Here is a 270,703-nt window from a genome sequence, read left to right as displayed (position 1 = left end):
CTTCTCCACCCTGCCATGCCAGCCAGTTCACTGCACCCTAAGTTTCAGTGGGCACTTCTGTATCTCACTGTCTCTGTGGGTGCCCCTCCGTTTCTTGTCCCTAAGCTTCTGTATCCCTGTCGGTCTCTGATCTCTCCCTCGGAGCTGGGAAACGAAAGAGGAGAGACCCACAGATGGAGACAGAGAACAGAGACTTGGGATCTGTCCCCCTTTTCCCAGCTCCAAGCTGGCCTCTGCCTGTCTGAAGAGGTGTTTGTGCAGGGCCTTGAATGCCAGGCTGTAGAGCTTAAACTTTACCCTGAAGGCGGCAGCTAGCCCCAAAAAGCTCAGAAGATTGAAGCAGCACACGGTCCTGGCAGCACAGATGTGCACTGTAGAAAGAGCCCTGCAACCACCACTGTGGCTGGAGGTCTGGAAGGAGGCTGGGGCAGGGAGCAGGCCAGAGGAGGGAGATGGCAGGGTTTGAGTATGGGGAGGAGAGAAGGGTCTCCCAGGGACACAGTCATCAGAACCTTCCATTAGGAGAGGCAGGTTGGGCAAGACTGGGGCATAAGTCGGATGGACAATACCAAGGCCTCTCGGGGACTGAGATCTCCCTGGAGAGGTGTCGAATTTCTCCTGTTCCTATCTTCCCGCCTTACCGCCTCCTCTCTGACATCACATTTTCCAGTCTGGTCAGAGGGTGAGGGCCTCCCTCCCTGGCAGGAAGTGCCCTTTAGCCCCCTGCCACCTGGGCCAGACCACCCAGCCCAGGATCCTCAAAGTCCCTTCCCCCCATCACTAGCCCTCCCTACCCCTGATCCTGCTTCTGCTTCCCCACCTCCTGGGTTAAAGCATAGGGGCACGGGAGGAGACGGAAAGAGAGGATGACTCCAGAAAGGAGGCTTACAAATGCATGTGATTGTCACTTCCCGAGTGGGAGCAGAACAGTGGGTACAGGTGGACATGCAGAGTGGAGTAACAGGCACTGGAGACTCCGAAACTCAGGAGTGAGTGTTGTGGGGGCTGGATAATTACCAGTTGGGTACATTGCTCATTATTCTGGTGCACTAAAGGCCCAGGCCTCAAGGTGACATATATCCAGTAAGGAATCTACACTAGTACCCACTCAATGTTTTTCTTTCTTTTTTTTTTTTTTTAAAGAGATGGGGTTTCACCATGTTCTGGTCTCCAACTCCTGACCTTAGGTGTTCCACCCACCTCAGCCTCCCAAAGTGCTGGGATTACAGGCGTGAACCACCTCGCCCGGCCTTCTCTCTTTTTTTGAGACAGAGTTTTGCTCTGTTGCCAGGCCGGAGTGCAGTGGCATGATCTTGGTTCACTGCAACTTCTGCCACCCAGGTTCAAGTGATTCACCTGCCTCAGCCTCCCGAGTAGCTGGGACTACAGGCGTGTGCCACCATGCCTGGCTAGTTTTTTGTATTGGTAGAGATGGGGTTTCACTATGTTGGCCAGGATGGTCTCAATCTCCTGACCTCCTGGTCCACCTGCCTCAGCCTCCCAAAATGCTGGGAGCCCACTTCCTTTTTTTTTCTTTTTTAAATGTACACAAGTCTTCTTGAGGACAGGGAGAGACAGACACAGAGAGAGAGATAATGCAGCAGACAGAGACAGATGGAGCCATGAGCAGGAGGCTCAGAGGCAGAGAAATGAGAACCATCAGAGACTGTGCAGTGGGAATGGAGGTGGGGAGAAAACCAAGAGACAGATGGAGACAGATGAGGAGGTGAGATAGATAGGAGCACTCGAAGACAGGTGGGGAGGGACAGATGTCAGAGACTGGGTGACAAAGCCTCACTAGAGTCAGGCCCATGGCAACAGACCCAGCTCTAGAGATGCCAATCTGAAGAAAGGGCAGAGATACATGGAGAGACAGATGAGAGGCCAGCTTCAAGGACGGGAGGCCAGGACTCCCTTCAGGCCCCCATGCCGGATGGATAGAGGGACCAGTGATCCCCCAGCTCTGTGGCTCACCCCACACTGCTTCCGTTCCCAGTTCTACTCCCACCTCATGGGACCCTGATAAAGTGACTCCCTCGTGGAGCCCAGTGCCCCCCACCAGATCAGCAAGTAGTTAATGATCAAGAAGCTGGGTGACGATTGGAAGATGCCCATATGCAACTTTTAATGGTAAATATATATTTATTAAAGTAGAGTAGAATGGGCTGGGCGCAATGGCTCATGCTTGTAATTCCAGCACTTAGGGAAGCTAAGGCAACTGGATAGCCTGAGGCTAGGAGTTTGACACCAGCCTGGCCAACATGGCAAAACCCCATATCTACTAAAAATACAAAAATTAGGCCGGACATTGTGGCTCACGCCTGTAATCCCAGCACTTTGGGAGGCCGAGGCAGGTGGATTACCTGAGGTCAGGAGCTCAAGACCAGCCTGGCCAAGATGGTGAAACCCCGTCTCTACTAAAAATACAAAAAATTAGCTGGGTGTGGTGGCTTATGCCTGTAATCCCAGCTACTCCAAAGGTTGAGGTGGAAGAATCGCTTGAACCCTGGAGTCTGAGGTTGCAGTGAGCCAAGATCGCGCCACTGAACTTCAGCCTGAGCAACAGAGAGATTCCCTCTCAACAGACACACAGAGAAAACAAAAATTAGCTGGGCATGGTGGTGGGCACATGTAATTCCAGCTACTTGGGAGGCTGAGGCAGGAAAATCACTTGAGCCTGAGAGGCAGAGGTTGCAGTGAGCCAAGATTGTGCCACTGCACCCCTGCCTGGGTGACAGAGTGAGACTCTGTCTCTTAAAAAAAAAAATACAGCAGGATGGGCACAGTCTGAAGCCAAGTTACCTGGGTTAAGGGTTGCACAGTTAGCAAATAAAAATATAGGATACCCAGTCATTTAATTTTACATAAACAATTTTTTTTTTTTTTTTTGAGACGGAGTTTTGCTCTTGTTGCCCAGGCTGGAGTGCAATGTGTCAATCTTGGTTCACCGCAACCTTCACCTCCCGGGTTCAAGCAGTTCTGCCTCAGCCTCCCAAGTAGATTAGCCGCCACTACGCCTGGCTAATTTTTTGTATTTTTAGTAGAGACAAGGTTTCACCATGTTAGCCAGGCTGGTCTCGAACTCCTGACCTCAGGTGATCCACCTGCCTCAGCCTCCCAAAGTTTTGGGATTACAGGCATAAGCCACAGCACCCAACTGCAAGTTACAGCCGTTATAACATTTCATATCTGAGTTCATTTCCTGACGATATCTTTCATCCTGAATACCATTATCACATCTAAGAAAATAATTCTATGATATTTCATATTCAGTTCATACTCCAATTTGCCCAATTGCCCCAAACTATTACAGCACGGAAGGACATGGGGTCTAGAGAAGAAGGGCAGTGGAAAGATGCCTGCCTTCATTTCCCCCTTCATCAAATGAGAGTATGTATTGTACCTGCCTCATAGGATTCAATGAAGGCACATGGCATAGTTGGTGTCACACAATGAACCCTCATTTGATGTTCGCTGTTATTGCTACTATTGTTATTGTTGAAATTGTTGATGTCAATATTGTTATGATTGGCACTCCTGAGAAGCAGCCCCAGGACACCCTCCCTACTCGGCCTGGTGGGAGATTGGGTCGGCCTTCACTCCCACTCAATCCCTGACAGTCACTCTGCCGATTGTGACGTCAGCTGATGCTGGGGGGCGTGGGGGGATCTGGCCGGAAATCCCTCTTCCTGTTGTAGATAAGCCCAGCTCAACCCAGCTGACCCCAGACTCTCCTCCCTCACTCCCCCATGTCGCAGGATCAAGACCCCGAGGCAGAGAACCAGTTCACCAAGCCCCCCGCCCCGCCCCCATCACCCTGTAAACATCTCCCAGCTCCCGCCCCCTCTCACCCAGCCAGCTGTTCCCCAAGTCCCCGTCCAAGCCCACGCCACCCCTGCAGCAAGGCAGCCCCAGAGGCCAGCGCCCATCCCCGAGGCAGGGGTCGCAGCTCAGCCTCGGCTCCGCCTCCGCCCTTGCAACTTGAGCCTAGCTGCGACCCCTGCTCTGACGTCTCGGAAAATTCCCCCTTGCCCAGGCCCTTGGGGGAGGGGGTGCATGGTATGAAATGGGGCTGAGACCCCCGGCTGAGGGCAGAGGAACCCGCCAGAGGTGAGCCATGAACTGAGGACTGGATGCCTGGGTGTCTGGGTTAGAAAGGACCTGGGGGACTAGACTCCTAAGAAGCCAGGGGCCTGGACTCCTGGATCTGAGAGACTGAGAGGGCTGTGGTCCCTCACTCCCGGGACCAAGATTCTAGGCTCCTGGGGAAGGAGGGAGCGGAGGCCTGGACTCCTGGCTCTGAGGGAAGCCAGGTCTGGGGCCCAGACTCCAGAGCCTCCAAGTGTCACCAGCTCACCCATTGCCATGTGGACTTTTCCCAACCCAGAACATTCAGAAGGAGCATCCATGGACCTGTGGAACTGGGATGAGGCATCCCCCCAGGAAGTGCCTCCGGGGAACAAGCTGGCAGGGCTGGGTAGGCTGCCCGGGCTGCCACAACGTGTGTGGGGAGGGTGCCCAGGTGGGGCCTCTGCTGACCCTAACCCCTTATCGCCTGCAGAAGGAGCCGAATTCGGCTTCTGTGTCCCTGATCTGGCGCTCCAAGGGGACATGCCGACAGCGACAGCAGAGACATGCTGGAAAGGTGGCTGCAGGCTGGGACTCCTGAGTGCTGGGAAAGAAGCAGGAGGCTGGGCTCCTAGGGCAAAGGGAGGAGGGGGGCGTGCCTAGGCTCCTGGGGCTGGGTGGGGAGGGGCTGCGTGCTTGACCTCCTGAGGGTGAAGGAGAAGGGGTCGCGGGGTGCTGAAATAGGGGCTGGGGGGATCATAACTCCCAGTCCCTGACAAGCAGACTAGAGGGTGGGTGGTTAGGGGTCTCTGTCATTGCTCACGCTCCTCCCTGAACTCAGGTACGAGCTCTTCCCTGGCAGGCTTCCCACAGCTGGACTGGGGATCCGCGTTACTGTACCCAGAAGTTCCATGGGGGGCGGGTGAGTGTGGGGAAAGGCGGTGGGAGGAGGGGACTGGTTCCAAGGCACCGGGGCTGGAGGTGTAGACTCTTGATCTTTGAGGACTGAGAATACCTGAGCCCTCAAGGTAGCATGGCCTGGATCCGGGACGGCCGGGCCCCAAGTGCCAGGGCCGAGAGCTTAGACCTCTAGAATTTTTGAGGGGGCACCTGGTCTCCCCTCACTCGGGGTCCGTTACTCCTCACAGAACCCGACCCTCAAGCTCTTCCATGGTCGGGGAACTGGACAGACATGGCGTGCACAGCGTGGGACTCTTGGAGCGGCGTCTCGCAGACCCTGGGCCCCGCTCCTCCCGGCCCGGGCCCCGCCCCTGCCGCCTGCTCTGAAGGCGCCGCGGGCCAGAACTGTGTCCCCACGGCGGGAGGGGTCACCTCGTGGTCGCGCGCCCAGGCCGCCAGGAGCACCCTCAGCTGGGACTGTTCTGTGGGCCCCGACGGCGTCACCTACTGGGGCAGTGACGTAGGCGGGGAGCCGCGCACGGACTGTACCATTTCGTGGCGCGGGCCCACGGGCCCGGACTGTACCACCTCCTGGAACCCGGGGCTGTGTGCGGATGGCACCACTTCTTTGAAGGGGTACCAGAGCTCAGCTCCCACCGCTTCTTCGGAACAGAGCCTGCAGTCGGACCGTGCCAGTTTGGCTCGTTGCCCCAAAACTAACCACCGAGGTGAGACGCCGCGAAGACGGCGGATAGTGCTAGGCTGGAGCCTTGAGCCCGGACAAAGGCACCTACGGGGGCGGGGCCCGGGAAACTGACAGCGAGGGGGCGGGGCTTAGGGATAGATACTGGAGGGAGGAGGGGCCGGTGGGCCGCAGTCCCAGGTCCTTGGGGAGGAGAGGACTAAGACGGTCTTCGAGGTCTTGTTAAGAGAGTCTTGTTAGTCTTCTAGGGACCAAGGGGATGAGGATCCAGGCTCCTGGATTATATAAAACGAAAGCGATGAAGGCCCAGACTCTGGGTCTCCAAGATGGGGAAGCCAAACTCCTAAATCTCTGACTGGGGCCCTGGACGCCCGAGTCCCCAAGGCTGACTGTTGGGTCCCCTATATAGAGGGATCTGAACTCGTGGATCCCAGAGAAGGGGGAATCCGGACTCCTGTGTCCCGAGTTGGGAGGACCCGGACCTCTAAATATTTAAAGGGGTGTGATCTAGGGCCGGGAAAACTGAGTGTGCCCCTCCCTTCACCCCACAGGTCCCATTCAGCTGTGGCAGTTCCTCCTGGAGCTGCTCCACGACGGGGCACGTAGCAGCTGCATCCGCTGGACAGGCAACAGCCGCGAGTTCCAGCTGTGCGACCCCAAAGAGGTGGGGCAGCCCTCCTGCCCAGCCAAGTCCTGCCCCGTCTCCTCTAGTTCAATTTAGCCCCGCCCAAGGGCTAGGTTCAATTGCCTAGACCTTGGCCCCGCCCCTCCCCGGCCCACTTGGGGCCCCGCCCAACCCTTCTCAAACCCAGTCTCCCGCGTGGACTCTTGCCACTACCAACCCAGTTTCCACCAGTCGGCGGGGCCTCCCCCAGTCTGCACTGCCCGCCGCCCCCAGGCCCGCCCCGCCCCTTCCCTCTCCTACCAAGCCGGGCCTCTATCCTAGGTGGCTCGGCTGTGGGGCGAGCGCAAGAGAAAGCCCGGCATGAATTACGAGAAGCTGAGCCGAGGCCTGCGCTACTACTATCGTCGCGACATCGTGCGCAAGAGCGGGGGGCGCAAGTACACGTACCGCTTCGGAGGCCGAGTGCCCAGCCTAGCCTATCCGGACTGTGCGGGGGACGGACAGAGAGCAGAGACTCAATAAAAATTCCCGATCAAACCTAGTCGCGCGTGCTCGTCTGATGCGTTCTTCCCGCTGCTGACACTGACTACGCCCGCTAGGGAGCCTAAGTGTGCGGCTCCACATGTTGGAATCTGGCCTCCCCACCTCGGAGACTCAGGCGCCTGGGCCTTCATTTCTTTCCTCTCACATAATCCAGGAGCCTGGATCCTTGCTCCCTAAAAGACTGCAGTGTCTTAGTCCTCTCCTCCCCGAAGACCCTGGAGTGCGGGCCACCAGTCCCAAGCCTCTTAAGCCCCTAGGTCCCTAAGCCCTGCTCCTCGCTGTCAATTTCCAGGGGCCCATCCCCTTAGGCCCCGCCTCTCGACTCCGCCTTCACTCCCTCCTCAGTCTTCGCAGACCTTAGTTTTGGGGTAAGGAACCACCCGCCTCCAGTGCTGGGCAATGACCAAAGGACACCCAGACCTTTAGGGAGCCTGCCATGTGCCCGCCCTGTGATGGGAAAGGCAAAGAAACTAAACCCAAAGCCCATAGGGCCTACTGTGTGCCTGCCCTGTGTCGGGACTTGTAGAGGAATCAGATCCAATCATGAAAGTATATCTGTCTGTTGTGTCCCCTTGAAGAGAAGACTCAGACTCCGAAAAGGGCTTACTCTGTGTCCTCCCAGTGCTAGGGATGATCAAGGAATTAAATCTAGTGCTTGCACCCCAATGCCACCCACTCTTTCCCCACTCCAAGCCAGAGGACACAGAACTCAGACCTACACTCTAAAGAGAGCCTATGCCATTCTGAGAGTCACTGAGTCCCTAAAGATAGCCTGCTGTGTGGTCATCCTGTGGGCGATGCTGGGGATACAGCAAGGACCAAGACAGCCCTGGACCCTCCCCTCAGGGAGCTCACAGTCTGGTGGGAAGACACACCCATCACCAGAGTATTTTGAGCTGGGATGGACTCCAGGGGATTGAGGGAGGCCAAAAGGAAGGACCTGACCTAGCCCAGGAGGAGAAAGGTGGAAGAGACTTCCTGGAGGAGGAGACAGCTGATTTGAGAAGCCAGGTAGGCAAAGAATGTTTCAGGCAGAAGGAACAAGAGCAAAGGCCCAGAGGTGGACGATCTCACACCACTGCTAAAAACTATCAATGTGGGCCAGGTATAGTGGCTCACACCTGTAATCTCAGCACTTTGGGAGGCTGAAGCAGGAGAAGGGCTTGAGGCCAGGAGTTCCAGACCAGCCTGAGCAACATGGAAAAACCCTGTCTCTATTAAAAATACAAAACTTAGCTGGGTGTGGTGGCGCATGCCTATAATCCCAGTTACTGGGGAGGCCAAAGCATGAGAATCGCTTGAACCTGGGAGGTGGAGGTTGCAGTGAGCCGAGACTGTGCCACTGCACTCCAGCCTGGGCGACAGAGCAAGATTCAGTCCAAAAAAAAAAGAAAGAAAGAAAATAAAGGAAAGAAGAGAAAGAAGAAAGAAAGGAAGAAAGGAAGGAAAAAAAGAAAGAAAGAAAAAATGGCCAAATTGTGTAGATCATTTATGAGGACATTGGCTTTAGACTAGGAGTCAGACCAGTATTCCTCTGGCAGGGTGGGCATATTGCAGAAGGCAGCTGGAAGCCAGGAGGCTAGGGAGTGTGCTACTGCAATAGTCCAGTCTGAAGGGGATGGTGGCTTGAACCAAATGGGCTAGAGGAAGATTATGGATATACTTGCAGGAAAAACCAACAGGATTTCTAGGTCAGCTATCCGGTATGAGAGAAGGATCAGAGACAAGGACTATTCTGTGGCCAGAAGCACAGAGTTAGTCATTTTCCCAAAGGGAACCGTTTCTGCCAGATCCTTCATAGATCCAAGCTTTTTTTTTTTTTTTTTTTTTTGAGACAGGCTGGGGATTTCCAGCTGTCTGGAATCCCCTCCCACATAGTGGGAGCTCTCTTTCCCCTCCTGGATTTCCTTTCCACACTCTTCGTGGAAGTTTTCTCTCTTCTCCTTTTTTCTCTTTTCTCTGCCTGAATAAAATCACCTTTCTGCAACAACAACAACAAAAAAAGAGACAGGCTGGTCAGGTGTTCGAGACCAGCTGGACCCACGTGGTGAAACCCCGTCTCTACTAAAAATACAAAAAATTAGCTGGGCATGGTGGCGCGTGCCTGTAATCCCAGCTACTCAGGAAGCTGAGGCAGGAGAATTGCCTGAACCCGGGAGGCGGAGGTTGCGGTGAGCCGAGATCGCGCCATTGCACTCCAGCCTGGGTAACAAGAGCGAAACTCCGTCTCCAAAAAAAAAAAAAAAAATACAAAAATTAGCCGAGCGTGGTGGTGGGCACCTGTAGTCCCAGCTATTCGGGAGGCTGAGGCGGGAGAATCGCTTGAACCCGGGAGGCGGAGGTTGCAGTGAGCCGAGATCGCACCACTGCCCTCCAGCCTGGGCCACAGAGTAAGACCCTGTCATAAAAATTTTTTTAAAAAAAAGAATTCCGAGTCACGGCACCAAAAAAAAAAGAAAAGAAATACCTGACACAGAAAAAGGGTTCAATAAATATTTCTTGCATGAATTAAAGTACTTTTGCTGAGACATTTTTCCCCACACCGACCCTCCAGCCAGTCCCGGGATCTGTCACGCATTCTCCGAATGAAGACCCGGAGGTGATAAAACCCGGTAACCACAGGCGTCCGAGCCCCAGCCGCGCAAGCTCACAATTGGGCCAGGAGTGATGATAAACAAGCATTCAGTCCAATAGAAAGTCGTAGTTCTCTTGCTGGGCGTGACCTGAATGGCGTCGTTGGCCGCTGGGCGGGAGCTCTAGCCGCCTGGAAGACTCCCCTATAGCCCATCTCGCTCAGCTTCCGGCTGGCCTTAGTTCCGGTTCCTGTCCGACTCCGGAATCTTTGCAGAGGGTCACATTGAGCTGCAAGGTGCATCGGGGGTGCCTTTAGGTGAGTGTGAAGGGTTCTGGAACCTGGAACCCCAGCCTAACGGGCTGAGGATCTGGACCCCAGCTTCCCCGAGAACGGGTTGAGGCTTCCGGCTGGCGGCGTCCAGCCTCCCTGGGCCCCGGGACCCTGTTGTTCTGTTCGTCGTAAGAGCTAACAATGATATAACAAGAGTTCTTCCTTGATGCGAGGCAACATCCCAAACAACTTAAATTAATTCATTTAACTCTCCCACCAGAGAGTTCTATGAGATAGGCTTGGGATCATCCCCTTTTGACAGTAAACAGGTTCGGAGATACCAAGGGACCTAGCCGAGCCTACACAGCGACCAGGATTTGGCCCAGGAGTTTGTCCTCCAGGGCTCTTCATCGCTAATTCACAGGCGTGGCCTCCCGCGGCTTGCCTGGGCTGCAGCCTGGCTCCCTGGTGTCCTGTCCATCCTCCCTTTTGGACGTGGGAGGGGCCGCAGCGTCACCTCCGAAGCACCCTCATCTTCAGATACCGGGTCGAGATATCGCCGGTAACCATCCTTCTGACTGCATCTGTGCCCCAGCGGCTGGTGTTTTACACCCCACCTCCCTACTGAAAGACCGTTTAGTGCTCCAGACCCCCCACCACCACTTTGCATCGTTTGAATTTGACACTGCTCTGCAAGTCTCTATATAGCCCCACGACTCCTAGGGATTCCCTCAAATATAGACACTTTCTCTCAGGTTCCTGACGAACATTATGTGTCACTTCTTCAGAGACATTATATTAAAGATGTTGAACCCTGGGTCCGCAGAGTTGGGAGAATTCCAGAAATGCTAGTATTTGAATTGGGGTGAGGGGGTGGAATTACATCTGTGTATTAACCTTTTGGGGCAACAACCTCGGTAGTACTAGCAGCAGCTGTGATTTTGTTAGCAATCAAAACCATAGACAGTTTTTTCTCCTTTTTTGAGACGGTCTCTGTGTACCCAGGCTGGCATACAGTGGCGAAATCTTGGCTCACGGTGACCTCTGCTTCCCCGCGCAAACGATCCTACCTCAGTAGCTGGGACCACAGGCATGCGCCACCACACCTGGCTAATTTTAATATTTTTTTGTAGAAATGGGGTTTCTCCATTGTTACCCAGGCTGGTCTCGAACTCCTGTGTTCAAGTGATCCTCCTACCTCAGGGTCCCAAAGTACTGGGATTACAGGTGTGAGCCACAGTACCCCACCTAAAATCACAGATATTCTTATATCGCATTATAACTGCAGATGTCACAAAATACTATATCCCCTCATGATTACTTGAGTGAGGTTGCAGGGAGTCTCGCTCTGTCACCCAGACTGGAGTGCAGTGCTGTGATCTCGGCTCACTGCAACCTCCGCCTCCTGGTTTCAAGCGATTTTCCTGCCTCAGCCTCCCAAATAGCTGGGATTACAGGCAACCACCACCACGCCTGGCTAATTTTTGTATTTTTAGTAGAGACAGGATTTCACCATGTTGGCCAGGCTGGTCTTGAACTCTTGACCTTAGGTGATCCACCTGGCTTGGCCTCCCAAAGTGTTAGGATTATAGGTGTGAGCCACCGCACCTAGCCAAAATTGTATTTCTTAATGAATCCTCAGCTGGATATAACTGGTTTTCTTTGTGATACTATTCAGGTTTTTTTTTACTTCTTCATGTACTCCTGGAACTTATGCAATGTTTTAATACATTTAAACATATTCAGGCCAGGTTTGGTGGCTCACGCCTGTAATCCCAGCACTTTGGGAGGCCAAGGTGGGTGGATCATCTGAGGTCAGAAGTTCGAAACCAGTCTGACCAACATGGTGAAACCTCGTCTCTACTCAAAATACAAAACAAATTAGCTGGGCGTGGTGGTGGGCACCTGTAATCTCAGCTATTCAGGAGGCTGAGGCAACAGAATTGCTGAACCTGGGAGGCAAAGGCTTCAGTCAGCCTAGATCGCACCAGTGCACTCCAGCCTGGGCAACAGAGCAAGGGCAGTCTCAAAAAAAGAAAAAACATATTCAGTGAGGGGTTTATGAGAGTCGTCAGACCACTGAGGAGTCTGTGGCACCAAAAAGATGAATAACCTTTGCAGTGTAGATTATGCCAACAATGGAGGTAGCCCACCATTTATTTTTATGCCAGATAACCTTAGGGAGTCACTTAGACACCCTGTTCCTTCCTCGTCTGGGCAGTGGTGATAGTAATAGTTCCTGCGTTCCTACCTTTTAGAGTGGCTGTAGGAGTCAAGCGTGTAAAACAGCACTTGGCATGTAGTAAGCATTCAGTGAGTGTTAGCTCATGTTATTTGGGAACCAGGCTTGATTTTGCTGAGGAGTTGCACCCCAACCCTGCCGCGACTTCCACACTCAGATGTGTGGAGCGCCCTGCCCCTCATCTCTGTGTGTATGTTGAGAGGCAGGAACTTGTTCACACCCCCCACCATTCTTCTGTGCCTCCTCTCTTCCATTGATCCTGGGTAGTCTGGCTTGCTCGGGGCCCCTACCAACACCCACTCCTTTCGCCTCCAGGATTCAGCACCATGGCGGAAGAGATGAAGTCCAAAGTCAAGAACTACAAGACCGCCCCTTTTGACAGCCGCTTTCCCAACCAGAACCAGACCAGGAACTGCTGGCAGAACTACCTGGGTAAGCAGGACCTCTCCCTGGCCGCACACCTCTAGTCCCTCACCTCTTGCCTCTTCCTAGGGGACCCATCCACCCCAGCATCCTACCTCTTCTTCTGGACATCCTTCCTCTGGAGGGCCCATGCGTCTTATCACTTGCTGTTCAGGTCCAGGCTTAGGTTACAGACTTTGGTTCCTGCAATGATTTTTTTTTATTTTAATTTTTTATTATTATTATGGTTTTGTTTTTGTGGGGTTTTTTTCCCCTCAGAGATGGGATCTCACTCTGTCACGTAGGCTGGAGTGCAGTGGCACAATCATAGCTCACTGCAGCCTCAATCTCCTGGGCTCAAGAGGTTGTCCTGCCTCAGCCTCTCAAGTAGCTGGGACCACAGACCCACACTACTGCATTTGGCTAATTTTTTTTTTGTGGAGAAGAGGTCTCATTTTGTTGCCCAGGCTGGTCTCAAACTCTTGGCTTCAGGCAATCTTCCTGCCTCACCTTCCCAAAGTGTTGGGATTACAAGCGTGAGCCACTGTGCCTGGCCCCTACAATGATTTTTTTTTAATGTGTATGTGTGTGTGTAATGTAACATGAACAGAAAGTACATAAAAAACATGTACAGCTGAATAATTCCAAAGAGAACCCCTTGTGCCACCATAACCTGGGTAGAAAAGTAGACATTACCCACCCTCTCCTCTCCTCTTCCTTGCCTGCCTTATGCCCTCTGTGGAACACAACACCATGCACTCCCCAACAGAGAAGTAACTCTACTAAGTAGGGGTGATCACATCTTTGTTTTTGTTTTTGTTTTTTTGAGACAGAGTTTTTTGCTCTTGTTGCCCAGGCTGGAGTGCAATGGCACGATCTCGGCTCACTCTGCCTCCTGAGTTCAAGTGATTCTCCTGCCTCAGCCTCCTGAGTAGCTGGGATTATAGGCACGTGCCACCACGCCTGGCTAATTTTTTGTTTTTGTTTTTGTGTTTTTGAGTCTCACTCCATCACCCAGGCTGGAGTGCAGTGGCATGATCTCGGCTCACTCCAACCTCTGCCTCCTGGATTCAGGCAATTCTCTGCTTCAGCCTCCCAAGTAGCTGGAATGATTACAGGCGCCCACCACCACGCCCAGCTAATTTTTTCGTATTTTCAGTAGAGACGGGGTTTTACCATGTTGGCTAGGCTGGTCTTGAACTTCTGACCTCGTGATCCACTACCTCGGCCTCCCAAAGTGCTGGGATTACAGGTGTGAGCCACCGTACCTGGCCTCACATCTTTGTTTTTTACCACCATGTTTATTATTTTATTTTACTTTATTTTATGTTTTCTTTTATTTATGTTATATATTTTGTGTTATGTTGTTATGTTATTGATGTAGTTTTGTTCTTGTCTTCCAGGCTGGAGTGCAGTGGCACGATATCAACTCACTGCAACCTCCGCCTCCCGGGTTCAAGTGATTCTCCTGCCTCAGCCTCCCAAGTAGCTGGGACTACAGGCATGTGCCACCACACCCAGCTAATTTTGTATTTTGTAGTAAAGACGGGGTTTCTCCATATTGGTCAGGGTGGTCTCAAACTCCTGACTTCCAGTGATCTGCCTTCCTCAGCCTCCCTAAGTGCTGGGATTACAGGCATGAACCAGCTCACCCGGCCTAGATTGTCTGCCAGATGATTGGCCTGGCGCAGTGGCACATGCCTGTAATCCCAGCACTTTGGGAGGCCAAGGCGGGTGGATCACTGGAGGTTAGAAGTTCAAGACCTGGCCAATGTGGTGAAACCCGGTCTCTACTAAAAATACAAGAGAAATCAGCCAGGTGTGGGGTGGGCACCTGTAGTCGCAGCTACTCGGGAGGCTGAGGCAGGAGAATCGCTTGAACCTGGGAGGCGGAGGTTGCAGTGAGCCAATATCGCGACATTGCACTCCAGCCTGGACAACAGGAGCAAAACTCCGTCTCAGAAAATAAACAACAACAACAAAAAAAAAACACCAGATGGTTCCCTTTCTGCCTTCATTCTTAGGACTCAACATCCTGGCATCAAGATTATCTTCCCCACTTCTCTTGTCTTGTTTCTGGATTTCCACAGTCTGCACACATGCCACTCATCTTTCCCCATCATTCCCGGTGCCAGAAATAAACAGCAGTTCTCTGGGGCAGGGGTTGCAATATCAATTTAGTAAGATGTCTAGCCCTTGTTCTTACACTTGTAAAATATGTTTCCTGTCTGTGTGTTATTGTTATGTCTGTATAACTGATGATGAAGTAAAAAGTATTTCTCACTGAGTTTTGACCAGAAATGTGTTCCATGGCTGGCACAGTAGCTCACACCTGTAATCCCAGGACTTTGGGAGGCCGAGGTGGGCAGATCGAGACCAGCCTGGCCAACGTGGCGAAACCCTGTCTCTACTAAAAATACAAAAATTAGCTGGGCGTGGTGACAGGTGCCTATAACCCCAGCTACTTGGGAGACTAAGGCAGGAGAATCACTTGAACCTGGGAGGAGATAGAGGTTGCAATAAGTCGATATCACACCATTGCACTCCAGCCTGGGTAACAGAGCAAGACACTGCCTTTAAAAAAAAAAAAAAAGAAAAAGAAAAGAAATGTGTTCCAGCTCTTGATCTGGGCTGACTTGACCCCCTTTCTTCGCAGACTTCCACCGCTGTGAGAAGGCACTGAATGCTAAAGGAGATGATGTGTCTGTGTGCCAGTGGTACCGGCGTGTATACAAGTCCCTCTGCCCCATATCCTGGGTATGTGCCTCCTACCAGGGCCCTTTGGATGCTGGGGTGGGGGTCTTAGCAGAGAGGAGTGTGGTGGCTTGGTAGGAGCTCATCTGTGAGGGGCAGAGGGAGTGACTCAGTGCCTTTCCTCCCTCCTAGAATTGCCTCCCTTTCTCCTGCTGACGCCCCTCAAGCAGTCAGGGCTGTCAGCTGAGGTGACTAGGGCATCTCGCTAGGTGTAGCTCACTCACGCACTCTCCAGATACTTACTCAGCACTGGGCTCTCATCCCTGTACAGTCACAATTTGGTGCAGTCCTGTCCTTCTTTATTATGAAAATTTTCAAAGTAGAGAGAATAATTCATTGACCTCCAAATACATCCATCACCCAAAATGAATAGTTATCAAGATTTTTCCACAGTTTCTTCATGTACCCCTTTTCTTTTTTTTCTTTCCTTTGCAGAAGTATTCTAAAGCAAATCCCAGACATGGCATTTCACCCCTGCCTACTTCAGTGTGCTCTTCTCTCTCTCTTTTTTTTTTTTGAGATGGAGTCTTGCTCTGTCACCCAGGCTGGAGTGCAGTGGCACAGTCTCTGCTCAGTATAACCTCTGCCTTTCAGGTTCAAGCGATTCTCCTGCCCCAGCCTCGAAAGTAGCTGGGGTTACAGTCGCACACCACCATGCCAGCTAATTTTTTGTATTTTTAGTAGAGATAGGGTTTCAACATGTTGACCAGGCTGGTCTTGAACTCCTGACCTCATGATCCACCCACCTCGGCCTCCCAAAGTGCTGGGATTACAGGCGTGAGCCACCACACCCGGACCCAGTGTGCATTTCTAAATAATAACACAATAAGTCCTTTCAACCCTGATCTGAGCAAATCTGTTGTCAATATTTAGTAGCTCTTTGCTATGCCCCTGCCCTTTGTTTAAAAAAAAAAAAATTAAAGACAGCGTCTCACTGTGTTGCCCAGGCTGGACTCAAACTCCTGGGTTCAAATGTTCCTCCTGCCTCAGCCACTTGAGTAGCTGGGACTATAGGCATGTGCCACTGTGCCTGGTGTTATCTATCTATCTATCTATCTATCTATCCATCCATCCATCTGAGACAGAGTCTTGCTCTTTTGCCCATGCTGGAGTGCAGTAGCATGATCTCGGCTCACTGCAGCCTCCGCCTTGTGGGTTCAAGTGATTCTCCTGCCTCAGCCTCCTCAGTAGCTGGGACTACAGGCACGAGCCACCACACCTGGCCTCATTTTTGTATTTTTTGTAGAAACAGGGTTTTGCCATGTTGCCTAGGCTGGTCTCAAACTTTCTGAGCTCAAAGCAGTCTGCCTGCCTCAGCCTCCCAAAGTGTTGGCATTACAAGTGAGAGCCACAGAACTCAGCCGAATCTTTCAAAATAGAAAAAAAATTACTCTTCTTTAACTCAGCAGTTCCGTATCTAGGCACGCTACAAAAATCTTCATGTACAAAGATGCCCATTGCAGAGTTGTTTGTAATGGGGAATATTTGGAAATAACCCAAGTTAAAATATTATCTTGATAGTCTTTATAGAGTCTGTGGTGATCTACATGCTGGCACTTAGAAAGAATGCTAAGACACAGGAAAAGCAAGTTGCAGAACAGTTTATATACTAGGACCCAATTTGCAAGGACGGAGTTTTTATGGTATGGTATGTGTGTGTAAATAAAGTAGGCACGAACAGATGGCACTTATTATGGGCCAGCTCTGTTGTTACCACCTTTTTTTTTTTTTTTTTTTGAGATGGAGTTTTGCTCTTGTTGCCCAGGCTGGAGTGTGATGGTGTGATCTTGGCTGACCGAAACCTCTGCCTCCCGGGTTCAAGCCATTCTCCTGCCTCAGCCTCCTGAGTAGCTGGAATTACAGGCATGTGCCACCACACCCGGCTAATTTTGTATTTTTGGTAGAGACGGGGTTTCTCCATGTTGGTCAGACTGGTCTCCCGGCCTCCCAAAGTGCTGGGATTACAGGCATGAGCTGCTGTGCGTGGCCCAGCACTATTTTTTTTTTCTTTTTTTTTGATACAGAGTCTCACTCAGTCTCCCAGGCTGGAGTGCAGTGGTGCAATTTCAGCTCACTGCAACGTCCGCCTCCCGGCTTCAAGCAATTCTCCTGCCTCAGCCTTCCTAGTTTCTGGGATTACAGGCGCCTGCCACCATGCCTAGCTAATTTTTGTATTTTTATTAGAGATGGGGTTTCACCGTGTTGTCCAGGCTGGTCTCAAACTCCTGACCTCAGGTGATCTACCCTCCTCAGCCTCCCAAAGTGCTAGGATTACAGGTGTGAGCCACCGCACCCAGCCATGTTAGCATCACATAAGGTCAACATGCTAAAACAACCACATGAGGCAGGTACTATTGTTAGTATCCTCATTTTACAGAATTGGAAACCTGAGGCCCGGAAAGGCTAACTTGGCCACGGTCGCACAGCTGGGAAGTGATGGAGCAGGGATTCAGATTCAGCCTCTGTTGTCCATGCTTTCATCCACTGTTCCTTACCCCCGTGGTCCTCACCCTTTTTGGCACCAGGGACCGGTTTCATGGAAAACAGGTTTTCCACTGACGGGTTTGTGGATGGTGTATTACGTGTATTGTGCACTTTATTTCTATTATTATTACGTTATATAATGAAATAATTATACAACTCGCCATACTGTAGAACCAGTGGGAGCCCTGAGCTTGTTTTCTGCAACTAGTCGGTCCCATCTGGGGTGACAGGAGACAGTGACAGATCATCAGGCATTGGATTCTCATAAGCGCACAACCTAGATCCGTCACATGCACAGTTCACAATGGGGTTCGCACTCTTGTGAGAATCTAATGCCGCGCTGACATGGCAGGAGGCGGAGCTCAGGCAGTAACGCGAGCATTGGGGAGTGGCTGTAAATACAGGGGCAGCTCCTCTCGCCCGCCTGCCACTCACCTCCTGCTGTGTGGCCCAGTTCCTAACTGGCCACAGACCAGTACCTGGTAGGTACTGGTTGGGGCTCAGGGACCCCTGCCTTATAGCATATAAATGTGAGCATGTATGTGTATAAAATGTATATGCACTGGGCGCGGTGGTGCGTGCCTGTAGTCCCAGCTACTCGGGTGGCTGAGGCTGACGTGGGAGGATCCCTTGAGCCCAGGAGTTCTGGGCTGTAGTGGCTATGCCCATCAGTGTCTGCACTAAGTTCGGCATCAATATGGTCCTCCCAGGATCAGGACCACCAGGTTGTCTAAGGAGGGGTGAACTGGCCCAGATTGGAAACGGAGCAGGTCAAAACTCTCGTGCTGATCGGCAGTGGGATCACGCCTGTGAATAGCCACTGCACTACAGCCTGGGCAACATAGGGAGACCCAGTCTCTAAAAAAAAAAAAAAGAAGAAAAAGAAACCTTTTTATAAAAAATGTATATGCTTGTAACTGGCTGTGAGGTCCACAAAGAGTAGAGTGTTGCTTTTAGGGAGTATAAATTTGACATGGGCCTTAACATCTTTTTTTTTTTTTTTGAGATGGAGTCTCGCTCTGTATCCCAGGCTGGAGTGCAGTGGCCCGATCTCAGCTCACTGCAACCCCCACCTCCTGGGTCCCATTCAAGCAGTTCTCCTGCCTCAGCCTCCCAAGTAGCTGGGATTACAGGCATGAGCCACCATGCCCAGCTAATTTTTGTATTTTTTAGTAGAGACAGGGTTTCACCATGTTGGCCAGTCTGGTCTTGAACTGCTGACTTTGTGATCTGCCCACCTCGGCCTCCCAAAGTGCTGGGATTACAGGCGCGAGCCACCACGCCTGGCCCATTATTTATTTATTTATTTATTTATTTTTTAGGAGGCAGAGCCTCACTCTGTCACTCAGGCTGGAGTGCAGTGTGCAGTGGTAGCATCATAGCTCACTGCAGCCTTGAACTCCTGAGTTCAAGCAGTTCTCCCACCTCAGCCTCCCTAGGAGCTGGGACCTAGTTGCTGGTGCATGCCACCATGCCTGACTAAGTTTTGTATTTTTTGTAGAGACAGGGTTTTGCCATGTTTACCAGGCCGGTCTCAACTCCTGGGCTCAAGTGATCCTCCCACCTCAGCCTCCGAACGTGCTGGAATTATAGGCATGAGCCACCATGCCTAGGTTATTTTTTTATTTTTTGTAGAGATGGGGGTCTTGCTGTGTTGTCCAGGTTGGTCTCAAACTCCTGGGCTCAAGCAGTCCTCCCGCAGTGGCCCTCCAAGGTGCTGGGATGGCAGGCCCGAGTCACCACACCTGGCCTCCGTCATCGCTTGTACGAAGCATTGCCTGGGGTCAGTGGTGGGATTGCACTGCATATTCTGTTTGGCACTGTTTTTGCACTCAACTGTGTACCTTGAAGGTAATGCCAGAACATCAATCAACCTTCTTTTTTTTCACAGCTGGCTACTATTCCATCTCCCCTATTTGGACAGACAGCACAGTGTTGACCCGAGGTTCTGGAAGCAGGGCCCGCCCTTGGGGCTCTGTACGGTGACAGATCTCCCCAGCGACAGCTCTGCAGTGGGCTTGGGGTTTTCCTGCCCTTAGCTCTCCTCCCAGCATGTCAGCTCATTCAGAACAGTGATTTCTCTTTCGGGGTCACTGCTGATTCCCTGGCCCCTGGAATAGAGGTTGGCACACAGCAGGTACCCATCGATATTGGTTGAACAAATAGGTGGGCAAAGTGAGGAAGATAAGAAGCCCACCCATTCAGTTTCCCCACCTCAGAGGGAGTAACACTGTCTTTCCACAGGTCACAGACTGGGACGAGCAGCGGGCTGATGGCACTTTTCCCGGGAAGATCTGAACTGGCTGCACCACCCTCTCCTGCATCCTCTGTCCTTCTCCCAAGGTGGTAAAGGGAGACCTAGCACCCAGTGATCCCTGCCCCGGGATCCTAAATCATGACTTAACTGCTAATAAAAACTCGTTGGAAAAGTGAGACTGTACATGTGAATGAGCTGGGCAGTTGGGCAAGAAGCTGGCTGGAATCAGTGCTTTGACCAAGGAGGGGGTCCAGTGAATATTTTTTCTGTTTTGTTTTTGAACTTTAATTTTATTTTATTTTATTTTTTAATAGAGATGAGGTTTCACCATGTTGTTCAGGCTGTTCTTGAACTCCTGACCTTGTGATCCACCTACCTCAGCCTCCCAAAGTGCTGGGATTACAGGCGTGAGCCACCACACCCAGCCAAATTTAATTTAACTTTAAAAAAAAAAATCAGTCCAGGCTGGAGTGCAGTGGTGCTATCTTAGTTCACTGCAGCCTCCGCCTCCCAGGTACAAGCAATTCTCCCACCTCAGTCTCTCAAGTAGCTGCGATTACAGGGGCATGCCACCACACCCGGCTATATTTTGCATTTTTAGTAGAGACAGGGTTTCACCATGTTGAATATTGTATTTTCTTTTTAATAGAGACAGGGATTTTCCATGTTGGCCTGGCTGGTCTCGAACTCCTGACCTCAGGTGATCCACCAGCCTCGGCCTCCCAAAGAGCTTGGATTACAGGCGTGAGCCACTGCCTGTACAATAAAGAGCTCCTGGTCAGGCACAATGGTTTACACCTGTCCCAGCACTTTGGGAGGCAGAGGCGGGCAGATCACTTGAGGTTGTGAGTTCAAGACCCAGCCTGACCACATGGAAAAACCCCGTCTCTACTAAAAAGAAAATACAAAATTAGCAGGCTGTGTGTACAATTGTCAACAAATGACCAATCTGTTTTATCTCTAACGACCACTCCCCCACCACCACCCTACATCATTTTAAAGCTAATCCTGGAGATTATATTTTATCCAGAAATAAGTAACTATATGTATCTCTTGGAGATACTATTTATTTTTTATTTTTTGAGATGGAGTCTTGCTCTGTTGCCAAGGCTGGAGTGCAGTGGTGTCATCTCAGCTCTCTGCAACCTCCGCCTCCTGGGTTCAAACTACTCTCCAGCCTCCAGATACCTATTTTTTTTTTTTTTTTTTTTTGCCCAGACTGGAGTGCAGTGGCATGATCTCAGCTTTCTGCAGCCTCCACCTCCCAGGTTCAAGCGATTCTCCTACCTCAGCCTCCTGAGTGGCTGGGACTACAGGCGCCCGTCACCACACCCGGCTAATTTTTGTGCTTTTAGTTAAGACAAGATTTCACCATGTTGGCCAGGTTGGTCTCCAACTCCTGACCTTAGATGATCTGCCCACCTCAGCCTCCCAACGTGCTGGGATTACAGGCATGAGGCACTGCACCCAGCCAACACCAGGAAAATTTCAAATGAAATAGGACAGCCAGTGAAAAGTCAAGGTGCTAACCTCCCTGAGTCCAGCTACCGAGTTCTGCCCAGGGGCTGTCACCCATTCCAGTGTTTCCTGTACATTCCTTTAGAGATAGCCCTTGCATCTAGAAGTATTTGTAAATATATTGATCTGATTTGATTTGGTGCCCATTTACTCCCTGATCTATTTCCGTTTGCTCACATGGTCCCTGCCACACTAGCCTCTTCAGTGCGCAGAAACTCCGTGAGCAAATGAAGTATTTCGTCACACCAGGCTGGCTCCAACCTGAGTCCTTTACCCTTGCTGTTTACTCGGCCTGTAATGTTTGTCCACCAGCTGCCCACAGGCTCACCCCCTCAGCACCTTCAGGTCTTCATTTAGTGAGGCCTTGCTTGACCACTCAGCCTACAACTTCAACCCCTCCTGCTTTGTGCCCCTTCATTCCTTCTGTTTCTTAAGCACTTACTACTAACGTGCCAAATATCCTTCATCATTGCACCACTGGAATATAATTTCCATGCCGGCAGATTTGAAAATGGATATTTAGGATGCAGTGGCTCATGCCTGTAATCCCAGCACTTTGGGAGGGTGAGGTGGGCAGATCACCTGAGGTGTTTGAGACCAGCCTGACTAACGTGAAGAAACCCTCTCTACTAAAAATACAAAATATTAGCCGCAAATGGTAGTGCATGCCTGTAATCCCAGCTACTCGGGAGACCAAGGCAAGAGAATCACTTGAATCTGGGAGGTGGAGGTTGTGGTGAGCCAAGATCCTGCCATTGCACTCCAGCCTGGGCAACAAGAGCGACACTCCATCTCAAAAAAAAAAAAAAAGAGGGCCGGGCCTGGTGGCTTATGCCTGTAATCCCAGCACTTTGGGAGGCCAAGGCGGGTGGATTACGAGGTCAAGAGATCGAGACCATCCTGGTCAACATGGTGAAACCCCGTCTCTACTAAAAATACAAAAAATTAGCTGGGCATGGTGGCGCGTGCCTGTAATCCCAGCTACTCGGGAGGCTGAGGCAGGAGAATTGCCTGAACCCAGGAGGCAGAGGTTGTGGTGAGCCGAGATCACGCCATTGCACTCCAGCCTGGGTAACAAGAGCGAAACTCCGTCTCAAAAAAAAAAAAAAAAGAGATCCTCCAACCTCAGCCTCTCAAGTAGCTGGGACTACAGGTGTTTGCCACCACGCCCAGCTAATTTTTGTATTTTGTATTTTTATTTTTTGTAGAGATGGGGTTTGCGCATTTTGTCCAGGCTTGTCTCCAACTCCTGGGCTCAAGCGATCCTCCTGCTGCAGCCTCCCAAGGTGCTGGGATTACAGATGTGAGCCACCATGCCCGGCCCACCTGTTACTCTTACTGATGATTACTTATATGTGATGGGTCACTTCTCTCTTGCTGCTTTCAAGGTTCTCTTTTTATCTTTCAACAATTTGATTATGATACGTCTAGTGATGGATATCTTTGAATTTATCCTATTTGAAGATTGTTGAGCTTCTTGGCTCTATAGACTAATGATTTTTTTCATCAGATTTTGGGAGTTCTCAGCCATTCTTTCTTCATATACTTTTTTACCCCTTCCTTTTTGTCCTCTGCTTCTGGGACTCCAATTATTCGATGATGTCTCACAGGTCTCTGAAGCTCTGTTCATTTTCCTTCATTCTTTTTTCTTTTTGTTCCTTAGATTTGATCATCTCAACTGATCTATTCTCATATGCACTGATCTTTTCTTCCACCTACTCAAATCTGTTGTTGAACCCTCTATTGAAGTTTTTCATTTTAGTTATTGTACTTTTCAAGTCCCAAATTTCTATTTAGTTCTTTTAAAATAATTTCTGCTTTTAGGCCAGGCATGGTGGTTCACACCTCTAATCCCAGCACTTTGGGAAGCCAAGGTGGGCGGATCACTTGAGGTCAGGAGTTCAAGACTAGCCTGGCCAACGTGGTGAAACCCCATCTCTACTAAAAATACAAAAATTAGGCATGGCAGCAGGCGCCTGTAATCCTAGCTATTCTGGAGGCTGAGTCAGGAGAATCTATAGAACCTGGGAGGTGGAGGTTGCAGTGAGCCAAGATGGCACCACTGCACTCCAGCCTGAGGGAGCGAGACTCCATCTCAAAAAACAATTCTACTTTTAATTTTTATTCTCTATTTGGTGATATACTTTCTCATACTTTGATTTAGTTGTTTAGATGACTTCCTTTGTCTCTTTAAACATATTTACAGGAGCTTATTTAAAGCAAGTTCAATGTCTAGGCTTCCTGAGAAACAGTTTGTATTGATTGCTTTTTTCCCCTTCTTTATAAGCTGTATTTTCTTTTTCTTCTTTTTTTTTTTTTTCGAGACAGAGTTTCACTCTTATTGCCCAAGCTGAGTGCAGTGATGTGATCTTGGCTCACCACAGCCTCCGCCTCCCGGGTTCAAGTGATTCTCCTGCATCAGCCTCCTGAGTAGCTCCGATTACAGACACGCGCCACCACACCCAGCTAATTTTGTATTTTTAGTAGAGATAGGGTTTCTCCATGTTGGTCAGTCTGGTGTCAAACTCTCCACCTCAGGTGATCTGCCCGCCTCGGCCTCCTAAAATGCTGGGATTACAGGTGTGAGTCACTGCACCTTGCTATTTTCTTATTTTTTTTAATGTCTCATAACTTTTTTTTTTTTTTTTTTTGAGATGGAGTTTTGCTCTTGTTACCCAGGCTGGAGTGCAATGGTACAATCTCGGCTCACCGCAACCTCCGCCTCCTGGGTTCAGGCAATTCTTCTGCCTCAGCCTCCCAAGTAGCTGGGATTACAGGCATGCACCACCATGCCCAGCTAATTTTTTGTATTTTTAGTAGAGACGGGGTTTCACCATGTTGACCAGGATGGTCTCGATCTCTTGACCTCGTGATCCACCCACCTCGGCCTCCCAAAGTGCTGGGATTACAGGCTTAAGCCACCGCGCCCGCCCCAACTGTTTTTTTTTTTTTGAAGACTGGACACTTTAAATAATACAATGTGGCAACTCTGAAGTCAGATTCTAACCCCCATCCAGGCTTTGTTGTTTTGTAGTTTGTTGCGAGTTCCCAGGGACAAATGGCCTGGGTCATAGGATAGACGTATGTTCAGCCTTAGGAGATGCTGGCATTGTAATTTTTTTAAAGAAGTAATTAGCACCTCAACATTTATTGTTTTGAAGACTGACTTATGTAACAGTAAGAAATAATCATGAAAATTCAAGTTTGACATCAGAGTACACCAGCTTTCTGTTTCAGAGCAAAATAGATACCTTTTATGACTGGTGGCGTGTTAACGCCCCATTGATTGTTTTGCTTTGATTGGACATTTTATATAACTTGCAAATTTTAACAGTTACCAACTCTCTGAAAATGAAAATATTGGCCAGGCGCCGTGGCTCATGCCAGTAATCCCAGCACTTTGGGAGACTGAGGCGGGCGGATCACTTGCGGTCAGGAGTTTGAGACCAGCCTGGCTAACATGGTGAAACCCCATCGCTGCTAAAAAAAATTCAAAAATTAGCTGAGCATGGTGGCGCATGCCTGTAATTCGAGCTACTCAGGAAGCTGAGACAGCAGAATCGCTTGCACCTGGGAGGTGGAGGTTGCAGTGAGCAGAAATAGAGCCACTGCACTCCAGCCTGGGCGACAGAGTGAGACTCTGTCTCCAAAAAAAAAAAAAGTCCACTTATTAGCATGGCCTTATTATTTTGCAAATTATTTAAGCTCAGACTTATAAAGTGTACTTGTGTACTTTGTTCATGTACATTATTTATAATTTCTTTAATATACATATAAATTAAAAAACTGTTCAAGAACAGTGGCTCACACCTGTAATCCCAGCACTTTGGGAGGCTGAGGTGGGAGGATCACTTGAGGCCAGGAGTTTGAGACCAGCCTGGGCAACATAGTGAGACTCATCCCCCCACCCATTTCCAGAAAAACTATTTTAAAATCTAAAGTGGGTTAAGTAAAACCAAATTAACTATTTTAATTGGAAAACATCTCATGTCTCTTATTACCAAGCCAAGTGTCTTGATTCTGGGATTTTCAGTGTCATTTGTTTGCCGAATTCGCACACACCGCAAGGGGGAGCCATGGCTCCAACATCAGAGGCAATAAACCGCCTAGCCTTGGGGTTGAGAAATTCCGGCGACGGTGTTGGGAGGCCCCACCATTTTCGCCTGCAGAGCCAGCCCTGCGCCGCGAGGGGGCGGCATCGGAGAGACCGCCGCGTCTCGGGAGCAGGCTGCAGGGCGCGGCCGCCCGCAGTACCATCCCCAGGGGAAAAGCGCTGGCTGCGTCCCCATCCTCCCCGGAAGTGGTCTAATGATACCCATTTCACAGATGGGCAAATGCAAAGGCGGAACCGGGATTTGAGCCTAGGTCTCTTTCTGATCAGCATGGGAATTTTAACCTGCTCCGTTTCCGACCTGGGCCGGTTCACCCCTCCTTAGGCAACCTGGTGGTCCCCCGCTCCTGGGAGGTCACCATATTGATGCCGAACTTAGTGCGGACACCCGATCGGTATAGCACACTACAGCCCAGAACTACTGAACTCAAGGGATTCTCCAGCCTCAGCCTCCCGAGTAGCTGGGACTACAGGCAGGCGCCACCGCGCCCGGCGAGCCTAGGTCTCTTTCATTCTGCAGCCTTAAGAAATAAATGTCTCTGCTTGCTCTGTGTGTGTTGGGGACAACGGGGACTTTTCTGCAACCAAGCCCAGTGTGCCCCCTCTCATCTTCTAGCACGTTCTTCTCCCGCTTGTACTCATCGGAGACTCCCCTCACACACCTATCCTGGGTGCCATCCTTCTGCCTCAGCCCACCGCCCATGTAATCAGCCTCCTAAGCACCCCTTCCACCTGTCCCCTCATCCCCCCACTGCTCTGCCTCGGTCCAGCCCTGGGGTCGGCAGGGGTCCCTGCCTGGACTTCCCCACAGGCTCCTGGACTCTCAGAGAAGCAGCCACCTGTCCAAGGTCGCACAGCAGAAGAGACACTTTTGGGATTCAAGACGCATCTATGGGTCCAAAGTGAATTTTTTTTTGTTCTTTGAGAAAGGGCCTGGCTCTGTCACTCAAGCTGGAGTGCAATGGCATGACCTCGGCACACTGAATTCTCTGTCGTCCAGGTTCAAGCGATCCTCCCACCTCAGCTTCCCGAGTAGCTAGGACCACAGGCATGAGCCACCACGACAGGCTAATTTTTTTTTGCATTTTTTGTAGAACCAGGGTTTCATCATGTTACTCAGTCTGGTCTCAAACTACTAAGTTCAAGCGATCCACCTACCTCAGTTTCCCAAAGTGCTGGGATTACAGGCCTGAGCCACCACACCCCACCCCGATTTGGATCTTGCTTCTGCTCCCAGGATGACCCATGTCCTGGTAAGAGAGATACCAGGTGGTGCTTGCACCCCTCCACCCCTAACCCCTCCACCACCATGGGAGCCTGGGACTCAGAGGCCGAGTCCTGCACAATCTGGAATTTCAGGTCTATAAATCATTGGGGTGGCAGGGAGCCCATCAAAGCTGTTCACCCATTCTGGTCTGCTGGCTTGGCCTCTTGTCTGCACCCCCACACACACACACCCCACACACACACCCTCCTTCCTTCCTGGGAGAGCGGCCCAAGGAGGGGCCTGGGCGTATATAGGGAGCCACAGTGGGTGGGGCTGGCCAGAGAGGCTCCAGGGACAGAAGGTGAGGAGGGGGCTCTGGGAATCTGGGTGCAGCATGGGGGGTCTGAGGCTCAGGAGGGGCAGTGCCCGCTTCGGGCCAGTGACTGCCCCACTGGAGCCCAGGTGTCCTCTTCTGCAAAATGCCAGAACTGTGGGCACAGCAGTACCAGCCTGGGCCCTGCAGAGAGCCGGAGCAAGCCCTCACAGCTGGGGAGGCTCGGAGCTGGGGGTCTGGCTGGCCCTTTATGCTCCTGGTCTCATCCTGCTCCTGTGTCCCGGGCAGAATGATGGCATCTGCGGCAGCAGCAGAGGCTGAGAAGGGATCTCCAGTTGTGGTGGGCCTGCTCGTCGTGGGCAACATCATTATTCTGGTGAGACTTGCCCCGGTGCTGGGAGCCGAGTGGGTGTGTGGTGGGGAGGGGGCAGTCCTGAGCTCAGGGTGGGGGATGAGGGTCCAGACCTGCCTTGAGGGCAGACTCAGCCATCAGTGCAGCATGGGTTTACACCCCGGCTCTGGCTCTCCCCAGCTCTGTGACCTTAGCAAGTGACTGTCCCTCTCTGTGCCTTCTTTCCTCATCTGTAGATTATGTCCTCATTGTGTGGGCTGTTGACATGTGGATTAATCCATGCGTGGCCCTCAGCTCAGGGAAAGTGCCCGACCAATGCTGGCTGTCACCGTCAGCATCACTGTGGACATAATGCGACCCCCTGGTGCATAGGAGGCCACAACAAGAAGGAAGGACGACAGCGTCTTTCTTTCAATTAACATTGGGTTTTGGTTTTGTGCTTGTTTCGTTTTCGTTTTGAAACGGAGTCTCATTCTGTCACCCAGACTGGAGTGCAATGGCCAATCTCAGCTAACTGCAACCTCCGACTTCTGGGCTCAAGTGATTCTCCTGCCTCCGCCTCTGGAGTAGCTGGGATTACAGGTGCCCCCCACCCCCCACCCCCCAGCTAATTTGGTTTTTTGCGACTCTGTCACCCAGGCTGAACTGCAGTGGTGCGATCTCGGTTCACTGCAACCTTCACCTCCCAGTCTCAAGTGATTCTCCTGCCTCAGCCTCTCAAGCAGCTGGGATTACAGGCACGTGCTACCATGCCCAGCTAATTTTGTATTTTGTAGTAGAGATGGGGTTTCACCATATTGGCCAGGCTGGTCTCAAACTCCTGACCTTAGGTGATCTGCCCACCTCGGCCTCCCAAAGTGTTGGGATTACAGGGGTGAGCCACCTCGCCTGGCCTTGTGTTTGTTTTAGAGGCAGGGTCTATCTCTGTTGCCCAGACTGCAGTGCAGTGGTGTGATCCTAGCTTACTGCAGCCTCCAGCTCCTGAGTTCAACTGATCCTCCTGCCTTAGCCCTCTGAGTAGCTGGGACTACAGGTGCACATCACCACATCTGGCTAAATTTTTTATTTTTTGTAGAGATGGGCTCTCACTATGTTGCCCAGGCTGGTCTCAAACTCCTGGGCTCAAGCAATCCTCCTACCTCGGCCTCCCACAGTGTGCTGGGATTATAGGGGTGAGCCATCTTGCCTGACATATTTGTAATTTTTATGGCCATGGCCATGTCGCCTCCTCGGGGAATAAGAGCACCATCAAGGGAGGGCAGACAGACCGACTGTCTTCTCTGTGCCAGGCTGCTGCTCCAGCCTTTCATCCTTGAAGCAACTGGCAGCTGGGGCATGCGGGTCGGAGGTCTGGCTGGGCCACCTCTTCTCTCCTGGCCTCTGTTCACCCTCATCTCTGCTCATGGAAGGGGAGGTCTTTGCCTACCTTACTGAGAGGGCGGTGGAGGATCCGAATGGGGAAGGAACTTGCTCATGGAGATGCCCGGTGCCAGGGCTGTTGGTCCCGAGCAGACCTTTCTAACACGCCGCTCTGTCAGCTGTCAGGCCTGGCCCTGTTTGCTGAGACAGTATGGGTGACAGCTGACCAGTACCGCGTGTACCCACTGATGGGCATCTCGGGCAAGGATGACGTCTTTGCTGGTGCCTGGATCGCCATCTTCTGTGGCTTCGCCTTCTTCGTGGTCGCCAGCTTTGGTGTCGGTGCCGTGCTCTGCCGCCGCCGGTCCATGGTCCTCACGGTGAGGCCCGGGGGAGAGGGGAGGGGGACACTGGGAGCCAGTTCAGTGGCAGGCGCCTCGCCAGCCAGCAGCATGAGTTCCCCACAGTGCCACACTCAGGCATCCAGGCATCATCTCACTGAGTCTTCCCACAGCCCAATAACCCAGGCCCAGCAGTTACCCCTGTTTCACAAAGAAGCCAGGGCACAGGGAGAGGAGCCGGGCTCTGCACAGCGGGAGGACTTCAGTAGCAGGGCTGAGTTTTTGTTTTTTGTTTTTGGTAAAGATGGGGGGGTCTCACTATGTTGCCCAGGCTGGTCTTGAACTCCTGGCTCAAATGATTCTCCCAACTCGGCCTCCCAAAGTGCTGGGATTACAGGTGTGAGCCACCCCACCCGCACCCAGTGCAGGGCTGGGATTTGAACCCCTGCTAGCTGCTCTCCAGAGTCTGTGCTCATGAACTCTGCCAATAATAGCACAGCTACCATTTAATAAGTGTTTACTACATGCCACGAGCTGTTCTACAGGGCTTACTGGATTAGTTCATTTATCTCTTATAGTCCACCAAGAGATACCATCATCATCATGACCCTGTTTGATGGAGATTGAAACCAAGGCTCAGAGAGGTGAAGTCACTTATCCAGGGTCACACAGCAAGGCAGTGGCAGAGCCAGTTTCAACCTGAGAAGATTGGCTCTTGAGCCTGTGCCCTTAATCTCTGCCCACAACCATAACCCACATTTCACAAGTGCCTAACTCTGGGATAAGCAGAGTTAGAGTTAGGTGGTTGCTCACGCCTGTAATCCCAGCACTTTGGGAGGTCGAGGTGGACAGATCACTTGAGGTCGGGAGTCCGAGGCCAGACTGGCCAACATGGTGAAACCTCATCTCTACCAAAAAAAAAAAAAAAAAAAATTAGCCAGGTGTGGTGGCAGGCACCTGTAATCCCAGCTACTTGGGAGGCTGGGGCAGGAGAATCACATGAACCCTGGACTCCAGCCTGGATAACAGAGCAAGACTTCATCTCAAAAAAAAAAAAAAAAAAGGAAAAAAAAATGAGCTTCCTCAGTCCTCCCAAAAGCCTTTCACAGTTAGCGCTTTTCAACCCATTTACCAGATGAGGAAACTGAGGCTCACAGAAGCCAGTGACCTCTCCCAGGTGACCAAGAGAGCAGGGATTCCAATCCAGGCCCAAATGACACAGAGACGGCACTGTGCTTCCTCGACACCCTCGGGTTTTTCAGATTCCCAGGAGAAGCTAGTCATCTGATGAACAAATGCTCGTGAGCAGGAGCTACGTGCCGAGCCCTTCGCTGGGCACTGGGGCTCTGTGCTGAGCGAGACATAAAAGCCCTTGACCTAGGGGAGCAGCGCTCAGAGGAAGAAGACAAGGAACAGGAGGGAGGTCGGGAGCCAGGGGAGGGTGAGGGAAGACCTCACTGCCAGGGAAAGCAAAGATCTAGAGGCACAGGAGGTGAGGCAGGTGTCTAACTGGAGGAAGAGCCTTCCAGGTGGAGGTGGCAGCAAGGGCAAAGGCGCTGAGGCCAGAATGGGCCAAGGGTCCAAAGCAGCTGGAGCTGAGTGAGGAGGAGGTTGGGGGGTGAGAGGAAATGAGGCAGACAGGTGAGGAGGAGAACAGTGACGGGGGATGGGAAAGAAGCAGGAGGGAGGTGGGCATTATGGACTTAGGCTTTATCCTGAGTAAGATGGAGCCATGGACTCCCTCCCTCCCTCCCTCCCTTCCTCCTTCCTTCCTTCCTTCCATTTGTTTTTCTTTTTCTTTTTTGAGACAGAGTTTCACTCTTGTTACCCAGGCTGGAGTGCAATGGCGCGATCTCGGCTCACCGCAACCTCCGCCTCCTGGGTTCAGGCAATTCTCCTGCCTCAGCCTCCTGAGTAGCTGGGACTACAGGCACGCGCCACCGTGCCCAGCTAATTTTTTGTATTTTTAATAGAGACGGGGTTTCACCATGTTGACCGGGATGGTCTCGATCTCTTGACCTCGTGATCCACCCGCCTCAGCCTCCCAAAGTGCTGGGATTATAGGCTTGAGCCACCGCGCCCAGCCTGTTTTTCTTTTTCTTACTCTGTCGCCCAGGCTGGAGTGCAGCGGTGCGATCTTGGCTCACTGCAACTTCTGCCTCCCAGCTTCAAGTGATTCTCCTGCCTCAGACTCCCGAGTAGCTGGGATTACACGCTCGTGCCACCACAGCTGGCTAATTTTTTGTATTTTTAGTAGAGATGGGGTTTCACCATGTTGGTCAGGCTAGTCTCAAAATCCTGACGTTGTGATCCACCTGCCTCTGCCTCCCACAGTGCTGGGATTACAGGTGTGAGCCACCGTGCCTGGCCACTTCCATTTACTTTTCTAGAAAGTGGTCTCACTCTGTTGCCCACTTCTTCCTTCCTTTCTTCCTTTCTTCCCTCCCTCCCTCCCTCCTTCCTTCCTTCCCTCCTTCCTTCCTTCTTTTCCTTCCTTCCTTCCCTGTTTTTCTAGATAAGGTCTCACTCTGTTGTCCAGGCTTGAGTGTAGTGGCACAATCATAGCTCATTGCAGCCTCAAACTCTTGGGCTCAAACGATCCTCCCATCTCAGCCTCCCAATAAGCTGGGACTACAGGTGTGCACCACCACGTGCAACTAATTTTTCTATTTTTTTTCTCAAGATGGAGTCTCACTATGTTGCCCAGACTGGTCTCAAACTCCTGGCCTCAAGTGAGCCTCCCACCTCAGCCTCCCAAAGTGCTGGGATTACAGGCGTGAGCTGCCACACCTGCCCTCTTATTTTCTTATCCGGCATTTAATTCTCTGGCATAACAATTTAACCAAAGCCCTAAAAATTCACCCAACTATTTTAAAAAAGTGCGTTTGCGTCTGTCTCCCCTATTAGTTTTTCTTTTTTTTTTGAAATGTATTCTCTCTCTGTCACCCAGGCTGGGGTGCAATGGCGCGATCTCAGCTCACTGCAACCTCTGCCTCCCGGGTTCAAGCGATTCTCCTGCCTCAGCCTCCCAAGTAGCTGGGATTACAGGTGCCTACCACCACGCCCAGCTAATTTTTGTATTTTTAGTAGAGATGGAGTTTCACCATGTTGGTCAGGCTGGTCTTGAACTCCTGACCTTGTGATCTGCCTACCTTGGCCTCCCCAAAGTGCTGGGATTACAGGCCTGGGGCACCGCACCCAGCCTTTCTTTCCGAATGTCTTATGGGAAATTTCTAATGTAGACTAGGGTAGAGTACGTGGTGTCTGAGCCCCGCACACCTCTCACCTGACTTCAGCAACATCAGCTGCGGACTGCCCACATTGTCTCCTCTATCCCCTTTCTCCCACACTTTTCTTCTGGGTATCTTGAAGCACATTCTAGATGCCAAGTCACTTACCTGTAAATACTGGAGTGCACATTTCTCTGAGTGATAAGCACATTGTTTTAAAGCAGTCAGGTGTGTTGTGTGATGTCATCCCGTCTCCCAGCAGCGGAGTTCACACATCCACACACAACCTCCTGTTGCTTTATGGGTGGAGGTGCAGGGGAGGACAGGAAAAGAATTTTCATCAAACATTAACTATTGAGCTTTTTTCTCCCACCCTCCATATCATTGACACAATCCACCAAATTCACCCAAGTTCCTTTATATCTTCCAACACCTAGTCTGTGTCAAATGTCTCTGGTTATCTGAGAACATCATGTTTGTTTGTTTTAGGGTCTCACTCTGTCTCCCAGGCTGAAGTGCAGTGGTGTGATCTCGGCTCACTCCAGCCTCTGCTTCTTGGGTTCAAGCGATTCTCCTACTCAGCTTCCCGAGTAGCTGGGACTACAGGCACGTGCCACCATGCCCAGCTAATCTTTGTATTTTTAATAGAGACAGGATTTTGCCATAGTGGCCCAGCTGGTCATGAACTCTTGACCTCAAGTGATCCACCCGCCTCGGCCTCCCAAAGTGCTGGGATTACAGGTGTCTGCCACCACACCTGGCCCGAAGTTTTGTATTTTTAGTAGAGATGAGGTTTCACCATGTTGGCCAGGCTGGTCTCGAACTCTTGACCTCAGGTCATGGCCCCCTTGGCTTCCCAAAGTGCCGGGATTACAGGCGTGAGCCACCCACCATGCTCAGCCTGTCTCAAAAATAATTAAATATTTCAAACATACAGAAAAGTTGGAAGACTTACACAGCGAACACCTGAATACCCACCATATATTACAGATGCTACTATTCACACTGCCCTAAACTTTTTAAAAAGTTGCATTTCCACAACGATGCGTCCCTGGTGGGGGTGTGGCTTCACCGGCTCTGCCCGACGCGCCGTCCTCCCTCTGATCTCCCCAGTACCTGGTGCTCATGCTCATCGTCTTCATCTTCGAGTGCGCCTCGTGCATCACGTCCTACGCCCACCGTGACTACGTGAGCGGGGCGAGGCCCAGGGAGGGGCCTGACCTGTGTGGGAGGGGCCTGACCTGTGTGGGAGGGGCCTGACCTGTGTGGGAGGGGCGAGGGTCCGGCGCGGCGGGTCAGAGGTCGCCCTGGCTCCGCACCCAACAGCCCTGCCAGCCCCTGTTCTTCCGGCTCTCTGCAGATGGTGTCTAATCCATCCCTGATCACCAAGCAGATGCTGACCTTCTACAGCGCGGACACGGAACAGGGCCAGGAGCTGACCCGCCTCTGGGACCGCGTCATGATTGAGGTGGGCGCGGTGGACCGGTGCTGGGAGGGCCTGGGGCTCCCGCTATATCCTCTTGTAGATGGGTGAGTGCCTTAAAGACATCACTCATGAGATGGCTAGGAGAGCAGGGCTGCCATCACCACCATTCTCCAGGTGAGTAAACAGGCCCAGAAAGAGAAAGTCCCTTGCCCGAGGCCATGCGGTAGAGCTGGGATTGGAACCGGCAGGCTGGCTCCAGAGCCCCTCCCGTTAGCCTACGCATACCACCTCAACAGAAATGTTGACAGTAATAACAATGATAGTAACCGCACCATTCCCGGAGCACTAACTTGTGTTTAACACTGTTCAAAGGACTTTTATTTTCATATTTTGAGATGGAGTCTTGCCCTGTTGCTCAGGCTGCAGTGCAGTGGGGTGACCATAGCTCACTGCAGCCTCCAACTCCTGGGCTCTAGTGATTGTCCTGCCTCAACCTCCCAAGTAGCTGGGAATACAGGTGCACCCCGCCACACCCGGCTAAGTTTTTTAAATTGTTTTTTGTGGAGACAGGGTCTTGCTCTATTGCCTAGGCTGGTCTCGAACTCCTGGGCTCAGGATTCAAGTGATTCTCCCGCCTCCCAAACTGCTGGGATTACAGGCATGAGTCACCAGTGCCTGGCCTCAAAGCACTTTTAGAGCTTATTTAATCCTCACTACCACGCCATAAGGGAGATCACCTCTTTAGTGATGAGGAGACCAAAGAAAGAGGTTGAGTATCTTGGATGAGGTCACACAGCTGGCAGGTCACGGAACTGGAAGGACTCAGACTCAGACTGCCAGGTTTGAAGAGATACACCCTTCATCAAATCCAACTTGATACTGCATTGGAGGAGGAAGATTGGCTGGATGCAGTGGCTCATGGCTCACACCTATCATACCAACACTTTGGGAGGCCGAGGCGGGCAGATTACTTGAGGCCACGGATTCGAGACTATCCTGGCCAACATGGTAAAACCCTGTCTCTACAAAAAATACAAAAATTAATCAGGTATAGTGGCACGCACCTATGATTCCAGCTACTCAGGAGGCTGAGGCAGGAGAATGGCTTGAACCCAGGAGGTGGAGTTTGCAGTGAGCTGGGACTGTGCCACTGCACTCCAGCCTGGGCGACAGAGGGAGACTCTGTTGCAAAAAAAAAAAAAAAAAGGAAGAAATTGAGGACTCAAGGTAAACCCAAGTCCTCTAGCTAGCCAGGATTTGAACCCATGTTTGAAGGATGCCCAAACCTATGTTTTCCTGATTCAGGAGCCACAAATGAAACACCTGGATTTCTTACCAAGGCCAGGAAAAGCCAGACATCTGTCCTTTTTGGGTCATTTCATCAGCGTAATTCTTTTTTTTTTTTTTTTTTTTTTTTTTTTTTTTTTTTTTTGAGACGGAGTTTCGCTCTTGATACCCAGGCTGGAGCGCAATGGCGCGATCTCGGCTCACCGCAATCTCCGCCTCCTGGGTTCAGGCAATTCTCCTGCCTCAGCCTCCTGAGTAGCTGGGATTACAGGCACGCGCCACCATGCCCAGCTAATTTTTTGTATTAGTAGAGACGGGGTTTCACCATGTTGACCAGGATGGTCTCGATCTCTTGACCTCGTGATCCACCCGCCTCGGCCTCCCAAAGTGCTGGGATTACAGGCTTGAGCCACCGCGCCCGTATTTCATCAGCGTAATTCTTGATAAAAATATTTTATTGTATTTTTTGAGATGGAGTTTCGCTCTTGATTCCCAGGCTGGAGTGCAGTGGCATGATCTCGGCTCACTGCAACCTCCACCTCCTGGGTTCAAGCGATTCTCCTGACTCAGACTCCCGAGTAGCTGGGATTACAGGCACGCACCACCATGCCCAGCTAATTTTGTATTTTCAGTAGAGATGGGGTTTCATCATGTGGGTCATGCTGGTCTTGAACTCCTGACCTCAGGTGATCCACCTGCCTTGGCCTCCCAAAATGCTGGGATTACCAGCGTGAGACACTGCACCCAGCAAAAATATTTGAAAATAAGTCAGAGGTGCAGGTTTGATCCAAATCCCCCATGAGCCTCTGGTCCTGGGACAAATATCGTCTGCTCCGTGCTCACACACACAGACACCACCTGACACACTCACTTGGACGCCCAGGACATGGGGAAGTTGGCTCCAGCTGTGTCAAAGGCCAACCCTGCCTCTTTTTGCTGTGAGACTTCAGGCAAGTGACTATCCTGTCTGAGCCAGAGCCTGCCTGACCCTCCGCCTTTCTCTCCAGCAAGAATGCTGTGGCACATCTGGTCCCATGGACTGGGTGAACTTCACGTCGGCCTTCCGGGCAGCCACTCCGGAGGTGGTGTTCCCCTGGCCCCCACTGTGCTGTCGCCGGACGGGAAACTTCATCCCCCTCAATGAGGAGGGCTGCCGCCTGGGCCACATGGACTACCTGTTCACCAAGGTGTGGCCCTCTGCCCTGCTGCACCTGTCTGTCCATCTGTCTGTCTTCCTCTGGTCACTGCTCCCTCTCTGATTCTATGTCCTTCTCCCTCCCTGTGGCTGTCTGTCTAGCTTTTTCCCTCTCTTCCTCCCCTCTCTGATTTTCTTGTTTTCTTTTTCTTTTCTTTTATATTTTTGTGACCAAGTCTTGCTCTGTCGCCCAGGCTGGAGTGCAGTGGCACAATCTTGGTTCACTGCGGCCCCTGCCTCCCGGTCCAAGCAATTATCTCACCTCAGCCTCCAGAGCAGCTGAGATTACAGGGGCATGCTACCCTCCCAGCTAATTTTTGTGTTTTTAGTAGAGATGGGGTTTCACCATGTTGGCCAGGCTGGTCTCGAACTCCTGACCTCAAGTGATCTCTCTGCCTCGGCCTCCCAAAGTGCTGGGATTACAGGCGTGAGCCACTGTGCTGGGCCCCCTCTCTGATTTTCTCATGCTCTCCCAACTCTCTCTCAAGTCAGCAGGATGCACCCAGGGTCTGTCTGATCCAGATCTGGCACCTGCAACTTTTCTCAGCTTGTCCAGGAATAAGAGCAACAATAGGGCTGGCGAAATGGCTCACTCCTGTAATCCCAGAACTTTGGGAGGTCCAGGTGTGCAAATCACTTGAGGTCAGGAGTTTGAGACCAGCCTGACCAACACGGTAAAACCCCATCTCTACTAAAAATACAAAAATCATCCGGGCACGGTGGTATGTGCCTGTAATCCCAGCTACTCGGGAGGCTGAGGTGGGAGAATCACTTGAACCCAGGAGATAAAGGTTGCAGTGAGCCAAGATTGCACCACTGCACTCCAGCCTGGGTGACAGAGTGAAACTCTGTCTCAAACCAAACAAAACATCAAACAAAAGAAAACAAAACAATAGGGCCAGGCGGGGTGGCTCACGCCTGTAATCCCAGCACTTTGGGAGGCCGAGGCGGGTGGATCACGAGTTCAAGAGATTGAGACCATCCTGGTCAACATGGTGAAACCCCGTCTCTACTAAAAATACAAAAATTAGCTGGGCATGGTGGTGCACGCCTGTAATCCCAGCACTTCGGGAGGCCAAGGCAGGAGGATCGCTTGAGGTCAGGAGCTCAAGACCAGCCTGGGCAACATATCAAGACCCAGTGTCTACAAAATTAGCCAGGAGTAGTGGTGTGTGCCTGTAATCCCAGCTACTGGGGAGGCTAAGGCAGGAGGATCATTTGAGCCTAGGAGGTCGAGGCTGCAGTGAGCTGTGATGGTGCCACTGCACTCTAGCCTGGGCAACAGAGACTCAAAGAAAAAAAAAAAGCCAGCTGTAAGCAAAATCACCCTCAGACTGTCATAGCCATCAGCAGGCAGCACCTACTTGTTCAGGGCTCAGGTTCAACATCAGCTCCCTGGGGCCCCAAAACCCCCCGAGGAGGTGGGTAGTGCCATGGTCCCCATTGCACGGGTGAGAAAACTGAGGCTCAGGGAAGGCGGTGACTTTCCCAAAGGCACACAGTGACTCTCGCCTTCATCGGCCAGCCTCATGGGTGTTTTTCTCAAAACTCCCCACCCCCTGCTCAGGGCTGCTTTGAGCACATCGGCCATGCCATCAACAGCTACACGTGGGGCATCTCGTGGTTCGGGTTTGCCATCCTGATGTGGACGGTGAGAGGCGGGGAGCCCACAGGCCGGGTGGGCTGGGGGTGGGGGGCAGAGTGCCCTCATCTCACTGCCTCCTTGCCAGCTCCCGGTCATGCTGATAGCCATGTATTTCTACACCACGCTCTGAGGGACAAGAGGGGAAGGCCATATACGCACCCCGGCCTCCTACGCATCCTCCTCCTGCTTCCTCCACTGGGGCCTGGATGGCTGCCTCACCTCTCCCCTCCCGACCTCCCTAGCCCCTCCCTTCTTCACATCCAGGATCTGTTTCTGGGTTCCTGAGCCCTACTGTGCCTCGGGTGTGCCCTGAAACCCAGGGCTTGTGTGCACGAATCCTTGGCCCTTGACCTCATTCCAATCGGCTGGTTCCTGCCCATCTTTCAGGGACCTCTCCCTGATCCCGGCTCTTGTAGCCCTCTGAGCTCCTCCTTCACAGCAGGTGTCGCCGTTCTTGCTGACTGTCATTTGCTTTGTCAACACCATTCTTGCTGTTCATGATTGTCATTTAAGCTCTGGAAGCCTCGATTGCTTTGAGAGCCTGTCATGGTCACTTTACTGTCCCCATCATCACCCAGCACGGGGCTGAGCACTTATTAGATACTCAATAAATAATGAATGGATCAATGAATGAATGAATTTGTTTTCTTCTGGGTCAAGGGAGAATGAACAAGAACTGTTCTAGGCTGGGCGCAGTGGCTCACGCCTGTAATCCCAGCACTTTGGGAGGCCAAGGTGGGCAGATCACCTGAGGTCATGAGTTCGAGACCAGCCTGGCCAAAATGGTGAGACCCGCCACCCCCCCCCACCATCTCTACAAAAATGCAAAAATCAGCCAGGTGAGGTGGTACAGATCTCTAGTCCCAGCTACTCTGGAGGCTGAGGCAGAAGAATCTCTTGAACCCAGGAGGTGGAAGTTGTAGTGAGCCAAGATCGCACCATTGCACTCCAACCTGGGTGACAAAGCAAGGCCCTGTCTCCAAAGGAAAAAAAACCCTGTTCTGATGGAAGTGGCAGAAACCCAACTGTCACTGACTGAAGCATAAAATGGAATTTATCAGCTCACATAACTGAGTCAGTGGGGCTGGCTTCAGGCATGTCTGGATCCAGGTGTTCAATCTAAGTGTCCAGGAAACCTGCTTCATTCTCAGACAGGATTTATCTGGCAACTCCAGACTTAGGTCTTTATGACTAAGCAACGCAACAGAGAGAAAGAGCCTCTCTCCCAAGGGCTGTAGCCAAGGTCCAGAGTTGAATCTCGCCATCTTGGCTTAGGTTCTAGGCCCATCGTTAGGTTGGGAAAGGGAGGGCACATGGCTTGCTGACCCTGCTAAGGGTGCATGCAGTGGCCGTGTTGGAAGGGGAGTTGTTTATCAAAGGAAAATCCAGGTACTGGGCTCTTGAGACTTATAGGTGATAAACATCCTTCTGCTAGGGATACAGCTTCCAGCAAGTTCTCTAAGGGGTCCATGACAGCAAACCATTAAGAATCAAATTGTGGTCGGGAACAGTGGCTCACACCTGTAATCCCAGCACTTGCCAAGGCAGGCAGATCACTTGAGGCCAGGAGTTTGAGACCAGCCTCGTCAGTATGGTGAAACCCTGTCTCTACTAAAAATACAAAAGAGTACCCGGCGTGGTGGTGGGAACCTGTAGTCCCAGCTACTCGGGAGGCTGAAGCAGGAGAATTGCTCGAACCCGGCAGGCGGAGGTTGCAGTGAGCCGAGATCGAGCCATTGCACTCCAGCCTGGGCTACAGAGCTCGACTCAGTCTCAAAAAAATAAAATAAAATAAAATAGATATATATATATACACACACACACATATATACACATACATATAAATAAATAATTTTAATAAATAATTTTTTTCAGACAGAATTTTGCTCTTGTTGCCCAGGCTGGAGTGCAGTGATGCAATCTCGGCTCACCGGAACCTCCGCCTCCCGGGTTCAAGTGATTCTCCTGCCTCAGCCTCCCGAGTAGCTGGGGTTACAGGCATGCGCCACCAACCCAGCTAATTTTGTATTTTTAGTAGAGACAGGATTTCTCCATGTTGGTCAGGCTGGTCTCCAACTCCCAACCTCAGGTGATCCACCTGCCTCAGCCTCCCAAAGTGCTGGGATTACAGGTGTGAGCCACTGCGCCCAGCATAATAAATAATTTTTGCAGGAGACAGCTGTATGTGAGTTGATTATAAAAAGACGTCATAATAACTGGAAAGCCCATGTGAGGATGTTCATTACACTAACCTAAATGACCATCAGTAGGGAACTGGGTAAATTAACTATGCTATGTCCATCCTCTGGAATACCACAGTGGTAAAAAAGTAATGCTTGAACCTGGGAGGCAGAAGTTGCAGTGAGTCGAAATTGTGCCACTGCACTTTAGCCTGGGTGGCAGAGTGAGACTCTGTCTCAAAAAAAAAAAAAAAAAAAAAAAAAAAAAAAAAATCACACTGCAAAAGAATATTTAATGGCATGAAAAAAATACTTGGGAAATTGTGACTGAGAAAAACAAATTACAATATAGCATGCCAAGTATGATTCCTTCTCTGATAAAAATATAAGTATGTGCATGCTTGCATTTTTTAAAGAAGGTCTTCCAAAGGTTATTGAGGAAGAGGATACATTTGCAGGGGATTTTTATTTCATTACTTGGGCATTTTGGTATTTTCCAAATATTCTATGATGATTACTGCCTTTGTCCTCCAACAAAAATCAAGAAATAAATCTTAATTAAAATGTCACTGCTGGACATAAAATGTACAATGAGAAGGGAATTATTCTACTAAATATTTTAAAACTTTATCTGAGCAGTTAAGACAGGCCAGGGCTGGGTGCAGTGGCTCACACCTGTAATCCCAGCATTTTGGGAGGCTGAGGCAGGAGGATTGCTTGAGGCCAGGAGTTCAAGACCAGCCTGGCCAACATAGTGAGACCTCATCTCTCCAAAAAAATGTAAAAATCAGCTGGGCATAATGATTTGCACCTGTAGTCCCAGCTACTTGGGAGGCTGAGGGAGGAAGACTGCTTGAACCCAGGAGATAGGGGTTGTAGTGAGCTGTGATGGTGCCACTGCATTCCAGCCTGGACAACAGCAAGACCCTGTCCCCCCTGCCCCCACCAAAAAAAGGCCAGGACTTGCCAGATGGGGGGCCGGGTGGTTAATCTGCCCTCTGCCCTCTGGGCACTCAGGTAGGCAGGCTGCCATCTCTGACCCACATCTGCCACTCGGCTTTCTGGCTCCGTCTGACCACATAACTGCAGAGTGTGGCTCCGTCAGGTCGGCAGTGGTGTGGCCTCACCCAGGCGGCTGCCGGACAGGTTTGTCTGCCCCAGTCCCCAAACTCAGAGGCCCACTCCTGTGGGTGAGAGGGGAGCAAAGCGGTCAGGGCTAGGTCAGGGCCCGGACCCCTTGAGGGCCAGGCAGCCATTCAATGGCTGTTCCCACCACACCCCCAGCTGACTGCATCCCTCCTCTGCCTCTAACCCTCCATGGCTCCCCAGCAACCTCCTCACCTTGCACTGAGGGGCCCGTGTGGCTTGGTCCCTTGCCACCTCTCCAGGTATCTCTCTCTCTCCTGCTCCACCGAGCCAAGCTCTCTCTTTCACCATCTGAGATCAGAGAATGGAAATAAGAAACTGTGTTATATAGCAGTCGAGCAGGACACACGCCTCTGACTACATCCACTTTTGCTTAGACTCCTTCCATGAGGGCAAGTTATTGTTTTGTTTTGTTACTAAAATGTAAAGACCCACATCCCTGCCCTTTCCTCAGGCGTCCGGTACCCACCAATTCCTCCTCTCTGGTCACCATGTCCTTGGCTGGCGTCAGAAGAATAGGTATAAACTTCCTAGTATATAAGAAGATCTGGTTTGACAAGTTCGAATACAATGATGCAGAAAGGAAATTCTATGCGCAGATGAATGGGCTTGCTGTGGCTGGCGCCTCCCGCCAGATCAGTGCCAGCGTGATCCTCTGTGACATTGCGAGGGCGAGAGAGAACATCCAGAAATCCCTGGCTGGAAGCTCAGACCCTGGAGCCTCCAGCGGCCCCAGCGCAAACCACAGCGAGCTGGTTGCATGGGCATAATGCAGGAGCTGCGGCCGACCGTGTGTCTCCAAGCTGGAGGCCAAGCCTGCGGAACATGATGACTTTGACCTGTTTGGCAGCAACAATGACAGGAGGACAGGGAGGCAGCGTGGCTGCAGGAGGAGCAGCTGCGGCGGCCCGCAGAGGAGCAGGACAAGAAGGCCGGGCGCAGTGGCTCACGCCTATAATCCCAGCACTTTGGGAGGACAGGTGGGTGGATCATCTTAGGTCAGGAGTTCAAGACCAGCCTGGCCAACGTCATGAAATCCTGTCGCTACTAAAAATACAAAATCAGCTAGGTGAGGTGGCTCATGCCTGTAATCCCAGCTCCTCGGGAGGCTGAGGTAGGAAAATTGCTTCAACCTGGGAAGCAGACGTTGCAGTGAGCCGAGATCGAACCACTGCACTCCAGCCTGGGCAATAGAGCAAGACTCTGTCTCAAAAAAGAAAAGGCCAAGAAGTTGTGCTGGTGGCCAAATCCTCTATCCTGCTGGACGTGAAGCCTTGGGACGATAAGAGGGACATGGCCCAGCTGGAGACCTGTGTGTGCTCCATCCAGCTGGATGGGCTGCTCTGGAGGGCCTCCAAGCTCATGCACGTGGGCTACAGTATCCGGAAGCTGCAGATTGACCATGATTAAAAACTGAGAACGGCAAAAAAACAAACAAACAAAAAAAAAACCCACATCCCTTTGACCCAACTGACTCTGCTTCTGGGAGTCTATGCTGCACATGCACTCAGGAATGCAAGCAAAGAAAGACCTACGCACCAGGGTAATGGAAACGCAGAAACTAAGACACAGCCTGGGCTGGGCATGGCGGCTCATGCCTGGAATCCCAGCACTTTGGGAGCCCAAGGTGGGAGGATTGCATGTGCCCAGGAGCCCCGTCTAGGCAATATCGTGAGACCCCATCTCTATTGTATTAAAATTAAAAAAAAAAAAAAAGAAGAGGCCAAGGCGGGCAGATCACTTGAAGTCAGGAGCTCGAGACCAGCCTGGCCAACACGGTGAGACCCTGTCTCTACTAAAAATACAAAAATCCGCTGGGTGTGGTGGCACGTGCCTGTAATCCCAGCTACTCAGGAGGCTGAGGCAGGAGAATCACTTGAACCCAGGAGGTGGAGGTAGGCCACTGCACTCCAGCCGGGGGTGGGGGGAGCAGAGCGAGACTCTGTCTCAAAACAAACAAACAAACAAAAAACAGTGAGAGGGCCTGGTTCCCCCTCTGGAATGTTTCCCATTGTCCAGGTTTGACGCTATGCTGTGCCATCATCACATGTGGGGTCAGGGAAGCGAAAGTGCTCATTCCAGGACACACGCCAGCCCTGGGAGCAGGGGTGGAGTCAGCTCCATCCACAGGGTCTGGCCTGGGAGCGGGGAGGAGTTGCTTATCCAGGGCAGGCTCTGAGCCTGAGCCTTCCCAGGTGAGCCAACCCTGGAGACAAACGGACCACAACCCCCACCACCGCCGGTCAACCTTCCTCCCAGCGATTCCGGGATAAATGACACAGACAGCACTGAGAATTCCATGGTAGTCGTTATTACTTCTGTTGTTTTTATTAATAGCAGGGGCCCCATCATTCACCTGTGGGTTATCCATTTATTACCTCTCAGTTCCTTTTGTCACCTGGTGCCAGGTTAGGCTTTGTCAACAGAGGGTGCTGGAGAGCCACTGAGGAGCCAGGGCCTCTCTGCCTCCTTCATACTGGGCTGTGACCAGCAAGTGGCTGTTATGCTCCACGTTATAGGGGGCGACCTCCCGTGCCGCCCTCCTCTTCCTCCTCTTCCCTGCTCTTCCTCCTCCTCTCTCCTCCCTCTCCCCCTTCTCCTTCCCCCTTCTCCTCCTCCCTCCTCCTCCTCTTTTCTTTCAATCTCTCTTCCTTTCTCTTCCTTCTTCTTTCTCCCTCCTCCTTCTCTTTCCTCCTCCTTCCTCCTCTTCCTCCTTCTTCTTCCTCCCCCTTCTCCTTCTTTCTTTTAAGAGATGGGGTATGTAACAGCTGGGGCTGCAAATGAAAAAAAAAAAGAGATGGGGTCTCAGTTGGGCGCGGTGGCTCACGCCTGTAATCCCAGCAATTTGGGAAGCCAAGGTGGATGAATCACGATGTCAGGAGTTCAAGACCAGCCTGGCCAACATGGTGAAACGCTGTCTTTACTAAAAACACAAAAAATTGGCTGAGTGTGGTGGCGGGCGCCTGTAATCCCAGCTACTCAGGAGTCTGAGGCAAGGCAGAGAATTGCTTGAACCCAGGAGGCAGAGGTTGCAGTGAGCTGAGATAGCATCACTGCACTCCAGCCTGGGTAACAGAGTGAGACTCTGTCTAAAAAAAAAAAGAGAGAGAGAGAGAGATGGAGTCTCAGCCAGGCACAGTGACTCACACCTGTAATCCCTCACTACAGGAGGATCACTAGAGCCCAGGAGTTTGAGGCTGCAGTGAGCTATGGTAGCACCACTGGACTCCAGCTTGGGCAACAGAGGCAGACCCTGTCTCAAAAAGAGAGAGAGAATAAGAGATGGGACCTCACCCTATCGCCCAGGCTGGAGTGCAGTGGCAGGACCATAGCTCTCCAGAGCCTTCTTGAGTCTGGCTAGGGACTTGCCAGTTAACCCAAGAGATCTATTGAAAACATGAAGTAGAATCATAGTTTCTCACAGAATTGGCTGCCTTCTCAGATTCTCTGCAAATGGAAACAGAAACATGCAAAATAGGGAAAGTAAAGGGACAAGAAAATGGTCTTTTCGCAGAGCTGCTCCCAGCCCTGCTGGACAAAATGATCAAATTGGGATCCCTGGTATTTAAGTTCCTCTCATGAAAATCCATTCAGAAAATTGAGGACACTTTGGGAGGCTGAGATGTGAGTATTGTTTGATGCTAGGAGTTCAAGACCAGCCTGGGCAACAGAAAAAGGCCCTGTCTCAAAACACACACACACACACACATACACACCCCTATACCCAGAGTCAAGGCAAGTGATATTTGTTGTCTAAAAACAACTCTGGGTTGGGCGCGGTGGTTCACACCTGTAATCCCAGCACTTTAGGAGGCTGAGGCGGGTGGATCACCTGACATCAGGAGTTGGAGACCAGCCTGGCCAACATGGTGAAACCCCGTCTCTACTAAAAATACAAAAATTAGCTGGGTGTGGTGGCACATACCTGTAATCCCAGCCACTCGGGAGGCTGAGGGAGGTGGAGGCTGCAGTGAGCCGAGATCACACCATGCCCAGCCCAAGACAGGTACTTTAAAAGAGTAAATTGGCCAGGAACAGTGGCTCATGCCTGAAATCCCAGCTCTTTGAAAGGTCAAAGCAGGCAAATCACTTGAGGTCAGGAGTTCGAGACCAGCCTGGCCAACATGGTGAAATGCTGTCTCTACTGAAAATACAAAAATTAGCCAGGAGTGGTGGCAGGTGCCTATAAATCCAGGTACTTGGAAGGCCAAAACATGAGAATCACTTGAACCTGGGAGATGGAGGTTGCAGCGAGCCGAGATCCCACCACTGCACTCCAGCCTGGGTGACAAAGCCAGGCTCTATGTCAAAAATAAAATAAAATAAAGAAGGGAAATTAGGTTAAGTGAGGTCATAAGGGTGGAGCCCTAATCCAATAGGACTGATGTCCTTACAGGAAGAGAAAGAGACACCAGGAAGGGCATATGAGGTCACAGTGAGAAGGTGACCTTCTACAAGCCAAGGAGAAATGCCTCAGGACAAAGCAACCCTGCTGGGACCTTGACCTTGGACTTCCAGTCTCTGGAAGTGTGAGAAATAACTGTCTGTTGTTTGAGCTACCCAGACTATGGTATTTTGTTACACAGCCCTAGCAGACCATTACATTCTGTCTCTTCTTTGCTTCCCACTATGTCTTTTCTACCAAGCACCATGCCTAGCACACAGTAGGTACCCCCAAAAGATGCACAAACATCATTGCCTCCTCCGGGAAGCTGCATCCCTCACCCTTCTCCACTCCTTCTCCCCTCAGCTTAAGTGCCTCTTCTCAGCTTCAGTTCCTACACTTTCCACTTGGCTCTTGAAGAATATGTTTGGAGGTCTAATTCCTCTCTAGGAAGTGAAAGCTTTAGGCTGGGCATGGTGGCTAGTGCCTATAATCCCAGCACTTTGGGAGGCCAAGGTAGCCGGATCACAAGGTCAGGAGTTCGAGACCAGCCTGGCCAACATGAAGAAACCCCATCTCTACTAAAAATACAAAAATTAGCCAGACATGGTGGTAGGCACCTGTAGTCCCAGCTACTCAGGAGGCTGAGGCAGAAGAATCACTTAAACACAGGAGGTAGAGGTTGCAGTGAGATGAGATTTTGCCATGGCACTCTAGCCTGGGCGACAGAGCAAGACTCTGTCTCAAAAAAAAAAAGAAAAGAAAGTGAATTTGCAAGTACCCTAGACACAAATAAGGGTTAAAAAAAAAAAAAAAGAATAGAAAGTGAAATCTTTGAAGGCAGGGCCTGGGTCTTCTCCGGGGCTCAGCACCGATGGCATGTACCATACGAATTGTGTTTTGTTTTCTTTTGTTTGAGATGGCGTTCCACTCTTGTCACCCAGGCTGGAGCGCCGTGGCCCAATCTCGGCTCCCTGCAACCTCCACCTCCCAGGTTCAAGCAATTCTTGTGCCTCAGCCTCCCGAGTAGCGGGATTACAGGAACCCACCACCATGCCCAGCTACTTTTTGTATTTTTAGTAAAAACCAAGTTTCCCCATGTTGGCCAGGCTGCTCTCAAACTCCTGGCCTCAAGTGATTCGCCCCCCTCGGCCTCCCAAAGTGCTGGGATTACAGGTGTGAGCCACCATGCCTGGCCAGGAGTTTAATAAATATTTGAGTGAATGTAAGTTTCTTGACCTTGATGCATGGGCCCTGGAGAGCTAGAAGACCTGAGTTCTAAGCTTCATCCCTGTGCAACCTCGGACACTGAGCCTCAAATGTAACCGTGGTCTGGGGTTTTTCCTGAGATCAAAACTTGGGGAAAGTCCTTTGTTCTCTGAAAGCTACAGGGTTATTTTCACATCTGTTATGAACACTCTTGCCATTGAGCCGAGCGCCTGAGGCTTAGTCAGCGGCCTGGCTCCAGCTGGACTTCCTGCTGTACCTCAGATATACTAAGCTCACTCCTGCCTCGGGGCTTTTGCACTTGCTACTGCTTCTGGGAACACACTGCCCCCAGACTTTCCCATGGTCCCTAAATTTTCAGGGTCTACACCAGAGTCAAGGCGGATGATACTGACTGCAAGGAAACAACTCAGTTACAGGGCATTGGGGAACAGAAGAAATACCACTGCTCATTTAATCCCCTCAATGACTCTGAGAAGGACGTACTTATTTCTTTTTTCTTGAGAAAAGGTCTCACTCTGTCATCCAAGCTGGAGTGCAGTGGTGCAATGACGGCTCACTGCGGCTTCTGCCTCCTTGGCTCAGGTGATCCTCTTACCTCAGCCTCCCGAGTAGTTGGGACTAAGGTGCGTGCCACCACACCTGGCTAATTATTGTTTTTGGTTTTGTTTTGAGATGGAGTTTCGCTCTTTTTGCCCAGGCTGGAGTGCAATGGCACTATCTCAGCTCACTGCAACCTCTACCTCCCGGGTTCAAGTGATTCTCCTGCTTCAGCCTCCCAAGTAGTTGGGATTACAGGCATGTGCCACCAAACCCAGCTATTTTTTTTTTTTGTATTTTTAGTAGAGACGGAGTTTTTCCATGTTGGCCAGGCTGGTCTCAGACTCCCGACCTTAGGTGATCCGCCCGCCTCGGCATCCCAAAATTCTGGGATTACAGGTGTGAGCCACCGCGCCTGGCTTAAATACCTTTTTCTACATGTCAGTCCATTTTCCCAAAACCAGGGCCAATGTGACCAGATCCGAGCCCCATCTACAAGATCAATCCTAGTTAATCATAGTGTAGCTCGAATACTGGGCTCTCACCACAGCAGGGTTCAAGTCCCAGCAATGCCCATACCCACTGCGAGACCTGAGATAAACGACTTCACTTCTCTGGCCCTCAGAGGTTAACCTGGCATAGTAATCACCTCCCTCACGGAGTTATTTAGTTTCAGTGAGTTGATGCACAAGCGTGCCACATGGATAAACACGAGGTGCTGTTCTACCACAGTGCCAGTCCTACCCCCCTTTTTAGCGGTTTCTGTCCCTCTCGCGGCCAGGGACGACTCAGGCTGTCTCTGTCACGACCGACAGCTCCAGCTGCTGCCTCTGGCTCTTCCGCGAGGTCCCCTCCTGTCTCCTGCCCACCCCCATTCCTCCCCGCTCCAGCTCCTCAGCGAGCCTCTGCGATGGAGGCGCCGACACACTCCGCGGAGCGGGAAGGGACCGAATTCCTCTCGCAGCCTGAAACTACTCAGCGGGGGGCAATCTAAAGCGAAGACGGGCCTCGAGGCCAATCAGAAGCGGCAGCGGCAGAGCAATGCCAGACTCCTAAGGCCCCCTGGCGCCTTATTGGCTGTGCTTGAGAAAGAATCCCAGGTTACACCACTTAGAGAGGAGCAGAACGAGCCAATCAGCTGTGCAACCGCCGCGGGGGCCCAGGCCAGAAACCCCGCAGGCAGCACCTCGGGAGATTGGCAAGGGGCGAGCTCGCAGGTTGTCAGTCTCGAAGCCCTGCCCAGGAGGAAAGCCTGCTGGAGGGAGTCTAACCCCTGGGCCAGTTAATGTTGGGGCAGCGCAATCGGCCGTTCCCTCTGTAGAGTCGTGGGGGGCGGGAGTGCAGGCACAGTCACTCCTGGCTCAGTTACACAGCGCACAGTTACTCCTGGCTGAGCATACAGTCGAGGTGGCACTGGGAATTGGAAGTGCGAGTGTCACGCTGTCAATCACGGGACAAGGCACTGCCCCCTCTTGTTTATTCCCTGTCCCTGTACACTTCCAGGCGAGGCGGGACGAGCTGTGCGGGCAATCGTGGTGGTGTAGGATACGTAAGAGGCGAGAAAAGGGAGCTGTCCAAAGGCACCGAAGCCTGACTGGCTTTTTTTTTTTTAGACGAGTCTCTCTCTGCCGCCCAGGCTGGAGTGCAGTGGTGCGATCTTGGCTCCCTCCCTGCAACCTCCGCCTCCCGGTTCAAGCGATTATCCTGTCTCAGTCTCCCGAGTAGCTGGGACTACAGGCGCCCGCCACCACGCCTGGCTAATTTTTGTGTTTTTAGTAGAGACAGTTTCACCACGTTGTCCGGGCTGGTCTCGAACTCCTGACCCCAGGTGATCGACCCGCCTCAGCATCCCAAAATGCTGGAATTACAGACATGAGCCACCGCACCTAGCCTGGCTGGCTATTTTATTTTATTTTATTATTTATTTTGAGAGAGCGTCTCCCTCGGTCAGGGAGTGTAGCTCGAATGCTGGACCTTCCCTACAGCAAGATTCGAGTCCCAGCAATGCCCATACCCGCTGCGTGACCTGAGATAAACTTCACCTATCTGGCCCTCAGTGGTTAACCTGGCATAGTAATCGCCTCCCTCACGGGATTATTTAGATTTCCACAAATGTTGAGTGTGATCTTGGCTCACTGCAACCTCCAACTCCCTGGTTCAAGCGATTCTCTTGCCTCAGCCTCTCGAGGAGCTGGGACTACAGGCACGCGCCACCACGCCCAGCTAATTTTTGTATTTTTAGTAGAGAGAGGGTTTTGCCATGTTGGCCAGGATGGTCTCGATCTCCTGACCTCGTGATGCGCCCGCCTTGGCCTCCCAAAATGGTGGGATTACAGGCGTGAGCCACCGCGTTCGGCCTATTTTATTTATTTATTAAAGACAGGATCTCACTGTGTCGCCCAGGCAGGAGGATTGTTTGAGCCCAGGAGTTCGAGGCTGCAGTGAGCTATGATTGCACCATTGCACTCCAGCACCGGCAACAGAAGGAGACCCTGTTCATAAAATAAAAATGAAATTTTTTTTACAAAAGAAGAAGACCAGGCGCGGTGACTCACGCCTGTAATCCCAGCACTTTGGGAGGCCGAGGAAGGCAGAACACGAGGTCAAGAGATCGAGACCATCCTGCTAACATGGTGAAAACCCATCTCTACTAAAAATACAAAAATTATCCCGGCGTGGTTAAGCGCGCCTGTAGTCCCAGCTACTTGGGAGCCTGAGGCAGGGGAATCACTTGAACCCTGGAGGCGAAGGTTGCAGTGAGTCGAGATCACACCACTGCACTCCAGCCTGGCGACAGAGTGAGACTTCGTCTGAAAAAAAAAAAAAAAAAAAAGACAGTGGTACTCCTGAGCACCCGCTGAGGGAGCCTCCAAAGCTGTTCAGGTGAAGAAGGATCAGGGTCCAGTGTCTTCCTGGAGGGGGTGGGGAAGGACAGACTCCGCTGCCGATCAACTCTGGGGTCCGGCTGGAGGTCAATGAAATCTCAGCCTAAGAAGCCTGAAGCCTAAGTCCATGGACCAATAAGACTCAAGGCCCTGCCCCATCACAGCCAATCAGCTGCGGGTCAGAGCGGGAGTGGCGCTGTCCTAGGTGCCTCCCAGGCTGCCCCGCGCGCGCTGCGGGCCTGAGCTGCAGAGTGCGGCCCGAGCGGCAGCCAATCAGCGTCCGCCTCAGGATCCAGGCGTGATCATATGCCGGGGCCTCGCGCCCCTGGCCTCGCTCCACTCCGCACTTTTAAAGGCCATTCCGGCTTGAGCCCTCCTGAGTGTGCGTGAGGCTGCAAGGGAAGAAGGAACGGGCTGGGCGGGTGAGTGCCATGGTTTTTCTTACTTTACTCCTTTGGGCTTGGGCCGGGCCCAGGGAAAGCTGGGGTATGGGGGCTTGAGTGGCCGCGGTGAGGACTGGGAAGTGCGGCTTAAGGGCTTTAGCCCTTGGGGCTTTCCTCTGCCTTCCAGAGGCTGGAAATGCGGCCTCCTGGCCACCTTTAGGCCTAGGATTGGCGGAGGCCAAGCCAGCTTGCCCTCCGAGTTGGTCCATGGCCCCCGAGGCCAGCCTGAGTTGGAAGAGTGTTGTGGGGAAGTTGGAGGCCCTTAGCTCTGCATGGGGTCATTGGCCCTGAGGTATGGCCTCTGGACAATGAGAGGTTATCAGGGGTCTCTGGACTGAGCCTCAATCTAGCGACTGAAAGGAGAGGCTTGTGGCTCTCCAAAGGTTATGTAGGGACTGCGCGCGGTTGCTCATGCTTGTAATCTCAGCACTTTGGGAGGCCAAGGCAGGCAGATCATTTGAGGTCAACAGTTTGAGACCAGCCTGGCCAACATGGAGAAACCCAGTCTCTACTAAAAATACAAAATTAGCAGGGCATAGTGGCGCATGCCTGAAATCGCAGCTACTCGGGAGGCTGAGGAGGAGAGTCGCTTGAACCTGGGAGACGGAGGTTGCAGTGACCCGAGATCGCACCACTGCACTCCAGCCTGGGCAACAAGAGCAAAACTCCATCTCAAAATAAAAAAAGAGGCAAAAAAGAAAAGGACCATTCATTGTGAATGGATGCAGCTGAACCTGTTTTCTGACTTCTAGTCTAGTTCTTTTTCCAGTTAATCCACAAAAGGTGTGCTATGAGGGGGGGTCTCTATGATCTAGATTCAGCTCACCTGGGCATGATTATATCTGGTTCTTGGGTCATATAGAGCACAGATTTAAGGGAAAAAGGGAACTAATTCACTCCTTGTGGTGTCTCTTTTCTGGAAGTCTTGGGTGTACTTAACTAGAAAGAGTGAACATCTTTATGTAAGATTTGGATAATCACTCTTAATCTATATAAAATACGTGGGGAATTTAACCACCCTCAGTTGTGGAAGAGATGGGTTCATGGGAAGAGTGGTGAGTTCACAGAACTTTTCTAAATTGAATCTTACTCAACTTGGCTTGTGAAGAGGACTTGATATTTAAAATAAATGAAATAGAGGGATAACTTTTTCACAAAACAAATGATCATCCCTCTCATTGGACTATTCTAATGGCTTGATTTTAATTACAATATTTAAGGAGAATTGGTATTTGTGTTGCTGTGTTGGCATTCTTACATCAAGCTGGGTTGTGCCTGAAGAAACTCATGATACAAGGATTTCTGGGAAGCTCTGACTTTGCAGCCAGGCTGTGACCCGAGCCCCTTGCACATTTACCCATCAATGTCCCATTGGTCAAGCCTATCAGTAAGAATAAGAAATATCAGATTTCAGGCTGGGCACGGTGGCGCATGCCTGTAATCCCAGCACTCTGGGAGGCCAAGGTGGGCAGATTACAAGGTCAGGAGTTCGAGACCAGCCTGGCCAGCATGGTGAAACTCCCCCCGCTTTTTTTTTTTTGAGACAGAGTCTTGCTCTGTCGCCCATGCTGGAGTGCAGTGGGACAATCTCAGCTCATTGCAACCTCTGCCTCCTGGGTTCAAGTGATTCTTCTGCCTTAGCCTCCCAAGTAGCTGGGACTATAGGCACATGCCACCACGCCCAGCTAATTTTTGTATTTTTAGTAGAGATGGGGTTTCACCATATTGGCCAGGCTTGTCTCGAACTCCAGACCTTGTGATCCACCCACCTTGGCCTCCCAAAGTGCTGGGATTACAGGCGTGAGTCACCACACCCGGCCAAAACCCCATCTCTACTAAAAACACAAAAAATTAGCCAGGCGTGGTGGTGCAAACCTGTAATCCCAGCTACTCAGGAGGCTGAGGCAGGAGAATCACTTGAACCCAGGAGGTGGAGGTTGCAGTTACCCGAGATTGTACCACTGCACTCCAGCCTGGGTGACAGAGCGAGACTCTGTCTCAAAAAAAAAAAAAAAAAAATCAGATTTCAAATTTTATTTAGTAATAGGAGTATTAGGCTGGGCACAGTGGCTCACGCCTGTAATCCCAGCATTTTGGGAGGCCCAGGTGGGTGGATCACCTGACATCAGGAGTTCAAGACCACTCTGGCCAACATGGTGAAACCCCATCTCTACTAAAAATACAAAAACTTAGCCAGGCGTAGTGGCAGGTGCCTGTAATCCCAGCTACTTGGGAGGCTGAGGCAGAAGAATCACTTGAACCTAGGAGGTGGAGGTTGCAGTGACCTGAGATGGCACCATTGCACTCCAGCCTGGGTAACAAGAGTGAAACTCTGTCTCAAAAAAAAAAAAAAAAAAAAAAGTAATGAATATGAAAAAGGACTGAGAGGCAGATATCATATCTTTTCTCACACACTGCCCTTCCAATCGTGCCCTACCTAATCTCTTCCCACGCTACCCTCTGGTAGGACACAGGCTTGTGTCCATGTAATCCGTTGTTTCCTTGCTCTTCCCAGAGCGACAGCTGCAGATGATTCCTACCAAGTCAGCCCAGGAAGTGGAAAGTGGGGAAGGCTTTTGAGTCTAGGGAGGGGGAGAATTTTTAAGAACAGCATCAGGGCCAGGCACAGTGGCTTACGGCTGTAATCCCAGCACTTTGGGAGGCTGAGGCAGGAGAATCACTTAAATCCAGGAGGCAGAGATTCAGTGAGCTGAGATCACGCCACTGCATTCCAGCCTTTGTGAGAGAGTGAGACTCCATCTCCAAAAAATAAAAAATAAAGAACAGCAACAACAGGCCAGGAGAGGTGGCTCATGCCTGTAATCCCAGGAGTGGATCATCTGAGGCTAGGAGTTCGAGACCAGCCTGGCCAACATGGTAAAACCCCATCTCTACTAAAAATACAATAATTAGCCAGGTGTGATGGTGTGTGCCTATAATCCCAGCTACTTGGGAGGCTGCCACACAAGATTCACTTGCACCCAGAGGCAGAGGTTGCAGTGAGCTAAGATGGTAACATTGTACTCCAGCTTGGGTGACAGAACATGATTCTGCTTCATAAAGCAAACAAAACAATGACAACATCAGAACAACACCAGCAGTGTCCCTACTCTTCCAAGTAAAAGTGCTGTCTGCTTCTGCCATCTGTGCTCAGTGCAGGATGGCTTGGGTTACGCTGTCAAGAACGCAGGGAGAGGGTAGAGAAGGGCTGAGTGTCATCAGCATAGGGGCTGCAGTGGAGAGGGCCCTGGAGATAACTCAAAGGAGGCTGTCTCTAAGGGGATATCCTTAGGTGGGGTTCCCCATTATTGAGGGCTTTTGTTCACTGAAAGGGGAGTCCCCTTGCCCCTCCCCGCTTTTAGGTTCCCCGAAAGCCCACTGATGCTCCCTGGGTACTACATTTGGCTTACACAGGATGCCGCCCTTTGAGCAATCTCCAACTCTCTCGATCAAAGAGCAAACCAGTGGGCGAGCTGAGTCACAGGCGCATGACATGGGGCTGGGAAGCCAGGAGGGCCAAACTCAGATGGGTGACGATGTAATTATCCAGACCCCTATACCCTTCCTCTATCCCGGGGGCTGGTCCCTCAGGGCTTTCCACACTTCTTCCTTGTCTTGAGGGACTCTATTTCTGTGTTGGAGGAAGGGTGTTTCCCTCTGCGCCCGTACATATCAGAGGGATTGATGCTTTGTGTCTTTTATATCGGTGTCTAACAAGCCCCTGGGTGTGGTGGTGTGAGGAATTAGAAAGCTTAGAAATGGAAAATACTTAACGTTCAGAGTAGCAGATGAACACGGCTCTCACATTTGCATTTTCCCTTTCATTCTGACTCATCTTCCCCTCTCACCACCCTGTTGCCCCTCCGCCAGCCTCACCCATTGACACACCCTGTCTGATCTAGGAAGGGTTAACACCCACCCACACCCATGCTAGAATAAGAGGGAAGGCGTGGTGGTCCTGGAGAGTGGGAGGTTGCTCTCAACAGTTGGGGGGGTCCTGGAGCCAAAGGGAGAAATGGGAGTCAGAGACAATATTTGGGTCTAGGAGGGGACCAGGACTCTTAGATCTTCCTCCCTTAAGGGAAGCCTATGGGGAACCAGAGCAGCCTGCCAGTGCCTGACTTGTTTATCTTCCATCATTTGCTGCGTATATGATATGCCAGGCACATAGCATCAATGCTTTATCTGCTGGACACGGTGGCTCACGCCTGTAATCCCAGCACTTTGGGAGGCCGAGGCAGGAGGATCATTTGAGCCGAAGAGTTGAAGAGCAGCCTGGGTAACATAGTGAGACCCCTGTCTCTACCAAAAATTAAAAATTAGCTAGGCATGGTGCTCAAACATGTAGTCCTAGCTACTCAGGAGGCAGAGGTGGGAGGATCACGTGAGCCCAGGAAGCCAAGGCTGCAGTGGGCCGTGATCCTACCACTGGGCAATAGAGCAAGACCCTGTCTCAAAATAAATGTGTCATCAACATTTGTTGGATAAATGAAAATTCTGCTATAGCATCAGGGATAACAGAATAATGACAAACAGAAAAAGAAACTTGAGCCTCTCAGACCTCATCCCTTCCCTAGATATTAAAGAGTACTAAAGTGTGAAAAGAGGTCTCCGGGGACCTTGACCCCTTGGGCAGGAAGTGAAAGAAACCCAAGTCCTGATTTCAGAGAAATGACATTTGTCATCCGCCCAAGAAAAGGAGGTTTTCACTTCGAAGACCACCACAGGTCCTTCCTGGGGTTGCCCCTTTCAGAGCTTGATAGGAGGATCTGAGTCACTCACACACCCAGCCCCCCAGGTGACAGGGGTCATTCCCAACCAGCAAGTGAGGCTTCCCTGTACCAAGACAGGGAGAGGGAGGAGGCCAGCTTCTGGCTCCTCCACCCTATTCTTGGGACCCAAATGTTTCAGTCCTTTTTCCTTCTGGGGTAGCAGAAACAGCTGTGCGCTCTGCTGTCATCTCTAAGAAACCACCACACCACTGAATGTCACTGTGTACTTACAAACCACGCTTATATTCGTCATGTCACTTCCTCTTCACCCCACCTCCAAATGAGGTAAGCAGAGATTATCCCTAGTTCATGCATGACGTTACTGAGGCCCAGAGAAGTGACCTGCCCAATATGACTCAACTAGTAAATGGCAGAGATGAAATTCAAAGGCAGGTCTGATGATTCCAAGGTCCTTGATGCCACAATTACATTTCTTTGACTCTAGGAGTTCACAAACGAAGTGAGGAGACAGGAGGCTATGGGTAGAATGTGTGCGTTCTGGAAGCAGAGGGGGTGGTCTCCTGCAGGCAGAAGGCAGAGGCAGGGTTAGAAAACCCCACCCCCTCGGGGTATGTTGGCAGACTGATACTTGGGACATCCAATGGAGGCCTGTGAGGTCAGGGGCGGGGCTAGCTCCAGGGGGGCCCCAGGAGCCCCAACAGCAGTTCAGAGCATGCGGTGTCCTGGAGCAAGCTACAAGCGGTGAGTGATGGCTTCTCCCCAGCTGAGACTTTCTTCCGATCACAACTCTCTTTCTGTCCCCTCCCTGCCAACCTGGAACCCTCTCCCTGAGGTGTCCAAATGTAGCCCTCCCTCCCACAAGGGCCCCTGCGCAGGGAGCCTGCCCCTAGAACTCTGCCTGCTGGGTGCTAAGACATTTGGGTTCTGATTCTTTTGGTATCTGGGTTCCCAGCTCTCTTCTTAAAAGCCAATGCGGTGGTTTTGATGTGTGAGAAACTCCTGCCTTCTTGGGTGTGGTCTTCCTATTCTTCACTTTTTGTCTAATGAAAAACAAATTAAACCATCTCCTTATCCGAATCTTGAGCAGAAACAGCCTCAGCCTCCCTATCTCCAGGTCCCACATCGCTTCCTCCCATTTCCCCAGGGGTCCATTCTCCAAAACCTCTCTCCATCATTGGAGGGTCCTCTCCTGTGGCTTCTGCACCTGTTTTCCTCATTCTCCGGATGGGAATGTCTGGTTCCTTCCCTGAGGATGTGTTCTAGAAGCTTCAGCTTCAGGGTGATGATTGCCAGATGCCTTAGCACCTTTGCTCCTGCAGCCAGGTTCCCTATCATGCTGCTGTCTCTGCCTTTCCAGTGAGATGGGCTTGTGGGGGAGGACCCACTAGCTCTCTAAGCTCTCCTGTGACACTGTGTCATGCTCCATCCCTTAGTGCCAGGGTTGACTGGGTTTTGTGGTGATCCTTTTCTCTGGAGTGAGGGAAGCCTGGCTTGCGCAGAGGTGTTTCCCTGCAGAGGGGGTTGGAGAAGCAGAAGTGGCAGTATCTGCTATCTTTTACGTCAGAGACTGCTAATGGGCACACGTCCCATATGCCTGTCTTAAACCCACTACCAGATATTTCTGTTAACTGCCTGGCCCTTGCTCTGTAAGTCCTGAATTTGGTCTAATTTCCATTCTCTTGCCACCATGCCTACCCATTATGATTCTGGATAAGCTCCAATCCTCTCTTGGGTTACTCTATTTGCTCAATCAGGACAGAGGGCTCTGATCTAGGACCACCAACTCACACTCTCTCCCCTCACATCCACAGGCTTGAGATGAGATGTTCCTCCCTCCCTTTTCAACCATGGACCTCACACTGTGGCCTTTCTCTTAGAGCCTCTGAGACTGGTTCCCAAGCAAAGAACAATGCCCCTGCCCCCCATAAGGCTGCCCAGCCCCTATGGCTCTGATCGGCTGGTACAGCTAGCAGCAAGGCTCCGGCCAGCACTATGTGATACCCTGATCACTGTAGGGAGCCAGGAGTTCCCCGCCCACAGTCTGGTGCTAGCAGGTGTCAGCCAGCAGCTGGGCCGCAGGGGCCAGTGGGCTCTGGGAGAAGGCATCGGCACGTCCACCTTTGCCCAGCTCCTGCACTTTGTGTATGGGGAGAGTATAGAGCTGCAGCCTGAGGAGCTAGGACCCCTTGAGGAGGCGGCCAGGGCCTTGGGGGTACAGTCCCTGGAAGAGGCATGCCAAAGGGCTCGAGGAGACAGGGCTAAAGAGCCAGATCCAGGCCTGAAGAAACACCAGGAGGAGCCAGAGAAACCCTCACGGAATCCTGAGAGAGAACTGGGGGACCCTAGAGAGAAGCAGAAACCAGAGCAGGCTTCTCGAACTGGTGGGAGACAACAGACGTTGCACAAGCAGGTGCCACCAAGAGGCAGCTCCGAGAAGGCAGGAACAACGCAGGAGGCTCAGGGGGAGCAGACGAGGTCAAAGGAGAACCGCCTCCAAGCCCCTGTTGGCCACAGGGGAGCAGATGGGAAGCAAGGAGTGCTCATGTGGGTGAGGGAGAATCCAGGGCGTTCCGAGGAAAGTCTATGGGAGCTCCCTGGCCCCTTTACCCCAGCAGGCTTCCCCCAAACCAGCATCACCCCCAGACCCTGGTGGGCTGAGGCCCCTTGGCTGGTGGGGGGCCAGCCTGCCCTGTGGAGCATCCTGCTGGTGCCGCCTAGATATGGCACTCCCTTCTCCCACAGTGCCCCCACCACTGGAGCCTGGCAGGAGCTCTGGCAGGACCACAGGTGAGTGGAGGACCTAGTGCTCTCTCTCCAGGCTGGGAGGGCGTGGCCCAGGAGGGGCAGCCCTGCTGGGTGGAAGGGCACCGGATCTCTACTGCACAGTTCCGGAGCTGGGGATGGGACAAGAAGCTGCTACCACTGGTCATGCCAAAGACAGCCCCCGGGAGGTCTTGGGACACCCCCTCTTCAGCAAGGGGCCAGGCTCCCAGGTTTAGCCAAGGCTGTAACTCTTCCCCACCCCATCCCAGGATCCCACTGTCCCTAAATGCCCCCAAAGGGCACTGGAGCCAGAACCAGTTGGCCTCCTCCAGCCCCACTCCAGGTAAGCCTCGAGCTGTCCTGCATACACCTGCAACATGGTCTCTTCTCTGGGGTGGGGCCCAGGAGTCAAGCCTGAGCAGGGCCCCTACCTACCTCCCTCTGTTCCCTCTAGGTTCCCTCCCCCAGGACCCCACACAGCTCAGCCCTGGGGAGATGGAAGAGTCTGATCAGGGGCACACAGGTGAGTCGGGCGGGGGAACTCGTGCCTCAGCCCCATTGTAGCCCTTGATTTCTTGCCTGAATGGTACAGTGAGTTGGCGCTGGGTCCCTGGCCCTGCCCTCCTTTGCCTTCTCTGTTCCCCACAGGTGTACTTGCAACCTGTGTAGGTCATGAGGGCAAGGCAGGCTGCCCACCTCGCCCGCACCTTCCCCCGGCCCCTCCTGCTCGATCTCGGCCCTATGCGTGCTCTGTCTGTGGAAAGAGGTTTTCACTCAAACATCAGATGGAGACGCACTACCGAGTCCACACAGGTATGGGCGCCCAGCCCTGTGTGAACTGTCGGCTTTCTTTGCAACTCCGCTCCGAGTCTCCCCCTGCGTGCCCAGTTCCTGCGCAATCCCCTCTCCCCGTGGCCCGATGTACCCCCTAACTTGGCCAGCTTTTGCCCACTTCTTCCTTCCTTCACCGGCCTCCCCTTCTCCCCTAGGAGAGAAGCCCTTCTCCTGTAGCCTTTGTCCTCAGCGCTCCCGGGACTTCTCGGCCATGACCAAGCACCTGCGGACGCACGGGGCTGCTCCGTACCGCTGCCCTCTGTGTGGGGCCGGCTGTCCCAGCCTGGCCTCCATGCAAGCGCACATGCGCGGCCACTCGCCCAGCCAACTCCCGCCCGGATGGACCATCCGCTCCACCTTCCTCTACTCCTCCTCGAGACCGTCCCGGCCCTCGACCTCTCTCTGTTGTCCCCCTTCCTCCACCACCTGACGGAGTGTCGGTAGCGTCTCAGCCAAGAGTCCAATTAAAGAACGAAAAGCCGGCTGGCTCGGCTTCTGACCTGGCACTGCTGCTACAGCGGCCTAGCAAATTCCGCCCCAGAAAGGGCGCCGAGTGCCCTCTCCCGGACGATCGCGGGTCGCAGAAGCCCAGGCCAGCGAGCCCTACAGGGCGAGGGCACTGAAGTGTGCAGGAGCGAAGGTTAACGGTAGGAGGATTGTCGATCGCATCAGCATAATAAAGAGTTTCCTGTGTTGTCCCTTCAGGACTAGAAAGCCGAGTTTAGTCTGTGCACACCCCCGCCCACGCCCCTTGTCGTGTAGCGGCCCCTGGTGGTCCAGCGGAGTAGACACTTCCTCCAACCCCAAGGCGCCCCATCCTTCCCCGGAGGCAGCCGGCCGCGAGGACTCGGTGTCCGGGTACACCTCGCGGCAGGTCCTGGGCTGGTGGGGGTTGTGCGACCGCAAGTCACTCGCCCCTTCCACTGCAATCCACGGCGTGAGGAGTCTGATCTGGGCGCGCTCGGCCCAGGGTGGGAGAGGAACGCGTGCTCCGACCTTGCTCTCGGCCATCCGCTTACTCTCCTGGAGCACACTGACCCCGAGACCGCGGCCTTTCCGGCGTCTTTCCTCCAAGCCGTGCCGAACCGCCGCCGGGTCGCGCCTGGAACCGAGACTAAATGTGCTTTCCACCGCTCCTTCTCCAGCCCACACCTCCAGCAGCCACGAACTGCATTTCCCAGGGCCTCAGAATCCCGAGGCCCGAGCCCGCGGCACCCTGGGAGTGGTAGTCCACGCGGGCCGCCGGCCTAGCCAAGAACAATGGGAGGAGCCTGGGGCGAGGACCACACCTCCTGGAGGCCCGGCAACCCGCTTTCCGGGTCCTGGCCAGGAACCCCCGCAGTCTCTGCCCTCGCGCCCTGGCTGCCGGAGAAAGAAGCGAGGCATCCGGACTACATTTCCCGGAGGCCCCCGCGGCTCGCCCCTCTGCAGCCGCGACGCGGGGTCTGTGCTCCCCAGGCGCGGTCCGAGGGCGCCGGCCGGCCGCGGACTCCCGCTCCCGTGGTGCCCCGCGCGTGGCCGGCCCGGCCCCCGGCCCCCGGCCCCCGGCGGCCCAGCGGCGGCGCTGGTTGTTGTCGTGCGCCGCGGCCGCCCCGCCCCCGCTCTCTCCCCTCCCCCCGCCCCTGCGCACGGGCCGCCCCTCCCCCCGCCTCCCCGGCCCCTCTCACGGTGCCAAGATGGCGGCGGCGGCGGGCGGCGGCAGTTGCCCCGGGCCTGGCTCCGCGCGGGGCCGCTTCCCAGGCCGGCCGCGGGGCGCCGGCGGGGGCGGGGGCCGCGGCGGACGGGGCAACGGAGCCGAAAGAGTGCGGGTAGCTCTGCGGCGCGGCGGTGGCGCGACGGGGCCGGGCGGAGCCGAGCCTGGGGAGGACACGGCCCTGCTCCGTTTGCTGGGGCTCCGCCGGGGCCTGCGCCGACTCCGCCGCCTGTGGGCCGGTCCGCGGGTCCAGCGGGGCCGGGGCCGGGGTCGGGGCCGGGGCTGGGGCTCGAGCCGGGGCTGCTTGCTGGAAGAGGAGAGCAGTGACGGGGAATCCGACGAGGAGGTGAGGCGGTCGGAGGCGTCCCCGGCGCCGGGTGGGGCGGAGGCCAGAGCTTCCAGGGGTCTGGGTTGCCCCGGGGGCGGCGTGGGCAGGCCGGGTTCTCAGGGTTCCTTCGGAGAGACGAGGCACGGAGGGAGGGAGACTGCATGCAGCTTCCGGGGGAAAGGGCCTCTGGAGGTGGGTAGAGAAGCCCCGGCTGCAGCCGGGCACTCGCGCCCGATGCCGGTCCTGTTGAAGTGTCTTGGGCTGATGCTTTTCGGCAGCTGGCAAAGCTAGGGCAGTGGAGGTTTGGGCGAGGAAGCAGTGGGTACTGCATCTCCGGCCAGTAGTGGTTGACAGCGGCAGCGTGGCCTTGGCGAACGGACTGGAGCTGTCTGGGCTCTTACCTGTGGGCTGCCCCGCCGGGCCTCGCAACCTCCTGGTTTCTCCAGGGCCCACTTCCTCTTGGCATCTCAGCTGGAGTGGTGGAGGGCATCCTCTTTGGGCTCGGGTTGAACAGGAGTGGGATGAAGGCCGGGACTGGGACTGGGCACTCTGGCAGGTCAGAGCTCAGCTCAGGATTTCTCCCCAGCCTTTGAGAACAGGCAGGAAGGTGGGGGTTGCTTTACCCAGGACGGTTAATAACCACCTGAGGGCTCGCAGTGGAGCCTGTGCGAAAGGCATCTGATGCTCTCCCTGCCCCTCTACTTGTGGACCCCTGTTCCCAATTTAATTCAGAAAGAAGTCGTGCCCCGAAAGGGTGTCTGTGGAGGTCCCGCTTTGGCCTGAGTTGGAATCTGAGTTAGGGGCCTGCTGCCTTCTCAGAGGAGACCCTGTTGTCTTCTCTCCTGGGCCAGTGAGCCATGGCTTTGGCCGTGCTGGCGTGGTCCGGCCCTGGGGATCGGGGTTGGAAATACCTGGTGTCTGCAACCCTAGGGAGAGACCCTGTCTTCCACTCCCCTTGACCTTTGAGCCTTTTTCAATCTTTTAAAATAGGAATGGGTATGCTGAGTGGGAACTGGGGATATTCCTCGATACCTGAGGTGGACCGAGGGCTTTGGCACTGACTGCTGTTTCTCCCCTCCACCCCTGGTCCCCTAAATCAGGAGTTTCAGGGTTTTCATTCAGATGAAGATGTGGCCCCCAGTTCTCTGCGCTCTGCGCTCCGATCCCAGCGAGGTGAGTGACGGGGGAACTCCACCTCTGTAGCGTCACAGGAATTTATCCTCGTCCTTCGTGTCAGCTCTTCCCTGTTCAGCTAGTCTCTGTCAGTTGCCGAGTGTGTTCTGTGTTCAGAGTCCAAGTTAGGCTGGGCAGTGGGGGAAACACACGAGCAAAACTTAGTCCCTGCCCTCCTGGAGCGCCTTCCTTGGTCTGCAGGCCGGCTTGATCCATCTCCCCACAACTGTTCTCCTTTTAGGTCGAGCGCCCCGAGGTCGGGGTCGCAAGCATAAGACGACCCCACTTCCTCCTCCTCGCCTAGCAGATGTGGCTCCTACCCCCCCAAAGACCCCTGCCCGGAAACGGGGCGAGGAAGGCACAGAACGGATGGTGCAGGCACTGACTGAACTTCTCCGGCGGGCCCAGGCACCCCCAGCACCCCGGAGCCGGACGTGTGAGCCCTCTACCCCGCGCCGGTCTCGGGGACGGCCCCCAGGACGGCCAGCAGGCCCCTGCAGGAGGAAGCAACAAGCAGTAATGTTGGCAGAAGCAGCTGTGACAATCCCCAAACCTGAGCCCCCACCTCCTGTGGTTCCAGTGAAACACCAAACTGGCAGCTGGAAGTGCAAGGAGGGGCCTGGTCCAGGACCTGGGACCCCCAAGCGTGGAGGACAGTCAGGCCGCGGAGGCCGTGGAGGCAGGGGCCGAGGTCGAGGTGGGCTCCCCTTTGTGATCAAGTTTGTTTCAAGGGCCAAAAAAGTGAAGATGGGACAATTGTCCTTGGGACTCGAATCGGGTCAGGGTCAAGGTCAACATGAGGAAAGTTGGCAGAATGCCCCCCAAAGAAGAGTTGGATCTGGACAGGGAGGGAGCCCTTGCTGGAAAAAGCAGGAGCAGAAGCTGGATGATGAGAAAGAGGAGAAGAAAGAAGAGGAAAAAGACGAGGAGGGAAAAGAGAAGGAAGAAAGAGCTGTAGCTGAGGAGATGATGCCAGCCATGGACAAGGAAGAGGCAAAGCTGCCACCGCCACCTCCAGCCCCTTCACCTCCTCCACCCCTCCCACCCCCCTTGATATCTTCTCTACCCCCACCCCCACTCTGCCCTCCACCACCACCCCCAGTGTCCCCACCACCCCTGCCATCCCCTCTACAGCCTCCTCCCCAAGAGGAGCAGGAAGAATCCCCTCCTCCTGTGGTCCCAGCTACCTGCTCCAGGAAGAGGGGCCGGCCTCCTCTGACTCCCAGCCAGCGGGCGGAGCGGGAAGCTGCTCGGGCAGGGCCAGAGGGCACCTCTCCTCCCACTCCAACCCCCAGCACCGCCACGGGAGGCTCTCCAGAGGACAGTCCCACCGTGGCCCCCAAAAGCACCACCTTCCTGAAGAACATCCGGCAGTTTATTATGCCTGTGGTGAGTGCTCGCTCCTCCCGTGTCATCAAGACACCCCGGCGATTTATGGATGAAGACCCCCCCAAACCCCCAAAGTTGGAGGTCTCACCTGTCTTGCGACCTCCCATCGCCACTTCCCCACTTGCTCCCCAGGAACCAGCACCAGCCCCTTCTCCACCACATGCCCCAACTCCTCCATCTACCCCAGTCCCTCTCCCTGAGAAGAGACGGTCCATCCTAAGGGAACCCACATTTCGCTGGACCTCACTGACCCGGGAGCTGCCCCCTCCTCCCCCAGCCCCCCCACCTGCCCCGGTCCCTTCCCCACCCCCTGCTCCTGCCACCTCCTCCCGGAGGCCCCTACTCCTTCGGGCCCCTCAGTTTACCCCAAGCGAAGCCCACCTGAAGATCTACGAATCGGTGCTTACTCCTCCTCCCCTTGGGGCTCCTGAAGCCCCTGAGCCAGAGCCTCCTCCCGCCGATGACTCTCCGGCTGAGCCTGAGCCTCGGGCATTGGGCCGAACCAACCACCTCAGCCTGCCTCGATTCGCCCCTGTGGTCACCACTCCTGTTAAGGCCGAGGTGTCCCCTCATGGGGCCCCAGCTCTGAGCAACGGGCCACAACCTCAGGCTCAGCTACTGCAGCCCCTGCAGGCCTTGCAAACCCAGCTCCTGCCCCAGGCACTACCGCCACCGCAGCCACAGCCACAGCTGCAGCCACCACCGTCACCACAGCAGATGCCTCCCTTGGAAAAAGCTCGCGTTTCTGGCCTGGGTTCCTTGCCGCTATCTGGGGTAGAGGAGAAAATGTTCAGCCTCCTCAAGAGAGCCAAAGTGCAGCTATTCAAGATCGACCAGCAGCAGCAGCAGCAGAAGGTGGCAGCTTCCATGCCGGTGAGTATGGTGCCTGGGCCCAGCTGCACACCCATCCATCCAGCCTCCATTGTCTGCAGCCCCCTAACCTCCCACCTCCCTGGACACTTTCCAGCATTGTGGGGAACCCTCAGAACCAGCCTTTCCCTGATCCCCCACCTTCCTGTGTTCCTCCCCAGCCCCAATCCTTCCCTGTGCTAGTGCCCTATCCCTATCTTCTTTTTTTTTTTTGAGATGGAATCTTGCTCTGTTGTCCAGGCTAGAGTGCAGTGGTGCGATCTTGGCTCACTGCAACCTTCGCCTCCCGGGGTTCAAGCGATTCTTCTGCCTCAGTAGGTGGGACTATAGGCGCCTGCCACCACACCCGGCTGATTTTTGTATTTTTAGGAGAGATGAGGTTTCTCCATATTGGCAAGGCTGATCTCGAACTTCTGACCTTGTGATCTGCCCGCCTTGGCCTCCCAAAGTGCTGGGATTACAGGCATGAGCCACCACGCCCTGCCCCCTGTCCCTATCTTTCTTCACAATCCAGCCCCTGACCCTGTTCATTCCCTGCCAGCTGAGCTCTGGAGGGCAGATGGAGGAGGTGGTTGGGGCTGTCAAGCAGATCTCCGACAGAGGCCCCCTCTGGTCAGAAGATGAGTCGATGGAAGCTAAGAGAGAGCGGCCCTCGGTATGCATCAGGACGAGGGCTCCGAAGAAGGCTGGCAGGAGGAGCGGGGCTGTGGGAGCACAAGCAGCAGCTGCCCACACACATTCCTGATTTCTCTCCCAGGGTCCCGAGTCCCCTGTGCAAGGTCCCCGCATTAAACATGTCTGCCGTCATGCTGCTGTGGCCCTGGGTCAGGCCCGGGCCATGGTGCCTGAAGATGTCCCTCGCCTCAGTGCCCTCCCTCTCCGGGATCGGCAGGACCTCGCCACAGAGGGTAGGTGGGGAGACTGGACAGCCACGTGAGGTTTGGGGATGACTCCACACTTGGGTGACATGCACCAAAAGCCTAGGAGAGAGGGAGCCAAGTCAGGCGCTGGGGGTTAGGTGGCAAGTGGGCTGGAGCACTAGGTCCTACAGCAGCTTCGTTTGGGAGCACTAGGAACTTGTTGCTGTGAGAAAGCAAGAGCCAGATTGTGGGAAAGCAGGGAAGTGAGGTAGAAGGCCTGGTGGCTTTATGGCTCCATGCCCTGCTCCTTGCCTGTTGCTATAGATACATCATCAGCATCTGAGACTGAGAGTGTCCCGTCACGATCCCAGCGGGGAAAGGTGGAGGCAGCAGGCCCTGGGGGAGACTCAGAGCCCACAGGATCTGCAGGGACCCTGGCCCACACACCCCGGCGCTCACTGCCCTCCCATCACGGCAAGAAGATGCGGATGGCTCGGTGTGGACACTGTCGGGGCTGCCTACGTGTGCAGGACTGTGGGTCCTGTGTCAACTGCCTAGACAAGCCCAAGTTTGGGGGCCCCAACACCAAGAAGCAGTGCTGTGTGTGAGTAGCTGGGTGTGGCTTCGTTCCCTTGCTTGTTGGTCTTCTAGGCTTCCTGCCTTGCTCCTCTTCTGCCTGGCCAGAGCAGTGGGGTTGGCATCCTTGTGGAGAGCTTCCTCTCTTCCCCCAGACCACCAGTCCCCTACCCTGGTGACGTGCTGCTCCCCTCCCCAGATACCGGAAGTGTGACAAAATAGAGGCTCGGAAGATGGAACGACTGGCTAAAAAAGGTGACAAGCTTTAAGGAGCATTTCTTCTCAAAACTATGTGCTGTGGAGGGAGCTGTGTTTCTTTGCCCTCCTCCCTTGCAGCTCACCTTCTTTGTCTTTTCCGTCATGTGCTTTCACAGCTCCCGCGTTCATTCCCTGCCCTGCTTCTTTCTGGCTTCTCTCCCAGTGTCCCATGTCCCTGGCTGCGCTCAAATCCTACTAAGTCCCCTGTTCCCGCAGGCCGGACGATAGTGAAGACGCTGTTGCCCTGGGATTCCGATGAATCTCCTGAGGCCTCCCCTGGTCCTCCAGGCCCACGCCGGGGGGCGGGAGCTGGGGGGCCCCGGGAGGAGGTGGTGGCCCCCCCAGGGCCCGAGGAGCAGGACTCACTCCTGCAGCGCAAGTCAGCTCGGCGCTGCGTCAAACAGCGACCCTCCTATGATATCTTCGAGGACTCGGATGACTCGGAGCCCGGGGGCCCCCCTGCTCCTCGGCGTCGGACCCCCCGAGAAAATGGTGCGAACTGCTCAATGTTCTCTATTGATGGTTTATCTAGTCCTATGTCTTTTGGGTGGAAGGGACAAGGCACCAGACCCAGGGCTGTGTCAGTCTGATAGAGAAGGTGGCTGAGGGCAGAGGAGGAGGCAGTTTTCAGGTGGACATACAGAACTGGCCTATGAGGGTCTCAGTGAGCCTAATGAGTGAGACTTCAAGAGTCATCCTAGGTCTGGTGCAGTGGTTCACATTTGTAATCCCAACACTTTTGGGAGGCCAAAGTGGGAGGATCACTTGAACCCAGGAATTCAAGACCAGCCTAGACAACATAGTGGAACCCTGTCTCTATAAAAGCAAAAGTTAGCGGTACGTGGTGGCATACATCTGTGGTCTCAGTTACTCAGGAGGCTGAGGCAGGAGGATCGTCTGAGTCTGGGAGTTCAAGGCTGCTGTGGGCTGTGGGTCACACCACTGCATTCCAGTCTGGGCAACAGTGAGACCCTGTCTCAAACAAGAAAAAGAGTCGTCCTGGCAGGTCTTGGTTAGTTAAAGAAGGCCCTGGGAATCCAGGTAACATTTGGGGTTGTAGAAGAGGGATGTGGAAGGGGAGGGACCTCACTGCACATTGTGTCCTGCCTAGAGCTGCCACTGCCAGAACCTGAGGAGCAGAGCCGGCCCCGCAAACCCACCCTGCAGCCTGTGTTGCAGCTCAAGGCCCGAAGGCGCCTGGACAAGGTCAGCACGGCCCGCTCCGAGAGCCCCTTCCCTCCAGGAGCTACCTGGCAAGTCAGAGTGACAGGCACACCTGAGTGTCATGGTGTGTCCACACAAGAGGACAGGCCCTGAGGGATGAGGCAGGCCTTGCCTGTCTGGAAAGCAAAGTGGGGTCTGGATCAGGGTCTGGGTCCAGTAGGCTGGGGGAAGGGCGGCAAGGAGAAGAGTCTGCATCATGGCCAGGCTGGCAACTCTGAACTCCCCTCCCCTTCCTTCCTAGGATGCTTTGGCCCCTGGCCCCTTTGCTTCTTTTCCCAATGGCTGGACTGGAAAGCAGAAATCTCCCGATGGTGTGCACCGTGTCCGTGTGGATTTTAAGGTATGGCATTGAGTGGGGCGGGTCGCTGGGCCTCTGGTTTGAAGAACCTCATTGACTGTGCCAGAGAAGCCAGGTGGGTCTGACTTGTGTGCCTGGCTGCCCTCTGATCCTGCGTTCTCTCTTCCCCCAGGAGGATTGTGATTTGGAGAACGTGTGGCTGATGGGGGGCCTGAGTGTGCTCACCTCCGTGCCAGGGGGCCCCCCGATGGTGTGCTTGCTGTGTGCCAGCAAAGGACTGCATGAGGTTAGATCTCCTTGTTTCTTCACAGACCCCCAGATCTCTGTTGGCTGTCATGGCCTGATTCCATGAGTCTTCTCAGCTGGGTCTCATCCCCTGGCCCTCAGGCCTCATGCTGTACCTATCATTCACTCCCCGCTCCCCGTCCCCAGCTGGTGTTCTGCCAAGTCTGCTGTGACCCTTTCCACCCATTTTGCCTGGAGGAGGCTGAGCGGCCCCTGCCCCAGCATCACGACACCTGGTGCTGCCGTCGATGCAAGTTCTGCCATGTCTGTGGACGCAAAGGCCGCGGATCCAAGGTTTGGGCCCAGGGGCCAGCCGGGATGGGTGGAGGCCTGAAGGTGAAGGCATCCATGTGCCAGCAGGTATCGCTATCTCTGTCTCCACATCCAACAGCACCTCCTGGAGTGTGAGCGCTGCCGCCATGCTTACCACCCGGCCTGCCTGGGGCCCAGCTACCCAACCCGGGCCACGCGCAAACGGCGCCACTGGGTGAGAGATGAGGTCCACCCCCTTGCCTTGGCTCTAATTAATATCACCACTACCCCCAAACTTGCTCTAGGTTGAGGTTCTCAGGAAGAGAGGGGATTTGGGGATCCTCTTGAGAATTTGATTAGTAACATTTTCTCTTCAATAATTTCACGTAGGTCAGATTTATATTCAGAATTTGTGTGAAGTAGTTTTAGGAGCTTATGAATCTCATGTTCCCTGGGCTCAGAATCCCCTGCTCTAGTCCAGTGTCCACTTCTACACTCCTGTTGCTCCTCCGTGTCTGTTCTGCGTGTCTCTTCTCCTCTTACTCGTCCTTCCTTGTTTACTTCCTGCATACCCCCACCTCCTCCTTGCCCATCTCCCACTCATTGCTTGAGCCCAGTGTCTGCCTTTCCCCTAACATCGCCCTGTTCCCCCAGATCTGTTCAGCCTGTGTGCGCTGTAAGAGCTGTGGGGCGACTCCAGGCAAGAACTGGGACGTCGAGTGGTCTGGAGATTACAGCCTCTGCCCCAGGTGCACCCAGCTCTATGAGAAAGGTGGGGACCGGGCAGGGGAACTGGACACTGGGGGCCATGGGGAAATGGCCAGGCTCCTCGACAGGCCTTAGCATAGACCCTTTTTTCTCATGGCTTTCCACCTTCTAGCTATAGGACTGTCTGTTCAGTTCAGGGAACACTTCCACAGAAGTCCATCCAGGATGTAAAACAGGGACACATTAGCCTCTCTGAGGGTGGTGGGAGTGGAAGGCCTGGGACTCTACCATTTTAATGTCTGAGGTACTTCCTGGAACTTCATATCTCCACCAAGGGGTTTGGAAGCATTCAGGCAGCACATTAGCAAGGCCTTGTGTTCCTCCAAGTTTGAAGAGGCCTCATCCTAGGGCTGAGCACAGTGGCTCATGCCTGTAATCCTAGCACTTTGGAAGGCCGAGGCAGGTGGATCATCTGAGGTCAGGAGTTCAAGATCAGCCAACACGGTGAAACCCCATCTGTAGTAAAAATGCAAAAAATTTACCGGGCATGGTGGCGGGTAGTAATCCCAGCTACTCAGGAGACTGAGGCAGGAGAATCGCCTGAACCCAGACAGCAGAAGTTGCAGTGAGCCAAGATCTTGCCACTGCAAGACTGTCTCAAAAAAAAAAAAAAAAGAAGCCTCATTTTCAAGTAGCTTTTAGGGAGCTTTTAGAGACCCAAGATGGGATCATATTGGAGGCAGCTAAGGTACAGCTAATCCCTGAACAGAGCCACTCAGGGCTAGGTGGGAACCCCAGCACCTCTGACTCGTCCTTGTCTTCCCTTCCTCCAGGAAACTACTGCCCGATCTGCACACGCTGCTATGAAGACAATGACTACGAGAGCAAGATGATGCAGTGCGCACAGTGCGACCACTGGGTGCATGCCAAGTGCGAGGGGCTCTCAGGTGAGTCAGCGGAGCACCTGGGCTGCAGCCTCAAGCCTGTGGGGACCCCTACCCCCACCACAGGCCCCAAGAGGACAGGTGGGCTAAGGGTCCTGCTGGCCTAGGGGCCGCTGGGAGCCCTCACATCCTCTGAAACCACTTTCCCCTTTCCCACCTGGCTATCCTAGATGAAGACTACGAGATCCTTTCAGGACTGCCAGACTCGGTGCTGTACACCTGCGGACCATGTGCTGGGGCAGTCCAGCCCCGCTGGCGAGAGGCCCTGAGCGGGGCTCTCCAGGGGGGCCTGCGCCAGGTGCTCCAGGGCCTGCTGAGCTCCAAGGTGGTGGGCCCACTGCTGCTGTGCACCCAGGTCTGGAGGGCCCGGGAGGCAGGATAGGGTGGGGCCAGGTCCAGCCCCAGCCCTGCTGACTTCCCCACTTTGCAGTGTGGGCCGGATGGGAAGCAGCTGCACCCAGGACCCTGCGGCCTGCAAGCTGTAAGTCAGCGCTTCGAGGACGGCCACTACAAGTCTGTGGTGAGTGAGACACTGGGAGGAACAGGTGGGTGCCAGGAGGAGAGGGCTGGGGTTGCGCAGAGGGGGCTCAGCCCCTGACAAACCCCCTTACAGCACAGCTTTATGGAGGACATGGTGGGCATTCTCATGAGGCACTCGGAGGAGGGAGAGACCCCAGAACGCCGGGCTGGAGGCCAGATGAAAGGACTCCTGCTGAAGGTGGACTCTTCCGGGGTCACCCATAGGGTGGGGAACTGGGCCCTTCAGACCCTGCTTCTGCCAGCTCTCCTGGGGAAGCTGGCTCTTCTCATCCTGTTAATCTACTCCCCAGCTGCTAGAATCTGCGTTCGGCTGGTTCGACGCCCACGACCCCAAGTACTGGCGACGGAGTACCCGGCTGCCAAAGTGAGCAAGGCTGGGTGGCTAGCAGGACGGGGGCCAGTGAGTGAGGGCAAGGCCAGGGCATGCAGGGGCCACGAGGGCTGAGAAGAGATGAGCAGAGGTAGGGTCTGGAGTGGAGCTGAGGGGAGGGTGGTAGAACCCGGGTGAGATTCCCTGGTGGTTCTGGACTAGCAGAGCTTTGTTTCTGCTTTGTACAGGGCAGTGTTGGGGACAAAGCAGTGAGCAAGTCAGATTGGGCTCTGCTTAAAGAGCTCATTGTGGACCAGGCAGGCACTGAAGACCCAGATGGTCAGAGCAGTGATGGAGAATACCAGGGGGCAGTGGGGGCCCGGAGTGGGCACCTGCTGGAGCCAAGGCGTCAGGGAAGGCTTCCTGAAAGAGGTGACATTGGAGCAGAGCTGAGGAGGAGGAGTATTCCAGGCATGAGGAGGAGGAGTATTCCAGGCGTGAGGAGCAGAGTTTCATACGTCCAAGGTGGCACAAGAGGGCCTGGCCTATTTGGCAGACTGAGAGAAATTCCACGTGGAGAGAGAGCAGTGGGTGTCATGGCGAGTTCAGGCTGGTTTGTGGGCGGGTGCCCATCCAGCCGCCCTTGTTGGGCACGTCAGCTGCTAACCCTGCCTGTCCACAGTGGAGTCCTTCCCAATGCGGTGTTGCCCCCATCCCTGGACCATGTCTATGCGCAGTGGAGACAACAGGAACCAGAGACCCCAGAGTCAGGGCAGCCTCCCGGGGATCCCTCAGCAGGTACTGGGATGTTGAGGGCCGGAACCCAAGACCCCTGCGTTGGTGGCCAGGCTCTGGGTCCTGATTCTTAGACCTCCCTTCCCACTTCCTCTCCAGCATTCCAGGGCAAGGATCCTGCTGCCTTCTCACACCTAGAAGATCCCCGTCAGTGTGCACTCTGCCTCAAATACGGGGATGCTGACTCCAAGGTGAGGGCTGCTCTGTGACACACCAGGTTGTGGGGCCTGGTCCCTGGACCTTCACATCATGCCACTCCCCTTCTGCCCCAGGAAGCAGGGCGGCTCCTGTACATCGGTCAGAACGAGTGGACACACGTCAACTGTGCCATCTGGTCGGCAGAAGTCTTTGAGGAGAATGATGGCTCCCTCAAGAATGTGCATGCTGCTGTGGCCCGAGGGAGGCAGATGGTGAGGGCACGGGCCCAGAGAGGTGGGCAGCCCTCCAGCTCTCGGGGAGGCCTCCTCCAGTGCAGACAGCTCTTACTTCACATTCCCTACCTGGCATCCTTTTGCTGCCAGGCTGAGGTCTCTTGATTGCCCTGGGATGTTGGTGCTGGTGGCAGCTTTTTCCTATGTAGGCCCTCTGGCCATAATCTGGGCCTGAAGCATGGGAGTCTGAAAGTCAGAAGCATGCCCGTTGATTAAACCTGGGCTGCATGCTTTCTATGCTAGGTGGCATTGAGCCTCTCACTACATCCCCATGAGGTTAGAATTCCCCGCTCCTCAGAGTGGCGCCTGGGCCAGGTAGAGAGAGGCCTTAAGCACTCTTAGGAGTTGGGGTGGTAGAGATTCCCTCTGTGGAGTTAGCTATGAGGATGAGAATAACGTAACTTCCGCCTAAGAACAGTGTGACAAAGATGGTCAGTGCCATTAGCAAGCAATAGCTGTTGTCATTCTTGCTTCAGAGAATCAGAGTTTTGTGTGCACCTGGGCCTGGTTGTGGTTGGGGAGAGGCTGCACCTGGTGAGAGCCTTTGCCATGCCAGGTGCCAGGCTAGACGGACCCAGGCAGACTCAGTGACAGTGGTGCCTGGCACCTGGCCCTGGCTTCTCCCCTGAGCCGCCCTCCCCTATGCAGCGCTGTGAGCTCTGCCTGAAGCCTGGCGCCACGGTGGGCTGCTGCCTGTCCTCCTGCCTCAGCAACTTCCACTTCATGTGCGCCCGGGCCAGCTACTGCATCTTCCAAGACGACAAGAAAGTCTTTTGCCAGAAGCACACTGACCTCTTAGATGGCAAGGTGGGCCAGAACCTCGAGGCACACAGCTCCTTCCTGTCCTCTCTTCCCATTCACTCAGGGACCCCCGTGGCCCCTAGGCCTGGCCCTGCCCCCCTCTCAGTGTCTCCTAGTCTGTTTTCCCAGAGGCTTTTAGGCCAAGCCCCTGACTGCTCACATCTCACCTATAGATTTATCCTGGGAATCCCCCTTCCCCCACCAATCCAGCCACCCCACTTTATCACCCCCTCTCCCAGGAGATTGTGAACCCTGATGGTTTTGATGTTCTGCGCCGAGTCTATGTGGACTTTGAGGGCATCAACTTCAAGCGGAAGTTCTTGACGGGGCTTGAACCCGACGCCATCAATGTGCTCATTGGTAAGCTGCTTGCTCTCCGCCCCGTCTTCCTGCCCTGGCCTGCCTACCTCTCCTGACCGCCACTTTGCATCACAGGCTCCATCCGCATTGACTCCCTGGGTACTCTATCTGATCTCTCGGACTGCGAGGGACGACTCTTCCCCATTGGCTACCAGTGAGCAATCGGGGTGTTCGGTGGGGCCAGGGGACTCCACAGCTGGATTCCATTTCCCAAGCATCTTAACCCTCTTATCCCACACTCCAGGTGCTCCCGTCTGTACTGGAGTACCGTTGATGCTCGGAGGCGCTGCTGGTATCGGTGCCGAATTCTGGAGTATCGGCCATGGGGGCCGAGGGAAGAGCCGGCTCACCTGGAGGCTGCAGAGGAGAACCAGACCATTGTGCACAGCCCCACCCCTTCCTCAGGTGTGGCCTTGGCTCTGTCTTCTTCCTGAATGCCGCTCTCCCTAAACAAACTCACAGATCCCTGTTCCCTGCTCCCCTTTGGAAAGTCCAGGAGTCTTGTTCTTGCTTCAGTTGCTGTAATGTATCAGCAGCTCGCTTACTGCTGTGCCTTACATGCCAGGGGCTTTGCCTGGCTTTTCATGATAAGTGAGGAGGGGAGAGTGGCTTTTGGACGACCACAGGGAGTAGAACGCTACAGCTCCCTGACTTGGGGCTCTGTTCTCACGTAATGCACCCCAGTGTTACTATACTGCACCTCAAGGGGATAGTGGCTGAACATGGTAACATGGTGGGGAGTTGGAATTGGAACTGGATCTGCTCAGCTCCCAAACCGGCCCCCTTAGAGCCACACTGGCAGTGGGACGTAGCTGAGAGCTGGATGGCACAGGGCAAAGAATGGGCTTGGAGATGAGGGAGAGGTGGTTGTGGCAGAGCAGGAGGCAGAAGAGATTTGGATGGTAGAAAGAGCTTTATTCCAGGTTGGAGCAAGACAAGAAGTGAACAGAGGAGGTGGGTATACCCATCCCGGCTGGAAACCAGGGAGTGTTGGGAGGAGGAGGGAGATCAGTTTGCAGAGATTGGGTGGAGCCAGGAATGGAGAGCCTCTGGGCCAGGGTGGGGTGGGGGCGTCTGATGTGGCAGGGATGTGCCAGGCAGGTAAGAAAGTGGTAGGACTGGCCATGCTGGAGAGGGCCGTGGTGTGCAAAGCCTGCAGCAGAGGCAGAGAGAAGATGGCAAAGGACAAGGGCCCTGGCCCAATTGTGTGCAGGTTTTGCTAACTCCACGGTGGGCTTGGCCTAGGCTGTCACTGGAAACCGGGGCCTGTTGTGACTGGGTCAGGGTCAGGGGCCTGGGAGGCACTGTGGCTCAGGAGGAGGGCATGTGGGCAGGCTTTGGCACAGAGTCCCTGCCACCCCAATGCCATTTCTTGCCTCTTCAGAGCCCCCAGGTGGTGAGGACCCCCCACCGGACACAGATGTCCTTGTCCCTGGAGCTCCTGAGCACCACTCGCCCGTTCAGAACCTGGACCCCCCACTGCGGCCAGATTCAGGCAGTGCCCCTCCTTTAGCCCCCCGCTCCTTCTCGGGGGCTCGAATCAAAGTGCCCAACTACTCGCCATCCCGGAGGCCCTTGGGGGGTGTCTCCTTTGGCCCCCTGCCCTCCCCTGGTGAGCACAGGGCATGTAGGGGTGGGGGGTGGAGCCAGGGAGGTCGGAGCTGCTGGTGATACTGACTCTCCCCCTACAGGAAGTCCATCTTCACTGACCCACCACATCCCCACAGTGGGAGACCCGGACTTCCCAGCTCCCCCCAGACGCTCCCGTCGTCCTAGTCCTTTGGCTCCCAGGCCGCCTCCATCGTGGCGGGCCTCCCCTCCTCTCAAAACCTCCCCTCAGCTCAGGGTGCCCCCTCCTACCTCAGTCGTCACGGCCCTCATACCTACCTCAGGGGAGCTGGCTCCCCCTGTCCCAGCCCCATCTCCACCACCCCCTGAAGACCTGGGCCCAGACTTCGAGGACATGGAGGTGGTATCAGGACTGAGTGCTGCTGACCTGGACTTCGCGGCCAGCCTGCTGGGGACTGAGCCCTTCCAGGAAGAGATTGTAGCCGCTGGGGCCATGGGGAGCAGCCATGGGGTCCCAGGGGACAGCTCTGAAGAGGAAGCCAGCCCCACCTCCCGATATATCCACTTCCCTGTGACTGTGGTGTCTGGCCCTGGTCTAGCCCCCGGCGCCCCCCCTGGAGTCCCCCGAATTGAACAGCTGGACGGCGTGGATGATGGCACTGACAGTGAGGCTGAGGCGGTACAGCAGCCTCGGGGCCAGGGCACTCCTCCTTCGGGGCCAGGAGTAGGCCGGGCAGGGGTCCTTGGGGCTGTAGGGGACAGAGCCCGGCCTCCTGAGGACCTGCCGTCGGAAATTGTGGATTTTGTATTGAAGAACCTAGGGGGGCCTGGTGAGGGAGGTGCTGGCCCCAGAGAGGAGTCACTCCCACCAGCGCCTCCCCTGGCTAATGGTAGCCAGCCCCCCCAGGGCCTGCCTGCCAGCCCGGCTGATCCCACTCGCACATTTGCCTGGCTCCCAGGGGCCCCAGGGGTCCGGGTGTTAAGCCTTGGCCCTGCCCCTGAGCCCCCCAAACCCGCCACATCCAAAATCATCCTTGTCAACAAGCTGGGGCAAGTATTTGTGAAGATGACCGGGGAGGGTGAACCTGTCCCACCCCCCGTGAAGCAGCCACCCTTGCCCCCCACCATTCCCCCAACAGCCCCCACCTCCTGGACTCTGCCCCCAGGCCCCCTGCTTGGCGTACTGCCTGTGGTCGGGGTGGTCCGCCCTGCCCCGCCCCCACCACCCCCTCCCCTGACGCTGGTGCTGAGCAGTGGGCCTGCCAGCCCACCCCGCCAGGCCATCCGTGTCAAGAGGGTGTCCACCTTCTCTGGCCGATCCCCACCAGCACCTCCTCCATACAAAGCCCCCCGGCTGGAAGAAGATGGAGAGGCCTCAGAGGACACCCCCCAGGTTCCGGGACTTGGCAGCGGCGGGTGAGTGCGGGTGCTGAGGCTGACAGAGCAGGCCAGGGGACAGATGGGTGGGAGACGCAGCTTATCCTTCTCGGGCTCGCCCCCTCAGGTTTAGCCGCGTGAGGATGAAAACCCCCACAGTGCGTGGGGTCCTTGACCTGGATCGGCCTGGGGAGCCCACTGGGGAAGAAAGCCCTGGGTGAGTGGCCAGGCCTCTGTCCCTGGAGGGTCTGGGACCTTGTCCTTCCCCTTCCTGACAGGTCTCTTCTCGTAGGTCCCTCCAGGAACGGTCCCCTTTGCTGCCACTTCCGGAAGGCGGTCCTCCCCAGGTCCCTGATGGTCCCCCAGACCTGCTGCTTGAGTCCCAGTGGCACCACTATTCAGGTAGGGCCTGCCTTGCCCTCTCTCTCCCTGCTTGCCTGTGTTTGGCTCAGCTGGGTGACTCACAGATGCAGAATCAGTCCTCTTTGAAAACCAGTATACCCTCCTGGGGGCCAAGCTTGAGGCTCGGTGCTAGAGTTAGAGATGGCCTTGGGGAGCCTCTGGCCTTCTGGGAGAAACAGACATGGAAATGACATTTTAGCTCTATGTGGGATCCTCTTAAGAGGCTTTGTCCAGCATGGCCAAGAGCTCAGGGGAGGGCCTTAGAGCCTAGCCTGCCAGGGGCTGAGAGCTTCCTAGAGTAGCCAGCGGTGAAGTTCTAGAATCGTTCAGAGGATGCAGCCCACCTAGCACCCAGACGAGGGCCAGGGACAATGGGAAGATAAGAAGAGTGGTGTCCCAGAGGCCCAGGGAAGGGAGTTGCCACAGTCCCAGCTGCCACAGAGACTGCCAGGCCTGTGGAGTCTAGGATTTGTGTCCGGTGAGAGCAAGTGGCACGGGGTGGGGTGTAGTGTCGGAGTCCAGAATGGAGACCATGGCTGAGGAAAGCAGAACAGCCCAGGCACCTGGCCAGAGTTCAGCTAAAAATCGGAAGGGGGAGTTGGGCCAGCAGCGTGGAGGTGCTTAGTGTGAGGGCCAAGACAACAGAGCCATAGATGGTGGGGAAGGGCTGGCTGGGATGGAAAAGGTGGGAGGCGGCCTGGTGGCTGGTTTTAAACTGGTTACCTCTGAGGTGAAGGAGAGGTGGGGAGGCAGGTGTTTATGCAGAAACTGTAATGTGCAGGGTGGGAGGAGCCTGGAGGAGGATTGGCTGATGGACTCGTTGAAGCTGGCAGTGGAGTTCTCTGTTGGTCCCTGAAGGCAGTTGTGGGGGGAATGGTTGCAGCCAGGTAAGCTAGTGTTTGAGCAGCCTGAAGCTGGGATTTTTTTGTGGCCCAATCCTGTCCAGATGTTTGGATTTTCTCATGACACAGAGCTCAGTTGCTGAGCAGGGAAGTGGACATGGATTGAGACTGCTTAACTCAGAGGCTGCTTATGTCTCAGAGATGGCGTAAGAATATGGCAGTGGCCTTGGGAGGTCCCTGTCCTCAAGGACTAGACCACATTTTAGTGGGGGACACAGACGTTAGTTAGCCAGGGCAGGTTAGAGCAGGCACTGAGAAAGCGAGCGTTGAGAGTCCTGCCGTATTCAGGAAACACTGGAGGTGAGGGGCGGGGACACAGGGGAGAAGTTGTCAGAGGTGGACTCTGGGGCACTGAGGCCTGGAGAGAGCGGGAGTCACGTGGCAGGAGTGTGCTTTAGAGTCTCCCTTGGGCAGGGGAGGTGGCGTAGGGTGGCCCAGAGAGGTGACATGGGGAGAATGTGGCCATGCGGGTCTTGCCTCTCCTGAACCTGTTCTACTAAAGATTTTGTGCCCCTACCCCACCGCGGTCAGTCCCCAGCCCACACCTGCTTAAGCAGCAGCAGTGTTTGGTGCAGCAGGTCCCTCCCACCTGCTGTTTTCCTTAGCTCCCAGAGCTACTCCTGTTCTCACCTCTGGTCCTGCCTTCTTGCCCACAGCTGTCAGTCTAGATGTGTCCCAGGGCCCTGGCCTTGACTTCTCTGTACACTCACTCCCAGGGGCTCCCTTCCAGCTTGGTGGCTGTCCTTCCATCTGTGTTCTGATTATCTCCACATTGCTTTCTGCAGCCTAGACCCTGTCCCTGAACTGTGGCCTCCTCCAGCCCATCCTGCTGCCTGCCCATCATCTCCACTAGCAGGTTGCAGTGGGTGGTTTCTTTTTTTTTTTTTTTAAGACCGGGTTTCACCATGTTGGTCAGGCTGGTCATGAACTCCCGACCTCAGGTGATCCACCCGCCTTGGCCTCCAAAGTGCTTGGATTACAGGCATGAGCCACCATGCCTGGCCTGCAGGGGGTGGTTTCTAAGAGGCCTCTCAAAGTCAGCATGTTCCAAACTAAGCCCTCCACCCACACGCCAAACCCATTCTTCTTTTGCTGAGACAGACGTCGCTGTCTCAGTCTGTGGCAGTTTATCCTTTCAGGTGTTCAGGCTCAGAGTTGTCCCGACCTCCAACCCCCTTCCTCACATCCACATCTGCTGCATCAGCACGTCCCATCTGCTCTGTTTAATCTGTTAACCCTTGAGAAATCCCCTAAATAGCTCATAACATACAGTGTACTTGGCTCTGTGCACGTGAGCCTATATAATAATATATTTGTAGCTGGGCCCAGTGGCTCATGCCTGTAATCCCAGCTCTTTGGGAGGCTGAGGTGGGCGGATCACCTGAGGTCAGGAGTTTGAGACCAGCCTGGTCAACATGGTGAAACCCCGTCTGTACTAAAAATACAAAAATTAGCTGGACATAGTAGTGGGCGCCAGTAATCCCAGCTACTCTGGAGGCTGAGGCAGGAGAATCGCTTGAACCTGAGAGGCAGAGGTTGCAGTGAGCCGAGATCGCGCCATCGCATTTCAGCCTGGGTGACAGAACGAGACTCTGATAATAATAATTTTAATATATTTGTAATAGTTGCAGAAATTTGCCGCATCTAAAAAAAAAAAAAACGTGCAAAATATAATTCTTTTTTTTTTTTTTGGACGGAGTCTCGCTCTGTCGCCCAGGCTGGAATGCAGTGGCGCAACCTTGGCTCACCACAACCTCTGCCTCCCAGGTTCAAGCGATTGTCCTGCCTCAACCTCCTGAGTAGCTGAGATTACAGGCGTGCACCACCACGCCCAGCTAATTTTTCTTGTATTTTTAGTAGAGAGAGTGTTTCACCATATTGGCCAGGCTGGTCTCGAACTCCTGACTTTGTGATCTACCCGCCTCGGCCTCCCAAGGTGCTGGGATTACAGGCATGAGCCACTGCACCCGGCGATTCTCCAGTATTTTAAATTTTGTGTGAGAAACAGAATAATGACAGGTGGATGGGATTTATGGTACACTGGGTTTGAGTGAGCCATAGGCGTGTCCTGCCAAAAGGCCCCAAGCCTCCGTGAAATGCTCTTGTACCCAAGAAGTCCTGCAGAAGAGGAACTGTATCCTCTTGAGGGGAAGAAATGTCCATTCTGCAGGGCTCACGGGGTGGTAACTGGAGCAGTAGGAGGGCCATTAGACCCCAGTGTCTGTGTCTGCGCCTAGGAGTGGAGAGAGTGGTGTCTGCTGGGAGCACAGTGGGGCTCGGGGGCTTTTGAGTCCGGAAAGAGTGATCCTCACTCCGACCTGCTTCTTGGGACCAGGTGAGGCTTCGAGCTCTGAGGAAGAGCCTCCATCCCCAGAGGATAAAGAGAACCAGGCCCCGAAACGGACTGGCCCACATCTGCGCTTTGAGATCAGCAGTGAGGATGGGTTCAGTGTGGAAGCAGAGAGCTTGGAGGGTGAGTAGGGGGTGCAGTGGCAGGAGGGAGAGTGTCCATAAAACACCATCCTGACTCAGCCCTGGCCTGCTCTTTCCCCAGGGGCATGGAGAACTCTGATCGAGAAAGTGCAAGAGGCCCGAGGGCATGCCCGGCTCAGACATCTCTCCTTTAGTGGTAAGGGGTGTGCCCGAAGCGGGCTGGGGGCTGGATGTCTCCCCCAAGGGCACAATGGGCCCTCCACATGACAGATGTGTCCTCAACATCTCCCTTCAGGAATGAGCGGGGCAAGGCTCCTGGGCATCCACCACGATGCTGTCATCTTCCTGGCTGAGCAGCTCCCTGGGGCCCAGCGCTGCCAGCACTATAAGTTCCGTTACCACCAGCAGGGAGAGGGCCAGGAGGAGCCACCCCTGAATCCCCACGGGGCTGCTCGGGCAGAGGTCTATCTCCGGTGAGAGGTCTGGGGTGTGATGCCTGGGTCAGGGTGCCCTATGACAGCTCTTGAGGGTGGGAGTTAACTGTTTAGAGGTTGGAAACTGAGGCCTGGGGAGGAGACACTAGGTCACTTCAAATTATTTCTAGAGTTGGCTAGGCTCGGTGGTTCACGCCAGTAATCCCAGCACTTTGGGAGGCCAAAATGGGAGGATCACGTGAGCCCAGGAGTTCGACACCAGTGTGGGCAATGGGGGAAACCCCATCTCTAAAATAAAATTTTAAAAAAGTTATTTCTAGAGCTGACATCATAAGAATGAACCCCACCCATTTCCCCTTTAGCTGTGTCTTCAATAGTGTATTCCTCCCTCCCCACTCCCACCTGCAGGAAGTGCACCTTTGACATGTTCAACTTCCTGGCCTCCCAGCACCGGGTGCTCCCTGAGGGGGCCACCTGTGACGAGGAAGAGGATGAGGTGCAGCTCAGGTCAACCAGGTATGGAGTGTGAGCTGGGAGGCAGGCGGTGGTCTGGAAGGGTCCTAGAGAGTGAGCAGGGGTGAGAGAGGTCATTCTGAGCACCAGCCTAGGTGACACTGCTGCCCCTCACCAGACGTGCCACCAGCCTGGAGCTGCCCATGGCCATGCGCTTTCGTCACCTTAAGAAGACGTCCAAAGAGGCTGTGGGTGTCTACAGGTGAGTGGGGTTGGGGGGGAGGATGCCCCTGGGTGGACTGACAGGTGCACTGGGTTAGGGGTGCTGTCTGGTTTCTGTCTCCCTCCCCCCTGAGTTCCCCGTTTGTCCTGCCCTGCAGATCAGCCATTCACGGGCGAGGCCTGTTCTGTAAGCGCAACATCGATGCGGGCGAGATGGTCATTGAGTACTCCGGCATCGTCATTCGTTCAGTGCTGACCGACAAGCGGGAGAAGTTCTATGATGGGAAGGTGGGCTCCCAGTGGCAGTGGGAAAGTGGTGGGTGAAGCGGGCTGGCCCATGGGGACAGAGCACCTGATCCCCCGCCTGATCCCTGCAGGGCATCGGGTGCTACATGTTCCGCATGGATGACTTTGACGTCGTGGACGCCACGATGCATGGCAATGCCGCCCGCTTCATCAACCACTCCTGTGAGCCCAACTGCTTCTCTCGAGTCATCCACGTGGAGGGTCAGAAACACATCGTTATCTTCGCCCTGCGCCGCATCCTGCGTGGTGAGGAGCTCACCTACGACTACAAGTTCCCCATCGAGGATGCCAGCAACAAACTGCCCTGCAACTGTGGCGCCAAGCGCTGCCGTCGGTTCCTTAACTGAGGCCGTGGCCGCCCACCACGACCCCTCACACCTCCTGCTGCCATCTTGCCCCTAGCCTGGGGGCTCCCTAGCCCCTCCTAGAGCATCTCACCCTCACCCTCATGTTCAGGGTGGATGTGGGCATGCAGGTGGCAAGGACCCCGCCTCCACCCCTCCAGCCCACCCAGCAATCGCCCCTTTATGCCCTGGGGGCCCAGGATGTAGATATTGTACAAAGGTTTCTAAATCCCTTCTTTTCTATGCACTTTTTTATTTAAGAGGTGGGGTCCCAGGTGGGAACCCCCCCACAATAAAGTCTGTCAATGTTTGGAGAGGTGGTCTTCCCATTTGTAGGGTGTAGGGGCAGGTAGGAACCCCACTTCTCCACACCCACCCATTGCGAGCCAAGGAATTTCAGCCTCAACAGGTAGTGAAAGGCCATCATTCAGAATTAGAAGTCAGTCATGGGGTCTGTTACGGCTTCAGAACAGTACAGATCACAGCAAGTGCCTGTAGCAGGGCTATTTCTCAGAGGGGATTCTGGTGGCCCAGGGGCACCTGGGGTCAGCCCTCCCACATGTGGCCCTGTGTGTATGTTGGAATGGGCCCTTCTAGGGCAAAGAGCAATGAGGGTATCTGTTGAGTATTTGCCCAGTTAGGATTGTACTTCAGAAAGTACTTCAGTGCTAATTGTATGCTGGGACTAGTAGTCAGCAAGGTGGAGTGTTAAGCCCAGTGAACTCCACATCAGCCAAGCTTGGACAGCACCCGCAATGCATCTGCCCTGCCTAGCTGGGCAAGGTGTGTGCTAAGCTGGCCCAGAGAGGCAGAGGGCTCCCTTGCCACCACCATCTCAATCAGAGCCCGCAGTGGCGAGCGACTCGGCCTCAGCGAGTAAGCAAAGGTGGACCAGGCAGCAGGCAGCCCATATCTTGCGGCCAGGTGTCGAGTAGTGCCATGGGCCATTCCCCCACCTGGCCCAGGCTCAGGGTCCAGCAGTACAATCAGCTCCTCCAGCACCTCCAGCTCATCCAGGAGGCGAGACAGGGGCTGCGATGCCAGACTGGGCAGCTCTGGGAGAGAGAGGGGAAGGGTAAAGGGGAGGAAGGACATCCAGTCCACCTTCCCCTGCCCTCCCCGGGGCTCTTCCCAGACTAACCCCTGCTCAAGAGTGGAAGTAGAGAAACCTCCTTCCATGTGTCCCCCATCTCCAGGGCGCCTGGGGAGCACAAATTCGAGGGGGTGTGGGTGTTGGGGACTTCGCAGACCAAGCCAGGATAGCGATAGGGGTCCACTTTCCCCTTGGGCCAGCAGAGGTGCCAGAGCAGAGCAAACAGGAGGATCGCTGTCACCACCAAGGTCAGGAGCAGAACCAGAACCAAGAGCGGGATGAAACTCGGCAAGGTCTGCCCAGGGACGGGCTCAGGGGTCCTCGAAGCAATGGAACTTGCTGGTGAAGTGCGCTCCCGGGAGCTAGAGGCGCCTGGGTTTCCAGGTGTGAGGGGGCAGTGCCCCTTGGCAGGGACCGGCCTCTGGGGATAAGGAGTTGGAGTAAAGCAGGAGGCCACACCCCTCTCCAGCCCCCTCCCAAACCGCCCATATTCATCAAACCCTTTGTTGGGGCCACAGCCCATCTGATGTGATACCTGATAAGGTAGTTGGGTCCCGCAAGGCCCAATTACCTTAACCTAGGACCTCCCGACCCCTGCAGGCCAGCCACCTCCCTACACCACGGCCCCACCCCTTACCCCTTACGTGAGGCTACGCCCGCTCCCTAGATCCAGGCCCCCCATCTCCAGCACGCCCTTGCCCAGCCGGGAGTCCCATCTGCAACCTCTCTGCAGCGCCACGGGGTTCTGCCCCCGCCCGCGGCGGGAGTGGGGATCGTGGCTCCGCCGCCGCAGGGCCTACATAGCTCGGCGCCGTCGGGGTTGCACCGCCCAGGAGGACACTCTCGGAACGCGTGCTTTACGATATCGCCGTGGTCATTGAGCCCGCAGTTTTCCTCAAACTCGTAGTCTAGCGGGAAAGCTGTGCTCTAGTGTGGCCGCCTAAACCCACCCTGCGCAGGCAACGCCCTCTCGCTTCACCCAATCCCGCCGAGCTCCGCCCCCTTACGGCGCTCCCAGCCTATCAGCGTGCGCCCCGCTCCTGTCACTTTTCTCCGGGATCTCCTCTTCATCCCCCTCCAGCTCTGCACCAAGTTCCGCCCACGCCCAGTTTATCTACATAAAGCTCACCCTTTCTACGCGGCCCCTATCCTGCCAGTCTCTCCAGCCATATCCCTTCGCTGTTGCCCTACGGTAGCCCGCACTATCCCCTTCTGCACAAGCTCTGCCCGTCATCCCTATCTGATCTGTATAAGGCCCAACGCTTCGATCCCTAAGTAAGCCTCTCTGGCCCGTAGCCCACAGACCTTGCCCCTTCCCCTCTCCCGATCACCTGCGAGCTCCGCCCAAGCAAGGCTGGGTGTTGGAGTCTCACCTGGGCAGGGGGGCGGCCCGAAGCGCTGCAGGCAGACGCTGCAGCACTTGTTGTCTGGGTTCCAGTATTCAAGGCGACCGCAGTACTGGGAAGCTTCCGGCGGTGGCGCCAGGGCCAGAAGCAGCAAGGCCGTCAAGAGGCGTAGTCCAGGCCCCATCTGGGGGGCCGTGATAGCGGGACTTCCAGACACAGCGCCTCTGCCGCACTTTTCCGGGGAAACCGGGCCGAAGAAAGGACACGGTGATGAGGGGGAACAGAATTCCCACCCTCCTTCGGAAGCCGGTAATCTATTCCCCAACTCAGCTGGTTATCAGAAAAGCCCAGGCCACAAGGGGGCTAAGAGAGCGGGCTTCGGTAACTAGACTGCAAGAATGCATATCCCACCTCTGCCATGTCCTCACCTACCCACCGTTCCTTTTCCATACCTAAATGAGACAACAATAGCACCTGTCTCATAGGGTTATTGTGGAGAATTAGAACCGTTATTAGAAGTAAAACAGAGGCTGGGTGAGGTGGCTCACACCTGTAATCCCAACACTTTGAGAAGCCAAGACATGCGGATCACTTGAGCCCAGGAGTTTGAGATTAGGGCTAGGACTCCTCCCACGTGCCACAACCAGACCTCTCCCCCTTGAAGAAGTCTCAGATGGAGGTGCTAAGATTTCCAGCACAAAGGTGTCCCCACCCTACCAGTACTGTTAGGGTCCCGGGTCCCAAGCTGGCCGTTCCAAGTTCCTCAGCTGAAGCTGTGGCTGGAACCCCAATGTCGTTTCCCCTTTTCGTCACATGTGTGGGTGGAAGGAAATGTCAATTCGCTTGCTGTGGTTTTACAACAAAGCAAAATTCGCTATGTGGTACTTTATTAAGAGAGGGGCGGTAGAAGAAGGTCTCCATGTTGAGCAGATTACATTATGGAGCCCGGGAGCCTGGGAAAGACAGGGCAGGAAAGTGAAGGGGGCTTTGAGGAGAGGTCCTGCTAGGAACATCTGTTCCTGTGGGTGGCGAAGGGTAAGTCGGCCAGGTCCTCAGAAGTGGCCATGCAGGTGATCTGGGGAACGCCAGCGGTTTCTCTCTCGGGGACAGTGGCCAGTATGGGACCTCGGCGGTGACCCAATAGGAGTGTTGAGAGTTGGGTTAGAACCCTGAGGAGTGGTGCAGAGATCCACAGGCCTGCCTCTCTGCTCTGGGATGAGGCAGGAGGATGCTGAAATAACTAGAGTTCTAAGACATGGCCCAGAATAGGTACTCAGTGGCCAATATCAGAGGTGGCAATCCAGGCTGGTCTTGGATTAGGGGTTCAGGCTGGTTTGGGGATTGGGACCTAGGTACTGGTCTCCAGATGGGGCTCAAAACTACACTTAGGGTCTAAGAGTCTTGGGAATGACCAGGTGCGGTGGATTATGCCTATAATCCCCATACTTTGGGAGGCCAAGATGGGTGGATCACCTGAGGTCAGGAGCTCACGACCAGCCTAATCACCCTGCTAAAACCCCGTCTCAACTGAAAATACAAAAAATAGCCGGGTGTGGTGGCGGGTGCCTGTAATCCCAGCTAAGGAGAATTGGTTGAAGCTGGAAGTCAGAGGTTGCAGTGAGCTGAGATGGCACCATTGCACTCCAGCCTGGGGAAGAAGAGTAAAACTCCATCTCAAAAAGAAAGAGTCTCAGGGACATTGTTACTGGGGCTTAGAGTCAGGCTCATCTGAGGACATAGGACCCTTTTGGCATGAGGAGACTTAGCAGGCTCGTCCTGAGGTACCTGCACCTGGGTTCCCGCCCATAGAGCTGCCGCCTGAGGTTTCGGGAAATGGGCCGCAGATGCATGAAGTTGCAGAAGCCACCTCGCGTACATTCCCTGCATAGACGGCAGAGAGATGGAAAAGGCCATTGTCATGACAGCCCCTACCACACATTCAAAGTCTGGGATTCCAAGTGCCCATCCCACCCTTGAACTACCATACCCCATCTCATACTGGCGACAGCATGACTCCCGGAAGTCGGTGACAGGAGACAGCTCGGCGTGCACAGCTTGCCCATTGAACCACCGGTTATTGAGTTCAGCCACAGCCCGCTCTGCATCCTCCTCCCGCCGGAACTGCAGGAAACGTCAGTCAGGGTCAGCAGGAGAACTCAGAGATCTTCACGGGACTCAGCAGCTCTGGGGCTGGTCTGGATTTAGTGATGAACTTCAAGCTGAGAGGCTTCAGTGGCGACCATCAGGCATTGAAATCCCTCCACCTCTGGGCCCTAAGCCGGGGACAGCAAGCACCTTGACATAGACGTTGCCCACGAGGTGGTCCCCAAGGTTGTCACACACATTCATCTCTTCGATCTCCCCATACTTCTCCTGCAGTTCCCTGAACACCTCCTGTGGAAGACGGGGAGGAACTCAGCTGAGCTCCCACAAGAAACCCAACCTACCCCTGCCAACCCTCACCTCGAAGAAGCTATCATAGTGCTCCTGCACCTCCATGTCGCTCACATGACCTAGGGGAGGAGGCAGGGTGGAATCAGGGCCTAGCTTGCTGGGGGCTGTCCACCTTGCCCCCAGGCCTGGTCCCTTACTCACAGTGTGATCCGTCTGCAGTTTGGGCTGTGTTCTGTGGATTCCGATACAGGTTGAGCAGCACTATGGTCTGCACAGAATTTAAAAAGGGCGGGGCCTGAGATCAGAGGCCAGGGCTGCATGCAAACAGAGTGAGGCATGAAGGTTGGGGGTGGAACCTTGCACCCCAGAAGGAGCGTAAGCATCATGAGTGCATTGGCCATCCTTTACCCTAGGAAAACCGAGACAGGATGGAGGGGACCGGCAAGGACGAACAGCCAAGGTGTGTAGACTGTAAGTAAGGGGGCGCGGCCAAGTTCCAGGGAGACAGGTATTAAGACTGGGGGGAGGAGACTGAAAAAAGGGCCAATCAGAAGAAAGCCGGGCGGTGGGGAGGGCCTCAGGAAGCCGGAATAGGCGGGACCTGGTGACGACTGCCCCAGAAGGGGAAGGGCCGGGAGGCGTTAACCACCGGGGCTCACCTGGCTGAAAGTCGGCTTGTTGTGAAGCCAGGAGCACCGGTCCCCGTGCCGGCAGGCCCCGATCTTAAAGTAAAAAGAGCAGTTAACCCTGGAAGAGGTGCAAAGACAGAGGTGAACAGAGGGCCGGGGAGGTCGGACACGCCAGAAACACCGTCCCCCCCATCCAGGACCCCAGTGCTCCGGCCCCGACCCCTCGAGAGTCCACTCCCAGCGCCCGTTCTCACTTGTCCTTCTCAGTCCCGAATATCGAAACTAAATATTCAGCCATTTTTACCCGAGCCCTCTAGGTCTGGCTGCTCCTACGTCACTTCCGTTCCTTATGAGCGCTGGGAAGTGTAGTTCGTTGCCCCCTCTAGGCGCTTACCATGCGCTCGGAAACGCCCCAGGGCGCTTGCGCGTGGGAGGTGCGCGCCCTCCCCGCAGACTCCCCGGCAGGAGTTCTCCCAACAGCGCTTGCGTGCAGTATAGCCTCGCCCAAAGAAGACTACACCTCCAGGGAAACCTGGGGCATCTCGCCCAAACGTCCATAACTGAAAGTGGTTAAGGCATCACAGCCGGAGGAGGTGAGCTCTCCTGGTGAGTTGGGGGTCGTTTAGCCCACCCTAGTAAATAAAAAGAAAGAGCTCTTTAATCCAGCCAGCTTGCTAGTGGGGGCGGAGATGCCCTGCTTGCAGCAAACCCACCTTTACATTTATCTCTGATTTGTCGTAATTGGGTGTGGTGGTTGTTCGTGATCCTTGCATCTGTTACTTAGGGTCAAGGCTTGGGTCTTGCCCCGCAGACCCTTGGGACGACCCGGCCCCAGCGCAACTATGAACCTGGAGCGAGTGTCCAATGAGGAGAAGTTGAACCTGTGCCGGAAGTACTACTTGGGTAAGGGCAGATCGCTAGAGTCCCAGGAGAAGAGAGGGGACTGGACTAGAGCACCCGGGGGGAAAAGGGCCTTGGGGCCTGGATTCATGAATCTAAGAAATGAAGCACCTGTGAACGCTAGCTACTCCTGGGTTTGAACGGGGAGAGCCAAGGTCCTGAGGAACGAGGAAGCTTGGGCCTCAATTTCTGGATCCCAAGAGAGGTGGGGAATTGAGGCCCTGGACTCTTGGGTCCTGCGAAAGAGGTGATTGAGGAATCAGATTCCTGGATCCCAAGGAGGGGCCGATTCCTGAATCCCTGACAGCAGAAATCTCCATTGAACTTGGGTGTGAGAGAGTTTCCTCCAAATAGATCTCTAAGTGGGAATTGCAGAAGATTCTCATTGCCTTGTGAGGTTTTGGTTTGTTTTTTTTTTTTTCTTTTTCCCTAGGTGGATTTGCTTTCCTGCCTTTTCTCTGGTTGGTCAACATCTTCTGGTTTTTCCGAGAGGCCTTCCTTGTCCCGGCCTACACAGAACAGAGCCAAATCAAAGGCTGTGAGTCTAGAACACAGAGGAGGAAGACCAGTGGCTGGGGAGAGGGGGAAGTGGGCAATCTTCATGGAAGGCCCACCTTGGCCTCCCAAAGAATTCTGGGGCTCTGGGTGAGAAGGGAAGGCTGATCTAGGGAAGTCCGGAGAGCAGCTGGGAGGCGAACCATTCTTGCTTCTGTTTCCCATGACAGATGTCTGGCGCTCTGCTGTGGGCTTCCTCTTCTGGGTGATAGTGCTCACCTCCTGGATCACTATCTTCCAGATCTACCGGCCTCGCTGGGGTGCCCTTGGGGACTACCTCTCCTTCACCATACCCCTAGGCACACCCTGACAACTTCTGCACAGGCTGGGGCCCTGCTCATTCTCCCATGACAGGCTCATTAGAGCAGAGGAGCCTGTCCTGGGAGCCCCTTCTCAAACCCCTAAGACTTGTTTTCATCTCCTGTGTTCTCTGCTGACATGCCCCAATAAAGGACCCTAACTTTCCATACTGACTTCCTGGGATCTTTTAGAGGTTGAGGCATAAATTGCTTATTAATATTTAAAAACATCTGTTGAGTGCTTTCTTTGTGCCAGGCTTAGTATTTAGACATGATGTACATTTTTTCCAGTGAATACTGTTCATAATCTTCTGAACTAGGAACTTTCCTGCTCAGGAAACTATTAGATGAGGAAGTAAGAAAGAAATAGTGCTTCCATTTCTTTTTTTTTTTTGAGATGGGGTTAGGTGCCTGTTACCCAGGCTGGAGTGCGATGGCGCAATCTTGGCTCACTGCAACCTCCACCTCCCAGGTTCAAGTGATTCTCCTGCCTCAGACGGGCGAGTAGCTGGGATAGGTGCACGCCACCACATCCAGCTAATTTTTTGTATTTTTAGTAGAGATGGGGTTTCACCATGTTAGTCAGGCTGGTCTCAAACTCCTGACCCCAGGTGTTCCACTCGCCTCAACCTCCCAAAGTGCTGGGAATACAGGCTTGAGCCCCCACGCCCAGTTTAGTGTTTCCATTTCTAGGGGCTGTTATCCTGTACTAGTAGTCGTGAATTCAAAAGCATAACTTTCCTACTGTGGGCTTCAGTATTCTTATCAGAAGTGTAGATCAGGAATCCTACCTCCTAGGATTTATCTGGGCCAAGACGTGTGATAAATGGAAGTTTCCCATTTTCTGAAGGAAGTGTTGTCTGCAAAAATAAAAGTAGTCAAGAGCTTTCTCATGGAATCCTTCCTTGACCATCCATCTTTTTTGTTTGTTTGTTTGTTTGAGACGGAGTCTCACTGTGTTGCCCAGGCTGGAGTGCAGTGGTGAGATCTCAGCTCACTGCAGCCTCCACCTCCCGGGTTCAAGTGATCCTCCTGCCTCAGCCTCCCGAGTAGCTGGGATTACAGGCATGCGCCACCATGCCCGGCTACTTGGCCATCCATCTAATTTAAAATTCAATCACCACTTTGATACTGCTACATCCCTTTCAGGCTATGCTGTTTTGTGTGTATGGAGGGGGTGGGGGTGGGGGGTGAGGGGGTTGTTTGTTTTTCGAGATGGAGTCTTGCTCTGTCGCCTAGGCTGGAGTGCAGAGGCGCGATCTTGGCTCACGGCAACCTTCACCTCCCGGGTTCAAGCAATTCTTTTGCCTTAGCCTCCAGGGTAGCTGGGATTACAGGCGCGTGCCACCATGCCCGGCTAATTTTTGCATTTTTAGTACAGACGGGGTTTCACCATGTTGGCCAGGCTGGTCTCGAACTCCTGGTTGCAGGTGATCTGCCCGCCTCGGCCTCTCAAAGTGCTGGGATTTACAGGTGTGAGCCACTGTGCCCCGCCCAAACTATATTCTTTCTCCTATTACATTTCACTTAAAATGTTTTACTTGTTTACTGTTTCTCTTCCATCCTTTAAAAGATAAGCTCCATCAGGGCAGGGATTTTTGTCTGTTCTGTTCCTCGAGGTGTCTCCAATGCCTAGAAGAGTGCCCGGCACACAAATATTTGCAAAATGAATGAAGTCGTACCTGCAAAGAGATTAGCAGTTACCTGGCACCTAGCGAGTGCTCAGTGAGAGGGAACCCAACGTTATTTTACATTAGTCTTCCTCTCAGGAATGGAGAGACGCCAACGGTTGGTTAAATCCGGTAAAGAACTAAATTGGTGTTGCTCAAATCTTCTAACACTACAAATCCCAGAGAGCCTCGCGATGCCTTAATCCTTTCTTTCCCACCGTGCCCCGCGCGGCGCAGGCGCTGTTACTAGGGGTGAGTCTCGGGAGCTGAAACTACACCTCCCAGGAAGCTGGGAGGTCGATGGTTTGTTTCCGGCAGCAAAGCCCCAGGAAGGTGGGATCTAAAGCTGGTGGCCTACGGAGGAAGCTCTTAATTGGTCAGGATGCGAGACTGACGGCTGCATTAACTAATAGAAAAGAGATACTGCCGAAGGGGCCCGCCCACAGAAGGGAGGAGGCCAGGATACAAGCTGTACACGACCGAAGGCGGAGGACCCGTGGCCCATGAAGCTAATCTTTGAACTGTCTCCGCCCGCCTCCCGCCTTGATTTGTGATCCTAGGCCCTTTGGGGCTCGTCTGACCCAGCTAGCCAGATCCCGGACTCAAACCATGTTCCCCGTGAAGGTGAAAGTGGAGAAATCAGGTGAGGACCCCGACGTCGGGGGCCTGTCGGGAGCATCGGATTGACAGTATAGGAGTCCCGTAGAAGGGAGTATCGCGGAAATGGGACTGCGCGACTTCTCCCTGCAGCCACCTGACAATCGCTGTATCAGGCAGCGAGGGTTGGCTGCCACCCTCACCCCCACTGGGTCTGTGCTTGAAGTCGCCTTGAGATTGAATGATGGTGGCTCAGGCAGTGCGGTGCGTGGTAAGACCTGGGGAATCCTGAGCCGTTAACTCTGAGAAGGGCCCTTTTCTTTCCTCTTTTTTATTTAACATTTTAAAATATTTAAGTAGAGCTAGAGGATCGCCATGTTGCCCAGGCTGGTCTCGAACACTGGCCTCAAGCGATCCTCCCGTCTCAGCCTCCCAAAGCGTTGGGATTCCAGGCGTGAACCTCCGCGCCCGGCCGAGAAGTCCACTTTTCTTGGCTCCCCCTCAGTTTCCCCATTTCCAGCAGTGGTCAGAGTCACACATCTTGCTGTGCGCCTGAAGTATAGGCACTGTTAATCCTCACAGTCACTATATTCCAGTAATCCTAGGAAGTAGGAATTGTGGTCGATGGGGAAACTGAAGCTCAGAAAGAGGTCATTTTGGGTTGGGCCAGAGCTGACGGGGTCCCAGGCCTGGCATGATGAGAGCAGTGGGAGGGGTGCAGAATTTAGACAGAAAGATAATAGTGAAATGATGTAGAATGTCAGATAGCAAAAGTGTTATCAAAACAAAGTGGGAGGCTGGGTGCCATGGCTCGTACCTGTAATCCCATCACTTTGGGAGCCCAAGGCCTGCAGATCACTTGAGGTTAGGAGTTTGAGACCAGCCTGGCCAACCAACATGGCGAAATGCTGTCTCTATAAAAAAAATGCAAAAAATAGGATTTCAACGTGAATTTTTAAAAAAAGAGCAAAAAAAAAAAAAATTGCCAGGTGTGGTGGCATGAGCCTGTAGTCTCAGCTACTCAGGAGGCTGAGGCAGGAGGATCGCTGGAGCTGGGGAGGCACAGGTTGTAGTGAACTGAGATCACACCATTGTACTCCCCCAGTGAGCTGAGATCACACCATTGCACTCCAGCCTGGGTAACAGAGTGAGATCCTGTCTCAAAAAAAAAAAAAAAAATGAACGAAAGAAAAGTGAAGGGAATCTGACTACAAATGATGGTGAGGGAAGGTGTACACCTGTGAGTACCAGTCTGAGAAGTGCAGACTCCACCCCTGGGTGCTGTGGAGTCATGGAAGTTTCCAAGCAGGGGAAGATCAGGCTCAGGTTTGTTATTTTTCAGGAAGATTCCCCTGGCCACCTGTGGAGGGTGGATCAGAAGGGAAACTGAGGCAGGGAGCCCAGGGGGAGCAAAGGACAGGACCAGGATGGGTAGAGTAGGGAGGAGGTGGGTGGGAGAGACACTTGGGAGGCCTAGTGGACAGGCCATGGGGTTGGTGGGCTGAGGTAGGGGAGGGAGAGGGGTATCCATGGTAAGGTACAGGGAGGGACTTGGGGACAGTGAGACTACCCTTGAGACAGAGGCTTCAGGCCCAAGTCGGGGGTTCAGGAGAGAAGCTGGGCCTGGGGAGAGTTGTGGACATGATCGCTACCCTTTGCATCCACCAGGCTTTTCTGCAATCTCAGCTGCCCCCTTCCCCACCCTCATGCTGTCTCTCCTCTGAGTTATGTCTGAATCCCCGTGTCTCCTGGGCTTCTCAAGAAGTCCCAGGACTGGCCAGGCAATTTCCCAGGTGTCCCCTCCAGGTTCTGAGCACTAGAGCCAGAGCTCCCACCAGTTAGAAGGGCAGAGCAAATACCCCTCAAAGGTAGGAGATCGTAACATCATCACTTCCTCAAGTCGTGTGATGCCAGGAGGTAGCCACAGGCTGACAGGGCAGGAAGGTGGGTCTAGATCTCATTTCCTGAGGGTGGAAAGAAAAGCCCAAACAGGATGTTTTAGGTGAAATCTCCCAATTTTTAAATGTCAGCTCATTCAGATTTAATTCAGATTTAAAATTATACCACTGTTTGGCCAGGCATGGTGGCTCACGCCTGTAATCCCAGCACTTTGGGAGGCAGAGGCAGGTGGATCACGAGGTCAGGAGTTGGAGAACAGCCTGATCAACATGGTGAAACCCCATCTCTACTAAAAATACAAAAATTAGCCAGGTGTGGTGGCACGCGCCTGTAATCCCAGCTACTCAGGAGGCTGAGGCAGGATAATCGCTTGAATATGGGAGGCAGAGGTTGCAGTGAGCCGAGATTGTGCCACTGCACTCCAGCCTGGGTGACAGAGCAAGACTCTGTCTTATAAAAAATAAATACATTAATTAATTAAACAAAATTATACCACTACCTCAACCAGATTTGCACTCAGGTTGAACCTCTGCCTCATAACTTCAGCTTTGAAACTAGCCAGCCTGGGTTTAAATCATCAGCTCTGCAATTTCTTTGCTGTGTGCCTTTGAGCAAGTGGCCTGACATCTCTGTGCCTCAGTTTCATCATCAATAAAATAGGAATAAAAATCATATCTATCTATCTGAGCCGGGCTCTGTGGCACATGCCTATAGTCCCAGCTACTTGGTAGTCTAAGACAGGAGGATCACTTGAGCCCAGGAGTTCAAAACCAGTCTGGACAACATCATGAGATCCTGCCTCAAGAAAAAAAAAAATCACATCTACCCCTAAGGGTTATTGTGAGAATTCAGTGGGTTATTACGTGATACATAAGTCTATTTAAACCTTGCCACTGGGCCAAGTGCAGTGGCCCGCACCTGTAATCCCAACACTTTAAGAAGCCAAGATAGCTCATTTGAGTCCAGGATTCAAGACCAGCCTGGTCAACATCGTGAGATTCCATCTCTATGCAATTTTTTTTTTGTAATAAATTTATATTATATTAAAACAAAAAAAATTTTTTTTGAGACGGAGTTTTGCTCTTATTGCCTAGGCTGGAGTGCAATGGCGCGATCTCGGCTCACCGCAACCTCCGCCTCCTGGCTTCAACCAATTCTGCCCCCTCAGCCTCCCAAGTATCTGGAATTACAGGCATACACCACCACGCCTGGCTAATTTTGTATTTTCAGTAGAGATGGGGTTTTTCCATTTTGGTCAGGCTGGTCTCAAACTGCTGACCTCAAGGTGATTCACCCACCTCATCCTCCCAAAGTGCTGGGATTACAGGCATAAGCCACCGTGCCCGGCCCTAAAACAAATTTTTTTTAAACCCAGGGCTCCTAAGATAAGGTGATTGGCTTTACCTCCTGTCACAGAGTGATCATGCGTGATAGCTCTGGAACTCAGAGCTCTTGGCATCACTCCAGCCATCTCTGTCTGCTGCACCCTTTCAGGCTGCCTGGGCCTGGCTCTGAGATTGGCTGGGGCAGAGGACACGCATGCCCTTCCCTGGCCCAGTCAGCTGCCCACCTAGCTGGGGCCTAGGAGCTGACTCCTGCTGGGTCCCCTCTTGTCTCAGAGCTGGAGATGGCCAAAGCCCGGAACCAACTGGATGCCGTCCTGCAGTGTCTGCTGGAGAAGAGTCACATGGACAGGTGGGCCAGCATGGGGTCAAGGCCCAGGCACCCTGGCAGGTCGGGCCCTCTGATCCTGGGTGGATTGGGTGGGACCCCAGAGGCTGACTTGGGGAGGAAGGTACATAACGGAGAGGCCGCTCGGTGCCTTCCTTCTCTGGGGCCCTGGAACCCTAGGCTGAGAGATTTCTTCTGCCTCTAGGGAGCGTCTGGATGAGGAAACTGGGAAAACCCCCTCAGACACCCACAATAAGTGAGTTTTTCTGACTGGATGTGGAGCTGAGAGTTTGTGGTTGGTAACTTTTCCTCTTACCCAAGCCCTGACCACTCTGCCCAGCGCTTCCTCTGTCTTGGTCCTGACCAGTTCACCTTTATGAAGACCCTGCGTCAGGAGAAGCTTAGGTCCCCTAGTGGTTGCCACCTAGACCCCCATGGGTATGGGTGGGATAAAAGGCCCAAGGGGCAGGTGGGGTTCCTGTGAGTATCTCAGGTTTGATACCAGTGTCCACAGGGTGCCCTCTGCAGGGTTTTGCACAGGCATTTGTCTGAGGGTCAACTTTCTTTCCCCACAGGGACTGCTCCATTGCAGCCACTGGCAAAAGGTAAGGTGACAGGGTCCCAGCCAGCTGACCAGAGGCTCTCAGCCCCTACCCCAGTCCTGACACTCCCCCTCCCTATGCAGGCCTTCTGCCCGCTTCCCCCACCAGCGGAGGAAGAAGAGGAGGGAAATGGATGACGGGCTGGCTGAGGGAGGGCCGCAGCGATCCAGTGAGTCGACAGTGGCCCTGAGGGTAGGCAAGGAGCCGGGGGGCTCTGCAAGGATGCTCACACACCTCCCATCTCCACCCTCCCAGACACATATGTGATCAAGCTGTTTGACCGGAGCGTGGACTTGGCCCAGTTCAGTGAGAACACGCCGCTCTACCCGATCTGCCGTGCCTGGATGCGAAACAGCCCCTCTGTGCGCGAGCGTGAATGCTCTCCCAGCTCACCCCTGCCCCCGCTGCCTGAGGATGAGGAGGTGGGATGGGTGGTGGGCCCCAGCCCAGCAGCCTGATGCCAGGGCAATGGGTGGATAGGCTCAAAGGATCCTCCCCGTAAGCTAGTGGGGTAGACGGGCACAGGTCACTCACATGAATGCTGGATCAGGCCAGGCACAGATGTGCACCCTTAGACTGGGGTGTGGATGGAGGTCCCTAGGGAAGACATACGTAGCCACCTGGCCTGGGGGGCAGGGAACAGGGTTGCCCTGGGTAGTTAGATAGGAATCTCCAAGGTCAGGGGTTCCCAAGAGCCCAGAGCCTAGACAGGGGTCCTTAGTACCAACCTGTGGCCACCAGGCCTTGGGGAGCAGATGGGCTGGGCAGGAATGGATGGGGGTCTGTAAGCCATCTGGCCCGGGAGGGTAGACAAGCGTCTCCAGGAAAGACATATTAGGACCCTTCACACTGTCAAGAGTGGACAGAGCTTCCTAGGTGGCACAGATGTGACTCCCTAGGCAGGATTCCCTGAGACAGGCAGACGTGACTCCCTGGGCTGACAGGTGTAGATGGGGTCTCTGGGCTGGATAGGAGAAGACAGGGGTCCCTGGGGCAGGCAGACCTGACCCCTTGGCTGGTTGAGGTGTCTGCCCTTCAGACATGCCTCCTGTCTGAGTCACTTAGTGAGCCCCTCATGCCGTTTGCTGCTGGGAAAGGTAGGAGGGGGGATGAATGTGGATTCCCAGCCCTCTGCTGTGACTCTCTTGGGCCTGGCTTGGGGCCCTTGTGTCCCCAGGGTTCAGAGGTCACCAACAGCAAGAATCGTGATGTGTACAAGCTGCCGCCACCCACACCGCCCGGGCCACCTGGAGATGCCTGCAGATCCCGCATCCCATCTCCGCTGCAGCCTGAGATGCAGGGCACCCCTGATGACGAGGTGAATGCACCAGGCTGGCTCGAGGTTGTGGGGTACATGTGGTGGAGCTCAGACCTGACCACTCAGCCCGGCCTCTCTGTCCATGCAGCCCTCCGAGCCCGAGCCCTCACCCTCCACACTCATCTATCGCAACATGCAGCGCTGGAAACGCATCCGCCAGAGGTGAGCGTCCCCCAGCCTGCTTGTGCCTCCTAGGGCCTCTTGCAACTGCTGAGTCTTCCCTCTGCCTCCCCAGGTGGAAGGAGGCCTCTCATCGGAACCAGCTTCGTTACTCAGAAAGCATGAAGATCCTACGGGAGATGTATGAGCGACAGTGATGTTCCCAGCTCCCCCCACCCCAATAAACATCTCCCAACTCCACACTAGTGTCTGTTCCGGTTCATCCTTCCTGGCCCAGACACAAAGCAGTTGGCAGAGCTCCAGCAAATTTATTGGGAGAGTGAGCCTGGGAAAGTGACAGAGTGGTGGCCAGGAGAACGGCTGTGGGGAATCAGAGGTGGTGCTCGGTTGGGTCTCGAAGGAGAAGAGGAGGGTGGGAGGTGGGTTGCCAAGGAGATTTCATGTTGGAGACTTGGGGATCAAGACAAAGGGATGGGGTGGGGGGATCTAGTCAGAGTTGGGGAGGGGGCCTAGGACATCCGTGCAGTCTGGGAAGGTTGAGGCAGGAGAGTCTGTACAATTTGGGGTTGGGTTTTCTGGTTGGCCTGGGATAGGTGTCCAAGAATTGGGGCGGTCAGAAAAGAGTTCCAGAGCCTGGTGTGGCTGGCTGGAGTTTTATGGCAGAAAATGGGCTGGAGGGGCCAGTTGTGGATTGCCTGGTTGCAGGGGAAGGATTAGGTCTTGGGAACCAGGCCTGGATGGTCTGGAGGAGTGGGAGGTCTGTGCAGTCTGGGACATTTGTGCCGTGGAGGGATTGTGCCTGACTGTCCTGGGGTTGGGGGAGAGCTGTCTACACCATAATTTGGTGTCAAAGTAGGGAAGGGATGGAAATGTGGTACCCGGATATCTTTGTAGAGTACTCGGAAGTAGAGCAGCGGTTTTAAGTGGGGCTATATGCCAAGAAAGTGGGTCGGTGGGGCTGAGACTGTCGGCCGAGGGTTAGGGGAGTGCTGGTAGGGTCTGGAAGCCAGGGAGGTGTCGGTGTGAAGTCTGAAAGCTGGAGGGGGTGTGACAGTGAGGGTGTCAGAGGAAGGGGCCAGGTTATCAAGGCAGTGTCTAGGGTGGAGGTCAGGGCAGAATCCAGGAGTGGCTGAGAGGACAGTCCTGGGCGCGATCAGGACATCTGGCTGGGCGGAGTCAGATCAGCTTTAAAAGAGGGAGCCTGAGGAGGCTCCCGGGGTGCGGGCGTGGCCCCGCCCCCTACTTGGCGGCGGCCGGTGGCTGTAGTGGGGCCTGGGCCGACGCTGGTGCGGCCTGGATGGACAGGACGCCCTCGGGGGACAGCGCGGACGTCACGGCAGCCGGATCCACGCCAGGCGGCAGGCGGTAGCGGCGGTGGAACTCGCGCGAGACGAATCCGTGCTCATCCTGGAGGGGAGGGAGGCTTGAGCGGCCCCGCCCCTCCGGCCCGGCGGCGCGCGTGCCCGCTCTAGCCCCGCCCCCGCCGCGGCTCACCGGGCGCTCCTCGTGGCGCGCGTGCACCTCCACGTGTTCGCCCACCACCTTGACAGCGATTTCCTCCGGCGAGAAGTGCTTCACGTCTAGCAGCACCGAGAAATGTCCGGGGTCCGTCGGCACCTGCGCGCAGCGAGCGCGGGTGGGACTGTCATCAGGCCATGCCAGGCTCGCGGGACCCACCCAGGGAAATCCCACCCCCATCGGTTCCGTGCTGCAGCTCACTCTGGCCTTCCGAGCTCAGCAATCTGCTCTCCTACTGGGAATCACCCAGGACCTCTTCACCCCGAATACAGGAGGAGGGATTAGCTCTCCTCCTGTAATATCTGGGATTGCGCTCTCCCCCGCAGTGATGAGGCTCCCTTCCCCTACAAGGTCAGGAACCTCCGCCCTCCCCCGGTGTCAGGGAATCCGAAGTCACCATGCACCCCAGGGCACTGATTCCCCAGCTCCCTCTTCAGAGCCCCGGGTCCCTTCTCCCCCAGCCCCGACAAACTCGCCGAGATGCCCCTTCCCTCGTCTCCAGAATCCTCTGCCTACTTTCCCACTCGGGTCAAGGGACCTCGGCAGCGACTGGTAGCCTTCCCCCACTTCAGAGTGGCCAGGACCCCTTCCTCAAGTCTCAGGGCTTTCCCCTTCTTTTCTGGAGACATGGAACCACCGCATACTGTCTCTCAACTCTTCCCCGAGACTAGGAATATTCCTTCCCCTCGGGCGACCTTTAACGCCTCCTTTTACCCAGATTTCCCGGGTCACCAGCCTCCTTCAGATTCCGCAAAACTCCCCTTAGAGCGACCCAGGCCTTTCACTCCCTGGAGAGCTAATGAGACCCTCCGACATACACACACCTAAGAGCGACCGGGACCTCCCACCCGACGCAGTGAGCAGGTCTCTGAGATTCCCAGGAACTCCGGAAGCCCCTCGGAGCTGCCGGACTCTCCACCTCGCCCAAGGCCAACGAACCTTCTGTCACACGCCCCCACCTCAGGCTGACCCAGACCCCCCCGGCATTGCTTGAGTTCGCCCCTCCCTAGGCCTGGCACCTGGGCGACCGGCAGCGCCACGCTGGGTGCGCGCAGGTAGTAGGGGGCGAGCGTGGTAGGGCAGAGCGCAGCCAGTTCGGCCTCCAGCAGCCCCTCGCCGAAGCGCTGGTCAAAGAGGCGTCCGGGCGCCGAAAGTCCGGGCAGTGGGGCCGAGGCGCGGCGCAGCCAAGACGGCTGCACAGGCACCGGGATCTCCATCCTGCTCCTCGCGTTGCAGTGCCCCTGCGTGCGCAGCCGCCGATTTATAGTGAGCCCTGTGCCGGCCCCTCGGAGGGCTGCCCAGGGACACTGGGACCGTGGCCAGACTCAGCCATTAGGAGAGCCTTATTTAGAAACCCAAACAATGACTTCGCCATTTATTAAGCGCCTGCTGAATGCCTGGCAAAGGCTGTCAAGACGGTGTCATGAAGATTCCCCAATTTCCAGAGGGGAAACTAAGGTTGAGGTGGGGGGGGCTTGCCGGTGTGGGGAGCACAGCGCTGTCATTGGGGCCCAGGGCCCAAGAGGCCCACGGAAGAGTTTCCAGTCCCTTTAATCCACTGCCGCCCCCTGGCAACTCTGAGGATGACGCAGATGGAGGTCTTAGGAGCAGATTCCTGGAGAATGCGGTAGCCTGGCCAGGATGTCAGGAGGACATAGAACAGGCACTCCGTACTCTCATCCTCAGCCGGGCCTTGGGCCCAGTCTCCCTGCAGGCCGGGCCTAATTCTGTGCCTCTGACTCAGCCTCAGGTGCGCAGCGGCCAGGGAGCGCGAGCATGAACAGTGTAGGCTGGCCCCCTGGGGGCCGCGCCCTGGGGCTTGAAATAGCTCATTTTGATCCTGCTACCTCGGCCAGGAGCCCAGACCTGGCAACTGATGCAACCAGCTGCTCCTGCAGCAAGAAGGAAGTGGTTAGATGACAATCGGGATGAACTGATTGGCCCAACTGATGGAGGAATGGCGGTCAGAGAGGGGGAAGAGTCCCCGCATTGGCCCTGCAACTGAAAGAACAGTAATTAGACCGGAGTCGGGACAGGACTTCTGCAGCAAGAAGGTTTTAAAAAGCCGGACTTCTAAGCGAAGATACTTTAGATCACCTCCTAACTGCAACGTCAGCCTCCAATCCTTCCCATTGGTGCACGGTCTTGCCAATTACTGCTACACGCTTCAGGTTCTCCAATCAAACGCGCTCTGTCGGGCAGGCAGGCGTTCCAACCAATCGTGAGACACCTCCTTCCGGCTACTTTTATTGCCTCTCTTTCATTGGTGGCCTTGGAGGCCGCTCGCTTCCTGCGCGGGCACTAAGAGGGGCGGGCTGATAGGGCGTTGCTAAGCGACGGAGATGCGCACGGGGCCTGTTTGGTGAAGGAGCAGAGCAGGAGGAAGTGCGGTGGGAGCCGCGGGATGGACCGCAGGTGAGGTCGATCCCTCTTAGCAGCACAGCCTGGGGACGGGCCAGATAGGGTCTGGAGTCGCTAGGGCTCCACCGCACTGAAACTACAGCTCCCAACAGCCTTTGGCCGTTCCAGCCGTAGCCTTCAGCATCCCGGGGGTCCCTTAGAGTCTTAGGTTCCTCTCTGAGGGGCCCCAAGGGATTATTTCCTCTAAAGGTGTCCAAGGAAAGCTTGAGATCTGAATTTTTAAATTTTGAAATGGCCCAAACATACCTGGGCGTTGTCTTTGAACTTCCTCTCGGAGGCGGAGCCCAGTAGATCCTGGGGCTTGTAGTCCATCTACCCTTCGCCTTCGTGTACCCAAGAATTTATGGGAAATGCTTGGTGATAGAGTCCAGCCGCGGTTCTTAACCTGAGCTCCACCTCACAGTCACCTGGGACGCTACGGAAAAGACCCGGAGGCTGAGCCCCCACTAACAGATATTCTGATTCTGTTGGTCTGGAATGGGAATCGCGCGTCTGTAACGTAAAAAAGCCTCTCCTAGACTGGATCTAGGGTTGAGAACCACCGGCTACCAGTTCCTGAGTTGCTCCCTGTTAAGATTGCTCCAAGGGCGGGCTCCCAGGACTCACGCTTCCACTGTCGCTATCCTGAATGTGCAGCGGCGCTTCATGGGAATAACAGTCCCTCTCCTCCAGGAATCTATGGGAATTGTCTGGTTCTGCCCTCCTCTAGTGTTCTCCTCCCCAGGGCTGCAGCGAAACCATGTGCTGCCTGAATCCCACTTTCCCCTTGCAGCCTGCCAGTTTTCTCCATTCAGGAGAATCCCTTTGGAGGTGCGCCCTGTGGTGGAAGCCACTACTGGCCATCCCGGAGTCAGACCTCGTGTCCCAAGGTGAGGACACCCCTCAAAGAGTGCTGAGTGCCAGCCCAGTAGCAAGAGAATGACCTCTAGAGGGTAGAAAGACCTGATGAGAGATTTAAGAAAACAGGCCCTTCTCCCCTCCCTATGGTCCTGGCCTTGTCTGCCTCTCTACCACCTGGATTCCCTTCTGAGCCCCCATCACTCTAGGTCATTATCATTATGGGATGAGTTTCCTCCCCTCTGGACTGAAAATTCCTGTGCGTCTTGGTTCCCCTGCAGGGATGACCCATCAGACCTCACACTTTTTCTTCTTCTGTTCTTCTCCCATCTTAGACTTTGAGCCCATCCAGGTCTCAGAAATCCAGGCTCCCACAAGCTCCCAAGGCTCCAGCCACAGGTCCTAACCCCCCTGAGCTGTCTGAGGAGTCCTGGCCATCCAGTTCAGGGACCCCTTCCCCACCCAGCACCACTGAGGGACAGATGGGGGCCTCCCCATCACCCACCCTAATTGACAGTGGGGACTCCGTGGTGGCCAAGTAAGTACCAGCAGCCCTGGGGAAAAGGAGAGTTTGGGTTAGAGGGAGGGAGAAGGCACACAGCAATAATCATTGTGGCCAGAGCTGTTTTCATGCAGCGCTTTTTCAGGACCAGGCACTTTATGTGTGTTATTAAGAACTCTGGAACTAGACTGCCTGAGTTCAAATCCCAGCTCTGTCACTTACTCTCTGTATGATCTTGGCCTCAGTTTCTTTATCTCTTTTTATTTATTTATTTAGAGACAGGTTCTCACTCTGTCACTCAGGCTAGAGGTCATTGTTGCAATCACAGCTCACTATAACCTCAAACTTCTGGGCTCACGTCATCCTCCCACCTCAGCTTCCTGAGTCTCTGGGGTTACAGGCGCATACCACCACACCCAGCAATCCTCCCACCTTGGCCTCCAAAAAGTGCTGTGATTACAGGCTGGACCTGCCATGCCCAGCCTCAGTTTCTTTATCTCTAAATTGTTTTTTTTTTTTTTTTGGATGGAGTTTCATTCTTGTTGTCCAGGCTGTAGTACAGTGGTGTGATCTCGGCTCACTGTAACCTCTTCCTCCTGGGTTCAAGTGATTCTCCTGCCTCAGCCTCCTGAGTAGCTGGTATTATAGGCACTCACCACCATGCCTGGCTAATTTTTTTGTAGTTTTAGTACAGATGGGATTTCACCATGTTGGCCAGGCTGGTCTCCAACTCCTGGCTTCAGGTGATCCACCCCCCTCAGCCTCCAGAAGTGCTGGAATTACAGGTGTGAGCCACTGCACCTGACCTAAATCAGGCATATGAATAGTATATATCTCCTAAGGCTGTTTTGAGCTTTCTTTCTTTTTTTTTTTTTTTTTTTTTGGGATGGAATCTCTGTTAGCCAAGGCTGGAGTGCAATGGCAAGGTCTCGGCTCACTGCAACCTCTGCCTCCCAGGTTCAAGCGATTCTCCTGCCTCAGCCTCTCCTGAGTAGCTGGGATTATAGGCGCCCACCACCATGCCCAGCTCATTTTTGTATTTTTAGTAGAGACCATGTTGGCCAGCTGGTCTCAAACTCCTGACCTCCTTGGCCTCCCAAAGTATTGGGATTACAGGTGTGAGCGACTGTGCCCAGCCTGTTTTCAGCTTTCAACGAGTTACTATATGTAATGATCTCTAGCAGTGCCTCTCACATGGTGAGCACTTAGATTTGTAGAATACAGGTTCAGGTGCTGTAATAAAGAGTCCCAAGTTAATTATGGCGGAAACAAGATAGCATTTATTCTTCCCTCACCTGCAGTCCGGGCAGAAGCCACCAGGGATGATGTGGCCCCTGGTAGTTGTGTCAGGGACTCAGGTATCTTCTGTCTTGTTGCTGTCTCAACGCTAGGCCGTTGCCCTTTCCTTCCTGGTGCAAAATGACTTTCAACCACTTCAGCTTTCCAAAATCACATTTCATACCCTGTTTGTCAAGAACCTAGTCACGTGACCACAAGGCTACAAGGGTACCTGGGAAATATAGTCCATAGAAGAGTGGCTGTGTGCCCAGCTAAAAATTACTCCTGGGCGGGCATAGTGGCTCATGCCTGTGATCCCAGCACTTTGGGAAGCCCAAGTGGGAGGATCACTTGAACCCAGGAGTTTCCAGACCAGCCTGGGCAACATGCCAAGACCCCGTTTCTACTAAAAATACAAAAATACCACTGTTCGGCCAGGCGCGGTGGCTCACACCTGGGAGACCGAAGCGGGTGGATCACCTGAGGTCAGGAGTTCGAGGCCAGCCTGACCAACATGGTGAAAGTCCATCTCTACTGAATTAGCCAAGTGTGGTGTTGCACACCTGTAATCCCAGCTACTTGGGAGGTTGAGGCAGGAGAATCACTTGAACCCCAGAGGCAGAGGTTGCAGTGAGCCGAGATTACACCATTGCATTCTAGCCTGGGCAACAAGAGCAAAACTCCATCTCAAAAATAAATAAATAAAACAAAAATTAGCCGAGTGTGTTGGAATGCACCTGTGGTCCCAGCTACTCAGGAGGCTGAGCAGGGAGGATTTCTTGAGCCCAGGAGTTGGGGGCTGCAGTGAGCTGTGATTGCACAACTGCCCTCCAGCCTGGGTGACAGAGCAAGACCCTATTTTAAAAACAGTTATGTGACTGTATAAGAAAGCAAAGCAGATATTGAGGGATAGCTACCAGGCTTTGCCATGGTGCTTGGTAAACAGTGGCTGCCAAGATTATTCTTTTTCTTTTTTTAAGATGGAGTCTTGCTGTGTCACCAGGCTGGAGTGCAGTGGCCCGATCTCGGCTCACTGCAACCTCCGCCTCCCAGGTTCAAGCAATTCTCCTGCCTCAGCCTCCCAAGTAGCTGGGACTACAGGCATGTGCCACCATGCTCAGCTAACTTTTGTATTTTTAGTAGAGACAGGGTTTCACCATGTTGGCCAGGATGGTCTCGATCTCTTCACCTCGTGATCTGCCCGCCTCAGCCTCCCAAAGTGCATAAGCCACTGTGTCTGGCCCAATGATTATTCTTATTATTATTTGGCTCTCCTCACTCCACTCACCTCTTATCCCCTGATGTTCACAGGTATATAAACAGGTTCCGCCAGGCTCAGCCCACCAGCCGAGAGGAGCGCCAGCCTGCAGGCCCAACAGCAGCTGACTTTTGGTGGCTGCGGCCTGACTCTCCAGACCCCAGCAGTCAAAATGCAGCAGGTACCTCCTTCAGTGCCATCCACCGCCCCCACCCCTAAACCTTTGCAGGTCAGTGCCCCCAGCAGCCACTTCTCCTGGCCCTCATACCTCAACTGGGGCTTCTCAGCAGGAGCCAAAAAACCAGAAAGAAGACCCCATACAGCTGTCCCTACTGCGGCCAAGGCGACCAGTGCATCCCGGTCTGTGGCTCCCCTTCAGGAAATAAAGCAGGTGACATCCCCATTCACTCCCTCCCTGGTGTGCCTGAACTGACAGCACCAGCCCCGGGATAGAATTAGAAGATCAGGAGCGGTGGCTCATACCTATAATCCCAGCACTTTGGGAGGCCAAGGTGGGAGGATTGCTTGAGGCCAGGAGTTCAAGACCAGCTTGGGCAACATGGTGAGATCTTGCCTCCACTGAAAAAAAAAAAGAGCCGGGCGTGGTGATGTGCACCTGTAATCCCAGCTACTTGAGAGCCTGAGGCTGGAGGATTGCTTGAGCCTAGGAGTTCAAGGCTGCAGTGAGCTATGATTGCACCACTGCACTCCAGCCTGGGCAATAGAGCAAGACCTTGTCTCTATTTAAAAAAAAAAAAAAAAAAAGGCCGGGCATGGTGGCTCATGCCTGTAATCCCAACACTTTGGGAGGCCGAGACGGTCGAATTATGAGGTCAGGAGTTCAAGACCAGCCTGGCCAACATGGTGAAACCCCATCTTTACTAAAGATACAGAAAATGAGCCAGGCGCGGTGGCCTCTTGAACCTAGGAGGCAGAGGTTGCAGTGAGCTGAGAACGCGCCATTGCACTCTAGCTTGGGCGACAGGGTGAGACTCTGTCTCAAAAAAAAAAAAAAATTAGAGCTGATCCCCATTTCAAGGAAGCTAAAACAGAAAAGGAGGATTTGCTGGCTAATGTAATTGAGAAATCCAAAAGTAGATGTTTCCAGAAATGCCTGGATCCAGGTGTTTGAATAACATTGGGAGAGACCCAATTCTCTCTGGGCTCCATGCTCTTTTTTTTTTTTTTTTTAAACTTAGAGATGGAGTCTTGCTCTGTTACCCACGCTGGAGTGCAGTCATGCCATCTTGGCTCACTCCAACCTCCACCTCCGGGGTTCAAGCAATTCTCCTGCCTTAGCTTCTCTAGTAGCTGAGACTACAGGTGCATGCTGCCACACCCGGCTAACTTTTTGTATTTTTTTAGTAGAGATGGGGTTTTACTGTATTGCATAGGCTGGTCTCAAACTCCTGAGCTCAGGCAATCTGCCTACCTTGGCCTCCCAAAGTGCTGGGATTACAGGTGTGAGCCTCTGCTCCTGGCCTTTTTTTTTTTTTTAATTATTAGACAAGGTCTTACTCTGTCACCCAGGCTGGAGTGCAGTGGCACAGTCATGGCTCACTGCAGCCTTGAACTCCTTGAACTCTTTGCAGCCTTCCTGCGTATCTGGAACTACAGGCATGCACCACCGTGCCCAGCTAATTTTTTGTTTTTTTGTAGAGATGGGGTCTTACTTTGTTGTCCAGGCTGGTCTCAAATTCCTGGACTCAAGCAATTCTCCTGCCTCAGCCTCCTAAAGTGCTGGGATTGCAGGCGCGAGCCCTGGCACCCACCTCTGTGCTCCTCTCTTGGGCTCAGTCCCAGGCGGGCTTTCTCCTCACAGTAGCCAGGGTGGCCCTCGGGGTCTCTAGGCTCCCATGGTCCTAGCTCAGCGACTCCACTGGAAAGTGGGGACTTTTCTGATTGCTCCATCCAAAGTCCCAGGGCTCACTGTGATTCGCTCATCCTTGAGCCAACCACAGTGAACCAGAAGACAGAATGCTCTGATGAATCAGCTCTGATCTGGAAGGTGGGATCCATCCTACTCCAACTGTGATTTGTCCATGAAAGGTACTGATCCACCAGGCGCAGTGTCTCACGCCTGTAATCCCAGCACTTTGGGAGGCCGAGGCAGGCGGATCACCTGAGGGCAGGAGTTTGAGACCAGCCTGGAGAAACCCTGTCTCTACTAAAAATACAAAATTAGCCAGGTATGGTGGTGCATGCCTGTAATCCCAGCTACTTGGGAGGCTGAGGCAGGAGAATCACTTGAACCTGGGAGGCAGAGGTTGCAGTGAGCTGAGATCCCACCGTTGCACTCCAGCCTGGGCAACAAGAGTGAAACTCTGCGTCTCAATTAAAAAAAAAAAAAAAGGTGCTGGTTCAAAGGGGAAAACTGGGTCTCTCCTCCCTGAGGAGGAGGAGCAGATTCTAAGCCGGCACATGAGGTTACTAAGGGTGGTACAACCTGCACTCCAGGCCCTCTGTTTAAAACCCCTTTCCCAGCAGCCTTTGGGTGGGGGCTGGCCTCTGACCCTCTCACCCTGCAGAACCTCAACACATGGAACTCATCCCTGCTGGACCTGGAGACGCTGAGCCTACAGAGCAGAGCTGCCAGGCTGCTCAAACGCAGGTGCCTGCACCCCGCCCCCAGCACCCTTCCCACCCTTCCCACTGCAGCTCCACCTGGCCCAGGTCTTGAGGCCTCCATTGCCTCACTCCTGCCTTCTCCTTGCAGCAAAGCCTCCACCTCCTCCTCCTCCCTCAGCCCCAGCGATGCCAGCACTTCCTCATTCACCACCAGCTCCAACGAACTCTCTCCCTTCTCAGAGACCTTCATCCCTGACTCAAGCAAGGGCCCTGGCCCCAGGGCACCTGGTAAGGGCTGGGAAGCAAAGGCTGAGGGAAGTCTGGGTGCAAATCGCAGCTCTGCCACTGACCATCTGTGGGACTATGGGCCTCTCTGGGCCTTGTTTCTCCAGCTGTAAAACAGGGATAATAAGGCCGGGTGCAGTGGCTCACACTTGTAATCTCAGCACTTTGGGAGGCCGAAGTGGGTGGATCGCCTGAGGTCAGGAGTTCGAGACCAGCCTGGCCAACATGGGGAAACCCCATCTCTACTAAAAGTATAACAAGTAGCCGGGCGTGGTGGCAGGCGAATGTAATCCCAGCAACTTGGGAGGCTGAGGGAGGAGAATCGCTTGAACCCAGGAGGCGGAGGTTGCAGTGAGCCAAGATTGCGCCATTGCACTCCAGCCTGGACAACAGTGCAAGGCTGTCTCAAAAAAAAAGAGTGGACCAGGCGTGGTGGCTCATGCCTGTAATCCCAGCACTTTGGGAGGCGGAGGTGGATGGATCACAAGGTCAGGAGTTCAAGACCAGCCTGGCCAACATGGTGAAACCTGTCTGTACTAAAAACGCAAAAATTAGCTGGATGTGGTGGCACGCATCTGTAATCCCAGTTACTGAGGAGGCTAAGGCAGGAGAATCACTTGAACCCAAGAGGCAGAGGTTGCAGTGAGCTCAGATCTCGCCACTGCACTCCAGCCTGGGTGACAGAGCAAGAGTCCATCTCAAAAAGAAAGTGGTGCCATCATAGTCCAATTCCTGGGCTCAAGTGATCCTCCCACCTCAGCCTCCCAAGTAGCTGGGACTACAGGCATGCACCACTATGCCCAGCTAATTGTTTTGATTTTTATATTTGTTGAGATAGGTTCTCACTATGTTGCCCAGGCTGATCTCGAACTTCTGGGCTCGAACGATCCCCTGGCCTTGGCTCCCCAAAGCACTGGGATTACAAGAATGAGCCATTCATTAGGCCCAGCTGGTTGTCGCAGTTTTGAATAGGGAAGCCTGGGCAGGTGCCCAAGATCTGAGGGATGTGAGAGAATCAACCATGTGATACATGAAGGAAGAGTGTTCCAGGCAGAGGGAGCCACAGGTGTAAAAGGCAAAGCCTTTGCCTTTCACCAGGAGAGAGGTGCAGCCACGGGAGGGTTCTTAAGCATCGAGGGGCCTCCCTCGATGGTATTCACAGGCTCCCTCTGGCTGAGAGTAGGGAACAGATTCAGAGGAGAGTCCAGGTGGAGTGAGTGGGGCTGGAGCAGGGCGAGGGCTATAGGGGGTGGGGGAGTGGGTGGATTCGGGGAGTATGTCTTCTGCTCACTGCTGTAACCCCAGCGTCCAGAACAGCTCAATAAATATTTGTTGAATGAGATCAGGCACTGTGGCTCACACCTGTAATCCCAGCACTTTGAGAGGCCCAGGTGGAACGATGGCTTCATCCCAGGAGTTTGAGACCAGCTTGGGCAACAAAGCAAGACCCTGTCTCTACAAAAAAAGTAAAAATTACCCCCGTGTGGTGGTGCATGCCTGTAGTCCCAGCTACTCAGTAGGTTAAGGCAGGAGAATCGCCTGAGCCCAGGAGGTCGAGCTGTGTGACAGAACAAAACCATATATATAGATATATATAAAATGAACAAAGACTTGAACGATGACAGGTGGAGAAGCCCAGGAGCGCTCACTCCCCAGACTTGAACCCCTTCCCCTCTTCCCACTCTAGAGTGGAGCTGGGACAGTATCTGGAGAGCCTGAGTAACCCCTGCACATTTGGCGGGCATGTGTGCAGGCTGTTACAGGGCTGCTGATCTCCCTGGCCCTTGCCTCACCCTCTCCTCTCTACCTCCCTTCCCCTACAGCATCCCCGGCACCAGCCCAGGCCCAGACCCCCACCCCTGCTCCAGCCCCAGCCTCCTCCCGAGCACCCCTTCGGCCAGAGGATGACATTCTGTACCAGTGGCGGCAGCGGCGGAAGCTTGAACAGGCTCGGGGAAGCAAGGGTGGTGGAGCCTGGGTGCTGCCTGGGACCCCTGCCCTCCAGACTCTGGTGAGTTGGAGGAAGGAGGAGCCTGGGGGGAGCTGGAGGAGAGGGTGGGTCTGAGGGGAACCGAGGACTCTTGGCCCTCTCTCCATCTCAGATCTCTCTTCCTATCCGTCCTCAGACCCCTCCTGCTCCAGTGCAGACCCTCGGCCCTCTCTCTCCATCTCAGATCTCTCTTCCTATCTGTCCGCAGACCTCTCCTGCTCCAATGGAGACCCTCGGCCCTCTCTCCATCTCAGATCTCTCTTCCTATCTGTCCGCAGACCCCTCCTGCTCCAGTGGAGACCCTCGGCCCTCTCTCCATCTCAGATCTCTCTTCCTATCTGTCCGCAGACCCTCCTGCTCCAGTGGAGACCCTCGGCCCTCTCTCCATCTCAGATCTCTCTTCCTATCCGTCGTCAGACCTCTTTTGCTCCAGTGGAGACCCTCAGCCCTCTCTCCGTCTCAGATCTCTCTTCCTATCCGTCTGCCGACCTCTCCTGCTCCAGTGGAGTCCTTCGGCCCTCTCTCTCCATCTCAGATCTCTCTTCCTGTCCGTCTGCCGACCTCTCCTGCTCCAGTGGAGACCCTCGGCCCTCTCTCTCCATCTCAGATCTCTCTTCCTGTCCGTCCGCTGACCTCTCCTGCTCCAGTGGAGACCCTCGGCCCTCTCTCTCCATCTCAGATCTCTCTTCCTATCCGTCCGCAGACCTCTCCTGCTCCAGTGGAGACCCCCGGTTCTCTTGGAAACCAGCCTACCCGCATCCCACCGTGGAGCAGTGTGGCCCAGCCTGGTCCACCCGAGGTCTTCTATGTGGAAAGGCCTCCCTTTCCCTCTGTGTCCTCTCCACATATCTTTTGGGCCCCTAGCCCCCACGGGTTCTGGGCCCCACAGTCTGGGCCTTGGGTATCCCTCGGGGCTGTTCCTCCCATGCATCTGGCCTCCACCCTAGCGCCTCTGGCCTCCACCCTCCCACCCCCAGCCTCCACCCCGGCTCCCCTGGTCTCTACCCCAGCACCTCCAACCTCCACCCTCACACCCACAGCTGTCCCCCAAGGCTTTCCGATCCCTGAGCCAAGCAGCTCCGCCCTGCCTACAAGCCTGGGGCCCAAGTCTAGGAGGAGCAGAGCCCTTCCCCAAGAGGCTGCCGAGCCGGTCACTGAAGCTGGCCAGGGGCCTGGCCCTCAGCTCAGGGGTGTCCTGGGCCAGGTAGTGGCAGCTCGGCTGTTCCCTGACAGCCCGGAGGACCCGCCTCCTCACCTAAAGGGCCCACCTCCACCCGAGGCTGGATCTCCGAAAGTCAAGACCACACAACCCCAAACCAAGGTGACTCCCCCTCCATCTGAATCCCAGCGTCCGGCCAAGGCCATGCCACCTGCATCAGGGTCAGTGATCTGGAAGGCCAAAGCCACTCCTTCCCTTGGAGCATGGCCACAGCCCGAGGTCCCACCCACTCCAGCAGAGCTGACATCCACAGTCAGGGCCACGCAGCCTGCCTTCCAGGCTGGGTCTCCGGAGGCCCTGGCCCCGCCCCCACCCGCTGCTCACCATCGCCCCTCAGAGGCCCTGCTCACCCAGGCAGCCCGGCTGCTGGAGGCTGCAGAAGGTGATGCCCGCCCTCCGGGATGTTGGTGGTGGGCCAACCCGTGAAGAGGCCGGTCCCCTAGAGCTCATTCTTCTCCCCGCGACCGCCCCCCCAGACTCTGACGGCAGCGAGTTCCAGGATGATCCTGTGCTCCAGGTGCTGAGAGCCCAGAGGGCAGAGCTGAGTCGGCAGAAAAGGTGACCGACCCAACCCTCCCTCCCCAGAGTCTATGACACTGTGCCCCCGAGTCCTCTGAGAACCAGTTAGGCGCCCACCCCTCCTCATCCCCTGTCCCAGCACTCCATCCACAGCCCCAGATCCTAAGCCTGAGCACCTACTCCAGTCTCTGCTCTCCCGACTTTTCTCCAGGGAAACAGACACCCTATTATCGTTCCTGTTGAACCAGGCCAAAGACCCAGGATCTTGGTCTCCTCCAGCCAGGTCGCCCCCCAGGTCCCCAAGGAGGCTGCTGCGAAGGGAAGGAGCTTTCCTGGATGCCAGACGACTTTGAATTGTACAGATTCTGGATTCTATTTTATCCAGTGAGGTCTTTTTTTGTTGTTGTTGTTACTGGTTATCTGTGAGAAAGGGGTTGTTTTGGAAAGGCCAAGGGATTGTGCCAATTTAAGGAAATGCCCCCTGCCCTCCGCTGCCCCGTGGCTCTGTCCTGCCCCACCCCCACTCTCTTTCTTGACCTCGGAAACAAGATCTCCCTTCTGGTTTTATCCTCCTTGGGGGAGAGGTTTCAGGCAAGACTTTGGGCAAGACTGGGACCCACCTTATCTGACTTCACTCAGGATTCCTGGCTCAAATGGGACCAAAGGACTGTCCTCTGGGGAAGAAGCTAGTAGGGTCATCGGAGTGTTGGATGATGGTCAGTCTGCAGCCCACACCAGCTTGAGCAGCAGCAGCATCTAGTACAGCTCACCCCTCCCTCCTTGAAGCACTTTCTCTCCTGCTTCCAGAACTTCCCTGCACCCCTCTGTTCGGGCCTCGTCACTGGCCCAGCGTGTCAACTTTGCCATGACGCAGAGCCACGGCGCTGACTTCTCTGTCTATACCCACCCGTAGATTCTCCTGCCTAGCTTCATGACTCTAAACCCCATCTCTATTCTGATGGTCCCCAAATTTCTATCTGTAACCTAGACCTGGCCATGGAATCTTGGGCTCCTACCTCATCACCATTTCTACCCAAGGGCTTGAAAGACATCTCCAATTCCATAGGTCCTAAATGGAGTCAGTCTTTCCCCCTAAGCATGCCCCTCCCAACTTTCTTCAGCTCTGTCCTTTGCCGTTAGAGTTGCCTTTGACTTCTGTCTTTCCCTTCCACCCACAGTTAACCTGCAAATCCTGCCATCTCCAACTTTATCTTGTTTTATTTTGAGACAGTTTCACTCATGTTGCCCGGGCTGGAGTGCAGTGGCGCAATCTTGGCTCACTTCAACTTCCACCTCCCGGGTTCAAGGGAGTCTCCTACCTCAGCCTTCCGAGTAGCTGGGATTACAGGTGCCTACCACCACACCTGGCTAATTTTTTTTTTTTTTTTTTTTTGAGAGGAAGTCTCGCTCTGTCACCCAGGCTGGAGTGTAGTGGCTCGATCTCAGCTCACTGCAACCTCCGCCTCCCAGGTTGAAGCGATTCTTCTGCCTCAGTCGAAAGGGAGAAGCAGTTGAATTCTGGATAGATTTTAAAGGTGGAGGTCAGGCATGGTGGCTAACACCTGTAATCCCAGCACTTTGAAAGGCTGAGGCTGGTGGATCACCTGAGGTTAGGAGTTCGAGACCAGCCTGGCGAACATGGTGAAACCCTGTTTCTACTAAAAATACAAAACAAAAACAAATTCTGGGCAGGGTGGCTCATGCCTGTAATCCCAGTACTTTGGGAGGCCGAGGTGGGCAGATTACTTGAGTTTAGGAGTTCAAGACCAGCCTGGCCAACGTGGTGAAACCCTGTCTCTACTAAAAATACAAAAATTAGCTGGGCATGGTGGTGGGTGCCTGTAATCCCAGCTACTCAGGAGGCTGAGGCAGGAGAATCTCTTGAACTCAGGAGGCAGAGGTTGCAGTGAGCTGAGATTGCACCACTGCACTCCAGCCTGGGTGACAGAGTGAGACTCCACCTAAAAAAAAAAAATTAATTTCTCTCTCTCTCTCTCTCTGTGTGTCAGTCTCTGACACTTGCTTTAGAGGCCACATTAAAAAAACTAGTTGCCATGCTGGGGAGAGGTTTGGGTTACACAGATGTATGCACTTATCAAACTTAGTGAAGTGTGTGAATTTCATTGTACGTAAAGTTTACCTCAACAGAAAATATTGAACTCCAGTTAAAGATAACGCCTGTAATCCCACTTCTCTGGGAGGCCGAGGCAGGAGGATCACTTGAGGACAGGAGACCACCCTGGGCAACACAGCAAGACCCCATCTCTACAAAAATAAATAAGTAAATAAATAGGTTTGGGGGACATGTAGTGTAGTCCCAGCTACTCGGGGTGGGGGGGCCGTGCTCAGGTGAGAGGTTCTCTTGAGCCCAGGAGTTAAGGCTGCATTGTACTGAGCTAAGATTAGGCCACTGCACTCCAGCCTGAGCTACAGAACTACACCCTGTCTTTAAAAAAAGAAAAGTGCCGGGCGCAGTGGCTCACGCCTGTAATCCCAGCACTTTGGGAGGCCGAGGCGGGTGGATCACGAGATCAAGAGATCGAGACCATCCTGGTCAACATGGTGAAACTCCGTCTCTACCAAAAATACAAAAAATTAGCTGGGCATGGTGGCGCGTGCCTGTAATCCCAGCTACTCAGGAGGCTGAGGCAGGAGAATTGCCTGAACCCAGGAGGTGGAGGTCACAGTGAGCCGAGATCACGCCATTGCACTCCAGCCTGGGTAACAAGAGCAACTCCGTCTCAAAAAAAAAAAAAAGAGAAGTATGTACACTAAAATATTTAGGGAGCAATGTACAAATGTCTGCAATGTATGTTGAAATGTATACAGAGATGAGTTGGGTTGCTAGATAAATAGGGTAATAGGAAGGTGTGAGATAATGCAAGTATAGCAAAATGTTCATGACAGAACCTAAGTGGTAGATATGCGGGTGTCCACTGTAAAGCTTTTCAACTTTGCCGTATGTTAGAAATGTTTCATAATAAAATGACGGGGAATATATGACTGGGGTTGTTTGATATCTGCTTTTACAAAATGGAGGGGTAAGATGGATTTCTAGTAACTTCTGTATGGCACAGATATGGTAAATATCTGTTTCCAACCTTTCTTTTTATTTGGAGACAGAGTCTCTATCACCCAGGCTGGAGTGCAATGGTGTGATCTCGACTCACTGCAACATCTGCCTCCCAGGTTCAAGCAATTCTCCTGCTTCAGCCTCCCAAGTAGCTGGGATTACAGGCACACGCCACCATGCCCAGCTAATTTTTTTTGTGTGTGTATTTTTAGTAGAAACAGTGTTTCACCACATTGGTGAGGCTGGTCTCAAACTCCTGATCTTGTGATCCGCTTACCTCAGCCTCCCAAAGTATTGGGATTACAGGTGTGAGCCACCACACCTGGCCTGTTTCCAACCTTTCTAAACAAACCATACATTTTTTTTTCCAAATATATCCATAGTCACTTTTATTCTGAATTAACCATTTATCAAGAGTGCACCTTGGCGGTGGGCGGCGGGGCACGTGGCGGCTCACGTCTGTAATTCCAGCCCCTTGGAAGGCTGAGGTGGGCAGATCACGAGGTCAGGAGATCGAGACCATCCTGGCCAACATGATGAAACCCCATCTCTACTCAAAATACAAAAATTAGTTGGGCATGGTGGCACATGCCTGTAATCCCAGCTACTGGGAAAGCTGAGGCAGGAGAATCACTTGAACCCAGGAGGAGAAAGTTACAGTGAGCCGAGATCATGCCACTGCACTCCAGCCTGGCGACCGAGCAAGACTCCGTCAAAAAAAAAAAAAAAAGTGCACCTGAAAAGAGTAGAAAAAATAAAGGAGACTATAAAAAAAAAGTTCCCTGGCAGGTGGGAGGGAGGGCATGATGTTAGGAGCCCTGTTTGGGGAAGGAAGTGTCCAGATCATGAATGCCATTTTTGTCAATGATTTGAACACTGAAGGTTGGCAGATTGAGGAGGAAGCGTTTCTGGAGTTCCTCCAGACATTTCCTAAGCAGCTCCACTGCCCTCTCACATGAGCTAGTCGGTCTGTAGTGTTGGTCCAGGATACTGAGAGTCAGGAAGGCACTATAGCCGTGGGCTGCCAAAGGAGCCTTGGCCAAGGCTGCCAGCTAGTCCACGTAGTAGAACACTGGCCCTTCATGCTCATCATAGCCAGCCAGGAGGAGGTTCACATGATATGGGATCTGACTCCGACGACAGCCAGGTTTCCGTGTGTGAAGTTAGTTGCTGCCGTGGGAGACAATTCATACCCATTTCGCATCCTATAAAGTAGCACTTTTTTCTGAATATATTCTGCAAACTGTGTTTCCAGCCTTTCCAACACACAGGAGTAATATTTTCTCACTCATCTTAAACATCTTGTCATGATTGTCCTTCATCTGGACAATATTGCTGGTGGCCACCTGGTTGAAGGTGACAAGAGCATAGTTGGGGCCTTGGATACCGATGAGGTACTCCACAGTGGCGGGAGGCCAGGGGCTGCGGGTCAGACAGAGCGCGACACTTGCCGGCTTCCTGGTCTCAACAGTGGGACAGCACCTCCGAGTGAAGCTTGGTGGGATACTGGCCACGTGACTTACAAATGATACATTTAAATGAAATCAGGGTGGTCACAGTGGCTCACACCTGTAATCTCAGCACTTTCAGAGGTCGAGGTGGGCGGGTCACTTGAGGCCAGGAGTTCGAGACCAGCCTGGGCAACATAGTGAAACCTTGTGTCTACTAAAAATACAAAAATTAGCTGGGCGTGGTGGTGGGTGCCTGTAGTCCCAGATACTCGAGAGGCTGAGGCATGAGGATCGCTTGAACCCAGGAGTTGGAGGCTGCAGTGAGCTCAGATGGCACCACTGCACTCCAGCCTGGGCAACAGAGCGAGACTTTGTCTCAAAAACAAACAAACAAAATAAATAAATGAAATTGACAAGAAAAATAGCTGTTTAGCTATAAGGAGAAATGAAAGATGTTTATAGTAGCAGAACCTGATCTAGCTGTGGCACAAGTGGGGTCTAGAAGCATTCCTGAGGAAGTTACACTTGAGCTGAGACAGGTAGAAATTATCTAGTTAACAAAGGACTGTCCTAATTAGTCTTGTTGGATAACAAACTGCCCCCAAAACTTAGTGGCATAAAACATTTTATTATGCTCATGGATTCTGGGAGTTAAGAGGTTTGGAGAGAGCTCAGTTGGGAACAATTTTTGTCTGCTCCATGATGTCTGGGGGTTCAACTAGGAAGACTAAAAGGTGACTTGATGGACTTGATGGCTGTGGAGTGGAATCCTCAGGAACTTCTTCCATGGTCTTCTCCCCGTCTGACTGAGTCTATTGACTGTCATGTCTATACATAGCTCCATTAGCTTGGGCTTCTTCAAAGCATGGCTGCCTCAATATAGTCACACTTTGCATATGATGTACTATGCTTCTATAGATCATTCCAGTGGACAAGAACATTGGTCAAGCAGCTGCATTGCCTTTTATTGCATAGCCTTAGAAATCACCGTGTCACTTCCACTGTTTTCTATTGGTTGAAGCTATCCCAGCCCCTCCCAGATTCATAGAAAGCAGTCATAGATCGGCTGGGCTTGGTGGTTCATGCCTGTAATCCCAGCACTTTGGGAGGCCGAGGTGGGTGGATCACCTGAGGTCAGGAGTTCAAGACCAGCCTGGCCAACGTGGTGAAACCCCATCTCTACTAAAAATACAAAAATTAGCCGGGTGTGGTGGTGCATGCCTGTAATCCCAGCTACTTGGGAGGCTGAGGCAGGAGAATCACTTGAACCCGGGAGGTGGAGGTTGCAGTGAGCCAAGATCGCTCCACTGTACTCCAGCCTGAGTGACAGAGTGAGATTCTGTCTCAAAAAAAAAAAAAAAAAGCAGTCATAGATTCTGTGTCTTGATAAGAAGAGTGTCAGAGAATTTGCAGATGTTTTAAAATCACTGCAGGACCCCATTCTCCATGATGTGATCATTACACATTGCATGCCTATATCAAAACATCTCATGTACCCCCACAATATATATTCCTAAATATACCTATTATGTACACTGAAAAATTAAAAAATAGAAAATCATTGCAGCGGTGGATGGGGAAACACTCCAGGCAGAGGGAACATCATGTGGGAAATCCCTGTGATGGGAGTGAGGTCAGCAAATTCAGTACATAAGTAACTGCACATCCACCCCTCCCTCAGCAGTCCCTTTCCCCAGCCCCTGCTTAGTTATTCTCCAAAGAATGACTCATCTTCTAATATTCCTTTTTTTTTTTTAGATGAATTCTTGCTCTGTTGCTGGAGTGCAGTGGCATGATCTTGGCTCACTGCAACCTCTACCTCCTGGGTTCAAGTGATTCGCCTGCCTCAACCTCCCAAATAGCTGGAACTACAGGCTCCTGCCATCACGCCAGGCTAATTTTTGTATTTTTAGTAGAGAAGGGGTTTCGTCATGCTGGCCGGGCTGGTATCAAACTCCTGACCTCAAGTGATCTGCCTGCCTCGGCCTCCCAAAGTGCTGGGATTACAGGTGTGAACCACCATGCCTGGCCTAATATTCTACAATTTTTAATGTTAATTTTGTTCATTGTCTTCTCTCAGTAGCTTTTGAGCTTCAGTGTGGGCAGGGCATGTTTTTTCCTGTTTTGGTATATCTACAAATTGATCAGAGTTTGAGTGAGTGAATGAACAGACCAGCACCCTCTGAGGTGAGAGTCTTGTGGAGGGCATGACCAAGGAGAGACCCTCTTGTGAAGGGCATTATTACAGTGTTATCTGGGCATGCTTAGTAATAGTAGGATCCACTGGGATTGGCTTTATGGGGGGCATAAACATGCTGTGGTATTTCTCCCTAAACCTTTTCTTAGGAAAAAAAAGCAACAAGCCTGGAGGCTGGCCTGTAATAAGCAGTAGAAGAGGAGACAAGAAAATGTCCAGTGGGCAGGAGGAGGCCAAGTCGCAGAAAGCCTAGGTTTATGTCCCAGGCAAGGTGTCTGAGGTAATGAGAAACGTCCATGGGCAGAGCGTCCTCGGGATGATGTAAGCAGGGTCGGGATCAGGACTGAAAAGATGGGACTTGGGACTGGGACTTTGAAAAGCCACTTGAGGAACGGGGCACTGCTCTGAGGCCGTGGGAGAATCCAATTAAGAATATCAGGGCCTGGAGTGGTGGCTCATGCCTGTCATCCCAGCGCTTTGAAAGGAGGCTGAGGCGGGAGGATCTCTTGAGCCCCGGAGATCAAGACCAGCCTGGGTAACATAGTGAGACCCCATGTCTCAAAAAATTAGCCAGGCGTGGTGGCGCGTGCCTGTAGTCCCAGCTACTTGGGAGGTATTGCTTGAGCCCAGGAGACTGAGGCTGCAGTAAGCCAAGATTGCAAGACTACGTTCCAGCCTGAGCGACAGAGCGACACCCTGTCTCTTAAAAAAAAAAAAAAAAAAAAAAGTCCGGGCGCGGTGGCTCACGCCTGTAATCCCAGTACTTTGGGAGGCCGAGATGGGAGGATCACCTGAGGTCAGGAGTTCGAGACCAGCCTGGCCAACATGGTGACACCCCCATCTCTATTTATAAAATTTAAAAATAAAAATTTTTAAAAAGTCAGAAGAATGGCCACTGTGAGTGGACGAAGGGGAGGGTCCATTGCGTGTTGGAAGTGTCGGAAGCAAAGCATAAAGAACCTGGGGGCGTGTCTCAGTAGGGCGATGACAGCCAATGAAAAGCAGTCATAGGCGTGGCGCTGTCAAACTTCGGGGGGGTGGGACTGAAGATACCGAGCCAGGGCAGAGTCCAAGGAGAAGCCAATGAGAAGCCGCCTGGTGGGCGGGGCATTGACCTAAGGCCAAGGGCAGAGCCAATGAGAAGCAGCGTCGCTTCCCCTCTGCCTCCCGCCCCCGTGGGGCGCGCGCCGGAGCCTTGGGCAGCCGTTAGGGGCGGGGCCTGCAGCCGCCCGCGCGCGGCTCGCGCCCTCCCTTTTGTGTCGCCATGGCGGCGGCAGCGGCGACGAGAACGGCGAGCGAGGGGTCGAGCGCGGCCGGGGCTTGAGGAGGCTACGCGACCATGGTGGTGAGGGGCCCACGCGGCCGTCAGCCTGTCCGTCCGGGTGTCAGTCTGTCCGTGCGCAGCCCCGCCCCGCGCGCCCCGCCCCCGGCCCCGCCCGAGCCCTCGGCCTTTGCCTCCGCCGTGGTCCCTTCAGTCCCGCGGCCCCGTCCCGGGTCCCAGTCCGTACCTCGACCCCGCCCCCTCGGCGCGCATCCCTTTCTTCCACGCCCTGGATGGGGTGACAGGGACCGAGGACCCGGGCTGGGAGGAGGCGGGGCTGGTCCAGAAGGGACCTGCGCCACCCGAGTGGCCCCCGCTAGGGCCTCCAGAGGCTCCTGGGTCCTTCCCCAGCCCCCATCCCAGCACCTTCCTGGGCATCCTTCTCCCAGCCCTCAGCCTTCCCGGGCCGAGCCCCGTCCTCCCCACAGCCCCTTTCTCATTCCTGAGCCCCACCCCCACCCGCTCCATCCCCAGCCTGACCCTTTTCTTCTCCTTCTCCCTCATTTTCATCCCGCTTCCTCTCAATGCCCCCCTGCATCAGTCTGAGCCTCTGCCTCGTCTTTCCAGCCACTCCCTCCTTACTCCACCCCAACAGGCCAGCACTGTACCTCCCTTGATCCTCCGATCCTCTCCATCTCCTTTTCCTCATCCCCTTCCCCCACCATCTCCCTCTCCCACCATACTGCTCTCGCTTATTCATCCATTCATTCCCTCACTTAGCAGACATTGACTGAGACCGCCTCTGTGCAGGCCCCATGCTCCGGGCACAGAGTCAGCTCTCATCCTGCCTTGGGAAGCCTCATGGGCTGGAGGGGGACGGACCCTGAGGGTGAGACCCAGGATTGCAGGGACCTGGAGGAGGGAGATGCTATAGCCAAGTCTGGCAAATCCGTCTGGCCGCTGGTTAATTTATTCAGATTTTACCCAGCCCCTGCTGTGTGACTGGGCTGGCACTAGGCACTGGGGACCCAGAAAAGAATCAGGAACAATCCTGTCTTCGAACACCAACTCGGTGCCCAGCTCTGAGCTGGTGAGCTCAGCCTGGGGCCCTCCTCTGGGGGGCCAGTCATAGTCCAGTGAGAGAGATGAACTTGTCACCACCAGTGGCATCTCAGAATGATCAAAGCTGTGAAGGGAGAAGCTCAGGTCGAGGCATGGAGCCTGGGATGGGGTAACCTCAGGGGATGGAGAGAGTCCAGAAGAGATGCCAGGCGCAGCCTGAAGGGTCAGGGAGAACTTCCTGGAGGAGGACACATGTGAGTTGAGACCTGAGGGGTGGGAGGGAGGATGAATGAACCCAGGGAAAGGTGGGGCGAGTGTTCCAGGCTGAGGGAACAGCCTTTGCAAATGCATAGAAGGAAATGAGAAGAAGGTGGGTTTTTTGACTCTTAGAAGTTAAAGAGCTCTGAGAGTGGGGACAATGGAAAGAGATGGGACTGGAGAGGTAAATAGAAATCAGCTCAGGGAAGCCTCAAATATCAGACCAGAGAATTCAGACTTCATCATGAAGACAACAGGCAGTCATTGAAGGCCCAGGATCTATGGAGAAACAGAGCCAGATCAGTGTTTTGTGAAAATGATCCAGGCTGTTGCGGAAAAGCTGGTAGAGGGGAAAGGTTGGAAGCAGGAAGGCTGATGAGATGGGAGCTGTGATTGTCCAGACGGTGGTAGGAGGTGACTGTACGCTTGCAGGGTCTACGGAAGGGTTTTCAGCAGGGAGACATGGGACCAGCATGCTCTCCGTCCTGTTGCCCGCCCTGCCTCATGCCTGGCCCCTGCTCCCCCAGTCCCCCACCCCAGACCACACACGAAGAAGCAGGCCTGTCCTAAGCCCAGCCCTCACCTCCCCCGACCTTCCCTCCTGCTTCATGCTCAGGGAGGTGTGTGGTGTGTGGAGCGCCCGGGCCTCTGGGCCCGAGCTGCACTGCCAGATAACAATGCTCTCGTTGTCTCTTTGCTCCCATCTCTGGGGGCCTCTGATTCTTCTCTCTGCTCTACAGGCACGCAGCACTGACAGCCTGGATGGCCCAGGGGAGGGCTCAGTGCAGCCCCTACCCACTGCTGGGGGGCCCAGTGTGAAGGGGAAGCCTGGGAAGAGGTGAGGGTGAGGGAGGAAAGGGTTCAGCTTAGGAGCTGGGAAGGCTCAAGGAGCTGCTGGTGACATCCCCTGTCTCCCAGGCTCTCAGCTCCTCGAGGCCCCTTCCCCCGGCTGGCTGACTGTGCCCATTTCCACTATGAGAATGTCGACTTTGGCCACATTCAGGTATGGCGGCTTTGCACCCAGGAGGAAAGACAATATCCTACCCAACCTTGCAACGATATCAGCTGCTTTGCTTCAGAAACCTGTCCCTGTGACTGGCTGCTGCATGCATCTGAGCAGTAAGCAGCAAAAGTCGCAGGAGAGAGAGCAGATGGGGAGAGCTGCTCATTCATTCATCCGTTTGTTCTTTTATTCATTAAACAACTTTTGTTAGGTATATGCTCTGTGCCAGGGTCCTTTACTGTGGCCAGCACATCACCAGGCCCTGTCCTTGGGGAGGTCCATTAGGGGACACAAGCCCATCCCTAGTAGTGCCATCCCGGGGAGGTCAGGACTGGGACAAAAGTCCACCTGGGCCTTGCTTTCCCTCTTCAGCTCCTGCTGTCTCCAGACCGTGAAGGGCCCAGCCTCTCTGGAGAGAACGAGCTGGTGTTCGGGGTGCAGGTGACCTGTCAGGTGAGGCCATCCCGCCTCTCATCTAGCCTGAGAGACTGGCCACCATAGTCTTCAGCTCGGTGTCATGGGGCCCCTGCTCCCTCTGTCCCTCTGCTCCCACAGGGCCGTTCCTGGCCGGTTCTCCGGAGTTACGATGACTTTCGTTCCCTGGACGCCCACCTCCACCGGTGCATATTTGACCGAAGGTTCTCCTGCCTTCCAGAACTTCCCCCGCCCCCCGAGGGTGCCAGGGCTGCCCAGGTAACCTGCTTGTTGTCTCAGCCCCTGCCTCATGAGTGTGTCTTCATTCGCAGTGCGTGAAATCACCAAGGCAGGGAGACAAAGAAATATTTAAATACTGGTATGGCCCAAGTCCCAACCAATCTGAGTGAATGAAGAAGCCTTAGAAACGTAGTAGGCTTCTGCTACATTCCACTTTGATAAGTTTTAGGATCATGGGAGGTTCAGGGTCCCATGGGAGGGTCACCATGGCCATACCAACCAGGGCACTCAAGAGCCTGGCCCAGCCTATTATTCATTCATATGCCAATAGCTCAGTGCCTAACAGCTGAGCAGCACCCATGCGTTCAGGATGAACTTCAGCCCAGAGACGAGCTAGGACCGTGTGGGAGGGCAGTGGGCTCTCTCACTGCCACTCACAGAGGCCCACCCTGACAACCTGCCCCCAGATGCTGGTGCCACTGCTACTGCAGTACCTGGAGACGCTGTCAGGACTGGTGGATAGTAACCTCAACTGCGGGCCTGTGCTCACCTGGATGGAGGTGGGCCTGGGCAGAGGGCCTGGAGTTCAGAGTGGGCGAGGGGAATCTGAGGGGCAAGAACAAGCCTGGGAGTGCGTGTGGGCACAGAAAAGAAAGAAGCCAGAGTGGAGGAGGCATTGATATTTTAGTGTCTGTGTGGGCGCATGCCTGTGAGAGTATGTGTGAGTGTGTTAGCAGGTGTTCGGCTGTGAGGATACAAAGATTTAAATGTATGTCAATTAGAAATGGTTGGGCTGTAACTCACAGAACACCTGCCCAGGAGTGGCTTGAACCAGAGAGGTTTTTTGGTTTTGGTTTTGTTTTATAAGGGACAAGATCTTGCTCTGTCACTCAGGCTGGGTGCAGTGGTGCCATCATTGCTCACTGCAGCCTTTAACTCCTGGGCTTGAGCTATGCTCCCACGTCAACCTCTTGAGTAGCTAGAATGACAGACACATGTCATTCAGACATGTCACCATGCCCAGCTAATTTTTTATTTATTTCATTTATGTATTTATTTATTTATTTATTTTGAGACAGAATCTTGCTCTGTTGCCCAGGCTAGAGTGCAGTGGTACAGTCTTGGCTCACTGCAACCTCTGTCTCCCGGGTTCAAACAATTCTTCTGCCTCAGCCTCCAGAATAGCTGGGATTAGAGGCACCTGCCACCATGCCTGGATAATTTTTATATTTTTAGTAGAGACGGGGTTTCATCATGTTGGCCAGGAGGGTCTCAAACTCCTGACCTCAGGCGATCCGCCCTACTTGGCCTCCTAAAGTGCTGGGATAATAGGCGTGAGCCACTGTGCCCAGCCTCTGGCTAATTAAAAAAAAAATGTTTTGTAGAGACAGTTTTGCTGTGTTGGCCAGGCTGGTCTCAAACTCCTGGACTCAAGCAATACTCCAGCCTCAGCCTCCCAAAGTGCTGGGATTACAGGTGTGTGCCACCATGCCCAGCACAGAGAGTTTTTAGATGGTAACCATGCAGTATCTATCTGTTGTGGAGGATGAAGGTGCAGAGGTGGATGCGGAAGCTTTGGGTGGGAGAATCCTGGGATATGTGAGGGAAATAAAGGGGTTTGTCTTAGAGGTTTCCCTACCCACAAAGGGTGCCAAGGCTGCACCCCTACAAACAGGAATTTAGGTGTTTGACCAGTAGCTCTGAGTGACAGGAGGTCTTAGGTGGGGGACAGGCAGTAGCCTCACTGGGCTCGGAGCAGCCTGGTATGCCTGTACTAACACCATCTTCTGACCTCTCCTTGCCACATCCTGCTTCCATTTCAGCTGGACAATCACGGCCGGCGACTACTCCTCAGTGAGGAGGCGTCGCTCAATATCCCTGCAGTGGCGGCCGCCCACGTGATCAAACGGTACACGGCCCAGGCGCCAGATGAGCTGTCCTTTGAGGTGAGGCTGTGGGGAAGCAGACTCCAGCTGGGCTCCCCATGCCCCCTGCTCCTTCTGACCCTTCTCCTCCCGTCCACCCACTCCCAGGTGGGAGACATTGTCTCCGTGATCGACATGCCACCCACGGAGGATCGCAGCTGGTGGCGGGGCAAGCGAGGCTTCCAGGTGAGCTCCATTGGGTGTGGACAGGTGGGGCTAGGGCACCTGCCAATTGGGGTGGCGTAGCCACTGACCCTGACGTTCCTCAGGTTGGGTTCTTCCCCAGTGAATGTGTGGAACTCTTCACAGAGCGGCCAGGTCCAGGCTTGAAGGCCGGTAAGTGCCATGGACGGACGGGAGGGGTGGGGAGGGTGGGGGCTCGTGCATCCTTTGCCTTCCACCCCGTTGTCCGCCCCGCAGATGCCGATGGCACCCCATGTGGCATCCCGGCTCCCCAGGGTATCTCGTCTCTGACTTCAGGTAATAGAAATAGGCGGTCAGATCCCTGCCCCTGCCCCGCCAGGCCCCTGGTCGTGCTGACCCCACGTGACCTGCCTTTGCCCTTTGCCCCCACAGCTGTGCCTCGGCCTCGTGGGAAGCTGGCCGGCCTGCTCCGCACCTTCATGCGCTCTCGCCCTTCTCGGCAGCGGCTGCGGCAGCGGGGAATCCTGCGGCAGAGGGTGTTTGGCTGTGACCTTGGCGAGCACCTCAGCAACTCAGGCCAGGACGGTGAGGCCCGGGCCCACCTACCCACCCACCTGTCACGCCAGGGCTGCTGCCCACCCAGCCCTGACCCTGCTTTCTCCCAGTGCCCCAGGTGCTGCGCTGCTGCTCCGAGTTCATTGAGGCCCACGGGGTGGTGGATGGGATCTACCGGCTCTCAGGCGTGTCTTCCAACATCCAGAGGCTGCGGTGAGGGCCTAGAGGAGGGGAGGATCAGGCCATACAGAGGGAGCAGCAGGGCAAAGGGAACAGCGACAGGAGGCCGCTGCCAAGGAGTCCCCCTGCCAGCGCGCTGGGACTTCGTCTCAGGGTTTTGCCTTTTACTCTGATTGAAGGGGGATCCGCTGGGACTTTGCCTCAGGTTTTTGGCTTTTACTCTGAGTGAAGGTGGAACTGCTGGGACTTCGCCTCAGGTTTTTGGCTTTTACTCTGAGTGAAGGGGGAACCGCTGGGACTTCGCCTCAGGGTTTTGGCTTTTACTCTGAGTGAAGGGGGAACCGCAGGAGGCTCCAAGCCAGGGCGTGGTATAGAGGCGGGAAGGAGCCAGGCGAGAGGGGAGTGCTTGAAGCCTGCAGAGACTGAGAGGGGAGGCCGAGAAGGGGAGTCCAAGAGGGACGCAGGAGGTAGCAGTGGGTGGGAGATTTTACCACAGGCAATGGGGCCCTCCCAGAGAATTGGGAGCAGCGGGGTGCTGGGATTTTGTCCACATTTTCCAGTGCTCTCTTACGGTCAGGAGAATGGCAGCTGCGTGGTAGGAGCTGCTCACACTTTGGAGTCAGACAGTCCCAGGTAGCTGTGGGCCAAGGTGCCTCTGCCTGAGCCTCAGCATCCTCCTCTGCCACACAGGCTTGTTGGGGAGTTCAGTAAGGTTCTGCCTCTAAAAAGCCCAGTGTAGGACCTGGGGAAGAGGGTTCCATCCACCTGTGGGCACTTGCGATAGGGGCAGGAGGAGCACAGCCAGGTGAGCAAGCCCCCTCTGACCTGGATCTTCCTCCTCCTCCTCCTTGACGCGGTGGTCTCAGGCATGAGTTTGATAGCGAGAGGATCCCGGAGCTGTCTGGCCCTGCCTTTCTGCAGGACATCCACAGCGTGTCCTCCCTCTGCAAGCTCTACTTCCGAGAGCTGCCGAACCCCCTGCTTACCTACCAGCTCTACGGAAAGTTCAGTGTGAGTAAGGGAGCTGGCGGGATGGAGGGGCCGGGACGCCTCTGGCCCAGACCTCATCACGCCCACCATCTCAGGAGGCCATGTCAGTGCCTGGGGAGGAGGAGCGTCTGGTGCGGGTCCACGACGTCATCCAGCAGCTGCCCCCACCACATTACAGGTAAACCAGGAGGGGCGGGGCGGGACTCAGTGGGGTTCCAAGGGGGTTAAGGCTCAGGTGTCCCCCTCTGCTTTCACCCCTAGGACGCTGGAGTACCTCCTGAGGCACCTGGCCCGCATGGCAAGACACAGTGCCAACACCAGCATGCATGCCCGCAACCTGGCCATCGTCTGGGCACCCAACCTGCTACGGTGAGCTGCCTGCTCGCCCGCCTGCCCCTCAGCTCCCTCCCAGGGCAGCCCTCAGGTCTCTCCCCAAAACCACCCCAGGAACCTGCCCAGCTTTTCTCTTTTTCGTTCATTTGAAACATATCTATCAAATACCTCCCATGGACCCGGCCCCATCCCCAGCACTGGGGACACAGCACTGAGCATGGCCCTGTCCTTCTGGGACTCATATTCTCATGGAGGAGATGGAGCATGAACATCAACAGGAAAAACAGAATACAGTCTGACGTGCTGAGTGCGAGGAGAGAGGAGGAGGGAAAGCCGGTGTGCAGGGTTAGGGAAGAGTAAGGATTTTAGCAAGAGTGGCGGGAGGCTTCGGCAGGTCATCTGTGGCCAGCAACAGAGTAAGCCGGGAGGGCTTGATGATGACTGAGACAGGCATGATCTCTGTCCTGCAGGAGTTCACATTTTCCTGGGGGCATAGATACGTAAACAAAGCAGGTGGCACGTCAGAGGGCTGGCATAAGATAGATGAGGAAAAGTAAGAAAGGCCTGGGGTACAGAGAAGGGGGTGAGAAAGACTGCATTAAGAAGGCACCATTGGCTGGGCGTGGCGGCTCATGCCTGTAATCCTAGCACTTTGGAAGGCCAAGCCGGGCGGATTGCCTGAGCACAGGCGTTCAAGAGCAGCCTGTGCAACATGGCAAAACCCCGTCTCTACTAAAAATACAGGTGAGTGCCACCATGCCCAACTAAAACAATTAGCTGGGCATGGTGTTACGCACCTGTAATCTCAGCTGCTCGGGAGGCTGAGGCACGAGAATTGCTTGAACCTGAGAGGCGGAAGTTGCAGTTAGCAAGATGGCGCCATTGCACTCCAGCCTGGGCAACAGAACGAGACTCTGTCTCAAAAAAAAAAAAGCAAGCATTTGAGTTAAGACCTGCAGAGGATGAGGGAGGGGCCCAGGTGCACATCTGGGGAGCACCAGGCTGAGAGAATGGCAGGTGCAGACGTCTGGGCCTGTGCCAGTGCCTGGTGTGATGGAGGAGCCACAGGGAGGCTGGTGTGGCTGGAGCTGAATGAGTGAGGGGTTGAGGGAGAGGAAATGATGAGGTCAGAGATGTGACAGGAACCAGATAGAGGGGTGACTCAGGTCATGGGTCACAGTGAGGACTTTGCTTTTCTCCAGAGTCAGGTGCAGCCAGGGCAGGGCTCTGAGCCAGGCAGGTCCTAACAGGACTCAGGTGGTCCCAGGCTCCATCTGGCTGCAGGTGGGAACATACTTTGGGGCAGGGATGGGAGCAGGAGGCAAGGAGAAGGCTCTGGAACTTCCAGGCTGGAGGCTGGGCCAGGCGGGGGGCAGTGGAGGGAGTGACAGATTGATTGAAGGAGTTAAAGAGGGGGCTCCAAGATATTTGTCCTGAGCCGCAGGAAGAACTGCAGGGACTGAGAAGGGGAAGGCGGGAGGGGGCGGATCTGGGGGAAGGCTGAGAGCCCAGCTAGGCGTGATCAGTTTCAGAAGGTCAAAGGTGTTAAATAGTCACTGCCTCCCCTGGCTTCCCGAATTGCCCTGCCAGAACCTGCCAGCTGGGCTCAAGGCACCCAACCTCCCTCCTGCTCCTCCCAGGTCCATGGAGCTGGAGTCAGTGGGGATGGGTGGTGCGGCAGCCTTCCGGGAAGTCAGGGTGCAGTCGGTGGTGGTGGAGTTTCTGCTCACCCACGTGGATGTCCTGTTCAGCGACACCTTCACCTCTGCAGGCCTCGACCCTGCAGGTATGCTCTCCCACCCCGAGGACCTGGCTACTGCCCTCCACGGTCAGGGCTGCAGGGGAGGGCAGGTGGGCTCCCAGTCCCATCCCTACCCCACTGAAGCTGGGCCTCCCTCCCGGCTCCCTGAGGACCCCGCCCCGGCCTCTCCCTCCCCGCGCCCTTCTCATTTCAGCTCCTCCGCTCAGGATTCCCACCTCTTGGCCCGGATGCTGCTCTTTCTTCACCCCTTGTAGCTCCTGGGGGCGCTTGGGGCCATGGGTCCACCAGGGAGGAGGTGGGAGGTCCCCAGACTTGACCCCGTCCAGGCCCCACCCAGACTCCCCGCCCAGACTCCCCACCCTGCCCCGGACCCACCCAGACTCCCCGCCCTGCCCCGGACCCCAGCCCAGTCAGGACTCAGCACGTCGGAGGGCCCTCTGGCCCGAGGTAACTGAAGCCAGAGCCGCTGCCCTCGCTGGCTGCTGGGAGCTGCCTCCTCATCAGCTCGTCCTGCTCCACCCTCCTCCCACCTGCCTGCTGCCCCCGCCCGCTCCTGCCTGTTCCGTCCCGCCTTGCCAGCCCGGGTGGGCACGCTGCGGGGCCGGGGCTTGGGCTGTGGCGCTTGGCTTTGCCTGTGGCGTTAGGTGGCCTCAGAGCTGACAGCTCCTCCCTTTCCACACTCCCCAGGCCGCTGCCTGCTCCCCAGGCCCAAGTCCCTTGCGGGCAGCTGCCCCTCCACCCGCCTGCTGACGCTGGAGGAAGCCCAGGCACGCACCCAGGGCCGGCTGGGGACACCCACGGAGCCCACAACTCCCAAGGCCCCGGCCTCACCTGTGGAAAGGTGAGTGGGTTGCTGGATTCTAGGGGTGGCAAGGGGTAGGTGGAGGCCTGGTTCCTCAGATGGCCTCCCATTTCTCCTCCAAACCGCAGGAGGAAAGGGGAGAGAGGGGACAAACAGCGGAAGCCAGGGGGCAGCAGCTGGAAGACATTCTTTGCACTGGGCCGGGGCCCCAGTGTCCCTCGGAAGAAGCCCCTGCCCTGGCTGGGGGGCACCCGTGCCCCACCGCAGCCTTCAGGTGAGAGGCTGGGCCACGGGCTGGTGGGCATTGGTAGTCGCTGGAGTTCCCTCCTACCTCTCCTTCTCCTGCAGGTGGCAGACCCGACACCGTCACACTGAGATCTGCCAAGAGCGAGGAGTCTCTGTCATCGCAGGCCAGCGGGGCTGGTGAGCAAGCGGGGGCGAGTGGGGGTGCTACCTGTGCCCAAGTGGAGCCGGGAGGACATGGGGCCCTAGTTTGGCCTCTAAATTTTGTACTTAATGTTTTGGGGTCCTGGGGCTTTTAAAAAATTTAACCTGGTCTTTATGTACAATGAGTTGGATACAGTATCACCTTTGGTTCATCACACACTTAACTTACTCATTGTTCCATGACGGGCCCTTTAAAAGTCTTTATTATTCCTGCTTAACATTTTAAATAATATTATGGACATCCATGAACCCACCAGACAACACTAGAGTAGGCTGTTCCTTCTTCCCTTCAAGGTCCTCCCACCGGAGGCATCCTCTCCATTCCGAGGCCACCGTGCCCTTGCTCTCGGGGTTTGATCACACTGCTCACTCAGCTTGAGTCATTTTGGAAACTTTATTTAAAGAGCGTTGTAATGAAAGGGGCAGCACCCTGCAGGGGGAGCTGGGCTTTTTCCCCATCGCTACCTCGCAGCCCACAGCGCCCCTGGGTTCTGCCCTCTGGCCTCTTGGGGGGCTGCTTATCCACCACACCCAGCCATGGTTCTGCGGCTCTTCTGAGCCACTGCGCCGTCCTCACGCTCCTGGGGTACTGCTCTCTACATATCCAGGAGCAGAGGCGCTGTCCTGCAGGCTCGTCAGCCACGTGTGAGTCTCGTGCTTACAGCGTGTGGGGTGGCCACAGGGCCTTTGTGCGTGGGGCCAAAAGTGTCCTCTTCATGGTCTCCTTCACCATGAAACTGAACAGCTTTTCCTGGCTACGCGGCCACTGTGGTCCTTTCTGGGGAGGTGCCTCTTCATGTCCTTCCCCAGCTTTCTGTGGCGCTGTGCACACTATGCTCAGTGATGGTCTCACTGACTCCACCCCTTCAGGCCTCCAGAGGCTGCACAGGCTGAGGCGACCCCACTCCAGCAGCGACGCTTTCCCTGTGGGCCCAGCACCTGCGGGTTCCTGCGAGAGTCTGTCTTCGTCGTCGTCCTCATCCTCCGAGTCCTCCTCTTCATCCTCTGAGTCCTCAGGAGCTGGGCTGGGGGCACTCTCTGGGTCCCCCTCGCACCGTACCTCAGCCTGGCTAGATGATGGTGATGAGCTGGACTTCAGCCCACCACGCTGCCTGGAGGGACTCCGGGGGCTGGACTTTGATCCCTTAACATTTCGATGCAGCAGCCCCACCCCAGGGGATCCTGCACCTCCCGCCAGCCCGGCACCCCCCGCCCCTGCCTCTGCCTTCCCACCCAGGGTGACCCCCCAGGCCATCTCACCGCGAGGGACCACCAGCCCAGCCTCACCTGCTGCCCTGGACATCTCTGAACCTCTGGCTGTATCAGTGCCACCCGCTGTCCTAGAACTGCTGGGGGCTGGAGGAGCACCTGCCTCAGCCACCCCAACACCAGCTCTCAGCCCCAGCCGGACCCTGCGCCCACATCTCATCCCCCTGCTGCTGCGTGGGGCTGAGGCCCCACTGACTGACACCTGCCAGCAGGAAACGTGCAGCAAGCTTCGGGGAGCCCAGGGCCCACTCGGTGAGTCCTGCTCAGCCTTCCCACTCCTGCCCTCACTGATGCTGAGGGCCCGGACACAGCTGAATCCCTCTCTTCATTCATTTACATAGGTCCTGATACAGAGTCACCATTGCCACCCCCTCCCTTGCCTCTCCTGCGACCTGGGGGTGCCCCACCCCCACCCCCCAAGAACCCAGCACGCCTCATGGCCCTGGCCCTGGCTGAGCGGGCTCAGCAGGTGGCCGAGCAACAGAGCCAGCAGGAGTGCGGGGGCACCCCACCTGCTGCCCAATCCCCCTTCCACCGCTCACTGTCTCTGGAGGTGGGCAGGGAGCCACCAGGGACCTCAGGGAGTGTACCAGCCCCCAACTCCCTAGCCCACCCGGGTGCCTGGGTGCCAGGACCCCCACCCTACTTACCAAGGCAACAAAGTGATGGGAGCCTGCTGAGGAGCCAGCGGCCCATGGGGACCTCAAGGAGGGGACTCCGAGGCCCCACCCAGGTCAGTGCCCAGCTCAGAGCAGGTGGGGGGGGGTGCAGGGATGCGCCACAGGCAGCAGCCTAGTCCCCATGTTCTGTCCCCTCACAGGTTCCTGCCCCCAGCTGCTTCTCTTCAGCCCCCAGGGAGTGCCTGCCACCCTTCTTTGGGGTCCCCAAGCCAGGCTTGTACCCCTTGGGCCCCCCATCCTTCCAGCCCAGTTCCCCAGCCCCAGTCTGGAGGAGCTCCCTGGGCCCCCGTGCACCACTCGACAGGGGAGAGAACCTGTACTATGAGATCGGGGCAGGGGAGGGGTCCCCCTATTCTGGCCCCACCCGCTCCTGGAGTCCCTTTCGCTCCATGCCCGCTGACAGGCTCAATGCCTCATACGGCATGCTGGGCCAATCGCCCCCACTCCACAGGTCTCCCGACTTCCTGCTCAGCTACCCACCAGCTCCCTCCTGCTTTCCCCCCGACCACTTTGGCTACTCAGCCCCACAGCACCCTGCCCGGCGCCCCACCCAGCCCGAGCCCCTCTACGTCAACCTAGCCCTAGGGCCCAGGGGTCCCTCACCTGCCTCTTCCTCCTCCTCTTCCCCTCCTGCCCACCCCCGAAGCCGTTCAGATCCCGGTCCCCCAGTTCCCCGCCTTCCCCAGAAACAGCGGGCACCCTGGGGCCCCCGAACCCCTCACAGGGTGCCCAGTCCCTGGGGCCCCCCTGAGCCTCTCCTGCTCTACAGGGGAGCCCCGCCAGCCTACGGGAGGGGGGGTGAGCTCCACCGAGGGTCCTTGTACAGAAATGGAGGACAAAGAGGGGAGGGGGCTGGTCCCCCACCCCCTTACCCCACTCCCAGCTGGTCCCTCCACTCTGAGGGCCAGACCCGAAGCTACTGCTGAGAGCCAGCTGGGAGGGGCCGTCCTTCCTTCCCTTCACCCTCACTGGATCTTGGCCCAGCCAAATCCCTTGTTTTGTATTTTCTTGAGCTCTGACCCCTACCCCAGGTTTCTAACTTTGTAACTTGCTTCTGATGTGGGTTTCTAACCTGTAATCCCAGCTTCCCTATCCTGGGCTGACGGGTCTGCCCATCCCCCACCTCCCTCCATCCTGGGGGTCCTCGCACAAATATGGGGAGGGGGCGCTAGGCTGACCCCATCCTCCCCTCCCTCCAGGAGCCCCCAGCATGTCCTAACCTGTGCACGGGGGTGGGGGGGGGACAGTTCCTGCCCTTCTCTCCCCATGTGCCCCACTAAACCATCTGACAACATTAACGAATAAAATGGTGAAAATGTGGCTGCTGCTGTCGTGCTGGGGCCAAACTCAGTGAGTGAAGAGAGACGGAGGAGGTGCTCTATCATTCTACTTACTTTTGGGGAGGCACCAAGGCGGGAGGTCACTCCTGGGAAGCACTGAGAGGCGGCATCTCAGAGACGGAACCATGGGTACCCTGGGAGTCTGGGTCAGGTGTGGGGCTCACGCTGGGCTTTTCTCCGAGCTCACATCCTTTTTACAGCTCTGCCATGATCTCCTCCAGCAGGTCCATCCTGGGGAGCAGGGAGGCAAGGGTAGACCTAGGGTTACCTTGGGGATAAAGACGGGCCTCGGGGTCCTCCCATGCAAGGCCTCAGGTCTCACTTCTGCAGGCTGGGGAAAAGACCTCCTCCAGTCAGCTCAGCACCGGATGTCTGCAGGAGAGAAGGCTGCAGCTGCCACCTGCTAGCCATGGCGCTCCAGCGGACCTGGGATGGGGCACAGGCTGGGCTGGGGGTCCTCTGCTTAGCCTGCCCCTGTGGCCTTCCCTGCTGGCAGCCTTCCAGTGTGTGGGAAGCCTCCCTGTGGTTCAGCAGGCTGGGGGTGGACTCACAGGGCCGGGGGTCCAGCAGGGTAACCGTGTGTGTGCCCACAGCAGCCCCTGCAGGGTTGGAGTCTTGTCTGAGAGATTCCTCAAACTGCTCCGCAGAGCTCGGGGTCCCCAGCAGGGAGGCGGAGTCCTGGAGGCTGGAGTTGGAGTGCAGGGAATGACCCTGGGGGAAGCAGGGTTGGTCAAGAGTCACAGGTGAGAGAGGGGACAGCTGGGTGTCCCTGAAGTTCCCTGCTCAAAGGAAGGCAGCCAGGGAACTCGGGGTTGGTGACTACTGAAGGGCAGGCGGAGGGGGCCACAGGTTAGCAATGGGACAGTGGTGCAGGGCTCTGGGCTATCCCTACGGTTGAGGCGGGCTCTACGCAGCACTGAAGGCAGGCCCTGGCTGTGGGGCTGTGGCCAGGACAGGGGCTGCTGCCTAGAGTCAAACTTCTGCCCGAGTTCCAAGCTACACCCCTCGGGACCTTGCTGTGGCCTGTGACCTCAGGAGTCTCCGGGGCCTGCAGAGAGGGATGGCAGAGAGCTGCCATGGCTTGCCCAGGTGTCCCACAGCTCCCCTGGTCCCCCACGGCCCCATGCTGGCTCCCACCTGGGATGGGATGGGGCCTGGAGACATCACAGTGGGCACAGGCCTGGGTGTGCTCTTGGCTCTGTGAGCCATTTCACAGTACAGTTTCTCTGTGGGGACAAACCAGTTGGTCAGATGGGGGCCACAGCTCAGCTGTGCCCAGCACCCGCCATTATCTCCTCCTCGCCCTCTAACCTGGTGGGGAAGCCTGGGATGCAGGGGACTGTGTGGTCCACTCCATCGGGGAGCCCACCTCAGGAGCCATGTCCTGTGGACCAGAGGCTGGGTATGGGGACATGGGCCTGCCTGGGGTCCCAAGGCCACCACCCACCCCCTGCCAACCTGCCCTGTACCTGGGTCGTGGCCTCTCGCAGTAGGTATCAGGCACTCTGCAGGCTGCCCCAGCGGTCAGCAGGTGCTAGGCCTAGCCCAGCTCGAACCAGGGCCTGGCAGGGCATCGGCACCCGGAGGTTCAGGGCCGGGCTCTCCCCTGCCTCCAGCTTGGCCTTCACCTCGGGTCCCCCTCTACCAGCCCAGGGCAGCTCTCCTGCCAGGAAGCACAGTTAGGGACCCAAGCAGGAGGGTGCCTCCGTGGGGCAGGGCACAGCCACTCACTGACCAGTGAAGACCTCCTGGGCCAGGGTGCAGAAGCTGTAGAGGTCCAAGGTGGTGATGGGAATGTCACTGCAGATCAGCTCAAGTGGCAGCCATGGGTACAGTTCAGGGGGTGGGGGAAGCCCTGGGCCTGGGCCTCCCCACGGGTAGCCCTGCTGTGGCCTATGGACCCCAAGGGGCCTGGTGAGCCGATGGCTGCTGGACAGGGACCTGCACCCGCCACCAGACCGAGGAAAACTGAGACCCCAGGTCACACAGCAGCCCAGCAGTGGGAAGGCCAGCAACCAACTCCTATCCCACTCTCAGTGCTCCTCCCCACCCCCACCTCCTTCCTGGGGCCTACAGGACACAGCTGTGCCTGGCCACAGGGGCTGGAGAGTGGGGAGGAAGGGAGCGTGCAGGCCCGAGACAAGGGGCAGCAGGTGGGGCAGGCACTCACCTGGGCCGCAGCCAGCGCTGATGCAGGGGGCGCCCGTGCTCCAGGTGGCCCACTTTAGCCAGGCCTGGCCGCACCAGCTGCACAGCATGGGAGCTGAGGCCCCCCTGATCTCGCCAGCGCGCCTGCAGGAACAGCAGGGCCTCCAGCACCTGCAGCAGCAGCAGGGGGCCAGGCGGCAGGCCCGGCACGGTCCGGGGTCCCTCCTCACTTGGTCCCTGAGGGTGCAGCAGCCCGTGCAGGGAGCCCAGCCACACAGGCTCAAAGAGAAGGCACAGCCCCGACAGGTCTGCAGAGGGACTCAGTGCCATCAGCAGCAACATGCCTGGGTGGTGCAGCGTGCTGGGCAGGAGGAGAGCAGGCCACTCATGAGTAGGCCCCAGCCACACAGGGTGGGAGCTGCTCCTGGTCACAGACTACCCACCACATTCCGGGTCAGGTGGTCTACACCACCCGCCACCAGACAGAGGAGAATGACCCTGGGTCACGCAGCCTAGCAGTGGAGGGCCAGCACCCAGCTCCCACCTTGTCCTGGTGCCCTCTCCACCCCCACCTCCTCTCAGGCCTACCAGGCACTGCACACAGAACTGGTACCCACCCACTGTCCAGTGGGGGCATCGCCCCAGTGGGAGAGCTCCATGCCAGGTGCTGGCCCAGAAGTAAAGACTCCAGCCATGGCTACATCCACACACCCTGGTCTTCCTTGGGAGGGCCGGAAGGAGGCTGGAGAACAGGCGGTGGGGCAGGACAGGTCTGAGACAAGGGGGGCTTTCCTGGGGGCAGGGGAGCAAGAGAGCTTACAGGGGCGCAGCGGGCTCTCACTTGGCCATGAGGGTGTGGGAGCTGCTCTCGTAGGTGCGGTCGGCCTCTCCCTGGGCTGCCAGCAGCTCCTTGGGGTCCGCAAGGGGGATGCCAGTTATCAGCCCCGGCGGCCACAGGCTACTCAGCTGGGGACAAGGAGCAGGACCATGAGGCAGAAGAAGACGGGTGGTTCCCACTCCCCCAACTGCTCCCGCTTACCTGACCAAACCCCAAGGCCGGAACCTGGGGGGCTCTCCTGATCAGCGCTAGTCTCAGTGCCCTGGGGTGGGGGCAGGCCGAGGATAAGTCTGGGGTAGCTGGGCATGGCGGGCTTCAGGGTGAGGACAGTTACCTGTCTGCCTGCATCAGCCTCAGGGAGGACAGGGAGTCATGTGGGGTGTTCCCAGATCTGGCCTGCAACTGGCCCAGAGACGCCATGGGTGGCAACTCACCACCATGCAGTAAGGCTGATACGTGGGCCCCGCAGAGCTGGAACAGCTCCAGCACCTGGAGGAGGGCACGTGGGGCGAGGCCCGGTGGGAGCCAGCCTGGATCTCTGGCTCCCACCAAGGCCACTGCTCACCTCCTAGTTCTGCTTGGCCCCAGCCTGCTCAGCCCGGTCTTGTGCCGTGAGACCCTGCTGGTCATGCAGTCGCAAGTCACCGCCCACCTGTAGCAGGGGCAGTATTACCAGGCTTCGGTCAGAGAATGCTCCCGCGTGTACAGGGGTGCTCCCATCCAAGCAGCGGCTAGAGCAGAAGAAGGCAAGTGGGAGTCAATTAGGGAAAGGACTGTATAGGGACTAAAAGGGGTACAATGGAGGCCCTGGGGGGTGGGAGGAGTCAGGTGAGGACATGATGGGGTCTTTAGGGGATGAGGATCACTGCCAACAGGGAGGCACCAGGAGAATGGGAAGAGTCAGTGGGGAATGAGAAGGGGTTAACTGAGAGGACATGGGGGGTCACTGGGGGGACAGGAAGGTCACCAAAGAATGGAAGAGGCGTCATGAGGAATAGATGCCTCAGGAGAAGAACGCCCTGGCTCTCAGGGGCTCAAAGTCAGGCCCCTGGGATGGGGGGCATCACTGGCTGGCCACTCACTGGTTGGGGTTGGCACCAAAGGTCAGCAGGAGCTGCATGGCAGAGCTGTGGCCCCGCAGCGCTAGAGAGGAAGAGCGCCGTCTACCCCTTGGAGTTCTCCCCATCCACCTGAACACCTGAGGGGTGGGCAGGCTTAGGACGCCCCCGGCCCACACTCTTGAGTTGGAGGCCTGAGGGCCGATATGCAAACACCCTTGCCGATTCCCATCCTCCACAGCCTCTCCTTGACTGGAATGACTGTGGAACCCAGGTTCCATCTCTGTGTCCTGGAACCCCCACCCTCCAGCTGCTGAGGACCATGCCTCGAAATCCACCTCAATACGGTGCTCCCAAAACCATTAAGTCTACAAAGTTGAAACAAAGGGTGACATCTGCCTGCTGTGCAAATATCTATCCCCCATCCCAGGGGGGTCAAAACCACACAAAAGTCCCCAGGGGACTTCAGGGGGACCTTGACTTCCAGGAGCCTCGTGCACTGGCCAAGACAGGCGGACTCCACCCAGCTGTGACTCAGTGTGGTACACACAGGTCCCATGAAGCCAGCTCTCAACTCTTCAAGAAAAGCAAACTCTGGATTTTATCAGGAGATCTCTCCAATTTTATTAATTTTAATTTTTAATTTTTTGTAAACATGGGGTCTCACTATGCTGCCCAGGCTGGTCTTGAACTCCTGGGCTCAAGCAATTCTCCTGCCTTGGCTTCCCAAAGTACTGATTACAGGCATGGGCCACCATGTAGAGCCTCAATTTTATTTTTGAAGCCTGCATATAAGGGCTTGATCCGAGTGGCAACCTCCTCCAAGCCCTCCCCTCCAAGCCTCTGCCAATTCCCTCCCCAGCCATCTTCCTGCTCAGCTCCCCCTCCCAACCACTCACCCCTGCCCCGAGCCCTGGATCTTCCCACCCATCATTGCCCGGTTCCTCTTCGTCCAGCCCCTACCCCAGGTAGGGCAAACGCACAGTATCCCTGTCCTTGCACTCCTGTGTCCTAGGCAGACACAGCTAATTATTCATGAACTGGGCCCAACTCAACGTGGTCTCTACCACAAAATCCGTCCAAATGTGGACCTTCAAGAACCTCTGAATACCAGATTCACAGCATTGCATTTGACTCAATAGACCACCATCTTTTACAACAGCCCCTTAACTGCCTTTCTGCACTCATATTGCCCCACAGAGGCCTCTTTTTTTTTTTTTTTTTTTGAGACAGACTCTCACTTTGTTGTCCAGGCTGGAGTGCAATGGCAAGATCTTGACTCATTGCAACCTCCGAATCCCAGGTCCAAGCGATTCTCCTGCTTCAGTCTCTCAAATAGCTGGAATTACAGGTGTGTGCCACCATATCCGGCTATTTTTTTTTGTGTATTTTTAGTAGAGTCGGGGTCTCATCATGTTGGCCAGGCTGATCTCGAACTCCTGACCTCAGGTGATCTGCCCGCCTTGGCCTCCCGAAGTGCTGGGATTACAGGCATGAGTCATCGCGCCTGGCTTTTTTTTTTTTTTTTTTTTTTTTAAGGCATGGTGGCTCACACTTGTAATCCCAGCACTTTTGGCCTCCATCAGGAGGCAGAGGCGGGTGGATGACCTGAGGTCAGGAGTTTGAGACCACACTGCCATGTCTCTACTAAAAGACATAGAAACCCATGTCTCTACTAAAAATACAAAATTAGCCGGGTGTGGTGGCGCATGACTGTAAGCCCAGCTGCTCAGGAGGCTGAGGCAGGAGAATAGCTTGAACCTGGGAGTCAGAGGTTGCGGTGAGCCGAGATCACGTCATTGCACTCCACCCTGGGCAACGAGAACAAAACTCTGTCTCTAAAATAAAATAAAATAAAATAAAAATAAAATAAAGATGGGAGCTCACTGAGTCACCCAGGCTGGAGTGCAGTGGCACAATCACAGCTCACTGTAGCCTCGACCTTCTGAGCTGAAGGGATCCTCCCACCTCAGCCTCTTGAGCAGCTAGGACTACAGCACACTCCACCGAACCTGGCCCGAGGGCTCTTGTTAAAACACACATCACTTTAAGGACTAGATAATCTTATATGAGTTGTTCCAAAGAAAAGAAAAATAGAAAAAGAAGACAAAGCTCATTTTATAAGGCTAACAGGATCTTAGTTCCAAAACCAGATGAAAGTTTCCGGAAACAGAAAGTAAGATTACATATCAATTACATGTATATGCAAAAACCTTAAATGAAATAAAACAGGTTTGTCCTTATAAAGCAAGGATAATTCAACATAAGAAAATCTATTGGCTGGGCCTGGTGGCTTACACCTGTAATCTCAACACTTTGGGAGGCCGAGGCGGGCGGATCACAAGGTCAGGAGTTTGAGACCAGCCTGACCAATATGGTGAAACATCCATCTCTACTAAAAATACAAAAATTAGCCATGCGTGGTGGCAAGTGCCTGTGATCCCAGCTATTTGGGAGTCTGAGGCAGGAGAATTGCTTGAACTCAGGAGGCGAAGGTTGTAGTGAGCTTAGATCCAGCCTGGGCAACAGAGTGAGACCCCGTCTCAAAAAAAAAAATTACAACTAGTAAGCAAGTTCAGAAAGTGGTCTGAAACACAATCAACTTTACAAAAATCAAAACAGAAATTGTAAAATTTTTTTTGAGACGTAGTCTCGCCTTGTCATCCAGGCTGGAGTGCAGTGGTAAGATCTCAGCTCACCACAACCTCCGTCTCGCAGGTTCAAGCCATTCTCCTGCCTCAGCCTTCTAAGTAGCTAGGATTACAGGCACCTGCCACTACACCCAGCTAATTTTTTGTAGTTTTAGTAGAGACGGGGTTTCATCATGTTGGCCAGGCTGGTCTCAATCTCCTGACCTCATGATCCGCCCACCTCAGCCTCCCAGAGTGCTGGGATTACAGGCGTGAACCACCACGCCCGGTCATCTGTCCCCACTACTTTTCCCTTTTTGCATAGCTGGCTCTTATACTGTGAGACTCAAGCATCCCCCACCTGAAAGGCCATGCTGTTTAATTTCATTTCATTCCCAGTGGATCCAAGGATCATGTTCACCCTTCAATCCCCATCAGGGACCACAGAGTTCAGAGTTCAGCACACAGCAGGTGATCTGTACCACTGCTGACTGGCCAATTGAAGCCACACCCTCCATATAGCTATGTGATCCCGTCCCCACAGATGTACCCGCAACCAGGCCCTCACCTCTCCGCAGGAGTCTGGCCAGGACCCATCCTGGGCCCCCAGCCACCGCCAGGCAGTGCAGATGGCCCACCTGGATGTCTAGATCCCTCTCGGAGCCCAGCTCCACCGGGAAGCGAAAGGCTGGCGAGGGCATCTGTGGGCTGCAATGCAGTCTGCTCTTGGGCAGGGATCCACGGGGGATGTGAAGGACCAGAACTTTGGGGATGACAAAACAATAAAGACAGCTGGCTGGGGGCCCTGGGGGCGCAGTCTAGACGGGAAGGGGATTCGGGGGGGGGGGTCTGATGGGAAGGGAGGCGGCTGAATGAGAAAAGGAGGTGGCTCTGGGAAGACAACACACCAGAAGGTCTAGTGTAGAAGGGAGGATGAGAGCTGAGGGGGATCTAAGGCAATAGGGAGGCTGGGAGGGGGCTTAGGGCTGGGGTCAGGCATGCCAGGGTGGCAAGGATAGGATCTGAGCCTGGGAAAGGAGTTGGAGGGCTCGGGAGGAGGCTCTGAAGGCTGCGGTGGGAGCAAGAGGCACCTGTGGTTTAGGATCTGAGAGGTGGTGAAAGGGGTTGTGGGGAGGCTCTGGAGACAACATCTGTGGGGTCCGTGGAGGGGGTGGGTCTGAGGGCAGTGGGCAGGCTCTGAAGGAGGAGTGGGCTCTGACGGCAGGATCTGCCAACTATGCGGGGGGTCCGCGTGGGTGGGGCATGTGAACTAAGGACTAGGGAAGTGTCTGTGTTGGGGGTGGGGACAGCAGGCTGGAGAAAGGGGCTCTGAGGACAGTGTGTGGGTCTGGGGAAGGGGTCAGCGGAATGGGGACAGGGTTTGCTAAAGGGGTGGGGGCGGGTTCTGAGGGCGGAAGGGACGGACAGGGTGGGAGGGGCCTGAGAGCTGGGGAAGGGGTCTGAGGGCTATCTGAGGGCCCAGAAAGTTCTGGGAAAGTTCTGGGCCCAGACCCCAGTTCAGGTGGCTTTGCACTTACCGTTGAGCTCAATAGTGGCCTCCTCGTGACTGCCACGTGACCCGGTAATGTTAGCGGGAATCGAGGCGCTTGCGCACCACTGCCTCCCACGGAGCCTGCGCACCAATGGCCTCCCGCAGCACCTGCGCAGTAGCACCCGCTTTCCCAACACAGACCCTGCTAATCGGCCTGGGACCCACAGGCCTGACGAGTTGCAGCTGTCACTGTCTGAGGATGGGTCTGTCTATCCCCACCGGACCAAGTCCTGTAAGGCAGGGCCTGGGGTCATTCTTGTCACTGTTGTGTTCACAGCGTTGTTCACCCCAGAACCTAGCTCAAAAGAAGCCTCATTCAGTGCTTTTATTCTCACTCTGTCGCCCAGGCTGGGGTGCAGTGGCGCTATCTCGGCTCACTACAACCTGCAGCTCCCAGGTTCAAGTGATTCTTCTGTCTCAGCCTCCCGAGCGATCTGGGCTCACAGCAATTTTTGCCTCCAGGGTTAAGCGATTCTCCTGCCTCAGCCTCCAGAATAGCTGGGATTACAGGCGCGTGCCACCACGCCCAGCTAATTTTTGTATTTTTAGTAAAGACGTGGTTTCACCAAGTTGGCCAGGCTGGTTTCCAACTCCTGACCTCCTCCCGCCACAGCCTCCCAAAGTGCTGGGATTACCGGCATGAGACACCGAACCGGGCGTTTTTCTCAGACAGGATCTCACTCTGTTGCCCAGGCTGGTGCGCAGTGGCGAGATCATAGCTCACTCCAGCCACCACCTCCAGGGTTCAAGCCAACCTCCTGCCTCAGCCTCCCAAGTAGCTGGGACCACAGGCACAGATCACCCACCAAACAGGGCTAATTTTTTTTCTCCCCCTCCTCCTTTTTTTTTTTTTTTTTGAGATGAAGTTTCATTATGTTGCCCAAGCTGGTCTCAACCTCCTGACCTCAAGCAATCCACCCGCCTGGGTCTCCCAAAGTTCTGGGAGTATAGACATGAGCCACTGTGCCCAGTTTCATTCAGTGCTTATTAACTGAGAGAGTGGCTTTGCTCTTTCTTCTGTCCCTCCCTGGCCACATGGCCTGGGCCCGGCCCCTTGACTTCAGGGCCTTGGTCTCTGCTCCCCATGTGCACCCTTCCTTTAGGCATCCCCTGGGATGAAGAAAGTTGTGTGTCAGTCGCTCGCCAGACTCAACTTAGGACAGACAGGCTGCCTCAGAGGTGGGAATGGCTTCCTTAGTCCTCCATCAATGCCCTGGCTATGCTCAATTAAAAAAAAAACAAAACAAAAAAAACAATCTCTGTCACCCAGGCTGGAGAGCAGTGGTGTAGTCATAGGTCACTGCAGCCTCAAACCCCTGGGCTCAGGTGATCCTCCCGCCTCAGCCTTCGGTAGCTGGGACCACAGGCACGCATCACCACACCCTAATGATTTAATTTTTTGTAGCCAAAGAATCTTGCTGTGTTGCCCAAGCTGGTCTTGAACTCCTGGACTGAAGCAAGCCTCCCACCTCGGCCTCCCGAAGTGCTGGGATTCTAGGCATGAGCCACCACGTCCAGCCTAATGATCTCTCCTGTACTACAAAACCCCTAGCATGGGCTGGCTGAGGTTAAGATGAGCCCTTCCCCAAGGAGGCAGCCTCAGTGCAGGATAGCAGCCTAGGCAGTGCCTAAGAACCTTTATTGACCACATGACCCCCTCAGGGGTGCTAGTGGGGTGCCCTCCGGCATCCCGGCAGCAGCCGCCGCCACAGTTCTTGGGCAAGCAGCTCCTGTTCCCTGCGGGCACCCTGAAGCACACTCCGGTTTTCCTGGGCCCTCCGGATCAGGTAGGGGATCACCTCCTCCAAGGAGCCATAGGGGATGGACTTATACACTGCATAGCCGGCCTGCCCTGCAGGGAGAGTGGGTTTTGCTTTTTATTTTTTGGTGTTTTTCTTTTTCTTTTCTTTTCTTTTCTTTTTTTGAGACGGAGTCTCTCTCTGTTACCCAGGCTAGAGTGCAATGGCGTGATCTCGGCTCACTGCAAACTCCACCTCCTGGGTTCAAATGATTCTTCTGCCTCAGACTCCTGAGTAGCTGGGATTACAGGCGTGCCACACCACACCCAGCTAACTTTTGTATTTTTAGTAGAGATGGGGTTTCACCACGTTGGTCAGGCTGGTCTCCAACTCCTGACCTTGTGATCTGCCTGCCTTGGCCTCCTAAAGTGCTGGGATAACAGGAGTGAGCCACCATACCCGGCCTCGGTTTTTGGTGTTTTTCTGAGACAGAGTCTCACTCTGTTGCCCAGGCTGGGGTACAATGGTGCGATCTTGGCTCACTACAACCTCCGCCTCCCGGGTTTAAGCAATTCTTGTGCCTCAGCCTCCAGAGTGGCTGGGATTACAGGAGCTCGCCACAACATCCTGCTATTTTTTGTATTTTTAGTAGAGATGGGGTTTCACCATGTTGGCCAGACTGGTCTCGAACTCCTGACCTCAAGTGATCCTGCTTTGGCTTCACAAAGTGCTGGGATTACAGGCGTAAGCCACCTCGCCCAGTCTGGAGTGTTGACAGGGTATGGGCTTGGGCTGGGGAGAGACTCCCCAGTCCCCACCTGGAACAGAGACTTCTGTTTCTGAGAACATGGCAGAATAAGTGAGTTGGATAAAATTCCTAACTGAAAAAGCTAAAAGAAAGTCCTGGAGCAAACTTTTTTTTCTGAGACACAGTTTTGCTCTGTGGCCCAGGCTGGAGTGCAGTGTTGTTATCATGACTCACTGCTGCCTGGACCTCCCAGGCCCAAGCAATCCTCCCACTTCAGCCTCCTGAATAGCTGGGACCACAGGCATACACCACCATGCCCAGCTAACTGTTCTTATTTTATTAATTTTTTTTTTTATGGAGTCTTGCTCTGTCACCCAGGCTGGAGTGCAGTGTCGAGATCTTGGCTCACTGCAACCTCCATCTCCCAGGTTCAAGTGGTTCTCTTGCCTCAGCCTCCCAAGTAGCTGGAATTACAGGCATGCACCACCATGCCGACTAATTTTTGTATTTTTAGTAAAGAGGGGGTTTCCCCATGTTGGCCAGGCTGGTCTCAAACTCCTGACCTCAGGTGATCCACCCTCCTCGGCCTCCCAAAGTGCTGGGATTACAGGCATGAACCACCAAGCCCAGCCTATTTATTTTGTTTTTGAGACAGAGTCTTGCTCTGTTGTCCAGGCTGGAGTGCAGTGGCACAATCTCAGTTCCCTACAACCTCTGCCTCTTGGGTTCAAGTGTTTCTCCTGCCTCAGCCTCCCAAGTAGCTGGGATTATAGGCATGCACCATCACACATGGCCACTTTTTGTATTTTTAGTAGTAGAGACGGGTTTTATCATGTTGGCCAGGCTGGTCTTGAACTCCTGACTTCAAGTGATCCACCCACCTTGGCCTCCCAAAGTGCTGGGATTGCAGTGTGAGCCACCACGCCCTGCCCCAGCTAATTGTTTTTATTATTTGTAGAGGTGGTGTGGGGAGGTCTCACTATATTGCTCTGGCTGGTCTCAAACTTCTGGGCTCAAGTGATCCTCCTGCCTTGGCCTCCCAAAATGCTGGGATTACATGCATGAGCCACTGCATCCAGCCTGCATTTTAAAAATCTTAGTTATTAGAATGCTGCCAAGAGAGTAAGAAATTTACTAACAATTAAAAGAAAGTAAGGCTGGGCGTGGTAGCTCACGCCTGTAATCCCAGCACTTTGGGAGGCCAAAGCAGGCGGATCAGCTGAGGTCAGGAGTTTGAGATCAGCCTGACCAACATGGCAAAACCCCATCTCTACTAAAAATACAAAATTAACTGGGTGTGGTGGCAGGTGCCTGTAATCCCAGCTACTCAGGAGGCTGAGGCAGGAGAATTGCTTGAACCTGGGAGGCGAAGGTTTCAGTCAGCCAAGATGGCACCACTGGACTCCTGCCTAGGTGACAGAGCAAGACTCCATCTCTAAATAAATGAATAAATAAATGAATAAATAAATAAGAGAGAATTAGAACCCAGAGAGAGAAGGGACACCCAGTAAGCCACTCCTGCCCTGAAGGCAAAACCAAGCTGCTATCTGATGGCTTCACAGAGTTGTAGGGGTACAGCTGAATCAGACTTCAAGCCTAACTGAGGTGAGAGGTGTAAGGGAGAACTTCCCCAAATTAAGCTGGAACCCAGAAAAGCTACACCCTCAGAGTAAGAGTTATAAAAAGTCAACCCTCTGACCTTCCCCCAGTCCCAAGGAATCGTCTCAGCCATAAACAGGTCAAGGAAGAAAACAGAAAAATCCACCTCTGGGAAGTTGGGGCTATGGGTTAACCCCCTTATGTATTTGCATCTCAAATTTGCACCAGTGAAGAGTCTCAAGAAACCTCAAGCTGTGAATTTAGAATAAAGTGATTTCATTCCCCTTAGCACCTGGCAGAAGGAAACGTGAATTACCTGGTGACAGGCCCTGAAGAGCAGCGGAGTAAAGATAACAAGACACACAAGAAATACTACACCATGATCAAGAACCAGCAGAAACTAGACAGCAGACACAGAGACACAGCCTTGGAAGGCTCGCAGACATTGGAATGACAGATCTGTCTGGAAGGATCTGGAGGCTGGGCATTGGTTGGGAATAGAAGAAGGGCTCTGGCTGGGAGGTAGTGACACCTGGGGCTTGGTGGGGGTGGGGGAGCCATTCACATACCTAGTGCCAGAGAGACGTGGTCACACATGCCCAGAAGTTGTCCGAAACAGACAGGCCCGTCCAGAGGAATGCCCAGCTCCCACATGCTACAGAAAAGGCCACATCATCAGTCCAGACCGTGGCTGCATCTAGAGCTTAAAGTCAGCCACTATGCACCCATATGGTGGCTCCAGTAATTTAAAAATAAATTTTTTTTTTTTTTGAGACGGAGTCTTACTCTGTTGCCCAGGCTGGAGTGCAGTGGTGTGATCTTGGCTCACTGCAACCTCCACCTCCTGGGTTCAAGCAATTCTCCTGCCTCAGCCTCCTGAGTAGCTGGGATTACAGGCACCCACCACCATGCCTGGCTAATTTTTGTATTTTTAGTAGAGTTGGGGTTTCACCATGTTGGTCAGGCTGGTCTCGAACTCCTACCTCAGGTGATCCACCAGCTTCAGCCTCCCAAAGTGCTCGGATTACAGGCGTGAACCACCGCACCCAGCACAGTAAGTCAAATATTGAAGTATTTCCAAACTCAGTGACAAATAATACCAAGTCCTTTGCATTCCTTGAAGCGCCCTCCCCACCCCCACTTCCCCACCCCCAGTGACTCCCAGCCACTTTCCTGGAGCTCTCAGAACTCCTCATGCCCCAGCAAATAAGGGACAATGTTTTGTCCATCTGGGACCTATAAGGACCTACAGGTATAGTAGGGGTTAATGTGTTTTTTGTTTGTTTTAAGAGATAGGGTCTTGCTTTGTTACCCAGGCTGGAGTGCAGTGGCTCAAGCACCGCTCACTGCAGCCTCAACCTTCTGGGCTCAAGCAATCCTTCCACCTCAGCCTCCCAAATAGCTGGGACTACAGATGTATGCTGCCGCACCCAGCTGTTTTTTTAAATTTGTTGTAGAGCCAGGCGTAGTGGCTCACGCCTGTAATCCAAGCACTTTGGAGGCCAAGGCAGGCAGATCACCTGAGGTCGGGAGTTCAAGACCAGCCTGACCAAAATGGTGAAACCCCGTCTTAAAAAAATATATAAAAAAGAAATTTATTGTAGAAATGGGGTCTTGCTCTAATCTGATTAGATTTAAAGATGCTAATAAAAAAAAAATGGGGTCTTGCTATGTTGCCCAGGCCAGTCTCAAACAATCCTCCACTTCAGCCTCCCAACGTACTGGGATTATAGGCGTGTGCCAACCGCGCCTGGCTATATTTTTTAAATCTTCTGCAGAACACTTCTGTCCATCTCTGGCATTCAAGCAAGGGAGAGAAAGGGAGGGCCCTTTTGTGGACACCTATTTCCCACCCATCCCTCCACCTCATACCACTTGGTTGCTTGGCGAACAGATTCCTCATTGTGGGAAGCCACCATGAGGTGGCACATGGGGCTATGGCGGGCCACGTGCGTCAGCATCAGTTCCAGGCAGCGGCTGTAACTGAAGGAAGATGCTCTGTTCAGCTCACCTGGTGAGCGAGGGTCAGGCCCCAGGGATTGGGGGGTGGGGTGCTCTTAAGTGAGGGATCTCTGGAACCAGTACCCCGTTCCATCTGCACCAGCTGTAAGGGACAAACAACCCTTCTCTGAGCCACTTTCATCTTTTGAGCTTTTTTGGGGGGTTTGTTGGTTTGTTTGTTTTTGAGACAGAGTCTCACTCTTTACCTAAGCTGGAGTGCAGTGGTGATCTCAGCTCACTGCAACCTCTGCCCCCTGGGTTCAAGCGATTCTCCTGCCTCAGTCACCTGAGCAGCTGGGATTACAGGCGTGTGCTACCATGCCCAGCTAATTTTTGTATATTTAGTAGAGACAGGGTTTCACCATGTTGGCCAAGCTGGTCTCGAACCCCTGACCTCAGGCGATCTGCCTGCCTCAGCCTCCCAAAGTGCTGGGATTACAAGTGTGAGGCACCATGCCCGGCCATAATTTTTTATTTTTAATGTTTTTACAGATAGGTTCTCGCTATGTTGCCCAGATTGGGCTCAAACTCCTGGGCTCAAACAGTCTTCCCGCCTCTGCCTCCCAAGTAGCTAGGGTGACAGGCACACACCACTGTGCCTGGCTTGGTGCCAGGTAAGCGGATGGGACACAAACGTGCCCTGGAGCCCTTGCAGATCTCTAAATTCCAAGCATGGCTAGGCCACCTGCTCTGTAACATGGGCGAGTCCCTGTGGCCCCCAGAGAAGGTACCAAGAAGTAAAGATCTAAGGAGGTGAAGGATGGTGCCGTGCTACTGTCTGCAGGGGGAATGTCCCAGTCAGTGGGAACAGGAAAAGCCAAGGCCCTGGGGATCGTCAAGGAGGCCAGAGTGTCTGCAGTGGAGTGAGGAAGAGGAAGAGAATGAGGGGAAGTTATGGAAGTGACAGAGACCACAGCATGTGGGGCTTAAAGGCCACTGTAAGGATTTCTTTTTGTTTTTTTTTTTTTTTGGTTTTCTTTTTTTTTTTTTTTTTTGAGACGGAGTTTCGCTCTTGTTACCCAGGCTGGAGTGCAATGGCGCGATCTCGGCTCACCGCAACCTCCGCCTCCTGGGTTCAGGCGATTCTCCTGCCTCAGCTTCCTGAGTAGCTGGGATTACAGGCACGCGCCACCATGCCCAGCTAATTTTTTGTATTTTTAGTAGAGACAGGGTTTCACCATGTTGGCCAGGATGGTCTCGATCTCTTGACCTCGTGATCCACCCGCCTTGGCCTCCCAAAGTGCTGGGATTACAGGCATGAGCCACCGCACCCGGCCCGGTTTTTTGTTTGTTTTGAGACAGAGTCTCGCTCTGTCGCCCAGGGTGGAGTGCACAGATGCAGTCATGGCTCACCGCAGCCTTGAATTCCTGGTCTCAAGTGATCCTCCCACTTCAGCCTCCTAAGTAGCTGGGATTACAGACACATACTACCATGTGCCATTTTTAACATTTGTTTAGAGATGGGGTCTCCCTATGTTGCCCAAGCTGGTCTCCAACTCCTGTTCTCAAGTGAATCTCCAACCTCAGCCTCCCAAAGTGCTGGGATTACAGGTATGAGCCACTGCACCCGGCCACTAGGTGCTATTATTTCCCGCAGAGGCCAGCTGGCCCAGGCCTACCTCTGACTGGTGGCCTCATAGTCAGGCTGAGTGGGGTCTTCGGTCCCTTGGAGCCGGGCCACTGCCCTCTCCTTGTCCAGATACGCACCCCGTACCAGCTTCACTCCGAAGGCCAGGCCGGCCCCGTACGCGGCCTCTGTGTCCCGTTCCAGCCGCTCAAGTGTGTCCTGCAGGGCACGCGGGCAGGTTCTGGTAGGTCGGGGTGTGGAGACCCCAGCCTGCACCTCCCGGAACACGCCACACACCTTTAAATAGGCCTGGTAGGTGTTCCACACCCAGGGCCCGCCTTCCCCCGGGCTGTTCCAGCGCACGGCCAGGGCGGCCACAAGCAGTGAGAGCGCAGGGTTCAGTGAGGTGTACTCCGCATCCACCAGGAGCCGCACGTGCCGGGCCCGGGCATGCTGAGGGCGACGGAGACGGCGCTCAGGACCCTCCTGGGCGTCCAGCGGGGGCACTGGAACCAGACCCTGGCAGGAGGGGTTACCTGCGCCAGCCGGTGCAAGCGGCTGAGGGAGGCCTGGAGGTGCTGGTTCTGCTCCGCATTGAGACAGGAGACCTGGAGGCTCTAGGGGGCAGCAGGGGAAGTGGGAAGAAGCTTAGAAGTTGCTAGAAATTTGAAAATGAAGAATATCAGATAGGTACTATTTATTGAGGTGGTTATGAGCCCAGAATCAGGGTTTGAATCCAGGCTCCGCCACGCTATTGTGTGACCTTGGGCAAGTTGTATAACCTTTCTGGGCTTCAGTTTTTTGTTTTTTGGTTTTCTTTTTGAAACAGAGTCTTGCTCTGTGGCCCAAGCTGGAGTGCAGTGGTGTGATCTCGTCTCACTGCAACCTCTGCCCCCTGGGCTCAAGCAATTCTCCTGCCTCAGCCTCCTGAGTAACTAGGATTACAGGCTCATGCCACCATGCCAGGCTAATTTTTGTGTTTTTAGGAGAGACGGGGTTTCACCATGTTGACCAGGCTGGTCTTGAACCCTTGACCTCAAGTGATCTGCCCACCTCAGCCTCCCAAAGTGCTGGGATTACAGGCATGAGCCACCATGCTCAGCCCTCCCTATACTCCTTGAACACAACAGAGGCCTTCCTCTGCTCCCACTTCTTCAAGTCTTTGTTCTAATGTCACTTTCTCAACATGGTTTTCCCTGCCATATGTTGGCAACTTCTTTTCCTATTCCTCAGCCTGATTTTTCCTTACTTGTTACATACTGACTTTTTTTTTTTTTGAGACAGGATCTTGCTGTGTTGCCCAGGCTGGAATGCAGCGGCATGATCATGGCTTACTGCAGTCTCCACCTCTCCGGCTCAAGCAGTTCTCCTGCTTCAGCCTCCCAAGTACCTAGGACCACAGGCACCCACCACCATGCCTGGCTAATTTTTTGCTATTGTAGAGTCAGGGACTCCCTATGTTGCCCAGGCTGGTCTCAAACTCCTGGGCTAAAGCGATCCTCCTACCTCAGCCTCCCAAAGTGCTGGGATTCTGACTTTGATTTTAATTATTATCTCTTGCCCCTAACTAGCAAGTAAGTGCCTCGAGGTCAGAGATTTTGCCTTCATGCCTCCTTGGCCCCTAGTGCCGTATCTGGAGCAAGATAGATGTCCAGCAAGCACTTCGGGAGTGGATACACTTGTAACGTGGAAATAAGAACCGTTCCTAACTCACAGTCTTGTTATGCGGATTCATCCGGTTCAATGTGAGCTGCTCGTGACTCCAGGGAGTCTGACTGGGTTCAAAGAAATTGGGAAATGGAAGAAAGAGGACCAGGCGGGGCTGAAAGCTTTATTACATCCAACAGGGTCGATACGGATGACGCAGGTGTAGGCTTGCTCATGGAACCCCACCTGGAGGCAGGTTGTAACCCCACCTGGAGGCAGGTTGGGCTGGAAGCTGCAACCCTCCCCATCAAGGGGGAGAATGCTCCCTCCTGGAGTGGGGAAGAGCTGGGGGCAGCGGCCTGGTTACCTCTTCCCTTCAGAGGATTGTCTCCCCCTTGACTTGGGGCATAGTCTCAGGCCCTCAGGGAGCTATTTCAGACACCCACCAAATATTTAACTCGTTTAATCTTTACCACCCTCTGATGTAGCAACTGTTATTATCCCCCATTTTCTAGATGGGGAAAGTGAGGCACAGAGCGGTGAAGTCACTGATTGAAAGTCACACAGCTAACTCAGGGCAGAACTGAGGTTTGAACCTCAGCCTTTCTAGAGCCTGGATCTTTCTTTCTTTTCTTTAATCTTCTCCCTCTCTTCCTTCCTTCTTTCTTTCTTTCTTTTTTTTTTGGGGAGGGTGAGACAGTGTCTTAGGGTCTTATTCTGTCTCCCAGGCAACAGTGCAGTCGTGCGATCTTGGCTCACTGCCACCTTTGCCTCCCGGGTTCAAGTGATTCTCCTGCTTCAGCCTCTGCGTAACTGGGACTACAGGCGCACACCACCACTTCTGGATAATTTTTATATTTTTAGTAGAGATGGGGTTTCACCATGTTGCCCAGGCTGGTCTCAAACTCCTGACCTCAAGTGATCCACCTTCACTTAGCCTCCCAAAGTGCTGAGATTACAGGCGTGAGCTACGGCACCCGGCCCTCTTTCTTTCTTTCTTTCTTTGAGACAGGGTCTCATTCTGTCACCTAGGCTGGAGTAAAGTGGTGCGATTTTAGCTCACTGCAGCCTCAAACTTGCCAGCTCAAGCAATCCTCCCACCTTAGCCTCCCAAGTAACCAGGATTACAGGTGCCTGCCACCACATCCAGCTAATTTTAAGAATATTTTTGTAGAAACGAAGGCTTACTATATTACCCAGGCTGGTATTGACTTCCTGGGCTCAAGCAATTCTCCTGCCTTAGCCTCCTGAGTAGCTGGAACTACAGGTGTGCTCCACCACGCAAGCTAATTTTTAAATTTTTTGTAGATATGGGGTCTCACTATGTTGCCCAGGCAGGTCTCGAACTCCTGGGCTCAAGGGAGCCTCCCATATTAGCCTCCTAAAATGCTGATTACAGGTGTGAGCCACTGTCCCCAGCCTGTTTCAATCCTTAAAACCACCGAGAAGTTGCTGTCACTCTCCCCACAGGAATAAACTAAAGCTTATGAAGAGGTGAACCCCTTACTTGCCAAAGCTGATTTTCTAAACCATTTCTATGTGTTCTCTGACACAGTATAAAGATTACAAATAGGGGCCAGGCGTGGTGGCTCACACCTCTAATCCCAGCACTTTGGGTGGCTGAGGTGGGTGGATCGCTTGAGGCCAGGAGTTTGAGACAAGCCTGGCCAACATGGTGAAACCTCGTCTCTACTAAAAACACAAAAATTAGCTGGGTGTGGTGGTGGGTGCTTATAATCCCAGCTACTTGGGAGGCTGAGGCAGGAGAATCGCTTGAACCCGGGAGGTGGAGGTTGCAGTGAGCCGAGATCGTGCCACTGCACTGTAGCCTGCTGACACAGTGAGACTCTGTATCAAAAAAATAATAATAGGCCGGGCACGGTGGCTCACGCCTGTAATCCCAGCAATTTGGGAGGCTGAGGCGGGTGGATCACAAGATCAAGAGATCGAGACCATCCTGGTCAACATGGTGAAACCCCGTCTCTACTAAAAATACAAAAAATTAGCTGGGCACGGTGGTGCATGCCTGTAATCCCAGCTACTCGGGAGGCTGAGGCAGGAGAATTGCCTGAACCCAGGAGGTGGAGGTTGCGGTGAGCCGAGATCGCGCCATTGCACTCCAGCCTGGGTAACAAGAGCGAAACTCCGTCTCAAAAATAAAATAAAATAAAATAATAATAATAATAATAAATACATAGATAAATAAAAATTACAAATAAAAAAAGATTAGAAAGAAATGTCAGCATATCCACTGTAACATAGTTTGGTGGGGCGGAGACTCAGAGGCCACCAGGAGTCCACCCCGGGAGAGGTAAACCATGCAGCGAGAAGCAACTACTGGAAACAATGGGGGCTGGGCATGGTGGCTCAGCCTGTAATCCCAGCAACTTGGGAGGCGGAGGCAAGAGGATTCTTGAGGCCAGGAGTTAGAGACCAGCCTGTGCAACATAGTGAGACCCCTTCTTTACAAAAATTTTAAAAATTAGCCAGACATGGTGGCTCATGCCTGTAATCCCAGCTACTTGGGAGGCTGAGGCAGGAGAATCACTTGAACCCAGAAGTTCGAGGCTATATTGAGCTGTGATCACACCCCTGCACTCCAGTCTGGGCTACAAAAAGAGACCCTGTCTAAAAACTAAAACTAAAACAAAACAAAACTTTGTGTGGATCTTAATATTGGTGGAAAAAATAAGAAGTAGAATGAGATAGCTGATACAATGCTTTCGTGTAAATTTAAAACATTCTCTCAACTGATGGAGATGGGCAGGAGGGAACTTCGCAGTGATGGAAATGTTCTAAATCTTTTTTTTTTTTTTTTGAGTCATAGTCTCACTCTCGTCACCCAGGTTAGAGTACAGTGGTGTGATCTCAGCTCACTTCAACCTCTGCTTCCCGGGTTCAAATGATTCTCTTGCCTCAGCCTCCCAAGTAGCTGGGATTATAAGCGCCCACCACCATGCCCGGCTAATTTTTGTATTTTTAGTAGATACCATATTTTAGTAAATATCACATTGGAGAAAATAAAAGATAAACAAAAAAATAAGAAACAAACAAAAAATATCATGTTGGTCAGGCTGGTCTCGAACTCCTGACCTCAGGTGATCACCTGCCTCGGCCTCCCAAAGTGCTGGGATTATAGGTGTGAGCCACTGCACCCAGCTGGAAATGTTCTAAATCTTTTTTTTTTTTTTTTTTTTTTCTTAATTTGAGGCAGAGTTTTGCTCTTTTTGTGCAGAGTGGTGCAGTCTTGGCTCACTGCAACCTCCACCTCCCGGGTTCAAGTGATTCTCCTACCTCAGCCTCCCGAGTAGCTGCAATTACAGGTGCCTGCCAACTCATCCAGCTAATTTTGTATTTTAGTAGAGATGGGGTTTTGCCATGTTGGCTAGGCTGGTCTTGAAGTCCTGACCTCCAGTAATCTGCCTGCCTCGGCCTCCCCAAGTGCTGGGATTATAGGTGTGAGCCACCGTGCCTGCCCATGTTTGAAATCTTGATAGGGATTTGGATTGCTCAAGTGTGTATATTTGTCAAGGTTCATCAAGGGACACATTTACAATGTGTGTAGTTCATTGTTTCACCTCCAAAGAAAATAAGTGCTGCAAATAATCACTGGGCTCTAATTAATGAACCCATTATTCACATCCTGAAGCATTTAGGGATAAAATGTACTGATGTCTGCAATTTACTTTGAAATGCATCAAAAAATCAGATGGATTGATGGATGGAGAGAAGAGAGGGATGGATATGATTTAAAGCGAGTATAGTTAAAGGTGGCAGGTACGTGGATGTTCACTGTACAATTCTTTTGACTTTTCTGTATATTTGAAAATTTTTATAATGGCATATTGGGGAAATTATGCCCCCCACGGAGGGTATACACCTGGCAAAACAAAATCATAGGAACAAAAAGATATACATTATACAAGATGGAAGGCTGGGTGTGGTGGCTCGCACCTGTGATCCCAGTACTTTGGGAAGCTGAGGCTGGAGGATTGCTTGAGGCCAGGAGTTAGATACCAGCCTGTGCAACAAAGAAAGAGAGAGAGAGAGAGAGAGAGAGAGAGTGAAAGGGAGGGAGGGAAGAGGGAGGAGAGAGGGAAGGAGGGAAGGAAGGAAGGGAAGGAGGGAAGGAAGGAAGGGAAGGAGGGAGGGAGAGAGAAGGAAAGAAAAGAAGGGAGGAAGGAAGGGAGGGGAGAGAGAAAGAGAAAGAGGAAGAAAGGAAAGAGAAAGAAAAAGGAAGGAAGGAGAGAGAGAAAGAAAAAAAGATGGAGTAAGGTTGAAATAGAATATAGAGATGAAAAGGAATGAATGATTGAATGAACAAAGATCCCACTGCCCTAATCAGAGCTTACACGCAGCCAGCTCTCACCCACGTGGCTGTGTTGACTGAAGACACATTGATGTACCTCCGTCCAGTTCATAAACAGCTTCTATCCCAATCCCACCTCTGAGAGCCTCCAGCCTCCAGGCCCCTCCCTGAGAACCCCAGAGGACCCTGATTCCATCCATTTCAGCCATGCCCTGGAGCTACAGCTGCATTTCTGCTGGCTGTTCCAAGCCCAGAGGTGGCCTGAGCATTTTGAGTATCTGGCGTGCAGTGAGGCCGCATCCGAGGCCAGAGCACTCTGTTCCCAACACTCCCGCTTGAGATCTTTACCTGCCCAGAGTCCATGGCTTCGGCCAGCCTCTCAGGGCTCAGCTCCAAGGAGGCCCCTGGCCTTCTGACCCACGAGGTTAGTTCCTTCTGAAATGGATTGGTTGGTGGGGTGGTGAGGGGAGCCCGGTGGGCAGCCGCCCCTTCCCCACACCCCCATCTTTGCACCCCTTACACAGAGCCGAGTGCTGGTCAGCGCCGTCACCTTCAGCTGCATGAAGCCGGGCTGGCTGAGGGGCTCCAGGAGGCTCCGTGACAGGTCCACACACCGCAGCATAACGCCGAGGTTCCCCTCGTAGCAGGCCTCACTGCCCAGCCAGCAGGCGTCAGGGCCCGACCTGCGAAGCCCCTTCCTGCGTCCTCCCAGCCTCCCTGGGCCCTGCCCCCTACTCACCCAGTCTTGGCAGCGGAGTCCGGCTCCTCCTCAGTGGGCACTGCCAGCAGCGGTCGGAGGCCGAGGGTCCGCAGCTGCTGCACGCAGTCCCTCACCTCCTCTGCTGTCTCACCAGCCACAAACTGCCCGTAGAAGGATGCTCGGAGAAACGCGCCCGAGAGTCGGGAGCCCAGGAGTCGCTGAGACCAGGCCTGGAGCTGGGTGACAGGGAGCGAAGGCTCAGCACTGGGCTGCGGGGAGGCTTCAGGCTGGTCCTTGGGGTCACTGCTCACCGCCAACCCGTGGGTGACTAGCGGGGGCCAGGCACACAGCCGGAGAACCAGCAAGGCCCGTGTCAGCTCTTTCGTGCGCTTGAGGTGGAAAGCCCCGCCATCAAATCTCAGGGTCGGACAGCCCCTGGAGTGAGGACCGGCTTGGGAACAGAGCGCGCGGCAGGTCTGGAGCATCCTGGGTTCCTGGCTGCGTCCACACCAGGTGAAGGCGCTCTGGAGGCAGCAGGTTCACCAACTGCCCCTTGCCCAGGCTGGGGGCAGTGACTGATGGCAAAGCTTCAGGATCACAGCTCTTTGGCGGGGGTGGGGGGGGGCAATTAATTATTAACCAATAGGGACAGAGTTCAGAGTAACGGTAACAGGAGATGAACCCCCAGTAATAGCCTCCAACAATCCTCAGCACAACAGCCTGCACTTATTAGGTGACCGCCATGTGCTGGGGAGAGCAGGGGCTCTGGGGCAAGGGGCCCTGGGTTCAGGACATTGGGCTTTGTGATCCGGGGCAAGCTACTTAACCACTTTTGTGGCAACTGCTTCCTCTTAAAATTGGAAATGCTGTAGTGTCATTGAATACATTTGAAAATATGGCTCTCACATTTATAATCTCAGCACTTTAGGAGGCCAAGACCAAGGAGTTGGAGACTACCCTGGGCAACATAGTGAGACCCCGTCTCTACAAAAAATACAGACAGCTGGGCGTGGTGGCATGCACCTGTGCTCCCAGCTACTCAGGAGGCCAAGGAAGGAGGATCTCTTGAGCCCGGGAGGTCAAGGGTGCAGTGAGATGTGATTGCACCACTGCACTCCAACCTGGGTGACAAAGTGAGACTCTGTCTCTAAAAAAAGAAAAAAGAAAAGACAAATAACCTATATAACCCAGTGGTTTCATGCCAAGTACATATCCTAGAGACCTTGAACATGGATAGCAGGAAACACGTACAGGAAAGAATGTTCAAAGGAGCACTGTCTGAACCATCCAAACGTCCATCAAAAGGAGGATGGATACATACATGGTGGTGTACTATACAGTAATGAAAAATAATGGATACTGATACACACAGCTGTGTGGCTGAATCCCACAATGTCAAGTGAAAGAAGCCAGGCACCAAACAGAGCAAGCTGTATTATTCTTTTCAATAGCTATAAAAGCAAGGAAAATGAAACTACAGTAAAATTTTGGGAATACTTGTATGGGTGGTCACACTGTAAAGATAAGTAAGCAGACGATTATCACAGAGGTCAGTGAGGCGGTTGATTGCCTGTGGGGATGGGAGGAGTCGTAACTGGATAGAGGCTTATGGGGGCTTCCATGTCCTATTTTCTTTTTTAAAAATGGAAACCGTATGTCCTAGGTCTGTTTTGTTTTGTTTTGTGAGTGATCCTTGCTCCGTTGCCCAGGCTGGAATGCAGTGGTGTGATCGCGGCTCACCGCAACCCCCAACTCGCAGGTTCAAGTGATACACACCTGCCTCAGCCTCCTAAGTAGCTGGCATTACAGGCATCCACTACCACTCCCAGCTAATTTGTGTATTTTTGTATAGATGGGGTTTCACCATGTTGGCCAGGCTTGTCTCCAACTCCTGACCTCAAGTGATCCAGCTTCCTTCTCCTCCCAAAGTGCTGGGATTACAGGTGTGAAGTCCTCGGTCTTAACATGGATGATAATTCACAGCTGTTCACATTGTAAGGTTTTGTTTTGTTTTGAGACAGTCTTGCTCTGTCTTCCAGGCTGGAGTGCAGTGGGGTGATCACTGCTCACTACAGCCTCCAACTTCTGGGCTCAAGCAATCCCCCCGCCACCTCCACCTCCCAAGTAGCTGGGATTACAGGTGCGTGTGCTCACACCCAGGATAATTTTGATTGGGGTCAGTCACATGGGCATGGCTGACTGCTCGCATGACTGACCTTGTCTCTAGCCCCTCCAGAGCTCAAGCTGATACTACATGGCCCAAGGTCCCCAGATAAACAAAGATATTATTATTTTTATTTTTATTTTTATTTTTTGGAGATGGAGTCTCACTCCGTCACCCAGGCTGGAGTGCAGTGGTATGATCTTGGCTCACTGAAACCTCTGCCTCCCAGGTTCAAGCAATTCTCCTGCCTCAGCCTCCCAAACAAAAATACTCTTATCAAGAAGGATAGTACAAGGGCTTAGTGGTATCCTCCCAGGAACTGAGCTATGTTAATTCTTTACTACACAACCCCCAATTCACAGATGTTAAAAGTGGAGGCTCAGCCAGGCACGGTGCCTCACGCCTGTAATCCCAGCACTTTGGGAGGCAAAGGCGGAGGGATCACCTAAGGTCAGGAGTTCAAGACCAGCCTGGCCAACATGGTGAAACCGTCTCTACTAAAAATACAAAACTTAGCTGGGTGTGGTGGCGGGCACCTGTAATCCCAGCTACTCCGGAGGCTGAGGCAGGAGAATTGCTTGAATCCCGGAGGTGGAGGTTGCAGTGAGCTGAGATCATGCCACTGCACTCCAACCTAGGCGGCAAGAGTGAAATTCTGTCTCAAAAAAAACAAAAAGTAGAGGCTCAGAGAGATGGAGACACCTGCCTGAAGTCGTGTAGCCAGTTGTCAGCCAAGTGCTGATTTAAGACCTCTTTCCCCCAGATACCAGACTGTAACTTTTTTTTTTTTGAGAAGGAGTCTCGCTCTGGGGCCGGAGTGGAATAGTGTGATCTTGGCTCACTGCAACCTCTGCCTCCTGGCTTCAAGGGATTCTCCTGCCTCGGCCTCCTGAGTAGCTGGGATTATATGCACCCACCACCACGCCCAGCTAATTTTTGTATTTTTAGTAGAGATGGGGTTTCACCAGGTTGGCCAGGCTGGCCTCAAACTCCTGACCTCAAGTGATCCACCAGCCTTGGCCTCCTAAAGCACTGGGATTACAGGCGTGAGCCACCATGCCCAGCCTGTAAGATTTTTACAACCTCTTTCTGCTGTCTTTTCTTTAGTACATGATCCACAGAGCTGATTGACAACAGCCAGAGTTAGAATCCAGCAAAACCCGAGCTAAAAAAGCCTTTTAATTTTTTTTTTCTGTACAGACAGGGTCTTGCTATATTGCCCAGGCTGGTCTCAAACTCCTGGCCTCAAGGAATCCTCTCACCTTAGCCTCACAACGTACTGGGATTACAGGTGTGAGCCATCATGCCCAGCCCTGAAAATGAAGCCTTTAAGCTTTTATTTATTTATTTATTTTTTGAGATGGAGTCTCACTCTGTTGCCAGGCTAGAGTGCAGTGGCACAATCTTGGCTCACTACAACCTTGAATCCCAGGTTCAAGCGATTCTCCTGCCTCAGCCTCCTGAGTAGCTGGGACTACAGGTGCGTGCCACCACGCACAGCTAATTTTTATATTTTCAGTAGGGTTTCACCATGTTGGCCAGGATGGTCTCAATCTCTTGACCTTGTGATCCGACCACCCCGGCCTCCCAAAGTGCTGGGATTACAAGCCTGAGCCACCCCGTCCAGCTGCCTTTAAGCTTTTGTTTTTTTTTTAATTACATACATGGTTCATATTTTTAAAAAATAAAATACAAAAGGAAGCAGAGTGAAAAGTTAGTCTTTCTCTCACTCCTGAATTTCTGTGCACCAATCTCTTCTCTCTAAGGCAACAGGGTATCCTTGCAGAGATAGTTTATGCATAGAAAGTTGCATAAACTTTCTAGTTTCTTTATTTCTCTTTTTTTTTTTTTTTGAGACAGAGTCTCACTCTGTCACCCAGGCTGGGGTGCAGTGGTGGAATCGTGGCTCATTGCAACCTCTACCTCCCAGGTTCAAACAATTATCTGCCTCAGCCTCCCAAGTAGTTGAGATTACAGGCGCCCACCACCACGCCCAGCTAATTTTTGTATTTTTAGTAGAGATGGGGGTTTCACCATGTTGGCCAGGCTGGCCTTGAACTCCTGACTTGTGATCCACCCACCTCAGGCTCCCAAAGTGCTGGGATTACAGGCTTGAGCCACTGCGCCCGGCCAGACTTTCTAGTTTCTATAGCAGCTATATCTCTCCAGCACCTGTATGTCACCTTTATTTATTACATGAATGATAAAATACTACTTGTGCTTTTGCACACTGCTTTTGAAATTTTTACTTATTTCATTTATTTGTTTTTGAGACAGGGTCTCACTCTGTTGCCCAGGCTGGAGTGTGGTGGCACGATTTCGGCTCACTGCAGCCTCAACCTCCCAGGCTCAGGTGACCCTCCTACCTCAGCCTCCCAAGAAGCTGGGACTACAGGCACATGCCACTGTGCACAACTAAATTTTTTTTTTAATTTCTTTTCCTTTTTTTTTTTTTTGAGATGGGGGGGTCTCACTCTGTCACCCAGGCTGGAGTGCTGCAGCATGATCATGGCTCACTGCAGCCTCAAACTCCTAGGCTCAAACAATCCTCCTACCTTGGCCTCCCAAATGCTGAGTTTACAGGCATGAGCCTGCATACTCAACCTTTTATTTTATTTATTTATTTATTTATTGAGATAGAGTCTTGCTCTGTCACCCAGGCTGGAGTGCAATGACGCGATCTCGGCTCACTGGAACCTCCATCTCCCAGGTTCAAGCGATTCTCCTGGCTCAGCTTCCTGAGTAGCTGAGATTATAGGCATGTGCCACCATGCCTGGCTAATTTTTGTATTTTTAGTAGAGGGGGGTTTCAACATGTTGGCCAGGCTGGTCTCGAACTCCTGGCCTCAAGTGATCTACCCGCTTCGGCCTCCCAAAGTGCTGGGATTACAGGTGTGGGCCAGTGCTCCTGGCCTTTTTTTTTTTTTTTTAACTATTATTTTGAAGGATCATTGCCATCTCAGCACATATAGCTCTGTCTCAAATTTGAAAGATTTTATTATTTCTTCCTTTTGTCTTTGATAATTCACCAGTGAAGCCATCTGGCCCTGGAATTTTCTTTGTGGGAAGGTTTTTAATAATGAGTTCAATTTATTTAATAAATATAGAGCTCTTCAAACTTTTTGTTTCATCTGTGTTAGCATTTGTATGTTGTGTTTTTCTTTTTTCTTCTTCTTTTTTTTTTAAAGACGGCGTTTCACCATGTTGGTCAGGCTGGTCTTGAACTCCCGACCTCAGGTGATTAGCCCGCCTCAGCCTCCCAGAGTGCTGGGATTACAGGCGTGAGCCACCACGCCCGGCATTTTATTTTATTTTATTTATTTTAAAAAAAAAACACTTTTTTTTCGTATGTTGTGTTTTTCAAAGAAATGTCATTTTGTCAAATCCGTTGATGCTAAGTTGTTCATAACATCCTCTATGTTCTTTTTTAATGATTCCAGAATTTGTAGTGATAACCTTTCTTTCATTCTTAATACTGGTAATCCCTATTCTCTCTTTTTTACTCTAATGGGGAATTTTATCAATCTTATTGATCTTTTCAAAAAACCAATATTAATTGTTTGTTTTTTGTGTTTTGAGACAGAGGTTGCCCAGGCTAAAGTGCAGTGGCGCGATCTGGCTCACCGCAACCTCTGCCTCCCGGGTCCAGGCGATTCTCCTGCTTCAGCCTCCCAAGCAGCTGGGAATACAGGTGTGTACCACCACACCCAGCTAATTTTTATATTTTTAGGAGAGACGGGGGTTTCACCTTGTTGCCCAGGCTGGTCTTGAACTCCTGAACTCAAGCGATCAGTCTGCCTCGGCCTCCCAAAGTGCTGGGATTACCACCACCTCCTGCCCAATACTGGCTTCTTTAAAGAGGCCAGCCATTCATCTTGTAGAATGCCTCCTGTATTGGATTTGCCTGATTGTATCCTTATGATGTCATTTAATGTATTCCTTTATCCTGTATTTCCTGTAAACCAGAGTTTCGGTCTAGAGCATAATTTATTAGACCACCTACTGGTGACCACTGTGTTGCCTCCAGAGTCCCTGGTGCCTGGTTCCTAACGACCGTAGTACTAGGACTGCCAGGCTCATGAATGGCTTCAACAGGAGAGCAGCAGACAGGGTGAGAGGCTGGGTTCTAAGCCCCCACACACTCACCATTGGGAGGCCACAAGCAGCTGGAGTGGAGGGAGATACCTACTGGGAGAGGAGAGAAGCCTGAGGCAAAACAGTCTTTTGGGACTAGCTTATGAGCGACCTCGATCATTTATTAGGAAGGGCTGCTGTTGGCCCAGCGTGGTGGCTCACGCCTGTGATCCCAGCACTTTGGGAGGCTGAGGCGGGTGGATCACCTGAGGTCAGGAGTTTGAGACCAGCCTGGCCAACATGGTGACACCCTGTCTCTACTAAAAATACAAAAATTAGCCAGGCATGGTGGCGCCTGTAATCTCAGCTACAAAATTGCCTGAACCTGGGAGGCGGAGGCTGTAGTGAGTCAAGATCGCGCCACTGCACTCCAGCGTGGTTGACAAATCGAGACTTCATCTCAAAAAAAGAAAGAAAGAAAGAAAAAGAAATGAAATGAATTAAGAGTGATGTCTTACCCTCTGACACTTTCCCACGAGTGAGTGTCCCCTCCCTGTCTTGGGCTCACCGATGGTTCCTAGAAGGGCTCCCATCCCAGCAGCGCTCCACCTGTGCTCCCCAGTGCTCTGAGAATAAAGGAAAAACTCCTTGAAATGCTCTGCCATCCCTGGCATCAGCGTCCCACCTGGGCTGCCCACTGAGATCCCCTGGGGAGCCTCTTTCTTGTTACCTTTTTAATGATTATGCAATAAAAATAACTTTTTTCCCCTTTGCTGTACAATTCAATGAATTTTAGCACATGTATAAATTCCTTTAGACACTGCCCTCAATTGTAATTAAGATAAGAACAGTTCTATCACTCCCAAAACTTCTTTTACAGTCCTACCCTCTCCCCATCCCTAACCTCCAACAACTCTGGTCTATTTTCCATCACCGTAGTTTAGTCTTTTTGGGATTGTGAAATACATGGAATCACACAATGCGGAGGCTAAAGCAACTGCATTTTTTTCTAAGAGACAGTGTTTCGCTCTGTCACCCAGGCTGGAGTGCAGCGGCACGATCGTGGCTCACTGTAACCTTGAACTTCTGGGCTCGAGTGATCCTCCTGCCTCAGCCTCCTGAGTAATTGAGACTACAGGTGCACCCCACCATGCCTGGCTAATTTTTAAATTTTTGTAGAAACGAGGTTGCCCAGGCTGGTCTTTTACTCCTGGCCCCAAGAGGCAATCCTCCCGCCTCAGCCTTCCATTGTTGGGGTTACAGGCGTGAGCCACCACCCCCCACCAGCAGCCCTATCTTGGATGCTAATCCATTTTATTGGCTTCTGATTACCCCGGGTTCTGAGAAGGTCTCTAAGATTTCTAGTTCATCTACTGATCCTTGTGTAAAAGCAGGTACTTACTGGAAATCCCGCCCTCAGGTCAAAGCAAGCTTGATGTTATTTTGCTTTTCAATTGTCCTTCACATCTCCTCTGAAGAAGGTATGCACTTTCCTGCTGGTCTGCAAGCCCTGCGCCTGGGGGTAATGATAGGGACCAACCATCTGGTCTTGTTACCGGAAGAGGGGATTCTTGGATCTCAAGCAAGCAGGAATTCAGGGCGAGTCCACAGTACAAAGTAAAAGCAAGTTTATTAGGAAAGTAAAGGAATAGGCCAGGTGTGGTGGCTCAGGCCTGTGATCCCAGCACTTTGGGAGGCTGAGGCAGGTGGATCACGAGGTCAAGAGATCGAGACCATCCTGGTCAACATGGTGAAACCCCGTCTCTACTAAAAATACAAAAAAAATTAGCTGGGCATGGTGGCGCGTGTCTGTAATCCCAGCTACTCAGGAGGCTGAGGCAGGAGAATTGCCTGAACCCAGGAGGCGGAGGTTGCGGTGAGCCGAGATCGCGCCATTGCACTCCAGCCTGGGTAACAAGAGCAAGACTCCATCTCAAAAAAAAAAAAAGAACTGTCTAAAGAAATATAACTGCTCAGTGAATTGGCAAATGGTAGCAAAAAAAAAAAAAGAAACATAACACAAAATCACAAATATAAGCAAGCAAGAAGAGAGGATCAGGAATGAAAAAGTAAGTTTGAAAAAGAAAATGATAGGTGGAACTTCTATAGATGAAAAATGTAATAAACCTAATTTCCAAAATGAAAATAAAAACTCACTGGATTGGACATAATGGAAGACAGAACAATTGAAGTGGAAGCTATATCCAATCATACCCCCAAATATATCAAATTGTTGTAGGAGTTATTAAGAAATTATTTTAGGTAGATAGAGAGGAAAAGGGTCTTTGGGAAGTTTTTGTTTTTAAAGCAGCTCTTAGAGCCAGGCCAGCAACCTTTAATGTCCAAACGCCGGCCATTAGAAACTGGGTCCACCCAAACATGGTGATTCCAGCACGGCCTTCTTGCCGTTGCCCCACATGTTCCTGGCAACATGGCCGCTCCCACATATCCCCATGTGTGTAGAACATCATGGCCCCTTCATTTGTGTATTAAAAGACTAGGGTGGGAGGCCCTCGGTTTTTTTTTTTTTTTTTTTTTTTTACACAGAGTCTCACTCTGTCACCAGGCGCCAGGCTGGAGTGCAGTGGCGCGACCTTGGCTCACGGCAACCTCTGCCTCCCGGGTTCAAGCAATTCTCCTGCCTCAGCCTCCTGAGTAGCTGGGACTACAGGTGCACGCCACCACGCCCAGCTAATTTTTTTGTATTTTTAATAGAGACGGGGTTTCACTATGTTGGCTAGGATGGTCTCGATCTCCTGACCTCGTGATCCGCCCACCTCGGCCTCCCAAAGTGTGAGGCCCCCAGCTTTTAAGTGGGCTACATGAATGACATGCCTGGTCAAACCAATCCCCTGAGCCCCATGCAAATCAGATACCACCCTCCAGACTCTATACAAACCTGGCTGGTTTCCACCCCAGCTGGGGGGTCTCTTCTTTCGGTTTTGAAGCCCCCCTCCCTCTGTCTCTTTACAGAGGAGTTTCTTCCTTCTGTCTTCTCCCTTCTTTCTGGCTTGTTAAACTCTCCACTCCTTAAAACCACCCCATGTGTGTCCATGTCATTTTATCTAATTCAACTCCAGACAAAGAACCTTGTGTTCCTCTACTCATCGGAGCCGTATCAAAATGATCCAGCACAGAGAGACAGAGATGGATATATGAAAGTGGGGCATACATCAGGTATTAATCAAAGTCTCAAAAGTAGAAATTAGGCCAGGCGTGGTGGCTCACTCATGTAATCCCAGCACTTTGGGAGACTGAGGCGGGTGGATCAACTGAGATCAGGAGTTCGAGACCAGCCTGGCCAACATGGTGAAACCATCTCTACTAAAAATACAAAAATTAGCTGGGCATGTTGAGTCTCACCTGTAGTTACAGCAACTTGGGAGGTTGAGACTGGAGAATCACTTGAACCCAGGAAGTGGAGGTTGCAGTGAGCCGAGATTGTGCTACTGCACTCCAGCCTGGGCGACAGAATGAGACTGTCTCAAAAAAAAAAAAAAGTAGAAATTAGAGAGAATAGAGGGGAGGCAATCTTGGAAGAAATAATGGCTGAGAATTTTCCGGAACTAATAAAAAACACAAATTCACAGTCCAAAGAGCAAACATAACCTAAACTAGATAAAAGAAAAGAAGTCCATGGGTAAACACATCATACTGAAATAGCGGAACACTGACGACAATGAGGCCTTTATTTATCTTTGCCTCCTCCAGAGTATAGCCTGCTAGATTCTCCACCAATTCTATCAAATCAAGAGGATGGGTATCCCAAGTCAAGACCGCAGACCAATTAAAGGCAAAGAGATAGAAACAAATATGGCTCATAGGAAGGAAAAGCGTTTTTCTCACCTATCTGAAGCATGCAACTAGGATTGGGGCAAAGTGAAGTTGAACATGAGGGTGGGAGAGGGAGCGAGTAGGTAAGGAGACTTATTTTTCTTTTTTTTTGAGACAATCTGACTCTGTCGCCAGGCTGGAGTGCAGTGGTGCGATCTCAGCTCACTGCAACCTCTGCCTCTTGGGTTCAGGCAGTTCTCTTGCCTCAGCCTTCCTAGTAGCTGGGACTACAGGCGCGCACCACCACATCCAGCTAATTTTTGTATTTTTAGTAGAGACGGGGTTTCACCACGTTGGCCAGGATGGTCTTGATCTCTTGACCTTGTGGTCCGCCCACTTTGGCCTCCCAAAGTGCTGGGATTACAGGCATGAGCCACCCTACCCAACCGATTTTTTTTTTTTTAGAGACAGGCCTTGCTCTGTCACCCAGGCTGGGGTACAGTGGTACAATCTATCATAGCTCACTGCAACCTTGAACTACTGGCCTCAAGGGATCCTCCTGCCTCAGTGTCCCGAGTGGCTGGGACTATAGGAATGTGCCACCATAGCTGGGTAATTTTTGTATTTTTTTGTAGAGATGGGGTCTCTCTATGTTGCCCAGGCTGGTGTGGAACTTCTGGCCTCAAGTGATCCTCCCGTCTCGGCCTCCTGTCTCGGCCTCCCAAAGTGCTTGGATTACAGACGTGAGCCACCCACACCTGGTCACTGGGGAATCTTCAGGGCCCAGCAAAATAGGCAGAACACAATGCGCTGCTCGACAGTAGCCATGGATGTTTCTGGAATAAAGTTCCCAGCCGATTTTTCTGCGGGCGATCATCCATTTCATGGTAAGAGGCAAAGGGGCTCTAACATCACCGCAGAGGCAGAGCCATAGGTGGGAGTCCTCCTCTTATTCGCTCTGATAGGCCACCAGGGGACCCCACGCCAATCACTGGGGTTGAAGAATAAGGTATTCCGGCCAGCTCCGGTGCTGTCCCTGTTTCTGGAGCCTCAAGAGTGCTCAACCAATGCACAAAACCCACCTGGGGTGCAGTGGCTCATGCCTGCAGTCCCAGCACTTCGGGAGGCCAAGACGTGGGGATCACTTGAGGTCAGGAGTTCGAGACCAGCATGACCAACATGGAGAAACCCAGTCTCTGCTAAAAATACAAAAATTAGCTGGGCATGGTGGCGGGCGCCTGTGATCCCAGCTACTGGGGAGGCTGTGGCACAAGAATCACTTGAACCCGGGAGGCAGAGGTTGCAGTGAGCCGAGATCGCACAACTGCGCTCCAGCAGCGACACAGGTGGGCTCTGTCTCAAAATAAATAAATAAATGAATAAAAATTAAACACAAAACAAAGCAAAAAACTGGACTCATGCATGACTCCGATGATTCCAGGAGGTGACATGTACACAGAACATAGAATGTGGGCTGGCAGGCGTGAGCAGCTCATAAATGCTGTCACTGCTGCTGGCATGACTCAATGGTTTCCCGTCACCCACAGGATAAAGCTCAAACCCATAAGATGACCTTTGTGGTTTGTCTTCGGCCATCCCATTAGCCTTCATTATTGCCACTCCCTGCCTCGGGGGTTATTCTCCAGCAACAGTTTTCGGAAAATCCCTTCCTGCACTGTGCTCCTGGAGTCCTCTCTGCCTCAATGCCCTGCACAGCTACTTACCTCTTAATACTGGAGTTTGGTGACAGCTTAGCTGTAGAGGACACGTCGGCCAGTTTTAATCTCCAGCACAGACCTCTCCCCTGAGCTCCGGAACCCAATGTACACGCACACACACACTCTCACACGAGTGTCATTCAGAATCCCCTCATGGATTAGCTCCTCTCAAACGGGACACTACCGCACCCTGGTGGGAGCTTGGGAAATTTGCACAATCGATTTTGGCTGCTGCAAAGACTGGAGGGCGGTACAGGCTGCAGCATTGATTGGAGGGTGGTACAGGCGTCCGGAGGTCAGGGACCAGGAATGCAGGACGCTGAAATCTGCATCCGGAAGTTTGTAAATGTCTTTACAGGCACTTCTGTGGGTAAAAAAAGTTTATAGTTATCTGAAATTATTAATATAACACATATACACATATGTACAAAATTTTGGTATGGTTTAAAATATATTGACATTTTCTAAAATGAAACTATGATGTAAATTTATTTTTAATTTTTTTTTTTTTTTTTTGGAGACAGAATCTTGATCTGTTGCCCAGGCTGGAGTGCAGTGGTGCCAACTTGACTCACTACAACCTCCACTTCCCCAGTTCAAGTGATTCTCCTGCCTCAGCCAGCATAGTAGCTGTGATTACAGACCTGTGCCACCAAGCCCAGCTAATTTTTTTTATTTTTAGTAGAGACGGGTTTTCACCATGTTGGCCAGGCTGGTCTCAAACTCCTAACTTCAAGTGATCTTCCCACCTTGGCCTCACAAAATGCTGGGATTACAGGTGTGAGCCACCGTGCCCAGCTTCTGTAAATAAAGTGAAGGTTATGTACCTTTTTGTTCAGAATGTTACCAATGGTTGTACACCATAGCAGAAAATCACAATTCCAACCACAATGCCACCTATGAGATGTAATGTAAAATTCTGAATGAAGTATAACACATAAAGAAATGCACCCAGCCGGGCGCGGTGGCTCACGCCTGTAATCCCAGCAATTTGGGAGGCCGAGGCGGGTGGATCACGAGGTCAAGAGATCGAGACCATCCTGTCAACATGGTGAAACTCCGTCTCTACTAAAAATACAAAAAATTAGCTGGGTATGGTGGCGCATGCCTGTAACCCCAGCTACTCAGGAGGCTGAGGCAGGAGAATTGCCTGAACCCAGGAAGCGGAGGTTGCGGTGAGCCGAGATCGCGCCATTGCACTCCAGCCTGGGTAACAAGAGTGAAACTCTGTCTCAAAAAAAAAAAAAAGGGGGGGAAAAAGAGGAAAAGAAATGCACCCATATCACATGTTCAGTATGAATTTTCAGAGGGTGAGCAGAAAGTAAATATGACGGAAGTGACACTTGAATAACTAACACCCACGTTGAGAAAACAACTTCGTAATCCCAGCACTTTGGGAGGCCAAGGCAGGAGGATCACTTGGGCTCAGGCATTTGAGACCAGCCTGGGCAACATAGTGAAACTCTGTCTTTACAAATAAAAAAAATTTAGGCTGGGCATGGTGGCTCACATCTGTAATCCCAGCACTTCAGTAGGCCAACGCGGGCGGATTGCCAAGGTCAAGAGTTCAAGACCAGCCTGGCCAAAGTGGCAAAATACCGTCTCTACTAAAAATACACAAAGGTGTATTTGTGGTGTGGTGGCGCATGCCTGTAATCCCAGCTACTCAGGAGGTTAAGGCAGGAGAATTGCTTGAACCTGGGAGGCGGAGGTTGCAGTGAGCCGAGATCGTGCCACTGCACTCCAGCCTGGGCAACAAGAGTGAAACTCCATCTCAAAAAGAAAAATTAGCCATGTGTGGTGGTGCACACCTGTAGTCTCAGCTACTCAGGAGACTAAGGTGGGAGGATCGCTTGAGCCCAAGAGTTGGAGGCTGCAGTGAGCCATCATCGCGCCACTGCACTCCAGCCTGGGAGGCAGAGTGAGACACCATAGCAAAAAAAAAAAAAAAAAAAGAAAACAAAAGAAAACATTATGAGCATTCTCACCCCAAGCCTTCCTGGTGCCAGTTTCAATCACTATCCCCCTGTCTCCCAGATCTGGCTCTGTTGCCCAGGCTGGAGTGCAGTGGTGTGATTATGGCTCACTGCAGCCTTGAATTCCTGAGCTCAAGTGATCCTCCCACCTCAGCCTCCTGAGTAGTTGAGACTACAGGTGCACACCACCATGTCCAGCTAATTTTTGTATTATTTTGTAGAGATGGAGTTTCACCATTTTGCCCAGCTGGTCTCAAACTCCTGGTCTCAAACAATCTACACATCTTGGCCTCCGAAAGTGCTGGGATTACAGGCATGAGCCACCACACCCGGCTCAGGTTATGCACTTCATAGTCAGTAGTATTAGTACATGTGGTTGTATACTTCTCAGGTTTTGTTGTTGTTGTTTGAGACAGAGTCTTGCTCTGTTTCCAGTGCACTGGCAAGGTCTCAGCTCACTGCAGCCTCCACCTCCCAGATTCAAGCAATTCTCCCACCACAGCCTCTCGGGTAGCTGGGATTACAGGCACCTGGCTAATGTTTGCATTTTTAGTAGAGATGGGGTTTCGCCATGTTGGTCAGGCTGGTCTCAAACTCCTGACCTCAGGTGATCCACCCACCTCGGTCTCCCAAAGTGCTAGAATTACAGGCATGAGCCACCACACCTGGCCCCTCCTCAGTATTTTGTATTGGGGGTCTCTTGGGTCAGTTTGTCCCATGACTGGTAGCATTAACTTTGATCATCTGGTGAAAGTGACCTCTGTCAGGTTTTATCCCTTAGTAACTAATGCAACAAAAGCTTTTAAGCTCTACTAATTTGAGTTTCTGCCCCTTGAAAATTATTTATTTTCTCCTCAGTTAACTAAAGACCCCATTCAAACTGGTTTAAGAGTGAGGGACATTTATGGTTACAACAAACTGAAAATGACATTCACCTAAGTGGGGAGGGGAATTGGTCGTCTAGAAGTAGCTCTGACATCAGGTGTGGCTGGATCTAGTGGCTTGGTACGATTAGGCACTTGTCTTGTTCATCAGTGTCTATATAGATTAAGGGGGACTAGATCCTTGGAAAGCAGAAGCAATCGATGTCTGCTACACTGAATCAGAAAGAGGAAAGGAGGAAGTAGGAAGTGCCTGAAGAGACCCAGACATAGCCTGGGGTTACTTTAGAGAGCTTCATCCATGTGGTTCATGGTGCTGAGCAACCCAGGACCTGGCTTATCAGCATATTCCTTGGCCACATTGGTTGGTTCCAGGCTAGGCACAAGACCCAGGCTGGGCTGATGAAAGACAGCCCCAGAGTTTTCCAGAACTATTGGCAAAAAGAGGCACTCTGGCTGCTGAGCTCGTGGGATACCAGCCTAGAACTACAGGTGGTCTTCTCTGTTTCCCAAATAAAGAGTCTACCTGAGAATGAAGCCAACACAGAGGAGAGCTGAGAGATACAGACAGCTAGACCTTGCAGGGCTGTGTTTCAATACTAGACCTGGCAGTGTCTGAAGCCAATGCTACCCCCTGCAATTCTCAGCTGCAAGAGCCAATAAATTTCCTTTCCTGCTTAAACCAATGTGGAACAGAGTAAGTTTTGTGGGGCACAGTGACTCACGCCTGTAATCCCAGCACTTTGGGAGGCTGAGGCAGGCAGATCTCTTGAGGCCAGGAGTTTGAGACCAGCCTGGCTAACATGGTGAAACCCCATCTCTACTAAAAATACAAAAAATTAGCCTGTGTGCTGGCAGACGCTTGTAATCCCAGCTACTGGGGAGGCTGAGGCAAGAGAATCACCTGAACCTGGGAGGCGGAGGTTGCAGTGAGCTAAGATTGTGCCACTGCACTCCAGCCTGGGTGACACAGTGAGACTCAAAAAGAAGAAAGAAAGAGAGAGAGAGGAGAGAGAGAGAGAGAAAGAGAGAGAGAGAGAAAGGAAAGGAAGAAGGAAAGAAGGAAGGAAGAGAGGAAAAAAGGAATCAATCCTCTTACTGGCTGCTTTATTATGAAGCCTGTTTTTAAAATCACTTTTATTGAGATATCATTTATGTATAATAAAAATGCGCCCATCTTAAGTGTACAGTTCAATGAGTTTTGACAAATCTGTGCACCCCTGCCACCACCACCACAATTGTGATATAGAATATTTCCATCACCTCAGAAAGTTCTCCCATGCCTTTTTGCAGTCAACCCTCCTCTCATGGCCCCAGGAACTCTGCTGTGTTCTCTGCCACCATTGATTAGTTTGTCTGTTCTAGAATGTCTATAAAGGAAAGCACACAGTATGTATTCTTTTCCTCTAGTTTCTTTTGATTGTCTGTTTATTTTAATGCTTAAAGAGCATACTTATGTTTACACATGTCAGAGTCTATGCCTCCTGTGGTAGATAACCATGGGAAATAATAAAAGAATAGGTAGGATACAACATGGGTTCATAAATTCCACTTATTACTAGCTATTTCAGATGTCATGGAATGCAGAATGAACAGAGTCTTTTCCCACTTCTGAAAACTTTACTTCATGAAGCACTTAGGGACCCTCAGAATAGCATTTTATTATTTGTTTATTTTTTGAGACAGAATCTCACTCTGTTGTCCAGGCTGGAGTGCAGTGGCATGATCTCTGTTCACTGCAACCTCTGCCTCCCGGTCTCAAGCAATTCTCGTGCCCCAGCCGCACAAGTAATTGGGACTACAGGCGTGCACCACTACCCCTTGCTGATTTTTTATATTTTTAGTAGAGATGGGGTTTCGCCATGTTGGCCAGGCTGGTCTCGAGCTCCTGACCCCAGGTGATCTGCCCGCCTCAGCCTCCCAAAGTGCTGGGATTACAGGAGTGAGCCACCACACCCGGCAGCATTTCATTTTTGAAAGTCATTTACAATCTGCCCTGTGCTTTTGGAGAAGTTTATTTCCTAAAGCCAACCCCAGGATGCACCTTGTTTCTACTCTGGTACCAGCTGAACCATCTTCTGTCACTCAACGCCCTCCATGTCTTCTCCTGACAAAGCTGAGACCCTTTGGGTTTTATGGAGCTCACCTAACAAGCTTGGCCCAGGCTGCAATAAGAGGGACCAGTGGAGTATACATTCCTGCAGGTGCGGGACACGGGGGTCGAGAGGCTCTCACACCAGATGTCCCCTGAGCTCAAAGGGCAGAGAATCGAGTTCCAGAGTGTCCGAGTCTCCTGCCACCTGATCATAGATTCCTCTTGGATCCTGATATGTGTCTTCAGGCCAGAGGAGGTCCCAGGGGCCCTGAGAGGCAAAAAGTGGAGTTAGAACCATGGAGAGATGTCCTGTAGGTCTTCGTCGAAGATCTGGGGGATACACGCCCCTGCTTAACTTCCCAGGAAAAAATGTTTTAGCCTTTTTTTCTCAGTGAAAATCCCATACAACATTTTAGCTTTTACTAAAACCCCAACATATACAAAAAGGAATGTGATGATAATGAATGCTCATCACGAACCCCATGTGCTTATCACCTAACTTCAACAATGTCAGGCTGGGAACAGTGGCTCATGACTTTAATTCCAGCGCTTTGAGAGGCCGAAGCAGGAGGATTGCTTGAGGCCAGGAGTTCAAGACCAGCCTGGGAAATATAGTGAGATCCTATATCTGCAAAAAATAATTTTTTTTTCTTAGACAGGATCTGGCTCTGTCACCCAGGCTGGAGTGCAATGGCACAATCTCAGCTCCCTGCAACCTCCACCTCCTGGGCTTGATCTGTCCTCCTGCTTCAGCCTCCTAAGTAGCTGGGACTACAGGCACGAGCCATCACACCCAGCTAATTTTTTTTTTTTTTCTCTTTTTAGAGACGAGGTTTCCATTGTTGTCCAGGCTGGCCTCGAACTCCTGAGCTCAATTGATCCACCTGTCTCAGCCTCCCAAAATTCTGGGATTACAAGTGTGAACCACTGCACCCAGCCTATAAAAAATACTTTTTAAGAATAGCTAGGTGGCCGAGCACAGTGGCTCATGCCTGTAATCCCAGCATTTTGAGAGGCCGGAGTGGGTGGATCACGTAAGTTCAGAAGTTCAAGACCAGCCTGGCCAACATGGGGAAACCCTGTCTCTACTAAAAAGACAAAAATTAACCAGTGTGGTGACACACACCTGTAATCCCACCTACCAAGGAGGCTGAGGCAGGAGAATCACTGGAACCTCACCTGCAGTGAGCCAAGATTGCACCACTGCACTCCAGCCTGGACGACAGAGCAAGACTCCATCTCAAAAAAAAAAAAAATTAGCTAGGTGTGGTGGTGAGTGCCTGTAGTCCTAGCTACTCAGGAAGTTGAGGTAAGAGGATTACTTGAGCCTAGGGGGTTGAGGTAAGAGGATTACTTGAGCCATGATCGTGCCACTGCACTCCAGCCTGGGTAACAGAGTGAGACCCTGTCTCAAAAAGAGAAAAAAAAAAATTAGTATCAACCCTTGGTCAATTGATTTATCTATATTTCTACTTTATTCTCCTCCCTCACTAACTGGATTATTTTGAAGCAAGTCCAAGATATCCAATGATTTCATGTTAGAAAAATAATGTAAATATCAGAAACATAAAACCTTTAGGCTGGGCATGGTGACTCATGCCTGTAATCCCAGCACTTTGGGAGGCTGAGGCAAGTCAATCACTTAAGGTCAGGAGTTAGAGACCTGCCTGGGCAAAAGGCTAAACCCCATCTCTACTAAAAATACAAAAATTAGCTGGACATGGGGGTACATGCCTGTAATCCCAGCTACTCAGGAGGCTGAGGCAGGAGAATCGCTTGAACCTGGGAGGTGGAAGTTGCAGTGAGCTGAGATCGTGCCATTGCATTCCAGCCTGGGTGACAGAGTGAGACTCCATCTCAAAAATAAATAAATAAAAATTTTAAAATGAAAACTTTAAAAGTCCATGTTATCAGCTATGGCAATTGTGGAATGTAAGTTATGATTCTATTGTCTTATGAATTTCCAAAATAGTTCTCTCATCATAATAGAAGAGAGAGAGGAAAAAAAAAAGATCATGAAGCATGGCCCTTACTGGGGATGTGTTTTGTTCTAGAGCTGGGAGAAAATTATTGTTTTAGTTCAGCAAGCTTTAGAGCAGATTGGCCTGTGCTCCAAATATGGCCTGCAGCCTGCTTTTTTTTTTTACTGCCCAAGAGCTAAGAATGGTTTTTCACTTTTTGACTGTTGGGGGGAAAATGAAAAAAGATAACATTTGTGACATGGAAAAATTGTATGAAGTTCAAATTACAGTGTCTAAAAATAAAGCTTTGTTGGAACATAGCCACACTCATTCATTTATGCATCGTCTGTGGCTGCTTTTACTTTACAGTGGCAGAGTTTGCGTAGAGTTTTGAGGAGGACCGTATGTCCCACACAGCCCAAAGCATTTACTATCTGGCCCTTTTCAGAAAAAGCCTGCAGCCTCCATCTGCGCTTTAGAGGGTGCATATGGTCCAGCACCATGGACAGCGCTTTGCGCCACGCTGGTGCGGAGTTAGGATCCGACAACAGTGCCGAGTTTGGGAGGTTGTTCACAGAGATAGAGGGAAATCCTTGGCGCACAGGCGCCAAGGCCACACAGGAAATGAGGAGTTCTATCCCATCTCCCTGACTGTGCAGCAGTGGGTGGGGGTTGGTTGGTGGTCAAAGTGCCTGTCTTGTTTTTGCCTGCACAGCTACCATCTTCATTTCCCTCTGGGTTCTCTGTCCCTCTCCCATTCTCACCCCAGTGAACCGAGTGGGGCTTGTCCCTACTCCCTGATCCCATAACTGACCCAGGCCTCTCTTGTTAGCATAATCCATCCTCTGACTCAGGGATGAGTTCAGCGATGAGAATGTGACACAAGCTAGACCAATAAGTGTCAGCGTTGGGCATTTGGGGCCACTGGAAAAATTATAAATCTTTCTTTGAAGATTTCTAATCTCGTAGGATACAAATCTATATTTTCTAGGTACATTTTTTCCCTTTCTTTTTTGAAACATGATCTTCCAGGCTGGAGTGCAGTGGCACAATCAGGGCTCACAGCAGCCTCAACTCCCCTGGCTCAGGCGTTCCTCCTACCTCAGCCTCCTGAGTAGCTGGGACCACAGGCATGTGCCACCATGCCCAGCTACTTTTTTTTTAACTTTTTTTCTTTTTTTTTTTTTTGAGATAGAGTCTCGCTCTGTTGCCTGAATGCAGTGGCGTGATCTCAGCTCACTGCAACCTCCGCCTCCAGGTTCAAGTGATTCTCCTGCCTCAGCCTCCCAAGTAGCTAGGATTACAGGTATATGCCACCACACCTGGCTAATTTTTGCATTTTTAGTAGAAACGGGGTTTCAGCATGTTGGCCAGACTAGTCTTGAACTCCTGATCTCAGTGATCCACCCACTTTGCCCTCCCAAAATGCTGGGATTACAGGCATGAGTCACCGTGCCCAGCTTAACTTTTGTTTTTGTTTTTGTTTTTTGAGATGGAGTCTCCTTCTGTCACCAGGCTGGAGTGTAGTGGCATGATCTTGGCTCACTGCAGCCTCCAACTCCCTAGTTCAAGTGATTCTCCTGCCCCAGCCTCCCAAGTAGCTGGGATTACAGGCATGCGCCACTGTGTCCGGGCAATTTTTGCATTTTTTTTTAAGTAGAGACAGAGTTTAACCATGTTGGCCAGGATGGTCCCGAACTCCCAACCTCAGTGATCTGCCCGCCTCAATCTCCCAAAGTGCTGGGATTACAGGTGTGAGCCACCACACCTGGCCTAACTTTTATTTTTTTAAGAGATGGGGTCTTATTATGTTGCCCAGGCTGGTCTCCAACACCTGGGCTCAAGTGATCCATCTACCTCACTCAGCCTGCTGAGATTAAAGATGTGAGCTGTGACCACACCTAGCCATAGAAACATTTTTTAGGGAGAAAATTCTGGGTCCAGCTCAGCCTAAGGACAATTCTATGCCTTGATTTTTCAGTTGAATGGGCCCCCAAATTCTCTCATTCTCTCTCTTTAACCAGTGGAGTAGATATGGCTAATTATCTTTAAAAATGCTTGTCTGTTTCCTTCCACAGTAGCCGAATTGTAGCAAGGCATATGGCTGCCAAGCAAGACCATATTTCACAGCCTCCTTTGCAGTCAGGTGTGACCATGTGACCCTATTCTCGCCAGGGGAGTGAGGGCAGAGTGGTGTGCACCATGTCTGGGCCTGGGCCACAAGGCAGGGTTGTGCCTCCTCCACATTCTTTCACCTTTTCCCATGGGTTGAACCCCCAGTGAACAGGCTCATTCTTGTAGACTCAGGTGACTTGAGCAGGGCCACTCACGTCTGACTGTGAAAAAGAAATAGACTGCCTTCTCTTTTTTCAGAGACAGGGTCCTGCTCTATTGTCCAGGCTGGAGTGCAGTGCCTCCATCATGGTCCGCTGCAGCCTCCAACTCCTCAGCTCAAGGGATCCTCCTGGCTCAGCCTCCTGAGTAACTGGGACTACAGGTCTGCACCTTCGTGCCTGGCTCATTTTAAATTTTTTTGTAGAGATAAGTCACTATATTGCTCAGGCTCATCTCAAACTCATGGGCTCAAGCAATCCTCTTGCCTTGGCCTCCAAAAGTGTTGGGATTACAGGTGTGAGCCATCATGCCCAGCCAACTGTCTTCTTTAAGCCACTAGATCACAGTCAGGCCTCTGTCACAGCAGCTAGCTGGCCCTAACTAATACAAGCAGTAGGAGGTGGGATCCCAGCACTAGCCAGGAAGGATGGTTGCTGATGCAAAGCTCCTCACCATCTGCACTTCATCATAGAGGGGTCCGCAGGCTCCAGATGGGGGGTATGTTCTTTCTACCTCATCATACAAGTGCCCAGGAAAGGCCATATCCTCATCTTCACCTGTGAAACCTGGAGTTGGAGTGGAAGGGAGACGTGAGCAAGGCACCTGGTCCAGGTATCAGGGGTACCTCTGAGGGGGGAGTCCTGATGTGATCCTAACTCACCTTGGGAATAAGACACCTCCTCTTGCATTGGGGGCAGCTGGGGTCTGAAGTCCCTCAGGGAGCGGTAATACGGCTCTGCCTCCATTGTGCTGGCCTGTTCCCCACACGCAAAACAGACAAAGCCCTTTCCATCCTCTGGCCCCATGGTCCCAGGAAGGGCCATGATCAACCTGATGCTAACAGCAGGGTTTCAGTCCCCGTCGGTGCCCTGACTGTGGGCTCACCCAGGCCTCCCACACTCACCGTGGAGCTCTGAGTGTCCCGCTCCCCCGTCCACTGGCTCTCCTCATATTCATTCTTGACTCGGTCCTCCTCCGACCTTCCAGGATGCAGGTGTGGTGGGGGGGCAGTTGAGTGCTGGCCCTCCCCTACCCACCACCCCCAAACCTCCTCCCTCAGAGCCTTCTTTACAGAAAAATATCCCCACTTACCCTGCCTCTGTCTTCTCTGAGATGCCTGAAGGAAACAGGAATAAGGGGCTCAGGGACCCCCATACAACTCCCCAACCCCGGCCCCGGGAAGACCTTCAATATGCAGCAACCCCAGGGTTCCCCATCACCCTCAGGTCTCCACCCTGGCAGGGAAGGGTCTCTTCTTACCCTCAGCAAGAAGCCTGAGTCTCCGCTGCCAGAGGAGCCCCCCGACGCAGGAGGCATTGGAGAGCAGCAGAAGCCCCGCAGCAGCCAACAGCACAGGCAGCAGGGGCAGCCCTGAGGGTCCTAGGGGTGGAAGATACCCCTCAGTGAGCTCCAGACAACAGGCTCCAGGCCAGGAGTGGGGCTACTCAAGAAAGCCTGGCCCTGACCAAGTCCCTCCCCCAGGGTCAGAGAAAGAGATGGACAGGAGTCTCTGTGCCCTACCCTTCTGCCACCCAAGGGCAGGTGGCAACTTTCTCAAGTCAAGCCATTAGCGAAACATCTTCCCTTTACCTGAACACTGCCCATGGACTCAGGAGGGAGCTTTAGCTCCTTAGCTGAGCACTGAAGACTTTCTGTGATCCGGCCCCTTCCCATGCCTCCAGCCATGCCCACCAAACTTTTTTTTTTTTTTTTCTTTTTAGACAGAGTCTGGATCTGTCTCCCAGGCTGGAGTACAGTGGCATGATCTCAGCTCACTGCAACCTCTGCCTCTTGGGTTCAAGTGATTCTCCTGCCTCAGCCTCCTTAGTAGCTGGGATTATAGGCACCTGCTACCACGCCCAGATAATTTTTGTATTTTTAGTAGAGACAGGGTTTCGCCATGTTGGCCAGGCTGGTTTCAAACTCTTGACCTCAGGTGATCTGCCCACCTCAGCCTCCCAAAGTGCTAGGATTACAGGTGTGAGCCACTGCACCTGGCCCCTTTTTTTTCTTTAATTAAGATGGAGTCTCACTCTGTCTCCCAGGCTGGAGTGCAGAGGCACAATCTCGGCTCACTGCAACCTCCACCTCCCGGGTTCTAGTGATTCTTCCTCAGCCTTCCGAGTAGCTGGGACTACAGGCACATGCCACTGTGCCCAAATATATATAAATATATATATTGTATTTTTAGTAGAGACAGGGTTTCACCATTTGGCCAGGTTGGTCTCGAACTCCTAGCATCAAGTGATCCACCCACCTGAGCCTCCCAAAGTGCTGGGACTACAGGCATGAACCAGGGTGCCCGGCCTCAAATGACTCCTTTTCACCAACTTCCATTCCAGCCAATATCAGGCTAACCTGGCTGCTGTATCCCTGAGGACAAGGCTGAAACCCTCTGTGCCGGCATCTGCTGGGTGGCCATTTCCCCTATCTTCAACTATCGGCACTTTATTTTCCCAGGGAAACAGCCACTCCCCACTCTCAGTCTTGGGCTCAGGCAGGACTCCACAGCGGGCACATGACCTAGCCTGGCCAATAAGAGTCTCCATTTTCCTCTCCACAGTGATTATTTAGACACAGCATTTGACCAAACGTGTCTTTTAAACAAAACATTTAGGACAATTCTACTAGCTGTCAAGAAGATGGAAGTGGAGGAGGGCTTCTCTGCCCCGCTGATTGAAGAAACTCAGAAAGAAGCCACCACAGATGAAGGAAGGTAAAGTTGAGAGAGGGTGAGAAAGAGATCGCTGGTGAGATTTTTGAGCACCTGAAACCGGTCACACTTGGAGTTTTTGATTTCATGTACCAAGCTTTTTTTTTGAGACAGGGTCTCACTCTGTTGCCCAGGCTGGAGTGCAGTGGCATAAGCTCAGCTCACTGAAGTCTCAACCTCCTGGTCTCAAGCAATCCTCCCACATCAGCCTCCTGAGTAAATGGGACTACAGGCATGCACCACCACGCCTGGCTAATTTTTTTGTTGTTGTTGTTTTTATAGAAATGGGGTTTCACCATGTTGCCCAGGCTAGTCTCCAACTCCTGGGCTCAAGTGATCTACCTGCCTCAGCCTCCCAAAGTGCCGGGATTATAGGCATGAGCCACCATGCCCAGCCATGCTATTCTTTTCAGTGTTGACAAAACAGCTGCATTTCTGTCACTTGCAACCTTTTTCTCAGGCTCTGGAGGGGACTGTTTGCCAAACGGTTGTAATCCTCTCCTGGTATTCACATCCTTGAGTGCAGGGCCTTTCCACACTGATGCTGAGTGGAGCCATGTGACTTGCTTTGGCCAATGAAACAATAGCAACTGTGACAAAATTAGCTAGTAAATTGGCATGTACTCCCTCTTGCTGCTTTTGACCCCTGTGACCACCTCCATGGAAGAAGCCAAGGAGGTACATGTGCCCAGTCATCCCCATTGTTCCAACCAAGAGCAGGACAACTGTCAGACGTGTGGGAAGGGGGCCATCCTAGACCGCCCAGTCCGGTGGAGCTGCCAGCTGACTGCAGAGATGATTCAAGCCAGCCCAGACCAGCACTGTTCCGCCAGCCTCAGCATCAGGAGAAAGAATGTTGCTATAAGCACCCGTGATTGGGGTGGTTCGTTATACAGCAAAAGCTAACTGATGCAGGCTTCTTACAGGACACGGAGTCAGTTAATTCTTTCGGAATTAAACTAAATTTGGAAGACAGGAAGATTTATCACTCCAGGCAAGAGGAAGATCTAAGAAAAAAAATTACTGGACGTGGTGGCTTATGCTTGTAATCCCAGCACTTTGGGAAGCTGAGGTGGGTGGATCGCTTGAGGTCAGGAGCTTGAGACCAACCTGGCCAACATGGTGAAACCCTGTCTCTACTAAAAAAGTATAAAAATTAGCCAGGTGTGGTGGTGGGTGGCTGTAATCCCAGCGACTCGGGAGCCTGAGGCAAAAGAATCACTTGAACTCAGGAGGTGGTGGTTTCAGTGAGCCGAGATTTCGCCGCTGCTGCACCCCAGCCTGGGCAACAGAGCGAGACTCCATCTCAATTAAAAAAAAAAAGGGACGATCTAAGGAGTCTGCAAGTCTGCAGGGACCAAACTAAGTTGTTGTTTTTTTTTTTTTAATTTGTTTGTTTTTTGAGATAGGGTCTCTCTCTGTTGCCCAGGCTGGAGCACAGTGGCTCAATCATAGCTCACTGCAGCCTCCAACTCCTGGGCTTAACGAAATCTTCCCACCTCAGCCTTCTGAGTAGTTGGGACTACTGGCACATGCCACCACACCCAGCTATTTTTTAGTTTTTAATTTTGCAAAGATGGAGTCTCGCTAGGTTTCCCAGGTTGGTCTCAAACTCCTGGGCTCAAATGATCACATGCCTTGGCCTCCCAAAGTGTTGGGATTACAGGCGTGAGCCACTGAACTCGGCTAGAACTAAGTCATTAAGGGGCAGAGGAGGTAGGGTCAGAGACCAGGAGGTTCCATCCTCAGGGGACATAGGAGGGATTAGGGGACTGAGGACTTGCCTGCAGTCGGCTCTGTGGGTAGCTGGTCTTCAGGTTCTCCAGAAGGCTGGTCCAGGCCTGGGGGGTAGATATAGAGACTGTGACTTAACACTAAGAATCTGAGATAAACTTTACATGTTTCTCAGCCTCTTCTTAAGCTTATTAGACTCATGGGAACTGGTATATGGCTGCTTATGAATATTTCAAAGAGAGCCAGAAATTGCTGATAATAATGACAAAATGTTAATAGCAATTCTAACAGTGGTGCTAATGCTAATAATGATTTTTTTCTTTTTTTCTTTTTTTAGACTGAGTCTCGCTCTATTGCCCAGGCTGGAGTGCAGTGGTGCAATGTCAGCTCACAGCAACCTCTGCCCGGGTTCAAGCATTTCTCGGGCTTCAGCCTCCCCAGTGGCTGGGATTACAAGCACACACCACCACACCCAGCTAATTTTTGTATTTTCAGTAGAGATGGGGTTTCACCATGTTGGCCAGGCTGGTCTCAAACTCCTGACCTCAAGTGGTCTGCCCACCTCAGCCTCCCAAAGTGCTGGGATTACAGGTGTAAACCACCACGCCTGGACAATTTTTCTTTTTAAGAGGCAGAGTCTCACTTTGTCGCCCAGGCTGGAGTGCAGTAGCATGATCACAGCTCACTGCAGACTCGAACTCCTGGGTTCAAGCTATCCTCCCGCCTCAGACTCCTGAGTAGCTGGGACTACAGGTATGCACCACCATACCTGGCCAAAAAATTAATTGTTGATGAGCACCTTAGCTGTGCAAGGTCCTTTTCACCTGAATGATCAATTTGTTGAGTTAACTAAAAAAGACTTTGTGCTGTCAATCTCTTAATAGAGGTACAAGTTCTAGAGCAAAAGAAGCAAGTATCATACTTTATGTTTTAGCGTTCAAAGGGAAGACTGAAATGGGGTGGGGGGAGAGCAGAGAAGATTGTAGGGATGAGAAAGTGTCCTTACTTCCACAGAGAAAAAAGCTGCTCTGTCAGGAAGAGGAAAACAGAAAGAAGAAGCTTGCCTGGGGTAAAAGAAACAGAAGGTAAGGAGTATTTCTTTAAACTAGCATTTAGATAGCTCTTACTTTGCAGTGGGCCCTATTTAAACACTTTAGGTATATTAACTCATTTAATCCTCACAGCTCCCTAAGATAGACCTTATTTTCAGAAACTGAGCTAGCCGGGCATAATGGCTCACACTTGTAATTCCAGCACCACTTTGCAAGACTGAGGCAGGTGGATCACTTGAGGTCAGAGTTCGAGACTAGCCTGGCTAACATGGTGAAACCCCATCTCTACTAAAAATACAAAAATTAGCCAGGCGTGGTGGCATGCACCCAGCTACTTGGAAGACTAAGGCAGGAAAATTGCTGGAACCAAGGAGGCAGAGGTTGCAGTGAGCTGAAATCATGCCACTATACTCCAGCCTGGGTGACAGAGCAAGAATCCATCGCAAAAAAAAAAAGGAAGAAAGAAAGAAAGGAAAAGAAAAAAGAAACAGAACCACAAAGACTTGTGCTATACCTTATTTTTTATTTATTTTATTTTATTTTATTTTGAGATGGAGTCTACTCTGTTGCCCAGGCTGGAGTGCAGTGGCACAATCTCGGCTCACTTCAACCTCTGCCTCCCAGTTCAAGCAATTCTCCTTCCTCAGCCTCCCGAGTAGCTGGGACTCCAGGTGTGTGTCACTACGCCCAGCTAATTTTTGATTTTTTAGTAGAAACAGAGTTTCACCATATTGGACAGGCTGGTCTCGAACTCCTGACCTTGTGATCCGCCTGCCCTGGCTTCCTGAAGTGCTGGGATTACAAGTGTGAGCCACCGCGCCTGGCCAAACCTTATTTTTAGAAACTAAGACACTTGCCTAAGGTCACACATCTCGGAGACAGCAGAGAGGGGATTTGAACCCAGACTTCTCTGAACCAGGCTCTGTGGGATTAACCACTACAATACTGTGCCTATCAGAATCATAACATATTCATCACATTGAAGGAATTTGTCCTTCTCATCCAAAGTTGCTGAATTTATCAGAATAAAGTTATTCGTAGTATTCCCTAATTATCCTCTTAATGTCTATGGGATCTGTGGTAACATCCCTTCTTTCATTCCTGTCATTGGTAACTTGTGTCTTCTCTCTTTTTTTTGTCGTAATCAGCTTTATAAACGTTATCGATTTTTTTCAAAGAACCAGTTTCTGGTTTCATTGACTTTTCTCTATTGCTTTTCTGTTTTCTAATTCATTTACTTATGTTCTTACCTTTATTATTTTCTTCGTTCTGTTTACTTTGGGTTTAATTTGTTCTTCTTTTATTAGTTTCTTAAGATGAAAACTTAGAATATACATTTGAGGTCATTCTCTCTCTCTCTCTTTTTTTTTGAGATGGAGTCTCACTCTGTTGCCCAGGCTGGAGTGCAGTAACATAATCTCAGCTCACTGCAACCTCCGCCTCCCAGGTTCAAGCAATCCTCTTGTCTCAGCCCCCTACTAGCTGGGATTACAGGCATGTGCCACGACACCCAGCTAATTTTTGTATTTTTAGTAGAGACGGGGTTTCGCCATATTGGCCAGGCAGGTCTCAAACTCCGACCTCAGGTGATCCACCCACCTTGGCCTCCCAAAGTGCTGGGATTACAGGCATGAGCCACCGCACCCAGCCGGTTGTTTTCTCTTTAAAAAAAAAAAATCTAGGCCAGGCACAGATTTTTGTAAACTGTGCTCACACCTGTAATCCCAGCACTTTGAGAGGACAAGGCCAGTGGATCACCTGAGGTTAGGAGTTTGAGACCAGCTTGGCCAACATGGTGAAACTCTATCTCTACTAAAAATACAAAAAAATTAGCCAGGTGTGGTGGCACACAAGAACAAAACTCCATCTCAAAAAAAAAAAAATCTAATATAAGCACTTAATGCTATAAATTTTCCTCTAAGTACCACTTTAACTGCAGCCTGAAATTGTTATATGTTTTCATTTTCATTTAATTCAAACTATTTTCTAATTTCCCTTGGTCATTAAACACAGTCAGACAGTATTGTATGGGTTGTGATTAACACTGGTCTCAAGTTCATCTGTCTGAGTTTCAATCTCATCTCTATCTGTTACTAGCTGTGTGACCTTGGACAATTTGCTTAACAGCTCTGGGCCCCTGTATCTCATCATAAAAGGGGAATAGTATCGACTTCACTATGCTACACTATGCATTCTCTGAGGAACACTCCAACCTGCCCAAGTTTCCCTTCCCACCTGGGGTAGTAATGGGAAGCTGGGTCCCCTTGTCAGCCAGTCCGCTGTCCCCCAGGGCATTGCTGGCCAGCAGCCAGACCCTGTATCGTGTAGAAGGCTGCAGACCAGTCAGCGTGAAGGTGGTGGCCTGGGGTGGTAGGACATCCACATAGTGGAACCCTGGAGTCTCCAGGGCCTCATACCTGCAGGACAGAGAGGACAGTAAGTTCAGGGAAGTGCCCCAGCCCATATTGGCTGCCACCCCTTCCTTCCTATCTCGACGAGGACCCACCTGATGCGGAACCTCTGCGGCAGTCCCCCATCAAAGCCAGGCTTCCACTCCAGCCCCACGGAGTGCGGGGTCAGATTCACGACCTTCAATCCTGATGGAGGGTCAGGGCGGCCTATGGAGGGAAAGATGGGGAAGCAGTCAGAGGACACAAAAGAATTCCAGAAGATTCCGTCCAGGTTTTCCCTAGGAATGATTTTAAATATAGAATCTCTTCTGATTCTTCATGGTGTAGTCGTGTTCTATAAGGTCACTGTGGACACTGCTCTGACAAACACCAAACTGTTCCTGTGATCCCAGCACTTTGTGAGACCAAGGTTGTAGGATTACTTGAGCCCAGGAGTTCGAGACCAGCCTGGACAACACGGTGAGACCCTGTCTCAAATTAAACATTAAAAATTAAAACTAATCTTAAAAAGAAGTAAGTGAAAACAAAACCAAAAGAAACAGCAAAAAAAAAAAAAAAAAAAATTCAAGACCAAACAGTTGCTTCTTTGGGAAATGCAGGGTTAGGTTTCTTTAAAGGTCTCGTCATAGCATTTGCATCAGGCAATCGATACGTGATGCTGTTTTTTTGTTTTTTTGAGACAGAGTCTTGCTTTGCCGCCCAGGCTGGAGTGCAGTGGTGTGATCTCAGATCACTGCAACCTCCACTTCCCAGGTTCAAGCAATTCTCCTGCCTCAGCCTCCCAAGTAACTGGAATATTACAGGCATGCGCCACCACGCCCAGCTATTTATTTATTTGTTTGTTTGTTTAGTAGAGAGGAGTTTCACCATATTGATAGCCCAGGTTAGTCTGAAACGCCTGACCCCGTGGTCTGTCAGCCTCCGCCTCCCAAAGTGCTGGGATTACGGGCGAGAGTCACTGTGTCCGGCTAATCCTAGTATTTTCATATCACTTAGGAAGAGAAAGGATTCTGTTTCCTCTGGAAATTCTAATAGATTCACTATGAGGGACCTTAGAATAAAGTCAACACAGAGAAATGCAGACGTAAGAATAAAGAGGGCTTGGTTTGATGACTCACACCTGTAATCCCACCACTTTGGGCGGCCAAGGTGGGCGGATCACCTGATGTCAGGAGTTTGAGACCAGCCTGGTCAACATGGTGAAACCCCGTCTCTACTAAAAATACAAAAATTAGCCAGCTGTGGTGGTGGGTGCCTGTAATCCCAGCTACTCTGGAGGCTGAGGTGAGAGAATTGCTTGAATCCAGGAGGCAGAGGTTGCAGTGAGCCCAGATCCCGCCATCACATTCCAGCCTGGGTAACAGTGAAACTCTTTCAAAAAAATCAAAGAATGGAAAGTTGCTGATGACAGCTAAACCTAGATCCAGCAACCCCTGAAAATCTACTTTTCAGTTGCTTGAGCCAATAAGTATCCCCTCTCCATCTTTTTTCTTTTCTTTTCTTTTTCCTTTGTCTTTGTGTGAGTTTCCCTGAAGATTCGGTCTCCATTAGGATTTTCAGGGCAGGCAAAAACTCCATCCTCACACATACACAGGTTCTCCGGTTTCAGGAACACGGCAGACCAGGGCCAACAAGGGACGTGGGAATCAATCCAGGGAGCACCCCCTCCCCAACACCCTCACAGCCTCTCCGTACTGATGCTGACGAGTTGAATGTTAGTGTTGTCCGAGCCAAGGGGGTTGGTGGCTGTGCATGTGAAGAGGGCATAATCCTGGGCTGCAGACACGTTGGCAATGGTCAGGAGGCTGCTGTGGACACCACCCTGGTGGTAAGTGTGCTCCGTGTACCTAGAGAGAAGGTAGGGCACCTCACCCATCCATTCACCCAACTACTTAGGCTTGGAACCGTCTATCCATCCATCTATGCATTTAGCCATCTGCCTATCAATCCATTCATCCATTTATCTTTCCATCCACTCCTCCATTCATTCACTCATTCCTCCACTCATTTGTTTTCCTTCTCTGCACCCTTCTCTGCAGGGACTCAGGGAGGGGAAGTGGGGCTGGAGGTCCAGTCCTGGGGCTGGAGTGCTGCCTGACTGGGCCTGGGCTCACCTGGGATCCTGGAGATCCAGAGGGATCCCGTTTTTGGTCCAAGTGAAGACGATGTTGGGGACACCTCGGGCACGGCAGTGGAGGGTGGCAGAACTGGTGCTGTCTCCAGCTGCAGCCACTTTTGTTAGGGGAGTGGGGTGCTCCACCTGGGGGGCAACTGGAAGGGGATGGGGAGTCAACATGAGCTATGTGGAAGACAAGAGGCTGTGGGTTCAGTGGCAGGTCTTGAAGTCAGGAGTTTGGGTGTCACCCACATCTGACAACAAGACGGACCAGCCCTCGTGCTGGAGGCGCCACCCCGTTGTCCACGATGCACTGGTAAGCGCCAGCCTGGGCCAGTTTGGCATGGTGAATCCGCAGGCGCCCCGTGGGTCCCTTGGATATCTTCTCCATGTCATCCAGGCTCTGGTCCTCCTCATCTTCTCCCTGGAGGCCCAAGACTCAAGAGTTGGCCTCCCATTCTAGCCCCAGATCCGTCACCACCCAAACTGCCCCTTCTGTAGCCTCATTCTCCTAGCCACAGTCACCCTCCACAGAGGTATTGAAGAAAAAAGATGGATTTACTCAATCCATCTTTTCATCCACCAATTCAGGCAACCACTCACCCAACCACTTATGCTTGGAACCATCTATCCATCCATCCATTCATTTATCCATCTGCCTATCTATCTATTTATCCATTAATCCTTCCATCCACTCATCCGTTCACTCACTCATTCCTCCACCCGTTTGTCTTCCTTCTCTGCACCCATGTACCCACCCTTGTAGCTCTCCACCCATTCACACAACTATTCCCTCATGCTTGCACACCCATAAATACATGCATCTGTTCAGCCATTTACCCAGCTACCTATTTATCCATCTCTCCATTGATCTATCCACCCATCAGTTCATCCATCATCCTTCCATAGATATCTTTCCTCTGATGGATGGTAGATCCATCCATCTACCCTTTATCTATCCACTAATTTTCTCATTCAATCACCTTCCACCCAACCACTCACCCATTTATCCATCCTTTCACTTGTTCATATATTCTTCCGTCCACTCACTCATTCATCCACCTGTTCATCCACTTACCTACCTATGACCCATCTATCCAAAATGAATGGATGGATGAGTGGCTAGACAGTCACTCACCTGGCTGTCTAGCCATCCATCCATCCATTCATTTTGCCATCAACAGTTATTGGGTCTGGGAGCATGCCCTGATGAGTATATAGTTATACAGGGTCACACACATGTGGTCCCCACTCCCAAGGAGTTCAGTCAAGAAACCACAACCTCTTGACCCGATGACCTCCATTCACCAAAGACTGAGTCCTCACCAGTCTTTCCCAGCTGAACATGCCCGGGAGGATGGGATTGGCATCAACAGTGCAGACTATGTCCACAGAACCCCCGATGTTCACCTCAGTGGGGTCCTGGAGGGCACGGATGGTGGGAGCATCTGGTGGGAGATGGAAGCTTGGGGAAGGCTCTTGGGCCCCAGGTGGGAGGGATGTCTTAGGGGTTCCAGGAAAGTTATGAGTGTGGACAAAATCTGCCCTTGATACCAAGGAGTTGGAGGAGAGTTCTCAGGGTTAGTGAGGTTCTCTCCACCTTCCACTATGCCTCTGTGATAGAGTGGGTTGGGTGGGCTTCCAGAATTGTGTGTGTGTGGGGTGCTTCTACAGTGGGTTCCCATCCCTTATGGGAGCAGCTTCCGTGCGTAGGTGGACCCCCTCTCTGGGCAGAGATTCCACACTGGGTCTGTCTAGTGGGAGGGGTTCCGGGGTGGGCGTGGTTACACCTCGGCTGGGACCACTTCCAGAGTGGGAGGGTTCCAGAATGGATGGCTATCCCTGGGTGGGCGGAGCTCCCACAATGAGGAGACTCCACGTTGGGCAAAGTTCCTTGGGTGGGTGTGGTTTCCTTGGTGGGCGGGGCTCCCAGGGCTACCCCGGTTCCCAGAGTGAGGCAGAGGGAGGCGGGGCTCACAGTGCACGTCCAGCCGCACCAGCGCTTCCGCGGTTCCCTCGGAGTTCTGGCAGTGCAGCTGATAGAGGCCGTCGTCCGCGCGGGTCACATTCCACAGCTGCAGAGCCCCGCTGGACAGGATGCGATGCCGGGGGCCGCCCGCTGGGGAAGGTCAGAATAAGGGAGCTGGCAGGCCTTCCCATCCCCGGGACTCCTCCCCATGCCCACTTCCCGCACCTGGACTGAGGCGATAGCCGCGGAAGGTCCAGTTGAAGGCCTCGGGGGCGGGGTTAGCGGACACGGACACGGGCAGCAGCGCCTCGCCTTGCTCCACCGCGGTCACCACCAGCACCTGCTCCCCCAGGAACTCTGGACGGTCTTCAGAGGGGGCGCCGCAGGGAGTCAAGATTGTTGTTAAGGTCAGGGTCAAGGACAGATTGGAGATCAGGCACAGGTTCAAGGGTTAAAGTTGGGGTCACGACCGGGTTTAAGGTTGTGGACAAGGTAACAAGTTCAGAGCTGAGCTCAGGGGTAAAGTTTGGGATAGATTAGAATACAGTTTAGGAAAACAGTAGAAGTCAGGGTCAGGTTGAAGGAATTGTAAGAGGGGTCATGATAGGGATCGTGGTTAGGAAAGAGAACAAAGGCAAGATGGCAGTGGGCAGGATAGGACTTGGCCCAGGACCACGGGTCAGGATGAAGGTCGGGAGTTTCAAGTTTCAGGATGGGGTGAATGATAGAATGATAGTGTCAAAGTGAAGACCTGGGCCAGGCGCAGTGGCTCACGTCTGTGATCCTAGCACTTTGGGAGGCTGAGGCAGGAAAATCACTGGAGCCAAGGTGCTCAAGACCAGCCTGGGCAACATAGAGTCAGCCATCTCTATTTAAAATTAGAACTACAAAAAAATCAGCCTAGCGTAGTGGTATGTGCCTGTAATCCCAGCACTTTGGGAGGCCAAGGCAGGAGGACTGCTTGAGCCCAGGAGTTCAAGAGCAGCCTGGGCAACATAACGACCACCCCCCTACCTTGGTACAAGTTGCTACAAAAAATAAAAATAAACTAGCCAGATGTGGTGGCACACAGCTGTAGTCTCAGTGACTGAGGAGGCTGAGGCGTGAGGATCACTTGAACCCAGGAGTTGGAGGCTGCAGTGAGCTATGATTGTGCCACTGCATTGCAGCCTGGGCACAGAGGGAGACTCCGTCGAAAAAAATAGAAAAAAAGTGAAGACCCAAGGAGTAGTTTAGGGTCAGGAAGGCAACAAGAGGGGCTTTCTGGCCGGGGCACATACACAGCACGTTGAGGCGATAGAAGGAGCTCACGGTTTCACGGAGCTCGGCGCTGTGGGCGCGGCAGGTCACGCGATGGCCATGGTCACGGGATGACACTAGCAGAAGGACGCTCCTGGCTGCGGCAGAGCCTTTGAAAGGCGCGCTCCGGGGCGGGGCGGCCACGCCCTCCAGCCTGTGGACCCGTCCGTGGGTGGTGGAATCAGGTCAGGGCTGGGAGCAGAGCCAGAGGCTGGAGAGAGGCTGGAGAGAGGCTGGGGCGGGGGGGGGGGCAGGACACGCGTGGAGGGGGCAAGGCCAGACCAGAGAGGGGGATCCCTCGAACTCCCACCTCTCCCCTTCCTTGTCCCAGGACAAATTGACCGGCGGGTTGCTGCTGACGCTGATACATGTCAAGTTTAAAGCGTCCCCCGGGCGCAGTGCAGATGCGTTGGCCAGGATCGTCACGTTAGTTGGGGGAACTGGGAGAGGGGTTTGGAGGAGCGAGACTCAGAGGTTCGGGGCGGCCTGGTCTGCGTCCACCCCGCCTGCACCGCCAGGCTCCGCCCAGTCTCGGGTACCCCACCGGGCTCCGGCCCGCACTGCTCGGGTCCAGGCTTCTTCGCTGGGTCCCTGCCCCACCTGGCTCTGGCTCTGGCTCTGTTCCCCTCCCCCACCCACAACGCCGAGCCCACCCGTGTCGAGTCCGCCCCGGGCCTCAGCTGTGCGCGCCGTCCCTCACACTGCACCGCCAGCTTTGTGGACGCGCTGAGCTGTCCCGCCTTGCACGTGAACTTGGCCTGGTTGTCCGACGGCCCTGTGACCAGCACCAGCTCGCGGGAGAAGGTGCTCCCAGATTTCTCCACGCTGCTGAGCTGCACGCGCCGCGGCTCCTGCGGCAGCCGCGACTCCTGTGGCGGCCGCGACTCCGTCACGGTGCGCGAGTCCTGCGGGCGGGGAGTGACTGGGGGCCGCGGGTAGCCCTGCCGCTTCCACCAGCCCCGACCCCCCACCCCGCCCACTGGGTTGGTGCCGCCAGCCCAGACAAAGCCTTTCTGTGATAAGGAAAAGCACCCCCATCAGTGCCACCCGCCTAGGGCAAAGCGGCGGGGAGTGGAACTGAGCGACCCCCGCCCTGGAATCTCTCCTGCCTCCCCGGGCCCCTGTGCATGGCGGTTTTGAGGATCTGAATCCGCCTTCCGTCCCACGCCCCGCTCCCGCTCCGCCTCCGCAGCCACCTGAAGGCCCTCAGCGCACTCCTCAAAATCGATTTCTGCTGTGTTTACCCAACACCACGTGCTGGAAACTCCCTTGAAATTCCCAAGCCTTTCCCAGAATTCCTCAGTTCCTATTTATTTATTTTGAGATGGAGTCTTACTCTGTCACCCAGGCTGGAGTGCAGTGGCACAATCTGGGCTCACTGCAACCTTTGCCTCCCAGGTTCAAGCGATTCTTCTGCTTCAGCCTCCTGAGTAGCAAGGACTACAGGCGTGTGCCACCACACCTGGCTAATTTTTTGTATTTTTAGTAGAGACGCGTTTCACTGTATTAGCCAGGATGGTCTCGATTTCCTGACCTCGTGATCCGCCTGCTTCGGCCTCCCAAAGTGCTGGGATTACAGGCGTGAGCCATCGCACCCTGCCAGTCCCTTTTCTTAAAATTCCCCCTGTCCTCAAAGATTTCCCTTGAAATTTTCCTTAATTCAGTGTATTTCCATGGATTTCTTTCTTTTTTTATTATTGCTGCTGCACAAATTAAACTTTCTATAGATTTCTGAATCTTTCCTGATATTATATCTTATGATCTCAGTCTCTTAACAGATTCCTTTGTATTGCCCAGATTCTCAGCACTTCCCCAGAATTCCATCCAATTAAAATAAAATTCCATTGTCATTTCTATAATTCCTAGTCTCCCCCCCAAATTTGCACCTAGCTCCCTAACTTCTCATGATTTTCCCAGAATTCTGTTAGGCTTCTCTTTCATTTTAATGAAATTTCATTTTCTTGCCTCCAAATTCCAAGAATTCAATTTAGTATTAATGAATTTTCAATGGTGTGGACTTACTAGTTTTTCTCCAAATTTTCTAGAATTGTCTTTTTTTCTGGGATTCCAAACCTTTTCCTAAAATAACTGACATTTCACCTGAATTCTCAGATTTTTCACCTGAATTTTCTTTAATTTTAATGGAATTAATTACCTTTTCTCTAGAATGCCTAATCTTGATTCAGAATTTCAATGTTTATCCTAGAATTCTCACTGTTTCCCCAGAATTTTCCTTGGATTCCATTTAATTCTCATGGTGTTTACATCTTTCCTGATTCCCTGCCTAACCTCAGAATCTCTAGTATTTTTCAAGAAATTTAATCTTTTTCCAAGGTTGCCCAAGATTCTGAAGGAGAGAAGGGGTCTGGTTCTTCCCCCACATTCCTGGCCACCCCCATAGCCCTGGCATGGCACCAACCTTGTACCAGGTGAGGGAGGGTTCTGGGTTGCCCCCGACGGCCAAACACACCAGCCTCACCCGGGTCCCAGCCCGGAGCTTCTGCCCCTCTGGGGGACCCTCAATCCACAGTTTCTGGGCAGGATCTGTGGGGAGAGGCAGGAAGAGTGGCTTTTTCTCTGGGCTGGGTCCTGAGGCCTGGGGGCATTTCTGGGCCGGGCCAGGGGCTCACATTTTACATTCAGGGTGAGTGACTTCTTAAAGGTGTCCTTGGTGAAGGCCTCACTGAAGGCCTCACATGTGAGGGTTAGACCATTGTCCTCCCTCCGCGCCAGGAATGTCAGGTTGGACATGGAGATGTGACCGCCATGCAGTCCCTGGCAGGGAGTGAGCTTCAGACGTGGGGACCACAGCACCCCCATCCATCATGCCAGAGGCCTGAGTCCATCCCAGTCGCCAGCAGGGACACATGAGACATCTCTACCTCCCCCTCTGTTGGACCCATGGTCCTCAAGGAGAAAGCTCCCCAGGCTGCAGGACCCACCCTCTTTGCAATCCACAAGTCATGCCCTCATCCCCCCTCAGCCCCCTCCATGCTCAGACCCAGGAGCCTGGCCCCCGCCTCACATCCATGACCGTCTCCTCCGTGGGCAGCAGCTGGCGCCAGCCCAGCCACCATCGGAGCAGGACCCGCGGGCGACTGGACTTGCTGACACAGGAGAGCGTCACATTCTTGTTCTCAGCCTGGGAGGCAGATCCCAGGATAATAATGGCACTAGGGGGAACTGCAGGGACAGAGAGCAGACACTAAGCTGGGCTGGATTTCTCATGGACCAGCCCCAACAGACCAACAGAGGACTGGAGACAGATGCTGAGATCTTTGGTATCCAATAGGCATAATTTGGGGGCACACACAGATGGCTCTCTGGGGCACGGACTGACAGGTGGGCAGCTGGCACCAGGACTCACAGGTGACCTGCAGCGTGATGCCACGCTCCTGGGTCCCTGCAGATACACTGTTGTGGGCCTCACAGCTGAGTCGCGCTCCGTGGTGTTCTGGCCTCACGGTCATCACCAGCACACTGCGGGCCACCGCCTGGGTATGCTCTGTGCCCCATGCTGTGGACACCGGCTGGCCATTCTGGAGACAGGGATGGGCCTGGGCCAGCTCAGGACCAGTTCCCAGACCCTGCTACCCCCTTAGTCCCCATACCCGCATCTGCCCTCACCTTCAGCCACTGCAGTGTGGCTAAGGGATTCCCCCCTCGGGCCACGCACGGCAGCTCCAAGCTCTGTCCTGCCCGCACATGCCCCTCATCCTGGCCTGGCCACTCGATGATGGGGGGTCCTGGAGGGACTGGAGGACATCAATCACTCAGTGGGCCTGGAGTAGCCCATCCACTCTTTCCAGGCTCCACAACCTACTTTTGAACCCCCATGTTTCTTTGAGTGCCTGAATTTCCATAATCTCTGTGATCCCCGCAGACCCCCCCAATGCCCACTCCCCATCCTCAGCACCTCTAGTTGGCTCAGTTCTCCACTTACACAGAACATTCATGGTGAATGAGGCCTTGATGGGGGCATCCAGTGCTGGGCTAGATGCCTCACAGACCAGCAACTGCCCATTATCTGAGCTCTGGGGTGTCACCCTGGGATGAGAAGTTGGGATTCTGGAATCAGTCATCATCTGAAATTTGGGGAGTCAGGGAGAAGAGGTAGGGATGCCACTTCTGGTCCCCACACCTGGTCTAAGTCCCCGTGCTGATCTCCTCTGGGATCCGGCATTCCATGGGAGAGATTTTGGGGGTGAGCAGTGAGAATTGGAGCCGAGAGAGACCCACATCTGACCAAAACTTTAGTGCTTGGGCCTCTGGAACTGAGGTTCCCATGAAGTTTTTTTTTTTTTTCTTTGAGACGGAGTCTTGCTCTTTCACTGGAGTGCAGTGGCATGATATCGACTCACTGCTACATCCATCTCCCAGATTCATGCTATTCCCCTGCCTCGGCCTCTTGAGCAGCTGGGACTACAGGCACGTGCTACCAAGCCTGGCTAATTTTTTGTATTTTAATAGAGACGGGGTTTCACCATGGCCAGGATGGTCTCGATAGCCTGACCTCATGATCTGCCCATCTCAGCCTCCCAAAGTGCTGGGATTACAGGTGTGAGCCACCGCACTTGGCTTTTTTTTTTTTTTTTGTCTTTGAGACAGAATCTCTCTCTGATGCCCAGGCTGGAGTGCAGTGGCATGATCTCAGCTCATTGCAACCTCTACTTCTCTTGTTCAATGATTCTCTTGTTCAAATGATTCTCCTGCCTCAGCCCCCTGAGTAGTTGGGAGTACAGCACACGCCACCACGCCCGGCTAATTTTTGTATTTTGTTTTTGAGGCGGAGTCTCACTCTGTCGCCAGGCTGGAATGCATTGGCATGATCTCAGTTCACTGCAACCTCCACCTCCTGGGTTCAAGCGATTCTAGTGCCTCAGCCTCTCAAGTAGCTGGGACTACAGGCACACACCACCATGCCCAGCTAATTTTTGTATGTTTAGTAGAGATGGGGTTTCACTATGTTGGCCAGGATGGTCTCAATATCCTGACCTCTTGATACACCTACCTCAGCCTCCCAAAGTGTTGGGATTATAGGCATGAGCCACATGTTCAGCCTTAATTTTTGTAGTTTTAATAGAAATGGGTTTCAACATGTTGACCTGACTGATCCCAAACTCCTGACCTCAGATGATCCACCCACCTCAGCCTCCCAAAGTGCTGGGATTACAGGTTTGAGCCACCATCCCTGGCCCCCATGAAGAAGCTTTGAGAGTCAGGGTGAAGAATTGGGTCCCAGATGTTCATATCTAGCCCAAGCTTCATGCTTGCATCTCTGTGGCCTGGGGTTCCCATGGGGAAAATTAGGGGTCAAAGTTAGGGGGGTGTTTCAGTTTCCATACCTGGCTGTGGCCTCCATGGTGAAGAGTTTCTGCTGGGATCCCTCGTTCACATTTGCAGAGATGTCGAATATTGTCTGTCCACCTTGGGGCAACAAGAGGGCTAGAGGGGTTCTGGGCCCCCCATAAGATAGATTCTGGGGAGCATGGCCTGGAAGTCCTCAGGGTGAATGTGATGCCCCCTCCCTCCTGGTTCTGGAGGAAAAGGGCCTGGGGCATAGCTGCATCCCCTCCCGACTTTCTGGACAGCCTGAATCCTGCAGTCTTCAGTGCTGGGTCCTGGGTCTCCCCTCTCCTGTCAACTCCTTGTTGGGTCGTGCCATGCACCCTATCCCTCAGCTTCTCATGTCTGCACCAGCGCATCTGCCCATATCTCTATTTGGGCCTCAGCCTTGTGCTGGATGCTGACCCCTCAATGAGCCCTCCCATCCACCGGGTCCCACACTGGCCTCAGCATCTCCCCATACCTGCTCCTGGGTCCCCATCTCAGGGACGATGTCGTTTCTGGGGCCCTTAGAAGGGCACTGGTTAGAAACACACCCTGTCCCCATTCCAGAGGCTTCTTGCTGCCCCCTGCCGCCCCCCCGTTCACCTGCACTCACTCAGGAGAATGGTGATGTCAGGCGCTGGCTTCGCATCCCCAGACACACAGCTGACCACATACTCCTGCCCAGCTACCCAGGTGACCAGGGTGCCTGCCTCTGGGGTCAGCTGGAGCACCTTGGGGGGAACTAGTGAGAAGGGTCTGGGGTAAGCTTCCAGCACTGAGAAGGATTTGAGGATTGGAGTTCGGTACCCAGGGGCTGGGAGAGGAGAGGCTGGGGGCTTGGACTCCTGGGTCCTGGGGTAGGATAGGGCTGGAAGCCCAGACTCGTGGGTCCCGGGGGTCTCTCACCCATACCCAGGATGGAGAGGATCACTCTGGGAGACAGGAGCTCGGGCCCTGTCTCGGAGCGGCCAACCTGGCACTCATACTGGGCATCGTCGCTAAGGTCACAGGCCTCGATGTGCAGGTGGAATTCACCTGCAGGGGGAGCCTGAGGTCAGGGCCACAGCCTCCGCTGGTGGCTGAGGGTCTCAGGCTCTGATCTCTTACCTTTAGCAGGGTCCCCTTCCAGGCGGTACCTCGGGAAGCCTGGGATCCTGGGGTCGGGGCCCAGGAGCAGTCCATCTTTGGCCCACTGCACAGCACTGCCAGGGGTGCTGACCCCGCACTGTAGCTCCACCGAGGCCCCCTCCACCACCGTCAGGTTTTCGGGCAGGGCCCAGAAGCCCCGGGGGACAGAGGCAGGAATCGCCAACTGTGCCAGGCCTGGGGACACAGCGGGGTGCGAGGAAAGGGCAGAGGGTCTGTCTAGGGAAGGCAAGTGGGAAATGGGGGCCCTCGGCACTGGGTACAATGCTGAGATTCCACTCACCTGCAGTCAGCAGCTCCAGGAGCAGCAGAGGAGCCCTGAGCAGCGTCCCTGGGGCCATCGCAGGTCCCCCTTTGGTGGCCCCCGCGGTGCCCTCTGCCAGCCACCTGAGTCTGTCTCTGGCTTCCTCTGGGCCCTTCTGTGTCTCTGCCTCCTGCTTTTCTTCTTATCTCTCTTTCCGTCACTCTCCTCTCTCTCTGTTTTCCTCTCCCGCTGTGAGTGTCTCTCTATCTCTGCCTCGCTGTCAGTCTCAGTCTCTAGGTCTCTTTCTCTGTCTCTTTAAAAACCTTTTTTTCTTTTTTTAGAGACAGAGTCTAGCTATGTTGGGCAGGTTGGTCTTGAACTCAGCCTCAAGCCATCCTCCTGCCTTGGCCTCCCCAAGTGCTGGGATTACAGGCATGAGCCACCTCGCCCAGCCTGTCTCTTTATCTTTCCACCTTTCTCTCCCCGTCTAAGGCGTTTTCTCCCCCTTTGTCTCTGTCTTTTCCTGTCTCTGTCTCTCTCTGAGTCTCTATCTTCTCTCCTGCCACCCCTCACCCCTGCTTCTTGTCTCAGTACTCACGGCCCCTCAAGAAGGACCCATGGCCCAGAGTCCAACAGGCCTCGGGAGCCCAGGAGAGCAATGAGGCTGATGCAGGCACTGGCAGAGTCGGCCCTGCTCTCTGACCCAGTGTGAGCTCATCCTCAGAGCGCAGCCTCCCCCACGTGCCCTCCAGAGCTCCCAGCTCCAGCCTCTGTCCAGCAGGCTCCTCCCATCCGGGCTGGAGCAGGAAATTCCCTGTCAGCACATGCCAGGCGCATTCCTCGGTGCCTCCCCAGCCTCCATGACCCCAAGTCCTGGCTTCGGCTGGGAAAACGGGAGAGGTCAGACTTGGGTGGTCTCCCAGCTCGGCAGGGGAGCAGCCAGCTGGGCTCCCAGGTCTTCCCTACCTTGATATGTGACCTTGGCAATTCTCTTTCTTCCTTTCTTTCTATTTTTTTTTCTTGAGATAGTCTTGCTCTGTTGCTCAGGCTAGAGTTCAGTGGTATGATCTTGGCTCACTGCAACCTCCACCTCCCGTGGCTTGAACCTCCCAGGTTCAAGCAATTCTCCTGCCTCAGCCTCCTGAGTAGCTGGGATTACAGGCACACGCCACCATGCCCAGCTAATTTTTGTATTTTTAGTAGAGACGGGATTTCGCCACGTTGTCCAGGCTGGTCTGGAACTCCTGACCTCAGGTGATCTGCCCACCTCAGCCTCCCAAAGTGCTGGGATTACAGGCGTGAGCCACCGTGCCCAGTCTCCCTTCCTTTCTTGAGTAGACATCAGCGCTTCAGTGACGTCAGGGATCTCTGCTGGGGTGTATGCAAGAGTGAGTGTGAGAGGCTGGGAGAGTGTGGGAGAGGGAAAGTAACCGCCTGTGCCCAGGACTCTGAGAGTGGGGAAGGTGAGAGTGAATCGTGATCTGTAATTAGCACGTGGCGATTGTGTGCATGTGACAGTGTCTCAAGTGGGAGTGCACGGGGTGTGGGCAGGAGTAAGAGGCAGAGTCCAAGTCTGCCAGCCCGCAGTGTGGGTGCAGCATGAGCCCAGAGTGGGTGCCCTTTGGCAAGGGCTGTGTGAGCTTTCTTCTGTCTCTTTTTCTGGTCCTCTCCCCCATCTCTTCTTTTCTTCTTTATGTGTGTGTGTGTATATCCCTCCCTCTATCCATCTTGATTTATCTTTCTTTCTTTTTTTTTTTTTTTTTTTTGTAGAGACAGGGTTTCACCATGTTGGCCAGTCTGGTCTTGAACTCCTGACCTTGTGATCCGCCCACCTCGGCCTCCCAAAGTGCTAGAATTACAGGCATGAGCCACCATGCCTGGCCTATCTTTCTTTCTTTTGAGATAGGGTCTTGGTCTGTTGCCCAGGCTGGAAGGCAGTGGCATGATCATGGCTCATTGCAGCCTCAACTTAATGGGCTCAAGTGATCCTCCTGCCTCAGCTTCCTGAGTAGCTGGGACTACAGGTGTGCACCACCACTTCGGCTAATTAAAAAAAAAAATTATTGTGTAGAGACAGGGTCTTGCTCTGTTGCCCAGGCTGTAGTGCAGTGGTGTGATCATGGCTCACTGCAGCCTCGACCTCCCGGGCTCAAGTGTTCTTTCCTCCTTAACCTCCTGAGTATCTGGGACTACATGGCCCAATCACCACTCTGGCTAATTTTTTAAATGTTTTTGTAGAGACAGGGTCTTGCTGTGTTGCCCAGGGTGGTCTGGAACTCCTGGGCTCAAGCAATCCTCCCATCTCTGCCTCTCAAAGTACTGGGATTACAGGCATAAGCCACTGCACCCAGCCCTTGGCTTGTCTTTCTGTCTTTTTTTTTTTTTTTTTGAGGCAGAGTTTTGCTCTTGTTGCCCAGGCTGGAGTGCAATGGTGCAATCTCAGCTCACTGCAACCTCCACCTCCTGGATTCAAGCAATTCTACTGCCTCAGCTTCTTGAGTAGCTAGGGTTACAGACATTCGCCACTATGCCCGGCTAATTTTTTTGTATTTTTAGTAGAGACGGGGTTTCACCTTGTTGGTCAGGCTGGCCTTGAACTCCTGACTGCAGGTGATCTGCCGGCCTTGGCCTCCCAAAGTGCTGAGACTACAGGAATGAGCCATCGCACACAGCCAATTTATCTTTCTATCTTTCTCCATCTGTTTGAAACTCTCTGTATTAAGTGGTTAAATCTCAGTCACTCTTTATCTCACTGTGTCTCTCTGTCTCTACATGTCTCTGTTCTTCTGTTTCTCTGTCTGTTCTCACCTCTGTTACTCCCCTCATCCCAAACTCTGTCTCACACACACCAGGAGCTCCACAGATATTTGTTCTCAGCCACAATGAACGCTCCTCTTTCTCTTACGTGTCTCTCCGTCTCCACATGGCTCTGCTCATCACATCTCTGAATTGTATAACCATATGCTGGCGAGCTTGCCCTCCCTGCGTGCACATACACTCGCCTCGGATAAGCTTCTTCTGCCTGCTTATCTCCTGCAGGAATTGGAAATGCTAGTTTTCTCCCCGCCTCCCTGAGATCCCCCGCCCCATCTCATTCCCCAGGAATGAGATGAAGCATCTGGCTTGAGCCCCAGCTTCATCCTGGATGCTGCCCTTCCCTCTTCCCTCACATGCTCGACTCCGTGCCCTCCTCCCACCTCCCCTCTCCCAACTGCCCCTTACACCCCCTGGGAAATGGGCTGGATGCCCAGCTGGGCTGCGGGGGCGGTTCTGTCCTGGGGGCCCTTGCCAGATGGTGTCCCTAGGGGCCAGAGTGTGGAGCTGTCCCTTGCTGGAACCTTTAATTAGCACAAACCTTCCACCCTCCACCTTGGCTGTTTTCCTTCTCCGCATGCTCCTGGGACCTTGAGTTCTCCGTTTTTCCATGCCTGGAGCCCTAGAGAGCCAGGAAGGGGAAGCGGTGTCAAGTGTCTGGAAAAACAGCCCCACTACTTGGGTTCCTCCCCAGGACTCTGGAGTTCTGGCCCCATGTTCATCCTATTTCAAAATCCAGGCACTAGATATGCCACATAGAAGCCAGGAGTGTAGGCCTCCAGATCCCTCCCATCTCAGACCCTGGGGTCTCAGTCCCTTCTCTCCAAGGACTCAGGAATTTGGGCCTCTGATCCTTCTGCCCACCGTACCAGCCCCACACCTCCTCCTACACACACACACACACACACACACACACACACACACACACACAGAGGACTTAGGACAGATGTTCACCGTCTGATTTCCAAATCCTCCTGGGCCTGTGTGGGGGTGGGGAGAGATTGGTGGTTAAATCCACTGACTCTAAGACTTAAGACCAGATATTCTTATCCCTGTCACCCTCTTCCAAGTGCACCATGCTGCAGGCAGGAGACCTAGGAATTGAGTCTCCAGCCTCTTAAGGAACCAGGAGATCAGGCCATCAGTGTCTCAGCCAGCGAAAACCTAAACCACCAGTCCCTTACAATCCTGTAAGTCCAACCCCACCCCCAACCCCACCCCGCCATTTAGGGACGCAAGAGTTCGAGCCCAAGAACAGCTGAGAATCTGAATGTAGACCCCCCAGTTCCTACAGGACCAGGAATGTCAGAGCAGGGTCCCAGCCCCCGAGTCCTCCTTCAGGCTGCTCGGGTCCCTCCCACCTGCTTGGCCAGCTGCGCAGCGTGGGAACGCCCCAGCTGGGCTGCATGGAGCCGTCAGGACAAGCTGCGCGGTTCCCAGCCTCCCTGCCTGCCCCGGCCCGGCACCGCCGCCTCCCAGCCGTCGCCCAGCAACCAGGCCGAGGGGCCCGGCAGGCCGAGTGGGGAGAGGGGCTGGGTCGGGACTGCGGGGTCCTGGGAAAGGAGGGGCCGGGGGCCTGGATTCCTGGGTCTTAGGACACGCCGCAGTTTGCAGCAGTTACAAGGGAACAGAGGGATATTTTGAGGAGGGATTTTGAGGCTGAGGGAGTCGAGACAGGGGTCCCAGCTGTCCCCCAGGCACTGGCATGCCCTCTTCCAGACCCATAGGCCCGGGAGAGCCCCGGACCCCGCCTCCCCCAGGACGCGGATACTGGCGAGGCCCCAGGGGCTCCCATTTATAGCTCGGTTTCCACTGAGCGCAGTCCCTCCAGGACTTGGGCTGAGCAAGTTTCTTCCACTCTCTCCCTTCCCTCCTCCTCGCCCCCATGCCTGCCCCTCATCCCTGGCAAGGCGCAGGTGTTCAACCCAGCCAGGAACCCCTCCTCGAATCCAGGTGTTCCGGCTCCCAGACCCCAATTGAGCTGGGGGCGCCCTCCCGCCGGGGACCCCGCCCTGCGTCCTCCATTCATCCCGTCCCGGCCGCGGGAGTTTCTCAATGGGAAGAGGGCGGAGCTCCGGGGGGCGGATCGAGGCGGGGCGGGCGGGATCGGGCCCTCTTGGGGTCTCCCAGAGACCCAGGGCGCGGAACTGGCAGGCGTTTCAGAGCGTCAGAGGCGGCAGATGAGCAGCCTTGGAGGACTCCAGGCCAGAGACAGGGGTTCTCTAGGCTGGGGCGAAGAGTCGAGCGCGAAGGGGGCTCCAGACCAGGGTGACAGGAGGCGTGCTTCCGAAAAAGAAGTTGGCGGGGAAGCCCGTACGACGGCAATCTAGTGAACCTTGGGAGACACACACTCAGGATGCGGGTCCCCGCCCTCCTCATCCTCCTCATCTGCTTCAGAGGGCGCGCAGGTACCTCGCGAGGGGAGCGGAGGAATATGGGGTGTGGGGGGGTGTTGCTTGCGGACTGCCGCTTCACTAGGGAGAAGGGGGCTGGGGCTGGGACACCTAGATCCTGAATGAGGGGACTCTAGAAGGTGCTAGGCTCAGCCCTGCTGCCCCCCGATTCTCCTAGGCCCGTCGCCCCATTTCCTGCAACAGCCGGAGGACCTGGTGGTGCTGCTGGGGGAGGAAGCCCGGCTGCCGTGTGCTCTGGGCGCCTACTGGGGGCTGGTTCAGTGGACTAAGAGTGGGCTGGCCCTAGGGGGCCAACGGGACCTGCCAGGTAAGGCTGTTCTCTCCACGCTGGGACGGGCCGGCTAGGAATGGAGGTCCTAGGCTTGGCTGTACCTGAAGTTTCTATTTTGACATTTTTAAGTTTGGGAAATTGATAGGCTCGGGTAAACATTTAGAACTCCTGATTTTTGAGCTGTTTCTTTGGGGGTGACCCATAGAGTTTGAGAATTATCATGTTATTGTGAAATAGTACATAGGCCAGGTGCGGTGGCTCACACCTGTAATCCCAGCGCTTTGGGAGGCTGAGGCCAGAGGGTCACTTGAAGCCAGGAGTTTGAGATCAGTCTGGGCAACATAGCAAGACCTTATCTCTACTGTATATACATATATACTTTTTAAAAAACAAATTAGCCGGGCACGGTGGTGTGCATCTGTAGTCCTAGTCAGAAGGCTGAGGTGGGAGGCTTGCTTAAGCCCAGGAGTTCAAGGCTACAGTGAGCCATGATCAAGCCACTGCAGGGTCTCACCATTGCTCATCAAATGGCTCATCACTGTGGCCATGCTGAAGCCACTGCACTCCAGGCAATGGTGAGACCTGTGGAAAGAAAGAGAGAAAGAGAGAGAGAGAAAGAAAGAAAAGAAAGAGAGAAAGAAAGAAAACATAAATGCAAAAAAGTACAGTAAACAAATAAAAGACACTCACACAGCCAATACTCAAGTCCATTGCTAGCTCCCCAGAAGCTCCCCAGAAATATTCCTTTCCCCTGACATAGCACGCCTCCCCCTCACTCCAGAAGTAGTATCTAACCTGACTTTTATGGCAATCATTTTCTTGCTTTCCTTTCTGACTTTTTTACCCCCAAGTTTGCAGTGACTCTAGGTTAGGAGGAAGTTAGAGCCTCTCTGGGCCCAGTACACAGTTTCTAACAGTGTCTTACCACCAAAGGTGTGGGCCAGTTTTCCAGTGGGGGATGTCTAGGGGTTGAAGGCCTGAGGCCAGGATCTCAGAACCGTGCTGACTGCATCCTCCCTGACTCCAGGGTGGTCCCGGTACTGGATATCAGGGAACGCAGCCAAAGGCCAGCATGACCTCCACATTAGGCCTGTGGAGCTAGAGGATGAAGCATCATATGAATGTCAGGCTACACAAGCAGGCCTCCGCTCAAGACCAGCCCAACTGCACGTGCTGGGTGAGGACCTCGCCCACTTGTCCCCTGGGAGCCCAAGGGTGCAGCCAGTACTAGCTGGGAGTATCAGAGCCCAGGGAGCCCTTGGGAGTGGTCAATTGGAGCTGAGAAGATCAGGATCTCTCTCTGACTCCAAATCCACCTTGCAGTTCCCCCAGAAGCCCCCCAGGTGCTGGGCGGCCCCTCTGTGTCTCTGGTTGCTGGAATTCCTGTGAACCTGACATGTCGGAGCCGTGGGGATGCCCGCCCTACCCCTGAATTGCTGTGGTTCCGAGATGGGGTCCGGTTGGATGGAATCACCATCCATCAGGTCAGGTCCAAATTCCTGTGCTAGCCTTTGCCTATTCAGGGAAACTTGGGGTCCACTCTGACCACAGGCTCATCCAGAGGAGAAGAAGACATGGGAGGGCAGGGATTTAAGAGTTTGGACTTTTGGAATATGATGCAGGGGAAAGATTCTAGGGCCAGACTACATAGGTTCAAATCATGGCTCAGCCACTTGCTAGTTGATTGATCTATTAAGTTAGTTAACCTCTCTGTGCCTCAGTTACCTTATCTATACAATCGGGATAATAATAGCATGCATGTCATAGGGTATTGTGAGAATTAAATAAATAATACCCATAAATGCCCAGAAGAGTGCCCAATACATAGTGAGCACTATATAAGTAAGACAAGTTTGTCCAACCTGTGGCCCATGGGTCTGGACTCCCACCTGTGGCCCAACACAAATTGGTAAGCTTTCTTAAAACATTATGACTTTTTTTGTAATTTTTTAGCTCATCAGCTATCATTAGTGTTAGTATGTGTGGCCCAAGACAATTCTTCTTCCAATGTGGTTCAGGGAAGCCAAGAGATTGGACACCCTGATATAAGGGGTAGATGGTATTATTATTGTTATCCATCCCTCCAGACCGTGCTGAAGGAAGGGACCCCTGAATCAGTGGAGAGCACCTTAACCCTGACTCCTTCCAGCCATGATGATGGAGCCACCTTGGTCTGCCGGGCCCGGAGCCAGGCTCTGCCCACAGGAAGGGACACAGCTATCACACTGAGCCTGCAGTGTGAGTGCAGCCAGCCCTGGGAAAGAGGGTGTGGGGCCCTGACTCCTGGGTATGAGGAAGGAGGGGACTGTGGCCCTTGGGGAACCAGGAAACTGGGGCCTGGACTCCTGGATGTAAAAGAGCAGGAGAGGGCTGGGTATGGTGGCTGATGCCTGTATTCCCAGCACTTTGAAAGGCCACAGCAGGCGGATCACCTGAGATCGGGAGTTTGAGACCAGTCTGGTTAACATGTTGAAATCCCGTCTCTACTAAAAATACAAAAATTAGCTGGGCAAGATAGCACATGCCTGTAATCCCAGCTATGTGGGAGGCTGAGGCAGGAGAATCACTTGTACCTGGGAAGCAGAGGTTGCAGTGAGCCGAGATAGTAGCCTTGGCGACACAGTGAGACTCTGAGCAGGAGAGGACAGATGGCTGGGGTCCCTGGAGAAAGAGGAAGCTGGGCCTGGACTCCCACATCTGGGAGAGTAGGAGAGGACAGAAGGCTGGCACATTGGGGTACCTGGAGGAACTTGGAACTGAAAGCCTAGACTCCTGGCTCAAAGGGAGAAGGGGACTAGGGGCCCAGACTCCTGGGGTGGAGGAAGTAGGGACTGGACCCCTAGGCCAGTGACAGAGGTGTTCCTGGTCCTGACCATCGTCCCACCCTCACAGACCCCCCAGAGGTGACTCTGTCTGCTGCGCCACACACTGTACAGGTGGGAGAGAAGGTCACTTTCCTGTGCCACGCCACAGCCCAGCCTCCTGTCACAGGCTACAGGTGAGGACGAAGACCACCTCTCCCCAGCCCCAAGATGAGCTTGGGAAGGGCTGGGACCAGAGTAGGTGTGCCGCAGATCGGGGACAACACTAACTGCGCCACCACTTCCTCAGGTGGGCAAAAGGGGGCTCCCCGGTGCTCGGGGCCCGCGGGCCAAGGTTGGAGGTCGTGGCAGATGCCTCGTTCCTAACTGAGCCCGTTTCCTGCGAGGTCAGCAACGCCGTGGGTAGCGCCAACCGCACCACTGCGCTGGATGTGCTGTGTGAGCTGGGGCAGGGCTGTGGGTGTGGTCAAATGTCGGCGTGACTTTCAGGGCTGTTGGGGTGGCACCTGGAGGGGCGGGGCCAGGAGAGTGGGCGTGGATTATTAGGAGGAGGAGGAGGGTGTGAACTTGGGGCTTATTCTTGCGCCCTAGAGGGTGTCGTGTTTCTGTGGGGCTGATCCCGGGTCAGGGGCTGCATTCCGCCCTGGCCATGTGACCCCTCGTCTCCCTCGTCCAGTTGGGCCGATTCTACAGGCAAAGCCGGAGCCCGTGTCCGTGGACGTGGGGGAAGACGCCTCCTTCATCTGTGCCTGGCGCGGGAACCCGCTTCCACGCGTAACCTGGACCCGCCGCGGTGGCGCGCAGGTGCAACCCTAAATCTGAGGCCGTAGCTGGCGGGGAACCGGGTTTCCTTGCAAATCCGGCTTCTGACGCCCCTTTCCTGTCGCAGGTGCTGGGCTCTGGACCCACGCTACGCCTTCCGTCAGTGGGGCCCGAGGACGCGGGCGACTATGTGTGCAGGGCTGAGCCTGGGCTCTCGGGCCTGGGGGGCGGCGCCGCGGAGGCTCGCCTGACCGTGAACGGTGAGAAGGCGGGGCTTCCTAGGGCACCTGGCGGGCCCTTGGATTGGGAGTGGATGCGGGGCGGAGCGGGGGGTGGGGGAACCAGGCCTAAGGCAGTGGGAGTGGCCTGGAAAGAGCTTTACACCCAGCGGGGCGTGGAGACTGGACCTATAAAAGGCGAGGCTTTTAGGGGAATCTGAGTTTGGAAACGGCGTGGCCTGATTGGATGAGAGTGCCTTGCCCCGGCCCGGCTTTGTTACAGTCTTTGGGGCAAGACCTCTCCTGAGTGACCCGTTGTCTCCATCCCAGCTCCCCCAGTAGTGACGGCCCTACACTCTGCTCCTGCCTTCCTGAGGGGCCCCGCCCGCCTCCAGTGTCTGGTTTTCGCCTCTCCCGCCCCAGACGCCGTGGTAAGGAAATGTCACTCTACTCATGACCCATCCAGTCGTGATCCCTGACCTCCCACCTGGCCCCCCGAAACTGCTGTGACCATCTCTGACTTCCCAGACATCACTCCTGCTTCTTCCCCCACTCCTCAGTCTCCTCGGTGTCCTCCCTCTTTTGTGCCCTCAGGTCTGGTCTTGGGATGAGGGTTTTCTGGAGGCAGGGTCGCGGGGCCGCTTCCTGGTGGAGACATTCCCTGCCCCGGAGGGCCATGAGGGACAGGGTCCGGGCCTGATCTCTGTGCTACACATTTCGGGGACCCAGGAGTCTGACTTTAGCAGGAGCTTTAACTGCAGTGCCCGGAACCGACTGGGCGAGGGAGGTGCCAGGGCCAGCCTGGGCCGTAGAGGTGAGACCCCAGCCTGAAGACCCCAAATCTGGAGAGTCTAAACCCCACAAATGCAGGGATTCCCGCAACCGAGGGCTGCCAAACCTCAGACCCTCAAATGCAGAGACCTCCAAACCTTGGGAGTCTCAAAACTGTGGATTCATGGATTCCCAGGATCCCACAACCACAAATGCCTTCACATTCTGAATCCTTAACTGAGAGACCCCTCACACTGAGGGGTCCGAAAAAGGGAACCTCCAACGATTGCAAAGCAAATTGCAAAGTAAAGGACCCCTCAAACTCTAAGACTCCCTAAAGCCAGGGAATTTAAACTCACATACTTGCAAAATTCAAAGACCCAAATTCAAGGGTCTTTGACTCTCCAAATGTGAGACCTTTTGAACCCAGGGATCCCAAACTCAATACCTGAGCCCCCGTTTCCTGGTTCCCCCTCAGCCTTCTCAGGATGTCCCCTCTGCTCCCTGCAGACTTGCTACCCACTGTGCGGATAGTGGCCGGAGTGGCCGCTGCCACCACGACTCTCCTTATGGTCATCACTGGGGTGGCCCTCTGCTGCTGGCGCCACGGCAAGGGTCAGTGCCTGAGCCCCGCCCCTGCTCCTCAGGCCCCAACCCCACACACACCCTAACCCCACACACACCCTGCCTGCCCAGTGATCTGACCTGGCCTTGGGCCCTGGCTCCAGTCCCGTAGGTCGCCTTCAGGTTTCCACCCCGGAACCGGGCTTAGCTCTCCTCAAGCCCTAACTCGACCTTCCCAGGGTCACGCTCCTCGGCCTGGGAAGGATTCTCATGGGTTCCCAGCAGCCCCACCCGATCCGCCTCGTTGGTTCCCAGTCCTCTCTCCTCCCGCTTATTGGTCTGCACACACTGTCACCCCGCCCATCGCTAACTCCGCCCCTCGCTGTTCGTCAGCCTCAGCCTCTTTCCTGGAGCAAAAGAACCTGATGCGAATCCCAGGCAGCAGCGACGGCTCCAGTTCGCGAGGACCCGAGGAAGAGGAGACGGGCAGCGGCGAGGACAGGGTAGGATGCCAGGGTCCCCAGACACTACTGTGCCTCCAGACCCAAGTAATAGCCCAGTCCCAAGAGGGCCCCCAAACTCAAATAGGGCTCTAAGGCTGGGCGTGGTGGCTGACGCCTGTAATACCACTTTGGGAGGCAGAGACACGAGGATCACTTAAGGCCAGGAATTAGAAACTGGTCTGGGCAGCATAGTGGGACCCATCTCTACAAAAATACAAAATAAAATAAAAAATGAACCGGGTATGGTGGCACATGCCTACAGTCCCAGCTACTCAGGACAACCGAAGTGGGCCTGGAGAGGCTGCAAGGAGCTATGATTGCACCATACACTCCAGCCTGGGCAACAGAGCAAGACCCTGTCTCCTTGATTTTTTGTTGTTTTGTTTTTTGGTTTTTTGACAGAGTTTCACTTTATCACCCAGGCTGGAGTGCAGTGGCACAATCTTGGCTCACTGCAACCTCCACCTCCCTGGTTCAAGCGATTCTCCTGCGTCAGCCTTCCAAGCAGCTGGGATTCCATGCACCTGCCACCACGCCCAGCTGATTTTGTATTTTTAATAGAGATGGAGTTTCCCCATGTTAGCCAGGCTGGTCTCGAACTTCTGACCTCAGGCGATCCACCTGCCTCGACCTCCCAAAGAGCTGGTATTACAGGCATGAGCCACCACACCTAGCCTGAGGGCTCTAGTCTTAACAATGACCCCAAACCCAAATGTCACCCAAGTCCATTCCCCGACCCAGTTATTCCCTAGGCCTAGTATATCCCCACAGCCCTTTTTTTTTTTTTTTTTTTTTTTTGAGACAGACTCTTGCTCTGTCGTCCAAGCTGGAATGCAGTTGTACGATCCTGACTCACTGCAACCTCCACCTCCCAGTTCAAGTGAGTCTTGTTCCTCAGCTTCCTGAGTAGCTGGAATTACAGGCACCCACCACCTGTAACAATGCCTGGCTAATTGTTGCATTTTTAGTAGAGACAGGGTTTTGCCATGTTGGCCAAGCTGGTTTCGAACTTCTGGCCTCAAATGATCCTCCCACCTCGGCCTCCCAAAGTGCCAGGATTACAGGCATGAGCCACTACACTAGCCTCCCACAACCCTTTTATTGTTCTGAGTGCAGTCCCCAGCTCTGGTGCTCTTACTGTCTCCTGCCTGGCCCCTACTGACTGGCTGAAGGTCCTTGGAGTCTGGCATTGGGGTGGGGGGGGGATCCTCTGATTATTTCCTCTCACTAAGTTCCCTACCCCAGGGCCCCATTGTGAACACTGACCACAGTGATCTGGTTCTAGAGGAGGAAGGGGCTCTGCAGACCAAGGTGAGTGTTGGGAGGGGCGGGGCTCCCTCCTCTGTATCTCCATCTCTCTCCTATGCCTGTCCCCTCCTTTTTCCTTCTGTTGCCCCCAGAACTGGGACCCAGCTCCTTATCCCCCTCCTCCTACCCCCTGGGCCATCTTACCCAGCTCCCAGCTTCAGTTTGCCTGCCTATCTGTGGACTCTGGTCACACATCTGTCCCAGCCCCAGCCTCCATCCGGAGCCCCAGACCGGGGCTCGCTCTGCCTGTGCTCTCCTCATCACTGTCAAACCCCTTTCAGCCACCAGGTCCTACACTGGCCCCACATCTTCCCAAACCTGTCCTTCCTCTGGGGTCCTATCTCAGGACAGCCACATTGACCCTAGCCCATCTCCAGGCCAGAGCACTCCTCTCTCTCCTCTGCACATGCCATGTACCTAGCACATGCCATTCTTTTTCTCTTTTTTTTGAGATGGAGTCTCGCTCTGTTGCCCAGGCTGGAGTGCAATGGCACAATCTCAGCTCACTGCAACCTCCACCTCCTGGGTTCAAACCATTTTCCTCCTAAGTCTCCCAAGTAACTGGCTAATTATTATTATTATTTTTTGTATTTTTGGTAGAGATGGGGTTTTACCATGTTGGCCAGGCTGGTCTCGAACTTCTGAGCTCAGATGATCCGCCTGCCTCAGCCTCCCAAAGTGCTATGATTACAGGCATGAGCCACCACGCCCAACCAACATGCCATTCTCTTGTCCTGAAACACTCCTACCTTCCTTTCCATGTCTACCTAATTCCCTCCTTTATTCCTCCAGTCTCAGCTCAAACATTTCCTGCCCTAGGAAGCCCATGCTTCTGTCACGACAGCCCGATTATTCTGCCTGTGTTCTGCCCATCACAGCCATGACCACTCTGACCTGGGCTTCCCTATCCCACGCACTATGCTAAGGGCTCCCCGATCACAGCCCCCATCACTGCCTATGCCTTTCCCAGGCACAGCCCTGACCCCTCTGGGTGCTGTCTCATGATTTGTCATTTTTCCCTTGGTGTGGGATCTCTGTGAGGACAGGGTCCACTTCTATCCTAGTGACATGTCTTGTAGCAACAACACAGGGTGTGACACTGAATCAAAGCCTAGGGGCTGTTGGGCAGGTGAATGCCTCTGTCCTGTTCCCTCTGCACCTTCCACACCAACACCTCCTCAGCAGGCCTATATCCCTCCGTCTCTGCCTTTCTCTGACTGTGTCCTGTCCCTTTGCCTGTTGTCACTGTTCCTCCATCTCACTTCCTCTCTCTCCCAGTCCTGTGTGTCTCTGTGTCTCTGCCCACTCCCGTCTCTTTTTGTCCCTCTCAAGTTCTGGTCTATTTCAGTGTATCTCTCCATCAGTGACACTTCCCCCCCACCACCCCGCACCCTCACAGACCTAACTGAGTCCCATTTGTCCCCTCAGGACCCAACTAATGGTTACTACAAGGTCCGAGGAGTCAGTGTGAGCCTGAGTCTTGGTGAAGCCCCTGGAGGAGGCCTTTTCCTGCCACCCACCTCCCCCCTTGGGCCCCCAGGGACCCCTACCTTCTATGACTTCAACCCACACCTGGGCATAGTCCCCCCCTGCAGACTGTACAGAGCCCAGGCAGGCTACCTCACCACACCCCACCCTCGGGCTTTCACCAGCTACATAAAACCCACATCCTTTGGACCTCCAGATCTGGCCCCTGGGACTCCCCACTTCCCATATGCTGCCTTCCCCACACCTAGCCACCCACGCCTCCAGACTCATGTGTGACATCTCTGCAATGGAAGAGTCCTGGGATCTCCAACTTGCCATAACGGAGTGTCCTGATTTCTGAGGAGCCAGGACAAGTTGGCAATCTTACTCCTCTAAAACTGAACACTGGGGGGAGGGAAGGATCATGACAATTGCCAGGAGCATTGGGGATAGTCAGCTCAGCCAAAGGGGATGTCCCAAGTGGGAGCCACATGGCTACCCAATATGCCCACCTATTCCCTGGTGTAAAAGAGATTCCAGATGGCAGGTAGGCCCTTTGACTAGAGATGGGGACAGGGCAGCAGGTGATGGGAGTTTGGGGCAGGGATGGGAGTTGTTTCTAGCCACTGAAAGAAGATATTTCAAGATGACCATCTGCATTTAGAAGAAAGGTAGCATAGGATAGATGAAAATGAAGAGCATACCAGGCCCACCCTGGCTCTCCCTGAGGGAAACTTTGCTCGGCCAATGGAAGTGCAACCAAGATGGCCAAATACTCCCTAGGAACCGAAGATGGCCACCATCTTGATTCCACTTTCCTTAAAGACTTAGAAAAGGGTGCGTGCCTGTAATCCCAGCTACTCAGGAGGCTGAGGCAGGAGAATCCTTGAACCTAGGAGGTGGAGGTTGCAGTGAGCCAAGATCGTGCCATTGCACTCCAGCCTGGGCAATAAGATCAAAACTCCATCTCAAAAAAAAAAAAAAGACTTAGAAAGACTTGGACCCAAGGAGTGGGGATATGGTGAGAATTATGACTGTGGGGGCAAAGGGGAATCTCTGGATAAAAATATTTATGTTTAATAATAAAGAAAAGTCAAAGAGGCAAATGTGTCTTAGGGAGTCTACCGGCATTATTACCCTTTCTCAAGGAAGGGTCCATTAGACCTGTCCCAAGGTCCCTCCTCTACCCTAGCCTATGAGGTGGCTGTAGGAGTAAAACTGTGAGCCACCTGTCAGTCTCTTGTTACCTGCAAAGTACTCTAGGCTTTTTTTTTCTTCTTGAGACAAGGTCTGGCTCTATGACCTAGGCTGGAGTGCACTGGCATAATCTCAGCTCACTGCTACCTCTGCATCCTGGGCTCAAGCCATCCTTCCACCTCAGCCTCCCAAGTAACTGGGACTACAGGTGCACGCCACCAAATCCGGCTATTTTTTGTATTTGTTTGTAGAGACAGGGTTTCATCATATTGGCCAGGCTAATCTTGAACTTGTGAGCTCAAGTGATCAGCCTATCTCAGCTTCCCAAAGTGCTGGATTACAGGCATGAGCCCCTACACCTGGTCTAGGCTCTTTTATTTTATTATTATTATTTTTTGAGATGGCGTCTCAGTCTGTCACCCAGACTAGAGTGCAGTGGTGTGATCTTGCCTCAAAACAACTTCCACCTCCCGTGCTTCAAGTGATTCTTCTGTCTCAGCCTCCCAATAGCTGGGATTACAGGCACCCGCCACCACACCTGGCTAATTTTTGTATTTTTAGTAGAGATGGAGTTTCACCATGTTGGCCAGGCTGGTCTCAAACTCCTGACCTCAAGTGATTGGCCCAGTTAGGCCTCCCAAAGTGCTGAGATTACAGGCGAGAGCCACTGTCCCTGGCCATGGGCTCTTTTAATATACATCTTCTTACACACACACACACACACACACACACAAGTTGCAAACAGAAACAGACACACACATGGGCATGTATGCACAGACACACAAACAGATGTCCACACAGTTGCACACATGTGACAGGGCTGCCCCAGGGGTCCTGGAGAAGACAATACTACACTCTCATTAGAGGAGGCAAACAAGTGAGCCCTGAAGCGGGGCAGGGAAGGGGAGACTATGGGTAGGAAAATGACAATCCCCTGGTCCTTACAGCAAGGGTGGAGGTCCAGACCCTAATCCTGAGGCACTGCATCCACAGTGGGCATGATGCTGGTGCCTGCTTAGGTGATCCTTAAAGAAAGGTCCTGGGGGCTGTGATTCATGGATCCTTGAGCTAGGAGTTAAAGGTACAGGCCCCTGGGACCCTTGGGAAGCACAGCAGGAAGACTGAACTCCTGGGTCTGAGGGAGAATGTCCTGGGGGCTTGGTCTCTGATCCTGAGAGAGAAGAAACCTAGCGCCCTGACTCCTGGATCTGAAAGAGGAGGGGACTGGGTCTCACCCTCCCCTGCTGCCTTCTTGACTAGGGACATTTTGGAGACCTATATTCCTGAGCCCTCAATAGAGGAATTTACTGAGGTACGAGGGTCGCCGAAGCTTGCATCCTTGGAGAAGGACAAAACTGATTGTGTGTGTCTGGGTCTAAGAGGGTGAGAGTCCTGCTAGATGGCTCAAAATTCACCACGGGCGGAGCCCGTAGCCGGACTCCTGGCTGAGCCCTTCAAGGGGCGGGACGCCTGGAATCTCGAGGGGCGGGGGCCTGGCGCAGGCTCCCGCCTGGGGTTCCCGAGCTGTTCCACTCTGCGCGGAGCCGCCACGCTATTGTCCTGGCCAGGAAGGCGGGGCCGGCGCGGGGCGGGGCTGGCGGCGCCGGCGCAGCCCGGGGGCGGCGGGAGGAGGAGGGGGCGGCGGGAGGAGGAGGTGGCGGCGGTGGCTCTGGGAGCTCCTGTCACCGCTGGGGCCGGGCCGGGCGGGAGTGCAGGGGACGTGAGGGCGCAAGGGCCGGGACATGGGGCCCGCCAGCCCCGCTGCTCGCTGTCTGGGTCGCCGCCGGGGCCAGCCGCCGCTGCCGCTGCTGCTGCCACTATTGCTGCTGCTTCTGCGCGCGCAGCCCGCCGTCGGGAGCCTGGCCGGTGGGAGCCCCGGCGCGGCCGAGGTGAGGCCGGGCCGGGTCCTGGGGGGTGGGGGAAGGGGCGGGACCGGGCCTCTGGACGCCGGCGCGGACATGTCCAGGGCCGAAAGCGCAGTCTTTCCAGCCAGGTGGTCAGCTCCCATGCGCCCCCAAACGCATTTATGAACCCAGGGCTCCAGGCCCCAGCTCCCCCATCATCTGACGTCCCAGCCCCCTCCCACCCCGAGCATAGGAGCTGCTCTATTTACAGCCTTTGGTCCCAGAAGTCCAGCCGCCTCTCTAGACCTAGGTGACTCGGCCCCAGCCCCCTCCCGCCTGGACATAGGACCCACCAAGCAGTGAGGCACTTAGATCCAAAAATCCAGACCCCTTGTATCCTCTGGACCCATATCGGGGCCCTCGCAGCCTCCCAGGACCCAGGAGTCCAGTCCTCCAGTCACCACCCACCCCAACCAGATGTAGCTCCCCAGTCCTCAAGGACCTGGTGTCCAGGACTGCAGGCCCCTGAAGCCAGGCCTTGTCAGCTTTGCACCCTGCAACCGGAGCCTGAGCAGGGGATGGAGGGAGGAGGGGCCAGAACGCCTGGGTTCTGGCCTCCTCCTCCGCAATTCAGGTTTAACCCCTTCGGGCTCCAGCGCGACTGCGCTGGGGTGGGGGCGGAGTCTGTCTCCGCGGCAACAAGGCCGAGAGACTCCCGGAGGACCCGGGTAGCCATAGCAACGGGAGAGCTGGTGCGCCCCCGCCCTACGGGAGTTGTTTCCCAGGGAACAGTGCCTCTATGGAGGCGTGTGTGCGGTGCTTGAGGGAGGTGGCTGGTGCTGGAGGTCTCAGTCCTAGGGAGCAAAGAACCAGAGGACCCTCGTGCCAACGTCCCCCGGGCCCTCACTGTCCCTTCCACTTCCATCCAGGCCCCGGGGTCGGCCCAGGTGGCCGGACTATGCGGGCGCCCAACCCTTCACCGGGACCTGCGCACCGGCCGCTGGGAACCAGACCCACAGCGCTCTCGACGCTGTCTCCGGGACCCGCAGCGCGTGCTGGAGTACTGCAGACAGGTGGGCGGGGCGGAGCGGGAGGGGCAGGGCTATCAGAAAGCGGGCCCGAAACGGGGCGGGGCCGCCCATAGAAAGCTAGACTTGCGAAAGGCGTGGTCCAAGGTGCTGCACGATCTAAGGCGTGGAAACTGGGGGGCGTGGAAGCTGGGGGGCGTGGCCAACAAAGAGGCTCAGCTACGCCAGGGCAGGGAACCTGTTTTGAGATACTAAGTCAGTCATGAAAAAGGGAGAACAGCGAGATGGCTAGAGAAGAAGTGGGGTTTAGCAATCTGGTGGTCTTCGTAAAGAGTAGAGGTGTAGGGGGGAGTGGCGAAAGGAGAGGCGGGGCTAAGAGAAAGAGACCTTAAAGACCAGCAAGATGGGGAAAGAGGTGGAGCCCAACGAGAGCTCGGAGAGCTGGGAGGCGTGACCATGAAAAGCCTCGACGCTGTAAAGGGAAGAGTTTTGGAGAGGCGGAACAGATAAAAAGGCGGGGCCCAAAGGAGGGTGAGACCTTTGGGGAGACGAACCTGACTGCGGGAGGAGTGACCAGAGAGGTGGGCTTAGACCGACCTTCGGAAAGAAACAGCACAGAAAAAGGGATAGGGCTTAAAGATGACGGGACTTTTAAGGGAAAACTGCTAGTGGGCGTGGCCAATGGGCACGAGGGGCTTGAATATCTAAGGCTGGTGCTATGGAGAGGCAGAGCCTAGGGAGGCGATGTCCTCATGAATATTAGAGCCTTGAAAAGGGACCTGGCCAGGCGCGGTGGCTCACTCCTGTAATCCCAGCACTTTGGGAGGCCGAGGCGGGCGGATCACCTGAGGTCAGGAGTTCGAGACCAGCCTGGCCAACATGGAGAAAACATTTTTAGTAGAGAACCCTCATCTCTACTAAAAATGCAAAAATTGGCCGGGCATGGTGGTGCATGCCTGTAATCCCAGCTACGCAGGAGGCTGAGGCAGGAGAATCGCTTGAACCTGGGAGATGGAGGTGGCAGTGAGCCGAGATTACACCATTGCACTCCAGCCTGGGTGACAAAAGCAAAAACTCCCTCTTAAAAAAAAAAAAAAAAAAAAGGACCTGGCCAGTGGAGAGGGGTGCCTGGCAGGGGCGGGGCAGTGGGCTGATTGTTCCCACCTGATCCCCCCAGATGTACCCGGAGCTGCAGATTGCACGTGTAGAGCAGGCTACTCAGGCCATCCCCATGGAGCACTGGTGCGGGGGTGCCCGGAGCGGCCACTGTGCCCACCCCCACCACCAGGTTGTGCCCTTCCGCTGCCTGCGTGAGTCCATGTGGCTAGGGGTTGGGGTGGGCCGGGGGACACTGAGATGGGACCTTCCAAGAGGCGAGGTTCTGAGCCCCTCTCTCAGGCCCACATTAAGGGGCTGGGTGCTTGTGTCCTAAGTGGGGCAGAGAAGCCTCTGAGGATAAAATATCTGGATTCTGAGGAGGGTGGGGTTGGTGGCTGTGGGAGGGTCTCACCCTGGTGTCCCACACTCCTAGCTGGTGAATTTGTGAGCGAGGCCCTGCTGGTGCCCGAAGGCTGCCGGTTCTTGCACCAGGAGCGCATGGACGAATGTGAGAGTTCAACCCGGAGGCATCAGGAGGCACAGGAGGTCAGGACCTTGGCCCACCCGTCCCCTCCCCGCTAGAACCCAGCAGCCTGGGCCCCTAACAGCCTCCTCCACCAGAACCAAGGAGTCTGGGCCACCAGCATCCTCTTCCCACTGGGATCTAGGAATTTCATCCCCCCCAACCCCTTCCTCCAGAACCAGGAATCCAGGCTCCCAGCCTCATCAACCCCCTAGATCCAGGCAGCCTGGCTCCCCATCTACCCACCCCAGACCCCACAATCCTGGCATCTGGGCCCACTCTTCCCACAGGCCTGCAGCTCCCAGGGCCTCATCCTGCACGGCTCGGGCATGCTTTTGCCCTGTGGCTCAGATCGGTTCCGTGGTGTGGAGTATGTATGCTGTCCCCCTCCAGGGACCCCTGACCCATCTGGGACAGCAGTTGGGTGAGTGGAAGGGAACCCTCCGTGCCCTTCCCAATGTTCCTGAGGAAGGGGATGGCAGTCTGGGAGCCTGGGCCTGGGTTCTTACTGTCTGGGTCCTCTCCTGCTCCCTCAGTGACCCCTCCACCCGGTCCTGGCCCCTGGGGGGCAAAGCAGAGGGGGCCGAGGATGAGGAAGAGGAGGAATCCTTCCCACAGCCAGTAGATGATTACTTCGTGGAGCCTCCGCAGGCTGAAGAGGAAGAGGAGGAGGAAAGGGTGCCGCCCCCAAGCTCCCATACCCTTGCAGCGGTCAGCAAAGGTGAGACAGTCTCTGAACCCCCAGGCCTCTCCGCCATGGAGGGAGAAAGATCTGGCAGAGTCTTGCTAGGGGGTGTCTTTGGGAGGGACCTATGGGGGAAAGACCCAACTGAGGGGAAAAGATGGGAGTAGCTTTGGATAAAACAGAGGAAGAAGGGCTAACCTGGGGGTACTTGGGAGTAGAGGGGCCATTGGGTAGGTCCTGAGTATCATTTCAGGAAAGCTTACAAGATGGCATAAAAGATTCCTAAGCTTTGCAAGAACAGGCCCAGTCCAGAACTACATCTACCAAAATGCCAGGCAGCAGCGGTGGCCAAACTGGACACATGATGGTCTTTGGTGCACTCCAGGAAACGTGGTTCTCCAGGTAGAAAAGGTGACCTGGAGGTGAGCAGCAGACTGACCTCCTGATCCCTGGTCTTGTAGTCACTCCCACCCCAAGGCCCACAGACGGTGTGGATATTTACTTCGGCATGCCTGGGGAAATCAGTGAGCACGAGGGGTTCCTGAGGGCCAAGATGGACCTGGAGGAGCGTAGGATGCGCCAGATTAATGAGGTGATGATACCGGGGGGCCCAGGACCCGCTACAGTACAGAGCTCCCTAAATACCAGGAAACTCTTCCAGAACACATTGATAGTACTTGCAAAGCCTCCCTAAGCCCCTTCAACTGTGAGCCCTCAACATCACCCCATAACATGACCAGAGACCCATGGCCCATCTAGAATCCGACTGAGACGCCACCAGATTATATGGAGACTCTGGTCTATGGCACTCTTTCACTTTATTTTTTTGTTTTGTTTTTGTTTTTTGAGTTGGAGTTTCACTCTTCTTGCCCAGGCTGGAGTGCAATGGCATGATCTTGGCTCACTGCAACCTCTGCCTCCTGGGTTCAAGTGATTCTCCTGCCTCAGCCTCCCAAGTAGCTGGGACTATAGGCGCCCACCACCATGCCCAGCTAGTTTTTGTATTTTTAGTAGAGACGGAGTTTCACCATGTTGGCCAGGCTGGTTTTGAACTCCTGACTTCAGGAGATCCACCTCCCAAAGTGGAGTCTTGGCCTCCCAAAGTGCTGGGATTACAGGTGTGAGCCACCGTGCCCAGGCTCTCTTTCACTTTAAACTCCTTCTAGATCCTCCCTCTCAGGAACCCAAGAACCAGTGAGACTTAAGGGATCTGGGGCCTCTAAAAATCTTCAAGAGGGGTTGGGGGACTCACCAGGTGGATCAGGGTGGATTCTGGGATCCCCATGCAGGTGATGCGTGAATGGGCCATGGCCGACAACCAGTCCAAGAACCTGCCTAAAGCTGACAGACAGGCCCTGAATGAGGTAGGACAGCCCCAGGGGGCCCTACTCATGACTGTCCCCCACCTGGAGCATGCTCAGCTTCACGTGGTTCTGGTCGTGCCCTGCCCATCCAGTTCCACCCCTTCCCACTTATCTCTGCCCTTCCTGGCCCCACGCCTACATGCAGCTCTGCCCCTCTTAAGCCACCATCTGACCTGACACTGCTCTCCTCCTCCGATTGGCCATGTTTGGCCCATCTGCACTTGACTTGCCTCTCAGGGCTGGCTCTGGAGTCCTGTCCCAAGCCGGGGCCCCTGCAGATACAGCCAGGGCCTTCTTGGTCTCTCTTTGATGTATTCATGTCTCTTTCAGGCCCCGCCCCTTGATTCTGGCTCTGCCTACTCGTCTCACCTCTCTCAACCTGACCTACCCCATGGAGACCCCACTCATGTTAGCCCCCATTAGCTGTTGGTTCCACCCCTATCGTGTCATTTAGGTACAGCCTGTGTCCAGTTTGACCCTGACCCAGCCCGGAGCCCTGCAAGGCTTTGTCCCTTTCACCTTAACACTGGCCAGTTCTGCTCCCAGATTGTTCCCACTCCATCTTACAGTTTACACCCTCAGATCGGCTCCCACTGGGCCTAGTCCCACCTCCACTCTACCTGGCCCTGGACCCTACCCCTTCCAATCCGTACCCTTTGGTTCTGCCCAGGCCTGGACCCCTGGAACAACCCCCAACCCCATGTAACCCTGCCTTTCCAGGCTGTCTTTGACCAGCCTTTGATCTATCTTCTCCTCTCCTGACCCTGTGCCCCACCCGCTCCCCAGCACTTCCAGTCCATTCTGCAGACCCTGGAGGAGCAGGTGTCTGGTGAGCGACAGCGCCTGGTGGAGACTCATGCCACCCGTGTCATCGCCCTTATCAACGACCAGCGGCGGGCCGCCTTGGAGGGCTTCCTGGCAGCCCTGCAGGGAGATCCGCCTCAGGTGTGGGGACCGTGGGGGCAGAGAGCAGAGGGTGAGAAGGGTGAGGGCAGACCTGGGCAGCCTGTGTCCCTTCCTCAGGCGGAGCGCGTCCTGATGGCCCTGCGGCGCTACCTGCGTGCAGAGCAGAAGGAGCAGAGGCACACCCTGCGCCACTACCAGCACGTGGCAGCCGTGGATCCAGAGAAGGCGCAACAGATGCGCTTCCAGGTGCTCAGATCCTTCCAGCTCCCGCACACGCAGCTATCCTCAGACCCCAGCACCTCAGGCTCTCTGCTCTTGTCCCTCAGACACTCTTTCTGTTTCTTGGACCCCTTCCTATCCCCTGAATATCACTTATCTGCCTCTTCCCAGTCCCTCAGCTCTACTTCCTGACCCTGAAACATGGCCCCCGACACGCTGTGCCTTTGACTCCTATTTCTTGTCGGCTGGATTCCTACTTACCATCCCCTTGATCCTACATTCTGTTCCTTGGATTTTCACTGCCTTTCCCAGAATCCCTTTTTTTGTTTGTTTGGTTTTTTTTGTTTGAGGCAGGTTCTCACTCTATTGCCCAGGCTGGAGTGCAGTTCGCGATCTCTATTCACTGCAACCTTCGCCTCCTGGGTTCAAGCGATTCTCCTGCCTCAGCCTCTCAAGTAGCTGGGATTGCAGGTGCTCACCACCACACCCAGTTAACTTTTGTATTGGGTTGGTGCAAAAGTTATTGCGGTTTTTGCTATTGAAAGTAATAGCAAAAACCACAATAACTTTTTTTTTTTGAGACAGTTTTGCTCTGTCGCCCAGGCTGGAGTGCAATGGCTTGATCTCTGCTCACTGCAGCCTCTGCCTCATGGGTTCAAGCAATTCTCCTGCCTCAGCCTCTCCAGTAGCTGGGATTACAAGAGCCCACCACCACACCCAGCTAATTTTTTTTTGTTTTGAGACAGAGTCTCGCTCTGTTGCCCAGGCTGGAGTGCAGTGGTGTGATCTCGGCTCACTGCAACCTCCACCTCCTGGGTTCAAGCGATTCTCCTGACTCAGCCGCCTGAGTAGCTGAGATTACAGGTGTGTGCCACCACATCTGGCTGAGTTTTGTATTTTTAGTAGAACGGCGTTTCACCATGTTGGCCAGGTTGGTCTCGAGCTCGACCTCAGGTGATCCACCCTTGGCCTCCCAAAGTGCTAGGATTACAGGCATGAGCCACCACGCCTGGCCAGAAACCACAATAATTTCCAATCCAATATTCTTAGTAGAGACAAGGTTTTGCCATGTTGCTCAGGCTGGTCTTGAACTCCTGACTTCAGGTGATCCCACTGCCTCTGCCTCCCAAACTGCTGGGATTATAGGAATGAGCTACTGTGCCCAGCCGAGAATCCCCTTCTTGTTCCTTGAAGGAACTGTTCCTCGGCCTCCTTTCTCCATAACCCCACTTGTTTTCCCTGGAACCCCTGTTCTGTGCACTCAGATTCAAATCCCCTTTTCTAGATGTTTTCTTGCTCTTGAACTGCAAATCTTGCCTTGAACCACATAATTTCTATATGACCCTCCAATCTTCAATCCCTGTTTCTAGAATCCCCTCAAACCCCACTTTCTGTTCCTTGGACTTCATTCTTCAATTTCCTTCTCCTATGGCCCAGTTCCTGACCCTTGTACCATACTTCCTGTCCCTTACATGTGCTGCTTTTCCTCGGCTGCTGTTGAATTCCTCCTTCATACTGCCTCAGTTTCCTCATCTCCAGCCTGCGTCCCCAGCTCATCCTTCATGTCCACTCGCCCACAGGTGCAGACCCACCTTCAAGTGATTGAGGAGAGGGTGAATCAGAGCCTGGGCCTGCTTGATCAGCACCCCCACCTGGCTCAGGAGCTGCGGCCCCAGATCCGTGAGTGCCTATTATCCCAGCCCCCATTCCCTATCTCTGAGGGCAGATCTTGATTCCTAAGTGTTGATCCCCCAGTTTCAGTTATTCCTCTGTAACAAACTAGCCCAGAACTTAGCAGTGAAAATCAACAACCATTTTTCTTTGTTCATGATTCTGCCATCTGGTCTGGGTTCAGCAGAGTGGTTCTTCTGGTGGTCTTGCCAGTGGTCAAGCATGCGGCTGTATTTAGCTAGCAGATCATCTAGGGGTTGGGAGTCTAGCACAAATGGGCCTCTCTCCCTCTCCAAGGAGGCGCAGAGCCTCTCTTCTCCATGGAGCCTCTTCATATGGTCTCACCAGCAGGGTAGCTGGATTTTCTACATGGTGGTTCATGCTCTCTAAGACATCAAAGTGGAAGTTGCCAGGTCTTAAGGCTTGGGCCCACATTCTATTGGTTAAAGCAAGTTACAAACCCAGTCCAGATTCAAGGGAAGGAACCTATATTCATACCAGAAAATGTGACCTACCACAGCCCCCAGATCTGTTGTGGTTTCCTCCTGAATATCTGACACATAACCCTGATTCTCCTAGTATTTAAAAAAGCTATAATCTTGAGCTGGGCGTGGTACTTATGCCTATAATCCCAGCACTTTAGGAGGCCAAGGCGGGTGGATCACTTGAGGTTAGGAGTTCGAGACCAGCCTGGCCAACATGGTGAAACCCCCATCTCTACTAAAAATACAAAAATTAGCCAGGCGTGGTGGCAGGCACCTGCAGTCCCAGCTACTCAGGAGGCTGAGGCAGGAGAATCGCTGGAACCCGGGAGACAGAGGTTACAGTGAGCTTAGATCACACCATTGCACACCAGCCTGGGCAACAAGAGCAAAACTCTGTCTCAAAAAAAAAAAAGCCAGCCATAATCTTGAAACTTCAGCCTCTATCCTTCCTGCCCGCTGTGCCTCCATCCAGCTCCCCACTTTCTCAGATCACACTTCTGGCTACCCCACACTTGGGGCTGACTCTGCATGATCTCCCAATTGCTCTATTGTTAGGGTGCCCTTCACTCACCCCAGTGCTCACAACCTCTGCCACCTTTCTGCATGTCCCCCTCAGAGGAACTCCTCCACTCTGAACACCTGGGTCCCAGTGAATTGGAAGCCCCTGCCCCTGGGGACAGCAGTGAGGACAAGGGTGGGCTGCAGCCTCCAGATTCCAAGGATGGTGAGTGAGCCTTCATATAGATGACCCCAGACATTGGGGAACAGGCCTCTAGCCTAATTTCTAATCCCCTACAGTCTGAGGGTGTCTTTACCACCATAATGACTGCGAGAGGATGGGGAGGAACGTCTAAGGTCGCAGGGCCCCTGTAGAATTCCCAATCCTTCTTTTTGGTCCTGGGAGGATATTTCTCCACCCTTCTTTGCTGATACCCTTCTCTCTTCACTGTTCCACTGCCTTGCTTCCTCTGGCTGCCAGCAGAAACCCCCATGACCCTTCCAAAAGGTGAGTGTCTCACAGTTGACCCCAGCCTCCAAATCCCACTGAATCCCTGAACCCAGAATGGAACAGGATCCATCCACTGGGAATCCCACACCCCCTGGGGTGGAGTCCAGTGTACTTTCCAGCCCCCTCCCCTGGACCCTAAAGAATGAGATAGGGCCAGGCACTGGTGGCTCACACCTGTAATCCCAGCACATTGGGAGGCCGAGGCAGGAGGATCCCTTGAGGCCAGGAGTTCGAGACCAGCCTGGGCAACATAATGAGATCCTGTATCTACAAATAATTTAAAAGTTACCTGGGTGTGGTGGGGCGTGTCTATAGTCCCAGCTGCTCAGGAGGCTGACTTAGAAGGATCACTGGAGCCCAGGCAGTTGAGGCTTCAGTGAGCTGAGATTGCGCCACTGCACTCCAGCCTGGGTGGCAGAGTGAGACTCTGTCTCAAAGAAGAAAAAACAAAAATGAGATCAGACTGGGGGGGTAGGGTCCACAGAACAAGATGCTGCATCCCCTGGGAAAGAGAAGATGTCCCCACTGGAACAGTATGAGCGAAAGGTAAGTTAGTCAGACCTGCGGGCTCCCAAAGGGGAAGAAGATCGGGGTGTATGCAGCTGGGTCCGAGGGAGGAGATGCTAGGGGCTTGGATTCCTTGTCCTGAGGGAAGAGGGAGCTGAGGACATGCATTTTGAGATGCTAGAAAATGAGAAGGATAGGGGATGCCCTCTTGGGCCCCTGGGGAGGAGGAGGCAGGGGCCTGACTTCTGGGTCCTTGACACCTCCTGCTCCCCCAGGTGAATGCGTCTGTTCCAAGGGGTTTCCCTTTCCACTCATCGGAGATTCAGAGGGATGAGCTGGTAAGAGGAAGGATAACCGGGTACCTAGGGGAAGAGGGCAGAGGTCAGTGGCCAGGCTGTGACTCCCAAAGCCACACAGGACCCTCAAAGATGTCCTCTGCCCCATCTCCCCTCCATGCAGGCACCAGCTGGGACAGGCGTGTCCCGTGAGGCTGTGTCGGGACTGCTGATCATGGGAGCCGGCGGAGGCTCCCTCATCGTCCTCTCCATGCTGCTCCTGCGAAGGAAGAAGCCCTACGGGACTATCAGCCATGGTGTGGTGGAGGTGAGAACCACAAGGACCACGTGTGGGAAGAGTTCCTGAGCCTTAGCGTGGGCGAGCCGAGAGACCTGCAGACAGTCCCGCACCACACTGTCCTGTCCCTCCCCTCCCTGCCTGTTGCAGGTGGATCCCATGCTGACCCTGGAGGAGCAGCAGCTCCGCGAACTGCAGCGACACGGCTATGAGAACCCCACCTACCGCTTCCTGGAGGAACGACCCTGACCCGAACCCCTTCACCCCTTCAGCCAAGCCCAGACCTCCCCTCTTCCTGGAGCCCCAGAACCCCAACTCCCAGCCTAGGGCAGCAGGGAGTCTTGAAGTGATCATTTCACACCCTTTTGTGAGAGGGCTGGAATTCTTATTTCCGCTTTTCAATTCCAAATTCCATCCCTAAGAAATTCCCCAATAGTCCCAGCAGCCTCCCCACATGGCACTTCCTCACCTTAATTTATTTTTTAAGTTAATTTATGGCTCCTTAAGGTGACCGCCACCTTGGTCCTAGTGTCTGTTCCTTGGAATTCACCCTCTCATGTTTCCCTACTAACACCCCAATAAAGTCCTCTTCCCTACCAGGCCAGCCTCAGTCTCTGTGGGAGAATTAGTGTGTAATCGCAGCTGGACGGGGTGTCATCGCCCCCCAGGCCGCCTTGGCCTCTTTAAACGGGATGATAGAGCTTTAAATCCGGGCGGGGCCTGCAGGAAGGGCTGCGGCGCCGGGGGCGGGGCCCAGAGACCCGGGATAGGTCCGGGAGCTCTCCGCGGTGCTGAACTTGCCGCTCCTTTTAATTCTCTGTCTGCTGGGTACCAGAATGGACCCTAAGGAGGCTGGGTTCCGGTGAGTTTCCCCTGTCATCTGCTCGATCTCACACAATCCCTTCGAGAGCCGTGTGAGAGACTATGAATCGTGAATTACCCTTCCCATTCCCCAAAGTCTTCATTTCTTCTTGGGGAGTCTATAGGAACTCTCCTGGAGTGTAGAGATTCCAATCACATGTCCCAGAAGGGGATATATGATGTCTGCACGTGCCTACTGAAATTCGTTTTATTTTCTCCCCCTACTTCTCGTATAAATAATGCAGAAGAGAAGAATTTCTTTCTCTTTCTTTTCTTTTCTCACCTCCTTTTTTTTTTTTTTTTTTTTTTGACAAAGTCTCACTTTGTTGCCCAGGCTGGAGTGCAGTGGTGCAGTCTCGGCTCACTGCAATCTCCACCTCCCGGATTCAAGCGATTCTCGTGACCTTAGCCTCCCGAGTAGCTAGGATTACAGGCGCCCACCACCACACCTGGCTAATTTTGTATTTTTGGTAGAGACCCCATCTCTACCAAAAATACAAAAATTAGCTGGGCATGGTGGCACATGCCTGTAATCCCAGCTACTTGGGAGGCTGAAGCAGGAGAACCGCTTGAACCCGGGAGGCAAAGGTTGCAGTGAGCCAAGATTGTGCCGTTGCACTCCAGCCTGGGCAATAAGAGCAAAACTCCATCTCAATATATATATATATTTAGAGATGGGATCTTGCTATGTTACCCAGACTGGTCTCCAAGTCCTGGCCTCAAGTGATTCTCTCACCTCAGCCTCCAGAGTAGCTGAAATTACAGGTATGCACCATGGTGCCCAGTACTGGAATTTATACCCTCACAGGTTCCATTATGCTGGCTGGAGTTGGCCCTCTACATCTGCTGTTATCTGTCTCAAGAGGGTTGTTAGGAGGATTAAAAGGGTTCATATTCGTGGGGATGTTATGACTGCACCTGCCACTTAGCAAGTATTTGTTAAATACATTTTAAAGCATTAAAGTAGCAAACACTCATATGGTGTTCACCCTGTGCCAGGCACTACTCTGACAGCTTTACATGCATTGGCACACTTAACCATTACTCAGGAGTCTGAGGCAAGAGGATTACTTGAGCCCAGCGGCTCAGGACTGTAGTGCACTATGCCAATTGAGTGTCCACACTAACTTTGGCATCAATATGATGAACTCCTGGGAATGGAAACCGGCCCAGGAAACAGATCAGGTCAAGACTCCCATGCTGATCAATAGCGGGATAGCACCTGTGAATAGCCATTGCACTTCAGCCTGGGCAACAGAGAGATACCCTGTCTATTTAAAATATATATATATATCCAAGTGATATCATTCACCTCTCAGACATTGTAGATTTGCTTTTTTTTTTGCACAGCTTCCCAGCAGATGGCAGTAACATGTCATGTTTTAATGTATCTCGCACAATTTTCTGACAGATGGCTTGAAGAGGGAGCATCTATTTCTAATTCTCAGGGCCTATGAGCTGGCTGTGGTTCCTCATAACATATAGCTATAAATATAGGTCGTGTATATTAAATATACACCTGGTAGATGTTAGAAGATGCTTCATGGTGCAGATCGGATGCAATGCCAATTTCTGTAGAGATCTCAGTTTGCACCATCATTCTGATACTGGTTATACCTTTGGTTATACTCAGATGAGCCCAACAGGAATCCGTCATTAACACCACAGGCACCCAAAGGGGTTGAAAGCTGCTTTTGTGTTTTCACGACCAAGAGTGATCAACATGGTAACAATAGGTAAGGAGCTCCAAGCAGGTGAAACAGGAAAAGGCTGTTTTGCTCAATAGGGTCAGTGTGTAAAATAAAGGTTTTTGTTCATTTGTTTGGTTGTTATTTTGTTTTGTTTTTGTTTGTTTGTTTTGAGACAGAATTTCACTCTTGTTGCCCAGGCTGGAGTGCAATGGCATGATGTTGGCTCACTGCAACCTCTGCCTCCTGGGTTCAAGCGATTCTCCTGCCTCAGCCTCCTGAGCAGCTGGGATTACAGGCATACACCACCATGCCCTGCTAATTTTGTATTTTTAGTAGAAACATGTTGGTCAGTCTGATCTCGAACTCTGGACCTCAGATTATCTGCCCACCTTGACCTCCCGAAGTGCTGGGATTACAGGCATGAGCCACCTCGCTTTGCCATAAAGTTTATATTTTAATGGCAATACTTGAGTATTTAATTTTAAAACGTTGTTATTCAAATTCCAGCAGGAAAAATGCTTTTGCTGTTACTTATCTGATGTTCTTGCACTCCTAAACCTTCTTTTCCCACTGAAGATCTTAATTTTTTTTTATGTTTTATTTTATTTATTTTTTTCATTTTGAGACAGAGTCCTGCTCTGTCACTCAGGCTGGAATGCAGTGGTGTGATCTTGACTCACAGAAACCTCCACCTCCTACGTTCAAGGGATTCTCCTGCCTCAGCCTCCCAAATAATTGGGAGGGATTACAGGTTGCCACGACCACACCCAGCTATTTTTGTATTTTTAGTAGAGACAGGGTTTCACCATTTTGGCCAGGCTGGTCTTGAACTCCTGACCTCAGGTGATCCACCTGTGTTGGCCTCCCAAAGTGTTCAGATTACAGGCGTGAGCCACCGTGCCTGGCCAATTTTTCTTATAGTAATTCAGTTTCTGCCATGTGCAGTGGCTCATGCCTGTAATCCCAGCAATTTGGGAAACTGAGGTGGGAAGATTGCTTGAGTCCAGGAGTTCAAGACCAGCCTGGGCAACATAGTGAGACATAGTCTCTACAAAAATAAAAACAAAATTAGCCAGACATGGTGGTGAGTGCCTGTAGTTCCAGTTACTCATGAGGCTGAAGTGGGAGAATTACCTGAGGCTCAGAGGTCAAGGCTGCAGAGAGCCGAGGATGACAAAGTGAGACCCTGCCTCAAAATAAGAAGAAGAAGAAGAAGAATATATGGCCAGGTGCAGTGGCACATGCCTGTAATCCCAGCACTTTGGGAGGCCGAGACAGGAGGATCCCTTGAGCCCAGGAGTTGGAAACCAGCCTGGGCAACATAGTGAGACCTCGTATCTACCAACAAAAAAAAAAAAAGAAAGAAAGAAAGAAAGAAAAAATTAGCCAGGTATAGTGGCACACACCTGTGGTCCCAGGTTCTCAGGAGGCTGAAGTGGGAGGATCACTTGAGTCCAGGCAGGAGGTCGAGGCTGCAGTGAGCTGAGATTGCACCACTGTACTCCAGCCTGGGTGATAGAGTGAGACCCTGTTCTTACTTAAAACAACAACAAAGTTTCTAAGGGACATTTTATCATGTTAGTGGGGTGGATGTGTGCACATGTGTGTGTTGATACGTGTCTTAGTTTGGGCTACTATAACAGAATGCCCTGGACTGGGTGGCTTAGAAACACACATTTATTTCTCACACATGCTAGAGGCTGAGAAGTCCAAGATCGAGATGCCAGCAGCTCCAAAGTCTGAAGAGAGTTCTCTTCCTGGTTTGCAGATGGTCTTTTTTTTTTTTTTTTTTTTTTTTTTTTTTTGGTTGTTGTCATTTGTTTTGTTTTGTTTGAGACAAGGTTTTGTTCTGTCACCTGGCTGGAGTGTCATGGTGCAATCATAGCTCACTGCAGCCTTGATCTCCCAGGCTCAGGCAATTCTCCTGCCTTAGTAGCTGAGTCCAGAGATGTGCACCATTACACCTGGCTATTTTGTTTTTGTTTTGTTTTGTTTTGCTTTTTTGAGTAGAGACAGGGTTTCACTATATTGCCCATGCTGGTCTCAAACTCCTGAGCTCAAGTTATCCTCCTACCCCGGCCTCCCAAAGTGCTGGGATTACAGGTGTGAGCCGGTGTGCCCAGCCCGCAATGGCCATCCTCTTTCTGCATCTTCATATGGCAGAGAGTAGAGAGCAGGAAAGCAAGCTCTCTCCCACCTCTTCTAACAAGGACATTGGTCCCATTCATGAGGGCTCCACCCTCATGACCTAACTACCCCTCAAAATCCCCATCTCCAAATACTACCCCACTGGGGCTTATGGTTTCAACAAATAAATTTTAGAGGGACACAAACATGCACTTCCTAACAATACAAATTGAGATAGACAGCATATACATCAACAAAACCTCAGACGTCCAGCTGGGTACAGTAGTTCAGGCCTGTAATCCCAGCACTTTGGGAGGATGAGACGGGTGGATCACGAGGTCGGGAGTTCAAGAGCAGCCTGGCCAAGATGGTGAAACCCCGTCTCTACTAAAAATACAAAAAAATTAGCCGGGCATGGTGGCAGATGCCTGTAATCCCAGCTACTCGGGAGACTGAGGCAGCGGAATTGCTTGAACCCAGGAGTCAGAGATGGCAGTGAGCCAAGATTGCGTCATTGCACTCTAGTCTGGTGACAGAGCAAGATACCACCTCAAAAAAACAAAGAAAAAAAGAAAAACAAAGCAAAACAAAAACCTCAGATGCCATCAGTGATGAGAAATAGCATTACTTTAGGTACCACAACAGAAAAAAAAAAAGGCAAAGTATACACTAGGTCACACAACTGACTGTAAGATGATTTCAATTAAGTTCTTCTGTATTTTTAATTTTATTATTATGATTTATTTATTTACTTAGAGACAGTGTCTCGCTCTGTCTCCCAGACTGAAGTGCAGTGCTGCAGTCATGGTTCACTGCAGCCTCAAACTCCTGGGCTCAAGTGATCCTCTTGCCTCAGCCTCCAAAGCAGCTGGGACTGCAGGTGTACACCACCACACACAGTTTTTTGTTTTTTTTTGACAGTAAGTGTCTTACTAGGTTACTGGTCTCAAATTCCCAGGCTCAAGCGATCCTCCCACCTCCGCCTTCAAAAGTACTGGAATTACAGGCATAGGCTTGAGCCACCACATCCATCTCAATTAAGTTCTGCTTAGAATCAATAAAATACTGTACATTCGTAGGAAATTTTTCTGGACCTGCTGCCTGTATGTGAATACACACGACAGCACATACATGCTGGTACAAGACAGCTGATAAGAGCGACTTAACACCAGGAGCCCCTGATAACACCATCTTTCTTTCTTTCTTTTTTTGAGACAGAGTTTCGCTCCTGTTGCCCAGGCTGGAGTGCAATGGCGCTCAACCTTGGCTCACTGCAACCTCTGCCTCTCGGGTTCAAGCGATTTTCCTAAGTAGCTGGAATTACAGGCGCCCGCCACCACGCCTGGCTAATTTTTCGTAATTTTTTTTTTTTTTTTTTTTTTTGAGACAGAGTCTTTCTCTGTTGCCCAGGCTGGAGTGCAGGGGCGTGATCTCAGCTCCCTGCAACCTCCACCCCCGGGTTCAAGTGATTCTCCTGCCTCAGCCTCCAGAGTAGCTGGGATTACAGGCACCTGCCACTACACCCCGCTAATTTTTGTATTTTTAGTAGAAATGGAGTTTCACAGTGGACATGGTTAGGCTGGTCTCGAACTCCCAACCTCAGGTGATCCACCTGCCTTGGCCTCCCAAAGTACTGAGATTACAGGTGTGAGCCAGTAATTTATTAAATAAATAGGCTGACCTCGCTCAGCCTATTTGTTACAGGTGTGAGCCAGTAATTTGTTAAATAAATAGGCTGACCTCGCGCAGCCTATTTGTTACAGGTGTGAGCCAGTAATTTATTAAATAAATAGGCTGACCTCGCTCAGCCTATTTGTTACAGGTGTGAGCCAGTAATTTGTTAAATAAATAGGCTGACCTCGCTGAGGGAGGGAGGGAACTAGAAAGAGAGAAGAATGCTGTAGATAGAGGGAGATGCAGAGAGAGGAGCACATGAGTGATGGACGGAGTTTAGATGGGACTGTATTTCTACCACTAGGTATCTTTTAGAACTCACAGTTTTCAGAATAAAGCCCTCATTTTATGTTTAGCTAGTTCTGGAGACTTCAGGGAAGTCTCAGAGGGCAAGAAAAAAGGGAGTTGTGATGGCCCCTAGATAACCAGTCCACAGAGTCTAACAAAACGTGTATGATCTCGTGTAATCCTCAAATAATCATGTGTTTTTAAGAAGCAATCATTATTATTCCCACTTGAAAAATAAGAAACCAAGGCTTAGAGGAGTTAGGTAACTTTTCCTAAAACCATTCTGTTACTAAGGCTGGAGGTGGGCATGGGACTTGAAGTCAGCTCCATCTGACTCCACCATGCTGAACTGTCTTCAAGTGAAGGCCAATGGGTGTGATTTATTTATTATTATGAATAAAAATAAATCTATTATTATGAATAATAGATTTATTATTAATAAATAAATCTTTATTAATTAATAATAATAAATAAATCTATCCATTCTGATTTATTTATGTATTATTATTTTTGAGACAGAATCTCACTCTGTCGCCCAGGCTGGAGTGCAGTAGCACAATCTTGGTCATTGTAACCTCCACTCCCTGTGTTCAAGCAGGTCTCTTGCCTCAGCCTCCCGAGTAGCTGGGATTACAGGTATGTGCCACCACCCCTGGCTAATTTTTGTATTTTTAGTAGAGGCAGGGTTTTGCCACGTTGCTCAGGCTGGTCTTGAACTCCTGGCATCTAAGTGACCCACCCACCTCAGCCTCCGAAAGTGCTGGGATTACAGGTGTGAGCCACCGTGCCTGACCTATTCATTCTTGCTCCCATACTCTCATACCAGGCTAGGGGAATTTGAAAGAATTCTACAAGCCAATCCTGAGTCATGGTGTTGATCCCAACTCCATATGCTTGGCAGAGACTGTGACTGGTGCTGCCCTCTAAAGGAAGTATGGAATGAGTAAAGGAACTGCCCAGAAGCTCCAGAACATAGAAGCCGGCTGTTCTAAGGTTCTAAGAGAAAGCAGCTGGGAGTAGCAGTCCTCAAAATTCCACTGCCAACAAGAACAACTGGTATGGGCTGGCCATGCCAGAAGCAATGATCAAGATCCCCTCTAGCAGTGCCAGTCACAGCCAGCACCAGAGAACAGGAGGTGTCTACGAGAATTGCTCAGAAGTCTTTACCCCTCTCCAACCTACCAGTGAGTTATGGTCACCCTTGATATTTCAGATGGGGTTGTAGAATGGGGTGTGGTAGGGACGGGAGAGGGGAGGGGAAGGTACAGAACATCCTAAGAAGAGTAAAATAAATGGGAAGGGAGAGAGGTTCAGCAACTCTGAGCAAAAGTCTAGACCTCAGATTCTTGACCAGGAGCAAACAGACCCCTGAAAGGTTCTTGAGGAGGAGCAAACTGACTCTTGAAAGACAGTAACACATCAACATACAAACTTTCAGTCTGGAGGGATGGACTCTTAGCCCTCTCCTTTTGTATTTAAAGAAAGAGAAGTCCAGTTAGCCTGGTGGGTGGTACATACCTGTAATCCCAGCTACTTGTGAGGTTGAGGCTGGAGAATCACTTGAAACCGGGAGGTGGAAGTTGCAGTAAGTCAAGATCGCACCACTACACCATAGCCTGGGCAACAGAGCGAGACTCAGTCTAAAAAAAGAAAAGAAAGAGAAGTCCAGAAAAATTAAATAATTTATCTGACCCAGCTAGGTAAAGACAAAGTCTGAATTAGAGTACAGAATCGAATTCAAGCCAGGCTTGAGGTCTAGTAGATTTTCCTCCACTGCACCCGGTGCCATTTTCTTTGTGTAGCTATAGGATAAGTAAAAAATTACATCAAGTGGCCATGGCCATTTCTCATATTTGAGTAATACTCATCACTTTTCCCCCACGTGAAAAGAACAAATAAAAGTCCTTTTTAAAGGGCTTTTAAAAGCTTCATCTATGGATAGTGATTTGTAATAATTTAGGATTTGTAAAAAAATTACTGGCTCACCGGGCACAGTGGCTCACGCCTGTAATCCCAGCACTTTGGGAGCCTGAGGCGGGTGGATCACGAGGTCAAGAGATCAAGACCATCCTGGCCAACATGGTGAAACCCCGTCTCTACCAAAAATACAAAAAATTAGCTGGACGTGGTAGCACATGCCTGTAATCCCAGCTACTTGGGAGGCTGAGACAGGAGAATCGCTTGAACCCAGGAGGCAGAGGTTGTAGTGAGCCGAGAATGCGCCATTGCACTCCAGCCTGGGCAACGAGAGAGAAACTCCGTCTCAAAAAAAAAAAAAAAAAAAAAAAATTACTGTCTCACACCTGTAATAAATAGGCTGACCTCAGGGAGCGAGGTCAGCCTATTTATTACAGGTGTGAGCCAGTAATTTGTTAAATAAATAGGCTGACCTCACTCAGCCTATTTGTTACAGGTGTGAGCCAGTAATTTATTTATTTATTGAAGAGGGTGTCTTGCTCTGTTTCCCAGGCTGGAGTTCGGTGCTATGATCTCTGCTCACTGCAACCTCTGCCTGTGGGTTCAAGCAATTCTCCTCCCTCAGCCTCCCAAGTAGCTGGGACTACAGGAGCCCACCACCATGCCCTGCTAATTTTTGTATTTTTAGTAGAGATGGAGTTTCACCATGTTGACCAGGCTGGTCTTGAACTCCTGACCTTGTGAGCTGCCTGGCTTGGCCTCCCAAAGTGGTGGGATTACAGGCGTGAGGCACCTCGCTGGGCCCCCAGATAACTCTGTCTCCCAGTATTCAGACCCTTGTGTAATGCCTCCCACACTGATCTGGGATCAATGGCATGTCAACGAGCATGATACAAGCAGGGGCTTGTCCCCTTGGATCTCTCCCTTTTGGAGCCGCTGAGCCACCACCTGAAGTGAAGAGATCCACCTGCCCTCCTGGACCACATGGAGAGACTCTTGGCTCACTCCTGGAAGCTCCAGTATTTCAGCCAAGCTATCAAGCATGTGAGTGAAGGTGTCTTGGATTTCCAGCCCGGGCCTCAGGTTAACTCCAGCCACATAAGGAACGAAAGAGAGACAGCAGAACAGCCAGCTGAACCCAGCCTAGAGTGCAGTCAGAAACAATTAAGAGAGGCTGGGAGCAGTGGCTCATGCCTTTAATCCCAGCACTTTGGGAGCCTGAGGCGGGTGGATAACTTGAGGTCAGGGGTTCGAGACCAGCCTGGCCAATATGCTGTAAACCCAACTCTACTAAAAAATGCAAAAATGAGAATTAGCCAGGCGTGGTGGCAGGTGCCTGTAACCCCAGCTACTCGGGAGGCTGAAGCAGGAGAATCGCTTGAATGCAGGAGGCAGAGGTTGCAGTGAGCTGAGATTGTACAGTTGCACTCTAGCCTGGGCGACTGAGCAAGACTCCGTCTCCTCCCACAAAAAAAAAACAAGAAGGTGTTGGTTTAAGCCTTAAGTTTTGGGGCGGAGACACTGGCCGGAGGACTGGAGTGTGTTAATAATGCATACATTTGTGGTCCATGAAAGGTTCCTAGCTGCAGGGGCTATGATGGGTCTGACGGCTTTCTGGGATGGGGGCTCCTTGGGTGATTATATTATTATATTGCAGAGGCCAGAGCAGAGGCTGTGGACCAAGTATGAGAACGGCGTTTGGGTTTTTGTTTTTTTTTTGTATATATTTTTTGAGACAGTCTTGTTGCTCTGTTGCCCAGGCTGGAGTTCAGTGGCACAATCTCAGCTCACTGCAACTTCTGCCTCCCAGGTACAAGCAATGCTCATGCTTCAGCCTCCTAAGTAGCTGATATTACAGCCGCACACCACCATGCCTGGCTAATTTTTGTATTTTTAGTAGAGATGGGTTTTTGCCTGGTCTCGAACTCCTGACCTCAGGTGATCTGTCAGCCTCGGCCTCCCAAAGTGCTGGAATCATAAGCGTAGGCCACCACACCTGGCTGAGAATGGGTTTTGTGGAGGTCTTAGTTTGGGTTTCTCCAAAAGTAGCCACCAAGGGAAGGACAGGAGGGAAAGTTCATTTGGACGGGATGGAGAACATTGGTAGGGCAGGAAGAGACACAGAGAAGGGAGAGCAGCCTGTAGAGAGTATTGTATCAAAGCCTGAACCACTGTGGGGAACTGGTGATTCATCCGCTGGGGAACTCTGGGAGTCCACATAGGCCATGCACTTCCAAGTTAGCCCGACAGGTAGGGGACCGTCTCCTATCGGTAACGGGTTGAGGGTTGCTGGAGTCAGAATGCTGGAGTCAGAAGAGAGCAAGAACTTCCTGCTTTTCAACACTTGCCGTGCTCGTATCCAGGGCAGAGCCGCACCAGTGTTCTGAGACTGCCCAAAGGCTGGTCTCAAACTCCTGGACTCAAGTGATCCTCATGCCTTGGCCTCCCAAAAGTCTTGCTTGTGTCACCAGGGTGAGGGCGACGGGCTATGGACTTGGCACTCATGGTGGCTGCTACATCCTCCCCACTCAGGTACATTCATCCCAACATGACCCCTCAGCGGGCATCACAACCACTCCCCTGCACCAGTGCCCCCAGAGATCAGACGACAATAGTTCTAGTCCAAATTGAGTTTAATTTTTTTTTTGTTTTGAGACAGTGTCTTGATCTGTTGCCCAGGCTGGAGTGCAGTGGTGCAATCTCAGTTCACTGCAACCTCCGCCTCCTGGGTTCAAGCAATTCTCCTGCCTCAGCCTCCCGAGTAGCTGGGACTACAGGTGTGCGCCACCATGTCTGGCTAATTTTTTTTTTTTTTTGTATTTTTGGTGGAGACAGGGTTTCCCCATGTTGGCCAAGCTGGTCCCAAACTCCTGACCTCAAGTGATCTGCCGACCTCGGCCTCCCAGAGTGCTAGGATTACAGGCATGAGCCACCACAGTCAGCCCAAATTGAGTTTAATAAAGAGCTTGAGTGATGCTCAGATTAGGGAGAGAGTAACCGGGAATACTGGGGTCTGGAACGGGGCCTAGCTGAATTCTGAATCAGAGAGCAGTGGGACCTGAGGGTCCCTCCTGTCTCAGGGTGAGGATCTGAAGGATGTGGGTCCCAGGGAGGGTGAGGAGGCCATCACAGGAGCCTTACTGAGATGGTATTGGGATGCCCCAAGCACCACGTAGGGGGTTTACATCTGGGTTTCTGGGAACAAAGAGCTGAGTTAGGGGAGAGAACCTGAAAGATCACAGTGGAGAAAGGACTAGGGGTGCAGGGTGTTTCACAGAAACAATCAAGGGGCCTCGATTTCACAGAAATCATTAAGAGGGCTCCTTGTGGGTGGAAGAGGGGTATCACAGCACCCCAAATATTGGGGACTGTTCACCTTCCTGCAGCCATTCTGGGGTTTTAATGTAAGACCCTAATGGCAGGATATTCCACATACATTATCATGGATTTGCAACATTAGCATACGCTGGCTGTCCCGCAGGACGGTGGGGACTGGAAAATCAGTCCAGGGTCTGGGCTTGAGTCCTAAGAGGACAGGCCTGGCGGCGCCACACGGCTCCTCTTCAACAGCTGCCGGAGCTGTAGACAAGGCAAGGCAGGGAGAGCAGTCTGTCAGGTTGGAAGGAGAGGTGGGGAAGTCACGCCACACGGAGGGAGGGGCTAGAGAAGAAAGGCTGAGAGGGGCCCGTTGGATTTGAAGGTCAGAGGTTTGGAGTCGAGATTTTGGAAGAGCCAGGTGCGGTGGCTCACACCTGTAATGCCAGCACTTTGGGAGGCTAAGGTGGGCAAATCACCTGAGGTCAGGAATTCAAGACCAGCCTGGCCAACATGGTGAAACCCCGTCTCTACTAAAAATATGAAAATTGGCTGGGTGTCGTGGTGCACAGCTGTAATCCCAGCTACTGGGGAGGTGAGGCAGGAGAATAGCTTGAACCCTGGAGGCGGAGGTTGCAGTGAGCTGAGACTGCACCACTGTACTCCAGCCTAGGCAAAAGATCCTGAACCCAGGAGGTGAAGTGTGGGGATTCACTCAGTGAGCCAAGATTGACCCACCGCACTCCAGCCTGGGTGACAGAGATTTGGGAAGGAGGCTGGGCATGATGGTTCATGCCTGTGATCCCAACAATTTGGGAAGCCAAGATGGGAGGATCACTTGAGGCCAGGAGTTTGAGATCAGCCTGGGCAACATAGCAAGACCCCATCTCTTAAAAAAAAAAAATTAGCTGGGTGTGATGGTGCCTGCCTGTAGTCCCAGCTACTGGGGAGGCTGAGGCAGGAGGATCCTTGAGCCCAGGAGTTCAAGGCTGCAGTGAGCAGTGATCACACCACTGCACTCCAGCCTAGGCAACAGAGCAAGACCCTGCCTCAAAAACAAAAAATAAAAATAACAGTATAAGACTGGCACGGTGGCTCACACCTGTAATCCCAACACTTTGGGAGGCCGAGGTGGGCGGATCATGAGGTCAAGAAATCGAGACCAGCCTGGCCAACATGGTGAAACGCCATCTCTACTAAAAATACAAAAGTTGGCTGGGCGTGGTGGCGACGCCTATAGTCCCAGCTAGTTGGGAGGCTGAGGCAGGAGAATCACTTAAACCCAGGAGGTGGAGGTTGCAGTGAGCTGAGAATCGCACCATGCACTCCAGCCTGGCAGCAGATCGAGGCTCTGTCTCAAAAAAACAAAAAAACCATAAATAAAAAAATAAAAATAAAGATGTGGGAAGGAGGTCAAGGCCTGGGTCCACACACCGAGAAAGGGTCAGGAAGCAGGACTACAGCGAAGGGAAAGGGGCTGTCAGCTGGGGGTTCCCACCTGGGGGTGAGGATTGAGAGGGAATTGAAGGGAACAGGTAAGGGGCCAAAAGTCACATCTGAGGTCAGGACCCAAGGCTAGGGGCCAGGAGTAGGAGGTCACACTTGGGGATCAAAGGTCACACCTTGAGGTCAAGCGAGATTCAAGGTTGGGAGTACAGGTCACACTTTGAGGTCAGGGTTGGGGTAGGGATCAGAGAAGTCACCATTCCGGGGTAAGGGATGAAACACTGAGGTCAGAGGTCACATTAGAAAGTCAGAGTTGTGTGAGGGTTGAAGTCACCGTCCGTTATTAGAAGTCATTCTCGGAAAGTGAGCATTGGGTAGGGCAGGGGGGCCAATCCCGCTAGCTCAGAGGCCTCTCCGCAGGCAGGTTCAGGGCTTACTCACCCCCTCAGGGCCCGGCCCGGGCCGCAGCAGGTGAACGGGCTGCTCATTCTCCAGGTTGCGCAGTGTGGGGTCCGCCCCAGCTGCCAACAGGTGCCGCACGATGGCCTCCTGGGCCGGCCCAGGGGGCAGGGCAGCCGCCATGTGAAGGGCTGTGTTCCCATGGGCCTGGAAGAGCAAGGGGAGGGCTGATGGGGATCCGGGCTCAGCTCGCCCAGGCCTCTAAACTGCACTTCAGTCCCTGCCTTGTCCATGTCTTACCTTGTCCCTTCACATCCCAGACCTCCCCTGGCCACGGCCGTGGTGCATGCATCCCTGTGTCCACGGCCTACACATTCCGGGGCAATCTACATCCGCTTGGTACACATTCCCCTGCAGATCCCACACATCGTCCCCTCCACATCCACAGCCCACAGGACCCATAACATCCCACTGCCCCCCTCTACCGTATCCCACGCAACCTGCACTTCCCAGCTCCGGCCCCCACCTTCATGTTGACAAAGGTCCGAAGGTCTCCCCGGGGCAACTCCAGCAACAGCTGAACCAGAGTGGGGTTGGCAGCCTGCACGGCCAAGTGCAGAACTGTCTTGTTGCTCTTGATCTCCTGTGGGAAGGGGAATGGCAGACGTCAGGCCCAGCCTCACACCCGGACACCCTTCCACGGAATCCAGGAGCCTTTACAGACCCTGGACCTTGGCAGGGTGCGGTGGCTCACTCCTGCAATCTCAGCACTTTGGGAGGCTGAAGAAGGAGGATCACTTGAGGCCAGGAGCCCAAGACCAGCCTGGACAACACAGCAAGACCTCATCTCTACAAAAAGGAGAAAAATTAGCCAAGCGTGGCGGTGTACATGTGTAGCCCCAGCTGCTTGGGAGGCTGAGGCAGGAGGATCATTTAAGCCAAGGAGTTCAAGGCTGCAGTGGGCCATGACCATGCCACTGCACTCCAGCATGGGTGACAGAGTAACAAGCTGTCTCAAAAAAAAAAAAAAAAGATGCTGGCCCTCCTCTGCAAGCCCCACCAAGAGTGCCTTATTCAGTTGTATGTGCTGTGCACTGCACAACACCACGTCTCAGGGTGTACCATTCACACCATACACCTCCCAGAACTGTACATGTCTTACGACAATTTCCCACCAAAGTGTCTGAGAAAGAGACTCCTTTTCTCCGGGTTAGCAACTGCCCTGGCTACCTGCATTCCATTCAACACATTAAACTGCATCCCGTCCCACAGAGACTGTACTTTATCTACCAGCACAGGAGCTGCCAACATTAATCTGTGGACTAGCTAATATTACAATACCGCACCACACTATCGAGCTGTTCCCATCCTATCTGGAGGAAAATAAAAGACATTTTTGAAAACGAAAACTTTTTATGTGTCTGTAAGGAGTTTGTAATGATAATGAACATTAAACATTTTATGTGCTCATAACAAGGGAAATCCACCTAGTTTGCTCATCCACAAAATGATGAAGACTAAACCAAATCTCTAGATTAAGAGTGATTTAAGGCTGGGCGCCGTGCCTCACACCTGTAATCCCAGCACTTTGGGAGGCTGAGGCAGACAGATCACAAGGTCAAGAGATCGAGACCATCCTGGCCAACATGGTGAAACTCTGTCTCTACTAAAAATATAAAAATTAGCTGGGCATGGTGGGGCACGCCTGTAGTCCCAGCTAGTCGGGAGACTGAAGCAGGAGAATCCCTTGAGCGTGGGAGGCAGAAGTTGCAGTGAGCCGAGATTGCGCCACTGCACTCCAGCCTGGCCTGGTGACAGAGTGAGACTCCTTCTCAATTAAAAAAAAAAAAGTGATTTGAAAAGACATAACATCATAACATGTGTGCTTATTTGGATCTTGATTTTTTTAATGAAAAAAATTATTATAGCCAAAAGTAAATTTGACTACAGCCAGGATATTTGGTATTACAATATAATCTTTAATTCTTTAAAGACAGAGTAATGATATTGAGGTTTAAAAAGTTCTTTTTTTTTTTGGAAGGGCAAGGGGGCTCATGCCTGTAATCCCAGCACTTTGGGAAGCCGAGGTGGGCGGATCACTTGAAGTCAAGAGTTCGAGACCAGCCTGGCCAACATGGTGAAACCCTGTCTCTATGAAAAATACAAAAATTAGCCAGGCGTGGTGGCACGTGCCTGTAATCCCAGCTACTTGGGAGGCTGAGGCACAGGGATCGCCTGAACCTGGGAGGCAGAGGCTGCAGTGAGCCAAAATTGCACCACTGCACTCCAGCCTGGGCAACAGAATGAGATCCTGTCTCAAAAAAAAAAAAAAAAAAAAAAAGTTATTTTTTTGTTTGTTTGTTTTTTGAGACAGGGTCTCACACTGCTGCCCAGGCTGGAGTGCAGTGGTGTGACCACAGCTCACTACAGCCTCAACCTACAGGGCTCAGTGATCCTCCTACCTTAGCCATCCAAAGCACTGGAATTACAGGAAAAGAGTTATCTTTTATTATTATTATTATTGTTGAGAGACAGGGTCTCACTCTGTTGCCCAGGCTTGAGTGCAGTGGCGAAATGATGGCTCACTGCAGCCTTGACCTCCCCGGGTTCAGGTGATCCTCCCACCTCAGGCTCCTGAGCACCTGGGACCCACAGGCACGTGCCACCATGACCAGTTAATTTTTTTTTGTAGAGATGGGGGTCTCCCTATGTTGCCCAGGCTGGTCTCGAACTCCTGAGCTCAAGCAATCCACCCACCTAGGCCTCCCAAAGTGCTTGGATTACAGGCCTGAGCCACTGCACCCAGCCATCTTTTATTATTTTTTTAAAATTTATTTGTTATTATTACTAAAAGTACAAAAATTATTGGGGTGTGATGGCGTACGACTGTAGTTCCAGCTACTTGGGAGGCTTGGGCAGGAGAATCACTCGAACCTGGGAGGTTGCAGTGAGCTGAGATTGCACCACTGCACTCCAGCCTGCGCGAGAGAGCGAGAATCCATCTCAAAAAAAAATTGTTTTATTTGTGCTTTTTTCACAGGAATACTCAATGTCTGCGTTCTCCCAGAACCCTACCACGCAGTTAATTCTTCTTCATCATTTCTCGTTCAACTTAAATGTAATTTCTTCCGAACGACCTTCATTGTGAGCCCCACACGCAATATAAAGCCAATCTTTTTATGTCTAAGAGCTCCTGTTCTTCCTAGGTAGCTTGCATCCCGGTTTGTAATTATGTTCAGTTCTTTGTTTACTTATCTTCTCCTCTCTTTTCCACTAAATTGTAATGTCTAAAAGTACAGGAGCTTGGTCTTTTCTTATTAAAACACTATAGGTAGCCGGGCAGAGCAGCTCACGCCTATAATCCCAGCACTTGGGAGGCCAAGGCGGGGGGATTGCTTGGGTCCAGGAGTTTGAGGCCAGCCTGGGCAACACAGCGAGATCCCCTCTCTACAAAAAGTAGAAAACAAGGCCCAGTGCAGTGGCTCACGCCTGTAATCCCAGCACATTGGGAGGCTGAGGCGGGCAGATCACCTGAGGTCAAGAGCTCGAGACCAGCCTGGCCATCATGGTGATACCCCATCTCTACTAAAAATACAAAATTAGCAGGGCATGGTGGCACATGTCTATAATCCCAGCTACTCGGAAGGCTGAGGCAAGAGAATCGCTTGAACCTGAGAGGCGGAGGATGCAGTGAGCCAAGATCACACCATTGCACTCCAGCCTGGGCAACAAGAGGGAAACTTTGTCTCAAAAAAAAAAAAAAAAAAAAGATTTTTGATTTCCCATGCCTCAGTTTCCTTATCAGTAAAATAGAGAAAATAGAGTACACATGTCAAGCAAGGGGTGTTTGCGAGGTTTCAGTAAGCTGATCGATGAAACTCAGTGCTTGATGAATGAATAGTAAGTGCTTGATAACACACCCTAAGGTCAGTAATATCATTCCCAGTTAACAACTAGGGGCTGGGCGCGGTGGCTTACGCCTGTAATCCCAACACTCTGGGAGGCCAAGTAAGGAGGATCATTTGAGGTAACGAATTTGAGACCAGCCTGGCCAACACGATGAAACTCCCATCTCTACTAAAAATAAAATTTTTTTAAAAAATTAGCCAGGCGTGGTGGCACACGCCTATAGTTCCAGCTAGTCAAGGGGCTAAGGCAGGAGAATCGCTTGAACTTGGAAGGCGGAGGCTGCCGTGAGCCGAGATTGCACCACTTCACTCTAGCCTGGGCGACCGAGTGAGACCCTATCTCAAAAAAAAAAAAAAACAAAAAAACAAAGAAAAAAACAGAAACTCCTAAGGCACAGAGAAGTGAAGTAACATGCCCAAGGGCACACAGCAAGGAAGAGGCAAAGTCAGCATCTGTCTGGAGCTCCCAGACATCCAGGTGGCCCCATCCCATACAATCTCCCAGGGACCGACCGCGCACTCCCAGCTCACCTGGCTGGTGTGATTAGCACCCATTTGCAGCAACATGTGGACACAATTCAGCCTGTCTCGGGCCTGCATGCTCAGCACCCGGGGACAGAGGTCGGAAGGGCGCATAGCAACGTTAAGGGCCAGGATGGCCGTGTGGAGCGGGGTGAGGCCTGCAAAATGGAGTGAGTGAGGGACCTGCATCTATTGCACCCACCCCGCCCAGCCACACCAGCCCCGCCCACACCCAACTTACCCTCGAAGTCTCTGGCTTCCAGGTCAACCTGGACCCCGGAGTTAAGCACAGCCTGGGAGGAAGAGAAGGTGGAGTGCTGGGTAAGGGTCTCCTTTGGCCTCCTGGCTCTGGAAGTCAAAATCTGGGCAACCAGTCTACCCTCAGATGACCCCCCCGAGCCTGCCAGCTGGGCATACCAACAAAACTCCTGGGAGCCCATAGGTAGCGGCCACGTGCAAGACTGAACGTCCCTGATGGTCAGTGGCGTTGGGCTCTGCTCCCAGGTTCAGCAGATCTTCCACAATCAGGGGCTGGTTGGCAGCAGCTGCCACCAGGAGAGGGGTCTGCAGGTCATAGGAGAGGTCAGGCTGGGCCCCTGGTTCCCTCCCATTGGAAAACCAGGCTCCCAGCCCCATCTCCCCTCAGACCTAGGAGCTCAGCCCCCATTCCTCTCTTCTCTAGGATCCAGGGGTCCAGACCCCTGGCTCCCTCCTCCCCTGAACCCAGGAGCATTCAGGCCCCAGGCCTCACCTTGCCCTTATGCTCACGAATGTCAAGACGTCGGTACACCTGGAGCACCTCAGCTGCAGCGTACGCCGCCCAGCGCAGCCCCCGAGCCGCAAACAGGTGCAGGAGCCTGAGGACAGGTGGGGGACAGCCATGAGAACAGCCCCCGCCAATCCAAGAGTCTGCGGACAAACCTGCCCCCTATACTCACGTGTCCCCCTCCTCATCCTGGGCCAGCAGCTGCTGTGGCCCCAAAGCCAGCATGTGAGCTCGGGCCGCCTCCAGCGATGGTCCAGGGACCACAGCGGGGAACTGAGGGGGTCCTGAAGGGAGTGCAGAAACTCTCCAGGGTCCCGCCTGTGGCAGGGAAGATCCTGCATAGAGCCGGGTGTCCTGGGGGTCCTGAGGGGTGCAGGTGGTGGGGAGAGCCAGTCAGCTGAGAACTCCCCATCCCAAACCACCACACTGTCACATCTGCATGCAGAGCCCCTGGGTATCCCAGCTGTGCCAAGTGACCTTGGACTTTTAGGCCTCAGTTTTGCCCACCTGGAAAAGGGGATTTTTTTTTTTCCAAGACAGAGTCTCACTCTGTCACCCAGGCTGGAGTGCAGCAGTGTGATCTCCACTCACTGCAACCTCTACCTCCCGGGTTCAAGCAAGTCTCCTGCCTCAGCCTCTGGAGTAGCTAGGATTACAGGCGTGTGCCACCACACCCAGCTAATTTTTGTATTTTTAGTTTCACCATGTTGGCCAGGCTGGTCTCAAACTCCTGACCTCAAGTGATCCACTTGTCTTGGCCTCCCCAGGCTCTGGGATTACAGGCATGAGCCACCACGCCCAGCCTGGAAAAGGCGACCATAACCAAGCTCCGGACACCTCAGAATACTGCAGGAGCGCAACTGCGAATTTTTAGGGGCCCTTCAGCATCCTGTACCCACTATGTATCTCACCTCCATGCCCTGGGGAAATGGGCACGGCTGCCCTGGGTCCGAGGGTGGGTAGAAGTCAGGAGGCAGGAAACTTTCGGCAGCAGGAGCAGGGCAAGAGAAGGGGCTGTCTGCGTAGGCAGCATGCGTGTTGGGGTCCCAGTCTGGAAAGCCCATGGGGGGACCCAGGCTGCTAACTCCAGAACCCACAGTCTCCGGGTGTGCTGGGAAGGGAGGGTGGCCTGCGTGTAAGAGGAGGGGCAGGGGCAGGTCTGGTTACTACAGTTGGGGACGTCACAGCCAGGACTAGAGGGCCTGGTGTTTCCCAAGGTATTTCTGGGACAGCAAGAACCCAGGACCTGGCCTCCTAGGACACTCAGAAGGCTGGAGACCGGGCCCTGGGGTAGGACGCATAGGACCTAGGAAACCAGACTGTTACCGAGTTCCATCTGAGGGCCTACCAGCCTGGGTCACATAGCCAGACCCTGTTTCTACAAACATTTTAAAAATTAGCTGAGAAGGTGGCATCACCTGTGGTCCCAGCTACTTGGGAAGCTGAGGCGGGAGGATCACTCAAACCCAGGAGGTTGAGGCTACAGTGAGCCAGACGGCACCACTGCTCTCCAGTACCAGGGCAACAGAGTGAGATCCCGTCTCAAAAAAAAAAAAGGGAAGAATGAGGGCCTGACTCCTAGGTGTCCCAAAGTTCTGAGAGCTGGGATGTCTGAGTCCCTTAGGGAAGGGGAATGGGGAGGCCCAGGAGCTGAGAGAACTTACCAGTCACGGCCTCATTCACAGATGGGGTCAGGGGCTGCGCTGGGGGAGGTAGAAATTGTCCCTGTAGAGACAAAAGCAAAAGGAACACTGGTGACTTTATCTGGCAGATTCCTCCAGGTCTGATCCGTACCTACAGGGCATTTAGGTCAGGGCCACCCCGATCATCAGCCAGCAAGCTGCTGAGTCCCTGCGGAACTGCATGGGGGGACCTCCTGAGAGCTGTTGCTCCCTGGCCTCACCTGCACCCCGCCAGCGTCCGGCTGCTGCTGCTGGCGGCGCCTCTGCTCTTCCAGAAGCTTCTTCACAGTCTGCGTTGGACAGTGGCTGCGCTCGCCCCTACTCACTGTGCGGGAGAGGAGGAGCGGAAGTCATCAGGGTCCTTAAATCAACTAAATGCGGCGGGGGTGGCGCGGGGGGAGTGGGTTTGGGCGCCCTCCTCGCCCTCCCGCGCGGAAAAACTGGCAGTAGATGCCGCCTGACTCCTGCAAAGCCATTAGAAGATGGGGGTGGGGCGTCCGCCTCCGCCGTTTCCTTCCTTTTGCTTCGCACTTTCCCTCTGACCCAACTTTCCACCAGCGTCGCGGAAAGTGGGGAAAGGGGAGGAGGGAACCCCTCTGCAGCAACCACCCCACTTCCGTAAAAAAATTCCACCCCCAGATCCCAGTTTTGAAGCCAGCGGGTTGGTGGGGTGCGGGTGCCAAGCGTCACTCCCTAGACGCACATTCAGGTTCCCAACATTTTTCTGCCCTAGAATCTATACCTCTAGAAATCAGGAGTCCCCAGCACTCCTCCCCGAGAAATGTCGAGAAGTCAAAGGCCTCGAAAGGGGCCTGGCTAAGTGGCTCTTGCCTGTAATCCCAGCACTTTGGGAGGCCGAGGCGGACGCATCTCCTGAGGTGAGGAGTTCGAGACCAGCCTGGCCAACGTGTTGAAATCCCGTCTCTACTGAAACTATAAAAATTAGCCAGGCGTGCTGGCGGGAGCCTGTAATCCCAGTTACTCAGGAGACTGAGGCAGGAGAATGACGTGAACCCAGAAGGCGGAGGGTGAGGTTGCAGTGAGCGGAGATCGCGCCACTGCACTCCAGACGGGGCGACAGAAAGAGACTATTCAAAAAACAAAGTCCCACCCATACAGTCTCTTCTTCAGGCCCCAGGAGTCTGGACCCTCAGTCCCCTCCTCGCTAGGATTTGGGAGTCCTGGGTGCCAAACTCCTTCCCACGACCCAGAAAGGCAAAACCCTCAACCTTCTGCGCCCGGGTTCCAGCGAAGGAAGGGTTAAGCGCGGATTGCGGTGGGGCGGGAGGGGGCGGCTCGGAAACAGCCCGGACGCGGCGCGCTGACGCCAAGGTGCTCGCGCAAGGGAATCTTCCATTCTCCCCTTCCCCCTCTTTTACCCCAGGTGTCCTGCTCCGAGGCGGGGCGCGCGGCCGAGCGTGGCGCTAGTGGAATCCCCGCGAAGGGGGAATTCCTGCTCAGCCCCGCAGTGGCGATCCGAAAATCCAAGGGCGGGGCAGAAGCAGGGTCATCGTCAGCATAGACCCTAAGGCCAGGCTCCGGACCCTTCCCCATCGAGACCCTCGCGGATTTTAAGCAACGACGCCCCCCAGCACTCAGTCCCGGAGCCCCTCCTTCTAGGGGGAGTCTCGGCTGTCAGCAACCCCCAGAACCTCCAAGGACCCAGGCAGGGGTCCAGCCTCCCAGCCCTTTCACCCTCGGGGACCCGCGATCCTGGATCCCCAGTCCCCTGCGCCCCCAGGACCCAGAAGTCCGGGATCCCAACCGCCCCTCCGTCACGATCCAGGAGTCCGGGACCCCTCCTCCTCCAAACACCTAGGACTCTCACTCTCGGGACCCAGGACTGACGCTCCAGCTCCGCCCCTCAGGAGCTCAGGAGTCTTTCGATCCTCAGCCCCTCACTTTCTTAGGAGGCCGAGCGCGCCTTACCCGCACCCATTACCTCGGGGATTCCGTGGCGCGGATTGCGGGCCCCCAGGGCCGCGGCCTCGGCGCTGCGCCAGCCTCGCTGTTTCCCCCGCGGAGCCGCCGCCGGGTCCCCGATCTTGGGTCCGCTACCCGCGAGTTTTTAAACTAGGGGTTCTGGCACCACCCAGTCCTGGGCAGGGCCCGCCCACAGACCTGGGAGTCCCCGAGTCGCGCTTGGGCAAACGCAGCCCTTGAGTGGGCGGGGCGGACTTGGGAGGCGGACTCCAGAGTCCCTGGAGAAGGAGGGAGCTGGGGTCCAGATCTTTGGTTTGAAGCAGCCTAGGGTACTAGGCTCCAAGAGGAGGGGGACACTGGGGCGGGGGGGTGGGGCTGGAATTTCTTTTGTTTTGTTTTTGAGGAGTCTTTGTCGCCAGGCTGGAGCGCAATGGCGCTATCTTGGCTCATTGCAACCTCCGCCTCCTCGGTTCAAGCGATTCTCCTGCCTCACCCTCCCCAGTTAGCTGGGCCCGCCACCACGCCGGCTAATTTTTGTATTTTTAGTAGAGATGGGGTTTCACCATGTTGGCCAGGCTGGTCTCCAACTCCTGAACTCAGGTGACCTGCCGGCCTTGGCCTCCTAAAGTGCTGGAATTATAGGATTGAGCCATAGCACCTGGCTGGGGCCTGGATTTCTGAGTCTCTGTCCAAGGGGGTGCTGAATGCTTTGTTTCCTGGGTCCTGCCCACAGAGGTAGGGGTAGGGGTGGGGATGGAGGTAGGGGTAGGAGCAGGGAGACTATTACTGGGTCCGGAGGGAGGGGGGTACTGGGGGTTAGACTCCCAGAGGGAGGGCCTGTGGGTAAGGGTAGAGGGTGTGGTTTTCAGAGGTCTAGTTTCATTTACTCACCCATCATTTAAAATAATTGATTGCAGCAGAGGAGGCATTTTGCTGCGTCTTGGGAACTTAAGCAGGAGGAATTCCCAGCCCTGGAGCTGACATTCCAGTGGGAGGCCACCCTCAGTTTCACTTGGTGACCTTTCACAGCACTGACCATGTGGGCCCTATTCCTCCCCTGCTTGCTTGCCTTTTTCTCTTTCTTTCTTTCTTTCCTTCTCTCTCTCTCTCTTTCTCTTTCTCTTTCTCTTTCTCGACAAGGTCTCACTGTCGCCCAGGCTGGAGTGCAGTGGCGACATCTCAGGTCTCTTCAACCTCCACCTGCCTCAGTCCCTAGTAGCTGGGATTACAGGCACCCGACACCACGCCCGGGTAACTTTTGTATTTTTGTAGAGATGGGGTTTCACCGCATCGTGTTGGCTTTAACTCCTGACTTCAGGTGATCCTCCCGCCTTGGCCTCCCAAAGTGCTGGGATTACAAGCGTGAGCCACTTCGGCAGCCTCTCCCCTGCTTTCAAGATGCCATGTTCTCCGGGGTCTCCTCCCTTACTCCCTCCTCCTTCTCCATTTCCCTGGCAAGGTTCCTCCCCTTCCCCCTTTCAGTGTGTGTTGGGATGGGGGCGGGATCCTGTCTGCACTCACTTCCTTGGTGATCTCACCCAGTCTTGCGGCTTTAAATACCATCCATAAGCCATCAACCCCCAAATTTACATTTCCAGACCAGCCTTATCCCTTGAACTACTAAATGCAGTGAGGTCATTCAGCATCTCCACAGGGAGATTATCAGGCATTTCCAACTCCCTGTGCTCAAACCTCAGCACTTTTCCCGCAAACCCACTTCCCCGCCTTTCCTGTCTGCCAATGGACGCTTCATCTTCTCAGCGTTTCGGGCCAGAAGGCTTGGCTGTCCTGGATCCCTCTCAAACACCCACATCCACTTCATCAGTAAACGTTGTTGGCCCTACCTTCAAAATATTTCCAGATCTCCCTAGCCAGCACACCCTGGGCCACCTGTCATTCCCACTTGGGCCAGCACAGCAGTCTCCCTGGTCTCTCTGACCCTCCCCCTGAGTTAGTTCACCGAAGGCAACAACAGAGACACCCCCTCAACACGCACAGGAAGTAGATGGCCTTGACACCAGCAGGGTGACATCCGCTATTGCTACTTCTCTGCTCCCTCACGGTTCCTCGGGACTTCTCTGGACCACAATCCTCTGCCAGACCCCTGCCAGACCCCAGCCCACCATGGTCCTTCCGGGTCACATCCTCTTCCTGCTTTTGCTCCCAGGTAGAGCCAGTGGTTACAGGGGATGGTAGGCAGAGCGTTTGTGAGAGGGGTGCTTGGGTGACGTCTGCAGGGACGGGTGCTGAAAGTGGGGTTCTTTGTGCACCTTCCCTTCTGGGAGATCCATTTGGCTTCAGGGCCTAGGTCCTTGGGGGCGGGAGGAGGTGAGGCAGGGAGTTTTTTTGTTTGCTTGTTTTATTTATTTATTTATTTTTATTGTTTTGGAGACAGAGTCTCGCTGTATCACCCAGGCTGGGGTGCAATGGTGTGATCTCAGCTCACTGCAACCTCCGCCTCCTGGGTTCAAGCTATTCTCCTGCCTCAGCCTCCTAGGTAGCTGAGATTATAGGTGTGTGCCACCACGACCAGCTAATTTTTGTATTTTTGGTAGAGTCGGGGTTTCACCATGTTGGCCAGGCTGGTCTTGAATTCCTGACTTTGTGATCCACCTGCCTCAGCCTCCCAAAGTGTTGGGATTACAGGTGTGAGCCACGGTGCCCGGCCTGTTTTTGTTTTTTTGAGAGTCTTGCTCTGTTGCCCAGATCGTGCAGTGGCACAATCTCAGCTCACTGCAGCCTCTGCCTCCCAAGTTCAAGCGATTCCCCTGCCTCAACCTCCCGAGTAGCTGGGACTACAGGCATGCGCCACCACGCTCAGCTAATTTTTGTATTTTTAGCACAGATGGGATTTTACCATGTTGGCCAGGACGGTCTCAATCTCTTGACCTCATGATCTGCCCAGCTTGGCCTCGCAGAGTGCTGGGATTACGGGCGTGAGCCACCGCGCCCGGCCAAGGCAAGGAGTTCTAGAGGAGCTGCCTGTGAGCGCCCCCTTCTCATGGGCGGGTCTCTGCTGCCACTTCCGATTTCTTGTCACTCTCTGTGTTTCTGGGAGTTCCCTTCCCACGTGACCCTGTTCCATCTCTCCAGCGTGGAGGTCACTTCTCAGGACAGTACCTTTCCTTCCCTACATCCTATTTTTTGGTTTGTTTTGAGATGGGGTCTCGCTCTGTTGTCCAGGCTGGAATGCAGTGGCGCAATCACGGCTCAGGTGATCCTCCCACCTCAGCCTCCAGAGTAGCTGGGATTACAAGCGCAAACCACCACATCCAGTTAATTTTTGTATTGCAGAGACAGGGTCTCACTATGTTGCCCAGGCTGGTCTCAAACTCCTGGGCTCAAGCGATCTTCCTGCCTCGGCCTCCCAAAGTGCTGGGATGACACGTGTGAGCCACTGTGCCCAGGTGTTTCATGGACCTTCTCTCCACCCTCATCCCCCTTCTCTCTTTCCACAGTGGCTGCAGCTCAAACGACCCCAGGTAAGAGATCACTCCCTGCCTTTTACCCCGGCACTTCAGGTATCACGTCCATCCCAGAAACCAGAGGCTCTCAGAACACCCCAGTGGCTCTCAGGTCACTATCTCACCTCCCGCCCCCAAATCAAAGGATCCGTGTCCCTCTCCGAGTCCCAGAATCAGTGACCCCCAGCCTCTTTTTAGGAGTACCCCATGTGCCCACCGCACAGCCCCAAGGGTCCTTGGGGTACCCCAGGCTCTCTGCATCTCTGTCTCCCCTTTCATTCCCCAATCGCAACCCCAGGGAATGTGGGACCCGCCCCCTCAGGGGGACTTCCTCTCCTCCCTGTGGCCAAAACACAGCCCCAGAACACAGAACCTGAGCTGTCTCCCCGTCCCGGCCCCCACACTCCAGGCTCCTGTTCCGGATGTGGGCCCCTCTCTCTGCCGCTCCTGGCAGGCCTCGTGGCAGCTGATGCGGTGGTATCACTGCTCATCGTTGGGGCGGTGTTCCTGTGCGCCCGCCCACGCCGCAGCCCCGCCCAAGGTGAGGGCAGGAATGGGAGGGGCCTGGAGGGTGCGTGGTGTCCCTAGGGAAGGGGTCCCAGGGAGGGGACCCTTGGGGAAGCCCTGGAGGAGGTGCTGGGGAAACCCTGGGGGATGTGCCTGGGGGAACCCCTGAGGAAACCCCTGAAGCAGGGGGTCCCTAAGGAAGTGAATATGTGGGTGGTCAGGCTTCATGCTTTCTCTCCCCTATCCCCAGAAGATGGCAAAGTCTACATCAACATGCCGGGCAGGGGCTGACCCTCCTGCAACGTGGACCTTTGAGTTCTGACCCTATCATCCTGGATGGTGTGTGGTGGCACAGGAACCTCCCGCCCCCAACTTTTGGGTTGAAATAAAGCAATTGAAATACTGTAGTTGTATTCTTCCTCAAAGAACCCTCCTCCCATGAACTGTTTCTGGATCCAAGACCCCCTCAGGACCCCACATGTCCGCATCCCATCAGCCCTGGGATCTGGCATCATGTTTTTGCGCTTCATGTTTATTTGGGAGCAGTACTGGGGAGAGGTCTGGTCTCTTGGGGACAGCACTCTGTGGGTCTGTATGGCGGTAGGAGTTGGAATGAGTTGCCGGGTAGGCTTCAGGAATGGCTGGATCCAGGCATCAGCTTGCTGACTGTCATGATTCAGGCTCATTTGTAATACGGCCTCTGTGTGTTGAGGTCGCTGTAGACATCCGATCTCTGACCCTGGAGCTCCTAAAGGGATGGGGGCCATCAGTGGAAAGGATCCACCAAATAAAATCCAGCCTTCTGCCAGTGCCCTACAAGGCCCCTGGCAGCTTCTTCAGCCTTAGAGCCATGGAAGAGATCTGGATTTTATTCAAGTGCATTGAATGGCCCCCTTCTCCTCTGGCTCACCAGTGCACCCCAACCTCAGGGCCAGTGGATGTGCTGATCCCTCTGTCTGAAACTCTGTTCCCCTAGATCTCCTCTGCCTTCAAGTCTCAGCTCACGTCACCGCCTCAGGGAGGCATTTCTCAATTTCCCCTCTGTAATTTCTTCCCCCCCATACTCCAGCCAGTCACAAAACCCTGTTTATTTCCTTTACCCTGCTTCCCCAAATTATTGTATTTGTTCATTTGCTTCAAGTTCGTCTTAACTAGGATAGAAACTCTGTCACTGGGTCCCAGCATCTAGCACTTACGGGTGCTGAATACATTCAGGTAACACTCTGTCCTAAAATTTCAGTTACTGCCACCCGTGACTGGAAAGGCCCCTCAGTCTTCTTGATATCACAGAGCCAACCCTGAGATTCTTAGACTTCACAAAGAAACTTTATCCACAAACGAGACAAATGGGCAAAGCCGGCTGCGGACAATACATTAGACTTCACACAGCAGGGTTCGCACTTGGGGTGTGGGGAGGATCTATGCGGTCCCCGGGGCAGGCCTCTGACAGAAACCCTAAAATCGCATAGAATGACTAGTCTGGGCATGCATTTTTCAGAGGAGGGGACTTGGAGGATCTCATGACCCCCAAAAGGGCTAAGAAGAAACATTGACAGAGAGGGGGACAGATGGGTAGATTCTCTTGTCTACACCATAGCTTTTAAAAAGAGCTTCAGCCAGGCATGGTGGCTCATGCCTGTAATCCCAGCACTTTGGGAGACCAAGGTAATGGATCTCTTGAGCCCAGAGTTCAGGACGAACCTGGGCAACATAGCGAGAACCTAGCTCTGCTTTTTTTTTTTTTGAGACGGAGTCTCGCTCTGTCACCAGGCTGAAGTGCAATGGCATGATCTCGGCTCACTGCAACCTCCACTTCCCGGGTTCAAATGATTCTCCTACCTCAGCCTCCTGAGTAGCTGGGATTACAGGCTCACACCACCAGGCCCAGCTAATTTTTGTATTTTTAGTAGAGATAAGGTTTCACCATGTTGGCCAGGATGGTCTCGATCTCCTGACCTCACGATCCTCCCACCACGTTCAGCCTACATTTTTTTTTTAAAGTAGACGCCCGGCGTGATGTCTCACGCCTGTAGTCCCAGCACTTTGGGAGGACAAGGCAAGCGGATCATGAGGTCAGGAATTTGAGACCAGCCTGGCCAACATAGTGAAACCCTGTCTCTACTAAAAATACAAAAATGAGCCGGGTGTGGTGGCACGTGCCTGTAATCCCAGCTACTTGGGAGGCTGCGGCCAGAGAGGCTGAGACTGAGGCTTGAACCGGGGAGGCAGAGGTTGCAGTGAGCTGAGACCATGCCATTGCACTTCAACCTGGGTGACAGAGTGAGACTTCATCTCAAAAAAAAAAAAAAAATTAAAAGAAAAGAAAGAACAAAGAGCTTCAAGAATACTCAACCAGCATGGCTGCTCCTGCCTGTAATCCCAGGATTTTTGGAGGCTGAGACAGGAGGATCACTTGAGACCAGGAGTTGGAGACCAGCCTGGGCAACATAGTGAGACCCCTGTCTTATTTCTTCAAATAAAAAATTTTTTAATTAAACTTTTTTTTTTTTTTTTGAGATGAAGTCTTGCTCTGTCACCCAGGCTGGAGTGCAGTGGTATGATCTTGGATCACTGCAACCTCTGCCTCCCGGGTTCAAGCAATTCTCCTGCCTCAACCTCCCGAGTAGCTGGGACTACAGGCACCTGCCACCACGCCCAGCTAATTTTTGTATTTTTAGTAGAGTCAGGGTTGGCCAGGCTGGTCTTGAACTCCTGACCTCAGGTGATCCACCCGCCTTGGCCTCCCAGAGTGCTCAAATTATAGACATGAGCCCCCACACCCGGCCAGTCTTCACACATTTTAAGCTGACCATAGGCTTGTGGTCGATCATTCAGCCCAGTTTCAGACAGATGCCCCGTGTGTCTTCAAGGTTCGGGGTGCTTTAAGGAGAGTGGCTTTGAGGTCCCTATGATGGCACGAAGGAGAATCTGGGGCAGACATCCCCAGGCAGGAGCAAGATGTGAGGAGGACAGTAAGGTTTTCTCACCTGATAAGGCGACTCGGTCTCAGTGATACGCTGTTTCCGGGTGGCTGCTGGAGGTGAGGGGTACCGTGGGGTGCAGAGACAGGCAGAGTGGTGAGTTGGGGCTGTTTTGTCATTTCCAAATCAGCACCTCCATTACCATCCTTTTGGATGTTTGGGATCTGGGAGCTTACCCAACCCTCCTCCCCCATCCAGGCACATCCTCAGGTTTTCTCCTGCCAGCCCCACTCACCCTCCGAAGCCCCTCGCCCCCGAGGGACCAGCCGGCCCAGGAAGTACACAGCCAGGGCGATAAGCACTGTCAGCACCAGGTCCCCCAGCACGATCCCCGCCAGCACGCCTGGGCTCACCGTGGAGCAGCTGCATTCTGCGGCACAGGGGTCAGGGGAGGTCAGCGTGTGTGCACGGGGAATAGTGGGGAGCAGGTCAGCGGGTGGTGGGGTGGGGGAGGGGTTTGGAAAGGGTGAGGGAGGGACAGAGACAGGGAGGTCTTTGGGAGGTAGGGAGAGGGACTGCTGGGTCTAGGCCTACCGCTCTGGGCCTGGGCCTGGACAGGATAGAGACCTGAGGAGGAAAAAGAAGGTAAACTGAGGCACAGAGCTATGATGGGGGTAGGGGGACAAGTTTAGAAGCCGGGGAGGGTGGATCCTGACAGCCAGGAGGTTAGCAAGGGGGAGAGCGGGCCTAGCAGGACTCGGGCGCTGGTGTCTGGGCCACCAGAATGTGCGCGTTACTTCTGCACAACTTGTCCTGTGGTGACACCCTTAGATGTCCCCTCCTCCCCCTTGCTTGTAGCGGAGGACAAACCTTGGGGGCCCAGGCTCTGGGAGAAAGCCACAGGCTCTGGGAGGCTGGGGACCTGCTCCGGTCCCAACACCCCGTTTTGGTTCTCTCATTCCACCCTGCTCCCTGCCCTGTCCCAAGCTGAGCCCAGGGACCCGGGAGGCAGCCACGGAAGCCCCCAACTCACCACCCACAGCTAGCAGGAGAGGCAGGAGCAAGAGCCTGCTGCAGGGTTCAAGGCCCCCCATGAAGCCGGATGCTGCTGGACACCACAGTGTAAGGGCCAGTGGGATGTGGCGCAGCGTCCAGGCAAGTGAAGGAGGAAGTCTGAGGTGGGTGGTGGCAGAAGGGAGGAGGGGACGGGGAGGAGGAGAGACAGAAACAAAACCCAAGAAAGAATCAGGCCCAGTCACCCAGGGGCCATGCCCCAGCTCCCCCCACCAACAACCGGACATGAGGGGCAAAGCGTACATGAAGCGCAAACTTGTCCTCCACCCCCAGTCGGGATCAGACATCGTCTTAACAGGAGGGTCAGTGGAATGACCTTCATCTGGTTAGATTGAAACCAGCTCTGCCTCTTCCTGGCTGGGCAACCTTGAGTAAGTCACTCAACATTTTTTTTTTTTTTAAGACAGTTTCGCTCTCGTTGCCCAGGCTGGAGTGCAATGGCACAGTCTTGGCTCACTGCAACCTCCGCCTCCCAGGTTCAAGCGATCCTCCTGCCTCAGCCTCCTAAGTAGCTGGGATTACAGATGCACGCCGCCACGCCTGGCTAATTTTTGTATTTTTTATTTAGTAGAGACAGGGTTTCCCCATGTTGGCCAGGCTGGTCTTGAACTCCTGATCTCAGGTGATCCAACCAACTTGGCATCCCAAAGTGCTGGGATTACAGGTGTGAGCCACTGCACCCAGCCCCAACCTGTCTGAGCCTCAGTTTCTTCATCTGTAAAATTGGAAGTAAAACGGGACCTACTTTTTAGAGTTGTTGTGGGGATTAAATGGATTAAAGTTCCTCAAGCAAGGTCTGACACTTGTCAGCTTTTTTAAAGCATCAGCTATGACGAGTATTATTTAATCATCAGAACCTTGTGCTGTTTAAAGGATATTAAAAGAGCCATCATGACGTGCAGGCACTCTGTCCCAAGAGTTAAATCATTCAGTCCCCACAAAGAACTTCTGGGGCACATGCTCTTATCATCCCCATTGTTCAGAGAGATAGAGACACTTGCCTAAGGCTACACAGCAAATCAAGATGGAAACGGAACCCAAGATCTAAAGGCAGGTTTTTGACTAGCGGAGAGACCGGGGGAAAAAAGATGAAAGATGGGGAAGGAGAAAACAGAGGCAAAGCCGAGAAAGAGGGCAAGAACAAGGCAGTGACACAGACACACAGACGGGGCTGGCAGCTCAGGGAGACAGGTGGCTGGCTGCCCTGCTGAATGAGGAAGTGGCTGGGAGCAAGGCCTGAGGGAGGCCACCCCAAGGAGACGGGGACTTCTACCCCCTAGCCGGAGACTGAGCGCGCTGGGGAAGGAGGAACCTGAGGTTAGGGTGCTGGGGGATGAGACAGCTGCAGGAAGCCCTCCTCCCCCAACCAATGTCACACCCACTGCTCCCTGGGCCTGGGCTCAGGAGAGAAAAGGGGAAACTGGATTCTGGTCACAGGACAGATGCCCAGTGGCCCGTGGGGGAGGGGAGGGGAGGAGATTTGGAGCCTGGAGGAAGATCAGGGCCCAGCTCAGCCACGGTCAGCACTGCTCGGGCCTGTCTGAGTCCTGTCCCTGAAAAACCCAAGCCTCTCTAATTGTATCTAGAGCGAGCATGGAGGGAACAGACCCTGTAGGTCCTCCTGGGCACACCGGGACGCCCAAGATGTCGGAGCAGAGTGGGCGAGGGGCAGTCAGAGACCAGGGCACGGCTCTGAGCCAAGAGGGCTCTGACCTGACTCAGGGGTTCACAGGTTCCCTCTGGCCACAGGTGGGGAGCAGACTGTGCAGGCAGGGACTGGAGCAAGCAGGCCAGGCTGCTGGGACTTTTTGCGAGGATATGGTGAGGTCTATTAGAATCATGCCTGGTTGAGTTCAAGACCAGCCTGGCCAATGTGGTGAAACTCCGTCTCTACAAAAATACGAAAATTAGCCAGGCATGATGGCAGGTGCCTGTAATCCCATCTACTCAGGAGGATGAGGCGGGAGAATCACTTGAAACCCAGGAGAATTGCTTGAGGCGGAGGTTGCAGTGAGCTGAGATTGTGTACAGCCTGGGCAACACAGCGAGACTCCGTCTCAAAACAAACAAAAAAAGTTCTAGTTCTAGTGGAGGAAATAGTCACCAAACACTCCAGCCTGAGCAACAGAGATGCTCTCTCAAAAAAAATAAAATAAATAAAATAAAATAATAATTGATCACAGCTGGCACCAGGGAAAGGCCATCTCCCAATAGATAGAAATACCTGGCCATGCGTGGTGGCTCATGCCTGTAATCCCAGCACTTTGGGAGACCAAGGTGGGTGGATCACAAGGTCAAGAGTTCAAGACCAGCCTGGCCAATATGGTGAAACCCCATCTCTCCTAAAAATACAAAAATTAGCTGGGTGTGGTGGTGCACATCTGTAGTCCTAGCTGCTTGGGAGGCTGAGGCAGGAGAATAGCTCAAACTTGGGAGGCAGAGGTTGCAGTGAGCTGAGATTGCACTACTGCACTCCAGCCTTGGTGACAGAGTGAGACTCCATCTCAAAAAAAAAAGAAAAAGAAACACCTGGCCAGGCACGGTGGCTCATGCCTGTAATCCCAGCACTTTGAGAGGCCAAGGTGGGTGGATCACCTGAGGTCAGGAGTTCAAGACCAGCCTGGCCAACATGGTGAAACCCCATCTCTACTAAAAATACAAAAATTAGCCGGGCGTGGTGGTGGCTGCCTGTAATCCCAGCTGCTCAGGAGGCTGAGGCAGGAGAATCGCTTGAACTTGGGAGAAGGAGGGTGCAGTGAGCCGAGATTGCACGATTGTACTCCAGCCTGGGCGACAAGAGCAAAACTCCAAATCAAAACAAAACAAAACAAAACAAAAAACTGGTGTTCAGCAGCTTCCCCATAAAATCTCAAGAGTTGGGTGAGTGGGCTCAAGTATGCGCACTAAGAAACAAAATGATGGCGTTTAACTGGTTTAGGACCTTCTAGGAACGTTCAGCTGGTAAGTGAAGACCACCTCAACTGAGCACATGCACAACTCCAGTAAACACACCGTGCATTTGGCCTTTCCCATGCTGGCGGGCCCCCGCACATCCGGACAGCCCTCTCAAGGGAAGGGTCGGGGACAAGTAACACAAGACCCCACAAGCACACCAACATAGAAGACCCCAAGTCGAAGGTCAAACTGCACACTTGATCTCTCACGGCGCCCATCTGGCCCTCTTCCAAGTGGACTTTACTTTTTTTTGTTTCTGCTCTCAAACTTTTTTTTTTCAGACAGAGCCTCACTCTGTCACCCAGGCTGATGGGCAGTGGCATGATTTTGGCCCACTGCAACCTCCACCTCCCGGGTTCAAGCAATTCTCCCTGCCTCAGCCTCCCGAGTAGCTGTGATTACAGGCGTGCACCACACCAGGCTGGTTTTTTATTTTTTTAATAGAGATGGTGTTCGCATGTTGGCCAGGCTGATCTTGAACTCCTGACCTCAGGTGATCCGCCCGCCTCGGCCTCCCAAAGTGCTGGAAGCGTGAGCCATCGCACCCGGCCTAAAGCTGCTGCTGCTTCTTTTTTTCGAATTTTTTTGAGACAGAGTTTTGCTCTTGTTGCCCAGGCTGGAGTGCAATGACACGATCTTGGCTCACTGCAACCTCCACCTACTGGGTTCAAGCGATTCTCCTGCCTCAGCTCCCCGAGTAGCTGGGATTACGGGCACCCGCCACCATGCCCTACAAATTTTTGTATTTTTAGTAGAGGTGGGATTCCACCATGTTGGTCAGGCTGGTCTCGAACTCCTGATCTTAGGCAATCCACCCGTCCCGGCCTCCCAAAGTGCTGGGACTACAGGCGAGAGCCACCGCGCCCGGCCTAACTTCTTAATAAACTTTCACTCCTGCTCTACAACTTGCCTTGGGTTCTCACTCTGCCTTGTGCCCCTTGGTCAGATTCTTTCTTGAGGAGGCAAGAACCGAGGTTGCCGCAGATCCCTGCAGATTCACACTGCTGTGAACATACCGTGTGACTTGGCTATGTTCTACTGCTAACAGTTAGTTATGTCCCGTCTCGAGTTCTGGGCTCACTGATAAAAATCCTCACTCAATCCTTGAGCATCAGCCTCCTAGTCTCGTCCTCCCCACCTCAGCCAGGCCCGGGCTGTCCCCAGAAAATATTCCCCAAGCACCATCCAGTTGTACAATTGCGGCCATAGGGGCTGAATCAGGACCCTAGAGCCCCAGCGTTAGCTACCGAGATGTGGGAAAGTCCAAGGGGTCCCCAGGGAATGGACTCAGCTGGTAGCAGACATCTGTGGGCTATGTGGGCTCTTTACTAACCAGAAGTGGAGTATTTCAATATTTTAGCAACCAATACAACTGTGCTGGTGCAGACCACAGGTGGCAGGTCTGGGCTGGCCTCTGGGCCAGAGGATGGATCAAACTTCCTGTTTGGCTGGAAGTAGTGGCTCACACCTGTAATCCCAGCACTTTGGGAGGCCGAGGTGGGTGGATCACTTGAGGTCAGGAGTTTGAGACCAGCCTGGCCTACATGGTGAAACCCCATCCCTACTAAAAAATACAAACATTAGCCAGGCGTGGTGTTGCCCATCTGTAATCCCAGCTACTCGGGAGGCTGAGGCCAGAGAATCTCTTAAACCCGGGAGGTGGAGGTTGCAGTGAGCTGAGATTGCACCACTGCACTCCAGCCTGGGCAACAAAGCGAGACTCCATCTCAAAACAAACAAAACAAAATAAAACTCCCCCTCTTTGGATGAAGGAAGAAGCTGAGATTCAGGACACCCAGCCGACAGGGCGCGGCACCGAGTACTGACTCCCAGAAGCTGGGCTGAGGGCCTTCACACAAAATCAAGAGGTTAGTGTCTCAACCACTCTAAGCAGCAGTCCAAGAGTTCAGAAAGCCAACACTGACTTTCCCAGGAGCTAGGCAGTGTGTTGGACCTGTGACCAGCTTGCTTCTGTGGGAGCTACAGTCCCTCCCCACTCTCCCAGCTTCCATATCAGCCCCTCCACAGCCTGTCCTCACAGCACCTGGAAGCTTTGTAAAACAGCAGATGAATACAGTCCAAGGCAGAAGGATTGCTTGAGGCTAGGAGTTCAAAACCAGCCTGGGCAACGTAGCAAGACCCTGTCTCTAATTCTATTTTTAAAAATAGGCCAGGCATGGTGGCTCACGCCTGTCATGCCAACCCTTTGAGACGCCAAGGCAGGCAGATCACTTGAGCTCAGGATTTCAAGATCAGCCTGGGGTCAGGCACGATGGCTCATACCTGTAAATCCAGCATTTTGGGAGGCCAAGGTGGGCAGATGACCTGAAGTTAAGAGTTCGAGACCAGCCTGGCCAACATGGTGAAACCCCATCTCTACTAAAAACACAAAAATTAGCCAGGTGTGGTGGTGGGCACCTGTAATTCTAGCTACTCGGGAGGCTGAGGCAGAATAATTGCTTGAAGCCAGGAGGCGGAGGTTGCAGTGAGCCAAGATTATACCACTGCACTTCAGCCTGGGTGACAGAACAAGACTCCATCTCAAAAAGTAAAAACATGCTTCTGACTCCAGGGCTATTAAAAAAAAAAAAAAAAAGAAGAAGAGGCCAGGTGCAGTGGCTCACGCCTGTAATCCCAGCACTTTGGAAGGCGGAGGAGGGTGGATCACGAGGTCAGGAGTTCAAGACCAGCCAGGCCAAGATGGTAAAACCCTTTCTCTACTAAAAACACAAAAATCAGCCAGGCATGGTGGCAGGTGCCTTTAATCCCAGCTACTTGGGAGACTGAGGCAGAAGAATACCTTGAACACGGGAAGCAGAGGTTGCAGTGAGCTGAGATTGCACCACTGCACGCCAGCCTGGATGACAAGAGTAAGACTCCATCTCAAAAAAAAAAGAAGAAGAAGAGATGTGAATGGCCAGGAAGCTTGTGAAAAAGTGCTCAGCACCATTAGTCATTAGGGAAATACAAATGAAAACCTCAATGAAATACCACTGCACACCCACTCAAATGACTAAAATTAAAAAGACTGACCCTATTGAGTGTCAGTAGAAATGTGGAGCAGTTGGAAATCTCAGACGCTGCTGAGGAAATGGAAAATAGAGCAGCCACTTTGGAAAATAGTTGGTTGTTTCCTTTAAATATTCCGCAGTAGCTCACACGTGTCATCCCAGTGCCTCGGGGTCTGAGGTGAGAGGATCACCTGAGGCCATGAGTTCAAGATCAGCCTGGGCAACACAGCAAGACATCATATCTACAAAAACTATTTTTTTTTTTTTTTTTTTGAGACAGTGTCTCGTTCTGTCATCCAGGCTGGAGAACAGTGGCATGATCTCAGCTCACTGCAGCCTCTGCCTCCCAGGTTGAAGCGATTCTCGTGCCTCAGCCTCCCAAGTAGCTGGGATCACAGCCATGCCCGGCTAATTTTTTTTTGTATTTTTAGTCGAGACAGGGTTTCACCATATCGGTCAGGCTGGTCTGGAACTCCTGACCTCAGGTAATCCACCAGTCTTGGCCTCCCAAAGTGCTGGGATTTCAGGTGTGAGCCACTGTGCCTGGTTTAATTTTTATATTTTCCTTAGAGATGGGGTTTTACCATATTGATCAAGCTGGTCTCAAACTCCTGACCTCAAGTGATCTGCCCGCCTTGGCCTCCCAAAGTGCTGAGATTATAGACATGAGCCACTATGCCCGGGCCCAATTTTTTTTTTTAAGATGGAGTCTCGCTCTGTTGCCCAGGCTGGAGCGCGGTAGCTCAATCTTGGCTCACTGCACCCTCTATGTCACAGGTTCAAGCGATTCTCCTGCCTCAGCCTCCCGAGAAGCTGGGATTACAGGCATAGGCCACCATGCCAGGCTCATTTTTATATTTTTTAAATAGAGACAGGTTTTCGCCATGTTGGCCAAGCTGGTCTTGAATGCCTGGCCTCAAGCTATCTCCCCTACCTCAGCCTCCTAAAGCCCTGAGATTACAGCCGTGAGCCACCACACCTGGCTCCAAAAATTGTTTCAGATTAGTTAGGTGTGGTGGAGCACACCTGTGGTCCCAGGTACTCAGGAGGCTGAGGCAGGAAGATTGCCTGAACCAAGGGGTTGGAGGTTGCAGTGAGCCATCATGGCACCACTGCACTCCAGCCTGGGTAACAGCTTATCTCAAGAGAAGAAAGAAAAGAAAGAGGAAGGGAGGGAGAGAGAGAGAGAGAAAGAAGGAAAGAAGAAAGAGGAACAGAAGGAAATGAAAGAAAGGAAGGAAGAAAGGTTCCATGAAAACGGATGGATCAGAAGGAGCAGTCTCTAAGGCTGGGCGCAGTGACACATGCCTGTCATCCCAATTCTTTGGGAGGCCAAGGTGGGAGGATCACTTGAGCCTAGGAGTTTGAGACCAGCCTGGGCAACATAGTGAGACTCTGTCTCTACAAAAAATAAAAAGTAGCTGGGTGTGGTGTTGTGGACCTGTAATCCCAGCTACTCAGGAGGATAAGGCAGGAGGATTGCTTGAGCCCAGGAGTTTGAGGCTGCAGTGAGCAGTGATCACACCACTGCACTCCAGCTTTGGAGACAGAGTGAAACAAAACAAACAAACAAAACAAAAATGACCATCTGCTGGGGTATTTATCACCAACTCTCATCAGTCACTTCCTAGCCCCACCCACGGGCAGAGTGAGAACCACCCAGCACCCAGAAACAGCTCCCAGCTCCTTCACCCCTTGGCTGGGGCAGTCCTAGGGTGCGTATATACACTGTCTCCCAGAAATCCCAGCAAGATTAGGCCAGAAAACGCACCTTTCCTTGACTTGCCCATCCTGGCCCGCCTTCCCTACTCCTCACCAAGTCTATTCTGAAACTCCCAAGTAAATGACTTGCATCTGAATCCTCAGTGTTTGGTTCTGGGAGAACCCACACTGAGACAAAGGAAGAATACAATAAGTAGGTACCCACGATATCTCCACATCCCTGCCGCTTCTCCAAGAGCCTGCTGCTTCCATAGCTAGAAAGTAGGATCTAGGCTTGCCCACACCCCACCCTAATTGATTAAGCCAGGGTTTACACCTGACCCAAACATAACAGGTTGTTAGTTGCATACAATAGAAGCCACTGTAACTAGCTTTGAAAGAGAAGGGGGCCAGGTGCGGTGGCTTACACCTGTAATCCCAGCACTTTGGGAGGCCGAGGCAGGCGGATCACCTGAGGTCAGGAGTTCGAGACCAGCCTGGCCAACATAGTGAAACACCGTCTCTACTAAAAATACAAAAATTAACCAGGTGTGGTGGTAGGCACCTGTAATACCAGCTACCCCGGAGGCTGAGGCAGGAGAATCACTTGAACCTGGGAGCTGGAGGTTGCAGTGAGCCAAGGTGGCACCACTGCATTCTAGCCTGGGCAACAGAGCAAGACTCCATCTGAAATAAATAAATAATAAAAGAGAAGGGATTGTGTGATGTGTTCAAGGATATTAGGGAACCCACTGAATCTCTAGGAGGGCCAAGAAATCAGTTCTGGGGCTATACAGATCCTACTCCTGTCTTGGGGAGCAAACACCTCGGCTCCACTGCTGAAGCGACCAGGGACCTTCTGTGAAGACCTCTGTCATTTGCATCAGACACTGGGGAAAGTTTGGCAGTTTCTAAGAAATTTAAACATATACACACCATACAACCCAACACTCCCACTCCTAGGTATTTACCAAAGAGAAGTGAAAGTTAGAATTTATACAAAAACTAGTACAAATAGTGGCTTTGTTCACAATTGCCCCAAACTGGAAACAACCCAGTGTTCTTAAGTGGATGAACGGATAAACAAGCGGTGCTAATCCACATGGTTGGACACTACTCAGCAATGAAAAGGAAGGGACTATTTTTATTTTTATTTTTATTTTAGAGACAGGGTCTTGCTCTTGTTACCCAAGCTGGAGTGCAGTGGTGCAATCATGGCTCACTACAGCCTCAACTTACTGGGCTCAAGCAATCCTCCCACCTCAGCCTCCCAAGTAGCTGGGACTACAGGTGGGCACCACCATGCCCAGCTAATTTTTGTAGTTTTCATAGAAACGGGGTTTCGCCATGTTGCCTAGGCTGGTCTTGAACTCCTTGCCTCAAGTGATCCTCCTGCCTTATCCTCCGAAAGCCCTGGAATTATAGGTATGAGTCATTGCACCTGGCCCCACCAATATTTTTTTCTTCTCTTCTTCTTCTATAGGTGTGAGCCACCATGTCCGGCCTTTTTTTTTTTTTCAGACAGAGTTTCCATCTTCTTGCCCAAGTTGGAGTGCAATGGCGTGATCTCGGCTCACTGCAACCTCCACCTCCCAGGTTCAAGCGATTCTCCTGCCTCAGCCTTCCAAGTAGCTGAGATTACAGGCATGCACCACCAAGCCCAGCTAATTTTGTATTTTTAGTGAAGACGAGGTTTCTCCATGTTGGTCAGACTGGTCTCGAACTCCTGACCTCATGTGATTAGTTCCATATTTTAAAAGGTCATTATGACTTAGAGATATGTACTTCCTACAAATTTGGGAGGTAAAATAATAAGACGTCTGAAATGTGTTAAAAATAATTCAGTAAAGAAGAAGTAGGTTCAGTGGAAAGGAAGTAAGATTAGCCACGCATTGTCAATTATCAAAGCTGGCAATAATCTATGAGAATTCATTACACGGGTCTCTCAACTTTTGTGTGTTTCAGATTTTTTATTAAGAAAAAGATAACCATTAGAAAATGGTCACAGAGCCGGGCGCGGTGGCTCAAGCCTGTAATCCCAGCACTTTGGGAGGCCGAGGCTGGTGGATCACGAGGTTAAGAGATCAAGACCATCCTGGTCAACATGGTGAAACCCCGTCTCTACTAAAAATACAAAAAATTAGCTGGGCATGGTGGTGTGTGTCTGTAATCCCAGTTACGCAGGAGGCTGAGGCAGGAGAATTGCCTGAACTCAGGAGGCCGAGGTTGTGGTGAGCCGAGATCGCGCCATTGCACTCCAGCCTGGGTAACAAGAGCGAAACTCCGTCTCAAAAAAAAAAAAGAAAATGGTCACAGAGTGGGAGAATAAATTTGTAACACATAATACGATGAATCTGAACATATCCTGCAAACATAAGTAGCTCCTTAAAAACAAACAGCAACCCCAGAAGAAAAATTGGCAAACTCTCAAGTAGACTATTTATTTATTTTATTTTATTTTTTGGAGACAGTTTCACTCCGTCACCCAAGCTGGAGTGAAGTGGTGCGATCTTGACTCATTGCAACCTCTGCTTCCCGGATTCAGACGATTCTGCTGCCTCAGCCTCCCAAGTAGCTGGGATCACAGGCATGCGCCACCACCCCCGGCTTATCATCCTATTTGTAAGGCCTTTCAAAGGAAACAACCCACATGCCCATCGCAGGAGAAAGGATAAATACTTTGGGGCATATCACACAATGGACTACTGTGTAACCATGGTAACCATGGGGATACATACCCTCGATCCTCCCACAACGTGAATATATCTCTCAAAGATAATGATGAGTGCAAGAAGAAAGAAGCCACATACAAGAGTATGTACAATATGGTTCCTCCTTACATTGACTTAAAAAATAGTCCAAATTAGGCTACACTGTTTTAGGAAGCATACGTAGGTGGCAAAATTATTATTATTATTGAAGACAGGGTCTGGCTCTGTTGCCTAGGCTAGAGTGCAATGGCACAGTCACTGCAGCCTCAAATTCCCAGGCTCCAGCCTCCCGAGTAGCTGATACTACAGGCGCACACCACCACGCCTGGGTAATTTTAAAAGTTTTTTTGTAGAGATGGGGTTCTCACTATGTTGTCCAGGCTGGTCTTAAACTCCTGGGCTCAAGGGATCCTCTTGTTCAGCCTCCCCAAGTGCTGGAGTTACAGGAGTGAGTCACTTTGCCCTGCCAATAGGTGGCAAAATTATTGTTTATTTTATTTATTTATTTTTTGGGACAGAGTTTGGCTGTCGTTGCCCAGGCTAGAGTGCAATGGCGTGATCTCGGCTCACAGCAACCTCTGTCTCCCAAGTTCAATCAATTCTCCTGCTTCAGCCTCCCTCGTAGCTGTGATTACAGGCATGTGCCACCATGCTCGGCTAATTTTTTGTATTTTTAGTAGAAAAGGAGTTTCTCCATGTTGGTCAGGCTGGTCTTGAACTCCCAATCTCAGGTGATCCACCTGCCTCGGCCTCCCAAAGTGCTGGGATTACAGACGTGAGCCACCACGCCCGGCTGGTGGTAAAATTACTAAGAAAATCAAGGAGTGTTCCATCAGAACCAATATGGTGGTTGCCTTTCAGGGGACAGTAGGCTTTGTGAATAAAAAGGGGCAAAAGAGGAATGTTCTAGAATACATCAATTATATTTACTTATTTATTTTTAAGACAGGGTCTCACTCTGTCACCCAGACTGAAGTGCAATGGCACAATCTCGGCTCACTTCAGCCTCAACCTCCCGGGCTCAAGTGATCCTCCCACCTCAGCCTTCCAAGTAGCTGAGACTGCAGGCACGCGCCACCATGCCCAGCTAATTTTTTTGTATTTTTGGTAGAGACAGGGTTTCATCATGTTGCCCAGGCTGGTCTTGAACTCCTGAGCTCTGGTGATCCTCCCGCCTCTGACCTCTTTCTTCATGTGGAAGTAGATGCCTGGATGTTTTTACTCAATGATTCACTGTGTTGTGCATTTGCCTTCATCTATAGGCATTCTATATGTCACAACAGATAAAGTTTAAAAGATCTAGCCAGGCACGGTGGCTCATGCCTGTGATCCCAGCACTTTGGAGGCTGCGGGAGGGTCACTTGAGCCCAGGAGTTCAAGACCAGCCTGGGCAACACAGCAATACCCTGTCTCTACACAAAAAATTAAAAATTAGCCAGGCATGGTGATGTGCACATGTGATACCAGCTGTATAAGAGTCTGAGGCAGGAGGATTCCTTGAGCCCAAGAGGTTGAGGCTACAGTGAGCCATGATTGTGCAGTGGCACTCCAATCTGGGGAGACCCTGTCTTTAAAATAAAAAAAACCTATACAAAAATTAGCTGGGTGTGGTGGCGCATACCTGTAATCCCAGCTACTCGGGAGGCTAAGGCAGGAGAATTGCTTGAACCTGAGAGGCAGAGGTTGCAGTGAGCCAAGATCATGCCATTGCATTCCAGCCTGGGTAACAGAGCAAGATTCCTCAAAATAATAATAATAATAATAATAATAATGCTTGCTCATTATAAAAAATTTGAAAAATGGAGCAAAATACAAAAAAAAAAGTCACCTACCTCTAAGAGACAGCGCCTATTAATGTTTCATTATATTTCCTGGCTTTTCCCAGGCATATTTTTATATATTCCGACCATCCTGTATATGCAAATTTGCATTCTAACCATACTCTTTGTGCAAATTTGCATCTGGCCCATTTTTGCAAACAATCTTTATTAACTTGGAATGAACAGCTATATTTCTTTCAACTACTCAAATATGACCTGACCTCACTGTTGTACATCACCTTTTTGCCCTGGAAAGTAACCAAAGAGACGATCCTCACAGGGCTTAGGGCAGAATAAATTATTATTTTCTTTTTTTTCACTCTGTTGGCCAGGCTGGAATGCAGTGGCTTACTGCAACCTCCAACTCCCGGGTTCTTCTGCCTCAGTCTCCCCAGTGGCTGGGTTACAGGCATGTGCCACCACGCCTGGCTAATTTTTGTATTTTTAGTAGAGACAGGGTTTTGCCATGTTGCCCAGGCTGGTCTCAAAGCCCAGGACTCAAGTGATCCACCTGCCTCAGCCTCCCAAAGTGCTGGGATTACAGGTGTGAGCCACCACAGCTGGCCAGGGCAGAATAAATTAAACCCTGAAGCTAAGATTTTACTTCTCAGTTCACTTGTATTTAGAAAGAGCTGTGGGGTGAATCTATTTCCCTTTTCTGCTTCCCCCAGCCTGGGAGCCATCCTGGATCCTTCAGGCCTGTGTATTCCCAGGAATAGCAGCACAAAAGTAGAAGCACCCTGGATCTCTGATGCCATGAAGCCTGCACGCCAGTTCTGCATTGTTTATGTTTACTGTATTTGTAGGAGAGAAATAAAGTTCATCCTTGCTTAAGCCATTATTATATTGAGTTCTGTTTCAGGGTTCATATCCTACCATTCCTATATCCTGTCTAACAAACAGTGCTTGTGAAACACGATCCATTTCTCATATTCCTGAATCTCTTTAGAAACACCAGACTTGCCGGCTGCAGTGGCTCATGCCTGTAATCCCAGCACTTTGGGAGGCAGAGGCGGGCGGATCACGAGGTCAGGAGTTCGAGACCAGCCTGACCAACATGGTGAAATCCCATCTCTACTGAAAATACAAAAACTAGCTGGGCGTGGTGGTGTGCGCTTATAATCACGGCTACTCAGGAGGCTTAGGCAGGAGGATCGCTTGAACCCGCGAGGCAGAGGTTGCAGTAAGCAGATATCATGCCACTGCACTCCTGTCTGGGTGACAGAGTGAGAAAAAAAAAACCACTATATTTCTATCCAGAAGGCAGCATACAATTTTTAACTCTATGGGGATGATTTTGTTTGGATGTTATTCTAAGTGCAGTGAGAAGCCATTGGAAGGCTTTATACAGGGAAGAGATATGATGTGATTTATGTTTCTGAAAAGATCCCCCAAGTTGTAGTGTGAGGATTACAAGCAGGGAACAAGACCAGGGAAACCAGTTTGCAAGTGATTGTTAGTCCAAGTGAGAGCAAATGGTGCTTGGACCAGGGTGTTCACAGTGAAGGGATGGTAAATAGGTGGGTTTGGGAGGGTACTGTGTCACAGATACACAGGACAGCTTTAAGACAGGCCTGGTCTGGCTGGGCGTGGTGGCTTACGCCTGTAATCCCAGCACTTTAGGAGGCTGAGGTGGGCGGATTGCAAGGTCAGGAGTTCAAGACCAGCCTGGCCAATATGGTGAAACCCTGTCTCTACTAAAAATACAAAAATTAGCCAGGCATGGTATCACGTGCCTGTAGTCCCAGCTACTCAGGAGGCTGAGGCAGGACAATTGCTTGAACCCCTGAGGTGGAGGTTGCAGTGAGCCGAGATGGCACCACTGCACCCTAGCCTGGGTAACAGAGTAAGATTCCACCTCAGAAAAAAAAAAAATTTTTAAAGACAGGCACGGTCTGCTTGTTAAAATGCAGACTGCTAGGTCTCCCGGAGATTCTGGTTCAGTAGGTCTAGAGCAACAGAGAATTTGCATTTCTGACAAGTTGTCATGTGATGCTGATGCTGCTGGCAGGACTCACATTTTGAAAACCAATGGTCTAGAAAAACACCTTTTTTTTTTTGAGACAAGGGTCTTGTCTCGCCTACGCTGGAGCGCAGTGGTGCAATCACGGCTCACTGTAGCCTCAACCTCCCGGGCTCAAGTGATCATCCTGCTTCACACTTCTGAGTAGCTGGGACTGCAGGGGTGCACCGTCACACCTGGCTAATTTTTGAAAGATTTTTTTGTAGATATGGGGTCTCACTATGTTGCCTAGGCTGGTGTCAAATTCCTGGATTCAAGGGATCCTCCTGCCTCAGGCTCCCAAAGCGCTAGGATTACAGTTGTGAGCCACTACGCCCAGCCACAAGTGAAAGTAATTTAATAAAATATTTCACTTGAATTTAATTATTTTATTAATAATTAATAGATAAGATTTATATTAACATATCAAAAATACCATTATTTTAACATGTTATCAACATTTTATAAATGACTAATGAGCTACTTTACATTCTTTTTTTTCTTTTTACTTCAGACTGAGTCTCTCTGTCACCCAGGCATGAGCCACTGCACCCAGACAAGAAAATAAGTTTTCCTGGGCCGGGTGCAGTGGCTCACGCCTGTAATCCCAGCACTTTGGGAGGCCGAGGCAGGTGGATCACGAAGTCAACAGATCAAGACCATCCTGGTCAACATGGTGAAACCCCATCTCTACTAAAAATACAAAAAATTAGCTGGGCATGGTGGCGCGTGCCTGTAATCCCAGCTACTCAGGAGGCTGAGGCAGGAGAATTGCCTGAACCGAGGAGGCGGAGGTTGCGGTGAGCCGAGATCGCGCCATTGCACTCCAGCCTGGGTAACAAGACTGAAACTCCGTCTCAAAAAATAAATAAATAAGTAAATAAATAAATAAAAGAAAATACGTTTTCCTTTTTTTTTTTGAGACAGTTTTGCTCTTCTTGCCCAGGCTGGAGTGCAGTGGCATGATATCTCAGCTCATTGCAACCTCTGCCTCCTAGGGTTAAGTGATTCTCCTGCCTCAGCCTCCTAAATAGCTGGAATTACAGACACAGGCCACCACGCCCAGCTAATTTGTATTTTCAGTACAGTTGGGGGTTTCACCATGTTGGCCAGGCTGGTCTCGAACTCCTGACCTGAAGCGATCCATCCGCCTTGGTCTCCCAAAGTACCAGGATTACAGGCGTGAGCCACCCCGCTCAGCCTACATTCTTTTTTACATACTAAGTCTTTGAATTCCCTGTGTATATTTTATATTTGCAACACATCTCAATTAGGATCAATTAGGACTGTCTTCAATAGCCACCTGTGTGACTAGAAGCTACCATACTGGACAGCACAGGACAGGCTTGGAATGGTGGCTGCTGCTGCAGGGACAGTGAGTTGAAGGTGGAGACTTGCCTCTTGAATTTAGCAAAAAGGATGAGCTTCAGCAATAAAAAGTTTCATTTTTGTGCGGCAGAAAGAGAGGAATGAAGAGACAGACAGTATATGAACACTTCCTTCCTGAAGTTTGGCTGTGGTTTTAACACCAGTAGAGGGATCTGGCTAACAAAACTCAAAACCAACACCAGATATTATCAGGACACAAAAGACAACCACATATTATGTCCCTTCTAATAGGAGATCTTAACATAATCCCTAAAGTATACTTAACCCCAGATTGAACGTTAATCTGCCCCAGCCTCTAGAGCTACCAGTTTGCAAGACATACAGGGGACAGCAGAACATATTAAAGGACACCAAGAGGGGCAACCAGTCAAATCAGACTGAGAAGAGATTATTCACAGGTGGAGAGTGTCAAAAAAAGAGAACAGGAAAAAATTTAAATTTGTAAAAAAAAAAAAAAATCACACTTTGGGAAGGTTAGGCAGGAGGATCGCTTGAGCTCAAGAGTTTGAGACCAGCCTGTGCCACACAGTGAGACCCTGTCTCTATTTAAAAAAAAAAAAAAGTATAAAAAAATTTTGGCCAGATGCGGTAGCTCATGCCTGTAATCTCAGCACTTTGGAAGGCCGAGCTGGGTGGATCACCCGAGGTCAGGAGTTCGAGACCAGCCTGGCCAACATAGTGAAACCCTGTCTCTACTAAAAATACAAAACTTAGCTAGGCATAGTGGCTCGTGCCTGTAATACCAGCTACTCGGGAGGCTGAGGCAGAAGAATCGCTTGAACCCGGGAGGCAGAGGTTGCGGTGAGCCAAGATCATGCCATTGCACTCCAGGCTGGGTGACAAAAGTGAGATTCCCTCTCAAAAAAAAAAAAAAAAAAAAGTATAAAATTAAAAAAAAAAGAAAATTTAAAAATTAGACTGAGATGAACGAAAGGGAGGAGAAAGTTATAAAATTAAACGACCTAAAGAGGTAACAAACAAATACAATGCAGGCGCCGTGCTTGGATTCTAATTTGAACAAATCAAGAGTTTAAATACATTTCTAAGACAATTAGGGAAATTCGGAGACAGGATGAACGTTAAGACACTACTAAGGAATTGTTAATTTTTTAGGTGTGATAAAAATGTTAGAGTAATATTTTTTAAGAACCTGGTATTTTAGAGATACATAATGGATGAAATCATATGACGTCTGGGATTTGCTTTAAACTAATTTGGGGGGAGGCGGAATAAATAAAACAAGATTGGCCATATGTTGATAATTGTTGAAGCTGGGTGATGGGTACTTAGAGGATCATTATATTATTCTATTTCTGTGTACGACTGAACATTACCATAATACGGCTTTACAAGGGGGAGTGCTGTGAAAAGAAAAAAGGGGAAGTGTGTGTGTGTTTTTCTCGCAAGATCGGAGCGCCTTGAACAGGCTCCAGAGCTGACAAGGCGCCTTATGGCTGCAGGGCACATTCAATCGTCGGTCTCGCTCTTGCTCCCGCAGCTGCCGTCTCTGCAGCTCCGGTGGCTGCAGCGCCTCGTCCTGGACCTGGACTTGGGTCCCCACCCACGCGCTGAGGTCGGAGGAGACTTTGCGGCCGAAGCACCGCCCTTTTCGGGTGCTGCGCCCAGTCCCTTCACCCCACAATCCCCCGCGCCGTTCCGGCGGCGCGCTAGGAATGGGTGTGGCCTCCGCCTCCAGATTGGAGC

At 53.1% G+C, this 270,703-nt stretch overlaps 18 protein-coding genes and 2 pseudogenes across 48 annotated transcripts; 13 read left to right on the top strand and 7 right to left on the bottom strand.

Annotated features, from left to right (window-relative positions):
- Positions 1-3,696: 3,696 nt before the first annotated feature.
- On the top strand, positions 3,697-6,836 carry ETV2 (ETS variant transcription factor 2). Of its 4 annotated transcripts, XM_012437921.3 has the most exons (7): positions 3,697-4,110; positions 4,388-4,477; positions 4,562-4,645; positions 4,910-4,990; positions 5,217-5,696; positions 6,223-6,335; positions 6,618-6,836. In XM_012437921.3, the coding sequence occupies exons 2-7, from the start codon at positions 4,408-4,410 to the stop codon at positions 6,816-6,818; spliced, it is 1,029 nt and encodes a 342-aa protein (XP_012293344.2). In that variant the 5' UTR covers positions 3,697-4,110; positions 4,388-4,407; the 3' UTR covers positions 6,819-6,836. The 4 variants fall into 4 exon arrangements, with proteins under 4 accessions (XP_012293344.2, XP_012293353.1, XP_012293361.2 ...); XM_012437930.3 differs by lacking the exon at positions 4,388-4,477; XM_012437938.3 differs by lacking the exons at positions 4,910-4,990; positions 5,217-5,696.
- A 2,786-nt stretch (positions 6,837-9,622) lies between these two features.
- Positions 9,623-19,999, top strand: LOC105707106 (cytochrome c oxidase subunit 6B1). Its single transcript, XM_012437900.2, has 4 exons — positions 9,623-9,729; positions 12,242-12,358; positions 14,985-15,085; positions 19,811-19,999. The coding sequence occupies exons 2-4, from the start codon at positions 12,253-12,255 to the stop codon at positions 19,862-19,864; spliced, it is 261 nt and encodes an 86-aa protein (XP_012293323.1). The 5' UTR covers positions 9,623-9,729; positions 12,242-12,252; the 3' UTR covers positions 19,865-19,999.
- A 7,286-nt stretch (positions 20,000-27,285) lies between these two features.
- Positions 27,286-38,450, top strand: UPK1A (uroplakin 1A). The gene is made up of 7 exons (XM_021676536.2): positions 27,286-27,369; positions 28,884-29,084; positions 33,389-33,463; positions 33,636-33,743; positions 35,996-36,175; positions 37,751-37,834; positions 37,914-38,450. The coding sequence occupies exons 1-7, from the start codon at positions 27,286-27,288 to the stop codon at positions 37,956-37,958; spliced, it is 777 nt and encodes a 258-aa protein (XP_021532211.2). The 3' UTR covers positions 37,959-38,450.
- Positions 38,451-41,645: 3,195 nt separating this feature from the next.
- LOC110569464 (elongation factor 1-delta-like) lies at positions 41,646-42,564 on the top strand (annotated as a pseudogene).
- Positions 42,565-55,974: 13,410 nt separating this feature from the next.
- Positions 55,975-59,667, top strand: ZBTB32 (zinc finger and BTB domain containing 32). Of its 2 annotated transcripts, none has more exons than XM_064381465.1 (6): positions 55,975-56,107; positions 57,178-58,153; positions 58,399-58,472; positions 58,584-58,652; positions 58,778-58,942; positions 59,119-59,667. In XM_064381465.1, exons 2-6 carry the CDS (start codon positions 57,276-57,278, stop codon positions 59,391-59,393), a joined length of 1,461 nt encoding a protein of 486 aa, XP_064237535.1. In that variant the 5' UTR covers positions 55,975-56,107; positions 57,178-57,275; the 3' UTR covers positions 59,394-59,667. The 2 variants fall into 2 exon arrangements, with proteins under 2 accessions (XP_064237535.1, XP_064237536.1); XM_064381466.1 differs by having other exon boundaries at positions 58,799-58,942; positions 59,119-59,662.
- Positions 59,668-60,623: 956 nt separating this feature from the next.
- On the top strand, positions 60,624-81,814 carry KMT2B (lysine methyltransferase 2B). Of its 4 annotated transcripts, XM_021676572.2 has the most exons (37): positions 60,624-61,002; positions 62,085-62,157; positions 62,399-64,419; positions 64,958-65,071; positions 65,174-65,324; positions 65,601-65,880; positions 66,052-66,107; positions 66,327-66,602; positions 67,222-67,316; positions 67,576-67,674; positions 67,805-67,918; positions 68,065-68,211; positions 68,309-68,404; positions 68,824-68,941; positions 69,711-69,824; positions 69,992-70,176; positions 70,252-70,341; positions 70,435-70,539; positions 70,652-70,725; positions 71,354-71,469; positions 71,566-71,657; positions 71,739-71,876; positions 72,546-72,704; positions 72,938-73,058; positions 73,134-73,212; positions 73,303-73,463; positions 74,443-74,670; positions 74,750-76,043; positions 76,132-76,221; positions 76,297-76,406; positions 79,644-79,781; positions 79,863-79,937; positions 80,037-80,214; positions 80,584-80,691; positions 80,807-80,890; positions 81,009-81,138; positions 81,228-81,814. In XM_021676572.2, the coding sequence occupies exons 1-37, from the start codon at positions 60,640-60,642 to the stop codon at positions 81,501-81,503; spliced, it is 8,148 nt and encodes a 2,715-aa protein (XP_021532247.2). In that variant the 5' UTR covers positions 60,624-60,639; the 3' UTR covers positions 81,504-81,814. The 4 variants fall into 4 exon arrangements, 3 of the variants coding, with proteins under 3 accessions (XP_021532247.2, XP_064237534.1, XP_021532246.2); XM_021676571.2 differs by lacking the exons at positions 60,624-61,002; positions 62,085-62,157 and having other exon boundaries at positions 63,503-63,546; positions 63,980-64,419; positions 64,931-65,071; XM_064381464.1 differs by lacking the exons at positions 60,624-61,002; positions 62,085-62,157 and having other exon boundaries at positions 62,441-64,419; positions 64,931-65,071.
- Positions 81,730-87,307, bottom strand: LOC105707061 (U2 small nuclear RNA auxiliary factor 1 like 4). Of its 3 annotated transcripts, XM_021676573.2 has the most exons (12): positions 87,217-87,300; positions 86,993-87,080; positions 86,535-86,601; positions 86,403-86,452; positions 86,235-86,333; positions 85,927-86,060; positions 85,725-85,820; positions 84,657-84,741; positions 83,967-84,171; positions 83,317-83,501; positions 82,642-83,014; positions 81,730-82,555 (listed from the first exon to the last, which is right to left on the bottom strand). In XM_021676573.2, the coding sequence occupies exons 1-12, from the start codon at positions 87,258-87,260 to the stop codon at positions 82,230-82,232; spliced, it is 1,752 nt and encodes a 583-aa protein (XP_021532248.1). In that variant the 5' UTR covers positions 87,261-87,300; the 3' UTR covers positions 81,730-82,229. The 3 variants fall into 3 exon arrangements, with proteins under 3 accessions (XP_021532248.1, XP_021532249.1, XP_021532250.2); XM_021676574.2 differs by lacking the exons at positions 84,657-84,741; positions 86,235-86,333 and having other exon boundaries at positions 85,939-86,212; positions 86,535-86,647; positions 86,993-87,055; positions 87,217-87,307; XM_021676575.2 differs by lacking the exons at positions 81,730-82,555; positions 82,642-83,014; positions 83,317-83,501; ... (2 more) ...; positions 86,403-86,452; positions 86,535-86,601 and adding an exon at positions 84,748-85,077 and having other exon boundaries at positions 85,726-85,820.
- On the top strand, positions 83,749-88,882 carry PSENEN (presenilin enhancer, gamma-secretase subunit). Of its 4 annotated transcripts, none has more exons than XM_012437847.3 (6): positions 83,749-83,868; positions 84,032-84,248; positions 86,747-87,555; positions 87,774-87,865; positions 88,296-88,400; positions 88,588-88,882. In XM_012437847.3, exons 4-6 carry the CDS (start codon positions 87,805-87,807, stop codon positions 88,725-88,727), a joined length of 306 nt encoding a protein of 101 aa, XP_012293270.1. In that variant the 5' UTR covers positions 83,749-83,868; positions 84,032-84,248; positions 86,747-87,555; positions 87,774-87,804; the 3' UTR covers positions 88,728-88,882. The 4 variants fall into 4 exon arrangements, with proteins under 4 accessions (XP_012293270.1, XP_012293264.1, XP_012293257.1 ...); XM_012437841.3 differs by having other exon boundaries at positions 86,747-87,568; XM_012437834.3 differs by having other exon boundaries at positions 83,750-83,868; positions 87,747-87,865.
- A 1,078-nt stretch (positions 88,883-89,960) lies between these two features.
- Positions 89,961-96,833, top strand: LIN37 (lin-37 DREAM MuvB core complex component). 2 transcript variants are annotated; one of them, XM_012437755.2, is made up of 9 exons: positions 89,961-91,029; positions 94,502-94,577; positions 94,759-94,809; positions 95,129-95,158; positions 95,239-95,324; positions 95,411-95,577; positions 96,333-96,473; positions 96,562-96,635; positions 96,709-96,833. In XM_012437755.2, the coding sequence occupies exons 1-9, from the start codon at positions 90,996-90,998 to the stop codon at positions 96,788-96,790; spliced, it is 741 nt and encodes a 246-aa protein (XP_012293178.1). In that variant the 5' UTR covers positions 89,961-90,995; the 3' UTR covers positions 96,791-96,833. The 2 variants fall into 2 exon arrangements, with proteins under 2 accessions (XP_012293178.1, XP_012293166.2); XM_012437743.2 differs by lacking the exon at positions 89,961-91,029 and adding an exon at positions 91,036-91,254.
- Positions 96,834-96,881: 48 nt separating this feature from the next.
- On the bottom strand, positions 96,882-99,348 carry HSPB6 (heat shock protein family B (small) member 6). Its single transcript, XM_012437768.3, has 3 exons — positions 99,131-99,348; positions 98,088-98,210; positions 96,882-98,000 (listed from the first exon to the last, which is right to left on the bottom strand). The coding sequence occupies exons 1-3, from the start codon at positions 99,326-99,328 to the stop codon at positions 97,833-97,835; spliced, it is 489 nt and encodes a 162-aa protein (XP_012293191.1). The 5' UTR covers positions 99,329-99,348; the 3' UTR covers positions 96,882-97,832.
- A 541-nt stretch (positions 99,349-99,889) lies between these two features.
- Positions 99,890-118,420, top strand: PROSER3 (proline and serine rich 3). Of its 7 annotated transcripts, none has more exons than XM_064381457.1 (12): positions 100,007-100,526; positions 101,305-101,401; positions 101,705-101,907; positions 104,461-104,588; positions 104,695-104,798; positions 106,936-107,018; positions 107,124-107,263; positions 109,084-109,271; positions 109,954-110,851; positions 110,946-111,027; positions 111,200-111,372; positions 117,859-118,420. In XM_064381457.1, exons 1-11 carry the CDS (start codon positions 100,516-100,518, stop codon positions 111,339-111,341), a joined length of 2,076 nt encoding a protein of 691 aa, XP_064237527.1. In that variant the 5' UTR covers positions 100,007-100,515; the 3' UTR covers positions 111,342-111,372; positions 117,859-118,420. The 7 variants fall into 7 exon arrangements, with proteins under 7 accessions (XP_064237530.1, XP_064237529.1, XP_064237532.1 ...); XM_064381456.1 differs by lacking the exon at positions 117,859-118,420 and adding an exon at positions 111,628-112,373; XM_064381458.1 differs by lacking the exon at positions 117,859-118,420 and having other exon boundaries at positions 100,008-100,526; positions 104,698-104,798; positions 111,200-112,373.
- LOC105707714 (proteasome subunit beta type-2-like) lies at positions 114,871-119,050 on the bottom strand (annotated as a pseudogene).
- Positions 119,051-120,293: 1,243 nt separating this feature from the next.
- ARHGAP33 (Rho GTPase activating protein 33) lies at positions 120,294-132,354 on the top strand. The gene is made up of 21 exons (XM_012437700.3): positions 120,294-121,128; positions 121,209-121,293; positions 121,666-121,746; positions 121,849-121,986; positions 122,415-122,507; positions 123,771-123,893; positions 123,981-124,058; positions 124,142-124,208; positions 124,293-124,352; positions 124,449-124,601; positions 124,682-124,784; positions 125,618-125,762; positions 125,837-125,919; positions 126,003-126,110; positions 127,715-127,860; positions 128,524-128,677; positions 128,767-128,912; positions 128,987-129,061; positions 129,956-130,606; positions 130,696-131,087; positions 131,175-132,354. Exons 1-21 carry the CDS (start codon positions 120,671-120,673, stop codon positions 131,958-131,960), a joined length of 4,125 nt encoding a protein of 1,374 aa, XP_012293123.2. The 5' UTR covers positions 120,294-120,670; the 3' UTR covers positions 131,961-132,354.
- Positions 132,355-134,723: 2,369 nt separating this feature from the next.
- On the bottom strand, positions 134,724-155,481 carry PRODH2 (proline dehydrogenase 2). Of its 9 annotated transcripts, none has more exons than XR_002479553.2 (15): positions 155,222-155,481; positions 154,950-155,146; positions 154,731-154,863; positions 154,559-154,645; positions 148,791-148,871; positions 148,552-148,707; positions 148,307-148,473; positions 146,559-146,669; positions 145,256-145,341; positions 140,587-140,708; positions 139,617-139,756; positions 135,562-136,091; positions 135,364-135,488; positions 135,140-135,264; positions 134,724-134,883 (listed from the first exon to the last, which is right to left on the bottom strand). XR_002479553.2 is itself a non-coding variant. In XM_021676553.2 (12 exons), the coding sequence occupies exons 1-12, from the start codon at positions 155,393-155,395 to the stop codon at positions 135,929-135,931; spliced, it is 1,617 nt and encodes a 538-aa protein (XP_021532228.2). In that variant the 5' UTR covers positions 155,396-155,481; the 3' UTR covers positions 135,291-135,928. The 9 variants fall into 9 exon arrangements, 6 of the variants coding, with proteins under 6 accessions (XP_021532228.2, XP_064237523.1, XP_064237524.1 ...); XR_002479552.2 differs by having other exon boundaries at positions 135,364-135,849; positions 135,926-136,091; XR_002479551.2 differs by having other exon boundaries at positions 135,364-136,091.
- A 7,075-nt stretch (positions 155,482-162,556) lies between these two features.
- Positions 162,557-196,710, bottom strand: NPHS1 (NPHS1 adhesion molecule, nephrin). Of its 2 annotated transcripts, XR_010344290.1 has the most exons (32): positions 195,942-196,710; positions 195,620-195,835; positions 195,425-195,547; positions 195,126-195,254; positions 194,527-194,608; positions 193,125-193,228; positions 192,809-192,936; positions 192,549-192,720; positions 192,207-192,364; positions 191,812-191,956; positions 191,601-191,725; positions 189,882-190,086; positions 189,492-189,621; positions 189,163-189,335; positions 188,108-188,248; positions 187,892-188,032; positions 187,240-187,361; positions 186,166-186,337; positions 185,912-186,068; positions 185,493-185,644; positions 183,893-184,004; positions 183,622-183,803; positions 180,385-180,441; positions 177,148-177,267; positions 176,980-177,004; positions 176,792-176,867; positions 176,549-176,642; positions 176,341-176,453; positions 171,644-171,860; positions 170,761-170,867; positions 166,647-167,004; positions 162,557-162,664 (listed from the first exon to the last, which is right to left on the bottom strand). XR_010344290.1 is itself a non-coding variant. In XM_012437656.2 (29 exons), exons 1-29 carry the CDS (start codon positions 195,997-195,999, stop codon positions 171,729-171,731), a joined length of 3,744 nt encoding a protein of 1,247 aa, XP_012293079.2. In that variant the 5' UTR covers positions 196,000-196,710; the 3' UTR covers positions 170,601-171,728. The 2 variants fall into 2 exon arrangements, 1 of the variants encoding a protein (XP_012293079.2); XM_012437656.2 differs by lacking the exons at positions 162,557-162,664; positions 166,647-167,004 and having other exon boundaries at positions 170,601-171,860.
- A 4,164-nt stretch (positions 196,711-200,874) lies between these two features.
- Positions 200,875-210,150, top strand: KIRREL2 (kirre like nephrin family adhesion molecule 2). The gene is made up of 15 exons (XM_012437638.2): positions 200,875-201,124; positions 201,288-201,437; positions 202,429-202,578; positions 202,725-202,885; positions 203,489-203,639; positions 204,294-204,399; positions 204,513-204,661; positions 204,900-205,027; positions 205,113-205,245; positions 205,534-205,634; positions 205,798-206,017; positions 206,485-206,589; positions 206,932-207,041; positions 208,287-208,352; positions 209,778-210,150. Exons 1-15 carry the CDS (start codon positions 201,073-201,075, stop codon positions 210,111-210,113), a joined length of 2,118 nt encoding a protein of 705 aa, XP_012293061.1. The 5' UTR covers positions 200,875-201,072; the 3' UTR covers positions 210,114-210,150.
- Positions 210,151-212,412: 2,262 nt separating this feature from the next.
- On the top strand, positions 212,413-223,524 carry APLP1 (amyloid beta precursor like protein 1). Its single transcript, XM_064382127.1, has 18 exons — positions 212,413-212,902; positions 213,514-213,609; positions 213,716-213,930; positions 215,063-215,195; positions 215,417-215,529; positions 215,797-215,930; positions 216,043-216,227; positions 216,653-216,783; positions 217,481-217,555; positions 218,342-218,500; positions 218,579-218,707; positions 220,261-220,360; positions 221,453-221,560; positions 221,816-221,842; positions 222,321-222,391; positions 222,628-222,690; positions 222,812-222,955; positions 223,076-223,524. The coding sequence occupies exons 1-18, from the start codon at positions 212,413-212,415 to the stop codon at positions 223,172-223,174; spliced, it is 2,472 nt and encodes an 823-aa protein (XP_064238197.1). The 3' UTR covers positions 223,175-223,524.
- A 10,157-nt stretch (positions 223,525-233,681) lies between these two features.
- On the bottom strand, positions 233,682-243,626 carry NFKBID (NFKB inhibitor delta). The gene is made up of 10 exons (XM_021676587.2): positions 243,504-243,626; positions 242,751-242,968; positions 242,012-242,202; positions 241,825-241,930; positions 241,491-241,637; positions 241,315-241,366; positions 241,083-241,231; positions 237,170-237,286; positions 236,686-236,850; positions 233,682-235,062 (listed from the first exon to the last, which is right to left on the bottom strand). Exons 2-10 carry the CDS (start codon positions 242,901-242,903, stop codon positions 235,009-235,011), a joined length of 1,134 nt encoding a protein of 377 aa, XP_021532262.1. The 5' UTR covers positions 242,904-242,968; positions 243,504-243,626; the 3' UTR covers positions 233,682-235,008.
- A 3,309-nt stretch (positions 243,627-246,935) lies between these two features.
- HCST (hematopoietic cell signal transducer) lies at positions 246,936-249,818 on the top strand. 2 transcript variants are annotated; one of them, XM_012437629.3, is made up of 4 exons: positions 246,936-247,611; positions 248,903-248,926; positions 249,318-249,449; positions 249,669-249,818. In XM_012437629.3, exons 1-4 carry the CDS (start codon positions 247,569-247,571, stop codon positions 249,704-249,706), a joined length of 237 nt encoding a protein of 78 aa, XP_012293052.1. In that variant the 5' UTR covers positions 246,936-247,568; the 3' UTR covers positions 249,707-249,818. The 2 variants fall into 2 exon arrangements, with proteins under 2 accessions (XP_012293052.1, XP_012293048.1); XM_012437625.2 differs by having other exon boundaries at positions 247,286-247,611; positions 249,666-249,818.
- A 108-nt stretch (positions 249,819-249,926) lies between these two features.
- On the bottom strand, positions 249,927-253,760 carry TYROBP (transmembrane immune signaling adaptor TYROBP). Of its 2 annotated transcripts, none has more exons than XM_012437611.3 (6): positions 253,654-253,760; positions 253,370-253,509; positions 252,931-252,963; positions 252,632-252,766; positions 252,403-252,446; positions 249,927-250,163 (listed from the first exon to the last, which is right to left on the bottom strand). In XM_012437611.3, exons 1-6 carry the CDS (start codon positions 253,695-253,697, stop codon positions 250,098-250,100), a joined length of 462 nt encoding a protein of 153 aa, XP_012293034.2. In that variant the 5' UTR covers positions 253,698-253,760; the 3' UTR covers positions 249,927-250,097. The 2 variants fall into 2 exon arrangements, with proteins under 2 accessions (XP_012293034.2, XP_012293015.2); XM_012437592.3 differs by having other exon boundaries at positions 252,403-252,449; positions 253,654-253,759.
- Positions 253,761-270,703: the final 16,943 nt, after the last annotated feature.

Source organism: Aotus nancymaae, unplaced genomic scaffold (genome assembly GCF_030222135.1).
Source record: "Aotus nancymaae isolate 86718 unplaced genomic scaffold, 86718_ANA_hifiasm-v0.15.2.pri h1tg000028l, whole genome shotgun sequence".
NCBI lineage: Eukaryota > Metazoa > Chordata > Mammalia > Primates > Aotidae > Aotus > Aotus nancymaae.
This window is presented reverse-complemented; position numbering and strand designations above follow the sequence as displayed.

Bases quoted from the DNA above. Each gene is read 5' to 3' on its own strand.
- ETV2 (XM_012437914.2), top strand. From the start codon at position 4,408: ATGGACCTGTGGAACTGGGATGAGGCATCCCCCCAGGAAGTGCCTCCG. The intron at 4,646-4,909 runs GTGGCTGCAGGC...CCCTGAACTCAG, and splicing joins AGCAGAGACATGCTGGAAAG to GTACGAGCTCTTCCCTGGCA. The intron at 4,991-5,216 runs GTGAGTGTGGGG...TACTCCTCACAG, and splicing joins AGAAGTTCCATGGGGGGCGG to AACCCGACCCTCAAGCTCTT.
- LOC105707106 (XM_012437900.2), top strand. From the start codon at position 12,253: ATGGCGGAAGAGATGAAGTCCAAAGTCAAGAACTACAAGACCGCCCCT. The intron at 12,359-14,984 runs GTAAGCAGGACC...CTTTCTTCGCAG, and splicing joins CTGCTGGCAGAACTACCTGG to ACTTCCACCGCTGTGAGAAG. The intron at 15,086-19,810 runs GTATGTGCCTCC...GTCTTTCCACAG, and splicing joins CCCTCTGCCCCATATCCTGG to GTCACAGACTGGGACGAGCA.
- UPK1A (XM_021676536.2), top strand. From the start codon at position 27,286: ATGGCATCTGCGGCAGCAGCAGAGGCTGAGAAGGGATCTCCAGTTGTG. The intron at 33,464-33,635 runs GTGAGCGGGGCG...GGCTCTCTGCAG, and splicing joins CCTACGCCCACCGTGACTAC to ATGGTGTCTAATCCATCCCT. The intron at 36,176-37,750 runs GTGTGGCCCTCT...CCCCCTGCTCAG, and splicing joins TGGACTACCTGTTCACCAAG to GGCTGCTTTGAGCACATCGG.
- ZBTB32 (XM_064381465.1), top strand. From the start codon at position 57,276: ATGCCCCTGCCCCCCATAAGGCTGCCCAGCCCCTATGGCTCTGATCGG. The intron at 58,154-58,398 runs GTGAGTGGAGGA...ACCCCATCCCAG, and splicing joins GAGCTCTGGCAGGACCACAG to GATCCCACTGTCCCTAAATG. The intron at 58,653-58,777 runs GTGAGTCGGGCG...TGTTCCCCACAG, and splicing joins GTCTGATCAGGGGCACACAG to GTGTACTTGCAACCTGTGTA.
- KMT2B (XM_021676572.2), top strand. From the start codon at position 60,640: ATGGCGGCGGCGGCGGGCGGCGGCAGTTGCCCCGGGCCTGGCTCCGCG. The intron at 65,072-65,173 runs GTATGCATCAGG...TTTCTCTCCCAG, and splicing joins CTAAGAGAGAGCGGCCCTCG to GGTCCCGAGTCCCCTGTGCA. The intron at 68,405-68,823 runs GTGAGAGATGAG...CTGTTCCCCCAG, and splicing joins CGCGCAAACGGCGCCACTGG to ATCTGTTCAGCCTGTGTGCG.
- LOC105707061 (XM_021676573.2), bottom strand. From the start codon at position 87,260: ATGGCTGAATATTTAGTTTCGATATTCGGGACTGAGAAGGACAA. The intron at 86,061-86,234 runs GTGCTTGCTGTC...CGTTTCCTGCAG, and splicing joins TGGGCAACGTCTATGTCAAG to TTCCGGCGGGAGGAGGATGC. The intron at 83,015-83,316 runs GTTGCAGATGGG...CCTTATCCCCAG, and splicing joins CCCCGTGGCGCTGCAGAGAG to AGGCCGGTCCCTGCCAAGGG.
- PSENEN (XM_012437847.3), top strand. From the start codon at position 87,805: ATGAACCTGGAGCGAGTGTCCAATGAGGAGAAGTTGAACCTGTGCCGG. The intron at 87,866-88,295 runs GTAAGGGCAGAT...CTTTTTCCCTAG, and splicing joins GTGCCGGAAGTACTACTTGG to GTGGATTTGCTTTCCTGCCT. The intron at 88,401-88,587 runs GTGAGTCTAGAA...TTCCCATGACAG, and splicing joins ACAGAGCCAAATCAAAGGCT to ATGTCTGGCGCTCTGCTGTG.
- LIN37 (XM_012437743.2), top strand. From the start codon at position 91,110: ATGGGACTGCGCGACTTCTCCCTGCAGCCACCTGACAATCGCTGTATC. The intron at 91,255-94,501 runs GTAAGACCTGGG...CTCTTGTCTCAG, and splicing joins CTCAGGCAGTGCGGTGCGTG to AGCTGGAGATGGCCAAAGCC. The intron at 95,159-95,238 runs GTAAGGTGACAG...CTCCCTATGCAG, and splicing joins ATTGCAGCCACTGGCAAAAG to GCCTTCTGCCCGCTTCCCCC.
- HSPB6 (XM_012437768.3), bottom strand. From the start codon at position 99,328: ATGGAGATCCCGGTGCCTGTGCAGCCGTCTTGGCTGCGCCGCGCCTCG. The intron at 98,211-99,130 runs GTGCCAGGCCTA...CGCTGCGCGCAG, and splicing joins TGGCGCTGCCGGTCGCCCAG to GTGCCGACGGACCCCGGACA. The intron at 98,001-98,087 runs GTGAGCCGCGGC...CCTCCCCTCCAG, and splicing joins CGCGCCACGAGGAGCGCCCG to GATGAGCACGGATTCGTCTC.
- PROSER3 (XM_064381457.1), top strand. The intron at 107,019-107,123 runs GTGCCTGCACCC...TTCTCCTTGCAG, and splicing joins GCCAGGCTGCTCAAACGCAG to CAAAGCCTCCACCTCCTCCT. The intron at 109,272-109,953 runs GTGAGTTGGAGG...ATCCGTCCGCAG, and splicing joins CCCCTGCCCTCCAGACTCTG to ACCTCTCCTGCTCCAGTGGA.
- ARHGAP33 (XM_012437700.3), top strand. From the start codon at position 120,671: ATGGGAGCTGTGATTGTCCAGACGGTGGTAGGAGGTGACTGTACGCTT. The intron at 122,508-123,770 runs GTGGGCCTGGGC...CTTCCATTTCAG, and splicing joins CTGTGCTCACCTGGATGGAG to CTGGACAATCACGGCCGGCG. The intron at 124,353-124,448 runs GTAATAGAAATA...TTGCCCCCACAG, and splicing joins TATCTCGTCTCTGACTTCAG to CTGTGCCTCGGCCTCGTGGG.
- PRODH2 (XM_021676553.2), bottom strand. From the start codon at position 155,395: ATGCTCCAGACCTGCCGCGCGCTCTGTTCCCAAGCCGGTCCTCACTCC. The intron at 148,872-154,558 runs GTAAAGATCTCA...GCTGCCCCCTAG, and splicing joins AAGCCATGGACTCTGGGCAG to AGCCTCCAGGTCTCCTGTCT. The intron at 136,092-139,616 runs GTGAGGGCCTGG...CTTCTGCTCTAG, and splicing joins GGCCAGACTCCTGCGGAGAG to CCGCTGCTTGGATGGGAGCA.
- NPHS1 (XM_012437656.2), bottom strand. From the start codon at position 195,999: ATGGCCCCAGGGACGCTGCTCAGGGCTCCTCTGCTGCTCCTGGAGCTG. The intron at 194,609-195,125 runs GTGAGTGCAGGT...TGTTGCCCCAAG, and splicing joins TGACATCACCATTCTCCTGA to GTGGACAGACAATATTCGAC. The intron at 192,721-192,808 runs GTGAGGGCAGAT...CCCTGTCTCCAG, and splicing joins CCACACTGCAGTGGCTGAAG to AATGGCCAGCCGGTGTCCAC.
- KIRREL2 (XM_012437638.2), top strand. From the start codon at position 201,073: ATGCGGGTCCCCGCCCTCCTCATCCTCCTCATCTGCTTCAGAGGGCGC. The intron at 202,886-203,488 runs GTCAGGTCCAAA...CCATCCCTCCAG, and splicing joins ATGGAATCACCATCCATCAG to ACCGTGCTGAAGGAAGGGAC. The intron at 207,042-208,286 runs GTAGGATGCCAG...TCCCTACCCCAG, and splicing joins CGGGCAGCGGCGAGGACAGG to GGCCCCATTGTGAACACTGA.
- APLP1 (XM_064382127.1), top strand. From the start codon at position 212,413: ATGGCTCAAAATTCACCACGGGCGGAGCCCGTAGCCGGACTCCTGGCT. The intron at 216,228-216,652 runs GTGAGACAGTCT...CTGGTCTTGTAG, and splicing joins CCTTGCAGCGGTCAGCAAAG to TCACTCCCACCCCAAGGCCC. The intron at 218,708-220,260 runs GTGCTCAGATCC...ACTCGCCCACAG, and splicing joins CGCAACAGATGCGCTTCCAG to GTGCAGACCCACCTTCAAGT.
- NFKBID (XM_021676587.2), bottom strand. From the start codon at position 242,903: ATGGGCTTTCCAGACTGGGACCCCAACACGCATGCTGCCTACGCAGAC. The intron at 242,203-242,750 runs GTGAGATACATA...TGCACCCCTCAG, and splicing joins CATTTCCCCAGGGCATGGAG to GACCCCCAGGACACCCGGCT. The intron at 241,367-241,490 runs GTATGCCCAGCT...TCTTCCTCCCAG, and splicing joins GGCTCCCAGGAGTTTTGTTG to GCTGTGCTTAACTCCGGGGT.
- HCST (XM_012437625.2), top strand. From the start codon at position 247,569: ATGGTCCTTCCGGGTCACATCCTCTTCCTGCTTTTGCTCCCAG. The intron at 248,927-249,317 runs GTAAGAGATCAC...CCCACACTCCAG, and splicing joins TGCAGCTCAAACGACCCCAG to GCTCCTGTTCCGGATGTGGG. The intron at 249,450-249,665 runs GTGAGGGCAGGA...CCCTATCCCCAG, and splicing joins ACGCCGCAGCCCCGCCCAAG to AAGATGGCAAAGTCTACATC.
- TYROBP (XM_012437592.3), bottom strand. From the start codon at position 253,697: ATGTCTGATCCCGACTGGGGGTGGAGGACAAGTTTGCGCTTCAT. The intron at 253,510-253,653 runs GTACGCTTTGCC...CACCCACCTCAG, and splicing joins AGGACAAGTTTGCGCTTCAT to ACTTCCTCCTTCACTTGCCT. The intron at 252,450-252,631 runs GTGAGTGGGGCT...CCTCACCTCCAG, and splicing joins GGGGCGAGGGGCTTCGGAGG to CAGCCACCCGGAAACAGCGT.